The sequence below is a fragment of the Marmota monax genome, unplaced genomic scaffold (assembly GCF_021218885.2).
Source record: "Marmota monax isolate L192 unplaced genomic scaffold, Marmota_monax_Labrador192_F-V1.1 WCK01_AAM20220418_F8-fsc00243, whole genome shotgun sequence".
Classification (NCBI taxonomy): domain Eukaryota; kingdom Metazoa; phylum Chordata; class Mammalia; order Rodentia; family Sciuridae; genus Marmota; species Marmota monax.
The window spans coordinates 1,248,930-1,487,524 of NW_026694604.1; the positions used below are offsets into that span (position 1 = coordinate 1,248,930).

At 40.2% G+C, this 238,595-nt stretch overlaps 2 protein-coding genes across 9 annotated transcripts; one reads left to right on the top strand and one right to left on the bottom strand.

The window, feature by feature from the left end:
• Positions 1–31,380: 31,380 nt before the first annotated feature.
• Myh10 (myosin heavy chain 10) lies at positions 31,381–167,870 on the top strand. 5 transcript variants are annotated; one of them, XM_058572038.1, is made up of 43 exons: positions 31,381–31,508; positions 39,742–40,117; positions 55,086–55,242; positions 71,322–71,349; positions 81,150–81,252; positions 81,919–81,948; positions 89,092–89,184; positions 99,440–99,503; positions 102,038–102,136; positions 104,517–104,660; positions 104,912–105,007; positions 106,720–106,838; positions 107,496–107,648; positions 111,368–111,541; positions 115,319–115,492; positions 115,750–115,864; positions 120,487–120,549; positions 129,380–129,573; positions 129,665–129,786; positions 131,285–131,354; positions 131,431–131,591; positions 132,240–132,348; positions 132,453–132,584; positions 133,550–133,756; positions 137,201–137,338; positions 137,813–137,936; positions 139,420–139,591; positions 141,001–141,213; positions 144,251–144,395; positions 145,695–145,901; positions 148,448–148,552; positions 149,772–149,924; positions 150,315–150,563; positions 151,137–151,349; positions 153,263–153,475; positions 155,923–156,084; positions 157,780–157,908; positions 160,698–160,786; positions 161,564–161,687; positions 161,765–161,973; positions 163,410–163,518; positions 164,782–164,954; positions 166,216–167,870. In XM_058572038.1, the coding sequence occupies exons 2-43, from the start codon at positions 39,773–39,775 to the stop codon at positions 166,358–166,360; spliced, it is 6,024 nt and encodes a 2,007-aa protein (XP_058428021.1). In that variant the 5' UTR covers positions 31,381–31,508; positions 39,742–39,772; the 3' UTR covers positions 166,361–167,870. The 5 variants fall into 5 exon arrangements, with proteins under 5 accessions (XP_058428021.1, XP_058428022.1, XP_058428020.1 ...); XM_058572039.1 differs by having other exon boundaries at positions 31,424–31,515; XM_058572037.1 differs by lacking the exons at positions 31,381–31,508; positions 120,487–120,549.
• Ndel1 (nudE neurodevelopment protein 1 like 1) lies at positions 166,589–228,344 on the bottom strand. 4 transcript variants are annotated; one of them, XM_046422162.2, is made up of 9 exons: positions 228,227–228,344; positions 201,018–201,115; positions 199,492–199,645; positions 198,459–198,607; positions 197,074–197,210; positions 191,156–191,329; positions 188,247–188,338; positions 183,267–183,418; positions 166,589–176,546 (listed from the first exon to the last, which is right to left on the bottom strand). In XM_046422162.2, the coding sequence occupies exons 2-9, from the start codon at positions 201,101–201,103 to the stop codon at positions 176,453–176,455; spliced, it is 1,038 nt and encodes a 345-aa protein (XP_046278118.1). In that variant the 5' UTR covers positions 201,104–201,115; positions 228,227–228,344; the 3' UTR covers positions 166,589–176,452. The 4 variants fall into 4 exon arrangements, with proteins under 4 accessions (XP_046278118.1, XP_046278116.1, XP_046278117.1 ...); XM_046422160.2 differs by lacking the exon at positions 228,227–228,344 and adding an exon at positions 209,559–209,690; XM_046422161.2 differs by lacking the exon at positions 228,227–228,344 and adding an exon at positions 209,559–209,689 and having other exon boundaries at positions 201,018–201,136.
• Between the last annotated feature and the right edge of the window lie 10,251 nt (positions 228,345–238,595).

Genomic DNA, 238,595 nt, shown 5'->3' on the forward strand with positions numbered 1-238,595 from the left:
AAGTCAATTTACAGTGTTGGTTTAAGGGAAAGACTTTTAAAGGACTTTGATTCTGTAAAGCTAAATGTCCAGTGGTAGAATGGGGCTGCTCTGTTCCATATGAAGGTGTCGCTGGTGGCTTCCTGTGGGGCAGAGTGCATCCCAGCCCTGTTTCTAAAATGATTGTTTCTTCTGGGCAGATGTGTGATGTGATCTTGTCCAAGATTCAAAATTGTGATCAAAAGCTCCAGGGATAACTGCTGGAGCTGAACCTCCACCCAAGGCTGACGAAATTCCCCCTAAAGGCAGCGCTTCCTAGAGCCAGGCTGGCTGACGGTTCCTACATGCCTTCAGGCCAGGTTACTCAACATCTCTGCATCTGGAGAAAAGTGAGCTCTGCCCAGCGCTAGTGGGTCTGTAATTAGGACAGCCATAATGGAAAGCGTATGGAAGTTCCTCAAAAAAACTAAAAATAGGGCTAGGGCTGGGGCCCAGTGGCAGAGTCCTTGCCTAGCATTCATCAGGCTCTGGGTTCGATCTTTAGCACCATCAAAAAAAAAATAAAAATAAAAATAAAAACCTAAAGTTTGAATTACCATATGATCTGGTGTAAGGGTCAATTTGAATTTTCACCTTGATTGGATTAAGATGAAGAGGTTGTCTCTGGGTGTGGCCATGAGGATGTGTCTAGGAATAATTGGCACGTGGGATAGCAAAGTGAAGTGGAGATCCTTTCTTTCTAAGTGGGCAGCACAATCCAAAAGGTTGGAGGCTTTTTTTTTTTTATATAATAAAAGTTGGAAGAACAAGGAAACAGTAGCAGATACAAGCTCCCTTCTACATGAACAAGTTTTTGATTGCTTCTGGGATAAAGCTTGAGCATATCACACTCTCACTCCTTCACTCTTCCAAAGCAGACTCTGCCAGTGATTCTCCAGGGAGGTTCCAGAAGCCCTCTGTCTTGGACTGGGGTTGCATCATTGATCCCTCTTGTTCGAGGCTTTGGCATCTTGGACTGCACAGCTACTGATTCCTCCAGCTCTCTAGCCTGTAGACAGCTACCCTGGACTACCCCACTTTTGGTTGAGTAAGCCAATTTAATAAATCCCCTTTTTATAATCAGACCTCCCATTGGTTCTGTTCCTCTAGAGAGTCCTGACTAATACACCCAGCAATCCCACGTCTGGATACTTACCCAGAAGATTTAAAATCAGTTTGTCAAAGAAATATCTACATGTTCGTTCTAGTACTATTACAAATTTTGGCACAGCGGGGTGGCGCACACCCATAATCCCAGCACCTCTAGAGACTGAGGCAGGAGGATAGCAAATTCAAAGCCAGCCTCAGCAACTTATTGAGGCTCTGAGCAACTTAGCAAGACCCTGTCTCAAAATTTTAAAAGGGCTGGGGATGTGCCTTAGTGGTTAAGTGCCCCTGGGTTCTATTTAAAAAAAAAAATTGTCAAATGTTGAAATCAACCTAAGTATCCATCAACTATGAACACATTTTTTTTTTAAAGATGTGGTATTTATACACAATGGAATACCTACCAGCCTTTAAAAGGAGGGAAACCATTGGCAGGGATACAGCTCAGTGGTAGAGCACTTGCCTAGAATGCATGAGACCCAGGGTTAAACCCCCACCACTGCAAAAATAAATAAAGAAAAAGAAGAAAATTCTGTCATTTGTGACAGCATGGATAGAAGTAGAGAACTTTATGCTAAGTGAAATAAGCCAGGCACAGAAAGACAAACACTGCATGTTCCTACTTTTATGTGGAATCTAAAACAATCAAATTCATAGAAGCAGAGAGCAGAGTCCCTAGGATGGGAGGAATGGGGGGAATGGGGAGACATTGGTCAAAGGGCACAAAATCTCTGTTCGACCAGAGAAATAATTTTTGTTTTTCTTTTATGATCAATTGCACAGCATGGAGAACATAGTTGATAACAGTGTAATGCATATTTCAAAGTCACTTAAACTTCAAATATTCTTGTCACACAAAAAAAAATGGTATTGGAGGTGACAAATTTGTTAATTCAATTCATTTAATTAATCCATGTTGTAGTCATAAATCAAAACATCCCTGTGTACAATTTACCATAAAATATAATAAAGAGCAATTATGCAAGATAGACTTTAGAAAACGTCCTGATTTTAGAGCATTATTCCAATCCCATTAGTAAGTAGTCTAAGGGCAAGAGCACATTCTTGGGGGAAGGAGTGTCCCCTGAAAGGAATGATGTTTTTTATGAGTTTGTGGCCAGAAATAGGGACTTGGAAGGAGGCTTGGACTCAAGGAGGGGAAAACTTCGTTCTGTTCCTGGAGTTTTGAGGAGTAGAAAGCCTGGACCCAGGGTAGGGAGGTTTTCCATTGGGAGAGGTAAGTTGGATCCTACAACCGTGGGCATGTAAGGGAGCACAGAGAGATACCCAGAAGATAAAAGGCAGCCTGATCAAATGCTGGACACCCAGTTAAATTTGAACTTCATGTCTATGGCCATACCACCCTGAATGCGCCCAACCTCATCTGAACTTCATAAGTATGTCCCAAATACTGCCTGGTTCCAAATGTTGCATGGGACATATTTGTTGCTTATCTGAAATTCAGATTTAACTGGGCATCCTGTATTTTATCTGGCCACCCTAAGAAGACAGTATGAAGACCCTCCATATTATTTTTTCTGTTACCTCTAAGTTTTCAGGAGTCTCCCTAAATATTCAAGTCTGCCTCAACTTTGCTGGTGACACTTGAGGGAGATATCTGTGCCCAGGCTTAGGGTGAAAGCATACTGAAATACTGAGGACATAGACTCCAGATTGAGGAGGGCTCCTTCAAGAGAAGAGAAAGGGGAAATGACACAGAATCTCAAGGCTTCTTGGGTAGAAGGGGTTGAGGGGACAAGGTGGATTTTAGCTCTTTTGATCATTTCTTTAGGAGTCCTAGAAAACTTGTAGAAGACAATTTGATAAAAGTATGCAACCAAGGAGGCTGGGGACTGGCGATTGTGATTTGGATATTAAATGCAAATACGGCCTCCAAAACTGGAAGTTTGGGACACATGGATTACAAGTGCAACTTGAGGCATCAGGGTTAGGGACATTTCTAAGCAAGGCCCCTTTAAGCTTCCAAATTACCATAACAGGGGGTTCACTTGGAGCTTTTCCTACTGACTCTGTTGCAAAGGGGGCCCTTAAACAGAGAACACAGGGTGTTAGGTGATTGTATACTTCAAAGAAATGCTCCAAGCCATTTACACAAACTCACTAAAAAGAAAAAAAAAAAGTGACCCAAACCCATCCATTTTGGGGGCTCTCAGAGCATTAGTCACTGCAAGATATACAAAGGGAACTGGGCCTTCCCTACTTCCCTAGCAGGTTGCAAAGGGTGAGAAGTCCACCAAGTCATCAACCTGTAGTACAAAAGGGCGGTGGGGGCAGGGGGTTTGTCCTCAAACCAAGTGAAGCAGACCTTCGGGTGCTTAGAGAGCCTGCCTGTGTGCCCTAGCGTGGCCTCACCCCGGAGCCCACATGCCTGCAAAATAAAGATAGAGTAGCTCAGGGTAGCTGCATGGAAACAGGCTGTTTGCATGTGACAAGTCACAGATGAGTGGACTTTCTCATTGGCCTGCTACATCCATAGAAAGTGATCTTAAAAGAGGACCCCCATCATGAATCTAAAGAGACATATGCTGAGTGAAACATGAGTCAACCCTGGCCAGCCTCCTCTCCCAAAGCATACATAGTTTATGATGCAAATTATATAAAATGGAGCCAAACAATAGTGCCAGAGAGCAGATAGGCATTTCCTAAAGATGGAGTCCAAACAGGAGAGAGAGAAAAGGACTAATTATCAGTGGTTGCCCAGATCGTATATTGCCAGGGCCAGAAAATGGTACCAGGAGATGTCCCCGCTGGAGAATCTCTGGGGAATCCTTAACAAGCTCTAGTCACAAAGTGCCAGTGCCTGCCACACCCAGAGAGCATTAAAGCCAACTAAGATTTTTTTTTTCCTGCCGCTTATCCCATCTCCTAGCCCCATCTCTCACTTTGCAAGAAGCAGTCAGATGAGTGGAGGAGGTGTGGAAGAGTACTACAGAGAAGCAAGGAAGAGGCCAACCAGATTTGCAAAAGTGGGGTATGAAAGCATCTGTCGAATGATTGAGAAACTCGAGTTTTGATTTTGGTTTTCAAATCTCTAATGATGAATCGTTTGTTAATTCCCGCAAGACTTTCAGTGTGGAAAAAAAAATAAAGTTATTTCCTGCTTTGCATACCAATGAGTCTGACTCCTTCAATAACCAGGGATGTTAACTCTACAGAGCCTATATCTAGTCGAATCTACCTTCTGAGGATCAAATGAGCTGTGGAGTATTCTTAATTACCTCCATGGGAAATGAAGAAAAATAGCATACATGGAGATACTGCCAGATAAAAGAGTTTTGAAGGAAAACAACAAAGATCCTTTCCAAGGTAATAAACTGAGGTGGTTAAGATCATGGACTGGATTTGAATACTGGTTCTTCTACAACCTGGTTGTATGACCTTGGGCAAGTTGCACAATCTCTGCGTGCTGTGCTTTCCCCATTTGTGAAATGGGGATGACGATACTAGTCAGCTTAGGCTAAGATGTTCTGCAAAAACAAACAACTCTAAAAATCTCAGTGGCTTACATGGAGCCAAGTTTCATTTCTTGTTTATAGCACATTTTCCATTACAGGCTGCCTTTGGCTCTTTCCTCTGGGACCATACTGAAGAAACAGCTCTTATTTGGAACCTTGCTGGTATTAAGGCATGGTGGATGGCCTCGTTGACATTCTTAAGGCTTCTTCTCAAAAATAACACATGTAATTGCTATTTACATTTCCGTGGCCAAAGTCAATTACACAGTTAAATTTGATATCAGCATGGTGGGGAGATATAATTTTCCCACAAAGAGGTGCAGAGAATATCTGGGACAATAATTTCGTCTACTACAGTACCTACCTACGTAATGTGCTCCAAAAAGCACCTGATAAGGTCATGCAAGTATATATAAGGGCTCTTACTAATATGTCTTTTTGCACTGGAATTTATTTAGGAGTTTTCCTAAAGAGATCATTTGCTCTGAGATCCTAGTTCAAAATAGTTCTGACATCAGGAACTATTCAATTTGGCAAGAAAATACTGGGAGGAATCCTAACTAAAAAGTAGTTGGAACCTGGACCTTAATGTCTGATTTGGGGTCTCTCTGAAACAGTCTCAAGAGAGGGTAAAAATAGTGCCATGTTTTCCTGGTCCGTTCTCTGCAGTCTGTCCCTGAAAAGACAGGCATCAAGGTACTGGGCGATCATGTCTCAGCTATTTCAGGATGACTAGGCCTGTAGAGCGCAGCCTCTGCAAAGTTATTCTTAACTCACTTGTCTGGAGGCAGACGGTAATAGCTCCACTTCTGTCAAATGCTTAGACTATGGAGGGAATGAGCCTGGGCGCTGGGCCAGCCGTTCTGTTTTCTCTTAGTATTGGGATCAGCATTATCTGGGCCCAGAGTCTAGCCAACAACTTTTTCATGAAGTTCCATGGGGACCCAGGCCATCCTTTCAGGGGGTCTGACACAGAAGTTCTTCCAGGTATGGATTTGGTTTTGGGTTTTCAACTAGGCAAAGTTTGGGGACAGGGAGCCGTCACTAGATCAAAGTGGGGGTGGTGGTGGTTACCATTCTTGAGCTATAGTGGTCACTGGGTGGGACCATTCTTGGAGTTTCAGACTCTTCTTAGCCCCTCAGAACAGTTCAAAGCTCTCCCATTTAGAGGATGCAAGAGACCAAAATTCTGACCATTTCAAGTGGGAACAGAGGTAGATAAGCTGTATTAATGACAGTTTTAATTTTACTCCCCCCCACCCCACCCAGTGTCTTGCAAATCATTCTTTATCAGAACAATTCAGAATGACAAAGGTTTATAGATTATTTTCTAATTAATAAAATGGGTACTTACCATGGGTTTTGAGCCACACACAAGGAGTCCGAATCCCAGTCCTGTCCTTCAAATCTCTAAATAACTGGGTTCACAAAGATCTCTCTTGTGGAGCCAAAGGTGATCAACCTAAGGCAGAACTCAGAGGTGCCAGACATTTGTGCCATAGGTAGATAATGGAGGCTTTCTAGAGGAGGTAGCATTTCAGCTGAGCTTTGAAGGAATGATGTTGTGGGTTGAATTGCATCCCCCTCAAAGATTTGTTCAAGTACCCATGAATATGACTTTGTTCACATTCCTTACAGACTTAATCAAGTTAAGAGGAGGCTCATTCTGGATGGGGGTGAGCCTTAATCTGGTGACTTGGTATCTTTATAAAAACATGGAAGTCTGGGCACAGATACAAATACAGGGAGGATGCCATGTGTCAACAGAGGCAGAGATTGGAATGATGTGTCTCCAAGCCAAGGAATGTCTGGGATTGCTGACAGCCAGCAAAAGCAAGGGAAATGCAAGAGGAGGTTCTCTCTTAGAGCCTTCAGAGAGAGCATAACACCTTGATTTTAGACTTCTAGCCTGCAGAACCATGAGGGAATACATTTCGGTTGGTTTAAGCCACCCTGTTTGTCGTTGTCTGTCATGGCAGCCCCAGGAAACTAGTAAAGATAGCCAAGCCTTTGAGATGGAGGAAAGGACTCTGTGTAGACCACCACTACAAACAAATATAACAACCTGTGCAAGCATATGGCATCTTTGGGAATACTTAATCATTTAACATAACTCTAGCAAAGAATAGGTTAGATTAGTCAGCTTTTCAATTGCTGTGACCCCAATACCTACAAGAACAACTTAGAGGAACAAAAGTTTATTTTAACTCATAGTTTCAAAGGTCTCCGTCCATGGCTGGCAGACTCCTTTGCTCCAGACCAAGTTGGAAGGGAATTGCAGAGGAGAGCAGCTCAGTTCATGGCAGCAGGAAGCAGAGAGCAAGACAGAAAGGGACCAGGGACAGATATAGTCCAAGTCCATGCCTCCATGGTCTACTTCCTCCAGCCACACCCCACCTGCCTACAGTTACTACCCAGTAGTCCATTCAGTTACCAATGGATTAATTCAGCAAATTGATTCATCTACTGATGAGGTACAGCCCCACCTCTGAAACTTGCTGCATTGGGGATCATGCTGTCAACACATGACATTGGGAGGGGGAACATTTCAGATCCAAACCATAATGAGATGGAAACAAGAGAGGGGTTGAATACAGTGAGAGATCATGATAGAAATATAGAACAAAGCCTTCTGTGCCAGGCTAAGAAATTTGAGCTGGGAAGCCATGAGCATTAGGACATTGTCATCCCAGGATGACTTTGAATTTCCCTTTGTCCCTCCCCTTGGTTTTGGCCCCAGTAACCGTAGATGACACTGGGCTTAGTGCCACAGGACAAAAGCCTCAAAGGTAGAAACAGGGTCTACTTTGTCTTTGGAGCCTCAGCACATAGCACAGTACACATAAGATGCTGCAATATCTATGTCGTCTTAGCTATCCGGAAGAGAAACATAATTTTGCTTGAGTAACCAGGAAACTCATTAGTACAGGCTAAAAGTTCACATCCTAGAGTGGCCGTGACAAATGACCGCAAACTTATGTGGCTCTAAACAACAGAAATGTATTCTCTCACAGTTCTGGAAGTTGAGGGTATGAAGTCAAGGTGTCAGTGGGGCTGATTCCTTCTGAAGGCTATCAGTCTCCGGGACATTCTGCTCCAGGCCTCTCTCTTGGCTTCTGTGTTACCAGCAATCCTGGACATTCCTTGACTTGTCAACACATCATTCCAATCTCGGCCCCCATTAGTATATGGTGAATGTCATGTAAGACTAAGACTCACCCTAATTAAGAACAACACCCGTCTTACCTTGATTACATCCATGAAGACCCTATGTCCAAATAAAATCACATTCACAGAGATTGGGGGTTAGAACTTCAACAGATATTTTTGGGAAACACAATTCAACACATAATAGAGGAATAACTAGCTTCAGGCACAGCTGGTTTCAGGGGCTCAAGCATCAGGGTCCTCTCTCTTCAATGTTCAGATGTGCTCCCTGACGGATGGCCACTAGAATCCCAAAGATACAAGTATCTGATGATGGGAACTGTGGGGTTGAAAGGGACAGTGAATAGCTCTTGGGTTTCATGCTAATAGAGGGACCAAGAAGAACAGTGAGTCAGGGAAGAGGAGAGCAACTCCTGGCTGTTGAGTGCTATGGTTTATGTATTGTTAGTTTCTCCCAAAGATATGTTGGGAGCTTAGTCTTCAGTGTGATAATGTCGGGAAGTTAGTAAGGGGTGCTCTTGGAAGAGACTGTGTGACCCCAATGTCTCTCTGGCTTCCTGTTTCAAGATATGGCTCATATTTCTGCATGTGCTCTGCCATTGGGTTTAGGGCTTTTGCTAGAACCTCTTCCATGTTGTTGGGACTTTTGTCCTCCAAAACTGTGAGCTAAATAAGCCTCTTTTCTTTAACAAAGTTTTCCTGCATCAAGTATTTTGTTATAGTAACATGGAACTGATTAACACAGTGAAAAAGGGAAATGAGAGACGGTCTGGATAAAGAGCAGACAGAGATAGGGAGAGGGTGGTGCCAGTGGAGTGGAGCTGTTATGGGCTCTGGACACCTTGTTAACTGGTCGGAACCAGTCTCTTTAAAGGATTCAGTAAAAAACAAGTACCCAACACCAGCCTTAAAGAAAAACATTCTTTTTATGTAAAGCTTGATACATCCTGCTAGGATCAATAGAATGGGATCAATTGTTTTCCCTAACCAACTATTTAACTTCCCTTCCCCATTCCTTCCGTGATAGCTCTTCTTTCTTTCCTTTTTTTAAACACATTTATTTTTTAGTTGTAGGTGGACACAATACCTTTATTTTATTTTTATGTGGTGCTGAGGATCGAACCCAGTGCCTCATGCATGCTAGACAAGCGCTCTACCACTGAGCCCCAGCCCCAACCCAAGGTGACAGCTTTTCTTTAGGATAATCATCACCTTCAGCTCTAGCTCTTGAAGTCTCCAGATAGCCCAGGACTGAACAATCCACAAGGGTTTAACCCTTTGACCTCTGTGATTGGCTCAAGGAAAGAGCTCCTATGTGTCTAGTGAGTCCTAATCCCATGACTTTTTCTGGAACTATTGAGAAAAAGAAGAGCTCTTTTCCACTGGGGGGAGGGAGTGGTGCTAAACTAGAAGTGTGAGGCTGCTAGGTTCCATCTGTGCCACCACATGGGAGAAACTGCCTCTGACGGAAATCTAGACAGAAGAGATCAGAGCTGAGAAATTAGAGAACTGAAGGCCTGGGACACAGCTCAGCAAATGCTCTGGCCAGGCCTGAAATAGTGTATTTCCAAACACCTTCCAGAACCTGCATGGGCCGGTGGAATTCCCTCTCCACTTCAGCAGGTATGAGTAGGATTTTTTTTTCATAAACAGCAAGAGTCCAGATTCCACAAGGCTGCTGTTCAAAGGTGTTTGAGGCTTTGGTTGGAAGGGACCCAGGTGGTTAAGGTGACCCTGGAGCTTGGTACCTACTAGGAGCTGGGATAGAAAGCTTGCCCTCAAGTGTTTGGTTAAGAAAAAAAAAACAGAGACTATATTGGTGGTCCTTTGAGTGCTCTGGTCTTTTCTTTCCCAGTATACCTTGTATCTCTCCAGGCTGTGGTACTGGGAACAACCCTGCACCTTTCTTTAAATTTCTTGGCTTGCTATGACTATACTGGGGCATCAATTACATCAGCCATCTTTGATAACTATGGGCTTTAATTCCATGTGGATACCTTTCATTTAATGCTTCTTATCTTTCACACCCCATTCGATCTGTACAACAACCAAATTAGAGATGCCAGACTGATATTATAATATTGTTGTTTCTACCAATGTACAAATGAGAAAACTAAACCTGTGGTTTATAAGGGTGCACGCCTGTAGTGTGAGGGCTGGTGAGCTGTGGTCAACAAGAAGTGAGACCGGACCCCATTCATCCATTTATCCACCCATTTGTCCAACAAATATTTATTAAGGATCACTCAGAACCAAGTTTGTTGCTGTTGTTCTTGTTTTGCTAAGTTCAAAAATGAGTTTAAAATAAGTAAGTAAAATCCTGCCTGTAAGGATTTCCTAGTCTTTGAGGAATATGAAAGATATGTTTCCAAATGTAAAAGGAAGAAAAGGGTAAGTTTTATGAGTGGTCCAGATAAAATGCTGTGAAATTTAAGGGTCCTTTCCTCCTGAGGAATGGATATTCATAGACATCTTCAGAAGGCAAGAAGGAGGTGGACATACATAGATGAGAGGAAGGGCATTCCAGGACTAGAGAAAACATGAACGAAACAAAAATTATGGGAGGTCAAGGGGACTCATCTAAAGCTGAATGGAGGTTAGGACATAAGACATGTGAGGGAAAGACAAGGGGTACATGGAACACTGGGTTCAAAGACAGATCTTTTTTTTTTTTTAAGAGAGAGTGAGAGAATTTTAATATTTATTTTTTAGTTATCAGCGGACACAACATATCTTTGTTTTGTATGTGGTGCTGAGGATCGAACCTGGGCCACACGCATGCCAGGCGAGCGCGCTACCACTTGAGCCACATCCCCAGCCCAACAAAGACAGATCTTGAAAGACCAATAGGGCATGCTAAAGAGGCAAGGCTGTGGTCTGTGGGTAGTGAGGAAGAGCCCTACATGATTTCATCATGAAGACTCACCTGAGCAGTACAGACAGTGGTCAGGAAGGTAGGAGACTGCCTAGAGGGGTCAGTTTTTCATGCAAAAAGTTATAAGGTCCTGAATCAGAGCATCATTCTGGTTATTTTACGCTCTATTGACAAATAATCCCAAAACTTAATGACTCAACACTCTTGATGTCTCCATTTGAATGTCTCCAATAAGAATGGAGGATGCAGGCTGGGGCTGGGGCTGGGGCTCAGTGGTAGAGCGCCCGCCTCACATGCATGAGCACCACATAAAAATAAATAAAGATATTGTGTCCAACTATAGCTTAAAAAAATGGAGGATGCTTTACTGGAGACCTCTCCAGAATTCCCAATATTCTCCAGATAAATATGTTATTTTACTTCACAAAAATTACTTCACTCTTTGCTTATTGTTGTGTTGATTCTCTTTTAACCTACTAGGCTGTAAGCACTTAGAAGATAAATAGATGTAGCGCCATAGACACGACAAACCACAAGATAAATATTTGTTGGATTAATTGACAAAAATAAGAAACCTTAATGGCTTGAAAGGACAATTTTATTACAACGCACAATTGCATGTATCAGGAATTTATGTAGGGCTCCACAGGGTGATTCTTCTGTTCTGTAGAGCACGCCCTAGATCACTCAGTGGTATTCAACAGGTAAGGTGGGATAGTCTGGAAGACCCAAGATAGCTTCCCTCCCATGCCTGGCTTCTTGGAAGAAATGGATGGGCAGGGGGGCTGTATTCAGATGAACCCATTTCCTGCTCCATGTAGTTTCAGGGCCTCTCCAGCAATTCAGGGCTTCTGAGACAAGAAGTAGAAATTGCTGATCTCTGGAGATCCTGGCCTGACCTGGGCCTATAGATTGCCATGGTATCACTTCTATCATATTTATTGGTTCAAGTAATCAATCCTTCACTCCCAGATTCAATGGTTGGGACATTGGTTCACCTTTCCACAGAAGGATTGTCAAAAATTTGAAATCTTTCATCTGCCATAGGTAATCTCAATGGAAATGGACATAGGATGATGTGACAGGTGGGAAGACAAATTACAGAGGGAGAAGTCACAAGGCTTAGCAACTGCTGGGAGTCATTAATTTGTGGAGTATTTATTGAGCATTTACTATATGTCAGGAGATGTTATAGACACCAAGGACATGGAGTGCCAAACAGATAAAATTAGGCTCCAAGAATTCCAACGCAAGCAGGGTGAGAGAGTGAAAGATGGCACAGAGGTTCAGCACAGTAGTGCCATTGTATAGGGGACCCAGGAGGCCAATTTTAATTTAAGTTTGATAGCATAACCAAGAAACTAAGTGCTCAATTCTCCTGGTACTTGGGCTGAAGTCATAACCACAGTAACAGCTCTCCAACTCCAAGCTATTGAGGAAATCCTGGATTTTTGCTTCCAACCACAGACAGGGCCTGTGAGATTACAAAGAGAAAGACAGGCACTTAAACAACCTCCTGGATTTCCTGCTTCCTTGGGCAGGAAAAGCATGTGGAATCATGCAAATCCACAGCTCACTGTCAATAACACTCCAGAAACAAGGAAGGCTCTAGTGTTGGAATTTACACTCAGCTGAATTCCCTCATGCATTAACTTGATAACCCCTCTATTGAACCCCATTTAAGAGAAACAAATTTCTGCCTTTAGGATACTGTTTTTGAGCATTTGGAAACTCAAATTAGTCTTACATCAAAGTAAATTCAAATTCTTACAACGCATTATTGAACTTAAAAAACAGGCAAATTGCAAAGCAATATGTATAATATAGCATTGGGGGGAAAGGTAATTGTGTGTATATATATATATATATATATATATATATATATATATATATATATATATATATATCTGTGTTACACAGAACAGGCACATTGCAAGATATGGAAGGATACTGTATCGGTCAGGATAGGTAAAGTTACATGCCAGTATTGAGTAACCTCAAAAATCTTAGCATATGCCACAATAAAGGGTCACCTGTCAAATACACTAGTGTCCATCATGCGCTGGTTGTGACTTGTTCTTTGCATTCTGGATCCAACTTTATGGAACATCCCATGACAGAGAGAATAGAGAACACAACAAATATGAACCATGTGTTGGCTCTTCAAAAGCCTACACAGAGGTGATGCCTGTAACTTCAACTAACAGTTCATTGGTGCAAAGTCACATGGCTAAACCCTGTGGGGACCCGAAAGTGACTATGTGTGAATATCAGGTATAGCTCAGTGGTGGAGTGCTTGCCTGGCATGTGTGAGGCTCTGGGTAAATTCCCTAGTACCACAAAAATAAAGGATAAAAAGTCATCATGGCCATCTGCTGAACCACTTGTTACTTCCAGGGTTGGGTGGGAGGGTGGTGAAGGAGATTTTACCTTTCACTCAGTACATTTCTGTGTTATTTTAATGTCTTTTAAAAATCATTTACTACTTTTTATAAGGAAAAAATTTACTTTTTACCATATTCTTATGGAAAAATCCAAAGATGCAAAAGAAGAGCACTGTGACATGTCTGTTGCCAGTGTTCCACCATTTTTTTAGTTTGTATCTCTAGAGACTCTAAAAAATGAACCACTGTGTCATTATTACTAATAAAAAATTAACAATAATTAATATTTATATATCCGACTAATATTCAAATTTTCCCAATTGTTTTCTTTTTGGCCCGGGACAGGGAGATAATCTTGCCTTTCTTTTGTGTGTGACTATTCAGTATGCATGGATTGAATAATGTTTGAATCAAGCTCCAAATAAGATCCATATATTATGTTTGCTGATTAATATTTTGTACTTTGACTTGATTTATAGGTTTCTCGTTCATCTCTCTTTCTCCCTTCCTTTTAATTTCCTTGCATATTATTATTGAAGAAATTACATTATTTGTTGTATAAAACTTCCCACAACCTGAATTTTTCAGATTGTTTTCCGAAGTGACATTTGACATGTTTCTCTGTCCTCTGGTTGGGGTTTTAATGCCCCCATCAAAATTCATGTTGAAATTTAATCCCTGTCATAAGGTATTAACCCAACTATAGTATTTAGACATGGAACTTTGGGGAGATAATTAAGGTTAAATGAGGCTACAAGGGTCCAGCCCTAATCCAATGGGACCGTGGCTTTATAAAATAGAAGAAACCTGAAGCAAGATGTCCAGTGTCTCTCACCATGTTATGTTATGTCCTGCACCACCTATGTTGCTGCAAAGAAAGTCCCTGCCCTAAGTAGAAGTAGAACCTCAACAGATGTGGTCACCCAACTTTTTTTTTTTGGTACTGAGGATTGAACTCAAGGACACTCGACCACTGAGCAACACCCCCACACCTATTTTGTATTTTATTTAGAAACAGGTTCTCACAGAGTTGCTTAGCCCCTCACTTTTGCTGAGGCTGGCTTTGAACTTGAGTTCCTCCTGCCTCAGCTTCCCGAGTCGCTGGGATTATAGGCATGCGCCAACGCACCCCGCTTGGCCACCCAATCTTGAACTTCCTAGTCTCCAGAACCATGAGATGAATAAACCCCCTTTCCTTGTAAATTACTCAGTCTGTACTATTCAGTTACAGCAACAGAAAATGGACTAAGATACCTCTGTATTCCTGGTCATGAGAGTCCGAGGGTCCATCAGATTTAGGTGTGATTTTCTTAACAAGAATAGCTCAGGTGGATTGTGAATTTCCACTAGGGGTCACAGGTCAGGTTGGTTTTTTGTTTTGTTTTGTTTTGTGATATTAGTATCTATTCATGATTTCTATCTATATCCGGTATCTTCAGGAGTTTTAAAATGATGGTATTTCAATTCTATCATTCTCTTGTCCTTTATCAGCTGTGGCACTTCTATAAAGAGAAACATCTCCCTCATCAACTATTTGACTATCCCGACACACAAGTATACAGAAAAGTCAAGATAAATGTTTGATTCTTTGTTTTCCTTTCATTTACCTGTTTTAAAAATCACTGTTTCCAGGGCTGGGGCTGGGGCTCAGTGGTAGCGCACTTGCCTGGCATGTATGATGCACTGGTTTCGATTTTCAGCAACATATACAATAAATAAAATAAAGGTCCATCAACAACTAAAAATATATTTTTTTTTAAAAAAAATCATTGTTTCCTTGCCCTCTTCAAAGTTTTCTTTTTTAATCATTATGAACTTGTGTACTTAAGCATTTAAAATGTTTCAATTTCTTGCCATTATTATCGTTATAATAATCAAATTGTGCCTCCCACCTTTGGCCAGTGGGAGCCTTTTCAAGTTAGCTACTAAGTCCTTTTGTCCCAATTTAGTCACTTTTGATATTTTGTTTCCTTGCTTTCTGTTAGGACAAGATATGCTAAGCTCGTTTTGTATATTTCCTGTTTCAGACTTGAACTTAGCCATTTCTCCTGGACCCCATCAGTGGGGAATCATATTATAGACGACAATTTATAGCCATTAAGGGTGCTCATTGTTTCTAAGCCTTTTTAAGGGACAGAGGTAGGAAATGGATTTATTTTTCCTATTTTTTTATTGGTGCATTATAGTTGTACATAATGATGGGATTTGTTGTTATACAGTTGCACTTGCACACAATATAACGATATAATTGGTACAATATTATTCCCCAGTATTTCCCCTTACCTTTCCCTCTTCCCACCCCGTCGTCTCTTTGCTCTATTCTACTGATCTCCCTTTGATTTTCATGAGATCCACCCACCACCACCTTTTTTTCCCTTTTCTCCTCTCTGGCTTCTACATATGAGACAAAAACATATGTCCCTTGGCTTTCTGAGCTTGTGTTATTTCATTTAACACAATGTTCTCAAGTTCCATCCATTTTAGGAAGCTTATTTTTAATGACAAAATATTATTGTCAATTCATACTGAAACCTTCAGTCCCAATTCAGTACTACAAAGCTCTTACTTAACCTATCTCACATATATACTTGTTCTCTCCTGCACTGAAGATTCTGGCTCCTGGCAATGGAATAGACTTACTCGTTTCTTTACCTCACTGTATACATATAACAGTCTCAAAATAACACTGCTGCCACCAATATGATTACTAAAATAGGTCATGATTTATTTTTCTCTTTTTCTTCCTTGTAACCCTTCCTTCCTTCCTCTTCTTTCTGTTCTTAGTTCTTTTTTTTTTAAAGAGAGAGAGAGAGTTTTTAATATTTATTTTCCAGTTATCGGTGGACACAACATCTTTGTTTGTATGTGGTGCTGAGGATAGAACCCGGGCCGCACGCATGCCAGGCGAGCGTGCTACCGCTTGAGCCACATCCCCAGCCCCTTAGTTCTTTTTATGTCTTGTTCTCCAAGTGGTTATGTATCAAATTGCATAAAGAGCCTAGTTCATTTTTTTCATTCGCTTTAGATGTTTAGTGATGCCCCTTTTTAAAAATTGAATTTTGTTATAGTTATATAAAATATTCACATGGTTCTAAAGACATATCTACAAAATAGGATATATTCATAAAGTTTTATCTTTATATCTCTAACCTGGTACCTCCCTTTTTCTATATATAACGTTTAAAAGTCTTCTGTTTTGTAAACACACACACACACACACACCTTCTTTAATACTACACATACTTATGCTTTCTCTTCTTTGTTCATTAGTATCAATTCCAAAAAAGAACTTCCCCTGGAACTTGGCAAAAGAGATTCCTACCCTGGGTTCCTGCCCAGCACCCCATGCTTTAGAGGACTCCATATATCAAAAACACAGATAATGCACTTATTAAAAAGCCCACAGTTGCCTCAGATTGACCCTGAGTTACCAGCACTTAGCACAGGCACAGTGAGATCTAGGGCCTGAAACATCCTGTCTCCTAACTCACACTGCTCAGGTCCCAGGGAACCACTTCTTGTCTCCTGCCCTAAGGCCTTGAAATGGTGCAGACTGCATTTAACGCCATAATTGGTGTGGGTTGTGCTGCTGCCAACATTGGAGAGGGACCCAGCTTAGACGCTTGGGGAGGATTTGAGCAAGGAAAATATTTAAGTAAAAGCAAAAACAAGTAAACTGCATTGTCTGTCCTTCTCTCAGCACAAATGCAGCAGATTCTTGCAAAACAAAATAGTTTTCTAGTAATGCAGCGTGTGCCTGTTTCTCTACTACCTTGCCAAGAATATGTTGTAAAACTTTTGGGGTTTGGCCCATCAGATAGGTTAGAAATATTATCTGTGTAGTTTTAATTTTTTATTGTTCTTACGATGAGCAGAGTTGAGAAATTTTTTTTTCTTGTGATTAGGATCATTTGCATTTCTTTTGTTGTAGATTATCTATCTGTTCATATCTCTAGTCCAGTTTTCTGTAGCACCTCTGTGGATTTTTTTTTCTTTTTCTTATTCTCCTTTACTTTTGGAGGCTACTCATATATAGGGATATGAACCTTTTGTCTGTGAACACCTGTATCCTTCTCTGTATTAGACTCTGGGTTAGGAGGTTTGGGGAATTCAAGCAAATATTAAGCATTATTCATGCCCCACCAATGGGGATTTAAAAATTAAATAATGAGAGATAAAAGTATCTTTATGAAAGTAGAAGATAAGGGAGATCTCAACAGAGTACAGAATTAATTTCCAAATATACTACCTAAAATGTTCTAAGAAAGAGAGTGATCAGGCTGCAGTGCCCAGAAGGTTTTCTTAAACTGGAATTGAATCCAAAATTGGATCTCGAGGAACAAATGCAAACATATGAGATAAAGTTAGGAGGAATCCCAACTTCCAAGGTAGGAATCCCACCCCTGGTGGGGATCCTTGAAAGCTGGGTCAAGACTGTGGCCTTCATGGGTAGGTCATAAGAGGTCGGGGACGGTGTGATGGTAGAATGTGCTAAGATAGCAAATGAGAGAATATGGCACATGGTGATAGTGGCCAGAGGACATTACACTAATGACTCCCAAACTTCCCCTCTGCTGCAAGACAAAGTTAGCCACACACCCTCCTTTATACACCCCCAACCCTATCCCAGGGAGAGAGGGGGCATTTTGAGAGGAGAATAAATATTATCTAAAGGGGTTTTAGATAATCACATCAGATGAAGATTTCAATTGGTTTAGTCACTTAACTTTTTTCACGGAACACCAGCGAATGGAGCTGTAGGTAGCAAGGGCTGAAAAGAAGGCTGGATGAGTTATAGTAGAAATAAAATATTTACATTTCTCCATACATCTCAATTGTAGTTATTTTTGACCCTGCTAGATAGTATAGCACAGGTTAAACAATCCCCAGTCAAAAAATCTGAAATCCTAAATGCTTCATCCAGAACTTTTAGGCTGGGGATGTAGCTCAGTGGTACAGCCCTTGCCTAGCATACACGAGGTCCTGGGTTGAATCCCCAGTACTGCAAAATAAAACAAAAAGAAATTAGAAACTTCTTAAGCACCAAATAATGCCACAAGTGGGAAATTCCACACCTGGCCTCATGTGATGGGTTATAGTCAAAATGCAAGCACATTAAAAATATTGTACGAAAATTGCCTTCAGCGGACACAGTGGCATGCCTGTAATCCCAGCAGCTCGGGAGGGTGAGGTGGAAGAATCATGAGTTCAAAGCCAGCCTCAGCAACGGAGAGGTGCTTAGCAACTCCGTGAGACCCTGTCTCTAAATAAAATACAAAATAGGGCTGGGGATGTGGCTCAGTGGTCAAGTGCCCCTGAGTTCAATTCCCCCCCCCCAAAAATTGCCTTCAGGCCATGTATATATGAAAAATACATGAATTTCATATTTAAAACTTAGGGCCCATCCCCAGGATGACTCATTATGTATATGCAAATATTACAAGATCTAAAGATCTAAACAACATCTGAAATCCAAAACATTTCTGGTTCCAATAATTTTTTTTTGGTGTGTGGGGGGGTTACTGGGGATTGAACCCAGGGGCACTCAACCACTGAGCCATAACCCCAGCCTAGCTTTTTTGTATGTTATTTAGAGATAGGGTCTCATCCTGTTATTTAGAGCCTTGTCAAGTTGCTGAGGCTTGCTTTGCACTTGTGATCCTCCTTACCTCAGCTTCTCGAGCTGCTGGGATTACAGGCATGCACCACTGCACCCAGCTCCAAGAATTTTTATGAGGGATACCTAACCTGTATGGCATTTGGGCAGAATGTCCATGTCCCACTCCCTACCAATTCACGGGTTGAAATCCTAACCCCCAATGGTATTAGAAGGGGGGGGATTAGGGAAATGATCAGATCATGAGGGTGGAGCCATCCCAAATGGCATTAGTGCCCCTATAAAAGAAACCTCAGAGAGCTCATTTGCCCTTCTTTGTGCCACCTGAAGATGTGAGGCGAGGTTGGCAGTCAGCAGGCTGAAGAGGAGCCTCACCAGAAGCCCACCAAGCTCTCTCCCTGAACTTGGACTTACAGTTTTCAGGACTGTGAGAAATAAATGTCTCTTATTTAAGTCTGGTATTCTGTAGAAGCAGCCTGATCAGACTCAGGCTGTGATCTCATTGGAAAGATGACAGGATGCGATGGTTTGAATGTGAGATGTCCCCCAAAGCTCACGTGTGAGAGTCCAAGTTGTGAGAGTCTTAACCCAATCAGTGAATCCATACCCTGAAAGGGATTAACTGAGTGGTAACTGAAGGAGGGAAGGGTGTGGCTGGAGGAGGTAGGAATTGGGGGCGTGGCTTTGGGGTATATATATATATATATATATCTGGTGAGTATAGTCTCTTTCTGCTTTAGATCATTATGTGAGCTGCTTCCCTCTGTCATGATGTTCAGCTTCACCTTGAGCCCAGAGGAATGGAGCCTGCTGTCAATGGATTGAGACCTCTGCTCAATGCCAGGCATATAGAAGTACTACACAAGTGTTGGCTGTGACTATGATAGCTGCTGGGGGAGCAGATGAATAACTAAATCAAAGGATGAATGGCAGACACACGGCAACAGTCCTTGGTAGTAATGATAAAGGCTGTGAGAGTCACACAAGCCAAGCCCAACGCCCCATGGTCCTCCACCGAGAGCCATCACCATTCCCTACCTGGACCTCCAGTTGTCCTAGGAGGAGCTGGTGCTGGGCTGGCACTCGGATTTGACAGTTATAAGTGAGGAATTCAGCTTATTTTGGGTGAAATCCCTGGAAGTCCAAGTTCAGATCTCAGATGGAGCAATGCAGCCACATTTTCCAATGAGTAACTCCCTCCAATATAACTCCTGGCAAACGATCCCGTCAGTCACTGAGAGAATGCGCTGTCATACGTGGTAAATAGTAAGACCACTGCATGGAGCTTGACTCATCTGTCAGAGAAGGGGTATTTTGAAAGCTTGACCTCATTTGCAAACATGTGTTTGCACATACCTTTTGTCAGATGCAACTTTTCCATTCCTAATTTAGCTCCTTGAAATTTTCCCTGAAATGAAAGATGTGACTTTGAAGAGCGATAGAGAAACTTTTAATAGATCTTGACCCCAGGTATGTTCCAGGGGAGCTCCTCTGTCTTGAAGCCAACTTCCTGTTGACTCAGGAGCCTGGAATAGGGAAACAGAAAGAATGAGAATAAGGGGTCACCTGTGTGCCAGGGACCGTGCTATTCTCGGAATATAGAGACTTCTTCTCTTGCACTGTGACCCTGACATGTATGAAATAGAGATCTAAAGAAGTGAAGTGGCTTGCTCAGGGGCATGAGCTGTTGTGACTCAGGCTGCCTGTCTTTAAGAGTTTGTTTAACCACTGTTCCTAGTCACTCTCTGGATAATACCCACTTTACAGCGTCAGCCAAGAGCCTTCTGCTCTCTGGTTGGGACCTGGAAAATGTTTTAGGTATTTTCACAGGTTGGCAGGAATTTGGAGGAAAGTAACTGAAGGTCTCTGTGATTTACAAGTAGATATTTTGGGCGGGTGCAGTGGGGTACTACTATAATCTCAGTGGCTTGAGAGACTGAAGCATGAGGATCATGAGTTCAAAGTCAGCCTCAGTAACTTATCTAGGTCCTAAGCAACTTAGTGAAACCCTGTCTCAAAATAATATATTTTTAAAAAAGGGGTGGGGATGTCACTCAGTGGCTGGGTGCCCCTGGGTTCAATCCCTAATACCCCCTCCCCCAAACAAACAAATAGACACTTTGGGGGAAGATTGGCCATCCTCTATTTAAATCCCCCCAGGCCTGTAGATCTGATTCCCATCATCATGACACCCTGTGTTTTCCTCATCACACTTGATTTGTGTTAGACATGAGCCCATGTCCTTGAGTTCTTTTCCATCCCTCCTCAACTACCAAAACACACAATTGTTTTCGAGTCCTAAAGACTTTACTGAAATGCTCTGTATCATGGTTTGTTCCACCATATACTCCTACCTTGATGTACCATCCTGGCCATTGGCCCAAAGCAATGGAGACACTCATTCTTGTTTTGGAAACTCGAAACTCCTGAGCCCCATCATCCTTTTTCTCTTTGTAAGTTAATTGCCTTAGGCATTTCATTATAGTAACTGAAAGCTGTCTAATACAGTGCCTACCTTCAGGGCAGGATGGTTTATGCCCTAAAAAGTACTTATATTTTAATTTAGGGAGAAAATATGAATAAACAGGCAACATACTAATTTTAAGTACAATAGGAATTCAAAGAAAATTTGGCCATTCAGGGAAACTTCAGAGGTGAACTTGGAGTTCTGTCTGGACGAGTAGAAAGGACTTGGTCAGATGAATTTGTGGAGAGAAAGGATCTTCCAACAGGAAATAGTACAATCAAAGGAAAGAAGATGTAGGAAGAAACAAAGGAAATGAGAAGACCAACACAGCCAAAGGACATGTGATGTGTACTTAGGATGTGAATTTGAGAAGGCAGAATATGTCAATCCTCCAGATTATATAGAATTGTGAGAGTCAAATAGAATGATTTCTTACTTACTCCAGCACCTCATTTCTTTTGAAGCTAATCCTTTCAGTAGAAATTGCATCAACACAAGTTATTTTTAAATTTTCAGTGATGAAGAATTTCCAATATATTTAAAAGTAGAGAGAGATGGGTGTTTCTATCACCCAACTTTGACATTTATGGCCAAACTCCTTTCTATATCCCCTATTGTTTTGAAGCAAATCCCAAACACTATATTCTCTTTCTGATGAACCCAGGGCATCATGTACTCTAAGCACACGCTACCACTAAACCACACCATCCCCGAGATTAGACAATATGTTTTTTCATCTGTAAATATTTCAACATACATCTCTAAAAGAAAAGGATTAAAGGATTCTTTATTTTTATATAACAACAATATCATCACTACACCTTTAAAAATTGGCAACAATGCATTAATATCCAATGTCTAATTGGTACTTAACTTTCTAATTCTTTCATAAATAATTTCTAATTGCTTTATAAACAGTTTGATTGTTCAGTCAGGATCCAAAAAAAAAAAGTTCATTCATTGCAATTGGTTGATCTTTTAAGTCTCTTTCTATGGACCATGGAGACTGTCTCTTTGTTATTGTTGTTTGCTTTCCTTGCAATTTATTGTATGTTATGTATCCTATGATGTTTTCACCATCTAGGTTTTGCAGATTGCATTCCTCAGGTATGATTTAACATATTCTCTGCCTTTTGTGTTTTCTATAAGCCGGTCATTAGATTCAGAGGCCTTATCAGATCTAAGTTGGAGCACTTTAAGAACAGCTAGATGTTACTGAGAAAACTTCCTAAGAGCCCAATATTTTGTACATATTGTCTTATTTAACCCTTAAAGCCATCTTAATGAGTCCACACTATCATCATTGCCATTTTACAGATGAGGAAACTGAGCCTTAAGAGATCATATCATTTGTCCAAGGTCACACAGTTGTAAATGGGAGAAGGAGGGATGAAGAAAGGATGGTTAATGGGCATGGGGTGCAGTTGGCTAGGAGAAATAACTTCTAATGTTTAATAGCACAGCAGGATAACTACAGTTGACAACCATTAATTGAATATCTCCAAATAGCTAGTAGAGAGGGTTTGCCATGTTGTCAACATACAGATATGATACATATATATATGTCTGAGGCTGGAGATATACCTCAATGGTAAAGTGTGGGTTTAGCATGTGTAAGGCCCTGGGTTCCATCGCCAGCATCACACATACATCAAGATGTATGTCTAAGGTGATAGATATGCTAATTACCCTGATATGATCATTACATATTATATATACATGCACTGAAATGTCATATCCTATAAATATATAATTACTTATAATTAATATATAATTATAATATATAATTATAATTAATATATAATTAAAAATATAATTACTATATATCAGTCAAAAGTAAAAATATATTTTAAAATTGGGGGTATAGCTCAGTGCTAGAGTGCTATATATGTATATGTACACACATATACATATATGTACCCACACACACACACACACACACACACACACATATATATATATATATATATATAAACACACATAATACATAGAAAATGTTTGCATATACATTCTTTTTTTTAATCTTTCAAGAATGATGTATTGGGATTTTCAAAATCATCTCAAATGAGATTATCACATGCTTTTCCTCCTAAAGAATCATATCTATTGTCAGCACATCTAGGGAAAGTTCCAGGTTTTCTCAAATATGTGTAGGATTGACATAAAGAAAAACAAATTAGCCTTTGACTCCTTGAAGTTGAGGTGGCCACAGAATAGCATCATATGACAATAAGTCAGGCTTGATGGCAAACATGGCCCCTCAGCATCAATATATGATTCTTCAGTTCCCCCCAGGCCTGATATATCAGGGAACAGCAGAAATGCTGACACCAAAAACCCTATTTTAAATTCTACTGTTGATCCATTGACCAGACATCAGACTTTTCAAGTTATTCACCTCCAACAACCTGTTCCTCTTTCTCTCAGCCACCACTACCAGAATGACCACCTGAGTCCTCCAGTAAACTTGTCTATCATTTGTTATTTGCTAACCAAGTAAAACCAGAAACCATAACCATTTTGCTAACTTTTTTTTCTTTTTGTTATTCTTTTCTCTTTTGTGTTCTTCAAATATTGACTGGAAACTTGGGAGATCCTTATTGGCCGCTTTTAGGAAACTCCAGTATCATTTTCCACCATCTTATGTGGGGCATATATCCCATCCTTTGGCTAAACTCTGACTTCCCACCATTTTCTGGAATTATCACTTTGCCTTGCCTTTGCCCATGTTTTGGCTTCTTGCACACTCGCTGTTGCAATTCACCCTCCTTAATTTTACCATCCTGCTCTCCTTTCAAGTTCAGCTAAAATAACATCCCTTATCCAAAGCTGGAAGGATTTTTCCCACCCATCCATCTAGCCAGCCATCCTGACATTCATTCATCCTTCTTTTCTTTCTTTCGTCTATCATTCATCTGTCCATCCATCTATCCATCCTACCATTCACCCTGCCATTTTTCTATTCATCAAATGTTTATGGAGCATCTACTATGCATCGATATTAAGCTACTTTTAGGTTGGGGATACAACCTAACCCTGCCTGTTCTATCTGATAGCCATCAGCTACAAATAGTTGCTGAGCACTTAAACTATGACTAGTCTAAATTGATAGATACTATAAATCTAAAACACACATCGAGTATTGAATATTTGGCATGAAAAAAAGAAAAGGGAAATATCTTATTAATGATTTTTAATTGATTACACATTTAAATGTAATCTTCTACCAGGCATGATGGCACATGGCTGAAATCCCAAGTACTCAAAATGATAAGGTAGGAGGATAGCAAGTTTGAGACCAACCTTGGTAACTTAGTGAGACCCTATCTCAAAATAAAAAGGGCTGGAGATGTAACTCAGTGGTAGAACACCCCTGAGTTAATTCCACATACATACACACACATACACAAGAAAAGAAAAAAGACAAGAAACAGAATGTGACATTCTCTTTATATGTGGTTATATGTGATTAAGATTAATATGAATGTATTTTTCCTTTTTAAATTGTCAGGATGGAAAATTTTATATTATATATTTGGCTTGCATTAGTGGCTTATGTTCTATTTCAACTGGACAGTGCTAGTCTTGAAGGAGGATACAGAGATAGAGAAGAAAAATTATAAGGACTTTTCATAGGTATGTCCATGAGTGTGTGCAGGGTACAGGAAGGTCTGTTTTTAGTCTAGGAGGCCATGAGAGGAAAGAGGAAAGGAATCAATTTATAATGTGTCATGTACTGTGCTAGGCACTATAAATATCTCCACGCGCTCTGGTAGGCATTTTAATATCTTCACACATTGGCTTGGCTCTTTAAATATCTCGTGCAATCCCTGCAACAGCAATCACCGCAATCTGACCTTGTCTTTCCAGCCTCCCTTATCTAAATCCATTCCCTCTCTGCTAGATTATTTTCTGCAGTATTCAGTCAATTAGTCTGTCCCCCTACCCTCCTTCAGTCCCTTTCTCCACTTTATATCCAGAATGAATCCTTCTAACACACAACCCTGAGCATATTACTTGCCACAATAAAATTCCCCCACAGTTCCCCACTGTCCTCTGCCTAAAATCTAAATTCTACTTCTATTGCACAGGTATGATCTGGTCTCTCCCTACCTATCTCTTCACTTCCCCATCTCACCATACCTTGACCTTCTCTAAAAAGAATTTTCCTCCTGTCTTTGGTTAACTTCTTAATCTTCAGATTTTATTTTCAACATTGCTTTAAGAAGACTTTCTGGGACTCCCTCCCAGACCCTCCCCTCCTCCATTCTGGGTGTGTCTTACTTGTCCTTGGATCTTGCTGTGCTTCTATGATGCAGCATTTAGCATATTATGTTGCTTTCTTGCAAACTTTTTGAATCAGAGGCCTCTACAGGAACCTGCTAAAAGTGCTAGATCTTTCTTCTCCCCAGAAACAAAGAACACACAATAAATTTTTTACATAATTTCAGAATCCCTAAAACCTTTTGGGGTTCCATGGACTGCAGACCAAGAGCTCTTGTTCTATTAGAATTATTTGCCTATTATTTCCCACTAGACTGCATGCTCCTTGAGGACAGGAATCATGTCAATGTTATTATTGGCATTTCCTCAACGCCTGGCAGAGTCTCTGGACCCAGAAGATACCCAAAAAGTATTTGTCATGGTATGGCTTTCCGTAAGGCCTCAGGGTTAAGGATTATCAGGTTTAATCCATTCTTACTTCCTTCTTTCTTTTCTCTTTCTGAGTGCAGAGAATAGATCTTGGCCCTTCCTTCCTTCCTTCCTTCTTTCCTTCCTTCCTTCCTTCCATGTTTTCTCTCCCTCTCTCTTTCTTTCCCTCTCCTCTCCTCTTCTTTCTTTCTGTCTTGGTGCTAGAGCTAGAACTCAGGCCCTCATGCATACTAAGCACTCACTCTACCACTGAACTACACCACCAACCTCAATTCTTCTAAAATAAGTCAACTCTGTCTTAGCCAGATCCTACATGGTTGACGGAAGATGTTAAATTGGTAATTTTCCAGAACCTCTTCTTGTAGGTTTTTTGTTTTTTGTTTTTTTAGAACTCCAGAGCTTAAGTAACCTAAGAAGATTCTGGAGGCTTCCTTCTTTTTCAATTCATTGGAGTCTCTGTTTTTACCATTACTCCTTGTTTCAAGTAATCACTTTTTTAAAAATAAAAAAAAATTTAGTTGTAGTTGGATACAATATCTTTATTTATTTTTATGTGGTGCTGAGGATCAAACCCAGTGCCTCACATATGCAAGGCAGGTGCTCTACCACTGAGCTACAGCTCCAGCCCTGAAGTAATTGCTTTTGAGCACTGATTTTTCACGTTGGTCAGGTAATGTTGCCCTGCTTGGGTGGTGAGGTGGCTATCACAGTCGTCTAGGCTGCAGGACTTCCAGGACTTCCAGGAATCATGCTCAAAGGGGCCCCTATCTACATGTCTCATCACTTCACTACCTTTAGGGAAACAATTCTTCAATTCAAAAACATCACCCTTCTTAACTTTATGATATGATCTGATATGATATGATCATACCCCTCTGCCCCACCAGGTGTGACAGGGACTGAAAACTCTAAGAAATGCTATGTGTGCTGGGGGTATAACTCAGTGGTGGAGCATTTGTCCAGAATAAGCAAGAAGACCCTGGATCCCATCTCCAGTGGTATTTCAAAATTATTAAAAAGAAAAAAGTGAGGGGGGATGGAGAAAGAAAAAAAAGAAAAAGGAAGAAAAAAAAAAGCCAGGTAAATAATAGATGAATGAAATAAATCAATTTTTTTGTTGTTGTTCTTGTTGTTTTGTTTTGTTGCAGTGCTGGGGATTGTAGCCAGGACCTTCTGTGGGCTAGGCAAGTGCTTTATCACTAAGCTACATCCCTAGCCCGATTTTAGAATCTAATTTCAAGATAGGGTCACAATAAATTACCCAGATTAGCCATGAATTTGGGATTCTCCTCCCTCAGCTTCCTGAATAGCTGGGATTATGGGCATGCACTCCTTGCTGGATTCAGTCAGCTATAAGAGACAGGGAGGGCTGGAATTGTGGCTCAGCGGTAGAGCGCTCACCTACCATGTGTGAGGCTCTGGGTTCTGTCCTCAGCACCACATAAAAATAAATAAATAAAATAAAGACAATGTGTTCAACTACAACTAAAAAATAAATATTTGTGTTTGTTTTTTTTAAAGAGAGAGCAGGGAGTGCAGGCAACTGAGGCATCCTAAGGAGCAATGCTTTGTCTAAAAATGAGCAGTAGCTGAGTTAGCAAAATATGGTGCTGCATTTCTAGATCTTCCAGTTTTTTAAGGGAAGCTGGAAATCTGGATTTTCATGGGGCAGCTTTTTTTTCTTTCTTTTTAAAAATAACTTTATTGTGGCATATCTGCATACTTATATAATTCAAAGTGTACAATTCAATGCTTTTTTTTTTTTAGTAAATTTACCAAGTTGTGCAATCATCACCATAAACCAGTTTTAGGACATTTTCATCACCTCAATTAGATCCATCATGTATATTTACTGTCAATTCCTGTGTTGTCCCTCCTTCATGACCTCAGTTGTTGCCCCAGGCAATTGCCATTCTAGTTTCTACTTTCTGTCTTAGTAGCTTTTGCCTTTTATGGGTATTTCATATAGATGGGATGATTCAATATGTGGTCTCTTATGTCTGACTTCTTTCATTGAGCATAATGTTTCCAAAGTCCATCCATGTCAAACACACCCATTGTTTGTTCCTTTTTATTGCTGAATGTTACTCTATTGTATGGATCTAGCACTTTTGTCTATTAATTCATCTGTTGATAGTCACTTAGTTGGTTTCTATCTTCTGGCAATTAAGAATAATGCTGCCACAAATATTTCTGTGCAAGTCTTTGTGTCCACATAAGCTTTCTTTCTTTTCTTTTTCTTCCTTTCTTTTCTTTTCTTTTTGATAAATAACTAAGGGTAGAATTGTGGATCACGTGGGAAATTCATACTTTTTATTATTATGGCCAAAAGCAAACAATATGTTTAACCTTTTAAGAAACTGCCTATTTTCAAAAATGCACCACTTTACATTTCCACTAGTAATAACCAAGGGTTCCAGTTTTTTCTACAGCCTGCCCAACATTTGCTGTTGTCACTTTTTTTGACTGTAGTCATTTTTGTGGGTGTGAAGTGGGATCTCATTGTGGTTTTGATTTGCACTTCCTTAATGGCTAATGATATTGGATAGTTCTTAATTTTTAAATGTTGGAATTCATTCAAATTTTAAAAATGTTTGCATATCAGTTCTGTACAGATGGAGCAAAACAAGTTCATAAGCTGGACCTGCCCTGAGGGAATGAGTTTGGACTTCTGACCTAAACCCTGCAAAACAATGGTGTGTGAACTTTTGCTTTGTGGGGGTAAAAGCAGCCTAGATTGCCAGGGAAAATGACTATGGAGAAAGATGGGGAGGATCTCTCACTATTGTGTAATAAACTTACACACTAGAAAAAGGCAATTTCAATTTTTTTTTCATAATGTCACATTTTTCCCCCAGTAAATCATCATTACATATTTGTTGAATAGGTAATGTTGATACATATTTGTATCTTCTTTTTAGAGATGAGGGGAAGTAATTCGTCTAAGGTTGAACACTTAGGAAGTGTGGCAGAGTTGAATTCAAAGCCAGTTCTACCTGATTCTAGATTTTGTGTTATCCTTAATAGAATTGTAGCAGATGCTGGGATGAAGCTTCAAGAAGGTGACCCTTCCTGGGATGGATGGTGGATATCAAGGGGCTAGGTGTGGGGAGCAAGGGAAAAAAAGGAAGTAAAGGGCTTTGAAGACTGTTTTCGTTGACAGAAAAAGGAAATAGGAGCTAGAGATATACTTGGGGTCCTTTTTAAAATTATTGATATCTCATCAAGACCACTGTTTTGTGAGGTTTAATTCTGGTGAACTTTTGTTCTTCCTCTTCTGATGGTCCACTGATTTTGTTTAAAAATAATTTGAAACCATGGGCATGGTGGCATACGGGGCTACTTGTGTGTGGAAGATCTAAGCATGGAGTATTGCATTCAGAAAATGACTTGGATGCCTGACAAGGTTAAGACTTCAGGCCTTATAAATGGAGTTTTAGGTCTTTACTCTAAACACATTAGAAAATTCAGAAGAGGACTATTATCCACATATTTTGTTCAGTTAACTTGTCTTCCATGTGCAGACCTCATTAAAAAGGACAGAATTCTTAATGGGGTCAAGTCAGGAGACACCTGGGGGTAGGGGAAGCTACCCCAGTAGCCAGGTGGGGATGGGAACCAGATCAGGACAAAGGACAATGCAGATCTTGATTCCACTTCCCAAGGAAGGGCTCTGCACACAGCTGCCTTGGAGCTTTCTCTGAATTCCACCAACATTTCCTTATCACTTCCTGCTTTGTTTGGGTTGTTTTATTCACTTTTCATCAGACTAGAAGTTTCCGAGGCACTTACATCATACGTATTTAAATGCACTCATATATTCAATATTTTTTTTTTTAAAGAGAGAGTGAGAGAGAATTTTATTATTTATTTATTTATTTAGTATTTGGCGGACACAACATCTTTGTTTGTATGTGGTGCTGAGGATCGAACCCGGGCCGCAGGCATGCCAGGCGAGCGCGCTACAGCTTGAGCCACATCCCCAGCCCTCATATATTCAATATTAAATAACTACATCTTGCTGCAATTTTTTTTTTTGAAAAAGCTATTGTCGGGCTGGGGATGTGGCTCAAGCGGTAGCGCGCTCGCCTGGCATGCCTGCGGCCCGGGTTCGATCCTCAGCACCACATACAAACAAAGATGTTGTGTCCGCCAAATACTAAAAATAAATATTAAAATTCTCTCTCTCTCTCAAAAAAAAAAAAAAAAAAAAAAAGAATTAAAAAAAGAAAAAGCTATTGTCAACTTTTTAAAAAAATACTTTTTTTTAGTTGTAGATGAACACAATACCTTTATTTGATTTTCATGTGGTGCTGAGGATCAAACCCAATGCCTTCCACATTCGAGGTGAGCACTCTACTACCAAGCTACAACCACAGCCCTCAATTTTCAGTTTTTGTAGGAACAAATAATTTTGTTCTTGTGATTTAAACTTTATTGTAATTGTACACATATAGTTAAGTAAGAATTGTGTTGTTGTTGCCTAGATTCTGCAGACATTTCATTAATTGTTTGTTAACTTTGATTTTCCAGTTTCTTTTGCTTTTTTTGGAGCGTCCCAGCCCAGATGTTTTTTAGGGCCTTTGGACAGCCCATAGGCCCTAGGCAATATGACAGCCCTACAGGAAACCTGCGAAACCCTCACACCACTCTCAAATAGGAAGCTCTACTTGATAAATGAATGGACGAATGAATGAATAAGGCGAATGAAGTCTTTTTCCCAAGTCTTCTCTCCAAGACCTCATTCTTCTGGAATCTCATTCTTCTGGAATCTCAGCATTGCCTAGAGACTGAACAGGGAGGCCCCTCCCCTCGCTAACACCAAAACTGCGACAACCAAGGAAGGTGTCCCGGCACTGGGAGATTAGCCGGTAGCACCGGTTTGGGGTCCCAAGTCGCGACAGTGTTTAGCAGTGCACTGTCTGCAGCGGGGCCCAGGTAGGGCCCTGGCGCATGGGCGGAGCTGCACCCCTCCCCCACTGCAGGTGAGCCGCAGAGCCTCGGCCCCCACCCCCCGCGCCGCCCTGGGGTGACGTCAGGCCTCAGGACCGCGCTCGGGCCCCGCCCCTGTCGGCAGTGCCCCGGGCCGGGACTCCGCAGTGAAAGCTTGTTCTGCCGCGGGACACAAGGCTTCGTTAATCCCAGGGAGTGGCCAGGTGCTCCAGCGGGCTGCAGTGGCCTCCCGACTCTTCCAGTAGTCGGAGCTGGGGGCCCCTGCTGCAGCGCACCTGCCTCCCGGTGTGCACAGTCCTGGCCGGCGATGCGCGCCGGCTCCAACCCGGTCAGTCCTCGCTGCCTTGCGGGATAGCTAAGCGCCCAGCCAGCCTCAGCTGTCCATCTCCACCCGAGCCAGCCAATCGCCCGCCACTGCCCCGACCGCACCTCCCGGAATTTTTGACGGGCATGAGGGCCAGCCTATGAGATTGGGGCTCTGGGGGCCTGGGCCGGGAGCGGGAGCCAATGAGCATCAGTCCAGGTGGGTGGAGGGAGCCGGACTCGGGAAGGTAGCTTCCTTCGGGTTGCTAACGTCTTCTCTAGGAGATGGGCGCGCAAACCGACCAGTGGGTCTGGGGGCGGCGGTGATGGGCGTGGAGATGGCCCAATGAGGGTGGGAGTGGGTGGGGCAGCCGCTAGCAGCAGTGCTAAAGGAGCCCGGCGGAGGCAGCGGTGGGTTTGGGACTGAGGCGCCGGATCTGTGGTCGCGGCTGGGGACGTGCGCCGGCGCCACCATCTTCGGCTGAAGGTGAGAGGTACGGCTGTCCGGGTCCGAGTGCGGCAGTCCCGGGCAGGTTTTTTGGGGGCAGAGAAGGATTCTGGGCTGGGAGGACCGGGCGGCTTTGGAGCACAGGGACTAAGCCGAAGCGGGAGCTGGGGAAGGCAGAAGGGGATCTAGGCGGGAGGGTTTATGCTGAGGAGACCTTCGATTCGTGTGAGCAAAGGACCTGGGCAGGGAGTGGGTAAGAGGACCCCAGTAGGTGAAGATGGAGAGACCCCTGGAGGGTCGGGGAATGAGGTCCTCGAGAGTGAGATCCTTGCAGGGATCTGGGCCGGGGTGTGCGGGAAGGCGACCCCTGGGGGACTGAGGATGGAGACTTGGGGGCGGGGATGTGGGGGCCAGTTCCTTGGTGTGTGGGGTCCCTGGCGGTGTGGAGTTGGGGTTCTAGTGCCCTGGCGGGGGTCCCGGTATGCCCTGCTGGTCTGTGTCTACCTCCTAGGAGAGGACCGTGCCCTGCTGTGGCGTGATCGTGGTGGCCAGGGGCGCTGGACAGGAAGGACCCCTGGGTGGGTTAGGCCGGGCCGGGCTCCCCGGGCGCGGTAGAAGAGTTCGCCGAGGGCTCAGAAGGCTAGCGCCAGCCCCGTGGGGTACAGGAACCGGAGCTAGAGGCTTTGCGGAGCCTGGAGAGCGCGCGGCGGGTGTGGAGCTCCCGAGCCGGCTGCGGTCGCGGGGAGGGTCGCACTCTGCGGGAGCTGGGGAAGGAGAAGGGGAGGCGGCGGCATGCCGAGCGCTCGGTGGACCGTCAGGGCCGGGGGTGGACGCCCGGCGAGGCCTGCGCGGTTTGGGGGGGCGAGGCGGGAAATGTGGCGGGGGCGCGCTGCAGCAGGGCGGCCGGGGGGAGGGTCAGCCCTTGCCTCGGGATCCCTTTATTGTGTAAGTGATCTGGGAATGGCTCGCCGCAGAGTCTCTTCCTTGTCTTCTGCAGTTGGGGGGGGTCACACCCTGACCCCCTAAAAATCAGGCTGGAAATAGGTCGTAGGGAAGTTGAAGCTGCAGAGTCGGTCCTAGCATTGGCCGGGGCTTTGTGGGCCTGTGGTGGGCGGATGCGGCCCGGAGACCCGAGAGGCCCCCAGCCAGGCCTGCCTGAACTGGGGCCTTAGGAAAGAGGTTGGCGACTCCGCGGGTCTGACCCCGGCTGGTGAGGTCTGGGTAACGTGGCCTCTGCCTACGACCGTTATCTCTGTGTCTTAGGGCCTCTGCAGCTCCCTTCAAGATCACTGCGGTGGATGGAAGGGGGTGGGGTGGACTGGGGTGGGGTAGGGGAAAGCAGGCGGGGTAGATCCAGACTGCAGATGAAACAAAGACTGCTGTTTTCGCAGAATAATATAATACTAAATATAATACTTTGGCTTTGCTGAGATTTTGTGTTTTTTTTTTTTTTTTTTTTAGCATTGAAACTGAGGATTCCTTGAGTCCGGTTTAATTATTCTGGACAGTATCTCACTCTGGAAAACTTTATAATCTGTTCATTGTTTTATCTCCATCAATCTGCCTCTATTAATTATTCTTGGAGTCCCACGCTTTTGATGTTTTTAGTATGCCCTGTCTGTCTCCGGTTCTGGAAAAGTGGCCATTTTATGCATCTCCTCACTTCTGCATCTTAAATTCAGTTCTTCCCTGTCCTTATCAAGAGAAAGCAGATGGTATAATTGTGTGATATAGCACAAGCTTTTTGCAGCAAAAAGATGTGGCCTGGGAGAGCCTGGCTGTTCGTCTGGGCTCTTTAGGGAAATCATTACAATGAAGAGACTGAATGGAAGGTGAGATGGAGGAAAATTTGAAGGGCACATTGTAGGGTGGAAGACTGTATGCTTCACTGGTATATGTACTTTATTATCATATATGAGGAATTAAAATTCCTGGTTTTGGATCAAAGGTTTGGAAATATTTAACACAGTATAACAGTATTAATTGGCAGATGGTCCAGGCCATAAATAGCAATAGTGTGGTCTTTTGCCTTTGGTGTGGGATCATTTGTTTAAGCAGAGTTTTGATAAATTAACAGACTTGCACAATTCTATAATGTAAGTGACCTCAGTGGTAGCTAGCATTACACAAATTGGGGCAGTTCTGTTTTAGTTGTCTGTTGTTTTACAAGGATGCTCTGTCCTGGATAACTTATCCATCTTTTTTTTTTTTTTTTTTTCTTTTCCCTATGCAAGCTATTCATAAAATTGAATTGTTTTCCTCTGAATTATTTTCTATTATAGAAGGGATGCTGGGGGGCAGTTGAGAAGTTAGTTGGGTGGCATTTCTTTAAAGTAAAATATGGCTTGGGTGGATGGAGTCCCAGGGGTGTGGTGTATATGTGTCTAAAACCAGTTTTGGTGATGGGAACTATGGTTCTGTTGTTCCCTGATAATATGTACGGTATTATTTAATTAATTCACAGATAAATGACTTAGTTATAATTAAGCAGTTAGTTCAAATGACTCTAAGATAAACCTCCAGATTATCTTCATGTTTGCTGAAAAGGTGCCTATTTATTCCTTTTCCCCCTAAATATGGGCATTTTTTTTCCTATAAAATATGAAACCTTGGTCAGATTGTGCTAGTCGGTTCACTGACTAAGCCTGTAGTTTTCAAGTCATAATTGGTAGGAATTTTTTTTTTTTTTTGATAGACTGGTATCAAAAAAATACTACATGCCCTTCACAATTTCCTCCCTCTTACCTTCCGTCACTGTAGCCTGAATGCTGGACCTGGACTCTGGACTTCATCCCAACCCTGTTACTTGTAAGCTGTGTGACCTTGCACCAGTTATTGGCTTTCTCTGTACCTCACATTCCTCGTCTGTGAAATGGAGATTTTAATGGCCCCTACCCCATAGCACTGTTGTGAAGATTAACAGTTGATATATGTAAAGTACTTAGAATAGTGCCTGGACATAATAAGGGATATATAATTTAGGATATATGTGGAATAAACTATTTTAAAAATTGTGCTATGGGGGCTGGGGTTGTAGCTCAGTGGTTGAGCGCTTGCCTAGCATGTGTGAGGCACTGGGTTCAATCCTCAGTACCACATAAAAATAAAATAAAGGTATTGTGTCCATCTACAAATAAAAAAACAAAACTGTGGCATGAACCTTTCAACAAGACTGGGGGTGGTACATTGTTAAATACCAGTATTATTCAGATTCGGTACCAGATGTACAGTGGAGTGAAAAAACATGACATATTTGGCAATCACAAGTGAAAAGTTAAACCGAACAAAATATCTTCAGTGGTCTCATGAACTCTGCAGTTAAACAACAATATGAGGACCTACTACCTGCTAGGCCCTTTGGTGCAATGCAAGGCAGGACAAGGACACTTGCCAGAAGAACAGTACAAAATGTTAGGAGAAGGAGAGGATTAAATTGCCAGATTGACCTGAAAAGAACTTCTGAAAGGGTGGCATTTGGGTCAGGATGGAAGGAATAGTAGGTTTGTGATTGTGGAGAAGTTGAAGCTCACTGTGAGGGTGGGGGCCTTTCATGGAAGGTTGATCAATACGTATAGAGACCCTATTGTGTACTAGGGGCTAGGCTCAGAGCTTAGGATTCAGCAAGGAACAGGTGACCATCCCCACAGTGTTCAGTTGTAGGAAAAGCTGGGGGGGGGGGGGAAAGCAAAGTAATTTGTAATCCTACTGTGCAGTAAAAAACTCAAAGAACATTTATTCCACTAAAAAAAAAAAAAGATGTGTATATGTAACTTTACATGTTTGTGAACTTTTGGGGATCGATTTTTTTTCTTATATTAAATTATAAGCATTTTTATACCTAGAAAAAGTACTGATAAGTTTTAACTGTCCCAATTTGATAAGATAACTTAATCTAATTCATTTTTCTAGACCTGCCCTAGAAATGACCTGTTCTAGAAATGACCTGTAAAGTTATTCTAATTTATAGCTACCTACAATTTTTTTTTTTAATTTTTTATTGTTGGCTGTTCAAAACATTACATAGTTCTTGATATATCATATTTCACAATTTGATTCAAGTGGGTTATGAGCTCCCATTTTTACCCCATATACAGATTGCAGAATCACATCAGTTACACATCCATTGATTTACATATTGCCATACTAGTGTCTGTTGTATTCTGCTGCCTTTCCTATCCTCTACTATCCCCCCTCCCCTCCCCTCCCCTCCCCTCTTCTCTCTCTGCTCCCTCTACTGACATTCGTTTGTCCTCCTTATATTATTTTTCCCCTTCCCCTCACTTCCTCTTGTATGTACTTTTGTATAACTCTGAGGGTCTCCTTCCATTTCCATGCATTTTCCCTTCTCTCTCCCTTTCCCTCCCACCTCTCATCCCTGTTTAATGTTAATCTTCTTCTCATGCTCTTCGACCCTACTCTGTTCTTAGTTACTCTCCTTATATCAAAGAAGACATTTGGCATTTGTTTTTTAGGGATTGGCTAGCTTCACTTAGCATAATCTGCTCTAATGCCATCCATTTCCCTGTAAATTCTATGATTTTGTCATTTTTTAATGCAGAGTAATACTCCATTGTGTATAAATGCCACATTTTTTTTATCCATTCATCCATTGAAGGGCATCTAGGTTGGTTCCACAGTCTAGCTATTGTGAATTGTGCTGCTATGAACATCGATGTAGCAGTGTCCCTGTAGCATGCTCTTTTTAGGTCTTTAGGGAATAGACCGAGAAGGGGAATAGCTGGGTCAAATGGTGGCTCCATTCCCAGCTTTCCAAGAAATCTCCATACTGCTTTCCAGATTGGCTGCACCAATTTGCAGTCCCACCAGCAATGTACAAGTGTACCCTTTTCCCCACATCCTCGCCAGCACTTGTTGTTGTTTGACTTCATAATGGCTGCCAATCTAACTGGAGTGAGATGGTATCTTAGGGTGGTTTTGATTTGCTACCTACAATTTAAGCATGTAATTATATACCCAAGGTAAATCAAAGCAATGTGTGCGTGCTTACTGTCAGCAAGATGGTTTCCTAAGTGCCATATAGAATATACAGTTAATAATGAACAAGAATAATGAGTAACTTATTATCATACTTTGTTGTAGTTGGATATGTTTTCTTTTAATAGATTCTGTGCTTCCAAAAGGTAGAGTGTTGTGTTCTATTACTTGTCTTCAAATTCATCTAGGATGATCCCCATGCCTTCCTTTTTACCAGTATGCAGTGTTTAAGTTGGAATGATTTGTTAATAGTCATATGAGTCCAGTCCCTATGGGTAATGGGAGTAATGTTTTTTTGTGTTTTTTTTTTTCTTTTACAGCAGGGGTTCAGTTCATCACTGAGCTACATCCCCAGTCCTTTTTTATATTTTATTTTGAGATAGGGTCTTGTTAAATTGTTGGCTGATCTCAAACACAGTGATTGTTTTGCCTCAGCCTCCCGAGTTGCTGGGATTGCAGATGTACTCCTGCCCCCAGCATTAATGGGCTTTTGAAACCATTCTTCATGATGTACATGTACCCATGAATATTTTTTGTGCTGTCCTCTCCCCACGTGACACGTGGATGCCTAGGAAGGCAAATATAAATTTAGTTATACAAATGTAAGCAATTTTATTTGTAGAAATCTTAACATGAATCAGATGTTTTGTAATATTTAGGGAAGGGTTCACTTGTTTTGTGATTTTTGTTTTATCCATGTCTATAACCTTTAAAATATTAGCACATTCTCTAAATCATGTTATGAATGAGTCTAGAACATTGGGTTTTTTTTGTTGTTGTTTGTTTGTGGTACAAGAGATTGATCTCAGGGGCACTCCGCCACTGAGCCACATCCCCAGCCCTATTTTGTGGTTTACTTAGAGACAGGGTGTCACTGAGTTGCTTAACATCTCGCTGCTGCTGAGGCTGGCTTTGAACTCTAGATCCTCCTGTCTCAGCCTCTGGAACCATTGGAATTATAGGCATGCATCCCTGTGCCCAGCTTTAGAACATTGGTTTTTAACCTGCCTTTCTACCCTGGTCTACCTGATAGTAACAGTGACTCACTATGGCAGCCAGAAAACTAGAGCAATGGTTATCAAGTGTGTCCCTCCCATGACAGGCAGCATCAGCATCTTCTGAATGCAGATTCTTGGACTTTACCTCATATCTACTGAATCAAAAACTCTGGGGACCCAACAGAGAAAGGAAGAGAAGAGAGTAAGAGAGAGACAGAGAGAGAGAGGGAGAGAGAGAGAAAGTGTGTGTGTGTGTGTGTGTGTGTGTGTGTGTGTGTGTGTTGGGATACTGGAGATTGAACCACCCAGGTCCTCTTGTATGCTAGGCAAATGCGCTATCATTGAGCCACATCCGAGCCTTAATCTGTGTGTGTTAAAAAGACTTCTTGATGCTGTTGATGCATTCCAAAGTTTGAGACTCATTAACAATAGGGCATGTGCATTTATAATGCATTACATTGTAACAAATTTTTGAAGAATCATAGCTAATTAATAAATAATAATAAATTATCATTAGGGGTTAAATGACTAGTACCTATACCCATTGTCAGTGATTCATTCTTATGGATATAGCAATCCTTTGAGAATCTAAAGAAAGTTATGGATGTTCTTAAGACTGTGTACACCCTAAGTGTATATCATGTTTTTACCCGAATTTCTGTGATATCACAGAACTTGAAATTCATCTATGGAGTTAATGTTAAGAACTTTTTAGCAACTCTGGACAACCTTATGATTTTCCTTGCAACCTGTAAAGGATGCTTTGTATTGATCCTCTTGCCTGCAAAGAGCCCCCAACATTTCTGGAGGGCAAGGTGGGGGGAAAATTGAGGGGATTTGTGAGTTGATACTGTGTTTGATTTAGATGAAATCATGGAAATCGTACCTGTGAAGTTTGTAATAACCTGGAATTTGTGGAGTAATGGCAAAAAATGTTCAGGATAGTATCAGATTCTAAAAAGATGCTGTCGGGCAGGAATAGCAAGTGACGTCAGAAAGGCTAATGATAACGACTTAAAATGCTGTCATTTGATCCAAAAAGTCAATTGCACAAATAGAGGAAAATATATAGCAATAGCAATATAATGTGTGTGGAGTTCTCCTGGTAGCTTCTTATCAGCCAGATCTCCATAGGTGCTAAAGAAACCAATTGGTTAGGTCTCGAGCTATATTAATTGGCAAAGTCACAGAACCAGTCCTTTCCTTGGTGTGGCTGAAGTTGTGAACGATTCTTTCTTTCTTCTGCATTGATCAGATTGTATCTGGAATGTTATGTTTGCTTCTGGGACACACTCCATAAAGGGAAGACACGGACACATTGGAGTCTGTCTAGAGATAAGAGATCAGGGAAGGAGTCTTTTCCCTGCCCCCACCGCTTTTTTGTGGTCCTGAGGAATCCAGGGATACTCTACCACTGAGCTGCATCCCCTACCCTTTTTATTTTTATTTTGAGGCAGGGTCTTGCTAAGCTACCCAGTCTGACCTTGAACTTGAGATCCTCCTGCCTCAGCATCCCCACTAGATTACGCACCTACACCCTGCTAGCAGGAGTCTTGATGAATGATGCAATGCTAATGCCAACATGGAGGAGTGGGAGCAGCTGCAGGATGGGAGTGGAGATCTGGATAGCTGTCACCACCACATATTTGAAAGGCCATTGAGAGAAGCCAGAAGTTTCACTTCTCTTCTTTGGCTCCATTTAATCACACTAAGACACATGGGGCCAGTAGGAAAGCTATAGGGGGATTGATCTGGGTTATTTCTAAAGAAGAGCTTTGAGTTGCTTGAAGATGGACTGGGAGGCATGCTGTGTCTGATTGCTTCTCTCTAGCATCATCCTGTGTTTTTGTAGCTATATCCTTGTGGTCCCACTAATTCCAGTACCACTCCAAGGACCTTTTATTATGCATTTGTTTTCTTTTTCTTTTTTCTCCTTTCCCAACTTAACTCCCTGTTTAATTTGTGGTGAGGGTGAAAGAGGAGTTGGAGAAAAAAAAGGTCATCCTGGAACTTTGCTTTTTTCTTTTGCCTGCTTTTCAGCCCTTGGTAACTGAGGGCAGATCTTGAGTGGTCGTCAGACAACCAGAGGCATAATTAGTGGTCACCTCTGAAATTTACCTTGGAAACACAGTTAGTATGGCTGTGAAGAGGAATCCCCCAGCTCCTGAACTCAGAGTTTATGGTTCACGTTTACTTAAAGTTTTGTTTAAAAAAAAATTTTTGTAAATTATATTACATTTTTGTAAACATCTAATTTTGCCCTTCTCTTCTTCTCTTAGGGGCAATTGCTCTTGGATCCTTCTGTTTACAATGGCACAGAGAACTGGACTGGAGGATCCAGAGAGGTATCTCTTTGTGGACAGGGCTGTCATCTACAACCCTGCCACTCAAGCTGATTGGACAGCTAAGAAGCTAGTGTGGATTCCATCTGAACGCCATGGATTTGAGGCAGCTAGTATCAAAGAAGAACGGGGAGATGAAGTTATGGTGGAGTTGGCAGAGAATGGGAAAAAGGCAATGGTCAACAAAGATGACATCCAGAAGATGAACCCACCGAAGTTTTCCAAGGTGGAGGATATGGCGGAATTGACATGCTTGAATGAAGCTTCTGTTTTACATAATCTGAAGGACCGCTACTATTCAGGACTTATCTACGTGAGTATTTCTTCCAAATAATCAAGGGAAGTGGTGACTGGGGATTAATGTGAACTACCCATCCTGTCATAATCAAAGGAAAATGAGGAATGCTCTGTTTAGCTTACTATCGTATTAAATATAAAAAGATTGTCTCCTTCTTGTTCAAGTCTTGCTTTCCTTTAAACTTAACATGCTAAATTTAAATAATCCAATCTGCAATTAGGTATGATAAAATGTTGTTTGAAGACTTTTATGGTGGTGCTCTGAAGCACAGTATGATAAGAGAGAGCATGTGGCAGAAAGACCAGGTAAAGAGAGTGCATTCAACAGAAGAGTGGAAAATCAAGTGTCTGTCCAGGAGGATTAGTGTGAAGGGACAGCAAGTTTACAGATTTTAGTGAAAATCAAGAATAGCTTCATTTGGGTACTGGGAAGTAGGAAAGATGAATGTTGAGGTGTTTTTTTTTTTTTTTTTTAAGTTATTAATGGATTTTTTGTTTTATTTATTTATATGTGGTGCTGAGGATCGAACCCAGAGGTTCACAAGCATTCTACCACTGAGCCACAACTCCAGCCCAATGCTGAGTTTTTTTTTGGTGGTACTGGGGATTGAACCCAAGACCCTGTGCATGCAAGGCAAACACTCTACCAACTAAGCTATATCCCTAGCCCCCCAGTGTTGAGGTTTTTAAGAGGAAATCATCTAGGGTGAGATTGAGCCTGGGATTGTCTTGTGGTTGTCCTGTGGTTAACAGTTGACATGTCTATTACGGTCATTGACTATGTATGTTAGTCAGATTTCTATCACTGTGACAAAATACCTGAGCTAAGTCAATTTAAAAAGAGGAAGCATTTATTTGGGCTCACAGTTTCAAAAGTTTCAACCCGTGATCATTTGGCCCCAGCTTTGGGCTTATGTTGGCATAGTATATCATGTTGGGAGTATGAGGTGGAAGAAGCCTATTCACCTCATGACATGGGGGAATCAAAGAGAGAAAGAGAAGAGGGGACAAGGTCTCAATATCTCCTTCAAGAGCCACCTCCAATGACATAACTTCCTTCTGCTAGCCCCTCCCCCCATCCTAAAGACTTCACTGCCTCCCAGTAGCATCATGGGCTGGGGACCAAGCCTCCAATACATGGGCCTTGGGAGACATTCAAGATCTAAAGTATAGCACCATGTCCCTGACTGTAGAAATTATTGAAAAATAATAAGGGATAAAGAAGAGAGGAAAAATGAAGCCAGATCCTGAAAAGAATCTAGAATGACAAAATAGGCCTGAGGGAATGGTAGACAGATGTGGCAGTGATTTGCAGAAGGTGGTATGGATTGGATTTAGAATGAAGAGAAGTAGAGAAGAAATGAGTAATGATCTGAAATTGGAAAAGGTCAGTTGGATTTTAGGCAAGGAGCATACTACTGATGCTCATGAGTAATTCAAAACTTCACTTAATCAGAACTAGTGTTCCCATAGAATTTGGCGTATTTAAGGAATATTTTAAGTGCCTAATATATTGTAGGTTCTTGGGTAGAGCTATGAACAAGATATATTCTGTGAAGAACTGAAACATAGGATAGGGTCAGGAGGAGAATGGCTTCCCACAGCAGGTCATGAAGGGCTGTTTGACAAGTCTCCAGTCTGACCAATAGAGGGAGCCAGTCAGGGGCAAAGAATAGCTGGCTCATGACCTTTGTGGGAGGGTTTCCATCAAGCCAGACTGGCTTCCTTATTTATTTATTTATTTCCCTTACGAGGTAGGATGCAAAATAAAGAGAGGAAGAGGCAGCAAGGCTGGAAAAGTGGTTTGAGGAGAGTGGGAAAATCTTGGAAATGAGGGAAGGCCAAGGATAAGAAAACAACTGGAGAACAACAATGAGAATCAAGCTGAGACTGAATATCAGTGTAGAAGGAGATCACATTTTTGTCTGGCTGTGTGATTTTGCTCCAGGCAGGGGAACTTGTGTCTCCATTGCCAGCACACAGAGAGGTAACTCTTCTGATTGTCTTTGGCATCAAGCTCTGGAGGAATGGAAGTCTGGGTAGGAGGGGGCTGATGATCAAGGGCTGGAGTTTGGAAGACAGGGTCGTTGGGAGTCGGGGAGTGAGAGGACTTGAAAATTTGAGAGATTGTGGTCAGTTGATAATATGAACATGAGATTTAGGAGCAGGATCAGTTTGAGATGCAGTCCTGTGTGCCATGGCTTATGCAGGGCTGGAAAGGTGATGCCCCACCCGAGTAGTGGAGGAGCACAGTGTGGAAGGGAGCTGGGCTGTTTTCTGCCAGTCTTTACCTGATTCCTCACACTGGGCATCGTAGGTAGCTGCACATGGAGAAAGAGGGAGATAGATGGAAAAAGGAAGAGATTGTGATCATGAAACACAAGAGAATGAAATAAAAGACGGTGTGCTTTGTTTGTACCACTCCTTATGATAATTCGGAGATCTGGAAAGCAGTACTTTATTGAGTTGGTTTAATTTTTTTTTTAATCCCGTCCACCCCTCAGTTCAGCTTGACTGAATTTGTGAATTTCTTTTCAAAGCATGACCTCCTTGGGCTGTGCAAGAGAATTCTTGAGTTTTTCTCAAAGTAGGACAGTCCCAGCAGAGGTGGGGTTTGGGAGGATCATGTCTCCAATCAGATGGGTGCAAAAAGGTTCCCGGTAGTGGGAGCACTTGACTTTGACTAGTCTCATGAAGAGAGGGGCCAGGAGAGTCGCCACTGCTGATGGCAATGCATTTGTTTTGGGCTTTGCAATTAACTGGTCAGTTGAATGGACAGGTTGAGGTGCCATGATGCAGACACTACAATTACTTGCACAGGAACATTTTTTGGACATATTTCTATAAAGGTGATATCACATAGCTTCAAACAAGTTAGGTTGATAAGTGGTTTAGATATGTTCTCTCCTTATATTTTATGTGGATTGTTCTCCCTGACCTCCAAATTCTCAGCTCATTAATTTTTATTCTCCTTCCTAATAAAACAGTTTAAACCTATAAACTTCTTTAATACTGTTTCAGCTCTCAAGGTTTGCTGTGTAGTATTTTTACTACCTAAGTATTTTCTAATTTCTATTATGATTTCTTCTTCAACCTATGGACCATTTAAAAATGTACTTTTAGCATTTCCAAGTGTTTTAGTTAAATTTTTACTTTTGATTTTTAAAAGTAATTTCCCCACAAAGAATGCCTTTTTTTGTTGTTGAGACTTGCTTTGTATAGTATATTGTCAGTTTTTGTGAGTGTTCCATGAGTTTGCAAAGGATGTGTATTCTGTTATTGTTGGTGTAGGGTCCCACATAGATTAAGCTTTTTAGCTGTTTAACCTTGTATAGCCGCCCTAATTTTTGTCTGCTTCACCTATCAGTCTATATCTACTGAGAGAAGAGTGTTAAAATCTCCCAGTGTTTTATTAACTAATTATATATCTCTAAACAATATAGTGTATTTTTGCCTTTTTTCAAACTTTAGTGTATATGGATATCATAGTATGTAGTCTTTTGTGGGTTTTTCTTGTTTTTATTTTCTTAGCATTGCATTTCTAAGATTCATCCATATTGTTTGCCTTGTTGTAATTCAATAACTTTCAAAGTATGGTCTGGGGACTCCCTAGGGTTTTCCTAAAACCTTTTCAGGGCATCTGAGAGGTCAAAACTATTTTCATAATAATATGAAGATGTTATTTGCCCTTTTCATTATGGATATTTGTACTGGTGGTCCCCAAGCTAGATGAATAAAGCTCTGACACCTTATGAATAAAGGCAGTGCCCCCAAGCTGTCCTCGTAATCATCTTATTGTTCACTGCACTTTATTGGCAGTTAAAAAAAAAACAAAAATCAAAAAAACACAGTTTCACTCAAGAATGTCCTTTAACACAGGATTTTTATTAAATAGCAGCCCTTGAGCAGGCATCCTCTTAGTGTCTGTGTAAGGAAATGGTGAATATACACAAGCACTTCTGCTGCATATGGACTTGTGCCTTGAAGGAAAGAACCACATGTGTGGTTCTTTGAGTTGCAAGCTAAACTTGCTACTTTTTTTCATAGAACACCATTTCTATTTGATAGACTGACCGATTGATGAACTAGTTCCTTGCATAGAGGTATTTGGCAGATATTTTCTTGAAAATAAACAACGTGAGCTGGGTGGTGGCACATGCCTGTAATCCCTGTGGCTCTGGAGGCTGAGGGAGGAGGATTGAGAATTCAAAACCAGCCTCAGCAAAACTGAGATGCTAAGCAACTCAGTGAGACCCTGTCTCTAAATAAAATACAAAAAAAAAAATAGGGTTGGAGATGTGGCTCAGTGGTTGAGTGCCCCTGGGTTCAATTCCTTGTGCCTAAACCCCCCACTCCCACACCCCACAAAAAAACCCCCAAAACCAAAAAACAAAGTGAGCCTGTCACTTCAAAGGAAACAACTGTATTTGTCAATGGTAAAATTTGAGTTTTTATGTGAAAATTAGAATTATAGGAAACTTGAATCTAACATCATGAACTTGACAGCTTTTCAATACCTAAAAAGCTTTTTGATGTGATGATAATGAAAATGATTTTGTTTTCTTTTTGTTTGTCATATAGTGAAATATCATCATCTGGAAGACTTGGATAATTCAGTTAGCCAATGTTTTCCAAATGAGGTATACATGATGTTACAGAATCGTGGATGGGTAAAAGATTAATTCATCATGTAGGATTAACCAATGGATTTTGATGAAACATAGTATAAATTCGCTGATAGGGTTGCAGAAGCTACATTGCATCTAATCTTTAAGAAATTGTCACTAGTTTAGTTTTGGTAGTTTCAGAGAATATTAGAATTATCTGAAAAGGCTATTAAACTATTTCTCTTTTCCAACAAATGTGTGTCAGATTTTCTTCATATGCAATATGAAGAAATAACTAAAATAACATATCACAGTAGATTAAAGCAAAAATAGATACAAAAATCCAGTTGTTTTCTATTAAGCCAGACAATAAAATATAAAAATATAAAGTAGTGCCACTTTTCTTGCTTTTGTTTTAAAGAGAGCAAAGAGTTACTTTTTGTAAGAAATGTTATTTATGTTAACCTATCATATGTTTATTGTTGTTTTAAAATGAATAAATACACATTTAGAATACTCAGTATGTATATCTCTTTTATGTAATGTATTAAATCAAAAGTCTTTGGGGGATCCTTAATAATTTATAAGAAAAAGGCTTTGAAATAAAAGTTTGAGTTGTTCATTTATTTTTGTTGGAATAAGGTGTACAATGGTAAGATTTTTGATTCAGTATATTTGTGTGCTCAAAGAAATTTTTTTTTTTTTTTGATACTGAAGGATTGAACCCAAGGTCTCTGCATATTAGGCAAGTGCTCTACCACTGAGCCACATTCCCAGCCCCTATTCAGTTCTGCCTCCCAACTCCTACACACACACACACACACACACACACACACACACACCCATACTGGGGATTGAACCTAGGGGTGCTAAGCCATATCCCCAGCCCTTTTTATTTTGTACATTATGAGGCATGGACAAGATTCTCCCACTGTCCCCCAAATGGCTATCCAGTTGACCCAGTTCCATTTACTGAAAATACTCCTTTCTCCAGTGCTCTGAAGTGCCATCTTTGTCATAAACCAGGTGTTCATGATATTTATTTTTGAGACAGGGTCTTCCTCAGTTACTTAGGACTTCACTAAATTGCTGAGGCTGATATTGAACTTGCAATCCTTCTAGCGCAGCCTTCTGCATGGCTGGATTACAGGTGTGGCCATCGCCCAGCTCTACTCAATTCTTTGTGATTATTTGTTTATTTTCCTGGTTAGGTACTAGTATAAGCATTGCTTCGATAAATGGGCTTGTATGTGTACCCGGCACACATTATTATGGTGTATAACCAGGAGTGGAGTTCCTGGGTGATAGGATATACATATCTGCAATTCGAATCTTCAGCTTTTCTAGGTAATGCTCGATCTACTCAGATCCCAGAAGGAAACAGAAGACTTAGACTAGGCACTTAGTAAGCTGAAGATGTACAAATGCTGGTAGAGTTTAAAAAACAAATGAGGACTAGTACAGTACTCTGGTGCTAGTTGATAGCCAAGAGCCCTTGATATATCATTTGTTGTTGGTTTGCTTTTGCTGTGCTGGGGATTGAACCCAGGGCCTCACACATGTGAGGCAAGTGTACTTGCCATGTACATCCCTTGCCTCTTTGATACCTCTGGATATTTAAAAGAATAGTAGGAAAGAGCTCTTACCTCAACTTGATGATGAGGGCTACCTGATGGAACTGTGGCCTTCCTTAGAGGGATGCAGATGGCCATGGAAATTGGCAGAGAGAGAGAGCCTGCGTAATGAATAATCTGACCTCCTCCACGCACAGTCTCTTGCTGATGTCTCCAATTCGCTAAACTCAGTCTGATGACCAGAGGAGAAGGAAATTTGGTACTTTTCATGGGATCAGCATCAGTTGCATCTGGAATTGAATTTTTTTTTTTTTTTTTTTGTACATTATGAGGCAGGGACAAGATTCTCCCACTGTCCCCCAAATGGCCATCCAGTTGATCCAGTTCCATTTACCGAAAATACTCCTTTCTCCAGTGCTCTGAAATGCCACCTTTGTCATAAGTCAGGTGTTCATGATATCGACTTCCTATTGTGTTTCATGGGTCTGTGTTCCTGTCTTTGAGCTAATTCACATTGTCTTTTAAGTATTATAGCTTCATAATTAGCCTTGCTATTCAACATAGTAAGTCCTCTCATACTTGTTCTTAAGGATTAAATTGTTTCATTATGATATTAATATCTCCTTACAGTTTTTTATAAACACACACAACCCTGTTGAAATGTAGTTTGGGATTTTATTGATTCTGTATATCAATTTGGGGAAGAAATTAGATCTTTACAACATTTAATTTTTAATGACTAGGTTTACCCATTTACTTAGTTCTCAATTTTTCTCAGTATTGGTTTATAGTTTTCGTAGTAGAGTCAATCTTTTGTTAGATTTGTTTTGAGGCATTTGATTTTTTTTCACTGTTTGAATGATGTTTTAAATTTTGCTTTTGTGATACATAGGGTATGTACCTAATTTTTAACATTTTCTAGAAAATGTGGGGTTTTTTTTACAATTAAGTTTTTGCATATTGGCTTTTATTTAGTGACCTTATTAGATTAAACCATTGGTTATAACAGTTTAGCTGAAGATTCTTGTGGATTTTCTAGGAATATACTCACATTATCTGCAATAATGATAGTTTTATTTTTTCTTTTCCAATTCTTGTATACTTTTTTTTGCTTTATTGCACCGTCTAGGACCTTCAGCTCAAAACTTTTTGAATAAAAGTGGTAATAGAAGGCATCCTTGTATTATTCCTGATTTCAAGGGAAGGTTTCAACATTTCACTATTAAGAATGATGTTTGTGGGGCTGGAGATGTGGCTCAAGCGGTAGCGCGCTTGCCTGGCATGCGTGCGGCCTGGGTTCGATCCTCAGCACCACATACAAACAAAGATGTTGTGTCCACCAAATACTAAAAAATAAATATTAAAAAAAAATTCTCTCTCTCTCTCTCTCTCTCTCTCTCTCCTCTCTCTCTCTCTCTCTCAAAAAAGAATGATGTTTGTTGTAGTTTTAATATTTTAAAAAATATTCTTTATCAGATTAAGTAAAGTTTCCTTCTATTCCTAGTTTTTATTCTGAATGGATGATTTAAAAAAAATCCAGACTGGGTATTAAATTATCAAAATTTTTCCCATTATCTATTTTAGTATGATTTTTCTTGCATTTTGCTTTTTGGCTCCCCCCTCTCCCCACTATTAATCTAACCTTATAAGAACCAAGGATTCTCTCTCTCTCTCTATCTATCTGTCTATCTATCTATCTCTCTGTCTTTCTCTCTCTGTCTCTCTCCAAGCTAATATTTTGTTTGGGATTTTTGCATCTACATTCATCAGAATAGCTTAAAATTTTTCCTTTATTGTAATATCCTCTTCGTATTTTACATCAAGATTTGTTCATTTTTATAAAATGAATTGTGGAATGTTTCATCTTTGTTTTCTGCAAGAGTTTGGGTAGGATTGATGTTATTTCTTTTCTGAGCAATAATAGAGTTTCTTTATAGAGAAGTTTTTCTCTACTAGATGTAGAACTTTTCAGACTTTTAATTTCAAGTGTCAGTTTTGAAAATTATATTTTTCTAGGAATTTGTATTTCACTTAAATTTTCAAATGTATTGGCATAAGTTCATAATACCCCCTTATTTTTGGTAGATTTGTGGTGATATTATCTTTCTTTCTTGATACTGGTAATTTGTTCTCCTTTTCTTACTATGAGTCTTACCAGAGGATTTTCAGTTATATCCATCTTTTCAAATAGCAGCCTTCTAACTTTATTGAACTTTTCATTTTGTTGGCCCTTTCAATTCAGTCTTCCCATTTACCTATCTACTTAACCTACCTATTTAATTTTCACACATTTTCTTTCTACTTTCTTTGGGTCTGATTTGTTGTTCCTTCTCCAAATTCTTAAAGACAAAAATTTAGATCATTAATTTTTTTCAGCTAGTTCTTTTCCAGCATGTGCTTTAAAAGTTATAAATTTCATTGTAAGTACTGCTTTGGCTCTATTCTGAATTTTATTATGTTGTATTTTTATTATCATTCATTTCAAAACAATAAGGATGTCTTCCTTGGCTCCAGGCTCCACAAGTTACTTAGATGTGAATTTCTTCATTTCTAAACAGGGCATTTGCTTGTCAGACCTTTTCCCTGTGTCCCCTGTAGCTCTAGTGTTCCTCTACATTTTTATGCTTGTTTTCCTTATTTTATAATGTCTATTTCTTTTTTTTTTTTTTTTTTTTTTTAGATAGAGAGAGAGAGAGAGAGAGAGAGAGAGAGAGAGAATTTTTTTAATATTTATTTTTTAGTTTTCGGCAGACATATTTGTTGGTATGTGGTGTTGAGGATCGAACCCGGGCCGCACGCATGCCAGGCGAGCGCGCTACCGCTTGAGCCACATCCCCAGCCTATAATGTCTATTTCTTTTGACTCAATCTCAGGTGTGTAATTCTTTCTGTAGCTATATATAATTAGCCATTAAAGGCATCCATTGGATTCTTTATTTTAGTTCCTGCTTTTTTCAATTTTAGTGTTTTCTTTAGTTTCCAGTTCTCTACCAGAATTCTCTACCATGTCTTTTAATTACTTGGACATATTAACATTCCAGATAATAATAGAAGTCAATAAAAATACACTCACAAGGGATCCAGATGTTATATTAGATTTTAGTCATAGTTTGTTGCGTTGTCTGCCTGGTTAATGTGAATAAGAAATTGGGAGGAGAATGTGGGGCTCTGATCAAGCTTATCTTGGAGTTTTGCTTTGGGTTGGCAGTGTAGGTGAGGGAACCAGGTCATACAGTTTAATCAGGGAATGACATCCTTTCTAGATGTGCCTCAGACTGTGTGAGGGCTGATTTCTGGTACAGTCGTAATTCTTAGGGGGTAGTCATCAGTGTCCCAAGGCTTGGCATGTTTACCATTCTCCTGGGTGGGCCAAAACTCTTCAAAATGTTTGTTTTCTTAGATTTGTGTGCTGCTAAAAGCTCTGCTTAGCCTCTTGCTCCCCAGCAACAGTTTTTAGGATTTGTAGCTATCATCTGTCTGAAAAACAAGTGACAATTCCGTATCATCACAAACTTTTCAAATTTCCCTTACATCATAAATGTCTCATAAATAGTTGGTCCGTTCAATTCAGAATGCAGAGAAGGTATAATTGTTGTGTCTCTTCTAATCTGATGTTTCCCCTCCCTATTTTTTCACTAGAAGAAACAGAATCAGTTGTGTTGTAGAATTTCCTAATTCTGAATTTTGGGTCACATTCCCATGGTGCTTCTTGTAGTCTGGTCATTGGGTCCAGAGTCCTAAACGGTTTTAGATTAGGAGACACTTAAAGTCAAGTTGTCTCTCACTTTATGATGCTGAGATTGATCAGTGAGTCTGAAGTGACTCCATTTAGGTTGTGCCACCCTTAGTTCTGTTCCTTAGAAGGTCCTCTTCTGCCGGTCACCCAAGGATTTAAGCAGTGATGAGCACTGTTTCTTGAGGGGCAAAAATGGTGAGAATATACCACCTGCCTTCATTAGCTTGGTGAGTGCTTTTTAACTATATATCTCCCTCCCATGCCTACAGTTTTCTTCAAGTGCATTTATTATTATTATTATTAAAAAATTTTATTATTATTAAAAAAAATTTCCCCAAAGGAGCAGTAACATTTTTTTGGTATCTTTCCTCTGCCATCCATATTCAACTGTCTTCTATGTATTATTTTTTTATTGGTTTTACTTTTGTAACTTCTTTGTCTTTTATTATTTTACTTTTGTTTTCTTTTTCTGTAAAGAGGATGCTCTCCCAGAATAAAAGGTGTCTACTCTCACTCACCATTTGATTTTCATTCTCTTAGTCTTTTCTTGCTCTTGTCACCTTTATTTTCTTTGTATTTCTCTTTCAATATGTGACAGTGTATTCTGTTGCAGATATAATTCTATTTCCTAGAATTTTCTTTTGGCTTATTTTGTAGATAATTTCCATAGCTAAGTCCTTTCTTCAAATTCTCTGGATGATCATTTTTTCCCTTTTTTAATGTGGTTTTGTTTAATGTCTGACTGTCGTTATTGTGTTTCTGATTCACTTGCATTTTATCCGGGTGCAGTGTTTGCTGATGATATGGGTGAATGTATTCTTTCCTTCCTTGCTTTCCTTTCGGGCAGTGGGATGATTTCTTGTGAGAGTTATAGTGGGGTGTAGGGTTATGTGATGTTCCCAGGTCAGTGCCCTGTTTTAGAAGGAGACTATTCTGTCTCTGCTCCCTGACATTGGCATCTGCACCTGCTTCCATTTCATGGTTCTTGGAATTCTTTGCTTCTATGAAACAAATGCCTTTATGTATCCCTGCTTTCTTAATCAGAGACCTGGTACTTAAAGGATGAGTACCATTTCCTAGTAGTAGCCGACAGAGGAGGGTGGGTGTTCCAGGCAGAAGCCTAGAGTCCTAAAGCTGCACTGTGTATTTGAGAAATTGCAAACTTTTATATGTGCAAATATTTTTGTATGACTCTCTTAGGTAAAGTGTGCAATAGTGTTATTATACAAACTTCTCCCTCAGATCTCTGCAGTCCTTAGGATTTTCCCAGGTCTCTGGCAAAGCAAGCAATACTTTCAGCTGCTCAGTAAATGTCCTACTAAGGTCACCTGCCATACTACAAACCCAGTATGTTAAAAAGAGATTCATTATCTTTTCCTATAAAGCACATTATCTTTCTCTTCACTCAGTAACTTTTCCAGTCTCTCAGGCTTAAAAACCTTGCAGTGATGAGCATTGTGATGAACATTCCTTGACTTGGACCTTAAATGGCTTTTCTGTTGAGGTTTTCTGAGTATGAAAGGTCAAGGTCAAGTCTGCATCCAGCTTCTCCATGACTCATCCCTCCCCAGTTTGCATTGCCTTTTCTCTCATCCAGGCCCTACTCAGGCCAGGTCTGTCCCAAGTCTGTCTGGCGGTTTCCACTTTCTGCCTACTTCTCACCTCTTGCTCCTTCCTTCAGTCGATTTTGCATGTGGCTTCCAGATTCACTCTTGGTCTCAAGTGCCTCTTTCTTCCTGTCACTCTTCTTTCCTGAACCTCTGTTACCTCATCACCTTTGAGGACAAAATCTCAATTGTTTGGTGTGACGTTCTAGGCTCTTCTCTCATTCCATGACATAGACTGTTTTCAGCTAGACCAGTCTTCTTGCCCTGCCCTGGCTCTATCCTGTCGCTGTAGGAGTCTTCTTACTGTTTTAATGGGAATTCCTTATCCCTTTTTTGGATCTAATAATGTCTTAAAGGAACATCAAAGACCATCTGGGCCTGAATTTTGTGCACAGTTTTATATTTTCTAACAGGATGGTTATGACCATTGAGTGCTTGGGGTGTGCTGTATGTTCTGCCCCAGAGCTTTCTCCACTATTTATAGAACCTGTTCATCTTTCTCTTTCCCATTTTACTGCCTAATATTGTGACTTGTTTGTTTAGTGGGTATCCGTTGTCCTCATGCCTAGAGTTTATTTGTCTCAAAGGTGCTTAGTATCTTGTGTGTATGTGTGTGTTCAAATACTTAATGAAGTTTAATTCAAACTTAAAGATCTCCAGAGAAGTTATTTTAACAGCATATTGCTCTCTTACCATGTGCCTGGGGAAAGATAGGAGGGGTACAGTATCAGTTCCAGGATCAGTTTATGCAAGAGCCTGATATTTGAGCTAATTTTCCTTGTAGGTGGAAGTTAGCTCTTTAAGAACTCTAATAAAATTTCCACTTGAGCATTTGTTCCTGCTCTTCCTTGGCAAGTATAAGATACTGGTGATTATTTAATCTCTTCTTTTTTGATGACTTACTCATATTTGTAAGACTTACTCATCATCTTTGTAATCCTAGTCTTCAGGAAAGGGCCTCCTAACACATGGTAGACACACATGTTGGAATTATTTCTGATTAAACATGTCATCACTGTCCATGCTATGAAATGTTAAACTGAATTTGTGCATTTTAACTTTCTCAGAGGCTTTTTTTTTTTTTTTGGATTGTTAGATTAAAAATATTTTTTAACTTATTTATTTTGGTACTGGGGATTGAACCCAGGGATACTTTACCACTGAGCTACATTTCCAGTACTTTTTATTTTTTATTTTCAGACAATGTCTCACCAAGTTGTCTAGGCTGGCCTCTAATTTGTGATCCTCCTGTCTCAGCCACCCGAGTTGCTAGAATTATTGTCATGTGCCACTGTGCCACACCTTTTTTTATTTTTTTGTCAGTTTATAGTTATTTATATGTTATAAAAGTGAAGTGTAGAATCTAGCTTCATGGTAGACTATAATTTAATTTTTTAATGAAAAAGTGAAATTGTATAAAATTAATTATTAAGGTGTCATTATGACTTATTAGTATAATTTATATATATAAACTTATAAATATTTATAAATATATAATTTATATGTATAAATTAAACTCTAAAAAATATTAAGGTTACTTCTCTTGCTTTTATCACTCTTAAAGTATTTTTGAAATAAAACTTATTTTTAGTTGACATCAAAACACAAAAATTGTACATATTAATGGTGTACCATGTGATATTTCAGTACATATATACATTGTGTAATCAGGCTAATCATACCTGTTTCAACCATTTATCACTTATTTGTGGCAAAAACATTCAAAATCGTTTTTTCTAACATTTTGAGATATCTAGTACACAATTGCTGTTTTTAGTCACCCCACTGTGCAGTAGCTATGCTATTGCTGTGAAAGTCTGTCTTTTTATTATCTCTATTGCCTCTTTGTCATCTGGGCCACAGAAGCACAAGAGACTTCACTGGGAGAAAGTGCAAGATGGTGGTATGGGAGGAGCGAGCCAAGTTTGTCTGAGATGTGTACCTGGGTACTAGAAGGCCAAGGGTCTTAAGATGTGAGTGGCCAACAAAGGAGGGGCAAGTCATAAATCTGGCCTCAGACAAACAAGCAGGAGCCTGGGCAGGGGGTGGATTTTCCATCTGTCTGCTCAGATGTAAGGCATTAGCCAACAGTGCAAATAAGTGACCTCAGACCAGGCATCCTTTGCCTTTTGTCCCCATTTAAGCCTCTAATCTAGAAGGGAAGTGCATTCCACCTCAGCCTGCAGTGGTGAGTTAAGGAAAGATACAAGGAAAACAGCCGAGAGATGGTTCTGGTCACTTGAATTTTTTGGCAGGCGCGCCTTCTCTTGTTTTAGCATTAGTAACTGCAGCATTCAAAATAGAGTGGTCTCCAGAGGGTTTTCTGGTGGCAATTACCAAAGGTTTTAGCCTTATGAACACAGCTGTTAGTTAGAATCCCCTTAGTGTTCCCTGGGGAAACTGGCCAGCCAAACACTCCCAGTCCTCCCACCTTTTGTAGTGTCCTGTCCCTGTTAGGTTTTGGTCTAACCAAATCACCTTCAATAAAAGGTCTGTTTCTCATGTATCTGAGTGTCCTTTCCAAATGCCTTCAGTCTTGCAGAGGGCCAGAGCAAGCATCTGGCCGCAGTTCCCACTGCTCTTGCTTTTCCATAGTTCTGAGTCAATTATTGTAGAATATTCTCAAAGATCACTCTAAAAATTTTAAAAACCCATAAGTCATAAGTTTCCATCATGTACATTCTAAATAATGACTACTGTATGTTCAGGATATGTTTGTATCCCTAAACCAGCAATTCTTTGAAATTTTGGAGGACACAAAGAGCTTTGGTTTCTATGGTTTATATTTATTGATATTTATCATGTTAGGAATTAAAGCAAAAATTTAAATGTTTATCATTTTATTTAAAAGTAATAGTAAATTCCCCCCCCCCCCCCAATGAGTTAACCTAAATAATTTTTCAGGAAAAACTGCATTTTCCAAAAAAAAAAAAAAAAAAAATCAGAAGAGCAAAAACTTACATTTTTGTGTATCTCCTTAATATCTTAACAAAAGACAGATGGATTTTCATATCTGCTTCTGCATTCAGTTTGTGTAATGAGCTGTTTTGGTTGAAGCCTTTGAAGAAAATCCTGCCTTCCACAGATACTTAATTTGGAAAAAGAGGAGTACTCTAATAGCTTTTTCAGATAATTGTGAATATTCTTCTTTGATTTTATAGCCAAACTTGACAAATTGTATTTTCTCAAAGATTAGTTGCAATGTGGAATCTGAAAGAATGTTGGTAAGCTTTCCATAACTTGTATGCTTCCAAGAATTAAATTACTATATTGTGGGCAGGGGATATAGCTCAGTTGGTAGAGTGCTTGCCTCACATGCACAAGGCCCTGGGTTCAAACTTCAGCACCACAAAAAAATAAATTACTGTATTGTTTCTGTCTCCTGACTGGACCCTGACTAACACATGTTTTGTTTTGCTTCCTATTTATTTTTTAACAACTGTATTTTATTTTTGTTCTAGACTTATTCCGGACTCTTCTGTGTCGTCATAAATCCTTACAAGAACCTTCCAATTTACTCTGAGAATATTATTGAAATGTACAGAGGGAAGAAACGTCATGAGATGCCGCCACACATCTATGCCATATCTGAATCTGCTTACAGATGTATGCTTCAAGGTAATTGGAAATATTAGAGTAAGAAATATCCAGAATTTCCTAAATATAATTTAGTGTTTTTTTCATGTCTCAATCTAGTCTACAAAAGGTTTTAATTTTCTTTAAAAAAAATTTTTTTAAATGTTGTAGAAAAATTACAAGTTCTTTAGAAGACAAAGTGGACATTTTCTTTAGGAAGCTGTTTGTTGTTTCAAAATATACTTCATGTAGATTTTAATATTAAAAAACTTTAGTTCTTACATACATTTGATCCTCACCACAAGCCAGTGTAATTAATGCTGTGTTACATTAGATTTTAAAACCAGTAGGATGGAACTGGGGGTGTTGCTCAGGTGGTAGAGCACTTGCCTATTATGTGGGAGGCCCTGGGTTCCATCCCCAGCATGTAGAAAATAAAATAAAGCCAATAGGATGAACAATAGGAAAGGTGGATGCTTTATTGGTGGATGCTTTATTAAATCACAAAGTATTATATGTGATTTAAATGAATGTAAAAAGGGACAATAAAAGTAAAAAACAAAACAAAAATGGTTGAATTGGTTGATTTCAATTGCTCCGTTTTGGAGCAGGAGGAAATATAAATTTGAAGAGTCTGTGGCTTTAAATACAATGGCTTATAGGAGAATGTTTTTGGAAAGTCAGAATGTAACAGAATGCTTTATAGGTGAGAAGAAACTGGAGAAAGTGCCCTCCTTCACTTTCTGAGTCAGCTTGGGTCTCTCATCTAAACAAACACATTCTCACAAGTGAGGTTGCCAGCTGCCCTCTTTGAAGTCTGATGGAACAGGGAGTTCCCAGAAGGCTAGGACAGGCTCTCACAGATCATTCTGATTTTTTTTTTTAAATGGGAAGAAATTCTAGACCTCCGAGCTTCATATGCATTCCAGGAAAGTCTCTAAAATCTAATGTTAAGAGAACCATAGAAGAATAATGTGAGGGGCTGGGGCTGGGGCTCAGTGGCAGAGTGCTTGCCTAGCACGTGTAAGGCACTGGGTTGGATCTTCAGCATCACAAAAAGATCAACAAATAAAACAAAGGCATGCTGTCCATCTACAACTACAAAAAAAATTTTTAAAAAAGAACAACATGAATATATTTGCCACATTATTTGGGGGCTAATTAGAAAAGGGAACACACAGTGGACAGTGTTAACAGATCACAGAACTTGTCGTGTCATTCCATGACCTCTCGTGTTACCCACACAGCTCCATGCTGCGCAGTCGCTCTTGAGGTACCAGTGAGTGACTGAGGCTGGCTAGGTTTGTCAGGATGTACACCACAGGGCGTGTGTGCTTTTCAACATTTTTATCAATATACTTAAAGATGGAAGGGTTGCCTCTCTAAGAAATTTGTGGGCAACATGAAACTGCTGGGGATAATAAATATATTTGATGAAAAGGAATAGATTTTTAAAAATCCTTTGTCAGGTTAATGGGGAATTGAGTGTATCGTAATAGTTAGTAGGGATAAATTGTTATATCCCATTACTGGGTGGCTACATCAGCTGTTTATGTGCAGAATAAGTAAGATGTGGCCTACTGGCATATCATTACTATAATATCATCATTATTAGTGAAAGGATGAACATTTATTGAAAATTATTATGAGCCATGTATAGTAATATATATCATGTATATTTATGTGTATTTATTTGTATTACTGAATGTACAGTGACAACCATGTCAAATAAATAAAAATACTATCCCTATTTTGCTGAGGCACAAAGAAATAACTTGACTAAGAAAATTTAGGTATTCAAAAATGTGAGCTAGGATTTAAAACTAGCAAGTAGCCCACTTTTATCTACAATAATAAACTTTCATGTGACAGTTAAAATGAATTAGTTGATTATATAAAAATTTAAAAGTTTGCCCAGCATGGTGGCACATGTCTGTAATACCAGCTACCCAAGAGGCTGAGGTGGAAGTATTGAAAGTTCAAGGCCAACCTAGGTGACTTAGCAAGATCCTGTCGCAAAATTTTAAAAAATTTAAAAAGGGTTGAGGTGGTAGCTCAGTAGTAGAAGACTTGTCTAGCATGCAGGAGGCTCTCAATTCCCAGTACCACCAAAAAAAAAAAAAAAAGGAAAATATAGATACAGAAAGTAAGAAAACAAAACAAAAACCCCTTGTGTTCCATTCTATCAGGAAGGGGTGGCCTGCTGAACAACAATAGGGTGGGACACCTGCTAGGGGAGTCCAACAGGAGCACTGTGGTTGCAGTGTGAGCTCACACGAGCCTCTAGTGCCAACCAAGTAGATCCTTGTTTACCAACGTGAGTGGATGATTCGTTGTCCCTGGATCTATGAAAAGGATCAACTGCTTGAGAGGGACCCATGTGGAGAATTTAGGGCATATGGCCCTCTCAATGATTGTTAGATTCAGTTCCCTATTCAACCTGTCAAGATCTTTTCAAGATTCTGTTTCCTTCTATCAAATATATATCATCCCTGCCAGTCCCATATCATATACAAATTTGGGGCATGTATACCACATCTTCAAGTGTATAAAAATATTGAAAGCGATGTTTTATTAATGTGTGTTGGGGGACATAAAACACAAAAGAGCTTAATTTTTTCCAAAGTTTGGATTCTAAGGGATACAGTATCAAGAAAATGCAGAGTGTGCCCAGGGCATCGTAGTTGCTCAATAAGTATTTGTTGAATGAACAGAAGCAGAGTTCTTGTACATAAACTTGACTGCAAAAAAACATAATTGGTCAAAGCATGAAACAACAGAATGGGCCCACTTGGAAACAAAAGCAACAAATCAGAAGGCTAGATGCAGAAAAAAAGAAACTGATAGAATTTATGAGAGAAAGAGTAATGGAGTATAGATGTAGACTCTCAGATTCTGTCAAAGCAGTGATTTTTTTTTTTTTAAAGTTTACTTGGGCTGAAAAAAAGACTCAGGTTTTCAGCTTGAAAAAGGGCCAGGGTACGCCCAGTCTCAAATATAAAAACTTACCTATATGTTCAGTGTATTTCATTGAATGTTTTTCCTTTTTTTAAAATTTTTATTTTTATTCATTTTTTGATTGTCAATAGACCTTTATTTCATTTATTTATATGTGGTGCTGAGAATTGAACCCAGTGCCTCACACATGCCAGGCAAGTGCACTACCACTGAGCCCCAGCCCCAGCCTTGAGTGTTTTTCTTTTGTCCTTTAGCTGAGACTTGGCTTTTCTCTGAGGATGCAGTTTGAGCATCCTCAGTGAACATTGCCCCATCACTCAAATCCTATGCCCTGGGAGAACCTACCATGTACCTGCTAAACCTGTTTGCCTTTGCCCTACCTTTCCACCTGCCCTCATCACCTAGAGCTTTCCTCTTGGCTCCTCTCCTTGATGAGGATGGCTCCTGACACATCATTTTTTCTCTGCCTCAGGCATCGGAATACCTGTGTTGCTTCTTAGTTTTTTATAACTAATCCAATCTCTTGATATTTTTAGGTCCTTGATCTTCTTTTCTCACTTATGCACCAATTTCTATGGTAATGCTGTAGACTTTGCCATCTTTTGGCCTTATCTGATTTTTCAAATATGTTTCAGAAATTCTATTATAATGTCCTTCCATGGTATGGTCCAGTGAAGAAGTCCCCCAAATGTATTCTTTGCCTCCATGTGGATCTCCCATCAGTTTGTTGTTCTACTTTCTCCCTGTATTTTAGCAATACCCCTTTCACTTTCTTCCTCATTTAGTTTAGATTCATATCTTACCATTTCAGCAATCTTGTGTCCATATCCTAATCCCCCTTGTCCTGTTCTTTTATTATTCCCGTTTGAGAGAATTTTCGTGCTAGGACCAATCAAGATGTTTGTCCCTTTTAATGCATACAGGGGTTGCGGCTGCTTCTGGGGTTACATTCACCCAGTCAGCCAAATCCATACTGCTATCATTTCCTGACCATGAGCCCTGATTCCACTCTTAATATGACTCATCAGTTCTACCTTGCTTCCCTACTGAGACGATTGTCCCACTCCCCATAATGACTATTTCAGACCTCTGCACACTTGAGATCTCTGAGTCCCCATACGCTTCTCACTACCCAGCTAGTGACTTGTTTTCCATTCCACAGAGAAATTAGAAGCCACCAGAGGGGAACTGCTGCAGCTTTCCAAACCATATTTACAGACCATCTGCTCCTGTCCATTCCTATCCAAGGCCACTCTTAAAGTGACTTTTGCTACAACTAAATTTTTTATGTGTTATTTCATTGTGGTTAATTTCTTAAGTATCTGTTACTTAAGTTTTGATTTCCTTTTTCACCAAAAAGCCATGCAGATGAATAATTAATAGCAAAACCAGCAAGAACTCATCAAATACAGGCCTATCCAAGGCCAATCTTACCAATTCCTTCACCTCTGACGTTGATCACATCTCTCCCAACCTTCCTGGGAGTCTCACAGTGCTCATTGTTATGAAATATGATTCTATTTGCCTTTCTCTTTATGGACTCCTAACATCAGCATTAAATTTGCTAGTCTTTTCTCTTTTTTCCCCCTACATCTTTTTTTGGTGCATTATAATTGTATGTATTGATGGAATTTACTGTTGCATATTCACACATGCACACAATAGAACAATATAATTTGGACAGTGCCACTCCCCAGCATTTCCCCCCTCCCTCCCTCCCTTCCACCCCTTGGTCCCTTTCCTCTACTGATATCCCTGATATTTTTAGAAGATCCACCCTCACCTTCCTTTTCCTTTTTCCTCTCTACTTTCGTAAATGGGAGAAAAATATGATCCTTAATTGTCTGTGTTTGCTTATTTAGCTTAACGTAATGTTCTCTGGTTCCATCCATTTTCCTGAAAAAGACATAATTTCATTTTTCTTTGTGACTCCATTGTATGTGTGTGTGTGTGTGTGTGTGTGTGTTATATATCACATTTTCTTTATCCCTTCATCCATTGATGGACACCTTGGCTGATTCCATAGTTTGGCTATTGTGAATTGCACTGCTATAAACATGAGAATGCATGTATCACTGTAGTATGATAACTTTAATTCAGGGTAACATGCCTAGTTTTTTGAGGAGCCTCCATACTGATTTCCATAATGGTTGTACTAATTTACAATCCCACCAATAGTGTAAAAGTGTTCCTTTTTATTCACATCCCCTCGAGCATTTATTTTTATTTACATTCTTGATAACTTCCCTTTAGACTGGTGTGAGATGAAATCTCAGTGTAGTTTTGATTCTCATTTCCCTAATTGCTAATGACATTGAACATTTTTTCCTGTATTTGTTGGCCATTTGTATTCCTTTTTTTTTTTTTGAAAATTCATGTGCCCTTTTATTAATTTAGTTTTTTGATTTTTTGGTATAAAGTTTGAGTTTTTTATATTGTCTAGATTTTAATTCTCTTTCAGAATAGTAGCTAGTAAAGATTTTCTCCCATTCTATAGGTTCTTTCTTCACATTCCTAAGCATTTTCTTTGATGGGCAGAAGCTTTTTAACTTGATGCTGTCTCATTTATTAACTCTTGGAATTACTTCCTGACGTTTAGGGGTCCTATTCAGAAAGTTGTTGCCTATGCCTAAAAGCTGAAATTCTTTCCTCCTTCTTTTCACAACCATATTTTTAAAACAGTGTCTGAAGGTAGGGTAGGTAGGTAGGTAGGTAGGGTAGGTATGATTAGTGGCAACAGCTTGTGAAAATGTTGCTGTATTCTCAGGGGACAGCAAGGTTTCAGTTGAGATTTAGAAAGGAAGAGAGGTTGGTGGTAGAAATACTATGATGTGGTTGCCTAGAAGAGACAGATGATACTTACCTGTACACCATTGTCACTGCATCAAATATTTAATCCAATAGCTATTAGAAATATAAGGAGAATGTGACCAAATTTATAGAGGGAGTTGTAATGTATTTCTTTCAGAATTTGACATATTAAGTAGGGGGGAAAAGAATATAAAACGTGATTTAAATTTACCACAAGTTAGCAAGTTTGTATTGAAAAATGTCTGTATAGTACTACTGCCTGTCAAGCAGGGAGCACCATTTGTAAACTTGGTAAAAATTCTATAGTAGGTCACCAATAAAAGTCTTAGTTCCTTTGACCACAGTATAATAAATAAAATATTAACAATAAAAAGATTTCCAAGTCAGTTTGTTTTTGTGGGAGTGTTTAATGAGTTCTTGCTGGTTTTGCTATTAATCATTCATCTGTATGGCTTTTTGATAAAAGAGGAAATCAAAACTTACCTAACAGCTTCTTTAGAAATTAACCACAACAAAATAACACATAAAAAATTTAGTTGTGGCAAAAGTCACTTTAAGAAACAATTCATGGGGCTGGGGCTGGGGCTGAGTGGTAGAGCACTCGCCTAGTATGCTGGGTTTGATGCTCAGCACCATGTAAAAATTAAATAAAGATATATTTAAAAAGTTAAAAAAAGAAACAATTCATAGTTATAGTGTTCTTATTAGTAAACAAAAAATTATAGAGGAATAAGGCCATTTACTCTGCAAGATAGATAAAAGACAACTTTATGGTAATTTATTGAGTGGCAAATTATCTTGTAAACTTTTCTGTGTGACCTTTCACAATGATAATAAAAAAAAAAGGTCTTTGAAAGTACAGCAATAAAATGAACCAAAACAAGAGGAAAAACATGTAAAGACATTAATGGATTGGAACAAAAGAGTACATATTTTCAGAGAACCATTAGTACAGTTGAGAGCTGGATCCATGAAGAAAACATAAAACAGACAAATATTTGGCAAGTGTGACCAAAGACAGAAAACCACCAGGAACAATAAAGGTTCTACAGTATCCGAAACAAACAAGCTTGATTAGAAACAAACTTAACCAGAACAGTGCCCCTTGGAGAATTTGAAGAGATTGTTGAAGATCTACCTTTACATCTAGTCATGAGGCCCAAGCAGTTTTAGAAGTAAAGTCTGTCTTCATCTTAAGAGTGATTCCTGTGGTATCTAAATAGATTAAGACCACTAGACAATGAAGAATATATAGCATCAAGATCAGAATTTGTCAAAGAAATTTGAGTGTTTAAATTAATTTTTACTTTTTATTGAAGAAATATATGAAGGTATTTTTAAAAAATAATAAATACACAGTAAAGGTTACTACCTTACTGAAAAAATAGGAGATGCCTGTTCCACCTCTGCCCATTCTAGATTCCCTCTTTAGAGAAATTTTAACTGTTTTTTATTCTTTAATCTACGTATTTGCAAGTAACAATATTATGCCATTCTTTCTTTTTGTATTTCATTATCTGCAGGTTCCTATTATGAAAGAATAATTTTAATTTATCTAAATCCTCCCCCTTTATCTTCCTGATAGAAGTTAAATTGATGTGTCTTTGCATTTTAGTAGTCAGTATTCAAATTATTTGCCCTCTGATCATGTTTCCTTTCTTAGATAATTTGCTATTTTCCCTGTGGTTAGAAATTTTCCCACTTGGGAAACAGGACAGTTTTGCAATTAACTACATTAATTTGACAGAAGTACATGCCTTCTTCCAATGCACAGAAGCACATCCCAGAATTTCTCAGTCTTTCCTGGCTTCAAAACACCTCCTGATGCCCTTTGCCCTCCTATAGTCTGTGCTTGTTGCTCTTTGAACTTGCCTTTCACCTATCCCTAAAAATTCCTTTTCTTTTTTTTCCTTGGTTATATTTCTTAATTTATAGATCTCATTTGCCATTGTTTTGGATGAAGGATAATCACTAATAGCTTTCTGAGAAACACTGGAAGCAGCCAATTATTCTTTCAGTCAGTGATGAGTTAAAGGATGGCTCCTCCCAGTAGCAGGTGCTGAGAGCAGCCATGTTGAAAGATGATTGATAGGGGCTGGGTGGTGGCTCAGCAGTGGAGTGCTCACCTAGCACGTGCAAGGCGCTGGATGCGATCCTCAGCACCATAAATAAATAAATAAAATAAAGTTATAGAAAGAAAGAAAAGATGACTGATACACTTCCCTAGTGTGATTGACCTGCATCCTGCTCTCTTTTAAGAATAGGATTGATGTACATTAAAATGTATATTTATATGAAATGTAGATTATTTTGTGAAACTGAATACAAGTTAAATTGTGAAACTGAATACAAGTTTCTTTTTTTTTAATTTTTTATTGTTGGTTGTTCAAAACATTACAAATTTCTTGATATATCATATTTCACATTTTGATTCAAGTGGGTTATGAACTCCCATTTTTACCCCATAGACAGATTGCAGAATTACATCAGTTACACATCCATTGATTTAAATATTGCCATACTAGAGTCTGTTGTGTTCTGCTGCCTTTCCTATCCTCTACTATCCCCCCTCCCCTCCCCTCCCCTCTTCTCTCTCTACCCCCTCTACTGTCATTCATTTCTCCCCCTTGTATTATTTTTCCCTTTCCCCTCACTTCCTCTTGTATGTACTTTTGTATAACCCTGAGGGTCTCCTTCCATTTCCATGCAATTTCCCTTGAATACAAGTTTCTACATTAGGAGAAATAAAAGCAAGGAAAACAGCTTTCCCCAGAAAGAAACACCAAGGAATGCTGTAGAAAGACAGTAACCATGACATCAAATATAGTATTGACAACAACAAACGTTAAATACTTTAACACCCTATTAATAAGAGACAGCCTAACACAATCATATACCATTTATAAGAAAGACATCTCCAAGTACCAAAATAATAAAAGATTAAGGATGGACACATACCTTAGCCACTTGCATATAAAAAGAAAGCATCTATCTAAAATAAACTGAAAAGCAAAAACAGAAACAAAAAGCATCATTTTATGTCAGGAAAAGGAATATTTTATAATGAATTATAGTCTTCTTAAATCTATGGATTGAATCTTTTAATATAGAAATATAGACAACAGAAAAGATCACCCTTTGCCCTGTGAAGCTAAAATGAGGTAAAGTCCTTCTACTGACACTGTTAGGAAACTTTTTTCTTTGGGGAAACAAAGACAGTATTGATAATGAATCCCATTATTATGTATAACTATAGTGCACCAGTTTTTTTTTTAACTGGATTAGTATTGAGTAGTGATAAGTGATACGAAGAAAACTAGGCTATGGTAAGAACATGGAGAATAGAAGGATTAGGGAGCGGGGGAAAACTGATTTCATAGGGCAGTGGTTTAAAATGTACAAAAATCAGTAGCTTTCTTAGATATTCCTAATTATCCTTTACTATAGCCCCCAAATTAATAAATGCTAGAAATAAACACTACAGTTTTGGCATTTCCTGAATGTCACTATTTATCCTTTTGAGTGTGGCATCACATTAGAATAGTGTAATTGAGATCATTCACCACTAGTTCACTCATTTTTAAAATGTTGAATTGCGTGTTTATAGTTTATTCATTCATTTACGTCTGAAGGACATTTTGATTCTTTACAGGTTTTGACAATTAATTAGATTGCGTGAATGTAAAGTTTTCATTTTACCTGGGTTTGTACCTAGACATAGGATTACTGGGTCATATGGTAGTTTTATGTTTAAATTTGTAAGAAATTACAAAACTTTTTTCCAAAGTAGCTGTGCCAATTTGCATTCCTACCAGCAAGGGATGAGTTCCAGTTGTTCCAATCCTTGTTAGCATTTGGTATTGTCAGTTAAATTGTAGTGTTTGGATAGTTCTGGTTTCTCATTGTGTTTTTTTTTTAAGTTACATTTCCCTAATCTTTTGATGTGCTTATTTGGCATCTCTGTATCTATATCTTTTGAACTTTTTCTTTTAATTGGATGTTTCATTTCTTTTTTTTTAATGTTTTATTTTTAGTTGTTGATGGACACAATACCTTTATTTTATTTTTATGTGGTGCTGAGGATCGAACCCAGTGCCTCAGATGTGTGAGGCAAGCGTTCTGCCATAGAGCCACAATCCCAGCCCTAGTTTATTTTCTTATTGTTCAGTTTTGATAACTCTTGTTCTTTCCAGATACATATCATTTATTACATAAGTGATTTTCAGTTTTTTTCTTCCAGTCCATAATCTATTTTGAGTTAATTTTTATATGTACATGGATGGTATGAATTGAGGTTGAGCTTTTTGCCAATTGTTCTATCAGTGTTTGTTGAGAACATTATTTGTTTCTTCAAAGAATTGCCTTTTTTTGAAAACGACCAGAAGTCTATTCTAGGGCTCTCTGTTCCTTTGATCTGTATGTCTTTTATCAATATTATACTGCTTGACAAAACAATAGCTTTGTAGTAAATCTTGAAACTAGATAGTATGAGTCTTCTATTGTTGTTCTTTTTAAAAATTGTTTTGTCTATTCTAGTTCCTTTTTGTCTTTTCTTACATACAAATTTTAGAAATCAGCTTGTCAATTTCTCCCTCAAAAAATCTTGCTGACATTTTGAATGGATTGCATGAATCTATAGATCTATTGGGGCAGAATTGACAATAATATTGAATCCTCCAATTCATGAATATGGTTTGTGTCTCTATGAATACAGATCTCCTTTGATTTCTTTCATGTTTTCTAATTGTTTTTAGCATACAAATCTTGCACGTTTTGTTGGATTAATAAGTATAGCATATACCTTCCTTAGTATAATTAAATATTTTATGTTTTTTATTTTTAAATGGAACTTTTGAAATTTAAACTTCCAGTTGTTCACTATTAATATATAGAAGTAGGGTTTTAAAAATGTATGTTGAGTTTTATTTTATTTTTTATTTTTTTGTAGATTCTTTGCAATTTTCTGTCTAGACACTCATTCTTCTTCAAATAGATTCATTGTTCCTTATTATTCTATTATTCTCCTTCCCAGTCTGTGCCTTTAATGTCTTCCCTTGTTTGGTTATGTTAAATAGGAGTGCTGCGAATAGACACCCTTGCTTTGGTCCTGATCTTAGAGGTACAACATTCAGTTTTTCACCATTAAAGATGATGTTTAATTGTGGTTCTTTGGTTTTTGTTTTGTTTTAAGATACCCTTCAATGGGCTGAAGTTCCCTTGTAGTCCTTGTTTGCTAATTTTTTTTTTTTTAATAATGAATGGGTGATTAGTTTTGTCAACATCTACATCTACTTAGTGAACCTGTGGTTTTTCTTCCTTTATGGATAAAGTGAATTAAATGGTTTACTTTTGGGATGTTAAACTAGCCTTATGTTTCTAGGATAAATACCACTTGCTAGATTTCAGTTGCTAACATGTTGTTAAGAGTTTTTGTGCCTTTAGATTGTAGAAGAATGCAACCAGTATGAAAGTTCCTTAAAAAACCAGGCAAGGAACCACCACCATATGACCCAGCTATACCACTCTTTGGTGTTTATCCTAAAGAATTAATGTCGGTGTACTCTAATGGTACCTGCATACCCATGTTCATAGCAGCACAATTCTTTTTTCTTTTTTAAATACCTTTATTTTTGTAATTTTTATATGGTGCCAGGGATTGAACCCAGGGCCTCACGCATGCTAAGCAAGCACTCTACCACAGAGCCACAACCCCGGCCAGCAGCGTGATTCTTAATAGCCAAACAAACCTTGAAAACATTATGTTATGCAAAATAAGCCAAACTCACAAGGTCAAGGGTTATATATTTTTTTCCTCATGTGGAAGTTAGAAAAACGGGGGGAAAAAGAAGATGTGTGTTGGGGGGCAAGGAATCTCATGAAAATAGAAAGGAAACCAATAGTAGAATAGAAGAGGGGGATCACGAGGATGGAGGAGGAGAGGGAGAAGGAGGTAATGAAATCAACCATATTATATTGTTATATTGTGTGCATGCATGAGAATACAACAGATTCCACGATTATGCATCTTTATACACAATGAAAAAGAAAAAAAATCATTACTAGATTAGGGCTCACAAAAATGGGAAAGGGGAAGAACTTTTGTGCCTTTGTTTATGAGAGCTGTTATTTTTTTTTTCTATTGTAGTGTCTTTTTTCCAGTTTTAGCATCAGCTAAGTCTTATCTCTTTGAGTTATGAAATGTTTCTTCTTTGGTTTTCTGAAGACTTTTTACAGAGTCATTATAATTTTTTCCTTAAATGTTTTATAGAATTTACCAGGAAGCTATGTTTTCTTTGTGGGAAGGTTTTTAATTACAGATTTGATTTCTTTGATAGAGATGGGTCTATTCAGGTTACAGTTTCCTCTTGTGTAAGCTTTAGCATTTTTTGTTGTTGTTGTTGTTGTTGTTGTTATCTCCTCCTCCTTGCTGTGCTGGGGATTGAACCTAGGGGAGTTCTACTTCTGAATTACATCCCTAGCCCTTTATATATTTTTTAAAATTTTAAGACAGAGCCTCACTAAATTATCTAGGCTATCCTGGAACTTGTAATCCTCTTGCCTCCAAGCATGACTCCTAGCAGTAATGTGTATCTTTTAAAGAAATTATTTCTTTCATATTAGTTGTCAAATATTTTGGCCTAAAGTGGTTTCTGCTATTTCCTTATTATTCTTTTAATATCTGTGGGATCTGCACAAATCCCTTTCTTATTCCAGATACTGGTATTTGTGTCTTTCTCCTTTTTTCTAATCAGTTTATCTGGAAATATATCAAAATCAATCTTCTCAAAGAATCAACATTTTATTTCATTGATTTTTTTGTTGTTGCTGTTTTTCTTTCTTCTGATTTCCTTTGCATTGATTTCTGTTCTGAACATAAATATTTGGGCTTAATTTGCTCTTTCCTGGTCTTTTAAGGTAGGAGCTGAGATCACTGTTGAAAATATGGCTTAATTCAATATGGATTTTTTTGAGTACCTCCTCATGTGATTTTTGGAAGGTGCTTTGGAAAATACTGAGCTATCAAACAAGTCTTTAGAAGACTAACTGCGCTTTTGAAAATAAACTTTTTCCCCTTAAATATCACTTTAAGATTGTGTCCAATTACATTTGTAGGGTTTTAGAGTAAAAGACTATTGTAAACTGTTGAGGTGCTTCATTTGGTCCTTGAAGGATGGAAAGGATTCACTGAAGCAGGAGCAGGATGTTGGAGAGAATCTTGGAGCACCTCCTTATTGAACTGATGAAGAAAGTAATGTGCAAAGTTAGCTAGATGGGTCTGGCTAGAATAGAGAATTTTCGGTGGTGGTGGTGGTGGTAGTGGAAGTGACAAGCAGCACTGGGGAATGAAGTGTGGAGCAGGTTTGAAGGGCTGATTGTGGTGTCTCAAGTTTCAGATGATGGGCCTGGGGTTGTAGCTCAGTGATAGGGCATTTGTCTAACAGGCGTGAGGCCTTGGTTCAATCTCTAGTACTGAAAAAAAAAAAATGGCATTACAGATACAAGAAGACAGCTGTTCTGAATGAATTAGGGGGGTATTTAAGTTGGTTTAATTTTTGTGTATTTTTATTTCTTTTTATCTTTGCAATGCTAGGGATGGAACCTAGTGCTCTATCACTCAGCCACACCCTATGTTTTGATTTCTTTAATGTGCAAACCAGTTCAGAAAACTCACCAAAACCCTGGTATAATGAGTTCTATAGAAATTGCTAGGACCGGGAGAGTGTGGGGGTCTGAAAGTCACATGAAGGTTCAAACTTCAGGGTCAGAATATTAATATGCTCTTTGAACAGCTCAGTTTAAACATAGAATATATGAATACACTGGTTTATTTTACTAATAGTATATAAGGAATACAACAGAGTGCATGGACTCTTATGAAAGTTATTTATGCCAAAAATGGGTTTTATCTTGAAGGACCAGCAAGGATAAATACTCGTTAATAGATACAGAGCTGGAAGGGCTGGAACTAGAACCCCAGATTGCAGTTCCCACCGTCTTGCCAGTGTCCAGCAAGGTACCCAGCACTGGATTTCTCCCAGGAGACCTTTATTAAAGCTAGTGAGGGGGCTGGAGTTGTGGCTTAGTGGTAGAGTGCTCGCCTAGCATGTGCAAGGCCCTGGGTTCGATTCTCAGCACCACATAAAAATAAATAAATAAAATAATGGTTCTGTGTCCAACTACAATTAAAAATAAATAATTTTTTTTTTAAAGCTAAAGCCGATAATACTGGGAATAATGAAATAAGACAGTCTTGGATCTCAAGACAGTATTTCGGGATCTCAATTGCAGTATTGTTTGTCTAGTTACAAATTTTTCTTAAAAGATGAGGCAGCTGAGAGAGGGTGTCTGAGAATGTTTCCTAGAGGAAATAAAACTGAGGTGAGGGTGCAGGGACCCATAGGAGGTATCTGATCTGGTTGTGGATCTAGGAAGAGCAAGTTGGAACTTCTTGGAAAGTAAATGAAGAAAGGAGGCAAATATTGGCCCTTTACGGAGAATGTTGCCTGTGGCAGCAGAAGGAGGACTAACACAGTGGTTCTGAGCTATTAAGAATTAAATTAGGGGCTGGATTTTGTGGCTCAGTGGTAGAGCACTTGCCTGTGAGGCACTGGGTTCAAGTCTCAGCACTACATATAAATAAATAAATATGAAATTATATCAACAACTAAAAAAAAAAAAAAGAAAGAAAAGAATTGAGTTAGGGGAGCAGGCACAGTGGCAAATGCCTGTAATCCCAGCTATTCGGGGGCCTGAGGCAGGAGAATTACAAGTTCAAGACCAGCCTCAGAACTTTGTAAGACTCTCGGCAGCTTAGTGTGATTCTGTCTCAAAATTAAAAAATAAAATAAAGGACTGGAAGTGTAGCTCAGTGATAAAGTGCTCCTGGGTTCAATTTTCAGTTTCCCCTCTCAAAAAAAGGAATTAAATTAGGGGGAGGGGAGGGATAGAGGGGATAGTTAATGGATACAGGTATACAGTTGGATAGGAGGATGACTTTTAATCCGGCACAGTAGGGTAACATCTGAGTTGATGAATATGCTAGTTTCCCTGATCTGATGAGTACACATTGTATACATATATTGAAATGTCACATTGTATCCCATATATATGTATAAATTATGTGTAATTAAAGATAAGAAGTATATATTTAATAGAAGAACTAAATTAAACTTCAGAGTCAGGACATGAATAGGCTCTTTGTTCAACTCAGTTAAAACATAGAATATAAGAGTAGATTGGTTTATTTTAGTAATAGTGTGTAAAAGAGTATGACATAGTGAATGGACTATTTCTCTTTCATGAGTTATTTATGCCAGAACAACAGTGAGATCCTTACTGGGTACTGATGGCATCTACCAGAGGAAAAGTAAGCGCAGATAGGTAGTGACAGAACAGCTACCGGGGCCAGGCCCTGTGACTACAACGCTTTTTTGGAGCAAAGGCAAACTTGTTCAGTCATGTTAAGGACACAGGTGCTCAGGCAGAAAGGCCTGGGTTCTGGTCTCAGCATCCTTGCCGCTTGTAGCTGCATGACTTAAAAGAATTACCCAACCTTCCTGAGGTGTATTCCCTTCTCTGAAAAATAGGGATAATAATTCTTATAAGTAATTAGAAATCATATATGCTATGCTGGTAATTTTGTCCATGAGTTAAATGTTAATTTGAATTTCACTTTTTCATTTGAATAATTTAGCTGAATCCTTAAATGATTGAATCACTTTAAAACAAGAAATGTTTTTTACTGTGAAACTGTGTTTGATTTTACCATTGTATGTTCCTTTGTTATAGTTGGTCTGTGTAACATTTTGACTTAGTGGTTAAACTCATATAAATGTTCATCCTTCAACCTTCTCATTCAGTGTTTGATACCTTTTTCTCCTTTAAGATCAGATTAATAATGGTTCCTCTCTGGTCGTGATTATTCTTAAAGCTATCCAGAAAAGCAATGCTTTCCACACCTGGCCATCCCTCAGGATCATGGGGTGGGGGTGGTATTTTCAATCCCTACCTCCAGGCTGGAGCTCCAGGAAGTAAGATTTTTCTAGAACTACCTGGTTGAATTTGATATGCAGCAGGGTTTGAGGATCAAGGTTGATCAGGCATCTGAAGTCATCTAGGCCAAGAGGTGTAGGAGAGTTGGGTCAGTTAGTGACCCCCAGAGAATCTGGAACCATAATAGGTGATAATGAATGAACTCGATTAGATTTAGGACTAATTGGGACAGAAAGGATTTAACTTAGCTTGAGAGGAGAGTTGCTAATATTGTATAGGCTATTAATTAACTTTGTTACATCAAATATTATAAAACCAGGCAAATCGTCACTTTCTTTTTGTTTTGCTCTGTTTTATAGATCGCGAGGACCAGTCGATTCTTTGCACGTAAGTAAATGTTGAATGTTCAAACTTGTTTTGTTTTTTTTGGAAAGTGGAAAATCACTTTTCGTATGTGGGAGGGGGAAGTAGAGCAAGAGTTTGATGTAAACTTTGTAAGTTATTTTAAGACTAAGATTATATAAATTGCTTAAATTTGGTGTTACTGTTTGATTGTCAAACTGGGCTTTTCACACATTTTACAGTGTTGGTCTGTGAAATTTGTATCTTTGTTTTGTATGTTTAAGTGTAGGACTGCTAGACATTTCAACAATTTATTTGTTTTACTCTATTAAGCATTTACAGAGCATGTGCCTTGTGTACTGTGTGCTAAATCTAGAGATGCACAGCTGAATAAAACAATGTCCACAACAGGACATGCTTAGATTTGTACATTAGAAGGGCCACTCTGACTGCAGTCTGGAGGAAGAAGAAACAGAGAGACCACTTAGGAGCCTATTCAGTTATCTAGGCAAGAGATGGTGGTGACTTCAGGTACTGATTGTGAACCCAGACAGAAGCAATTGAATGTAACTGGTGTTAGGTTTAGAAGACAGACTTACTTGGTGATGTACATGCCTGAGAACAAAGAGCAAAGAGAGAAGCAGTTATTGATGAAATTAAGATCTGTCCTGACTGGGAGCAGAGAAGGAAGAACAGATTGGAGTGGAAGATAATGAGTTTGCTTTGGGACATCTTGCACTTGATCACTGTGGCTCTTCTGCAAATGGCTGGCTGTGAGGCTTGGGAATGAGAATGGTCCATGCTAGAAATGCAACTCTGAGGTGTCTACAGCATGGGTGCTAGTGGAAGCCAGGATGGTGAATGCAATTGTCTTAGAAAAAATATGCTGAGAAGCCGGGCACAGTGGCGCATGCCTGTAATCCCAGCAATTTGGGAGGCTGAGGCAGGAGGACGTCAGGTTTCAAAGCCAGTCTCAGCAGCTTGGTGAGGCCCTGACCAATTTAGCAAACAACTTGTCTGTAAATGATAAAAATTTAAAAACGGTTTGGGGATGTGGTTTAGTGCCCCTGGGTTCAATCCCTAGTACCAAAAAAAAAAAAAAAAAAAAAAGAGAGAGAGAGAGAGAGAGAAAACGAAAGAAAGTAAAAACATGCTGAGAGAGAAGGTAGTGTATGGAATCCTAAGGAAAAGCAACATTGAAGAGCCAGGCAGAGAAGGAAGCGCTTCAAAGGCCATCCAACATGGAAGAGGGGAGGTGACCCAGCATCCAGGGAGGGAGGCATTGCATCAAAGGAGTGATCTGATGAAGTGAGGGGTGCAGAAATGTGTGCTGCAGAGAATGGAGTGTGGGGAAGTGGACTGAGTGCATGGGGAAGAGGAAGAAGCCAGATCCAGTTGAGGAATGGAGGGGAGGTGAAAAGGTTGGAAAAGGAAATCAAAAGACCAAGTACAGACCTACTGCTTCCAAACAGTTGGAGAACATGGAGAGTAGTGGTTGAGTAGTGTGAAAGCTCAACAGACGACTGGTACTATTATTGGTGGTGTTTTTAATGAGGTCGAGATGAAATGCAAGTGAGAGGTAGACAGTTGGAGCAGCAGCGTGGGGACAGGAAGGAAGGAGAACCGATGAGCCAAGTGGACTGTGAGAGGCAGAGCTTGGCAAGTTGGCCCTTCTGCAGTGACAGCCATTAAGCTTGAGTCCTAGAGCTGATAAGTAGGGTGGCAGTTGGGAACCAAGAACGTTCTTATCTAGTGGTTTCTCCTTTCTGGGCAGTAGAAAGTGTGCTATCTAACCCGAATGGGAAGAGTGGCAGGGCAGGAGGTTTGAGGAGAATTCATCTGTTTTGTTCTATGAATTTTCTTCTGGCATTGTTAAGCCTCAAGGAGTTTTGTGAATAGGCTTTTTCCAAATGATAGACCATTCTGAAACTTACAGTCGAAACTGTGTGATTCTGTCAGGTGCAGAATGCCTGCAAGATCAACTAATGGGGATGTTGAGGCAGGAGGATCGCACATAGGAGGCCAGCCTAGGCAGTTTAGCAAGACCCTGTTTCAGAATAAAATTTTTAAAAGGGCTGGGGATGTATGTAGCACTGTGGTAGAACTCTCCTGGGTTCAATCCCCAGTGCTGCAAAAAACAAAGCAAAACAAAACCCAACAACAAAAATCAGCATGCTTCACAGGCTCCCCAGCAGTTGGGTTGGGCTCAGCTCGTTGGCCCTGCTATCTGGACCAGGTTCAGCTGGCACACCTGAGACTTGCTCCTGAGCTCACTCCTGTGGCTGTGGGTAGCTGGCTTTTAGCCCAGGTGCCTTGGCTTTTCTTCATTTCCTCTTGATCTCCAGAGTCTAGCCCTGGCTTTTAATGGGGTGGTAGATAATTAATATGTGTTAGTAATTTGGGAGGGTTGGGTTCTAAGAGCAGCAAGAGGGCAAGCTCCAATGTGTAAAGGCTGGTTTCTGCTGTGTCCCATTTGCTGTTGCCCCTTTCCCAAGCCAGACACACGGCCAAGGCCAGATTTGGCAAGGGAAACACTACAAAGTGAGCAGGAGACAGTGGAGGCCTTTGCTGTGGTCCATCTACCATGAGGCTGTGGGAATTGAACCAAATGCAGCCCAACAAAAGGTAGAGGACTCACACCTCTTATAATCTTAGTGACTTGAGAGCTCAGATAACCATTTTTGAGAGGGACTTTGAGGAATGTCTGAAAGCAAGAAATACCTTGGGAATGGCTGCTATTTGACAGATCAGTGAGCACCCATTTACTTCTGTTACCAAAAGTGACCATTGCAAACATGAGCACTTGCAGTTAGATGCTCTATACCATTTTTAGATTGATATTTGTCATCAATTAATAGACATATTTAAGAGGTAAGTCTTAGCACCTGGGTTATGTCTTCTTGGGCACAAAGTAGCTGCCATCAAGTATCATGTTCATTTTCTTTTCTATTCTGGTTTTTTTTTTTTTTTTTTTTTTTGGTACTGGGGATTGAACTCAGGGGCACTTGACCACTGAGTCACATTCCAAGCCCATTTTTTTTTTAATTAATTTATTTTTTATTAGCTATTCACGATACCATTTTTTTTTGTTTTATTTAGAGATAGGGTCTCACTGAGTTGTCTAGCCTCTCGCCAATCATTTTATTATGAATATTTTCAGATATAAAGCAAAGTCGAAAGAATTTTTCAGGGAATACCATTACATGCATTACCAAGATTCCACCATTTTTAACTATACTTGCTTTATTCTCTCTATTGATCTGTTTATCCTTCTGCCTACTCTCACTCCATCTGATTTGTGTTGGGGGAGGACCCCTGGTTTGGGGCCTATAAGTAACTGACAACAGATTAACAAGAGAAGAGACAAGGTTTATTTTACACCTAACATAGTCAGTGATTGCTGAGAGCCATAGCTCGGAATGACGCATGGCATTTTTGCCAGAACGAGTGGTTGAGAGGTGATGCCAGCAAGCCATTGAGATGATGATGGTTATGTTAAGCTGTGTATTCAATTGTATATTAGACCCCTGCTGTCCGCCTGGAGTTCTCCAGGGCATTCCTGGGGAGTTCGTGTAGGTTGGGGAAGTGCCCGGAGGAGGGATTTCCGGTTGGTGTGTGGTGTGTCCCGGGAGAAAGCCGCGTATGTGGCGTTCCATTTGGGGGAGTTCGGAAATAAAGTTTGTTCCTGATTGAGTAGCTCCTGATTTGTGCCCAGCCGGACTGCGGCAAGTGATAAGTAACTTTGGGGGAAATTGCCTGAAAGAAATTGGTCATATTAACAAAAAGAGGAGGGTGGTGGATTCCAGCACTTCAGTGGACATTTGGAGGGGTCTGTGGGACTCTTCGGTGCTAATGAACAGTTGAGTTCATGGTTCAGGTACTAAGGGTCAGACTTGTCCCACTCAGGAAACTCCCTGGAAGGGGATCCAAGGCACTGACACCCCCCCCCCGCCCCCCTTAATGCTTTAGCTTAAATTTAGGCAGCATTTCTTTCTGTGGCTGCTGATTAGATGTTTTCATTGGAAAACATTCAAGGTATTTCAAGTTAAATTGTGCACTTACCCCAAATACTTCAGCATGTACAGTTAGTATTAACTAAGTCCTAGAATTTTCAAGTTTTGAAATAAAGTCTACATATAATTAAAAACCCATCTTTTTTCCCCTCACCTTTTTCATTGATGCATCATAGTTATACATGCCGATGGGATGTGTTGTTATATATTCGTACATGCGCACAATATAATTTGGCCAATTTCACTCCCCAGCACTTTTCCCCTCCCTCCTCACCTCCCACCCCTAGGCTCCTTTCCTCTACTGATCTCCATTTGATTTTCATGAGATTTGTCCCCATCTTCCTTTTCATTTTTTAAAAATTTTTTTAGATGTTAAAAGACTTTTATTTTATCCATTTGTATGAATTTATTAATGCGATGCTGAGAATCCAATCCAGTATCTCACACATGCTAGGCAAGCGCTTTATCACTGAGCCACAATGAAGCCTATCTTGATTACAAAATTTCTGTCCTTCCTAGTAAGCTGCTTTGTAAAGGAACTGAGTTTTGGAACGATAGGAAATATCTATTAGTGTTGTATACCTATAATATATATATACATATATTTAATATATAGAGAAGGTAATATATATGTGGTGTCTTTCAAATCGAGGTTATCTAAAGCAAAAACTACAGGCAAAGGGTACTGTAAATCGAGAATGAATTTGACATTACAAATATCCAGAGAGAATAAAAGCAAGGGCAGGATTTCTTATTGGGAAAATCAGGGTACAGAAGAAATAAAGATCCCAGAATTGACCCTGTATTAATCATCTGCTTCCCTGCTTCTGTACATTGTTGTTCCTTATGTTTTTGTTTTGAATTGCACATCACTTTGAGAAGCTAGTGAAAGCTCTAGAAAACACAAATGCCTTCAGGTTGAAACTCCTGATCTTTTCTACCTTAATGTGCTTCAACAGACACAGGGCACCCCCAACCAGAAGGCTTCCTGTTTTGTTTTTAGGTTAACTTGGCCTCTGTGAAGGCCATTAAGAGCTAAAAGAGCAGGGTATTGGACCCATATCTCTCCCCTAACTGGTCCTGCATAGACCCACGGTGGAACTACCAGCCACTGCAAGGCTGAAACTGCTGCATTGTACATCTTAGTTTGTTGATAGAAATGAGCCCAGATTTCCTTTGCCCTCCTTCCTATTAAGCTTGGCCTATTGCTCTCTTTCCTGAGGGTTCTTCCAATTTTCTTCAAGAGAAGTCTGCTGAGTTTTCTTTTTGGTTCTCTTACCCCTTTGCTTTTGTTCAAACTGTGTTTATTTCCTCTGCTTCCATCTGGGACAGATATTCCATTTCTTTTTTTTTGCACAAATTATATTTTCTGCCAGGTGCAGTGGCACATGCCTCTAATCCCAGCGACTAGGGAGGCTGAGATAGGAGATAGGAGGACAACAAGCTCAAAGCCAGCCTCCACATCTTAGCAAGGCCTTAAGCAACCCAACGAGACCCTGTCTCTAAATTTAAAAAAAAATATTAAAAAAGGGTTGGGGATGTGGCTCAGTGGTTAAGCACCTCTGGATTCAATCTCTAGTACCACCCCCCAAAAAGAATTACGTTTTCTGCCATCTCCTTCATATTAAAACCAGAGGTCTTTTGGGGGGTAAACTTCTGTTTAAGTGTTTACCATCATCGTCATCATTGATCATCAGCGATCATCAGCATAGCTATTCATTTCTTGAGAGCCTTTTGGCCAGGCACGCTGCTAGGCTCTTACATGCATTATCTATTCCATGAAGTGATTGTTTTAATTTATAAACCAAATCTCAAAAAAGCAAAGTAACTTGCCCAAAGCCCTATAGCTAGGGAGTTTGTGCTAGTTAGCTTTTCATTGCTGTAACAAATGCCTAAAGTGAGTCAACTTATAAGGAGGAAAGGTTTATTTTGACTATGGTTTCAGAGACTTTAGCCCAGGGTCACTGGTCTCTGTTGCTTTGGGGCTTGTTGGCTATACAGAATGTTAATGCTGGGAACACATGATGGAGCAAAGCTGCTCGTCTCTTGGCACCAGGAAGAGGCCAGGGTCCTGATATCTCCTTTAAGGGTACACGTCAAATGACCTAACTTCCTTCCACTAGATTCCATTTACTAAAGATTCTCCTACCTCCCAATAGCACCATGGGCTGGTGACCAAGCTCTCAATACACAGGCCTTTAGGAAATAATCAAGATCCAAACTATTACAGAGCAGGAGAAGGATTTGTGTCTAAGTAAGTCAATTTTACTCCATAGGCCACATTTTCAACCACTATACCAAAACTGTAGAAAATGAGTAACTTAAAAATGTGGTAATTCAAATTTTCATGTGCATATAGTACAAGAACATTGAAGCAGACAATAATGGCTACTGTTTTTTGAATGCTAATTATATATTTTGGTTAGACTGTATTTTTTCTCCTTTGTGTTAGGAGCTGTCATTCCCAAATTATGATGGAGAATTTAAGAGTTGTAATCTGCCCTCTTGGAGGGGCTTAGGAGTGGAGTTTGGGAATACACATCTATCGTTGAAGCAGTATTCTCTATAGCAAAGTTATCTTAGATCTGAAATATGGAAAAATGTAGCCAAGTTCATGAGCAGTTGGTGAAGCACAGCTGCATAAGGGTGACATGCCAGGAAAAAATGCTTTGAGGACCCTGTCCAGTGAATGAGCAGGGTGAGCTGGGAAACCACAGAGACAAACTAAACTGAAAAGCAACCATCATAACTGGTTTTGAGACAAGTCATCATCAGGCTAAATGAGAGGCTCATTTCTTTACATAATAAAAAAGGACCTGTTTGAAACCAACCGCCAATATCAAGATTAGCACCAAATGCTAAGTATTTTGAATAAAGTTAACATCGGAACACAGAAAACCCCTCTCATTGCTATTAAGAAGTTACACTTGAATAAAATCCATCTGGGCCTCTGGCATCCATCTGCTCCCTGCTTGATCAGTGTCCCCTGCCACTCTCTGCCTTGATTGTTATATGAAATCCTGGCAGCTGGCCAGCAGGTTTTGGAGTGCACCAAGCTCCTTCCCCAGCGGTTTACCTGCTAGCTCTTGCTCCCGCAGGAGGGGTCTCCCTCACCATGGCTTCTGAAGGCAGCTGTGCCTTCTTCTCTAACTTCCTTCTTTTCAGTGTCTTATTTCCTTCCTAACATTGCTCACATCCTATAATTATCTCATTTGTTTTGCTTGTTTATTTTATGTCTCTTCTAAACTTAAGCTCCACAAGGACGTGGACTTCCTTCACGGCTCTATCCCTAGAACTTAGAAGAATGCCTGGCACACAGAAGTTGATTTGTAAATATTTGTCAAATGGCTCAATGGAAGAACTATTAAATGAATGAGTGAAAAATCATTACCTTATCTACAGACCAGTGGTAACCAGGTAGCATATATATTGACATTAATGACAGGAACAAAAAAAATGTGAAAAAGACACTAGGAATAAATGCATAGGACCCATATTCATTCAGTCAGCAGTATACATCAAGCACCTGCTAAGCTAGATACTGTGATATCAAAGATCAATAAGGCAAACAAGGGCCTTGCTTTTTTTGAACTAAGGAAGATTAAAAAAAAAAATTTAACCTGAAAGACAGGGAGAAGACATTGTTTTCCCTAAAAAAAAAAAAAAAAAAAAGTATGTGTATTGATGCCATTTAACTTGAAATTACACCTATTGTTTTCTATTTGTAGGGCAGAGAGATGGGTCAGGGATAGCAGAACAAAGTTATTTGAGGTTTCTCTAGAAAATAAACCTCAGAAACTACTTCTTTCAAAGAGGAACAGTGCTCTGGCCAATCAAATTTCCTAACTCCTGCATTATAGTACCAGCCTTGTATGGGCCATTATGTATAAGAAATAAGTATACAAGATGAAGATAAGCATGTCATCACTGGAGAATGAATGTCTTCATCAACCGTGTGTATTAGGATATGGGCAAATTATTTGAGGAAAAATTAGATTAAATTATTACCTCAAACCATATTTTTTTCAGATTGCTGAAAGATTTAATTATAAAAATGAAACCATCAAAGTTTTAGAAGAAAATACAGATGGATTTAATAATACAGATGATATAAAAATGAGAGTTTAGAAGAAATAATTTCAAAGCAGGCCTTTTTAAATATCAGTGGCTGGCAGAAACTTTAAAACCTTGTAGATTGGAGTACCTAAGATTCCGAAAACTTCTGGGTGGAGAAACAAAGAAGGGGACTATTTGTAATAAAACAGTAGAGGTGTTCAGTAAAGTTAATATATGAACTATCCTTATAAACCAGTAAGTAGGCTATGCCTAGTATCATCAGTCTAGAAATTAGTAAGGATCAAATCTGTCTACATTTTACAGATTGAATACTGAGGCCCAGAGAAGATTGTTTCCTTACTCATGGTTGTAAAACTGGTCAATAGGATCGCTTTGCCCAGCCCTCCCTTTGGTAGAGATTGAGGTTATCTAAGTGCAGAGAGTCAGGAAGATGTTACAACCAGTAAGTCCTCTGAAAATTTTAAGTCATGGACAGTTGCAGTTTGTTTGTTTGTTTTGTGGTTCTGGGGATCAAGCCCAGGGCCCCCTGCATGCCAGAGCAGCACTTTACCACTGAGCTACACCCTAGCCAAGTTGTGTCTAGTTCAAATAATGCAATTCCAAGTACAGTTTCAAGAATGGTGCCAGGATTTGTTAGAAACAGTAGATTTTCAAGCAGTTGAGGAAATGCTTAGATTATTTATTGGCAATATAACATTTTTGAGTTTCTAGATTTTTTAAAAAAAATTAATCTAGGTATTAAAATTTGTATTATAATCCAAATTGAGACTTTCATTGATTATGACTATAGGTTTGCTTTGATTGTGTCTTGAGGTTAAGTGTTGGAGCAGAGAAGTCATAATTCAGGTGTCCCTCGGTGCCCACAGCACCTTCTGAATTTTCAAGCTTAGTTCTGTGTAGAAATTTAAAAAACAAAAAACTTTTGAAATGTCACCAGCTTTATTTATTTGTAAATATGAATCTCATAAAGTGATGGCATTTGTCCCCATTCACCACAAAATTCATTTTTTTCCTCATTTTGACAACCAATTACATATAGCCTTTGTGCTAACACTTTATAAGGTTATGTGAAAACAAAAAGAAGTTAAGAGAAGCAAATGCAATTATTAACTTGTGAGGCCACAGTCCTTGGGGTCAGAGAACCTGGTGTGCAAGGCCAGCAGCCAGTAGGAAGGTCTTAAGGAGGTCATGTTGGTGCAGAAGAGAGAATTGTCCTTATCTAGTTCAAAGGATGAATCAAGAAGGATTTTAGTGGCTTTGAAGGTCAATGTCAGTAACCAGTGGGCATTCCAAAGTTCCTGTCAGCTCCTTTAAATTAAATCCTCATAATTGAATTGTTTTAGGATTTTGGTTTGCAGTGCTAGATATTTCTGGTGTGGAAGTTGGTTTTTTTTTTGTTTGTTTGTTTGTTTACAAACACTAATAAATTTAAATTTAATTTCTCTGGTGGAAGCTTCTACCCCTAGCAACCAAAAAAAAAAAGAGTAGTGGACATTTTCCTGTGATGTCTTACTGCCACCTACTAAGGAATCTTTATTTGGGTTTATTTGATTATTTATTTGGGTTTATTTAATCTTTTTTAAAAAAATAATTTCCTAACTACTGCCAGTGAAGTTTTGTTTGTTTATTTGTTTCCTGCTTTTTCTTTTCTTTTTTACTAGTTCTTGTTCTGATTCGGTTCAGTGGTAGCAATTGTAATTTTGGAATGCATGGTCAAGCTTTCTTTAAAACAGCTGATGTTAATATTTCTTTCAGGGGTGAATCAGGTGCCGGAAAGACAGAGAATACTAAGAAAGTCATTCAGTACCTTGCTCACGTTGCTTCTTCACATAAGGGAAGAAAGGACCATAATATTCCTGTAAGTTTTAGCTATGTTGTTGTTTTGTAAACCTTAGTTTTTTTCTTTTAAAATTTTAGAAGTGAACCAAGGAAACACATGTACTCTTTGCACTGCTTTGATTGACAGCTCCCTGGTCGCCCTCTATCCAGCAGCCTTTATTTTCCCCAACTCAAGAGGAGCCAGGCAGCATTCAAGGAAATTGTCCCATGAAATGGGTTTTCTTATAGGGCAAATGAATTATGGCTATGGCTTGAAGCCTAATTTCTTGCAAAGATTTGGTGAGAGTGATTAAAAATTGATAAGCAGTGCTTATGAAGATTTCTTATTTTTCATCCAAAAATAAAAAATAAAAATAAAGTCCTCAAATGTTTTTAGCAGTTTGTGAACTTGCAGAGTAGCCTGGTGCTGCTGCCAAAGGTTATGTGAGGGGAGGGGAGATACATGGGAAGAATCAATGCTAGAAAAGATAGAAATGTAGAATATAAATGCTAGTTATCCTTAATATTTTTAGAGATGCAGGAATGGTACTTGATACAGCCTGAGAGAATGCCAGCCAAAGTGGCCTTCATAGTCTTTGGCCTTCATAGTCCTAAGCTTGCACACTAGCTTGGTGCTTTGGATGTGGCTCCTGCTAGGGAAAGACCCAGACTCGCTAACATTTGCTTATCTGTTTGTAATAAACAGCAGGACTCGCCTAAACCAGTGAAACACCAGGCAAGTGCTTTTCTTTGTGCTTCTTAGTCTGAAGTGTTTGCGCTAATTTGTCTTTAGATTGAGTCTCTTCTAGAAACAAATCCCATCCTTAGTTCTGAATCTATTATTTTTTTTAAAAAACACCTAATTTTAAAAAACTTATTGCTTAGAGCCTTCTTCTTTCCTGAGAAGATGCATGCCATTTTGCTTTACATTTGTTTTCCAGATTAATTTTAATATTTATTTGCCCTTTTATCATGACATTGAACTGCATGTTTATGAAGCCTATAAATTTATGGTTTCATCTAGCAAATACTAGCTGGTATTATCTAATACTTCCGAAACTCATGGGAACTTAGCTTTGTGCCACACATTAAATTTTGAAATCGGGGTCCAACTTTAAAAGTTGTACCTTTAGGGTTAATAAATTTCTAATCTGTGAAAGTTTTGTGGCATTGAATAGTTTCTGCCTATATATGTTTTAACCTAAAAACCTCATTGTAATTGATACACAAAATAAGTTAGACTTTTCTTTGTGCTGGGCAATTAGTGGAGGAGTGTAATTCTTCCTAATTATCAGATGCCTTGCCTGCCCTTTAGCTCCACATTCTGACATTGACTAAATTCTGACATTGACCAAACTGTGAACTGAAGCAGGACCTCCATTTCCTGTTTCCTGGGAGGAGGGGAAGGCAGAACCAAGCCAGATCCTTAGATAGAGTGGGACGTCTGGCCTTGGATGTAATCTTTTCCCTAACATGGAAATGGTTTTGGTTTTCTGTCTTCCACAAGTTATGAAGTTAATATAAAGTGAGAAGCAATAATGTTGAGTTGTAGAAATGATTTATTGATATAAAGGAATGCTCATACATACTTTAAGGAACCATCAGAGATACTGAGGTTTTCAGGTATCTTTCTTAAAATTTTTAAGAAATCATCAGACACTGAAGCTGTACTAGATCTATGAAGGCCTGTGATGTTCTCTTGCTCCTTTAACTGCATTTCGGGCCAGGAATATAAATTGGAAGGGTTAGTGAAATAATCATTATCCTATGGGATATTCTTTGCCAGTTAAAGAGGGAAAATCCAGACCAGAAACCAGCTTTTCATTGCGCTTCAGAGGTACATGCTGTATGGCCTCTTAATCTGTACTTAAGAGTGCAGATTAAATAAGTGACATACAGATTTAGGTTTTCTGAATCATCTATGGAGCACAGGAGCCATTATTGTTGACATTTTGTTTCGATGTCATTTTAAACGACAGTGGATCCCTGTGTATGTGAGTAGCATGCCTCCCCCTTGATTTTACTGTGGGCTCAGTCAGCCCTTGGGAAGCAAATTCTCCCCAAGAAGGCAACCGCTGCTTTGGGCCTGGCTTCGCTGCCATAGCTGATATGCATGTTGTGCTGCATGTGTCGCTGTGCACAGAATACCTGAGGCTGCCTTTCCAGAGTTTATTTTGATAGTAGTCTAATCAAGTAGTAGCTGTGGTGATGTTTTTAGAAATACAGCCGGAAGAATACTGGTTCTTAATTCATTTTTCTTCTCCAATCCACCTAAGGAATATGGGACAGTCATTCCCATAGGGGAGAATGTCCTGTCAGGAAATTATTTCTCCCTGCTAGTTGTCCCTGCTCATGACTTGCTCACCCCATTTTGAGAACTACTGCCTTAAAGTAATGTGGAAAGTCTGTACAGTTATCCCTGTTATTTGAGGGGCCTTGGTTCCAGGGCCCCCATCCTACCCCATCAGTTACCAAAATTCTTAGATGCTCAAGTCCCTTATATAAAATAATGTAGTGCAAGCCAATAAAAAAGTGAACAAATGATTTAAAAACAAATAAAAATAAAATAATGTAGCATTTGCATAGAACCTGTGCACAACCTCCCCTATGCTTTAAATCACTTCTAGATTACATATAATATCTAATGCAATGTAAATGCTATTTCAATAGTTGTTACACTGTATAGTTTCGGGAATAATGAGGAAAAAAGTCTGTACATATTCAATAAGGATACGTTGTTTTTCCTGAAAGTTTTCAATCTGCATTTGGTTGAACCTATGGGTATAAAACCCCACAGAAGGCCAACTGTACATTGCAAGGGTTCTGTTTCTTCTGGTTGGTTTTCTTCCACAGGTTTGTGGAACTTTATATACAAAACAGCCATTTGTATACATTTCTAGCATTTTATCACTACACAGTAGTATGAATTGTTAAAACAAAGGGGAAGGGATTTCTGGGTTCCCTGTTTTGTCAGGCATTTATTTATTTATTTATTTACTTACTTACTTACTTGCTCATTCATTTTCAAAACAGTTTTATTGAAATATAATTCACACATCATACACTTCACCCATTTAAAGCATACATTTTAATGTTTTTAGTATGCAATTCAGTTATCATCACAATTAATCTTAGAATGTTTTCATTATCCCAAAAGAAACCCTGTAATGAGTTCACTTCCCATTTCCCCCAGCCCTTGGCAACCCCTAATCTATTTTCTGTCTTTATGAATTTGCACATTCTGGATATTTCATATAAGTAGATCATACAATAGATGGTCCTCTTTTTTTTTTTTTTATCATGGGTGTTGTGTGTGTGTGTGTTGCTAAGGGACTGAACCCAGGGCTTCATACATGCTAGGCAAGCACTCTTCCACTGAGGTGCATCCCAAGCACATAGGAGATCTTTTCCAATTGATTTTTCACTTAACATAATTCAAGGTTCATCCACATTATAGCATGTGTAAGTGCTACCTTCATTTTAAGGCCTAATAATATTCCATTGTAGTCAATATGTCATTTTATTTATGCATTTACCAGTTGATGGACATTGTTTTGCTCTTTTGGACCATTATGGTTAATGCTGTGAATGTTTAGGTCCACACTTTTGTGTGGACATATGTTTTCATTTTCTCTCATGTATCTTCCTAGTGGAATTGCTGGATCTCATGCTGATTTTGACATTTTTAGGAACTGCTGAGCTATTTATTAAAAGACTGTTGGATTTTGCATGTACGCTAGCAACATATGAGAGCTGCCGTTTCTCATGTCCTTATCAACACAAGGCATTGTTTTTTTAAACCATCCTGGTTGTGCACTCATTCTCTGATGCTTATCTATAAAACTTCATCTTAATTTCAAAAATCTGAACAAATAAAAGAGAAATCAATTTTCAGGGTTAAAGTCACAATACTTAAGAAGTAAACTTTAAGCAAACATTCAACTATGAACTTGTGGTTTACTTTTTATAACAAAATTGAAATCTTCCTTGGCTGTATGCCCTTAGTGCCCACCAGCTGAGTGCAAGCAGGGACACTGCCACCTTTATTCGTGATAATCTGGTAGAGTTTGTTGCACCTCCAAAGCCTCAACCCAGGGCAATTTCATAGCAGATTTGAAAATGAGTCTTTCAAAACTGAACTATCCCCCTCAGAATGAGTTCTTCACGCCAGCCCGCCTGCCTCCCTGCCTCCCAAGTTAGCTTCAGAATGATTTTGTATCTTTCCTTAGTTTGGGGCCACTAAATTGCCTTGAATCAAGACAAAAAGTGATAAATAGCAGTGGCAAGTACAGAAACTACCTGTACTGCCAGGCATGGTAGCACACACCTGTAATCCCAACCACACAGGAGACTGAGACAGGAGGATGGCAGTTCTAGGCCAGCCTCTGCAATTTAACAAGACCCTGTTGCAAAATAAAGAGGATTGGGGATGCAGTTCAGTGATGAAGTACCCCTGAGTTTCAATCCCTAATATAAAAAAAAAAAAAGAAAGGAAGGACATGCGCTGCCAGTTGCAATTAAAATCTGGTTTTCAACCTGTGCTTGCTTGTAACATCCTGCTTTATCCCTCTTTTGGTAGTCAGTTGGACACCTGCACTTGGCCTTGTCAGACCTGCAAAGTGCTGCATAATCCCAGTCCCGGCCTCTTGCTGGCTGAGTTAGAGTTTTGAAGGATGTATATATTTCTTTTTTTTAATTACTTTTTAAAATTTTTTTGAAGAATGTGTATTTTTCTTAATCATTTCAAACTCATTCCATATCATACAGCAAGTGTATTTTATACACTTTATAAATACAAGAATATAATTTTTACCATGATTGATGGACCTTCAAAACACTATCTGGGGACTGGGGATGTGGCTCAAGCAGTAGTGTGCTCGCCTGGCATGCGTGCGGCCCGGGTTCGATCCTCAGCACCACATACAAACAAAGATGTTGTGTCCGCCGGAAACTAAAAAATAAATATTAAAAAAAAAAAAATTCTCTCTCTCTCTCTCTCTCTCTCTCTCTTTAAAAAAAAAAAAAAAAAAAAAAAAAAACACTATCTGACTCTGGATACTTAAAATTTAAAAATTAACCTCAAAAGTTAATGCTGCTTTCTTCCCCTCTACATTCCCAAATAAATTCCTCATTGTCATATAGAATAGAAACAGGGGACATTGCCCCTTTGACTCTAGTGAAACATTATTAGTCACTATTCCTGGATGGTTTTTTGGTTGAGAGATGGTAGTACCATTTGTCTCATCATTAAATTGTTTAATACAGGAATGACCATGGTAATTCCTAATTTTAAGGCCATTTTTATGTTTTTTGATACTACTTTTTTTTAATAGATATGCAAATCCAAATTCTTTTTTTTTTTTTAATATTTATTTTTTAGTTTTCGGCGGACACAACATCTTTGTTTGTACGTGGTGCTGAGGATCGAACCCGGGTCGCACGCATGCCAGGCGAGCGCGCTACCGCATGAGCCACATCCCCAGCCCTTGTGATACTACTTTTGTGTTGAGCTTTTCGAGATTCATTTATGAGTTTTTAAGGTCTTTATTTGACCTCATTGATGTCACAGATCCATTAAGGAAGTAATTATGTGACATTAGTGCAGTAGAGACAACAGTAGGGACACAGGAGTACCTGTGTCTATAGTGACGATGGTGACTATGAGGACCTTAGCCCAAATCTTAGTTTTTTCTTTTCTTTCTTTCTTTCTTTAATGTGTTTGTGTGTGTGTGTGTGTGTGTGTGTGTGTACCAGCAGGCTCGCATGTGGTACTAGGAATTGAACCCAGGGCAGAAGGGAAAAATCAATAAAAAAACTTGATCTAAAGAATCTTTGTAGCTACCTCTAGGGAATATTAAAGGAGGGATATGCATTATTTGCTTTACTTCTAATTTAGGGAGACACCTTAAGAAAAGATCATGAAAGTCTTTTAATGGCAGGATGGCATCTAACTTTGAGGAATTCATGTTCTAAGCCTTTGCTCTAACAGTGGCCATTTAAAGGTAATGCCACTCTTACCAGAACTTCAGGGTTGATGCTCTACATCAGCCATGATCTATATCAACTTAATACAAATTGAATTGGTTTTAAAAAAAAAAAAAGCCTGGGCATGGCTTTAGAGGCTGAAACAATTGATGAAAAGTCAATATACCATAGTCTGCAAGATTCTAGTTGTGGGCACACTGATGGAAGTGACCAGTGACTTCCAGGGAAAAGGCAGTGTGTCCTGTCACAGAGTAGTAGACATTCTTAGTGGTGCTCTCAGCCATCAGAATTGGTTCAGGATGTCATGTTTAATAAAGTTGGACAGCCTGAATGTTTTAGGGAGATTTATGTAATAGGCAAGTGTTTGTAAGTCAGTAAACTGAAAGATTTACTGTACAAGGAAAAAATTCTCTAATGCCCAGAATGTGAAGCAGTACTGCATAATGACTTCACATGGCACAAGGTTCTTAACAGGACTGGCTCCTGACTGGTTTCAGCTGAACACGGTTATGGACTACAGTTAAGACCTGTGACAATCTGGGCAATCCAGATGAAGCATCCGTAGCATGTCTCCAGTATGAGTGCCCCACCTTTCCATCTGCTTGATAGAGCCCAAACCAGAGCCTGGATACTGATGCTGAGATCTTTACTTGGTCTCATTAATGTCCAGATCCATTAGAATGGAAGTAATAGCCTGACATATATTTGTACCTGTTTGGGGATTGGATAGTAGTGCAATGCTTCACACAACAAATATCCACTAATTTAAAATTTACATGTGGTTCTTTATGTTCCACATTTTTTTTGCTTAGAGAATGATATTTTCTTTTTTTTAATATTTATTTTTTAGTTGTAGTTGGACACAATACCTTTATTTTATTTATTTATTTTTATGTGGTGCTGAGGATCGAACCCAGGGCCTCGAGTGTGCTAGGCGAGTGCTCTACCGCTGAGCCACAACCCCAGCCCAAGAATGATATTTTCTATTTATTTTTTTTCTTTAGATACTGTGGGCATTTTAAATTATAGGGGTAAGGTTTGTGTTTGGAAAAAGCAGATTTATTTAGGTCATAAAAGATAATTCTGAAATTACATTCCAGAAATACAACATCACTTTCTAATGCTTTCCTCCTCCAGAAATGTCATCATGCTTTCTCACAGAGCTTTCTGTTATGTTTCATAATTAAAACACATATTAATATACTTGCATCTTTTGTTTATAAAATCTGTTTTCTAGTCTAATTTGCATATAAATATACTGACTAAAGCAAACATTATACTAAATGCTCTATACATAACCTTTTAAATTTGAGCAAGTGAGTATCTTGCCATCTTTGCCAACCTCTGAGAGTTAAGGTGAGGAATGGCCCTGTCTACATCATTGAGATATTAGGTGAAACCCTTGGAAAGATGGAAGGTCTTACACTAATACAGTAGTAATTATTAACTTAGCCACCTTCAGTGTTTCGAACAAGGCAGAGCAAAAAATAAACAGAAGTGTAAGTGTTAATATGTTCTTGATTGAGGTATCGTGCTAAATTTAATTTCACAGAGACCGGTTGAGTTGCTTTGTTTTCACAGTTCTCTGCCTAGTTTACGTGCCCGTGTTTAAGCTGATTTCTGGTCAGTGTGACATTTTCTTCTCCTGTGACCACTTTCTGGATGTTGATTTTTTTTTTTTTTTTAGCAGAACCCATTAGCATAACCAGGACTGAGAAGCCATAAAAAGTTGCTGGATGGCAAAATGAAAGGACTGAGGAAGAGAGGCAGTTTTTGTGGGTGTCCCTCCCCCTTTTCTTTTTTCCCTGAGGACTGGAATAAAGACCTTATATTAACATACATCTGTTTTTATTTATGTGTGTGTATGTGTGTGTGTGTGTGTGATGTCTTACAGGGGGAACTTGAACGGCAGCTTTTGCAAGCAAATCCAATTCTGGAATCATTTGGAAATGCGAAGACTGTGAAAAATGATAACTCATCTCGTTTTGTAAGTTTAAAAGCACCAGAAACTTAATTCCTCAGATTTCTAGTTAAATGTCTACTGTGATTAAGCAAATGAATTGATTTTTCTCTTCCTGTCAAGAAAAGGCAGACAGATGTAGCAAAATTTTCTAGTAACCACATTTAGAAAAAAGGAAATAAAAAAGTAATGGGAAAATAATTTAATCATATTACATAGCAGTATGTAGCCATTTATATTACTGTAACCTCTCTGAACCTGTTTCTTTATCTTTGATGATAACACCCCTTGTGGGGTTGGTGTGGCAATAAAAGGTTGTGCATTTTTTGAGTCCTTAGCATAGCAATAGACATAATAAGTGTTCAATAAACAAAGTTGGTATTAAACGTAATAAATTATCTTTGTCACATCTTGCTATTTCTATAGGATATCAGCTACTAGTAATTCTCATTAGACATTTTTCTTAGCTATTCAACTATTTCAATTCCTTGAAGATTCTTCTTTTTTCCTCAGTTTGACTAGGCATAGTCTTTTACCCGAGGATATTATCATATTATCTGTGAGATTTCAATGTTCAACTATTTCTACTGAAGTTGTTCAACTCAATTCTACTATTTTTCTCATCATCATCTGAAGTATTGATAAAAGTCTTAGAAGGTCAGGAAAAATGAGAATTGAATTTCAATGACTCTTTGGAAGTTTTTGGAAACCTGATATCATTGTGACATACTTTTAAAAACTGGACATATAAAGTCATGAACCGCATATTAATTTTTTGGTAGTGTGGTTTCCCTGTCTATTAATTTCCCTGACCTAATTATCTCTGAGGACCCAGTGAGCACAAAGGTAGCCAGAAACCGTCTATTAGTTTTTAAGGCTGTCATAAAAAAGAACCACTTACTGGGTAGATCAGACTGCAGAGACTTATTTTCCCACATTCTGGAAGACAGAAGTCTCAGATCAAGGTATCAGTGGGGTGTGGTTTCTTCTGAGGCCTCCTTTCCATGTCTTATAAATGAATGTCACCTCCCTATGTTTTCATAGGGTCTTTCTTCTGTGTGTCCATGTCCTAATCTCTTGTGAAGACACCAGTCTGTTGGGTTAGGATCCAGCCTAATGATCTCATTTTGACTTTTCTTTAACAACCCCCACTCTAAAGTCAGCTTCAACATGTGACTTTTGGGGGAGACCATTCAACCCGCCCACCTTCAGAAGTAGCAGTAATACAAGAGACTTTTGCATTATAGAAGGAAAAGGTACCTGTTTGTTTAAAATATCGTTCATTCCTAGAGGATAATATCTAAAGATTCACTTAGGATCCTAAGTGCACTTAATAGTTATCTTAGCCCAAGTCGAGTAAAGAACGTTCCTGTGTCAGTAGGAGGCACACCAGTGACTTTGGATTTATAAGCAATCTTAGGAAACTGAGCTGCTTTTCATGTCCCTGTCTTTCCCCTGGATCTTTCCTGTTGAGTCTGAGCCATAATTAAATTTTAAATTCTTCCTACTGAAAAGCCCTGTGTTTAGTGGCTATGTCATGAGATGGGAGAAACAGTGAGCTTCCAATTTTGGTATGTAAATCTCCATGAAAATTTTCAAGGACTTTTTCATGGAAAATCCTTTTATTTTACCGCATATCAAGTTACCCATGTATTCTGATTTTTTTAATCCCCAAACCACACTCTGAATTCAGGAGAAATCATTTTGTGCCCAGTTGTCTCATTTTTGCCTGGAAAAGATAAATATGTTAAGCCATATTTCTGTCCTTTGGTAAATAATGTAATGATTCTGTTACCAAATGGCAAGGATTTATCTACTTGGCAAAGTGTGTTTCTACTCATTAATTTGGGGTTTGGAACAGATATAAAGTATTCTATATTTGTTATCTATTGCTAGTAACAAATGAACTAAAACCCATGGCTTAAAACGTTTCATATCTCATAGTTTCTATATGTCAGAAATTTAGTAGCAGTTTAGCTAGGTCTTTCTGGCTCAGCCTCTCAAGACATTGTTGATTAGAGCTGTCATCATAAGAAGTTCTGATTGAGGTTAGAGGATGATCTTCCAAGCTTTCTCGGGTAGCTTTTGGCAAGAGTCCCCAGTTCCTCACAACTGTGGCTGGAAGCCTTAGTTCCTCATCTTGTAGTCCTCCCTGCAGGGCTCTTTGAGTGTTCTCATGACATGGCAGCTGGCTTCCCAGGGCTAGCGATCCAAGAGAAGGCAAGACAGAAGCAAGACTCGGTATCTTTTATGACCCTGCCTTGGAGGTCATGTATCATCGCTCTTGTATTTATGGGTTACACAAACCAAGCCTGCACTGTGTGGAAAGGGACTGTACAGGGTGTGAGTGCCAAAGGTGGGGATCTTGGAGACCATCTTGGGAACTGGCTATCATGAATCCTTAGCAGGATCTCCAGCATTGACATATAAGAGCTTTTAATCTACAATTAGCATCACTCTACATGGTTCTTAATTGGGGTGGCGGGGGGGGTGGGCTTCTCAGGGGATGTCTGGGGACATTTTTTGTTCAGTTGTGGGGAAGGGCAGTGGTGTGCTCTGGCATCTGGTGTGTAGAGGAAAGGGATACTGCTAAACATTCTACGATGCACCAGACAGTCCCTACAACAGAGAATTACCCAGCCCTGAGTGTCACTTATGCCAAGGTTGCAAAACTGTGCTGTCAATTGTTCCTTCAAGTTACAGCCCAAACTAAGGTGATAACTTTTTGCAATTATTTACAAAGTAATAACATGAGTTTGACTAATACTTGTTATTTATGCTTCCTACTCCAAAGGTTGATATAAATAATTCTGGTAGAAACCTGTTTTATATTTTGCTATTAGGAAGAGTCTCTGAGATTGTTTTGTAACCACCTGCAGCAGGAAAAGAGCAAGAATTAGCCATCTGATCTAAGTTCCCAGCCTTTTTCAGCCATGTACCACCTTCCAAAGTGCTTGCACTACTATATGATAACCTTTAAGTATGCTATATGTAAAAGATATATTAAAGGCTGATTTTTGTTTCTATAGGAAAAAAATTTTTTTTAAAATTAGGCAATGTTCTCAGAGCTATTCATTCAAACAACAAACGGGCTAGGTTGTGGCTCAGTAGTAGAGCGTTTGCCTTGCACGTGTGAGGTACGACCGGGTTCTATCCTCAGCACCACATATAAATAAATAAAGGTATTGTGTCCGTCCAAAACTAAAAAGACTTTTTTTTTAATTCAAGAAAAAAAGCAACAACAATCAAACAAGAAACAAGGGTATTTTGAAATGGTTGATTTTGAAGGCTTGTTAATTCTTACAAGGTCAACTTTTATCGATGTATATAGAATTTTTTTTTAAATGGTTTAGTAGTTGGTTTCTATTATTATCATAAAGCTTTAACTATACAACACTCAAATGAGTAGTTGATTTTAGTAGTTTCATAAAAAAATAGTAATAATTCCACTGATTGGATAATGTTCAGTTAAAATATCCCTTTAGAGTTCTCTATGGGTGTTGCCAGTGCTTTGGTTCTCAGCAGATTTGGCAGTAACCAATGTTGACTCACTTTTTAAATTAAATTGTGTGTAATTTTGACTTTTGATTTATTGTGCAGTTCAATTAATTCTTAAGTATCTTTTCTTTACCAAGCAACTGGGCTGCTTACTTGATATCTCCACTTGGATGTCTAGTAGATTTCACAAATTTAACATACCCTAAATGGAATTTTTTTTTTTTTTTCAAAATTTGTTCCTTTATGTCTTAGGTCAATAAATAATACCCTCAGATCACTCAATTGCTTCAACTTAAAACACAGCACAGGCCTAGGAAGATAAAATACCTAGGGATCATCTTTGATTCAACCTTTTTCTCATGGCCCATCTCCTAGCTGGCAGTGAATCCTGGTTTCTAGAATGTGTTTCAAATCTGTCTACATTTCTCCTTCTCCTAACTACCTCGTCTAAAATCCTATTCCAATTTCCTAAATTATTCCCACCACAGTGTTCTGTGTATGTCCCTAGCAGCACTGATAACCCGCTTATTTATTATCTCTGCCATGAGGATGTGAGATCTCTGACAGTAAGGACTTTGCCTTGTTCTCCTCAGTGTCCCTAGTTCCCAGCACCATGCCTCAAACATGCAAGGACATAGTAGGTGTATTTATGGGATTCATTTAGTTAAAATCTGATTGCCTACTAAGTGCCAGATATTCTAGGCCTGCAGAATGTATCAGTGGGCAAACTAAAGCCCCTGGCCTCTTAGGGTTCACCTTCTTTTTGGCTTTCATGTTATTTTATTTTCATAGTCCTGGGGAGCAAACCCAGCGCATGCTAGGCAAGTGCTCTACCACTGAGCTTCATCTCCAGTCCTGATTTTAACTTTAATATGTTTTTGATGACATGCCATGATGCAAGGTTGTGCTCACCTCTGAGAGCGTCCGTACCCCAGTTTTAGGAGCATGGGTAGGAGTCATGTGGGAACCAGTGGCTTCATGGACAGGCTGGCCCTTGAATTGAAATTGGTGTCATACAGACAGAGTAATGTGATGTTGAAAAATGAATTGTGTGTACAATGAGATTTCATGCAGTCATTATTTACAAGCCACATGCTTGCAGTGAAAATATTTGAAACTATAAACTCCATAAGCTTTAGAAGCCATTTGGTTCCATTTCTTTGATCTGATATAGACAACTAATTTCCTGAAGAATATCTTTTCTTTCAAAGATGCTAGCATATGGTTTGTGTTAAAGGGGGATTCTTTAGAAGAGCATTACCCGTATGAAAATAATCGTTCACAGTTAGTCCTGTTCTCTGTTTATGAGAAGTAAAATGCATTCCAGATGGAGGAGATTTATGTAAAATGAATGTCTCATAATGAAACTTTAAAAACAGGGACTTCAATTTCAAAATGATTGTTTGGATCAGCAGATACATCTCTCCTCAAAGTCTTAATCAGAATCACTTTCTCTGTACAGATCCTTTTTGTTTTTGCAAACCCACCTATGCCAGTTTCACAATTTCCATCTATTGTGTGCCTTTTGATAGATAATTAGGCCCTGGTAGTTGTAGTTTGGTAAAGCCTGTAGGTATATCTCCTCCCTCCAGTTTGACTCCCAGGTTATAATGAAAGCAAGTGGGAATTCTCACCCTCACATGCACTTATTAGTAAGTAGACGCTAAAAATAAGTGTAAAATTTGTGTAAGGCAAATGCAGCTCAGTTCTAAGTACTCTGCTCAAAGTTTTTTATCCCTCAAAGATCTACCAAAGCACGTGTGATAATATCAGAAAGATTATGGTCTGCACCATAATCTGCAACCAGATCAGAGGCTGCACATAGCTTGGGAAAGCCCAGCCTTCAGCAGCACAGCCTCCTGGGCCTGCCTGAATCTAAACACCTTGTTTTGCCAGAGTGGGGAGGCTCTGGATATTTCTAACCAGCCAGTCAGCGTCTCTTAATGCCACTCATGTTGCCTCAGTAATTTCTAATATCCATTATTCTAAGTAACAATTCACATTAAAACTCATTTTACAAATAACAAAGCTTCTGGTGTGGTTCCGAGATTAAGATAGCTGAAGCATTTAAGGTAGCCATCTGGCCGGTGGATTAAATGCTAGCTAATTACCCCTGGAACGGTTTTCCGTTTAGGGCAAATGGCTGGCTCCAGAATGGAGATGAAAACAAATAATTCCCTCTCTATGCTAAAACATCTTAAAGTAAATTATCAGCTCATATGACAGTTTCAGTAACAAATTAGGAAGGGAAAAAACATTTTCAGAATGTGAAAGTAACCTGCATTGCCTTTGTATTAAATCGCCAACTAACCAATAATCTAGGTTTAGTTTTTATGGATATGTTGTAATCACCCCAGAAAACGATAGCAATTCAGAACAAATGAAACTGAATAATCTTATTTTCTTTATAATACCAAAGTATTAAATATCCAGGTCGTTCTTTTGCACCTTTTAAATGAAGTGTTAACATTTGCATTTTAGGCCTGGAGGCACAGCCCCTGGGTAAAGAGTCTGCCAGAGTGCAGGAGACCCTGGGCCCCATAGTACATAAATAAATCTATGTTTTCTATAGAGGGAGAGAGAATTCTGCTTGTCTTGCTATTCAGAACACTTAGAGTAAGTGTATGGTCTCAGTTCTTGTATTGCAACACAAACTGAAAGTAGAATTAATATTTAATGTTGTATTCCCCCCGCCTTTTTTTTTGTCTTTATTGGTGAGATTCTGGTTGAATATTCTGAGTACCATAATCTAACCTTTATGAAAATCAAATGTGGAGTGGGTATTTTCAGCACAAATTAATTAATTCTTAAAGAGCATTTATTTATTGATTGATCTATTTATTTATTTTAAGAGAGAGAGAATTTTTTAATATTTATTTTTTCAGTTTTCAGTGGACACAACATCTTTTTTTTTTTAATGTGGTGCTGAGGATCGAATCCAGCGCCCTGCGCATGCGGGAGAGCTCATTACCGCTTGAGCCACATCCCTAGCCCGAGCCTTTATTATTAATATGAGAAGGTTTTTTATTTTTTTTAGTTGTAGGTGGACACAGGCCTTTATTTTTATTTATTTATTTTTATGTGGTGCTGAGGATCGAATCCAGTGCCTCACTCGTGCCAGGCGAGCACTACCACTGAGCCACATCCCCAGCCCCGAGAGGAAGTTTTTTAACTTACAGATTTTATTCCTCCTCCAAACTCCCCACTAAGTAAAATGAAGAGTCCTATTTGCTCATCTACACAAGTCCTCGACTGTCTCACACTGAAGTGATGTCACATTCTGTGGCCTGCTTCTCACCTAATTTGCCACCATGTCCAACATTAAGGGGACTATTTAAACCCTAGATTATTTGAGGATTGTCAGTAAAGTCTTTCTCTTTGGTTCTGAAATTTCACTTTATCATATGTCAAAGCCTTTGGCTCTTTTATCTTCTATCTGAGCATAAATGTTGCTTAGCATAGAGGTGATCATTTTTCCACTTTATAAGGTTTTTGTTTTGTTAAAGTGTTTTCAAAACAGAATCAGCTCTAGAGGTTTGGCTTATAACTGAGGCTATTAGTTACTGTACATACTGTTTTCAGAGATACTTGCTTCTTTGGGGCTGTAGAGAAGAAGCAGAGTGGGAACATTCTCCTTCCTCCTATATCCTAAACTCTGCCTGCCTCTTTTCACTTACTGTAAGGGATAGAGCAACCACAGTTCTGAAAAGGACATTTGGCTAGGGAGCTGGTGAGAAAGTAAGAGACTTCATTTATTTTTCCAAGTAGGTGACCACATGTCTAAATTATTCTGGAACATTTCTTCATAGGTTACCTATTCAGACGGCCCAAACCCTAATTTTCTGCCATTTCTCCTTTGACTCTAACATTCTTTCCTAATTTATAATTTTCCATGAACTAAGGGGAAATTAAATTCACTAAATATAAAATGAATAGCATTTAAGTTTAGTTTTAAAGTTGTTAAGAGTTCAAAGTAATCTGTGTAATAAACTTTGTCTTATGGCCCAAATAATTTTTCTTTTTTTTAATTTTTTAATGTATTTCGAACTTCCGTTTTATTTAAGATGGTAAAGCAAAAGTAAAGACTTGAAAGTTTAAATAGCTATTCTGAGATGTATTCAGTATGAAAGTCAGACAGGTTGGGGAAAGCTGTGTGTTTTACTGGATATAACGAATTTTGTAAGAATTAGATGACACTGTATGATTTTGATTAACCTTTCTGCAGTGTTAAAATGAGAAGTTTGAGAAAGTATTTGCTTGGGCAGTTCTGTTTGCAATGTATCTTTTGCAGCATGAGAATAATAACATTGTCTTTTGACTACTGTCTCTTAAAATAGCAGTTCTTAATTAACTCAATGAGGTATTGTATAGCTGATACAGCTGTTTAAAATTTATAAAGAATTTTAACCCTCACTTACAACATCAGGACCCAATTTTAGTTTTTGTGTTTCTTTCTTGAACAGTTCTAACTGTTCTTATGGACTAGTAGTTTGTTAACTTTGTTCTTTTTTAGGGGTCTTCTAAGAAACAAAGACAAAATATACTTGTTTTTAAAATAAGACAAAATTCATTCTCTTATAATTACCATATAAATCCATTAGACCATTTTATAAAGCAAATATCTGGTATGGAGTATTATTATTTTTTCATTCTCACCAGGGTTGTATGAGAGTTCTCTGGTTGTACTGTATCCTTGCTGGTCTTTCTTTAAAATTATAGCCATCCTGGTTGATATGTAGGGGTATTTCATTGTGGCCATTTGAATTTGGATTTCTCTCATTACTCATAATATTGAGCATCTTCTCTTAAATTTATTGACTTCTTTTTTTTTTTTTTTTTGGTAGTAGGGATTGAATTTAGGGATGCTTAACCACTGAGCCACATCCCCAGCCTGTTTTTATTTTTTTATTTTGAGACAGGGTCTTGCAAAGTTGTTTATGGACTTGCTGAGTTTCTGAAGCTGGATTTCTAACTTGCAATCCTCCTGCTTCAGCCTCCCAGGCCACTAGGATTACAGGCATGCACCACCCTGCCCAGCTCCATTATATTCTTTGATGATGTATCTATTTAAATCTTTCATCTAATTTTTTTACTAGTTTGTCTTACTATTGAGTTGTGAGAGGTCTTTTTATATTATGGGAACAAGTCCTTCAAATATTCTCTTTCGGTCTGAGGCTTCTCTTTTCATTTTCTTTACAGGGTCCTTTGAAGAACAGAAATGTTAAGTTTGAATAAATCCACCTTATCATGTTTAAAAATTTGATGGTTCACTCTTTTTACTTTGTGAGAAATCCTTGTTTAAAACTTCAGTCATAAAGATTTTCTTTTGTTTTCTTTAGGAAGTGTTATAGTTTTAGCTCATGTTTGGATCTATGATATATTCTGAGTTAATATTTTTATATATAATGTGAGGTAAGGGTCTATGCTCTTTTTGTTTATTTTGCTTCATTTTGCCTATTTTCATGTACCATTTATTGAAAATCCTTCACCTATTAAATAACCTTGGCATCCTTATTGAAAATGAATTGACCTTATATGGATAGTCTGCTTTTGAACTCTGTTCTCTTCTTGTTGTTTATTTTTATTTTTTTGGTACTGGAGATTGAACCCAAGGATACTTTAATACGTAGCTTCACTAAGTTGTAGAGGGTCTCACTAAGTTGGGGAAACTGACCTCCAACTTGCAATCCTCCTGCCCCAGCCTCCCAAATCACTAGGATTACAGGCGTGTGCCACCATGCCTGACCCTGTTCTGTTCTGTTAATCTGTTTCTCTGTCCTTATACCAATACCACACCATCCTAATAAATTTATAGCTTTTTGAAATCAAGTAGTAGAAGTCCTTCAACTCTGCTTCTCTTTCTCAAAATTATGATTACTCTAATAAGTCATCTTCATTTTCCCTCAAATTTTAGAATGAGCCTGTTAATTTCCTCAAAAGGAGCCCTCCAAACCCTCAACTGTTCTTGTGGTCATATGGTTACTAGGATCAGCCCTTCTTAACAGTCTCAGAATAAGCCATCTTGATCATGTTTCTTCGTTTTATAAAGTGTTTAATTTGGGCTTTAAAGTTATATTTGTGAGTTAGGTATATTTGCTTTCTTTTGCTTTTTTTTTTTCTTGTGCTATCTCTAACAATTTGGGCTTTTCTTTTGCTTTTTGGGGAGTACTATCTTTTACCAATTAGGGTACTCAGTGTTATGAAAACTTTATAAAATGAACTATGAAATAATTACTTTCTTTTTCCCTGAGACAGCTATATAGTAATGGAGTCAAATGTTCCTTTAAAATATTGTCAAAACTCTTTCACAAAACCAATCGAGCATTTTAAAAGAAATAATTGGTTTTGTCATTATTATTATGGCCTATTTCAATTTTCTCATATTTTTTTCTTGAATGAATTTCTGTTTTCCTAAGAAATCATCTATATTAATCATATTTTTGACGAGACTGGAATAGTATTCTTTTAAAGCTATTAAAATCTTCTATCTCAGATTACTTAGAAAAGCTTTTAAATCTCTAAATGACTAGTGTTCATTACTCTCTTTGTGTTAACATTTCTAGTTTTATTTTGTTATAGCCTGGGAAGGTGGTCTTTGTCTTATTGTTGATTTTTTGATACTTATTGCAGCTTTTTTTTTTATTTGAAACAGTATATAAGATCTATTTTGGTAGCCAATTTATGGGTGGGTCCAAGGAAGGACACATTTTCTTATGATTTCAATAATCTCAGATCATTAGTGTTCTTGTTTATTTTCAATTTTCTTTTTTACATTTATTTTCAGGGAAAGTTTATTCGGATCAACTTTGATGTAACTGGCTATATTGTTGGGGCCAACATTGAAACATGTATCCTTTTTCATAATTGCTTTGTCCAAAATAAGGACCCAGTCTTTCCACAGCCCCACAGCAACCCTGGGTGACGTCATCCCACTGTGCAGGTGAGAAGACTCACCCCGGAGACAGTAGGACATGGGCAAAGGCTTTCAGCTACTGCATGTGAGCTCGAGTGGTGTGGATATTGTTGTTGATGATTGTTAAAGCCATGTCCCAACCTGTGGGCCCAGGGAGGTGGAGAGCCCCATGGCCTGTGTGGTGAGGCATTTAGGTGAGTGTTACTGCAGGTACACAGCAGCTATTGTCATGGTCACCATGTTTTACCATCTGCCTCTAATCTTAGTAGGATAAACATGTACGCAGCAAAACAAGCCTTGTAAGATTATGGAGTTAGAGTGATTTAGCTAGAGGAAAAGATAAAATGCCAAGCGCAGTGGCACATACCTGTAATCCCAGCGGCTCAGGAAGCTGAGATAGGAGGATTGCAAGTTCAAAGCCAGCCTCAGAAAAGTCAGGCGCTGAGCAACTCAGTGAGACCCTGTCTCTAAATAAAATACAAAATAAGGCTAGGGATGTGGCTCAGTAGTCAAGTGCTCCTGTGTTCAATCCCTGGTACCCCAAAAATAAAATAAAATGTCAAATATATAGAATACTCCTAAGAAATGTCACATGCTTGGAATGGTCTTAAGAAATAATAGGAATATATAAAACAAATGAGATAGAGATGCTGTAACAGAAAGGAATCTGAATAATAGTGTGCAAATTAGAAGGGATACAGATGACAGTTGCCTGATGATTGTTAGAATAATTTCCAGTAATAGAAATATATTGTTTCTACCCCTCAGGTGAGGCTCAAGGTCAGAGGATTGCAGGATGAAGGCCAGCTCAGCAATTTAACAAGGCCTGCTCAGCACCTTAGCAAAACAGTAATCTCAAAATATAAGCCAGGCATAGTGGCACACACTTGTAATCCCAGTGGCTCAGGAGGCTGAGGCAGGAGGATCTCAAGTTCAAAGCCAGCCTCAGCAAGTTAGCAAGGCCCTGTCTCAAAATACAAAATTTTAATTAAAAGAAAAAAAAAAAGGAGGACTTGGTGTAGTTAAACACCCCTGGGTTCAATTCCTGATTCCAAAAAAATTAAAATATAAAAAGATTGGAGATACAGCTCAGTGGTAAAATGCCCTTGTGTTTAATCCCTCGGTATCTAAAAAAAAATTTTTAAAAAGAATGGTATTTTATTTGTACTTTCAAAGCCAGAAACATACGTGTACACCACATACATGTACATACACACACACTTCATACTAGTCTAACAATTTATTTTTCACTAAATGTGGAGGATGTTTGGGATAGTCTGACTAAAAATTCAGGCTATTTGGCACATGCCGAATTAATTCATTTGGTGGACACAGGGAAGGTTTACTTTAGAAGAGACAGTCATCTGCTTGCAAAGCAGTGAAATAGAGTCTTCAAGAGCCCAGAGTGACTGTAACCCACATATGCTTTTGGAGCATCTGCACACAGTGGACAGAGGGCCCAGCCAGCCTTGGATTGAGCCCTAAATCCACAGGAAGGTGGGTGATAGTCTGAAATGTAGTTGTTTGGTCCAGCTGCTTGCCTCCGGGAAGGCCAGCCAGGGGGCAGTGGGTGGCAGCAGGCTGTAGGCACTGACCTACCTCAGTGGTTTCAACTCAGTCAAGGGAAGGCCAGTGGAGAATCCAGTGACAGTCATCACCCAATCATAGCCACATCTCAAGGCACTTGGAAAAGTTACCGGAGGGGCTGGATTAGAGAGGGTAGCACCTAAGAGATATGAGGTTCTCAATAAGGGGGCTCTCATAGTAGCAGAGTTAAGCACACCACCAAGTTTTGGTTCCTAGCTCTATAACACATTAGCTATGTTGTTTTGACCAATTTCTTTGTACCTTGTCTTCTTTATTTGTTATATTAATTCTAGTATAATAGAGCTTCTCCTGCCCTAAACAATTGTAATTTACTTTTTTGGGTACAGTTGGGGGGGGCACTTGAGATTGAACTTGACCATTGAGCCACATCCCCAGGCCTGTTTATATTTTATTTAGAGACAGGGTCTCTCTGAGTTACTTAGCACCTCACCCTTGCTGAGGCTGGCTTTGAACTCCAGAACCTCCTGCCTCAGCCTCCCGAGCTGCTGGGATTACAGGAATCATAGGCATGTGCCACCACGCCTGGCTTGTAATTCACTTTCAACAGCTTCCGACCATTCCTTGTACAGTGTTGTGTTCTTTAAATGTATCTAAGTTAGCAGGAGGAGGGTAGGGTGGGGCAAGAGAAGCATCCCACAACCTTCCCATCTTTTTTAAGTTCCCTCCTAACCTGGTAATTCTAGATTCATGAGAGACACAAATTGTATGTATTGTTTTATTCAGATACAAAATATAATCCTTTAGAATGGTTCATTATAGTATAGTTGATATATATCCAAGAAAAAACATTTTGTAAATTAAAATTTATTTAAACACGGAAAGAGGACCTCCTTTTAATAATCCTTAACCATCTCTGCTCAGACCTTCTGGAAAAGTCTCGTGCTGTTCGTCAAGCAAAAGATGAGCGTACTTTTCATATCTTTTACCAGTTGTTATCTGGAGCTGGTGAACACCTGAAGTGTAAGTGACAAGGGTCCTTCCTACTTATATTTAGTAAAATATCATTTCTAATGTTGAATTTTTTTGAGAAAGGAAAATCTCAGGAAATAGTGGTTTTATACACATGTGTCAAATCTCTAGCTGGTTAAATCATGAGACTGAAAATGAAATTGAACTTCCACATCATGGAGTAAGTACTGTAAGTGGTAGGTTGTTCTACATTGTACTTTCATTTCTTTTTAAGATTTTTAAATCAGAAGAAAATGATGCATGTTTATGAAATTCTGTTTCAACATTTAAATGTCGTGTTCAACATTAGTAGATGTCATGCTAAGTAAAATAAGCCAATCCTCTAAAAACAAAGGCCAAATGTTCTCTCTGATATGTAGATGCTAACTCACATCAAGGGGGTAGGTTTGAAGTTCACTGGATTAGACAAAAAGTAATGAAGGGAAGGGAGGGGGTGGGAATAAGAAAGATAGTAGAAAGAATCAGACATAACTTTCCTACGTTCTTATGTGAATACACAACCAGTGTAACTCTACAAAAATGGGAAGTTATACTCTATGTATGTACGATGTGTCAAAATACATTCTACCATTAAATAAAGAATAAATTTAAAAAATTAAAAAAAAACACTTATAAGTAGAAAGGTAAGCAAAAATATATTTACTTAATAAAGTGAAGTAGAATAAACATTTTTATTCTTGGATTTATACTTAAATATAGACTATGCTTGCACTAATACTAGAAAGACCCAATGGTGGGTATTTATTTTCTTATTGTCATAAATCACGAGGACTAGAAGCTTAGGATTGGACATTGTTAAAAAATTTCTGGTCAGGGTGAGAATTTTACTGAGTCAGAAATATATGAGGCAGGGAGAAGGTGTATAATGTTTCAATCTCTTCTGTGTCTCAAATTCAGTGTTGTTTCTCCATGATTATTGTTATCTAGATATTACAGTAGACATATATAAAGTAAAACTTCTCTGGGGACTAGGCTTGGGTCAACCAAAGGCATCTCTAAAAGCATTGAACTCAAAAATTAACTAGAGAAAACCTGCAGGGGAAATACATAAGCAACAAATACACAGAGTGGGTGCCTAGGAGAGACTAAAAATTTATAATTGTGCTGTATGATAAGAACAAAACCCTCAGGCTTTCCGACTGATAATAACTCTGCACCAGGAATGAATTTTAAAAAGATGATCAGAGTGTTGAAAGAAGGTAGAAAAAGAAAGCAGGCAGTACCTAATAGAAATTAAACATGATGTAATGAGAATCAGAGGGAAGGTGTGATCAGCAGAAGCCCTCTGCAAGACAGCAAGATAGCCAATTACAAAGAAGGTTGGGGGCACATTTGCACATCTCTTAAAGGGATAAGTACCCTCTCTGTTCGGAGAACTCCTGAGAAATGTCCTTGTGCATCTTTGAGCACACTTGTCAAAAGAATAATTGATCCCTAACTCGGGGTCCTAGAGTGCCATAGTTACTAGTTATATCCATTATAATATCTGTCATTAGCTAGGTATGGTGACACATACCTGTAATCCAGGAGACTCTGAAGGCTGAAGCAAGAGAATCCCAAGTTTGAAGCCAACCTCAGCAACTTAATCGAGACCCTGTCTCAAAAAAAAAAAAAAAAAAAGAGCAGAGGTGGGAAATAGCTAGGGATGTAGCTTGATAGTAAAGCGCCTCTGGGTTCAATCCCCAGTGCCAAAATTTAAAAAAAAAAGAATCATTATTTAAACAAACTGGCCTGGTCTGAAGACAAAGTAACCACTAAACAAACTGGCTTGGAAAGACATGGATGTAGCTCATTGGTAGAGCAGATGCTTAGCATGGGAGGGACCCTGGGTTCCACCCCCAGTACCACCACCAAAAAAAAAAAAAAAAAAAAATTATTATTTAAACAAACTGGCCTGGAGAAAGAGTTTTTCAGGGCCTTTATGGGGCTGAGAACTTGAATATCTACATAGTTTTCATATAGACCCCATAATGTTTGAGGTAAACTATAAAGAAAAAGCATGAGTTTTAAAGCTTTCCTTAAAAAGATGGCTAAAAATGTTTAAATCTGAATAACTCAAGAGTAAATAAAGTTTATCTGGAAACTTTGCATCATTTCCTAGCTATCCCGTATGAAATATAATATTGTACGAATCACCATCCTGAAAGCTCCTGCCTTTGTTGCTCACAAATTTGTGTCTATTCATGTGTTTACATGAACATATAAAGAAAAAGTATGTGCTGGTGATGGATTGGATGGGAAAAAGCATGTGTTGGTGATGGGTTGGATAGTGAACTCACTTCTCCTTGGAGACAGCAGCAGTCGATTGCAGGGGTGCTTTAGTCTGTTTATGAGTATTTATCAAATTTTATTCTGTTGTATTTCCTTTCAGCTGATTTACTCCTTGAAGGATTTAATAACTACAGATTTCTCTCCAACGGCTATATCCCTATTCCGGGACAACAAGACAAGGATAACTTTCAGGAGACCATGGAAGCAATGCACATAATGGGCTTTTCTCACGAAGAGATCCTGTGTATGTGTGATTTCTCTAACATTCACAGCCTCACTTTCATAAGCCCAATAAGTTTGGAGTAAATAACCTAAACTAGAAAATGAGTGGGAAACTAATGAGAACTGCCCTTAATTTTATGAACTCTCAAAGACAAATTTTATTAAAAAATATCACATACGTAATTTGTAGCGCAAAATAAATTAGAATAGGTCTTCGTTACATTTTAGTGAAATATTTTCATTAATTTTTTCTTTCTTTTTATCAACATGAAGCAATGCTTAAAGTAGTATCTTCAGTGCTACAGTTTGGAAATATATCTTTCAAAAAGGAGAGAAATACTGATCAAGCTTCTATGCCAGAAAATACAGGTAAACTAAATGAATAGTGATTTTATTTCTATTTCAGTGGCTTCTTATGTTTTCTAAGAACATATGAAAAACACGAACATGTGCTTCCTGAGGGACTCTTGAGTAGAGTGGCAACCCTGAAAGAAGCCGGGGAAGGGTCCCAGCTTACATGGGAGAGGCATTGGTAATTGAGGGGAAGGGAACTAAGGTGTAGCAGACCACACAGTTCACCTGGAAAAGAGCTACCTGGAAAACCCTGGTGTTGCCAAACACACAGGTGGTCGCCAGCTTAGAGTGGTTCAACCTTATAACGATATGAAAGCAGACCCATACAATCATTCTGTTTTCCACTTGTGATACAGGATTCAGTAAGCCATGTGAGATATTCAGTATGTCGTCCTAAAACAGGATTCATGTTGGGTGATTTTGCCCAACTGTAGGCTAATTTAAGTGTCTAAACATGTTTAAAGTAGACTAGACTCAGCCATGCAGTCTCAGTTTAAAATGGATTATCAGAACATCACCACATCATAAATTGAGGAGCATTCTCGTAACTGAATTTTCAAAGCTGGATAGGAATCTACATTTTAATAGGAAATCCTCTAGTTTGTAAATGTTCAAAATGGATTTAAATTTAAAGCACATTTTAAAAATGTGTTTCCAAGACTTGGGAGCTTTCATTTGCTTCTGATGGTCTATAGAAAAAAAGAAAAGCCAGGCATCCGAATATGTTCTTTGATATGAGGATGCTGACTCGTAAGGGCGATGGTGGGTGGGGTGGGGAGCATGGGGGGAATGGAGGAACTTCAGATAGGGCAAAGGGAAGGATGGCACAAGGGGGTAGGAATGACCGTGGAATGAGTTAGACATTATTACCCTAAGGACATGTATGAAGACATGAATGGTGTGAAAACACTTTGTGTATAACCAGTGACTTGAAAAATTGTGCTCTATGTGTGTGATATGAAATGAATTGCATTCTGCTATATGTATAACAAATTAGAATATATAAATAACTTAATAAAGGAAAAAAAGAAAAGTCAGGCATCACTGATATGGCCTGGTCTGCCTGACTACCTGGGAAAGTCATCTCATCCCATAACTGTGCACCGTGGCCCATGAAGGTTGACATAAAGTCACATCATCTGCCCCTTGAAGTAGTCCTTTTTGTAACCATTTCAAGGGTCATTTGCAATTTAATTCTATGATACTCTTCTAAGTGACCTGCCTCTCTTGCTGTGTCATGGTTACCATTTCCTGACCCTTACATGTATCTTGCCCATTCAAAGTAGTTGGATTGGCCTATGGGACTGTGTCCCCCTGTGGCTTCCACATGGTGAAATTACTGTTAGCAGAGCAATGAAAGACGTAAAGTGAGACAGATGTGCACCTGCATAGCTTAGCTTTGAAGTCATAAAATGACCCATAGGTAGAAGAAGATCAGGTCACCGAAGGCAAGGAGGGCAGATGCTATCTTATTATCTCTCACTTTTTAAAAATGGGTGTGTGATTACCGTGGAAGAATGGAAGGTATTTTTCATCAGACCTAAACACATTTAAAACACACTTGAAAATGTGTTTCTGATGGTCAATAGAAAAAAAGAAAAGCCAGGCATCGAATATTTGTCTAACTTTAGAATAGCTTAATAATCACTAGAGTTTGTCAAGTGTTTGTTGAGTGTTGTGATTCCATCCTGAGTACACATGGAGTATTTAGGGGTTTTACCTTTCAGTTGCACAGAAACTCTGCCACCTGCTTGGGATGAATGTGATGGAGTTTACTCGGGCTATACTTACCCCTCGGATCAAGGTCGGCCGAGACTATGTGCAGAAAGCCCAGACCAAAGAACAAGTAAGTTCAACATTAATCGTTATTTCAGATTTGCTGGAGTGATAAGTGGGAGTCATTTGACCTTCTGATTGGCATGCACAAACTGAATCAATGAAAACTTCATGAATATTTCTTAGTATTAAATGAGTACATTTTTTCCAGTAGCTTATTTTTGAATTTGAAATATCATCTCTAGTTGTCCTGGGGAGGGGAGGCAAATAATCCAGTAGACAAATCTTAGGAGCCAAACCAGCAGCAAGACCTCCATTACCTTGTTCCTGTGCTTGTACAATAGCAAGAATAGGGGAATGGCATTTACCATTTAATTGTGGACTATTTTAAGAAATACATTAATAGTTGTGTAAGAAGGTTGGAAGGTGGCAAAGTGCCAGCTAACAGAGTTGATGAGATAGATAATATCGCTCAGAGCCCCAGGTGTCTGGGGAGGAATTTATTTTCCCTGGGCATTTTTACCTATTCCCTAAAATGAGTAACCCCCGTTTTCATTTAATTGTACTAAGAATGCCTTCTGCTGATGTGTAAGATTGGGACATGATTAAGTAACACATGTCATTTCAGGTTTCTTGAGTGCTGGATAACAATCAACTTCACATAATAGCGGTAAATGCTTTGTTGAGACTGTTTCCAGGATAATGGGTTGATGTTATTTAATTATAGGCAGATTTTGCAGTAGAAGCACTGGCAAAAGCTACCTACGAGCGACTCTTTCGCTGGCTCGTTCACCGTATCAATAAAGCTCTGGATAGGACCAAACGTCAGGGAGCATCTTTCATTGGAATCCTGGATATTGCTGGATTTGAAATTTTTGAGGTATTCTTTGTTCTCTCTTTCCTTCCTACATTTCTTTTTGTTTCTTCTTTTAACAAATGTTAAGGCTTATTATGTACCAGGTTCAGTGCCAGGCACCAGGGGCATAATGACAAATGAACAGGTACAGTCCCTGCCATTCTAGAAGAGAGTCAGACAATAAATGGCAAACAGCTACTCAGTTCCCAGATGTGTGAAAGGCTAACACAGTGAAAGGTGCTGTGACAGGAAGAACAGGGAGGACCTTTAGACCGCCTGTTCGGAGAAGGTGTCTGCAGGCATTCCCAGCATAATGAGAGTGAGCCCTCTGGTTCTGTATGGGGGAAAATTTGTCAAAAGTTAGAAGCTACTGGAAAGCCAGTGTGTCTAAACAGAGCTGACCAAAGGGAGAGGGGAGTTGGGGACATGGAATGTATTCTGGCACCAAAGTAGAAGTAGGACAACATCGAGGAGGCCAGTGTGGTAGACCAGGGGCAGGGTGAGAGTGATCTAGCACAAGAGTCGAAAAGAAGCAGTGTGGAGGAATGAAGGTCGGTGTCCACATGTTTGATAGTACACTGCATCAGTGATCTGACCAGATTTGTCCCATTACCATCGACACGGCAAAGGTTTACAGTCACACACCTGTTAAGGATTTGCAGAGAGGCTGATAAAATTTGCTCTTCGAAAAATTTGTATCCTTATCTCTATAAATACATATACAAGCTGTATCATGATAGATGTAGTTTGTCTCTTTTCTTTGATAGATTATATAGAAGGCACAAATGTTGACTTTTCTTGCAATTAGTGTATTACTTTAGCCACTATTGGATACTGAATTGTCTAATTTTAAAATGAACTTCTTTAAAATACTATTAAGTCAGTCTATCCTCATAAAAACTGAACCATTACTGGGATAAGCAATTCATCCACTAAGTTGGACTGGACATTGCTACTCTAAGAGATTGTTTTAGTATATATTGATATATTAATTTGTAAAAAACTTGAGAAATCTTGAAAAATTGCTGGGTACAAATTACATTTTTAAAAAAAAAATCTTTCTTCTTCTACATAAACACCAGAAGATAAAAATGAAAGAAAAGATCCCCATTTCCAACTTCACCAAAAACAGATGAAATACCTAAAAATAATTTTAAGAAAAAACAGATAAGATTTAAATGAAGGCAACTTTACATTGCTGCTATCAAAAACAAAACAAAACAATAAAGAGACATACCCTGTTCTTGATGGGAAATTTTAGCATCATAAAGGTATAGGTCTTCCCAATATTTATCTATAAATCGAACATACTTGTTTAAAACCTATTAGTAGGAATTTTAAGGGAAGGAAGAGAATAGGCAATCTTCGTGTTAATTCCAGAAATACTCAAAAAGAAGAGACAGTGAAAACTGCGAAGAGAGTACTGAAGACAAGGCATAGCAAAAGAAATATGTATTAATATAGGAATATGCAGACAGAAAAAGGTACATACATGCAAAAAATACAAAGCTGTTAATGAGCATAATTTATCATCAGTCTGGATTGAAAAAAGCCTCAATATCCATCATTGAGTGAGTGGTTAAGTTTTAATTGTGATGCAGAGATATGGGCAGAGCAGTGCTGTGCAGCCCCAAAGAATGAAGTGGTTATATACTAATATGGAAAGACTCCAAGATAAATTGTTAAAAAGAATCAAGGTTATACACACATGTATGAGGACAGAGAGTATTTCCAGAAGAACCACAAGAAATGGGTGATACCAGCTGACAATAGTGAGAACAATTAGGGGTTGAAGAGAGACTGACTTCAATGCAACTCAATAACACTTGTATGTTTTAAATTTTATACCATGAATTATCAATTTAGAAACAGTTCAAAAAATTGGCAAAACAAAAAAGTCGGTTCTTTGAAAAAATAAATAAAATTGATACACCTAACAAAGAGAGAAACTCAAATTACTAAAATTTGTGATGAGAAAGGAAATATCATAATGGAGACTACTGAAATACAGAAGATAATCAGAAACTATTTTGAAAATTTATACTCCAATAAAATAGAAAATCTTGAAGATATTGAGAAATTTCTTGAGACATAAGAACTACCCAAACTGAATCAAGAGGACATATACAATTTAAACAGATCAATTTCAAGCAATGGAATAGAAGATGCCATCAAAAGTCTACCAGTCAGGGAAAGCCCAGGACCAGATGGATTCTCAGCTGAGTTCTACAATACCTTCAAAGAAAAATTAACATCAATATTTCTCAAATTATTCCATGAAATAGAAAAGGAGAGAAAGAACCCTTCCACATTCATTCTATTAGGCTAGAATCACCCTAATACCAAAAACCAGACAAAAACTCATCAAGGAACAGAAACTTCAGACCAATATATCCCTGATGAACATGGATGCAAAAACTCTCAATAAAATTCTTAGCAAATTTCATATAAACACTTATTAAAAAGATAGTGCACCATGATCAAGTGGGGCTCATCCCAGGGATGCAAGGTTGGTTCAACATGGAAATCAATAAACTTAATTCATCACATCAATAGACTTAAAGACAAGAATTTCATGATCATCTCAATAGATGCAGAAAAAGCATTTGACAAAATACAGTGCCCCTTCATGTTCAAAACACTAGAAAAACTAGGGATAGTAGGAACATATCTCAACATTGTAAAAGCTATCTCTGCTAAACCAATTCTTTTGTTCTGGGAATGTATGTAACTCAGTGGTAAAGTGCATGCTTAACATATGCAAGGCCCTGGGTTTGGACCCTAGCACAAAACTTTTTAAATCAATTATTTTTAGATGTAATTAGTAGTTTAAATAAGGATTACGTTCTGTTGCAGGTAGTCCAGGCTTAATAGAGCAATAGATGTCATAATCAATTATAAGACAAAGCAAAATCCATTTATATAAGAATGAATAAGCACAATCAGGCAATCTCTTAAATACTTATGTGGCTTGTCCTATGTGCTAATTAGAAAGCAAGGTAGGCTCTGCCCCTGCCCTCCCAGTATGACCTCATTCTAAAACAGCAAGTACGAACAGTTCTGCAGGCTGTGGAAGATCCGAGCGGCTTTTTCAGGCCATAAGTCTATTCCTAGGAGATTGATTAAATTCTTTAATTGAAAGTCACTTTTTATAATGAAAGAAGTTATTTATGGATACATGCTACTCATGTGAACGGTGTGGAAACAGAGAAAGGGCTGTATACTTAGGGTATGTAGGATGATTACTCAAAGAAAATTATACTTATTAAATTCACCCATCTGTCCATTCATCCACCCATCAGCACAATAGAAAAATGGGCAGAGTTCACAGAGGAAGAACAGAAGTGACTGTAACAAATGAAAGAAATATTCAGATTCACTTAATGAGAACAGTGCTATGTCACTTTGGATATTGGCAAAGGTCAAACATTGAATAGGAGAAGTGCTTGCATAGATTAACCCAGATCTTTATCCTTCCTCAGTGCTCTTTGTATCAGACCAGTCTGAGCTCCCAGCAGCAGCCCTGGAAAGTAAAGACGATTCTTAGATGATTTTTTTTTCTTACCTCACTCTGGAGCCCACATCCTCACTGAAGGGTAGAACGGGACAGTACTGATTCATCAGCTAGAACCAGTAATATCATGGATACCTGATAACTTCTAATGAACTTTTTGGGTAACTAGATAATTATTCCCATCTTCTCTCCCTCCCCATGTTTGGACAATGACTTTCAACATCTGTAGCTGAACTCCTTTGAACAACTGTGTATCAACTACACCAACGAGAAGCTGCAGCAGCTGTTCAACCACACCATGTTTGTGCTGGAGCAGGAGGAGTACCAGCGCGAGGGCATCGAGTGGAACTTCATTGACTTCGGGCTGGATCTGCAGCCATGCATCGACCTGATAGAGAGGCCCGTAAGTGTGTCCTCACTGTTTGGCTTCTAGTTCCTGTTCAAGCAGAGCCTTAAATTTTGTTCTTGGCATAATCCAAGATAGAAATTATCCTCATCAGTGTTAAAGTAGTTTTTCAATCTAAATGTTCATCTGGGCATGTAGCTTACTGGTAGAGGCTTACCCTAGCATGCACAAGGCCCCCCACAACCCCACACATACTCCTACTAATAAATAATAATAATCTAACTTTTCTAGGAAGGTGATGCTGGGATAAAATATCCTATTTAAAAATAAGTGACATCCCAGTAAAACCCTTCTGTTATCTTTCCTTTCAGCTTTGTTCCTATCCTCACATGTATAGTTGTGTTGAATAATGTAGTGTGGTCTTCACGGGTGGCAGAGGTCCCTGGTGGTGGTGCCTCCCCTGTCTCCCATCATCTTAGGTAATTCAGGGACATACACTTAGCTGGGGGTAAGCCATGTCGTGTAAATCCATTTTCTACACAAAAAAAGTTTGTCCTTGTAAGTACAGAGATGTTTTTCTTTGGGCAGATTGTTAAAATTTGAAGTCTTGGGTGGTTTTGGGCGGGGAGAGGGGGCCTTTTGGCAGATGTATTTTTAGTAGCAATCTTAGCGCATCAGAATTTTAGCATCATGTAAAAGCACATAGAACTATACATAGTTCATTTGCTTTTTGAACTACTCCATGTGATTGTGAACAAATAGTAATGATCTGGCTATGTATTTCCTGGCAGATAGTTGTTTTGTTTTGGTTTTTTTAATTTATTTTTTTAAACAGAGTTTCACTAAGTTGCCCAGGCTGGACTCCAACTTGTCATCCTCCTACCTCGGCCTCCTGAGTAGCTGGGATTATAAGAATGCACCACCATACCTGGCTTTCTGGTGTTATATTTTACTCACCATAATATTGGTTTTGCTTATTTTATTCTAGTGTCTGTCAAAACATAGAGAAAAAAAAAACAATGTGTAATTAAGGCTGAGATATCCCTCCCAACCCCAGTATTAGGGTTCTAACCTAGAGCCTCTTGCATTAATACCTATAATTTACATAAAGTTCTAGCACTACTAAAGTAGGCCTATTGCAACAACAATCCCAAGGTCTCACCTAACAGGGGACCAGCTTCAGCAACTTACTGAGAAAAGCAGTTCTTTTTCTTGTTATGCAGTCTCTGTTGCTGCCCAGAGTCTGTGTTTAAAGATGGTTGAGGCCCACTGTCTGGAGATCTTGGATGGCACAGTCCCTGCAGTGACAAGTTAGGAAGAGGAGGAACCTAGAAGACATTCACTCCATTGAAGATGTAGTCCTAGTACATTAGATATGTGGGTTTAAGGAATGCAACAGATAATTTTCATTTGGCACATTACCTACATAAGGAATCATTTTACTTTTTAAGGCACTTGAGCTACATTTTTGGAGCAGAAATCTCAAATTACCTGTAGTGGTAAGGATGGCTGGGTAGCTTGTTGCATCTTTTGGAGGTAACACTCACAGCATACTTGCAGTAATTTCCAGTTAGCTTTCACATCCACACCAGCACACAAGCACATTTCATTGCTGCTCTGTTGCCTAAAATCACCAAGAAATTTGTTTGGAAATTTGTATCAATAAGGGAATGAGATATTTTGTGTTAGCACTGTTGACATTATTATTGATGTTATTTGAGGTGTTTATATCTGTATGTCCTTGTGGCACTCAAAGGCCTACATTTTAAGACTGCCTTGATGGTGTCCTTGCACTTATGCTTTAGAATGGAGGAGAACCTGGGTTAAATTCCCAGTACCACCGCACCCCACCCCACCCCCACCAAAAAAGAGAGAGAAAGGGAGAGTGGTTGCAATATTTTCTTGAAGAAGAATACCTTTAAAAGTGTTCTGGAGCCAGGCACCATGGCACATGCCTATAATCCTAGCAGCTCAGGAAGCTGAGACAGGAGGATCACAAGTCGAGACCGGCCTCAGCAACTTACTGAGAAAAGAAATAAAAAGGGCTGGGGACTTAGCTCCGTGGTAAATTGCCCCTGGGTTCAATCCCCAATACCCAAAAATAAATTAATGAATTAAAAATAAATAAATAAAAGTGTTCCAGTCACACCTGGCTTGGAGATGGGTGGAAGCCTGTGAGCCTTGGGGTTCAAAAGCTTTTTACAAACCTCTTGACCATTATATAAAAACATAGACTCCTGAACTTATAGTTCTTTAGAAATACCCAATTAAAAGAAGTGATAAGAGATTTTGACATTGAAGAAAAAAAAAATGAGACTCATTAACGGTTCTTTGTAATCATGCTGTTCACTGAGTCATTTAGAAAATAATTAAATCGTATTTGGATTTCATGTCAGAATTCAGGAATGTTTTCACTAATGGGACTAGAAATGTAAAAATCACTGTAGAAGGACAGACGTTTCGGTTACCTTAATATTAGTGTGGCACTTTCTTACTCACATCTGTCAGGTGATGCAGGGAGATTGACCCACCTGCCACTCTGAGCCCTGGCTCCTCTGGATTACCTAATTCTTGTTGCTTCTGGCTATCATCTTCTTTTAGCTGATCTGAAACCCCAAAAGTTCTTTCAGGTGAAGGAGCTGTGGGCTAAGGTCTCACTGCATAAGGATTCTCCCAGCTTCTACCTTCTGGCTTTGAAATCCACCTTCACCTTTGTCCACCCACATTATTACATTTAACTCTAACCTTTACTTTGTTTTAAAAATAGTACTTGTATAGATAGTTAGCTGTTCCCCAGTAAAGATAATGGCCGGGCTGGGGATGTGGCTCAAGCGGTAGTGCGCTCTCCTGGCATGCGTGCGGCCCGGGTTCGATCCTCAGCACCACATACAAACAAAGATGTTGTGTCCGCCGAGAACTAAAAAAAATAAATATTTAAAAAAAAAAAATCTAAAAAAAAAAAAAAGATAATGGCCTGTGTGTTAAAGAAAACTGATATTTGAGTTTTCTTCTAAAAAGCTGATTTTATGGATATGTCCTAGAACTGGCCCAAGTTCTGTTGTGAATGGCATAGATCATCCTATTTTTTAATTGAGACACAACTTACATAGCATAAGATTGTAACCTTCTAAGTGCTAATTCTACAATATTTTCATCACCTCTCCCCCAAAAGCCCCGTAGCCATTAGCTATCAGTTTCCATTCTCCTCCCAACCCCTGGCTGCCAGTAATCTGCTTTGTTACTTTGTGGATTCACTGAGTCCTCTTTCCAGTGAGCTCATAAGTTAGTGACATAAAATAGGCTCTCAAAGTCTGCTAATTCATCAATTGCTTTATATGTTCATTTTATCACTCCTCTACTTAATAATACTTTTAAACAGTTTACCAAGTATGAAACAATATGCTGTATTTAATCATCATTTAAACAAAAACTTACATTGCTTAAGATGTATAATGCCTGAAACAAACAGTTGGTTGAGATTTTATAATAATATATCCACCAGTCATTGAATATAAACAATTAATTTCATCTCTACAGCCACCTCCCAGATCCTTTCTGGCTTCTTTATTTACTGCTTTTGTGGGCCATTTATTTAGAATTAGTTTACTTAAAATTTACGTATTTGAAAGTTGGCTAGAGAAGTTACCCATTTTCTTGTTGGTACAGCAGTTTGAGATCTCCGTGTTTGAATTATAAACTTGTTATGGTTTGGAGATTACTTTCTATCCTAGCAGTAGTTTTTTACAGATCTGCGTAAAACTAATGGCTTTGAAAGATAAGCTGTCAACCCGATGGCATCTGACATGCAAACCTTGTCCTTTCTTTCATCATCAGGCTAACCCTCCAGGTGTCCTGGCCCTTCTGGATGAAGAGTGCTGGTTCCCTAAAGCCACAGACAAAACCTTTGTTGAAAAATTGGTTCAAGAGCAGGGTTCCCACTCCAAGTTCCAGAAACCTCGGCAACTGAAAGACAAAGCTGACTTTTGCATTATACATTATGCCGGGAAGGTAAGAGAGTCCTTATGCTGGATAACACAATTAAAATCACTGTTTTCTGTTGCTGCGTTTTATGAAGGTGTAACAAAGGTGTCGACAGACGTTCACAAACACTGTATATGGTATATATTATAGTTGGCTTGCCTTTGAGACAATCCAGTTTTTTCGATTGTTCTGTGAAGACTTTTGATGAAAGCTTAAGAAGGTTTTTGTTCTTGTGTTTGGTTTTGTGTTTTCCATTTCACCACATTTGGCTTTGGTACGGGTAGGTGGACTATAAGGCCGACGAGTGGCTGATGAAGAACATGGACCCTCTGAATGACAACGTGGCCACCCTTCTACACCAGTCATCAGATAGATTCGTGGCAGAGCTTTGGAAGGACGGTAAGGATGTACTTATGTTTGTAATTAAGCTTGGCTGGAATCTTTTATAGTTAAGATTTGTTGATGATTCTTTTTCATATATAGTGTATAAACATTTTTTTTCTTACTTTAACATCTTTCGCTAGAGCAGGGCTGCCGTTATATCGGAAGTTATCCATTTTAAGATACTTGGGTTAAGAAATGAATAAGACATCTGCCCTCTTGGTCAGATGCTGTGGGGAGTGCAGGAACAAAGAACTACAATGCCTCAGCTCTCCAGTGACAATTCAGCTATAAACTGAGGGCACAGGGACACAAAACCGAGAAGCCCTGCATGTGCCATTTCCCAGTGTGTACAGGTCTGCCAAGCTGCATCCTCCATCATTGCCACTCCCGCCACACACAGAGGCTGGTGAATGAAGTCTCCCAATACCCTGCATATGAATCATTTTCTTTTATTTCCATTAGTCCTCATAGTTTTTTTTATGTACATGAACTTCAGGTGAAGATTTTTGGTGATATTTATCATAGATCAGATTTTACTAGTACCAGAAAAACAAAAAGCCTGTGTGTCTGTACACAAAGAAGGAACACATCATCTCTTAGAGCTTAGCTCTTGCTGCTGCACCTCACTCTGGTTCTGTCCTACCTCTTTGCTTGGCCTCGGGCCATGTAGGACCTTGGCCCTGGAACTGCCTCCACCAGGCCTTGACTTTGAGGCCAAGCATGTTTGGAACTGTCTCACTTCTGTTTTCTCTATAGCATCTCAAGACCTAAGAGTCTAGCTGTCTTCTGAGAGATCAAGGGAAAGAAACACAAAAAGTATAAAAAAGAGGGGTCAGGGTAGTTGGGGTAAAAGAAAGAGGGAAGACTGAATGCAGAGAAAGGGAGAAGAATGACCATGCACATCAGGTCAGGTGCAGGTAAGGGAGCCTGCAGGGTGGGGTGCAGTGCACACATGTATGAACATGTCCTGGAAAGAGACTATGCCCGAGACTATATTAAAAGGAGATTCTGGGGGAAAGGTTAACTTTCTGATAAGTCAAATGGAAGTTTTTCATCTTTATACCTTTAAATGAAAGTCTTCAACTGGCTACTAGACGCACAGTGTCATTTGCAATGATCTAGTCAGTCAAGGGATACTACCTGAAGACAGAGAAGAATTGCCAGGCCCTTGGGCAGAATTTGCAGGACCCAAGCAAGACAGGACATGCATCTCTAGTCCTAGCACTTGGGAGGCTGAAGCAGGAGGATTGCTTAAGTCAGAGTTTAAGGCCAGTCTGGGCAACATAGCAAGATACTGTCTCAAAAAACAGAAAGAATTTGCAGAGCCTTCAGAGTGGCCCTGCTCTTGACTGTGTTGCCAGAGAGTGTTGGTGTGGGATCTGAGAAACTGGGACTAGAGTGGAGAAAAAAGACTGAGCTCAGGTCATTACAGAAAGATGAGCACTGGCAAGTTGCCATGCAGATGGGAAATGCTTCACAAAGGAGAGAGGGGTGCAATTTTGTTCCCTTGGGAGTCCCTTCAGTTGTGAGTGGTGGACACTGTCAGTCACAAAGTGCACCGTGCTCACTCAGTCCCCTCCTGGTGCTCTTTCCAGGTCTCAGAACACAGCAAAAGGAAGGGGGATACACACACAAACTATTGAGTGCCAGAGATATCTGAGATCAATGCTGTGTGAATGGTACAGAGTTTTTAGGAATTTGCATCAGAGGAAGCAACTCTTCTTTTTCTGGGGTGCTACAATAAAACATCATGAAAGAGGATGCAGCTTTCTTTGTCCTTCAAGGATAACAACTTATTGATTAAATGATGAAAGCTAACATGTTCTGAGCGCTTACTGAGTGCCACACGGTGGTTTTAGCACTAATTTTTAAGCATTTACATCCTGAGCACGCCTTCAGCATTTGCAGATAAAAAGTCTTATTACATGAACTAATTCATCCAGGGCTAAGGATCTAGGAGAGGGGTTTTTGTGAGTGAAGTTGGGTGGGGTGGAGAAGGGACATAGAGGGATCCACCACTCCGGAGGAACATCCTTTTTGGCTTCATTGTAGAGCTGGGGCAGAAAGGGAGAGTGGTCAGGAAGGAAGGCTGGGGAGATGGTTGGGGCCAGGTTCAATCCTGAGGCCGCCTGATGGCCCAGTTGGAGGGGAGTTTTGACTTTAATGAATAGAGCATGAGTAGGTTTGTTCACAGTCTGAATTATAACAAGTCAAGTGGGCACTGGCTTGCTGGTAGGTTGGTGAGAGATTCTGGAGGTCAGGAGTGTGAGGGAGGTGACTGAGGACAACAGTGGGCCTGGAAGGCAGGCCTGGGGAAGGGGGATTTCCCCATGGAAGCCTCCAAACCTGGTTTTCTCTTTCTTTCAAAGCAAAACAAGATATTTGGGAAACACTGATAGTTTAATAAAGGAAATTGGGGCCTAGGTTTACACACATGTTCTGACATTGTGTTTCTTAAGCAAAAACCATTTTGAATGAAATACACATGTGGAGCCCCAGTCCTGTAACTGCAGACCTTGTCAGGGGCTTCTCATATGTCTGTGGGATAGATCTGGAAGCAACAAAAGGTGTGTCCCCTGCCCTCCGAGAGCTTGTACTGCAGTGAGGAGTCCAGGTAGACCCAGATGCTGTAATAGAACTGCACTCATCTTTAGCTGGCTCCCACCTTCCTAGGTGTCCTCCTTCCATTCTTCTCCGTTAGTCTTAGATCATCCCCAGATACTGGAGAGGTCTTGGGCAGCAGCGGGTCAGGGTTTAGGTGAGAGGTGGGAGGCTGAAACGATGAGTTCCAATTTCTGATCACAGATGACAGGTCTTATAGTGAAGACCAGGTCTGGAGATTCCTTACCTGTGATTTCTATTTAATAGGTACAGGAAAGTTACTAAATTACAAAATGCTTAGGTGAAACTCTGGCCATGTTGCTGAGCCCCTTCAGCCCTGTTCATCTGTACTTGTCTACAGCTCTAACTTCACAGGCGGCACACTTTTTGTAGCCCTGTTTATAGCCCTTGCTTTCCTACAGTTATGTAGGTTGAGAGTGTGTTTGGCCACTCTTGTTAGAACAGGCCAAGAGGTGTCCCAGGTTTGTCCCACCTGTCCCAGGTTTGATCTGTCTCTGCTAGCTTTTGCTCTGGAACAGTCCTGTGTGTTTGCACTCCTGATAATGCCCCTTTTAGCAGAAAATCCTGTCTCCTAACAGCCTGGGTAGACAGCCTGTTGAATCTGAGTGGCAGAGAAGATCTGAGAGGTCAATCACTAGAGAATAGGGTGCTGTCCTCTAGGGTGAGGGCAGGTGGAGAGGCAGTACCACATTGTCCAAGTTTGAAGACTGTATGTTTCATATGCAAGATCAGTGGCAGGCTCAGAAAAGGATTTGGGTTCAAGATAGAGAGATTCCTGATTGCTCACACAGAATGTAAAAATAGATCTTTGAGGATAATGGGAGGTTTTTCTCTAGGAAAAGAAAATAGCCTTAGTTGCCTATAATCCCAGTGGCTCTGGAGGCTGAGACCGGAGGATTACAAGTTTGTGGCCAACCTCAGCAACTTGGTGAGGCCCTAAGCAACTTGGTGAGACCCTGTCTCAAAATACAAAATAAAAGGGACTGGGGATGTAGCTCAGTGGTAAAGCACCCCAGTTAAATCCTCAGTACCACGAAAAAAAAAAAAGAAAGAAAAGAAAAAGAACCCTGGAAAAACACTTGATTAACATCTAATTAGTTGCCTCTTTTCATAGCCACTGAATTGCAAATGCAGAAAAATGACAAGTTGACCATGAATGGATGGAGATATGATATATGTATACAGCTTGCCTGTGGACACAGTGCCTTGAGTATAAGACCTCTTGTGTTTAAATCCAGTTTGTGTTAGGGTTTACAGAGTTTTCTCAAGGCCAAACCAGGAGGAATAAGATGTATTGGTGGCAGCCCTGCCCTAGAGATTCTTAGTGCCCCACTTTTTGCTAAAAAACGTTTGGGATCTCTCTACTAGTACAAAGGATTTCTTGCCACTTCTGAAAGAAAACTAACGCTTGCATTTTCATGTCAATTTTCCACTTTGGGTATTTTCATGATTGATTTCTTAGGATTTGAAATTATTTTAACATTTTGCCGCAACAGAACTTGAATTTTATTATCTTTAATGGTAGCTACTGATCTTTTAGGAATTTGTATTTGAAGTACATTATGTTTCCAAAATCTGTATTGGAACTAAAATTTCACAGCAATATGAAACCCATTAATATTTACTTTGACCACAGTGCTCTAACTTAACTGCAGTCTTGTCCTGATTTATTAATTGCAAGATCTTTTTATGATAGATAGCTCAACTAGTACCTTATTATTCTTAACTGTCCTCCAGCACTTACCTGGGGTAATCATTGAACATCAATATGATATGATGCTCACACGTAGAGTTGAGAATATGCTCTTTGATTCAGTTTAAATTTATTTTATAAAGAACTTTGTCCAAATGTGCAAATTCTCTAACCAGTAATGTTTGCATGGGATTTGCCCTGGACTGGCTGCTTCTGTAGCCCAGTTTCAGTTTACTTGTGATGTCAAATGTCTTTCACACTAACTGAAGTGTTTGTGTATTTGCTCTTCTGTCCTCCTGTTTTTACTGTTTCTCTGCTTTAGAGATTCAGAATATTCAGAGAGCTTCTTTCTATGACAGTGTTTCTGGTCTTCATGAGCCACCAGGTGAATGTATACAGCCTGTAGCCTCCAAAACAGAAGGGTTTTAAGCCCACAGAACAAACTTGGGGAGGGCTGGCAGGGTGGCTGGGGAGGGCAGGGTACACTGGGGGGTTGGGGTTGGGGTTGGGGTTTCTGTTTTTGTTTTGCTCATAGGCTGCATGAACCTTTCATTTCATGCTCAGTTTTATTACACTTCAAGGCAACTGTTTGAGTGCATAAACAATTCAATTGCTACTGCCTCTACATTGCTTCTTATTTTATGCATAGCACTTGTAGCATTGCATATTAAAAGATACGTCACTACCTTTTTCCAATAGCACCATTTTGATACACAGTCCTCCAAGGGAATTGTAAGGCATTGATCTGCTAAATGACATCTCCTTTGTCTTTGAGTCACCTTTAAATTTTAACTCTTAAGGAATTCCGAGGAGGAGTTTTTTGGTTTTGGTTTAAGTCTCTACCATTTTGTGAACAAATAATTACATATTTATCTCAGGTATATTGATCTTGTTAAACCTTTGATTTGGAATTGGTATGCATATCTAGCTAGTTGGACTCATCTTTGTAACTGGGGGCATTGAACCTGTCTACAAGGTTTGATATGTGTAGCTCAAGACTAAGATGGAGTAGAATGTTGTTAGAATTTATACTTTGAACTTGAAATTGAGGTCCAAATGTTTCAGCTTTGTAATTTGAGTTCTCAGTCCTGTTTTAAAATACATACCAGTGATGGCTAGAGGGCCCCCCAAAAGCCCAATATAAAATGAAAGTCACCCAGCTTTCCAATTTTAAGTAAAATTGGCAAGTAGCAGAATTCAAAGAAAAAGCCAAATTCATCTTATAAAAATTTCCCTTATGAATTTTAGAACATGATAATATTGTTATCTAAATCCTTCTCCAGGGTTATTTTTAAAAATGTTAAATGACTGTGCCTAATTTAGTCCAACTCAAGATTCCTGCCATAAATTCTAGCTCAGATACTGTGAGAGACATATAGAGTGCAAGCTTGGTGTGGGAGGGGAGGATAGATCATGCCAAAGAAAATTTGAGCTGAAATGAAAATTGCACAGAACCCCAAAGAAAGAAACCTGCAAACTCAGTTACCTTGGGCCTTAGGGAGCACCGACAGTGAAGAAGAAGTAGAAAGAGAGAGAGAGCACTGAGCACTAGCTCTCAGCTTCTGGTCTGCCTAGGACTTGTGCTTTGTCAAAAGGTCAGTGCCTAAGCTCTTGGACATTCTCCCAAAGTAGAGTGCCCTCTTGAGATTAATTTTCTGTCCCACTTTTGGATTTCTAATCTTGTAAGAGAATTCCAGATTGTGAGGTCTTTGAGAGCAGGGCCTGTTGCTCTCTGTCATTTCCCAGTAACTGGCACAAAAGGAGGCACACCATGAATGAGTCTGTAAGTGAGAAAATTGCTGGGTGGGAGGGGTAACAACCCCATTCCCACTTTTCACACACAGCAGTTTCCCCTAAAACCCCCACCCCAGCCTTTCCTTCCCCTACAGTACAGAGGCTCCTGTGCAACCATGATCTTTGGGTGCATAGACCAGGCATTTTTCTGTACCAGCAGGATTCAGTACAGAGCCACTCTTGGATGATTTCATTGTAATGAGAAAACAGGAAGTAAGCACCCTCCCCTCCCCGACACACACACACACAGAGTCACACACATTCTTACCTTGGTGCTAAAGATGTCCCTGGCTCTGTCTCTCTGTGACGTGGCCTTTGGTTGAGTTACCTGGATGAACTAATTATGAAGGGTCTTAATCTCTTCTTCTCCTTAGAGGCCTGTCCATCTACCATGGCCAAATATGGTCTGTGAAGTTGTGTACAGTAGTTCTATAGCAATTCTTTCTCTCTTCATTATGTGTTTATGGGTTCAAGAGACCCCAGGGAAATGTAAGAGGTTTAAAACCGAAAATGTAGGATATTGGTATTTTCAGTGTTTTCTCAGAAAATAGTGGGTGAGGAGGTTCCTGGGGACCGAGGTTGTGATTGCCTATGATAAGCTGACCTTTAGTGAGCATCTATTTAAGGAAGTCACACAACGCTGTTATGGACCCTGTGCTGCTGAGCACATTTGTAATGTTGGGAAATTGAAGAGCATGTAGGCTTTTGAGGATAAAAATGAGAAACTGAGCTTTCAAAAGCATCAAAGGACAGGTACAGGAGAGAAAGCAGCAGGGGCGAAGGGGATCCATCCCTAGCAGCAGAATGTGGAGGTCCCACAGGTTTCTGCTGTAATATCAAGCACTGTTTTCTTTTACATCTGTTTTGAAAGTCTGGACTTCTGAGATGGACCAGTCATGGAGAATGCAAAGCAGACTTAAGTAACAAAGAGGGATTCCAACTTCAAAGTTAGTCAGGCTTTTGGACTTAAAGGGTTAGAGAGCTGTTTAATGGCTTTTAGACCTGACCCAAACCAGCCTGGAGGGACAATTATGACCCTATCTGCCCTAATGCTGGCTTGAACCTGCAGTTTCCTTCACAGAGTGACACCATTCAGGCTCTTTGAACCCTCACATTTGCTAGATCGCAGCTGACAGAGCTGAAACAGTACCATGAAAGAAAATGTAAGAAGAGCCAGGAAGCAGATTTTTATTATAGGTCCCCCAACCCCTTTCTCAGTCTTTCATAGAATCAGCCCTTGAAATGAGGGAGCAGCAGTTAACTTGAGACTGTTAAGGAAGGGGCTGGTTCCCAAACCTGGAAGGCTTGTCCAGTGTCACAGCTCTTCCAGGGCTTCCTTCATCCTGTGATCTCCACTGGACTCTTACCTATCTGCTCACCATAATTGAGAGGAAAGACTTATGTGGTAGCCAGGCTTAAAACCTAGCAGTGAGGATGTTCTGACTTCAAAAGCTTTGAAGCAGTCTTTTTTAATCCAGTAAGACATTAAAGGCTGTTCCACTTAAAATAAAGCAACGTGACTGATAAAATGGCAGCCATCGAATTATGGGCTGTAGAAATAAAGTACTTTCTTAGGATCTGTGGTTTGGGCCTAATACAATTTTATGCTTAAAGTGTCATCATCAACGGATGAAGTTTTGCTGTTGTTGCAGTGTAGTCTATTCTTTCATATTTTTTATCTTGAGTCTTACCAGTAGATGGGCACTCAAGAAGAAGTAGCATTTGGAGTTCCTGAGGTTAAGTGGGGATGATGACACTGGGCTTTCGGGATCCTTGTGAGCCTGCACCTGATGGGGATGTGTAGATACGTGGTATTGGGGAGTCGCCATCGCCATTGCCATGGCCTCGCCTGCAGCTGCTGCTGGCACCCTTGTGGCTGTTGCTGTTGTAATTATGAAAAACAGACGCTCAATGTTTATTTCCTTGGTTTTTGTTTAAGGCAAGTCTACTTTTAGGCACTGTGTCCCATGGCCCAGCTGATAGGTAGTCATGCTGGGCTGCCAATATTAAGATGTTTGGGACAGGGATCAGCTAGGGAAGCAAGGACAATGGTGCAGTAGCACCCTGGGAGGAAGAAGGGCTTCCTGTTTGCCAGACACCTTGGGCTTCTGAAAGAGATGGGAAAACCTCCATGGGGAAGGGAAGTTCAGCTTATTGCTGGTGCTTGGGTTAAGAAAGATTGCTTTCTCCTCAAATCAACCTCTGGACTTCCTGGAATAATTTCCAAATACTCTAAAGCAATGATTGTAAGAGATTGGTTGTAACAGCCTTTGTATAATGGTTTTAAAGTTGTTGTTATTATGGAAACATTATGGAGACACCATTTGACATTAAGATTGTTTCTAGGAATTCCGAGCAATTTAATATTTCTTTCCGAACATGGTTTTAACTGTTAGTAACATTTTTGTCTGTTAGAGTGGCACAGTCTTAACTTGTTGAAATGAGTACTAAGAGCCTGGGACTGTGCTGCCTGTGGAGGCTGTTGAAATTAACAATAAAGTAAATGGCCCACTCCTGGTTTCCAGCTATACTAATTAGAATTCTGGCTACCTGGCTTAAATATTTCAAATTAAGTTTAGTGGCACTAGTATTTGGGCTGGGTTTGAAGAACATAAAAATCTCATCTTTGTCCTATCTCCTAGATTGTCCCCTAGAAGAACAGCCATTAAGAATTCCTGCAGCAGACAATAATATCCCTCATATAAAAACCATTTATGGTAGCTTTGTAATGACATAAATGACACATTCCATTTTCTCTGTTAAATGGATGTTTAAGCATCTAAAGTCTGACTATTGAAATTTTTATAGAATAATAAAATGTCAGTGCAAAATACTTTTAATTCTTTGCAGGCATCTGGGAAAGCAAATAATTTAAATGCCCACCAGCAGCCCTCACCAAGCTTTCCTGATACCCGAAGGAGAAGAGTTTGTGGTGGGATGATGACCAAGCCTGTCTCACACTGAGCCAGTGACTGTGAAACACCGTGGGGCTTGGGCTGTGTTAGATCCCGAAGGAGCAGAATTGCTGCAGATTCCTTGCTTCCTACTCTAACCATTTTCCCCAAGAAAATACTCTTAAAATAGCAGCTATTCTGGGTCTTGATTTTGAAATACAGTCATACTTTTATATCATTTTGGCCCAAATCATTTAATAAATTTCCCAAAGCATTTCTCTATTACCCACAAGATGGTTTTGCTTATTAGTAGATTTTCACTGAGTTTAAAATTTCAAATTAAAAATAATAACAAAGTTCAAATCATTCTTTTTTTAAGAATCTGAATATTTAGTTTTTAATTACTTTTATTAAAATTAAACTTGAAAATCAGGATTATTTTGCTCACATTTGTCTAATGTAATGGCAGTGTTGGACATTGGCAGCATGTGGTGTGTAAGAAATGCCCTTATAGGTCAACATCCTGCAAAATGAATCCAGTGCTCTTTTCTCTTTGGTGGTGGTAGTCATTCATTCTTTTGGTAAACTTGGTGTTCCTTCAGCAATTACTTATTAAATAGCCACTGAGTGCCAAGCACCATGCTTTACCCAGTGCAGGGTGGTTGGGGAGGTAGTAGTGGTCATCTTAACTGATTGTCAGGGTCAGAGGGACCATGGGAACAGCTCCCTGGCCCTGAGTGTGAGATGCTGGGGAAACATCCCCTGGGGAGCTTGGTCTGGCTGAGAAGATGCAAGGAATAGTGTGGAGGTTTGTCCCAGGTATCTGTCCTTAGACAATTTGAAGCTCAGGAGGGAGTGGCCTATTTAGGCTTGTAGGTGGGGTGGGAACCAGAGACTAAGAAGACTTCTTAGATGATTGCAACTGTGGTACTTCAGGCCTGTAATCCTAGCTACTCAGGAGGCTGAGGCAGGAGGATTACAAGTTCAACACCACCCTGAATAACTTACCAAAACCCTGTCTCAAAGTAAAATTTAAAAGGCGGGGATGTAGCTCTGATAGATCGATTACCTAGGATGGGCACGGCCTTGGGTTTAATCCTGAGGTTAGGTACAGGAATGGCAACTTAAAATTATTGAAGAGCCTACCAAGATACTGGAGGGTATTGGCAGAGACAAAAGGACAGAATGGAAAGTCACTGCATCTTAGGGGAAGTATAACCAATTTGCTGGAGTTGGGGGTTGTGTGGGAAAGCAGCTAGAGGCGCTGCCACTGAGCTCTTGCATGCTGTGTGGATTCTCCCCCCTCTCTATGTAGAAGTCTCTGGCTCCATTTCACAGGGAGGAACTGAGGCTTGGAGACATTGGGGGATTTGCCTCCAGACCACACAGCTCATGGGCTGGCAGGTGTTTCTGACTCTGGGTCAAGTTCATCGCTGTGCTGTGTCACTGAGCTAAATTATTTGAACCATATCCAAAAGGCTGTGGGAGAAATTTCAGGAATTTAATTTCAGGTTCGTCTTTTAGAAATGGCTATTAATCATTACACTGGGACAACAGTATAAATGGAAGGAATAGTGTGGCATCCAGGGACAGAGGATGAAATGGGGGGCCAGAGGAAGGAAGTAATAAGAAGACATGCAGAATCCAGGTCGGAAGGAAGGGCACAGCCAGGGCACCCCTCTTCCTCTTTCTCTGGCACTGTCTCCCCTACCAAGTCCTGATGCTTGCTTCCAGACCTCATTTCTTTTTCTGTTCTCCCTTCAGGTAGCTTATCCAGTCCTGTAACTTTAAATAGTGTCTATAAGCCAACACTCCCTAATTTACCTTTCTGGCTCAGACCTCTCTTCATAGAAGCAGGCTACAGCATTCAGCTTGTCTCTGGTATCTCACCTCCACTTTTTTTTTTTTTTTGGCGTCGATGAACCTTTATTTTGTTTATTTATTTATATGCAGTGCTGAGAATCGAACCCACTGCCTCACACATGCTAGGCAAGCGCTCTGCCACTGAGCCACAACCTCATCTGCTCACCTCCACTGTGATGGAGAGTGCATTTCCTAGCCACAGACCCACCTCTCTCCTTGTCTCAACCACCAGCCACTTATTTGCCTCAAGCCGGAATCCTAGAATCTGTTCTTGAAATTTCTATCTTCCCTTGCAGAGCCAGAAAATCAGAAAAGCAAGTGCATCCTCCTGCCAAAATATGTCTTGAATCTTTCTTCTCTATCCACCTCCTCTTTAATCTCACTAGTTCTCTCGCAGGCCACTCTGCCATAGCAGCCAGAGGACTGTCATGCTATCATTGCTCATGATGCCCTGGCAATGGCCTCCCTTCACTTCTTTCTGGCCCTGGACTTTCCCTTGTGCTACTTCTACCCACTGGGATGGTCTTTCTCACTGGCTCCTTCTTAATCTTTGGGTATTAAATGGCATCTCCTCAGAGAGATCTGGACCACTCAGTTCTCTCACAGCATCCTGTTCTTTTCTTTGGTGCATTTCTATTTGTGGCTGAAATATATTTGATGTCTACTTCACATTTGCACTAACTTGTACCACGCATGTTAGTGCCAGATGCCATTCTGGGAGCAGGGATGCAGTGTTGAGGAAAAGCAGACACAAGCAGCATTTCACAGGGATCTGAAGAAGGCAGAGGCACCTGTGAGAGGAGAATGCAGGTGCCTGGCACGGTGCTGGATAGTCAGGTCTGTCTGGTTAAAGTCAAGCGATCTCTTGGGCTGAGAATATGGCTTGAGAAAAGCAGAGGGTCAATATCCATGCTTGTATCTTACCATATTCTAGAAGGATTTCAAGTGGCTTGAGTTTGGATCTCTAGAGAGTCCCACAGTTGTAAGGAAAAGTGGGAGAAAAGTCCTCAAGGACCTTGAGACTGAAGGAACTGGCAGAAGACAGAGTGCTGAAGAAGTTGCGGGTCATAAGTCCAAGAGCTGGGAAGAGTCTTACAATGCTGCTGTGACGCTAACAGTTCAGGGTACCAGGGTCAAATAAAATAAGCGCCAAAGGGCAATAGGTGTGTCATCACCCTGGGCAGCACTGGGCAGGAGGGGAGGCAGCTGGGCTAGAGCCCAGTTGGCCAACATGGCGGAAGTGCGTGGGGGAAGATGTGGAGTGGCAAGACTGTGAACTCCTCGAGAGAAGCTGGGGCTCTGAGCAGTTAGAAAGGGAATTGGGCCCAAGCAAGGGCAAGGGAAGTACATTGTTCATGGCACCCAGAGGTGGGGCTTGGTACTGTTTCTGATAGGGCAAGTGAAGATGAAGAGGGAAAGAAAGGGGCCTCTGAGGTAGATGGTGGATGAACTCCAGTGCACAGGCCCAAGGTTTGCCCCCTGCCCTTCAGTCTGGTGGCTTCACTGGGAGCAGCCATAGTATAGCTTGTGTGCCCGGGCCTGAAACTACACAGCTTTTTCCAACCCACCCTCTCCAATTTCCATTCCAGACCTGTTAACCTGAGCAGGTACTTTACTTCCTCTTCTATAAAAACGCACTGAAAATCTAGAATCATATGAGATCTTACACATAAAGTCCGGTCCCCACGTGCCTCTGTTACAAGAAACAGAAAGAAATGAGGCAGCTGTTAGAATTGAGAGAAGCATTAATAAGGGCAGGTCAGTTGGTATTTTGATTGCTTTAAAAATATTTCAGCATTGTGTTTCATTCATTTTAACAGGGTTTTTTGGTTTTGTTCTTGTTTTGTTTTTTTAATGAGGGCACATGCACATTATGCACCAAATGTACCAGCGGCGGGTGTGCTCTTTATAACCTCACCATTAGAAGTGTTAGATCTGTGGATAACATACAGATATCAACTGCTTGAGTAGGAGAGGAATGTCTGAGAAGGCTAGCTATTATTCAGATAGGACGCTTAGGCACTGGTTCTTTTCAGAAAAGTTTTCCTTCTCATTTTGTTTGTGCCCCTGTAAGTATTACTCATACTTGAAGGCGATAGCTGAAGTTTACACATTGCTCAAAATCCAAACTGCTGTCATCTCATCTTCCTGCATCTGTTCCTGAAACTCAAATGGCTCTAATTACTGAAAATCTAATAAGAGATAACCCTTATCTGGTCCCTGAGCAGAGTCATTCAGTGGATTTATATAGTCACAAGTTTTTCATGTGTATTTGATGAGCCATTTCTTATTTTGAGACTTTTTTACAATATCAGTTTGTGTATCAATAATGCCAGCCAATGACCTTTCATTGACCAAATACTTGCAAATGTAGCAGGCAGACTGTTAGCAAAGCCAGCCAGTTCCCGAGGCTAGCGCAGCGGGAGGCACCTGCGGTGTGTGGGAGTTGGACTTGTGACGCACTGCGATATCCCGCCATATAAGTGTGTGGCTGTTAGTTCCACGGCTTGCGCAGTGTCTTAATTATGCTGACCGCCTTACCTATATGGCACCTCTTATCATTTGTTCACAAAGCTTGTGCTGCTACACTATCACTGTGTCTTTTCTTCCCCTTTCAAAGAGTCAGATTTGGCTCAGATTCCATTTGTTTTCTCTTCTCACCAGTGGACCGTATTGTGGGTCTGGATCAAGTCACTGGTATGACTGAGACAGCTTTTGGCTCTGCATATAAAACCAAGAAGGGCATGTTTCGTACCGTCGGGCAGCTCTACAAAGAATCCCTCACCAAGCTGATGGCAACTCTCCGAAACACCAATCCTAATTTTGTTCGCTGCATCATTCCGAATCATGAGAAGCGGGTACGTACGAGACAAAACATACGCTAGCGTTTCAAGTTGATGAAGTCAGGTGATGAAGATTAAACTAGAAAACTATTGTTTGCTTGATTAGGCTGGAAAACTGGATCCGCACCTAGTGCTAGATCAGCTTCGCTGTAATGGTGTCCTGGAAGGGATCAGGATCTGTCGCCAGGGGTTCCCCAACCGGATAGTTTTCCAGGAATTCAGACAGAGGTATTGCTGACTTTTACCTTTTTTCCATATGTATCAAAGCTTATCTTAATATGAATGAAAATGATAATTTAATGAGGAAACTGTTTTCCTTGTTCCTTGGATAGTTTTCATTTCCTTATATAGCAAAAGAACAATTATAGCTAGGAAAATTGAGTGCCTACTTTATGGAAAGGCAGGGGGCTAGGAACTGCTGTGGGTGCTGCAGAGACATTCTGTGCACAGAGCCTTGAAGTCAGCTGTAAGGTCAATGCAAAGAGCTGCAAACTATAGTTTACTCATTCAGAGGGTTCTCCCTGAAATTTAAAGTTACTTTGAAACAGATATTTTTAAATAGATGAGTAATGTAAGTTCCTTTTAAGAAAATTTGAAAGTGCAAGAGAAGTAAACAGTAAATAAAAGTCATCCAGGAATGATTCTTGAAAACATTTAGGGATGTTTTGGTCCATCTTTTTTCAGTGACTTGATCTGCACATGTGTGTGTCTGTGTATGTATTTTTTTCTTGCGTATGTGCACACACCATTACTGTCCTTTAGAATAGAGAACGGTATAGGGTAGATTACAAAATAATTAAGAAAAAAAAAGGAAGAGGTTGATCAGTGTGCAATAGAAATGGATACAAATGTGATGAGCAGTGGTTATTTTCACATTTTATTTGATAATTTTCCTCGGTACTTAATCACTTTTCCCATTTTTTTTATTTCCTTGAAATTAAATTTCAAATTATGGCAGCTTTTGTTGTTTCCAAGAAAGAAATGGGGTTGCCAAGTCAAAAGGGCCTTCTGCCCCTTCTCCCACCGTTCCAGAGAGAATCAACTTGAGAAGCTCCTCCGAACCCTTATGTGTTCTCCAGAAAGCCACTCTTATGGCCCCACTATATGACAAACACTCTGAAAGATTTTCAACTTTTATTAATAGGAGAAGAAGGGGACATAACCAAGTTAATAGTCAGGATTCATCCTTTAATCTAGCCCCTGACTTTGCCTTAAAGCTTTTGTGGTTGAGGTAGGATTTTATGCAGCAAGGTGCACCAGATCTGTGCTGTGTTGACTGCCACCTGATATCTTCTGGTGTTCTCAATAGAAGCCCATAGATATTGCCCTTACAACCTTTTCTGTTATCTAATCAATGCCTACAAATTGACTGTAATCTAAAGTATAAACAGCCAGATTCTCTTTGCATCTTAAAGATGTTTTTGAAAATTTTTCTTCAGATGAAGAAAACTGAAAAGTTTTTTAAACACCGTGCTTTTGATTCCCCTTTGCCACACCCTCCTAAACCTAGACTTTGATCTGGGAGAATTAATCTTATTTTTCCTTTGCTTCTTATGATAAGAAATAGAAATTAACTCTACAAAGAACCTCAGGTTATCACTTGCCCACTTCTTTCTTTGCCCTTAATTTGTGTAATCATTTTATTGCCTGTTAGAGCAAAACTCACAGTAAGTAAGTATGTTCACAGATTTCTACAGAAGATCTTTTTTGGAATTTTTTCTTACAGATACGAGATCCTAACTCCCAATGCTATTCCTAAAGGTTTCATGGATGGCAAACAGGCCTGTGAGCGAATGGTAAGCTTTTTTGGCTTGTCAACTATTAATATAATCTTTTCTTCAGCAAAAAATAAACAGACTCTATCTCTCTTAGATCCGGGCTTTGGAATTGGACCCAAACTTGTATAGAATTGGACAGAGCAAGATATTCTTCAGAGCAGGAGTTTTGGCACACTTGGAGGAAGAAAGAGATTTGAAAATCACCGACATCATTATCTTCTTCCAGGCTGTCTGCAGAGGTTACTTGGCCAGAAAGTAAGTGGCTGATTTAAACTCACTTGCCACAGATGCAAGGGTGCAGGAGAAATAATAAAAAGTCTCTGTCCTCATGGAAGTTGCTTTCTAGTGGAAGAGAGCACCCAGTAAGCCAACAGATGTTCTGAATAGCCACATGTCACACTTAGGAAACACAGTGGGGCCAAGACATAAAACAACGGATTAAAAGTCCTGTTTCAGCTGCGGTCCTCAGAGAAACCTTTTCTGAGGCCCAAATCTCAAGGATCAGAAGGCTGGCTCCATGAATTATAGAGGAGGGAGTGACTACACCAGCGAAGCAAAGATGAGGGACCTTCTGTCATCATACTATCTTCACGGCCTCAGGAAAATAGGAGGTTTATTCCAATCCAGGAGTGTGCTCACGTGTGTGTGCGTGGATGACAGGAGGAGGATGGATGTGCAGGGTAGCATCCACGAGGCAGGTGCAGGAATCAGTGACAGATGTCTGAGGTGGGCTAGGCAAGCCACTGAGTTGGATGATTGCCGGGCCTGGTCCCACTTCCTTGAGCATCTCACCCAAGGACCTGATTGGGACCCCCTGACTAGCCAGATAGGAGCGTCTGCTGTTAGAAGGTCTTCGCATGACAACCTGGTTTTCTTCACATAGTTTTTCTTCCTGTTCTTCAGGGCCTTTGCCAAGAAGCAGCAACAACTAAGTGCCTTAAAGGTCTTGCAGAGGAACTGTGCGGCGTATCTGAAGCTGCGGCACTGGCAGTGGTGGCGGGTGTTCACAAAGGTGGGCTGTGCCTGCATCTCTCCAGACCCCTTCCTGCACAGCAGAGCTCCATCAGTAAGACGCCCGGCAGAAACAGGATGATAAACTGATCAATTTGGTTACAGGTGAAGCCTCTCCTACAAGTGACTCGCCAGGAGGAAGAACTTCAGGCCAAAGATGAAGAGCTGTTGAAGGTGAAGGAGAAGCAGACGAAGGTGGAAGGGGAGCTTGAGGAGATGGAGAGGAAGCACCAACAGGTGAGGGCACGACTTCAGCACTCACCGCTGCCGGGTCGGCCTGGGTCCTCCACGCACAACATCTCGCATGCATTTAGTGATGAGTAAATAGCTCTCCTACCATGTCATCTTATTTTCTGAGAGATGTTTTCACTCACTTTTAAACCAGATACGTTTTCAGAATAGAGTTAACAGCTACATTATGCCTTGCCTTTTAAATTTCTGTAAGTTAAAATCAACCTTACCTCCCATATTATGGCGTTTCTTGTTCTCTGCACACACCTATGATTGTGTTTGCCATCAAGCATGTATTTAATACCCTTTTTAGTTGAGGCTTTCAGTCCTGTGGCCTTCCCATGTCTGGGAGAAACAGAAGCGAAAGGATGAGATGGCTGAGTACAAGGCCTGTGCCTACGTCTTCTCCAGTGACAGGGGTCTTGAATCACTGTCCCTTTGCAGGCAGTTACTCTTTATGGACAAAGCAGAGGCTCAGGAAATGTCTGTGGATGATAGCAATAGAACTGTAGCATTCAAGGCCAAATATACTAACATTAAAGGCCAAGAATATCACTTGATATTAGATAGGCTTTAGTAGGCACCATGAGTTTTATAAGATATGTTCCCTTTCCTATTCATATGATCCCTTGTAACTGACTTTAATAGAATTACTACAATTCTTAAAATGACATGAACTTATTATGATATTGTTCAGGATAAGCTGGCAGAACAGGAACAACCAAAAAATTTTTAATCTAGCTTATTTTACTGTTGCCAAAAACATATTTGAAAATTATACCAGTGATGTTTTATATATATATTTATATTTATATTTATATTTTTTAATTGGTTTTATTTTTAGTGATGTTATATATTTTTAACTCTCATTTTCTTTGGTGATGTGCACTGACCACTGAAACCGTGGTGAACATCTCTCGGGTGTTCACTGGGGGTAAATTGTAGTACTAGTCCCTGTGTTGTGATTGCAGCTTCTAGAAGAGAAGAATATCCTTGCAGAACAACTACAAGCAGAAACTGAGCTCTTTGCCGAAGCAGAAGAGATGAGAGCAAGACTTGCTGCCAAAAAGCAGGAATTGGAGGAAATTCTCCATGACCTGGAGTCCAGGGTAGAAGAAGAAGAAGAGAGAAACCAGATCCTCCAAAATGAAAAGAAAAAAATGCAAGCACACATCCAGGTACTTATAAATAGTTTTTAGTTAGAAGTATAACTGGATTTGAAGCTGTGTGTTTGGTTTCTTGTGATCATTAAGTGATAAGATTCTTGGTTGTGCTTACTCACTCTTTGAAGCACGTCTCTAACAAAAGATTTTCTTTGAACATAGATTTATTATTTTGAATAGGAATCCTTTTTTATGTTCCGATGTGGCATCTTACAGCCTGCCAAGACATTCAAAGTCACACGCTTCCCAAGGTCTGTAGCATTCTGTAGATGACCTAACTGGTTCTTTATATTGTCAATAATTCTGCTGGCTCCATTCATTAAATAGGCTTTTGCTAAGGGCTTGGTTCCTAAGAAGTGCTCAGCACTGAAGGAGGGTGAATCAGCCCATCCATGGTCCTTTCTTTGTGAAATATAACCTATAATGACATGAAGGACCCAGACAAATGATACAAACGATAGCTATTTTGTCCATATTCTAGGACATACCTACCACCGTTAACTCCTGTCTCCCACCACTACACACAATATCATACCTGACAACGTCAGGTTTCATCATCTGCCACCAGTTTTTCATGGATCCTGTTCCACCCTTCTTTCTTCCCAGAATATATCTCCCTTAATATTCATCTAACCCCATAGCTTATCTTGGCATAGCACAAACAATTCAGAGATTTGTCAAAACCACAAACAATATTATATTATTTTCTTAATAAACACCCCATACAGTAAATCATACACTTCATCTGTCTTCCTATTCAACACAAACAACTTTCAAATATCCCACCACAGGTTAGTAGAATATGACAAAAGCTATAAGTGAAAAAAAAAAAAAAAGCATATTCTTTAATCTAGCAATTTTAATTATAGGAATTAGTAGAATTAGGAATTCATTTAGAAACAGATTAATTCTAATGTTTTATTTAAAAGATAAATCAGGCTAAGAGCAGTGGCACATGCCTATAATCCCAGTGGCTCAGGATGTTGAGGCAGGAGGATCACAAGTTCAAAGCCAGCCTCAGCAATGGCAAGGTGCTAAGCAACTCAGTGAGACCATGTCTCTAAATAAAATACAAAATAGACCTGGGGACATGGCTCAGTGGTTAAGTGCCCCTGAGTTCAATACTCAGTACCAAAAAAAAAAAAAAAAGATTTAAAAGATAAGTCAGTTATTCAACAAGAGGAGATTTTTAAACCTTAGTAATACTGTACAGTTATAAATTAATTATGTTTATATTCACGAGTATTCATAATATACTTGTAAAGGTAGTTGGAAAAGAGTATATATAATAAGATCTAATTTAAAAATATGTAGACATATAGCTTTTAAATTTATATTTTTGAGTTTTTATGGGAAAATCTGGAAGATCTAGAAGAATTTACACTAACCACAGTGAGTCATCCCTGATGGTATCATTAAAAGTTGTGGTTTTCTTTCTGTTTAAGAGCACTGGCTCATTTCAGTAGTATTTTACTTATGTAGGGAAAGGACACCAAAATTCTTCTCTAGTCTCCTTAACCTCACTTTTAACTCTAGACTTCAACCACTATACATGAAATGCTTGCATTTCTCTAATTAGAATACAAGTATGTCCTTGTAGAAGCAGAGTTTGCTTTCCATTTTGTATGGTTTCTTCACGACTTCTTCACATTCTTTTACCAGACTCTCTTAAAGTTCTAGTTTTTTGCAGTTATCTTAATTTATTGGCTGGTTTTGTGACATGAAATTTTGGCTGCTTTTGTGACATGAAATTCATTCAGATACATTGTAAAACTATTTATAGCATTATTAAATTATTAAGTATAGGGTTTTTTTGTTTTTCTCTTGTGGAATATCAGAGGTTCTATATTAATCTCACGAGCCTAGGAACACCCCACCTTGGTGGCCTCTTGCCATTTTTCCCTCACACGTGAGACTTTGAGTGATTTGTGATCTCCCTTTTCAGCCAGAACTGTTTTGTTTGATTTGGTTTTTTAAATTTAATTTTATGATTTCAATATTAATAAATTATTATTGTAGAAAGCCCCAAAAGCTTAAAATAGTACTTAGAATTTCCTCCACCTAATCATCTTCATATTATTTTTCCTTGCATTTTTCTCAACAGATAAATATGTAGATACATATGGATTCATTTTGAAATTATACTGAACATACTGTTATGCTACAGGAATGCAGTTAGCAGAATCCAAGCTGCTAGAAACTATACGAAAATAACTTGGAGAGGGAGAGAAAAAGTGTAGTAGAACCTAGAAATTAAGAGTCTTAGGATTCATGTCAATCACAACATGTGAGATGGATTTGCATTTTGATTCAAATGAACATTTTTTAAATGGTCTTAATCTTATAAAGATACAGCATGAAGGTTTTTCAGGTGAAATAGGATGTTCTGGAATTTGCTTCAGAATAAGCCAGCATGAGAAGGGAGAAGGTGGAGTTTTAGCGAAATAGAAGGACCATGAGTTTACACTTGTTAAGGTGGGGGTGATGCATACTGTGGGGGCTTATGCTCCTCCATGTGCTAAAATGCATGATTGAAGTTTTCCAAACAAAGATCATCTCTTTTTTTTTTTTTTTTATCCTTTTCTAAGTGTTTCATTCTAAAATCAATCATGAACAAATGATTTAGCCAGAGTTAATTTGAAAGTTTGCTGAATTGGCCATCCATCACTTTGCATGTACCACCCTGTTCACTAACAGATATTCATCATACACAATAATGTAGCAAGTGAAATGAAGACAAGCAGGTTATAATAAAAATAAGTGGAAATGCCAGGCTTCCACTCAGTTTTGTGACTTGCTCATAGAATGTTGGGTGCATCTGAACAGAGTTAATTTCTCACTGGCCTGCAGTACTATTTAAATCACTGTTTTCATCTTCTCTTTCCTCTCTGGATGAACATGTATAGTTGAAGTCAGTCAAGTTAAATATGTGTATTAATTGTATTGTTCATATTTCCTTGCATTACTAATTATTATTGAAAATATGAATTTTAATTACTAGATGTTTTTCCATTTGTAGCAAGTCCATAATACCTCAACGTTACAAATAACACTTAACTGTACATCTTTTTATATAAATCTTATCTGACAGTTTCCTGAAATTGATATTTAAACGGAATGCTCCATTGAAAAAAAAAAAAAGTGCCCATTTTCAAAGTTTGCCTTGTTGGCTTCCAAAAGGATGGACCCAGTTTGTACTTGTAGAAGGTAGAAATGTCTCTCACTTTAAAATGTCATTGGAGAGGGCTGGGGTTGTGGCTCAGCAGTAGAGTGCTGGGTAGAGTGCTTGCCTCACACATGCAAGGCCCAGGGTTCAATCCTCAGCACCACATTAAAATAAATAAATAAAATTATTTTTAAAAATATCATCAAATGCAAGTATTTCATTGTAGTGCATCTAACATGTGGTTGGCTGTGGTGAAAGAAATGGGGAGATTGACCATGGTTCTTCTTTGCCAGGACCTGGAGGAGCAGCTGGATGAAGAGGAAGGGGCTCGGCAGAAGCTGCAGCTAGAGAAGGTGACAGCTGAGGCTAAAATCAAGAAGATGGAAGAGGAAATTCTGCTTCTAGAGGACCAAAACTCCAAGTTTATCAAAGTAAGACTGTTTTCATGAAGAGCAGACTTCAGGATCCTGAGTGCATCTGTGTTGATACCAAATTTACCAAACATGGCCTCAAACAAAATTCCCAAGATTTTAGGTCTATTTATATAATTTTCTGTGTCTCAACCTGTCTAGATCTCTAAAGACACAGGCACTTCTTAGCTTTTTAAATCCACCAAGTATCCCTATAATCTTTTACACTATTAACTCAGGCATTTCATACATGTTAAGCACTCACTGCCGAGTTGCTCCCAGCTGTGCCAGCCCAAGTCGTCCAGAACTGGAGTGGGACTCAGGCCAAGATGGGCAGCAAATGAGGGAGCCTGGCTGCTCAGGGAAGGGTGCCATCCACTGGGAAGGCAATGTCAGTATCACTCTCTCTAGTCAAAGAAAGTGGGTTTTTCTGAGTAATACCAAACCCAAGCTGTTATTTTGAATGCCTTTTCTGAAATAATTTTTTCCATTCAGGAAAAGAAACTCATGGAAGATCGCATTACTGAGTGTTCCTCTCAGCTGGCTGAAGAGGAAGAAAAGGCAAAAAACTTAGCCAAAATCAGGAACAAGCAAGAAGTAATGATCTCAGATTTAGAAGGTCAGTGTTTGGGGCTGGAGAACATCAGAACAAGGCTGAGATCTTACTTTAATCAGAAAATGGACATGGTGACATCTAACAGGGCCTTCAGCCTGGGTTCATTATTGAAGTGGATCTTTTATAAGTTATTTCATTTTGCCTGCCACTTAGTATTTATGATGGAATGGCATTAAAATGGTTTTACTTTGTTAAATTTGATACTATTGTAAAAGGTATGGATGGCCCTTTGATGGAAAGGTTGGGATCTAAGTTAATTTTGAATCCAGTATTGGGCTTTCTATGTGTTTGATCTAAAACTGCACTGAAGTGTTCGCTTCAAAAAGGGACTGGCCATTCATACAGAAACTGGCAAGACAGAGGAACAACCACTGAGGGTAATGGTGTGTCACTCTGAAGGAATAAGTAATGTTAGGATTAGAATTGCTGCAAACGAAATTACAGACTTGAAGTTGTAGGGAGCATATAAAACGACCAGCAGCTAGTGATGGTATCGACAGCAGTGAACAGAAGAACTGGCTGATGTCGTACTGCTCTGTTCAAGGTCCTTCAGGGATACACCCACTCACTTTTTCAGTGTGATTTTATGATGCGGTTTGTTTTTTAAATATACTTTAGGTTTCATGTTGGGTTTTTTGTTTATTTAGTATTGACCAAAGGCAGAATGTCAGCCTGGAATTATTTTGTTCCCCTGCTAAGGAGGTGCCCAGAAGGCAGCTGTGCCCATTTTTCTCCCACCTGTCTGTTTAGCCTGTGATACTCATCTCATCTGCTCAGGAGATGAGTTCCTGCTTGAGAGCATAAGACACGTAGGCCACCTTGTCCTGAGGAACCATGTGAACCAAACAGGCCACTACCCTAAATTAAAGAGCCCCTGAAGAAGTGTAGAGGGGGGAAGGTACCGAGTCCTCTCTGCCCAATCCTCTCTCTCCTCTCCCCCAGTGCTTGAGGACAGCAGCCTTCTCTGTTCCAACCAGTGATTCCTACCATAACAGGACTGGGGGTCAGGCAGTTGCCAACATAGCCCTGGCATCTGCTCAGCACCTTTCCAGATCTGGGTGCAGCGATAGGTTTGAAGTGAGAAGATTCCAGATCATGTCAGCTCTTACAGCGTAGGTCTGCTTCCCAAATGAGGACCCTAGACTACATTGATTTCCTTTTTTAAATTCTACTTTCTGGGGGCTGGCGTTGTAGCTCAGTGGTAGAGTGCTTGCCTAGCATGTGTGAAGCACTGGGTTCAATCCTTAGGACCATATAAAAATTAGTAAAGAAAAGGTATTGTGCCCATCTACAATTAAAATTTATATTTTAAAAAATTCTACCTTCTGGCTAATTTATCGCACCTCAGTTTGATTTTGATGGGTTTCCGATGAGTGAGCAGGAATGAAGTGGCTCATTCCCAGCTTGGTTCAGTTCAAACTCTGGGTCTGTTCTTGGGTGTGGGTCACTTAGTGTGTTTAAGGGCTTCTTCCATCTTGCCTTTAAGAGCGCTTAAAGAAGGAAGAGAAGACCCGTCAGGAACTGGAAAAAGCCAAAAGGAAACTTGATGGCGAAACAACTGACTTGCAGGACCAGATCGCTGAGCTCCAGGCGCAGGTCGACGAGCTCAAGATCCAACTGGCCAAGAAGGAGGAGGAGTTGCAGGGAGCGCTGGCCAGGTCTGCTTGCCGCCACCACCACTCTGGTGTAGAGTGGGCTGCTGAGGGCTGACTTCCCCCAAGTCTGTCTGGGAGCCTAGGGAAATCCCAGGGGAGTGAGATGTGCTCAGTTGCCGTCGTGTAAGTTCATGAAAAACCCAGGAGTTCGTGATTTGTGCCAGGACAGCAAGATCTCATAAACCAGTCTCAACATTTATACTTAAAAATGATTAGTCATATCACAGAATCCTGGGAAGTTTACACTAGTTCAAATTACTTTACCACATTAAATGTTTTGTTTTCTGTACATTACAGATTAGTTGTAGTATGTTTTGGAACTTTAGAGAAAATCACTTTTGAGAAATGATACTCCCTTGTAATTCTGTACGATCCAATATTCGGTTCCAAACCATTTGGTTTTTTAATGTACATTATATAGTCAACATTTTTCTTTTTCTTTTTTTTTTTTTTTGGTACTGGGGATCGAACTCAGGGGGCACTCAACCACTGAGCCACATCCCTAGCCCTACTTTGAATTTTATTTAGAGACAGAGTCTCACTGAGGCACTTAGCGCCTCACCATGGCTGAGGCTGGCTTTGAACTTAAGGTGCTCCTGCCTCAGCCTCCTGAGCCACTGGGATTACAGGCATGTGCCACCACACCCAGCTTAGTCAACATATTTCTATCTAGTATTTTATTTCTTTTTTAAGAATTAACTATTTAACTATATGGATATAGAACTTAGAGTTTAGTTTATAATATGATATAATCAAGAACATCTACAATAAAAATATTTCTCTGATCCCTTATCACTGGTACTCTGGTCAGATCGAATGTTCTTTCACTTAGAGCTGAGTTTTTCTCATTTATAGTAAAATGAATTAAATTCTTCATCAGCCACTATCAACTTGCCCTTCCTTTACCTCAAACACTGCAGCTCTTCCCTATCAGAAAAACCTACCAACATTTAAACCATCACACAAATAAAAATGTGTACTATAGAAGAGACAGGTGGCAGGCCTCTCTTCTGTGTCCCACACGTTGTCCTTGAATCTGTGGGTTCACTCCAGGCTGGTGACTGTCCCTCCATCAGGATTCTGCCTATAATCACACTTCACTGTGATTATTTTAAAACATTCTAATTGTTAAAATGAGATTATCTCCCCTTTCACTGGAGAATTAAGAATTATAGCCCTTCAGCCAGGGGGCTGAGCTGGATTCTAATGCTGATTCCCACGGCTAGCTTTGGGGCCTTCCACGGGCCATTTACCTGAGGACCTGCTGTCAGCCCCAGCCAGCCCCAGCCGCTGCTTTGGTACAGTCCCTGGTAAAGAGGGAAGTGGGACTGGCATCCCCTTGTGGCAAGGTGGACATACAGCCCATCCAAACACCATCCTGAGTGTCTTTCTGCCTGGATGTTTTTTAACAGGGGTGACGATGAAACACTGCATAAGAACAACGCTCTTAAGGTTGTGCGAGAGCTGCAGGCCCAAATCGCTGAACTTCAAGAAGACTTTGAGTCTGAGAAGGCTTCACGGAACAAGGCGGAAAAGCAGAAAAGGGATTTGAGTGAGGAACTGGAAGCTCTGAAAACAGAGCTGGAGGACACTCTGGATACCACAGCAGCTCAGCAGGAACTGCGGTGAGTGAAGGGGCACCTCACTCCACCTCCACCTCTACCAGGCTCCTCCCACTCCCATAGACATGGGGACCTGCAAGCCTACTGTGGGACATGATAGGTTTCTCTTTAAGATGTCATTCTGAGAACCTTTCTCCTTCTAGATAATGGTGGCAGGTGGAAATGGCAATCCAGTAGCAATAGTTAGAAACAAACCAGCTGATAGGCAGGAGTACTGTCCAGGGCAGTGGATAGTCTAGCAGAAGGATGGGACCAGAGTGAGATGTGGGCAGAAAGCTGAGGTCAGTGGTAGATTTCCAGGGAAGGACATAGGGGTGGCTATACTTAGAGAGAGGGAAAGAGATTTAGAGGGAGAAGTGGGATAAACACAGATAGCAGGTACAGGCATGGTCAGGCAGCTACTGTCAGAAGCAATTGTCAAGAACAAGTGGTAGGCAAACAGATGAGAAGGAAAGCGTGCAGGTGCAAAGAACAAAAGAAAGGTGAGAACAGGTCCAGGGACCAGGTATGTACGAGGGAGAGGTGCTGCAGCAAAAGCCAGCTCTTATCCCAGAGGGCCGGATGTGATCATCTGGGTCTAGCCAACAGCTAGAAATCTGGGCATAGAGAGCGACATCACGGAACGGGTCAGCTGAGTGGAGTTGTGAGTCTGAGTCAGATCAGGGCATCGCGAATACTCCGATGAAGGAACGGAGATGTCGAGCCTAGGAACAGTACAGAGTCTGGGGTTGGGGCTGTGAATCTGTACAACTCCAGCTGCAGTGGGGAGGCGGGTTAGGTGTTGTTTTAAGTCCATGTTCCCTAGAGTCAGTTGGCACCCTCTGAGCCAGTGTTAGAGGCTTTCTACCCGCTTCATCAGAGTTGCTGCTTTTAGCAATTTTTAAGTCATGGTCTTCCCTTTTGAAGATATGCTTTTTAAAAAACTTGTAGGGGGCTGGGATTATGGCTTAGAGGTAGAGAACTCGCTTACCGTGCATGAGGCACTGGGTTTGATCCTCAACACCACATAAAGATAAAATAAAGATATTGTATCCACCTATAACTAAAAAATAAATACCTTAAAAAAAAAAAAACTGTAAACCATTGAACTAGACTTGGTGGAAATGCTCACTTTCAGCTGTGCTTTCGACCACAGTAGAGAAAAACACTCTGAGCATTTTGCCTATTCAGTTCTTACAGAAATAAAAATTAGAAAATTACAAGTGGTATGTGCATATTTACCAAAACCGTGCCTATGCTCAGATGTATCACTCATTAATTCTGTTTTGTTAAGAAATAGATCCTGGAGCTGGGGATATAGCTCAGTTGGTAGAGTGCTTGCCTTGCATGCACAAGACCCTGGGTTCAATCCCCAGCACCACAAAAAAAAAAAAAAAAAGATCCTTGCGGCTCAGGTGTGCACTTCGCTCTTGGAAAGAACTATCAGAACATGTGGGCCACCCTGCCTATCCTCCTATCCCCCTGTCCCTGAATTGTATCACATGATTAATGTAAAAATAATGATGCTTGGCAAATCAAATCCTCTTCTGCAGACTCACTGGCATTTTAAACCTCTTTAGGACTTAATGATGAAAGACTAAAGGGAATTGGGGGAGAGAAAGAAGGCGAAGGATTCCTTTGGCTCTTGGATTCAAGCAGGGATCAGGGGCAAAACTGTTCACTTGAAAGACAATGAGATGAGAGAAGGGAGGATTTTATGGAAGTTTGACAAAGGAAAATACAGACCACCAGGGTGAACTGAAGAAATCTCAAGAGAAGACTTGCAGAGGGCAGGCCAGACCATGTGTCTTTGACCTCTTGCCAAGCCAGTGGAAATTGTGGCTGAGCTAGTTTGGGCCACAAAGGCTCTTTAGTGATTCCTCCTGTCTGGGCTACATGTGACCACAGAACTGGCAGCTGCTGTGGCCCTTTCTCTTAGCAGTGATCTCAGCCTCTGGAGCTCACTGCTCCCCTGGTAAAGGGAGGGAAAATGTGTCCATGCAGGAATCAGTGTGTGAGTCACCCTTCTATATGGTTATGTGGTTTAAAATATAAAGCAAGTTTGCCAGTGATGTGTTTCAGGATTTTTGTGAGCTTACAGTAAGTGAAACTATGTTAATAAAAGTCTAAGCAGGGGTGGTATTGAGTTGTTGGTTTTTTGAGGGTTTTTTTTTTGTTGTTGTTGTTGTTGTTTACAGTGCTAGGGGATGGAATCCAGGGCCTCATGCATGCTAGGCAAGCACTCTACCACTGAGCTACATCCCCAGCCCCCAGTTTCCACCTTTATCAAGCTGTGTGCTTAGGGTACTCAACTTAATGAATTAAAAGAATGACTAGTGATGGGGGAGTGAATTCACTTCTACTTAGCAAAATAACTTGGTTATTCTGGTTCCCTTTGTATGCCATAGATGAGATTTGTTGTTGTTGTTGTTTGGTATCAGGGATTGAATCCAAGGATGCTTAACCACTGAGCCATGTCCCCAGCCCTTTATATATTTTATTTAGAGACAAGGTCTTGCTAAGTTTCTTAGGGCCTCACTAACTTGCTGAAGCTCGCTTTGAACTTGCCTCAGCCTCCCAAGCAGCTATGATTATAGGCCACCATGCCAGCTAGATAAGGTATTTAATACTAAGTGATCTTCATACTTATAAGTGCAGGTTAAATAGAACTTCAAAACATTTATATTCTGTACACTTATTATCTACTGTGTCCTCATATCACACACCAGAGATCCTTTCTTAACCAGGAATGTGACCCTTCCGACTGCCTTCTAATCTTCCTCTCCCTTCAAAAGATGATGCCTCCTCCCAACCGTAGCCATTTCCTGATAGAGTTTGGGGAGTATGTTAGCTAACTGTGACTGCTTTACATGGATGGTGAGAAAAAGGCTTGCTTTTGGCATCCCTGATTGATTTGGTTCTTACAAGCCTCTTCAGGACTTAACCTCTTTCTGGTTTTATTGAGTCTGCTGGCACTGGAGCTGGTCATTTAGCATGATGTATTAACTAATTCATGACTGCGCAGAACAATTCTGATGGTTCTTCCCATATATTTCTCTAGCACAAAACGGGAACAGGAAGTGGCAGAGCTGAAGAAAGCTCTCGAGGAAGAAACTAAGAACCATGAAGCTCAAATCCAGGACATGAGACAAAGACATGCGACAGCCCTGGAGGAACTCTCCGAGCAACTGGAACAGGCTAAAAGGGTAGGGGACCCTAACATGTGCCCATGTCCCAGAGAAAATCCGCCATCAGCAGACCCCCTCCTACTTGGCCGTCCATTCAGTCCCATACTGTCCGGCCTTTGCACAGCACTGTAGTAGGCTCAGGGGACCTGATGGCTCCTGGGCTTTCTAAAAAGCACACTACTTACCAGCAGAGAGAAGCATGTGCCCTTGAGTTGTCTTTATGAAAGAACTGGCTGGGCCCAGCTTCCACCTCAAACCACACCCGTCTTCCTCCCCATGGTGGCACTAACTTCATCATTCTCCCAGCGACTGAGCTCAAAGACTTGGAATGGTTTTCTGGACATTCTCCTGTCACTCATCTGCTGCCAGCAGGTCACAGTCCTGGTGACATTCCTTTTCCTTAGATGCATCTCCTCCTCCTTGTCCATTCTGCCTCTGTTCTTATCTTAGCCACCAAACACATTACTGCCATTCACTCTGTCGTTCCCCTCCTGTGTCTCATGGGTTTCTGGCCTGCTCATACTTCTCTACTCTCCTCCAGCTCCAACCACCCTGTGCAGGCCATCTTCTTCCCATTGTTCCCACAGTTGTCCTTTCCTTCACACCTCTGCTCTCTGTGTGGTTTCCCATCTTTCTTCTTTGTACCCAACCACTCTCACCTTGTGACATACCTGTTACAGTGTCAGTGTGTGCTAAGTACCCTCCATGCATAGCCTTCTTTGGTCTAGATTATAGCATTCTTAAAGGACAGGGAAACTGAGGCCCAGGGGCATAAGGTAACTAAGCCAAGGTCACACAGCTAGGAAGTGGAAGGGCAGACAGAAAGAAGCCCAAGCAGTCAGGCCTCAGAGCCCTGAATAACCATCCCACTATACCCAGCTCCTCCCTATGGCAGTCCTCAGAGGCCCACCCTGTTGCAAATACCCATTCACCAAAGTGCATTTTTCTTTAACGATACTTGTTTTTATTGGATATGGGCAGTTTGGTTCCCCCACCCTGCAAGGAGAAATATGATTACATTGATATTTTTAAGGAAATGAATAATATCTGTAGCTTTGTGAGCTGAGAAGATATGAAAATCTCTCATCAAGTTAATAGCCTTATCATCTACCATTTTTAGAATGTCTCCTTCCAACCCCTATGTATATAATTAAATAATATTCAAATGGAATTATCTGGAGTCAAGGAAATTGCTCAAAGTCCAGTTATTTTATTATTCCACTAAATCAATGAACAATTTAATCAAAGTTATATCAAACAGACCTTTTTAATGGAGTATTATAAAATGACTGGTGATTTTTCCTTCCCCTCTCCAAGTTCAAAGCAAATCTGGAGAAGAACAAACAGGGGCTGGAGACAGACAACAAGGAGCTGGCATGTGAGGTGAAGGTGCTACAACAGGTCAAGGCCGAGTCTGAGCACAAAAGGAAGAAGCTCGATGCCCAGGTCCAAGAACTCCACGCCAAGGTCTCAGAAGGTGACAGACTCAGGGTGGAGCTGGCTGAGAAAGCAAGTAAGCTCCAGGTAAGCTGGAAAGCCATGACTCTGGGCAGTCCATGGTGTAGCCTTTGTACCCGTATGACCTTAAGGGACCCACAGCTGATGTGCTATTATAAACCTGAAAATCACCATCATGAGTACACGACTCTTAGGTGTCCCTAGTGTATGTTCCTTTGATGGAGGTAAATAATCGTTCAGAACAAGACAGCATAACTCAGCCTTAACCTCACCAGTGCGCCGTGAATTGTGGCGATAGTTCCTTGAATGGGTCTAAGCACAGTTTCACCTTCTCCTTTAGCCTTGTAGATAAAACAGTAGGAGCAATGGGCAAAAGTCAGACGAGTAATGGTGAAAATTGGAAAAAACTGGGTTTTATGCACAGGCGAAGTATAAATTAGTACAACCTGGGGCTGGGGTTGTGGCTCAGCGGTAGAGCACTCGCCTCGCACGGGCTCAGGACCTGGGTTCAATCCTGAGCACCACATAAAAATAAAGGCATTGTGTTGTGTCCATCTACACCTAAAAAACAAATATTTAAAAAAAAAAAAAAGAATTATACACTAGGAGTGTAGCTTTCTTAGTATGTACAAGGCCCTGGGTTCAATCCGTACCCAGAAATGAAAAAAATGACAGAACCATATTGTTAAGAGGCCCGAGACCACGCAGTTTGGTGATTCTCTAGGAGCACGTATAGGACCCAGCACCTAGTCCTCCTCGTGGCAGTGGTGTATTACAGTAAAGGATAAAAAGCAAGTTTAGTAAAGCAAAGGGTACCTGGGCTAAGATCCTGAGAAACCAACAGACAGTGGCAGGAGTCCTTTCCAGTACAGTCACAGATGCTCTCAGTTCCTCCAGCAGCTTCCTGACCCTGTGTGTGAGGTGCTGTCTTCCAAGCAGCTTGTTAGAGATGCTGTGTCGGGTTCTTACTGGGGCTGGTCCCAGAAGCACTTTGCTCAACACATCCCAAGAGTCCAGACTCACAGAAGGAAAGCAGGTGTTCAGCACAACCAATGTCATTTGCTCAAATAGCTTAGATACATAAGCTATTTGGGCCACACTTATTACATAGGGAATGGTGGGAGCCCTCCCAAAGTCCACGTTCTCGGATTCCAGCTAGAGAACACAAGAGAGTCTTTCTCAAGAGAGTATTCTTGGACCTGCTATGCTAACACATATGTGCTGAAATTGTGTGTGTGTGGGTGTGTGGGTGCACACGTGTGCGCACATGTTCTCACAAATCTGGAAAGATATTCCTAAAACAGAAGATCTTAGAAACTGTAGTATAAACTCTGAGCACATCAAAGAGGCCACAGGAGTGACCAGCTGGGCCCCTGAGCTGTACCAGGCCTATGTTAGACTACTGTACATACTTTCCCCATGAAGTCCTCACACCAAACTGCCCCATCTGATAGGTGAGAAATCTGAGGCTCAATGAAGCTAAGGACTGCCTCCCTCGGTGGCTTACCAACAGTTTGCAGAGCTTGGGTTGAAGGCAGACAGTCTGCCTCGCTTGACTCCAGAGCCCTTCCCCACCACACTGTTTCCAAGACTGGAGAAGTGTGAGCTCTCTTAAGTATATTGCTAAAAAAAAGAGAGAGAGAGACATCATTGGCTTGTGCAGATGTGTCCTCCATACACTTTTCCTTTGCTCACCTGACAGAGGACAGACAAGAAGACAGCCCCCCTACTCTCTTTTCTTTCTATATCCATCCATTGTCCTCACAAAAAGTTATAAAGCATCTTATACCATGGCAATTTTCTAAAATATTTTAGGTTTTCTAAAATATTTTAGAGCTATCATTAATTGAGGCAGAAAAAAAAATTTAACATTACTCCTGAAATCTGACCATAAAAATGGCTAAACATTCATGCTGAATTTATAATTCCAGATTTTTAAAAGCTAAAAGAACTTTTGACTAAATACTAGAATTAAAATTTGAGCCCCTTGGGGCTGGAGTTGTGGCTCAGTGGTACAGCGCTTGGCCTAGCAAGTATAAGGCACTGGGTTCGATCCTCAGCACCACAAATAAATAAATAAATAAAGATATTGTGTCCATCTGCAACTAAAATAAATAAATAAATATATATATATATATTTTAAAACTTTTGAGTCCCTTAAAATAATGTTTTCAAATTCAATGAGAATATGTATTTTATTGGTCCCAAAGCAGATGCCTAATGCATCTTGGTATGGAAAGGACCAGATAAAACCTGCTGGGCTCCTCACACAGGATAGCAGTCACTCTTTTAAAGGACTTGATGTCATTTTTGTCTCTTCATGATGAAAGTAAAACCAGGTAGTCCATTGCACCCATCGTTGTCCTTCTCCCTACCCAGTCAGTAGGGAGAGGCTAATGAGATGTCTGTGGGGCAGGTATCAGCACCTACTTATTTGAGCACTATTTAAAGGCAATAGACTCTTGGTGGTGAAAGTCTTCCTTAATTGAGTTTAAGTTCGAACCCACAAACACTGCTGTATTTGTGATCTGTTAAAGAGCTATGATTCTAGATCTTTTTATTTGCTTACTTGTCAAATTGAATTGAATCCAATCTTTTACTCCTCCTTGCAGAATGAGTTGGATAATGTCTCAACCCTTTTGGAAGAAGCAGAGAAGAAGGGTATTAAATTTGCTAAGGATGCAGCTAGTCTCGAGTCTCAACTGCAGGATACACAGGTATTCCAGGGGGGTGAGGGTCTTCAGTAATAACTGACATTTTATAATACATAAACTGATAAAATATGCCAATTCCAGAACCACCTTTTGTAGCATCACCTCTTACTAATTTTGTGTTATACTGGTGCTGAGACCATCTTGCTCTGTAACCAGCCTTGCTACTCAGGAAATTTCCACTGAGGTTCAACATCTCACAGAACCTTCAGGTCCTGTGCCCTACAAGCATGTGGGTGGCCTGGGAGGCAGCACTAATCAACACTCATGGGCACTGCCCTGCCAGTGGTGTACCCCAACAGTGGTCTTACTGCACCATTTTAAATAAAATTATTTAATTATGGTTGAAATTTCATTATACTGACCTGAAAAAAAAAGTCCCTTTTGTAGAAGGGTGGATTGGTCCTTGCTTATTATACTGGTAAGAATTGTATTCAGCCTTCTGTTTAAGATGTTTCTATGTCATATACAAGTTAATTGAAATAATGTGGTACTTTTTTCTTGGAGTTTTACATATTTATTAAATTTTCAAGTGTTTGTAAGTGTTCATTTGCTAGGTACTGGGGATACAGAGTAAAAATCTCAAAACAGGAAGCAGGTTAGATTAATTGGGACAAGTTCAGTGTAACCAGGGCATATGCTGTGATAAAACACATCCTAGTCAGCAAGAGTAAAGGAGGAGGCAAGAGCCAATGTGATGCCTTCAAAAATTTTCAAGTCTGAAAGTAACAGGAAAGACATATTTGTACTTATACTTTGGAGAAGTTAACTTGGCAAAAGATAGAAAGGACAAATGATCAAGGGGGTGCTCAAGACTAGAGGTTATCCTAGTGAGAAATGCCAAGCTCCTGAACTGAGACGGGGCAGGGGAGTGGAGAAGAAGAGATTCTTGAAGGGACTGAGGCTCAGGGAACAGGGGGTTACAGGAAGAAACGGTATGGCAGGTGCCTTGCAGGGCCCTGGGCCTGTTCCCTGGCTTCAAGAACTAGCTTGAAGCAATATTTGGGTGAATGAACAGCTTTTACAAAATCATCATGTGTATTTTTAAGTCATTTGCATTTGTTAATGTCACTGGGTATTTCTCATCCACTGAAACTTTTGTTTATGACATGAAATTTTTGTTTTAGTGATTTTTTAATTTTTTTTCTGTTTTATGTTTTTGTGGTGCTCAGGATTAAACTCAGATAATTGATATAACTTAAGTATTAACTTCTTAAACAAACAGGAGCTCCTTCAGGAGGAGACACGCCAAAAACTGAACCTGAGCAGTCGCATCCGACAACTGGAAGAGGAGAAGAACAGTCTTCAAGAGCAGCAGGAGGAGGAGGAAGAGGCCAGGAAGAACCTGGAAAAGCAGGTGTTGGCCCTGCAGTCCCAGGTGTGTGTCCTCCTTAGGGAGCAGTGTGGCCTAGATGTGCACCCTTAGCAACTAGTGTCCCTGCTGTGCGGACTGTCTCACCTCCATTTGGGGCACTTAACTAGGTTGTACTATATTAAGCCCGTTACATGTTTTTTCTGTGGCCCAGCCAAATGCTGAGATCCTGTGCTGGTCATAATGTCAGAGACCTTTAAAGACATGGGACAGTGGCAATGTGTGAGGTCTAATCCCATCGTCATTGTACAGATTGGTAGCTAAGGAATTGTTTTGATTTAAAATCATGTAGAGTTGATTTATAATATTAAAAAACAAAATACTTTTACCCCTCTAATGCAAAGACTAGTCAAGTTCTTTACATTGACTTTTTGTTTTTCCTTACCCAATGCCTAGTTGGCTGACACCAAGAAGAAGGTAGATGATGACTTGGGAACAATTGAGAGTTTGGAAGAAGCCAAAAAGAAACTTCTTAAGGATGTGGAGGCATTGAGCCAGCGCCTGGAAGAGAAGGCCCTGGCTTATGACAAGCTGGAGAAGACCAAGAACCGCCTGCAACAGGAGCTCGATGACCTGGCGGTGGACCTGGACCACCAGCGCCAGGTTGTCTCCAACTTGGAGAAGAAGCAGAAGAAGTTCGATCAGGTGGGAGGCTGCACCCACTGCCCCAGCCCCCACACCTCACATCACCTCCCCCGACAGAACTCTCACTTTTGTTGTTTTGGTTTAAAACAATGTTTTCCTGTTTAAAGGCAATGAAAAATAAGGAGTTTGTATAAAAATTCAAAAATAGAAAAGAAAAAGATAAAAACAGAGATAAAACACCCGTAATGTATTATAGGTTTAGTATTCCTTATCTGAAATGCTTAGGAGCAAAGATGTTTTAGGTTTAGGACTTTCTCCAGTTCTAGAATATTTGCAACTGCATAATATCTTGGAGACAGGATCCACCTGTAATGAAATTCATGTGGGTTTCACATTCACTTTGTGGTGATGGCCTGAGTGATTACACCGATGTGCTTAATGTATGTGCATTTTAACTGCAACCCATCATGAGGTACATGTGGAATTTTCCACTTTGGGCATCATATTGGCACTCAGAAAGTTTTACATGTTTAAACTAGGGATGCTTGACCCATGGTAACAGGTCAAGAAGCTGGACTCCCAGCAAATGCTGTTTATTTTTTTTTTACTCTTCCCTTACACCTTTCCACACAGCTGTTAGCAGAAGAAAAGAACATCTCTGCTCGCTATGCAGAAGAGCGAGACCGGGCTGAAGCAGAGGCCAGGGAGAAAGAAACCAAAGCCCTGTCCCTGTCGCGAGCCCTGGAGGAAGCCCTTGAGGCCAAGGAGGAGTTTGAGAGGCAGAACAAGCAGCTCCGAGCAGACATGGAAGACCTGATGAGCTCCAAAGACGATGTGGGGAAGAACGTAAGTCACCTGCTAGCTGCACCGGAGAGTAGCCCCAGGTGGACACTTCGCCGGCCTGAAGGACCCAGGGGTGCAGGCCCACAGTAAAGTCCTGGGAGAGCCTCAGCTTGTGTGTGTGAATAGGGTGCTGAAGTCTCTCAGCTTGTGTGTGACCAGGGCCAGCTGTCAGGTGTTCCTCCGTGACTCTTCTCTGTTGTCTGTGCCAAGCCAGACCTGGCACTCTCACAGCAAGCATGGCAGGCGATCACACCCTATTCTTGTCTCTTTCACTGGCCCTCCTTGCCCTGACTCCTTCCAGGTAGGGGGACCTTCAACAACAGAATTTCACTCTTCTGTAGTCATCAGTAGCTACTAAACAAACCAGGGTACCACGAGGTCCCTGGGGTTGAGGACAGTGGTTGAAGCAGCAGCTCCCTTACACCTGGCTCCCCAGGGAGGCTCCCTGTTTGCTTCTGTGCTCTGGGGGTTTATTCAGAGTTTGGAAATTTTTGCTGCACTGCACTTATTTCTAGTGCATACATCTTCCACAGGAGCCTTGGTGCTTTTTGTGTACCCCGCATGCATCCCTCCCTTGCTATATGATATATTGAGGGCAGCAAAAGAAACCTGGGCCTGGCGTTCAAAGCTAAGGTTTCAGCCTGGCTCTTCCACTAGCTTCCATGCTGACCACGGGGAGCCTCTTAAACTCTCAAAGCCTAAATATCCTCATCTGTCATATGGACGTTGTACGGGCCGTAGCTAGGCCAGGTGTTGTCATGTGTCCCCGTAGGGTCCATGACCATGTCACTATTTCATGAAGATACTACATCTTCTTTGAAAAGCACGAAGCCCTATATGAAGGGAAGTTCTCATTTTCATGGAATGCCAGCTGTCTGGCCACACCATAAATGAACAAAGACTATCCTACTTTCCTGCTGGGTCTCCTACATCCTGGTGCCAAGGGAACCGGCCCCATAAACAAGAAGAAGCCACCCAGTGTAGAAATGACCATGATTACATAGTAAGATGTGGAGCGAGAACTCTACAATTGGTTCCACACTAGATTCCCTAGAATAATCAACACCTACATGTTCCTTCCATGAACATGTCTTCGGTGTCTTCTGAGTGCCAGACACTGCTTAGAAAGTGTACCCTCCTGTCCTAAGTCTTCCTCTGCTCTCCCTGTGAGAAGTGATATGGTTATGGACCCCACAGGCGACACGTTCCACCACCTGGCCTAGCTCAAAAGGTCATGAGGATGGAATAGGACAGGAGATGGAAGCATTCAGCACAGAGAAGTAAGTGTTTGTCCTGTTCTTCCCAGGCCCAACCACCTTGCTCATGGCCTTTCCAGTGCAAGGATGTTTTCTGTGGCAGGAAGAGGTGTGCTCTCAGCCAGGCATGATGGCACAAACCTGTAATCCCAGGGACTGAGGATGCTGAGGCAGTAAGATCAGAAAGTCAAGGTCATCCTCAGCAATTTATTAAGACCCTCAGCAACTTAGACCCTGTCCCAAAATGAAAAGTAAAAAGAATTGGATGTAGCTCAGTGGTAAAGAAACGCTGGGTTCAATTCCCAGTACAAGAAAAAAAAAAAAGTGTGTATTAACACACACAGCAGGCAACTGGCCCACCATCATACCGTTCCTCTGACACGGCTCCACTTTCTCTGTTCTTGGGCTTTATGAAAGCTCAACACAAAAGTCATCAGAGGATGATGATTATGGGACACATGTGAATAAAAGAAGTTGGTACTGCAGTTTTAAGTTTTATCTCTGAGATGAGGAATAGCAGCCCTGGAGAGACAGGGAAGGATATGTATACATGTGTCAGATGCTGGCCCGGGGTGACCAGAGGGGCCTATAAGGACGGCTATCTTTAACCTGTGTTTCTGCCAAGAGTCAACTTCTTCCCTGATACTTCCTGTGGTTTAGGTTCATGAACTTGAAAAATCCAAGAGGGCCCTCGAGCAGCAGGTGGAAGAAATGAGGACCCAGCTGGAGGAGCTAGAGGATGAGCTCCAGGCCACGGAAGATGCCAAGCTGCGCCTGGAGGTCAACATGCAGGCCATGAAGGCCCAGTTCGAGAGGGACTTGCAAACCAGAGATGAGCAGAATGAAGAAAAGAAGCGTCTGCTGATTAAACAGGTAGGTTGAAGGAAGCAACCTACAGAACCAGGACCTGCGCATTCTCCACACTATTCCTGGCTCAGGATCTTGTGTATTTGTGTTCAGGCACATCAGCTAGAAGAAAATTAGATTTTTCAGTCATTTGAGAATTCACTGTAACTGATTTAAATTTCCTGTTTCTCAAACAACATCATGACTGCTTACAGTAAGCCAGGTTACTTCTCAACTGAAAAGCCCTCAGTGGAACCTCAAGAGGCTGTGTAGTGAAGTTCAAGTTCTTTGTGGGTACAGAAAAAAAGGACTACATGCCAGACCAGAGGATGCTGCAGGTTTCTACAGGTCACACCACAGGTCGTCTTCTCATCACTCTTAAGAAAATATTTACATTTTTTTATTTTAAAAAGTTGCTAAGCTCCTACAATTCGTGTACTTCTCTGAATATGCATTAAACTTCTAATTTGAAAGTTTTCTTTAAAACTTACCTAACTGGATATTTTGACAGTTCCTTGGAGTCCATGGTAATAAGCCTTGGATTTGAGATATATTTAATTTTGCTTTTTTTTTTTTTTTCATTCTGTTAACATTAGCTCTACTAGTCATTTATTCCTGGATGACAATTTGCCCCAAACTTACTGGCTTATTGAATCAACACTTATAATGTCCCAGTGTCTATGGATTAGGAATTTGGAGCAGCTCAGTGTGGTGATTCTGACGCCATCAAGATCTGGGCCCAGGTGCATCACCTACTGGCCTGAGCTAGGTAGGAGGAGTGAGTCAAGACACCTTACTCCTGAGTGTGGGAGCCTCAGCGCTAGCCCAGGAACCTCTCCCTAGGCTGCTTGAGTGCCCTGGAGAGAGTCTCCCCAAGAGTGAGAGGTCCAAGAGGGCCGGCCAGCAAGGAGGAAGCTGTGTGCATTTTATGATCCAGTCTCTCAAGTCACACTCGGGTCACTTCCTTTTCGTTCATTAGAAAGAAGTCATCGACTCTGGTCCATATGCAATAGATTAAGCTCTAACTTTTTTTTTTTTTTTTAAATATTTTTTAGTTGTAGATGGACCCAATACCTTTATTTTATTTATTTATTTCTATGTAATGCTGAGGGTCAGACCCAGACCCAGTGCCTCACATGTGCTAGGCAAGTGCTCTATGAGCCACAACCCCAGCCCAGGCTCTGACTCTTGAAGAGGGAGTGTCAAAAAATTTGTAGACACATTTGAAAAAATTTGTAGACACATTTGAAAAAACCACTGTACTTACAACAAATATAAAGGAAATGGCTATACCTAAGGAGCCTCTTATTATCTCAGGCTAGAGGTATAGACCAGGTCTGTGCAGCATAAAGCTAGCAGGCAAATACCTGTATATTGCATGGAAGCAGCTGCCCCCACCACCAACTCCTGCAAAAGCAGGAGCAGGAGAGGCCTTGTTCTCCCCCTTGGAGAGGCTCATGTGAGCCACCTTTCTCCCCAGGCTTCTTGGCCTTACCCAGAACACTTCCTTCCCAGGCTGCCCCCCACCCCACAAGCCACCTGTCCATTCATGGAGAGTCCTTGTTCAAAGTCCCAAACTGTGAGACCACCACCTAAGCCCAAGGCCTCAGGAACTCATGAGCTCAGAACTTAGAACTCAGTGTCTTTGAGTCTAGTCCTCATTTTTAGTTCATCATTGGTGACTGAGGCATTAGGATGCTGTTTAAAAAATAAAGAGCCCTTTTTCTGTCTCCTTCACACAATGGCATGAGTATTGTCCCATACCCATTATATAGTGGAGAATCTTGCAGAAAGAAGGAAAGTCCCAGAGTAAGTGACAGCTGGGGTTTGTTATGGGTCCAGAGTTGTGTCTGCCTCAATCTCCAGCTCACATCTGCCTCCTTTATTTGTCCTTGCTGCACTCTAGAGTTGGCCTTTATTTGGACACTCCTCTGTTGGATACCTTTGATAGCCTGCCGCTTTCCTTGTGTATCAAATGTAGTTTCTGCCTGGGTCTGAAGCCCCCATAATCTGGTTGTGCCCACCTTTGCAGGCCTAATTCCTCCCAGTACTGCCAAACACATGTCCCTACACTGGGCGAGCATGGGCAAGCGTGGCCACCGTGGCCCAGGGACATGATCATGCCCACTGTTCCCCCTAGGTTCCTTAACAAGTAATCTCTGCCCTCTGTGTGTCTGTCCCAGCCTGTTTGTTAAATCACTGTCTCACTTCTCATATCTTTGCATCTTCAGTTAGGCCTTTGCTTCCTCATGCGTCTTCATAGCAATCAGTGGGAACGGTGTGTACTGGGTGTTGCTTACAGATCCTCTGAACTAAACTCAGCTACTGAGGTTTAGTTCTGTTAACAGTAAGGACTGCTGGTAACAGACCACCTCTACCAAGTAACTGAGGTTCCACTCACCCAAGTCGCCAGAGCCCTTAAATGGCAACGGGCTTTTGGCTTCAACCAGCTATAACCAGATGTTGTTCATCAGGTTCGGGAGCTGGAGGCAGAGTTAGAGGATGAGAGAAAACAGCGGGCACTTGCTGTTGCTTCAAAGAAGAAAATGGAGATAGACCTGAAAGACCTTGAAGCTCAAATTGAGGCCGCGAACAAAGCTCGGGATGAAGTGATCAAACAACTTCGCAAACTTCAGGTAAGTGCAGGAGCCGTGGAAGCCTTTGGACAGGTGGTTCTGCTGAGATCAGGGACTTTGTGACCCTTGTTGATTTTACACAAGGACAAACTGAAGAAGGAAAGAAAGATTGCCACCTCCTCCCTGAGCTTGGTGCCCAGACACTTCCACTCAGGAGGCTACACGACTGACCCCTTGGCTGAGGGTTGAGGCAGCAGGGCACAGAGATGGCTCACGTGGACCTGTGTGTCCACAGGATCTGTTTTAAGGCAGCTGGGGATGGAGTCCACAGAAGAAACACACAATTTCTGGGTCATGACTCCTGTGACCCCCAAGTCACCAAGAGAAGGTTGTGTGACTTTCCTTTATTAGTACTGTGAGCATTAATCGTCTTCTGGTCATTTTGGTCATCACTTTGCTACCCAGATGATGTACTTGTTTCACTAACTCAACTGCGTAAATGATCTATTTCAATCCACAGTGTGGGCAGGTGTGTGTAGGCCACCCCGTGATGCCAGCAGGAGTGTAGATAGGCACAACTGTGGTGGTGGAAAGTTTCGTTTGACCTTGAGAAATTAGCCTAACAAAGTACAAAGAGATGTTTACGTAAAAATATCTAAGCTGCTGTGTTATTTATGATTTCTGGACTCTGAATTCTAGACCATTGATGCGTATGTCCTATACTACCCCAGTCTTGAGTGCCATAGCTTTGTAGGAAGTTTTGAATTTGGGAAATGTGACTTATCCATCTTTGTTCTTTTGCTAGACTGTTTTGTCTATTCTGGAGGGTTCCTTGCAATTCCCTATAGTAATTAGGATCAGATTGTTAATTTCTACACTCCCCCCACCCTCCCGAAAAAAAAGCAAACTTGGATTTCACGAGTTATTACATAAACTCTGTAGATCAATTCTGGAAGTACTGCCAAACCTAAGTCTTAACCTGTCTTCTAATCCATGAATATGGATGTCTTTCCATTTATTTAGATCTAGCTTTTGTACAATAATATAATTTTGGTGTATATTTCTTTCACGTCTTTTGTTCCATTTATGCCTAAGTATTTGATGCTATTATGAATGTAATCACTTTAATTTTGAATGTTCAAGGTGTACAGAATTGCAGTTGATTTTTTTTTTTATATTGATCTTATATCCTGCCACATTGCTGAACTTGTTTATTGTAATGGGTTTTTAGTGGATTCTTCAGATTTCTTAAATATAAGATCATATCAGTTTCTTACTGATGCCTTTTATCACAGTTGAAAGAGTTTCCTTCTCTTTGTAGCACACTGAAAATTTTTACAATGAAAAGATATTAGATTTTGTCAAATGTGTCTTCGGTATTTCTTGAGATGATTATATTCATTTTTTATTTTCAAGACAACTTTGTGTTCTTCAGATAAATCACACCTGGACATGGTGTGTATTCCTTTTTCCTGGTTACCAGATTCAGTTTGTCACTATCTTATTGAATATTTTTACATCAGTATCTATAAAAGATTTTAGTCTATAGTTTATATTTACAGCGAGTTTGTGTTAATTTTATTTATTTTTATGTGGTGCTGGGGATCGAACCTAGTGCCTCACACACACTAGGCAAGCGCTCTACTACTGAGCCACAACCCCAGCCCTTTATGTTAATTTTATAAATTGGAAAAAATATCATGTTTAAAAACTAACAATGAAAACTACCCCCAAAACCTTCTTATTTAATCTTAGGCTCAGATGAAAGATTACCAACGTGAATTAGAAGAAGCCCGTGCATCTCGAGACGAGATTTTTGCACAGTCCAAAGAGAGTGAAAAAAAACTCAAGAGTTTGGAAGCAGAAATCCTTCAGTTGCAGGAGGTTTGTCTGTCTTTTATTTATTCAGTTATTCAGCAAATATTTGCTCTTGAAATATCTCCAAGATCAGATAAATATATTTTAGTATCTTTGTAGCTTAATGTAATTTCAGTATCCATTCCTAACAATCATCACGTTGCCTCAGTTTGGGGAAAAGAAAGCAGTCATACTTTGACACTACTCATCAATATTCGTCTACTGGCTAAAGGAAAAAGCTGATTAGGAACTTTTCAACCTACCTGCCAGACCTGTTCCCCTGGGTGAGCAAGGGAGTGGCTCTCACTTATTTCTTTGGTGTTGGGGCTCATTTAGTTCTCACCCTAGCAGCACAGGATTGTCTTTGCACAGAAGCTCTGTTCCTATGATCCTTAAAAGGGGAGAAGTATATTGCACTGAGAGGCAACTGCCTTGTGATCAACAGAGTTGTTCTTTCATTCTTTCTTCCCCCACCCGCTGTGGTATTGGGGATTAGACATAGGGCCTGAGGCTAGGCCAGCTCCAGCCCAACAAATATTCTTTCATTCATTTCTTTACTTAAATTCTCACAAGGGGGGTGGGGAGCAATGAAGTGTTTACATATAATGTGGAATTCTCTCCTTGTAAGGCACGGTTGAACATATACATTTCTTTATAAATGAAGGATGATTACAATCTATTCAAACCTATAACAATAATAACTTGAAATATTAGTACCAACTTATATGAAGACTAAGGCTCAAGATAAACATGTGGCGATGCTGGATAATATCACCGAAAGTAGACTTGAGTTGGCAAGAAAGATAAGGAGTTCTCTAGGTGTCTGGATTGAAGGAACTGAAAACCAGATCAGTACATTGAGCAGCCTAGGAGTTACCCTGAGAGCCTCTTTATTTTGTTACATTGTTTTTTGCTTTAGTTCCTTCATGTTTTGTTTTCATTTTCATTTTGTTTTTTGAGACAAACTCTTGCCTTGACCAGGCTAGCCTTGAACTTGTGATCCTCCTGCCTCAGCCTCCTGAGGAGCTGGGATTACTGGCAAGTGCCCAACTATGGCTTCTTCTTTACTCCGTGAAAATTTAGAAGTCTGATTAAATTTCCAAATGTATGACATTTTTTAGTTGATTTCTAATTTTATTATATACAGAGAATAGAAAGAAGAGTTTTTACCAATATTCTTTAAAATTGGATTTATCAATGAGTATTTTAAGTTCTCTGCATTCATCACGGAGTTGACCAGTGATATCCCAAATGCTCATTTCCCTGCAGGTGATGGGACCCATGGAGCCTGTCTCCTGGACAGTTCCTAGGCCATGACCAAGTGTCCAGGCAGTACTCCCTGCACCTTTGTTGTTTTGAAAGCCAGCAGTGTTCATTCCAGACCTTCAGGCAGAGGCCACACACTGCATAGGAAGGAGAGACTGAGCCAGAAAGCCAGCCTGCCCTTCCCTTTCTCTTATACTTTTCCTTCTCTCCAACACCTTTGTCCCTTTAGCATATAGGCCCTGGGGTCTTTTCCATTTTCCTTCGGGTCCATCAGGCTGCCTAAAGCACACCCAGCTGGTAGACAGGAACCCAGTTGAGTATCTAGGACCCAAGAAGACTGAACAAGTAAGAGGCCAGATGGCAGAGCTGTGACTTTCAGCCTTTGGGTTAGGTCCAAAGCATTCTGCCAGCTGCCCTTATATCCTGGACAACTGGCCCTGCCCATATGTGAGGGCCATGTGTGCTAGAATTTGGTCCCCTGGGAGGACCCATCTCCTGTACACAGGCAGTCTTATCTATATGCCAGAGCCTGCAGATGAACTACTATACAGCCCTGCCCCTTACACATCTTCAGGACATGCTCTTGTCAAATATAACACCTTTTAAAAGGGCAGCTCTGGAAAAGGAGGCAGAACCCCAGCTTTCTGCTCTTGATCAACCTTGAAAGACTGGGGCCAATCTCTCCTAGTTTCCTAGTTTTCCTCATGATGAAATTCCCAGATTCTAAGGCTGTGATCTCAGTCTTTACACCGTTGGGGTAAGAATCCTGCCCCTGACTCCTTTCACAGCAAATCATCTTTGCGTGGATGCAGTCCTCTGAGAGCCTGCCACAGAGGCCCAGCTATCCAGCACCTGAGCCCCTGCAGCCACGCTACACTCACCTGCCCACAAGGACCCGTGATCCTTGTGGCACTGCTGCCCTGACATTCACTAGTCTAGTGTACCTGATCACCATATGTACATGTCAAAGATACTTCAAGACCATAACTTGGTGTAGTTCACTTTCCTGTAGGGTTCAGGGTAAAGTTTGTACTCAGTTAATATTTAAAAATAAAAAAATTTTTTTAAAAGGGCAGGCTTGCCAGGCACAGTGGTGCTCACCTGCATTCCCAGCTCCTCTGTAGGCTGAGGCAAGAGGATCACAAGTTCAAGGCTAGCCTGGTCAAGGCAAGAGTTTGTCTCAAAAAACAAAATGAAAATGAAAACAAAACATGCCAGCCTGGGCAATTTAGTAAGACCGTGTCTCAAAAAATAAACACCAGCCTTCAAGGATGATAGGAATACCCACCTCTTATTTGACAGCAAAGCCCCTAAGTGGACTAGGACTTCCTCTGTGGGCCTTTTGTTTCTAGCTGTTGAGGCCACACATCACCGGGCTGGCCACGCGTTATCTTCAGCCAGCTTGACAGCTTCCCTTCTCACATCTAAGCTGCAGTTAGAGATGCACGTGGAAAGGCTGGAGCCCGGCTGCCACAGCTCCAGGCACTGTCAGATTTCACATATGAGGATATGGTAATGGCCACCGCCTAAATCAGTCTAAAATTATTCAGGAACTTGCCTCGTCTGAGCGTGCCCGCCGACACGCCGAACAAGAGAGAGATGAACTGGCCGACGAGATCGCCAACAGCGCTTCTGGCAAGTGAGTCTCCAGGCAGCAGGTGGGCAGGGACGGGGGTTTAGAGAGCAGTGGTGCCCACCCCAGCCTGTAGTCCCTGACTTCGGGCATGCAGAGTCACTCACGGGCCTGCTCATTCATTCAGGGTCTAGAAGGATGAGCAGGAAGTGCTGAGCCTGGACAGCGGCAGCCATGGGCACTCACATGCCAGTCCTAATGGCTCATACAGAGGGGTGTCCCTGGGCTGCACTGACCTGGGGTGGTGAGTCCTCACTTTCAGATCTGTTAGGTTTGGCAGGCAGGTTCCTTAGACATGACCTTTCTCTGATTCATTTTTCATTAAGAATCACTTTTTCTGAATAAGTGGATTTCTCCATTTGATTACTGTATTGAAGGTACATCATGAGCCTTTCCTAACATGCCATGATGAGGCGCTGGAATTTTATTCTCAGTGCACTGAGGAGCCATTAGGTAGTGTTTAAGTGAGGAAATGCTGGGATCCTGCTGGCATCCTGAAAGCTGACCCTGGCTACAGTCTACAGAGACTGATGGAGAGAGGCAGAGAGGCTGGCAGGCTGCCCAGATCCCAGGAAAAAGACCCCAGGGCTGGGAAGGGAGGCAGGTATGGGCAGGGAAGCGAATCGGGTGGGACTTGTAGGTGGATTTGGGGGTGGGTACAGGAGAGAGAAAGCAATTGGGAGTGATGCTCAGGTCGCCACACAGCAGGGTGGTGGAGTCTCCCAAGTCCTCCCTGCGCTGTGCTGACTGGTGCTGAGTGTCACCTTTCCTCACCCTGGCCAGGTCTGCGCTGCTGGATGAAAAACGGCGTCTGGAAGCGCGGATAGCACAGCTGGAGGAGGAACTTGAAGAGGAGCAGAGCAATATGGAGCTGCTCAACGACCGCTTCCGCAAGACCACTCTGCAGGTAGCCATCTTAGACAGCCGTCCCCGGGAGGGGCTGTGCTGCCTCTTGGCAAGAATGACTGAATCCTCCTCTTCTAGGTGGACACGCTGAACACAGAGTTGGCGGCTGAACGCAGTGCCGCCCAGAAGAGTGACAATGCACGCCAGCAACTGGAGCGGCAGAACAAGGAGTTGAAGGCCAAGCTACAGGAGCTGGAGGGTGCTGTCAAGTCCAAGTTCAAGGCTACCATCTCAGCCCTGGAAGCCAAGATTGGGCAGCTAGAAGAGCAGCTTGAGCAGGAAGCCAAGTAAGAGGTTCTTGCTGCCTTCAGCCATAACTCACTGTGTATCTACCACAGAGCAGGCTTCAGGCTCAGTCTGTATCAGACTCCACACAGACATGCACCCTGTCCCGGGTGCTCCCAGTGCAGGGAAACAGGATGATAGGAGTACATGTGACCAGAGTGGCAGATAGAAGGTGCCATGAGCCATGAAAGAAGGGAGAGTTTCGGAGGACACCTGTGAGATGGCACAGGCTGGCCTGCTTGTCAGCCCCTCCTGGATTCACTGTGCCTGTGATTTCCTAGGTACTGTTAAATTTATATCTCTACCCTAAGTCAGTTTCCCAGGTTGGTGGCATCCTGTGAAATATTGCAGTTTGCTGGCAGAGAAGAAAAACAGTTTTTCCCCCCCATAGGAAGAGGTTGCTCAATAGTTTCCATTTTGCTATATATTAAAGCATGGTGAAAATTGTTAGGAATTACACCATATAGTCTTGGCAGACATTTATGCAGCTATTAAAATCATAGGCTGCCAGAGCTGGAGACAACCTTCCACTTCACCTCCATGTTAGGGAAATTGAGCCCAGCACCCTCCCAACCCTGTTTCCCAGTACTTCCCACTCCCCTTGAGACTCCACTAGGCTGAAAGAAAACAATTAAGGTCTTGTTTTAGTTGTGATTAACATAACTTGACCTTTCATCTGACCCCACTGCAATCCATTTTTTCATAGCATTTAAGGAACAAAGAATCTTTTCTGTTTTCCACAAAATCCTCCAAATAAGTTACCTCTCGTCCTTAAGGGACAAAGTCCCATGCAGGAAACATAGCAATTTGTTTGACTTCTAGCCAGTTGAATGCATAGGGTTTTGATGGTCTTTGTTTGCTGCTAAAGCTTCCAGCATCTTAAGTAGGTAGGTGGGTAGATAGTAAATTCTAAATTGAGATGATCACTTAATTGGAATTTTTTAAAATATTTTTTTAATTGTAGATGGACACAATAGCTTCATTTTATGTTTGTTTGTTTATGTGGTGCTGAGGATCAAACCCAGTGCCTCACACATTCAAGGCAAGCGCTCAACCACTGAGCTATAATCACAGCCCACTTAAGTGGAATTTTTATCTTTCAGGCAAAAAGGTTAGGTGGTTAGACTGACCAACTAAGGTTTAGGTCTTTCAGTATAACTGATAGGTAGCCTATGTGTGACATTTACTCTTCAAAAGATCACTGAATAAAGTGATCAATACCTGCATGTGCAGAAAAGTATGCTTTTTCTACGTGTCAGCAGTGAGGGCCACACTAAAGATAATTCCTTTTTTGACCAAAAGAAAAATGCTTCAAAGCCATATTAATGGTGTTAGTGTGGGAAGAGGGGTCCATGGGGCATTCCAATATGTCATCATCCAAAGAAAAAGAACTTTTATAATTTCCAGAATTTTAAAACGACTATAATCACTTTTACAGGGAACGAGCAGCTGCCAACAAACTAGTCCGTCGTACTGAGAAGAAGCTCAAGGAAATCTTCATGCAGGTTGAAGATGAGCGTCGACATGCAGATCAGTATAAAGAGCAGGTACAGGAAGCGGGGCAGGATGCGTGTCCGCCTCCCTGGAGGTGCTTCAACAAAGGGCCTGGTGATAAATGAACCAGATGCCACAACGTACTAGCAGAATGAAGAAAAATGCTATTTGAAATTCTTAATTCTAACATTTGCACTACCGCGCCCACCCTGTGTTCCCAGCAAGCTCTCCTGGGGCTAGGGATATAGAGGCGGCAAGATGAGGGGGCAAGAGCAAGTCAGTGAGGCTTTGAGGTGTGAGACCAGACTCAATTTCAAAGTTATCTGATCACCCATTAGAATGTGTACCTTAAGAGTGCAGAGATTTCCCTTAGTTTCACTCATGGTTATCTCCCTGGTGCCTGGACGTCATTGGGCATAGTTGGCAGGCACGGAATACCGTCTGGCTGGAAGGGGATGAAGATGTTGAATGAAAACTGAAAACAAATGCACTATGCAGGCACCGAGTGCTCTTCCTTGTGTGCAGCCAGGTGTCCTAAATGTGGCATGAGTCTGCACCCACTGCAGCCTGGGTGGCTCTGTCCATCTCTCCCCCCTCTGCTGTGATGATGAATCTTATTGCTGCAGACACTGGGTAGGAAGGTGGACAGAGCTGAGGATTTGCTGACTTTGTCCCCTCTGGACCCTCCCCTTTGGGCGCCCTGCTCATCAGGCACCCCAACTTCTCCTCTTGCCTGCACTCAGAGCTTGGCAATTCTGAGTGGATGTGAGCTGGACCCACAGGTGACAGGCCAGTCCCTGTCAGTTTAGGAGTGAAGGATCCAGTGAGGCGGCTCTTAGTGCTCATGGCCCATCTTCCAAAGTGAATATCAAAGTAGTGCATCTGAAACACCCATGCTTCACCAGAGCTGTGAAAACGCATGGTGCAGCCTCATGCAGCTGCCAGTTGTTGAAGCTGCTTCTGCATTTTACAAGAAATGCTGAAAGCAGTTCCTTTTCCTAATCCCATGGGTTTACTCAAGTTGAGTAATGACTGAGTCATTTTTCTGCAGGAAGTTCATAGGTGATAAAGCAGTTCATTTTAAATTTTGTTAAGAGTTTTCTCTGTAGATATTGGCTTTGCTGAGAGTGGCAGCCAAGTTAAAAGCCATAGACCAGCCCCCGAGGGAGTATGTGTGTGTAACTTCATGCAAAGGTATGCACACATGCATATGCTTACAAGGGTCTCTCTTGGAGCTGGCTCACACACATGCGGGGTGCAGAGAGGCTGACACATAATTCATAAGTTTGCTGTCTCGGTTTGTTCACTCCCCCAAGATGGAGAAGGCCAATGCCAGAATGAAGCAGCTTAAGCGGCAGCTGGAGGAAGCTGAGGAGGAAGCTACCCGTGCCAACGCATCTCGACGTAAACTCCAGCGGGAACTGGACGATGCCACTGAGGCCAATGAAGGCCTGAGCCGCGAGGTCAGCACTCTGAAGAACCGGCTGAGGTGAGTCCTGGTGGGGGCACATGAGCTGGCGGGCTGGTAGATGCACACATAGACCATCCTTAGGTAGCCATCCTTCCTCTGAATCACTGCATTCAAGATTTCTGGCCCAGCACAGTAGCACATGCCTATAAACCCAGCAGCTTTGGGAGACTGAGACAGGAGGATCATGAGTTCAAAGCCAGACCCAGCAATGGCAAAGTGCTAAGCAACTCAGTGAGACCCTGTCTCTAAATAAAATACAAAATAGGGCTGGGGAGGTGGCTCAGTAGTTGAGTGCCCCCGAGTTCAATTCCCGGTACCCCCCACCCCCCCCAAAAAAAAAGAAAAAAGATTCTGACCATCACATAGTACATGGGAAAGAGAAAAGAGAGATAGATCCACTCATTCTTTGTCACGGCTAGTGGACTGAAGCAACATACCACAAGGCTGGAGAGCTAGGTCACTTGTCTGCTCATGTCCAGACAACCCCATCCATAAGCGGTCCCGGTCTCCATTCAGAAGCAGAGCAGGAGCTCCCCATAGGAACCGGCACAGTCGGCCCTCAGTGTGTTCCTCCTCTGTGCCAGTGCGAGGACAGTGTGTGGGACAGCTGGAGTTCAGCTTGCTCCCTAGGAAAAGCCAAGGAGTCAGCAACTGGCCTATGAGCACATTTGACTCCTGCCCTGCTGCCAAGAATGGTTTTACAGGATTGTGTTGGGTTTTTTTTTTTTTTTTTTTGGTTGAGTGTGGGGAGAGGCAGGTACTGACTGAACCCCAAAAGCACTTTACCACTGAGCTACATCTCCAGTCCTTTTTACATTAAGACTGGTCTAAGTTGCTGAAGCTGGCCTCAAACTTGGAATCCTCCTGCCTCAGCCTCCCAAATGCTCAGATTATAGATATGTGCCACCACCCCTGACCTAGTTTTTACATTTTTAAGGATTTGTTAAAAAGATTTTTGTTATCTGGCCCTTTTATCAAAAATGTTGGTTAGCAGGTAGAGTTTGCTTTAATCCATCTTTCTCACCATTTCCATCAATCTTACATTGAACCAGACCATTCCCAGGTCTCTGAGGACTGTTTCATGTACACTGTGTGTTGCCAGGGTGCCCCTGAGCGGGGACAGTAGGTTGGACAAGCACAAAGCCTCTCCCAGTGGTACCCATCTCCCACAAGGCCATGTGTCCCAAGGACAAGACTCAGCATTGCTGAGGGTGGATCACCGTGACGGTCGCATGTTCTTATGCATCTGCCCATGTGCATCTGCTTTCTCTTTTCCCAGGCGGGGCGGCCCAATCAGTTTTTCCTCAAGCCGATCTGGCCGGCGTCAGCTGCACATTGAAGGAGCTTCCCTGGAGCTGTCAGACGATGACACAGAAAGTAAGACCAGTGATGTTAATGAGACACAGCCGCCACCATCCGAGTAGAGGCACAGGAAGCCAGAGGAGGCAATCCAGTGGGACAGGCAGGAACTCCCCGGCGCCAGCCTGCCCAGGGCATCCTACAGAGTGAGGAATCAGCAAGCTATGGAATTCCTTATGGAAAGATCAACTGTGTCTTAAGGCTTTCCGCCTACACAGACTGTATCCCGCTTCAGATTAGGTACAATTGCTCCCCTTTTTATATATATACATACACAAGACACACACATTAAACAGATTGTTTCATCGTTGCATCTATTTTCCATATATTCATCAAGAGACCATTTTATAATACATGTTAAGAAAAGAACCCTTTTTAAAGCAAACTCCAGACCCTTCGTTGCCAGTCGCTGGGTCCGGGGCAGCCCCGTGGTCGTTGCTCAGTCGCTCTGCATGCTCTCTTGTCAGACAGACAGGTAACTTAGTTCTGTGTTCATGTGGCCCTGACTCCTCGGCCGCATCCAGTCTTAGAACATTGTGGAACCTAAACCGCACTCGTATCTCATTTTCTTCAAATAATGATCACTATTTCAGTGAGCAAACTGTGAAAGGGGCTTCGGAAAGATTAGGAGGGGTGGGTTGGATTGGGGGAAGCCGCATCCATTTGGGGTTACCATACCCATCTCCCACGGGGTGGCTCTGCCCCTCAAGTTGGTGGTGTCCCTGCATCTACTCATGTGAACTGTCCTGCCAGGGCTGGTCTGTGCATAAAGAGGGTGGTGGCCACGACACAGCGGAGGCCTCAGGTGACAGCCATCCAGTGACTTCCAGATGGTCTCCTGAAGCATCTGGCTTGGCCAGTGCCCCCTTCACTTCAGGAACAAGCTGCCATGGCCCCCAAAGGAGCTAGCAGAAGGCCCTCCCTCGCCAGCCAGGCCCTTGTGCTGACTTCAAATTCAGCCGCTGCTTTGAGCCCAAAATGGGAATATTGGTTTTGTGTCCGAGGCTTGTTACAAGTTTGTCAATGAGGTTTTGAGGACCTCGAGAACAGATGCCACCTGCCTGAATGTTGACATGCCCTGGGTGTGAATCCTTCTTCATTTTTCCTTTTCCCTTCGTTTTGGACAGTGTTACAGTGAACACTTAGCATTCTGTTTTTGGTTGATAGTTAAGCAAACTGACATTACAGAAAGTGCCTTAGACACTACAGTACTAAGACAATGTTAAATATATTATTTGCCTCTATAACAATTTAATGTATTAAGTTTTGACTGTGCTTCATATCATGTACCTCTCTAGTCAAAGTGGTATTATAAACATTCAGTGACAACAAATCAGTGTTAATTATAAATCCTTGATCCTCTGCAATGTGCTTGAAAACACAAACCTTTTGGGTTGAAAGCTTTAACATCTGTTAGGAAGAATTTGTCACATGGGTTTGGAATCTTTGGTTTCCCCCTGTATGAACTGTACTGGCTGTTGACCACCAGACACCTGACTGCAAATATCTTTTCTTGTATTCCCATATTTCTAGACAATGATTTTTGTAAGACAATAAATTTATTCATTATAGATACTTACGCCTGCTTATTTACTTGGAGGAAAAAGCACCCGTTGAGAATAAACAGACCTCAATAAAGAAGAATAATCATGTGAACATGGAACCTGTTTTCTCACCTTCTGTTCTCAATATCCCATCTGTGACTTGACTGGAAAGGGGTTAGCTACACAGACTTAAAAGATGGTACAAGGTCCACTGGATCTTTCCTCTCCCAGAAATTACTCAATGGTATGCTACATCTCCAGGCAGTCCTGGCTCTTAAGTCCTGTTGTCACCAGTGACCTGCTGTTGTGTGGATAGTTAGGGAGGGAAAGGACACCCGAAGGTGGGGCTGGAGACCCTTCTGCCGAGGAAGCAATTCAGGATGGTTTGGGTCATCAACCAAAGAAGGTAATCACTGGATTAGAGTACTTTAAGAGGTCCAAGAAGTTTCAGGTTGCATCTTCAGACAGGATATACACTGAAAGCACTTTGGGAGTGGATTCAAGTAGCTAAAGTTGGAGAGAAATCCCAGGCAGGCAGATAGGTTTTTGGGGGTTTTGGGCACCAGGGATTGAACTCGGGAGCACGTAACCACCTGAGCCACATCTCCAGCCCTTTTTTTAATTTAAAGTCAGGGTCTTCCTGGGGTGCTTAGGGCCTCACTACATTGCTGAGGCTGGCTTTGAACTCACAATCCTGCCTCAGCCTCCTGAGCCACTAGTATTACAGGCATGTACCGCCACACCTGGCCAAATAAGATTTCTTGCTCCATAATAGTCTTGGCTATTAGTCAAGTGTAAGCCCACACATCAACCTGGTAAGAGGTGCATGTCTAAGCTTCTTAGCAACAGTGAGGACATGAGGAGGTCAAAAGTGCTCCCTTTTGTTCGCAAAAGTATTTGGAGTTCCAGTGTTGCAGCTACCTTCTCTCACCCACATCCAATAAATTAGTCCAGAAGTTCATGGACTTATGGGAATTGTTTGTCTCAAAGAATTCTTTCCTGCTGGCTGGCTTGACTCTCCACATCAGCCCACCAGAAGAAACACTCTCCATGGACTGATTCCAGTTCCAGATGCCACAAAGATGCTAACTAGAAGGAACCTTTCTTCATTAAAAGTAAATTCATGGTCTAAGAAAGATAGTTCATAACACCTCTCCCAAGCATTAGGGCACAAGGAAGGTGGACTCTTGAGAGTGCTAGCAAGTCTTAAGAGGCTGACCACCTTTCACCAAGTAGCACAGGTCACCAAGAGGAGGAACCCAACAAGAGGTTTAGGTGGGATGAAACCATGCTGGAGCTTTACCTCAAAGCTTCATGCAAACTAAATGCTCCATCTTTGCTATGTCATAGGCACTGTTTTTTTTTTGTTTGTTTGTTTTTTGTTTTTATGTGTGTGTGTGTTTTTAATGGTTCTGGGGATTATTTAAACTACTCTGGTAGAGCTAACACCTATCTCTAGCCTGCTGGCTTGATAACACTTGAAAAACTCTGAAGTCTCTAAAGTCTCTATAGCCCACCATAAGTTCTTCCTGTCACCAATTTTCCCCATCCCTGGCAACCCCAATTAAAATGAACTATGGGCCATAAAGCCAAGTTGTTCTGGCCAGCCCTCCTGTGGCGCTGGGTATGACGGTCCCACAGCCCCTTTTCCCTAAGCCAGTGTTGCCAGGAATAGACCTGTCCCTGTCAAGACTGATGGAGGGCTGAGGTTAGAGCTCAGTGGAAGAGCGCTTGCCTAGCATGTGTGAGGCACTGGATTTGATTCTCGGCACTACATATCGATAAATAAAGGTCCATTGACAACTAAAAATATATTTAAAAAAAAAAAAAGACTAGTGGAGAAAGCTTTCAAAACCACCCCCTTCCTACCCTCTCAAAACCCAAAAGCCAGAACTGGCCACAGAATGGACTCTGGAAAGGAGAAAGGAGAGGCATAGCTCCTCTTTCTCTAGTTCTGGAGACCTGAGGGGAGGTCCTCTCTGCAGACTGCCTTATCACTCTAAGAGGGATACAATGAAGTCCCTCCCCACCTTTCTGGGGTAATGTGAACCAAGAGCTTTTCCAAATCTTGACTGATTTTTAAAATGTCCTGCTGCAGAAGTCAGCACCAGACCTCGCAGTCCAGTCCATTCCCATCATTTGGGAATCCACCAAACATGCAGTGTCTTGTTCTTGTCAGAAATCTAACATGAAACTATCAAAAGGGCATAGTTACCTGATGATTACATTTTCAGAGCTGGCGTCATCCTACAGTTGCAGTGCGTATGTACCATATGCAAAAAGTGTAAGCATGTCCTTCGACTCCTACTGAGACAGGAAATTCATGTCTGATTCATTACAGCAGTGGGATCTGTTCAGTTTTTCAAAGTAGCCCAATCATGGGCTCCATTCCAACTGACTGGATGTCATGAAGCCTTATTTAAGATTTAATGTGACACTGGGTCTGGGGGAAATCAAGCAGGGTGCTGCCTGCTCCATCATATTGTACTGTGCAGATTATAAAATACCCCGGATCTCATGCATCTCACAATCACTGTCAGCAGGTGGCAGTTGGAATGTGGCTATCACCTGACTTCTGGTAACATCAATATAGCCCAGCACCAAAACTTGCAGAATGCTTATCAGTAGCTTAGAGGAAAATTCTGGAGCCAACAGTGGAACACACTTTTCAAGAATGCTATATCACCAACACTCAGCACAACACACAGGGCAGCACTGCTTGGGGAAACAAGTAATGAAAACAATGGGTCAAATAGTAGTTCAAAAAAATAAAGTAGTTCAGAATGTTGGACTCAGAAGGTGATATTTTATGAATCTCGCCTTTTTCTTTTTGTATATGAATTAAGTGTGATAAGATAGAAATCTGAAGAAGTTTAAAAGCTAATAAATTTATAAGAAGTATAAATGGTGGGCTGGGGCTGGGGCTCAGCGATAGCACACTCTCCTGGCATGTGTGAGGCACTGGGTTCGATCCTTAGCACCACATTAAAATAAAGGCATTCTGTCCATCTACCACTACCAAAAAAAAAATCTTTAAAAAAGAAGTACAGGGCTGGGGCTATAGCTCAGTGGCAGAGCACTTGCCTTACACGTGGGAGGCACTGGGTTCGATCCTTAGCACCACATACAAAAATACACAAATAAAGGCATGCTGTCCACCTACAACTACACACACACACAAAAAAAAAAAAGTACAAATGATAAGCATTTTCATAGTTCTAATTGGAACATTTTTCTTAGTGGTTCGCAAAATATAGGTGTGTCTTCTAAGCCCTGGTGTCTGAGATTCTATGAAATACATAATACTCTCCTTCAAGGCCAGGACTCGGGGACCTGGAAAGCAGCAGCTGTTCCTCCTCCTCCTCCTTTTCTATTACTATATTTTTTTAAGGTGTAGATGAACTCAATACCTTTATTTATTTATTCATTCATTCTTTTATTCTTTTATGTGATGCTGAGGATCAATCTCAGTGCTTCACATGTGTTAGGCAAGGGTTCCACCACTGAGCTACAACCCCAGCCCCGGGAAGCTTCTAACATTTCTCCAGGTATGACTGAGCTGGTCACTGGGCAATCAGGGAGCTACTGCCTTGTGTTGCTACTGCTCGAAAACCTTGAACTCTTCATCACAGAAGGACAATGGATGAAAATCAGTATTCGGCCAATTTTTCAAAAATTAATCTGAGCAACTTAAAGTAAAAAATTTAGAAGCCACAGAGTAAGCCATCTGCATCCTTTGCATTTCAATTTTTCTCCCCTAATAAAGTTGTCATAAGCATGTTCCTGTTTGTGTCCTTCTCCATTGGTCATTTTCAGTCTTGTGTGTAAGCAATGGCTGCACGTTTTCAGGGGCTCATCCTGACCATTCCCTACCAACCAACACTGTATTACAGCCATTGAAACTTGTATGATTTGTTCTTACCATCACAGAGTATGAAAAGTAGTTTTCATAGCTTATCACATTGTTAGAATGATTCCAGACATACAGAATAGCAAAGAAACCAGTGACACGAAAGTCCACCTCTTCTACATTCCAGTTGACAATGGGATTAACAGTTTTTTTCCTAGTTAAATCAATCACATTTTTTTTTTTTTTTGGAACCAAAGCAAGTGTTTCTTAGCTCCATCCTCTACTACAGGAAGCAGCAGGGCTGAGTGTCATTAAGACATCACTCATCTGTTTCCTCAACCATGTCCAGAAAACCTACAGCCCAGGCTGACCAGCCAGCACAAGTGAACCCACTGCCCTCTGCCAGGCCTCCACCCGCAAACCATGGTCCAGGCAGCATCTCCATACTGTGTCATGGAGACAAGAAACTGACACCTGATCAGAAAACACCCCATAAATGGAAAAGTTCAAGTTCAGTGTGTAATATGTGTCCCTCGGGGGAGGCTTCCTAAAGAGCTGACAGGACACTCTAACAGAATTCCTGTAGATGTAAATGAACAAAAGGACCTCGAATCAAAACCCCCCGCAACACGAACCCCATTTGATCCCCAATGCAAGCACTATTAAGATTTGTTCAGGGGCTGGGGTTGTGGCTCAGTGGTAGAGCGTTTGCCTAGCATGTGTGAGGCACTGGGCTCAATTCTGAGCACCACATATAAATAAATAAAATGAAGGTCCATCGACAACTAAAAATTATATATATCTAAAAAAAAGATTTGTTCAGTTTCAATTTTGCCTCTTCACATGTACACTTATAAAGGAAATCTGTTACATTCATATTTACTCCATTAGTGTTTTTTCCTTAAAATTCAAAAAAAGACTACTATATTCCCATAAGTTACATTTTTAATAATCATGGGACAATTTTTCATATAAGGTGCTTAAAGTCACAGGAAAGTGACTTTCAAAGATGATTGCTCTCCTCTACTCATTTTTAGAAAAGAATCACTTTTTTTTTTTTTTTTTGGCTTGGCTTGGCTTTAAAAATTTGTCTTAACCTTTGGGGAAAACAGAGAAAAACAACCATGAAGGAAAAACTTGAATGTGAAAGGGCTTATCTTGGTGTCTTCCAACAGTGAAATCAACTGACTGCTCAGCCCATCCCAACACTTGCCCATGTTCCCTCCAGCAGCCAGGCAGGTTCCTCAGTTTTATTCAGGGAGGAGAGGGTGAGGTAGGTATAGGGTGCTCCCTAAAGCTGTGGCTCTCTCCCAGGACACCTTCTCCCATTTTCCCAAATGTGCTGGCCTCCATCCCAGCTCTCAGGAGATGCTAATGGCAGCTCTGAAACAGCTTCTGAGAGAGGCAGAGTGAACAGTCCAGCAAGAGCGGGACATGGAGGGAGGGAGGGCTGGGGGAACTGGATTCCTCCTGCTGCACAGCTGTGCTGGCCGCACAGCTCATCATTTCCAAGCCTTCAAAACCTACTCACCTCCTGAGGGAAAAGGCAGACCACAGAAGCTAAGGCCAGCAAAGACTCAAGTTTGGAAAGGCATAGTGGAAAAAGACACTGGCCTCTTTCCCATCTTGGCTTTGCTCTGAGCTAGCTGTGTGAGTTCCAGGAAGGCCAACTCTCTGGGCACACTGTCCCTTCTGCAAACTGAGGAAAAAATAACTATCCTGCTGGGCTCGGCCACTTCCACATGGCTCTCCCATGCCTCACAGGGACTCTGGACTATGAAATGAGTTAGTAGAGTTTCTGGCCACTCTGGGCTGAAAGGAAGAGGAACACTGGCTCCTACTCTCATCCAGGAAGATGTTTCAGGAGCGAGGGATGGGACTGGTGGTGAAGTAAAAACATCTGGAGGCAAGAGGCTGTGCTTTGCCATCCGGAAGATCAGCTGCTTCCAGGTGAGAAGATCACGTGGACCCAGCGTGGAGGGGGCTCATTCCTGACAGCCAGGCAATGGGCAGCCCTAGGAAGAAATCCATTCAGAGGAGATCTTTAGCTAAAAAGGCAAACAGTGAGTAGCAACATTCACACCAAGTTGCAAATGCTCTATGTGAAAAAGTACAAAGCAAAATATTGAACAAAATCATCTAAAAAAATGGATGAGGCTTACAGAGCCAAACAGTTTCCTTACAGGGCCATATGCAAAGGGCTACTACAGTCATGAGAAAAAAAAAAAAAAAAAACAAGTGAGGGTCTACTCCCAAAGGGACTAGAATTAAGTCTAACATCATACTACTACTCTTTCACGGATATAGCCAGTGGTCTTTTGGACTGGTGAATACATGGGGCCCATCCCCAGCCATCAACCAACTGATCAACAATTGAAAGAACAGTCTGGGTGAGATGAACCCAGAGGTATGCAGCTGCTAAGGAACTGAGAAAACACTGGGAATCCAGGGATGATGACTCAGGTTTCCAAATCTCATCCTTGCTTAAACCAGAGTAGCTCTGCTTGATAGGTTTCAGATTTAGGATTCCTACATGAACAAAGACGTCTGCTATATGCCGAAACCACCGATCTAATCCAATCCTTCCAATGATACTTGGGCAAGAAGCTGGGAGCTACTGCACATCAATGGCAAACACCTACAATTCCGATGACTCTGAAGGCTAAGGCCTGAGGATTACAAGTTTAAGGCCAGTTGGGGCAACTTAGCAAGACCCTATCTCAAAATAAAAAGTAAAAAGGACTAGGGAGCTCAGTGGTAGAAGCACCCCTGGTTGAATCCCTGTTACAGCAAGAACAAAAAAGCAATAAGAGACTTGGAGTTTTCTTTCCTTCTGCTCTACCAGCAGAGCTGGGCACAGCACACACCACTGCAAATGCCTTTAGGTGAGTCAGCTTATGACAAAATTTCCAGCAACAGTGAATGACAGACATTCCTTGACAGCAAAAATATTTGAATATGTATCCTACTTAACACTTCTTACTCACTTAGGACTTTGACTTTTCATTCACTTATAGTTTTAAAACTATGAAGTATGCCATTTGTATATGCTGCTGTAAGGTAGCAGTGTTCAAAACCTGACGTATTCACACATACCCCCAGTTTACACGTTTCTTGGCATGTTGCCTTGTACTTGGAACCACACATCTAGCACCTTCTCTCACTTGCTAGCACTAACCTGAGAATAACAGGAGACAAGTCCAGATCCAAGCAACTTGTAATCCCAAAACATTTGTCATAAGGCCGCACAGCTGGAGGACCAGCTCCTGGACCGATCCCAGTTAGTTACTCCATGACCTGGCAAGCCCCATCCCTCAAAGTCCTGAATCTTCCCCCAGATTTTCACATGGGGCCTGGGACATTCTTGGGCTGCCCCTGGAAATCAAATAGAGCTGGTAACCAGCACAAAGAATTGTCATGAGCACGCCTGTTCCCTGCACATCTCCCAAGGCCACCTGAATCTTCTTTGTGTACTCCACAGCTGCTGTTCATCTGCACATCACATATCAGAGCAAAAGAGACACTTGAACTTGGCCTTTGTACACTCCAGCTCTCTCTCATGGGATGGCAGGAACCCAATAAAGCAACCTCAATCCTTTTTTTTTTTTTTTTTTTGTGAAATTTATTGTTTCCACATTAAAAGATTTTTTTTTTTGAGGGGAAGTATTTTCTTTTTTTTTTTTTTCTTTTTTTTTAGCCACATGATGATCCTATACAGCTGCCCCAGAGAAGGACACCATCATAAGTCATTAACATGCCATATGAGTTCTGAATAAATAAAAGCTACAAAGCCCAAGTTATATACAAATATCTTAGGCAATAATGTTTACAAACCTATGTACAATAAAACAAATGTAAACAGTAAATGCAGCATGAGAGTAACCAAAGGATGCACAGGGACAACCACTTTTGGTCAGTCTGCCACCAGGAACTGGCACCAGCCAGCCCCCGGAATCAGGCCACTCAATCCTTCCCAATGCAACTGGACGGACCCTCAGAGGATAAAACAAAAATGTTCTGAAGATGGCATTTAACTGAAGGACCAGAAAGCTGGTGAGGAAGTTGCCACCCACCTCTGAGGCACATGGACGACGCAGCAGCATGGAAGCTCAGCCCTGTGAGTGCCCAGGCCTGGAGGTTCCTGCCACCTGCCACTCAGAGGGCATCTTGCTGCTTTGGAGGCAAGACTATGGAATGGTAACTGCTTACATAAAATCAGAAGGTATAGACAATGTTTCCCTAATTCAGTGACCTTCCTGACTCTGCCAGAAACAGTTCAAACTGTGGGGATGAAGTTGGGGGACACATGATCATGAGCACTGAAGATGCATGGGTGGGAGCTCAGGAGAGGGCACATGTAAACCTGATTTGGGGAAAAACTTCTAGAAGATCTGCAATGTCCTAAACACAACTAAATCCTATCAGTACAGCAGAGTGGGGGCTATGAGGCAGGTGTGATGAATGATACTTCTGCATCCAGTAACCAAGTAATACACGTATGTATCACCTTGTGACCCACAAAAGTGCAATCATGTGAAACCAACGGCACTACGGCGAGAAGGAAAAAATAGCCAGTATTGATATCACGCAGAGTCCTGGGGCTGGGCAGGGCCCAGCAGCCGCCACTACATGCAGCCTGCCCTCTGCCAGCCATGGGGAGGCAGATGGAAGGGCACAGGGCTGGGCCCAGGCACCAAGGGGTGAGGCGTGGGTGTCCTGGGCTGTTGGAGGAGGGCAGGAGCCCCCACCTGGAGGCCGGGCACTCACACACTGAGAGGCAGCATACCCGGAGCTGAAGAGGGGCGCGAAGAGCCCAGACCAGGAGGAGGAGGAGCTGGGTCAAAGCCGTTCACTGCCCTGTGGAGCGACCATGGCAGAGAGAGGGAGGGAAGGGAAAGAGAAAGAGAGACTGTCATTTAAAAGTACTCCACACACAATAAGAAATTCATTTGCTTTCTCTAACTAGTCCTCACCTGGCCTACAGTACAATCCTGACAGCCCAAGGGTGAGTGGCATCCCAAAAAGCATCAGTTGGCCAGATAATTGAGAGTACATTTTTAGTCTGGGATACCCAGACCCACATTGACCCACCTGAGCAACTTCGTCACACTGACCACTGCAGCCACAGTCCTGATTTTTTTCCCCACAGACCAGATCTAAATGACTGGCAATAGTGAACTAGTTAAATAAATGATTGTATGACAACACAATGAAATATCATACACATTCTTCAAGTTTTTTAATAGCATGGGAAAATATTTAGAATGTACTTAATGCTAAATGGAAAATGCCTATGTTCCATGATCTTAAGAAAACAATATATAACCTAGATTCTACAGTGTTGTGGGTCTTATGTACACAAATAGAGAATGTGTGGATTCTATATACACATACATTATATATGCACATACATATACATACATGTATTATATATATCACAGAAGTAGAATTTAACAATCATTACCTTTCTTCCCTCTGAATACTAAGTAAATTTTGTTTACTACTTTATACTTAATTATTTTCCAAATCTCTTTAAGACAGAAAAAAATAACTTCTTAAAAATTGTTTAGCAAGCAAAGTCAATTGGGTAGGCTTTTCTTTGCAGACTCATACAAGGACCCCAGCCCCCGACAAGCACCAGCCCCCACACCCAGCAAGGTCAAGAGCCCCCAACCCCACCACCTGGCAGCACAGCCACAGGAAGCAGTAAGGAAGGAATGGAGGGAGGGGCCTAAAACCTCTCTCGGGAGGTTACTTCAGCCTTTTCTGTCCTGAAAAACTTCCAAAGAGAATCTGTCCCACTAGCAACTGTGGGGAGACAGCCAACTGCAAGGGGCTGCACTGCGCCACACCTGCCTACCACTACCCTCCACTTGCTTATAGAATGGGTCCAGGAGCTGACCCAGGGAGCTGGAGAGAGAAGGAAGGGGTGGGAGGTGTTACAAATTCCTCCCAAAGACTACAGTTTTTCATCCTCTGAAGAAGCAACTATAATCTCAGAGAAACAGGCATATAGAGACTTGACAAAGAACCTGTGACTACTTTGAAGCAACAGAGTTTGTATCTCAAGAAAAACACAACCCAGCAAGCACATGCCTGTAATCCCAGTGGCTTGGAAGGCTGAGGAAGGAGGATCGCAAGTTCAAAGCCAGCCTCAGCAATGGCAAGGTGCTAAACAACTCAGTGAGACCCTGTCTCTAAATAAAATACAAAATAGGGCTGAGGATGTGGCTCAGTGGTTGAGTGCCCCTGAGTTCAATCCTCAGTACCCCCCGCCCACCAAAAAAAATCAAACACATTTGGAATCTGAAATCAAGCCACACACAAAAGAAACTAAGAACAATGGATGGGAAGCTCCGATGAACGTGACTTCACCTTGTTGTATAATGTTCTACTTCAGTGATAGACAGCCTGAATTTTCTCTTTTCTTTTTGGGATAAGGGAAGTCTGATTTTTGAGCTTCATCACTTAAAAACTTTAAATCATCTTTCCTCATTCTCCTCCCAAGATTACATGCCTATGTTGTCACTGAGGCTGGGGGCCACATCCTATGTCATTGTAGCACTCATCTAATAAGGCCATCTGTCATTTGTCTGATTAGTCTCAGTATCCCCGATTCCTGGCTCCTCCCAGAAACCTCAAGAAGAACAAGACAAAAGGCCTCAGTTTCCAACATGTGACTTAGTTTCCTGGCATCACAAATCACTGTGATGGGCCAGCTTTACTACAGATAGCCACCAAAAGTCAGCAGAGAGGGAGCACTGTGGGTTGCCAAGAAGAATCTGGCACCTGGTCTATAGGACACACAAAAGCAGCAACCACGAGAGTGGGTCCTTGCAGGTTTGGAGGTAGGTTTCCAGCATTTTAAAGTTAGATGGACTTTTAAAGAAATATCAAGTTTATCTCCATTTTATAGAGCTAAGGAAACCAAACAGAAGGTATAATCATGAACTCAAGCTCACCCAGTGAGTTGTGGGGAAGCTGGGCCACAACCTGCCTCCACATGCCCAGGGCACTAGCCCTTACCAGCCTCCTTTGGTCAGAAGCCACTCAACAGTCATCAGCAAGCAGTCACTTTGGTGCTCCCAGTGCACAAAAACTCTAGGGGGAAAAATAAGCAGTACAATCCAGGATAAAAGGGCAAACTGGAACTAGGTAAGTAACTTCTCCAAGTAGAACTCTTGACTTGAAGGTGGGTGGAGTACAGAAAAGAGGACAATCTGCCAGGGTCTCAGCATCTCTCTTCTGAGTCAAATCCCATCAAAATGGACAACTATAATACACTGATAAACTTATTTGGGGAAAAAATGGGAAATTAGAACCAGAGGAAGAACACTGATCCTATAGGTAGGATTTTCAGTCAGGTGAGGTCCCTCCGGGGAACTACAAAGGAGAAAGGATCCCAAGAGAAAAATCGCCTCCATATACATCAGAAATAGCAAAAGAGTCAAAGGGAAACGTCCCAGTGGACCACACAGCACTCAAAAGAAGAACAGGAAGGGATGGAAGGACAGATCTGGGAATCAACTATCCAGGCTGGGCACAGTGGCTCATACCTATAATTCCAGTGACTAAGGAGACTGAGGCAGGAGGATCACAAGTAAGAGGCCAGCCATGGTAACTTAGCAAGACCCTCAGCAACTCGGCAAGACCCTGTCTTAAAATAAAAAAAATAAAAAGGAGCCTGGGGATGTAGCTCATTGGTGCAGTGTCCTTGGATTCAATCCCCAGTACCAAAAAGAAAAGGTTCCCAACCTATGAAATTTATGATTTTACACAGCATCTAGTTAAGGAGTCTGAAAAACTGAGACTAAGAAAAGGTGCTACAGTCAGTTGTAAAATGGCAACGTAGTAGTAAAAAGGGGAAATGAGCTAATGCATGTTTAGAATAAATCTAACAACAGAGAAAAAGGAGGGAAACTCTTAAATCTGCCAAAGAAGGAGGTCAGCACACCTGAGAAGTCAGCTTGAGCTAATTCAGAAAAGCAGGAAGCACACTCAAGGGCCTGAGTCACCCTATTTCAATGCATAAACTGAAGCTCTGAGCAGCTCCAATTCTTCACCTGCATTGTGCAAACTGAAATGCAATTTTGAAACTAAGGCAGATCTTATACATGCATCCCATCTGCCATTCTAGTTTAATCTGGGAACACACAAGCAAGCACACAGGCAAAGGAGTTCATAATTACTTATGCCTGATTTAAGAAAAGCAATTGGAGAACAGAAGGAGCTCTATCCCTCTGAAGACAGTCCAGTGTGATGGGCCACCATGCCTATCTACTGAAGTTTTATTTCATATGGCTGAGATAGTAATAATGGAGCAATGGTATTTAGTCAAGTAAAATAGGATCTCGAAAGCTCTCTCATGGGCTGTAAGTTGGTTAGAGCTGAATCAGCCCCATGCAGTTAGTAAAACCAGTTTGTTAATGTGTCTTCCACCACACACCATGATTAAGAAATAGGGAAAGAGCACAGCAAACAAATTCAGTTACCCATGAACAACGTGGGAAATATGACTTTTTCTTGCCTAATAAAAAAAAAAAAGGAAAAAACATTAAATAGTAATGCAAATACTATTTTCACATTGTGCTCTAAAATTAGTCTATGCCCACCTACATGAAGCCAAAAAGAAAAGAGACTGGTTTGCAAAAATAGAGTAAGTGATATATAGGAAACTAAATCAAATTTATGGAGAAAAAAGTTTTGGAGCAAATTCAACTTACTATATCACATACAAATTTTGTATCCTTTTAGATGGGGACATGAAGGACTTTAAGGTGGGGGTGGGAAGAACCAGCACAAGAAGGCAGAGCAGCCTGCATTTGAAGAACTGGCAGAGAGATCCCAGACTAGGTAAAATCTTGATTCCAAAAAATCCTCAACCAGGGTTTACAAAATACTTCTCGCTCCTGTAAAGCAATGTACCCAGTTCAGGGATAGTTTCATGTGGTAGGGTGTCATTGCATCTGCTACAAGGGGTGAGAAGGTGGGGTGAACCTAATCACTCCGCCACACAAACTTACAAATAACTCCTCCCCCAAAAAACCCTACTACAGGTCTCAAGGCATACTGGTGAGCTACAACGATCACTATAGCCTCCTCAGGGGCAAGAAGTAGGACAGGCAAATTCTGGAGCCTAGGGCTTTTTAAAAAAGGAGCCTGTTCAAGATGATAAAACTATAAACCATACTTCTACACTTCTATAAAGATTAATTTCCCTTTTTTTTCACTCTGCCAGATTTACTAATGGATCTGGGAATTGAGATATTTCCCTCCTTTCCTTTTGCAGCAGGTACATGCCATCTTGGTTTTTGTGTATCCATAAGGTCAGCAGAAGAAAGACTGGAGATACAAAGGTAGGCAGCCTGAGGCTGAGGCTGAGGCTGAGGCAGGAGGACTGTGAGTTCAAAGCCAGCCTCAGCAACTTAACAAGGGCCTAAGCAATTCAGTGAGACCCTGTCTCTAAAAAAAACACAAAAAAAGGCTGGGGATATGGCCAAAGCAGAGCATTAATGAAGTGAACACAGCAAACCCACAGATCACTCAAGCAACAGTCGGTTAGTATTGCAGTGTACATATACAATCCATTTGTCAAATAATCCCAACACTTGATTGAATAAGGGGCAGCCCACAAAAGCATATTTCTCTTTTGGTAGAAATAATACAATATAAAATTCATATAATTTAAAACCAAAACCAAGTACCACCTGGAACTAGTTCTATTGGGAAGTACCTTTCCCAGTTCAGTCCAGGAAACAATGCCTACACTGCATCTAGCCTGCTTCCTGGGGGCGGGGGCTCCGGCAGAGAGCCCAAGGCCACTCCAGCTTTCAGCCTACTTTGGATCCCCTACATTTCCCCAAGAATGGGTTCATCTCTGGGCAATTGCTCCTCTATGACCAGAGGCAAATGAAAGGCAGGAGCAAAGAGCCTGAACAGATCGTGTTATCCCTCCCTCCCTGTTGTGACCATCCTGAGGCACTTCACACACAAAGGCACCTGTCCAACCAATCCAGTTCTGGGTCTTTCCTGTTCTCATGTCACAAGATACCTGAGGCCCACCAAAATATATGCTTGCAGACAGAGATTAACAACTACTCTACTGGCGGTAATTAGAAGTTGCAGGAGAAAATAATTAGACCTTATTTCCAATGCTCTTGAAGACTTCCCTTAAACTTTCTCCTTATAAATTGAGGGAAATGGTTACTCTTGTGTGAAATAAATAAATAAATATTCCATGTATCATTCATTATAGTATAAACACAGGGGTAACTCCCCAAGTTTTCCTGAAACTCCTAAACCTAAGGAAAATTAATTTTATACTTACCCCACCAAAGAAACTACAAAAGTTAGAACAGAGTTCTGATTTATATATTTATATTTTTCAATGTATTTTTAAAAGAATATCTACGAAATGTATATACTTCAGGGCAGAATTCTCTTAAGGCACAGAGATAAAACAACACTACTATGGACAGTAAGGATGAAAAATAAGATCCTTTTAAAAATAGGTTGTGTATCAAACTGGTCCTCTGTAAACATTCTGTAATTATTGAGGATAGCAGAAAACATAAGCTCTTTAAAAAATTGTGAAAATTTCTAGAGTTGTGCCTGCATTTCTTCCACACAAAAAAACAAGGAAGAACTGTCTTCAGGACTCAAAGCAGAGACAATGACAAGGGATCATGGGTACCTCAGCTGCTTGTTACAGTAACAGCTACCTAAAGTAAAATGGTCAGTATTCCTAGGCCACAGGCCCTAACTAGTTTCCCATATTAAGGCATGCCCATAATAGAAGGATAGTCATGCAATGTTTTTTAAAAAATCAGGTAGAACAATATGTAATGACATGGAAAGATACAGGCAATGTAAGTCATGATAAAAATGATACAGAGCAACATTTAAAGTATAATCCTGTGTGTGTTGCAGAAAACTTACAGCAGATGCATAAAAATGATTTTGCATGCCTAAGAATAACTCTAAGGAATGCAAAAAAAATAGTATAGCAGAAAATAGCACTTTTAAGTTCACAAACTTATATACCAACTGAATTCTTTTATTAATAATATACCTCTGCCTTCAATCTTAAGACAATTTTTTTTTTAAATCCTCCCAAAAAAAGTCTCCACTTTATACAGAAGTTGTATCTCCTAAAATGAATTTGATCCAGTGTCTAATAATTCTGGATTTTATATTTTTCTAAAATTTTCAGATAAGGGATTTTCTCAAGAAGTTTGGATGTATTCATTTCTATCCTTTAAAAAGATTCGCCAAGTGAGTCATAGGCCATAAAATGTGGAGAACTGGGACCACAGCTAGCCCTACAGAATCACCCAAGCCCAGCACTGCTGCCTTCAAGGGTCTGCTCCCAGAACAGAAGCTGCATACTCCAGGCACCAGAGGCACAGACTCCACAGAGACCAGAAGACGACAACAGATTTCTGTCTTCCAGGATTTGAATGAGAATTGGCTTTGGGTTTATCAAACTGAGTGTATGTTCTCAAGACTCATAATCTGTTGACTTTTTCTGCAACATTACTACTCCAAAACTGATCACTTAAAAAATCCAGGACTTACCCTTTGTCAAAGAAAGACGTGTGCCCTGATCGAGAGAACTTTGTGCCATTGCTATTCATCACTCCACAGTTCACATTCCCTGAAATATAGGATTTTCGTGATGCTTGGTCCTTTGCAAAATTCCTGCAAGCTGCTAATTTGGATTCTAAAGCCTATGAAAGGAAGAAAGAATGATTTGGTTGTCAAAACAGGAGATGTAGAGAAAATTTTGCATTCCAAACCATATCTATTTCAAGCTTCAGCCTTTGCTCTCCTGGTTGATAATGGTGGTTTAGTTAAGCCATGATCGATCACCTTTCTAATAGAAAGAGGAAACACTTATATGGACTCTCCTTCTAAAGAGCCCAGAGTATTTATTCCTGTCAGTCTTATTGAGGGATACAGACACAATTCCCACCTGACAACTAAGAAAAATGTGGCACAGTAGGTACAGACAGATCCCAGGTCTCTTGACCCCATCCATTATCTGTATTGGCTGAAGTGAGATGTGTGTGTGTTGGGAGCAAGCACTATAAAGAATCCAAAAATATAACTTGAGAATGTTTTTAATGCAGCCAATTCTTTGAATAGGTTCTTCTGTCTGGTTTTTCCAATGCATCAGAATGGATACAAAAGCATTTACAACAACCTCAGAAGAAATTAAAAGTCATTTTATTTCTGAGAGCACATTGTTTAACTGATACTCTTTGTCTATAATTTAATAACTCACCTGAAAATAATACTGGCCCTTAGCATTTACTTCTAAATTGAGTATTTGTACTTTGCACCTGTCATAGCACCTAGCAAGCGTCAGGCTCTACCAACTAACAAACTACATGACGAGAATTAAAGTTTCTCATCTATTTCCACATATGCAGATATCACCAACTTCCTCCTTCCCATCAACACTCTGACCAAATCAAATACCACTCCCCAAAAAGGAAAATATAATCCATGGCCAAAACAAAAGGGACAAAATATACAGTCCACTCCTGTCATCCATGACACTAAAAGACTAGAAATGCACAGATAAATTAAATCCGAAGATAACGTATACTTCTGAGAATCCACTTGGATGTCCTACTCCTAAAATTTCAATAAGACTGCTTAGGAAACAGCAGTAAAAACTTCCTGAAAATTTTTTTCTCCTCCCTCCTTCCTATGACAAAAAGTATAATGAGCTAGTAAAATAATGACAGAAAGGAGAAGAAAGGTAATGACATTATAAGATAAGCTGAGTGAAAATCATTTACTGACTTGTAAATATACACATCCACAGTAGACACTGAAAGTCATGAATTCCCTATATTCAGTGAACACACTTGTCTATTCATTCAAATTATTTTCTGAGCATCTGCCACATGGCAGGCACAAGTTTTGTTTGAGGCATCAGTGACACACACAAGCGTGAGCACTGGGGTCTTTTCAAGGGAAAAGGATAATCTAGAGGCTAAGATTCAGATGTCATCCACACCCAGCGATGGATAAATTCATGGTTGTGAATTATAAAATCAGAAAACCAAGGATGGAACTCTTAGCAGAACCAGAAAGGGCAGGCAAAGACCCAACAAGATGACTAAGAAAACTGGGCAAAAAGGTGTGAGCAGCCATTAAACAATGTCAGGGAAGCAGAGGAAAGAGGACATTTCAGGGAGAAAAAAAAGCAGGTCAGCATTGAATGTTTCAAACAAAATTAGAACAGCACACACTGGCTTGACAGCACTGAGATCACCAGTGTGCAGGTTTAGTGGATTGAGCAGGGAACAGAGCCCAGACCAGAATGTCTAGGGAGTTTGTGCATGGTCAAAATGCTAACAATAAATGTAGACAGGCTTTCAAAAGGCTTGGCTGTGAAGTGAAGAGAGAAGGGTGAGGCTAAAGAGACATGCAGTGTAAAAGGAATGAAGAGCTGCTTTATTTTTGCTTTTAAAGATTTAAAAAAACAAATTATGTAAGGGGCTGAGAGTGCAGGTCAGTGGTAGGGTATGTGCTTAGCATACACAAGGCCCTGGGTTCAACTGCTAGCACCAAAAATAGTAATATGTGATACATAAACATTACACATAAAGATTATAGTATGTGTATAATACATATCACAGAATATACAAATATTACATATGGAGAAGTAAAGATTAAAAAGGTTGAAAAGAATGGAATCCAAAGCACATATGGATAATACTAGCCACTGGCAGCAATCTGACACTTTTACCACTGAGACAAAAAGGAAGAATGGCTACAGAGGTAATGACAGGAGGGAAATAACAGAAGGCAAGAGAAGAAATTAAGTTTAAATCAGATGGCCTTGATTTTCTCTGTGAAGAGATAGTGGATAACAGGAATGGAGTGTTAGCCTATAAGAGTGGGGACAGCACAAATGAAATATGCATGAAAGCTCTCACAGGGACTAGTGGATAACTGCACACCAAAAGTTTTAGTGATATCTTAGAAGACAGACTGTTGGCTAAATAGGTAAACCATGTAAAGACTCCAAATTAAACTTTCATCACCACTTCCGAATAAATTATATGAAAGCAAAACAAAAAAGGAACAAAGAAAATTAACCACTTCTGAATAAATTACATAAAAGCAAATCAAAAAAGGAACAAAGAAAATTAATTCAAGTGGCAGGTAGAACCAACCAAGAGTATGATGGAGACAAAGTCTAGGATGACAGTGGCACAACAGCACTAGAAGTACATCAAGGCATTCAGCAGAGTGTGAATGAGAAGCTGGAAGATAAAGAGAGATCACAAAGAAAGCATGTTTCTTCAACCACAAAAAAGAAAGGTAATTCTAAGTGCTAGGAAAAGAAAACTTGGCATACAAGTCAGCTAAGATACAAATATGCTATGATTTTGAGTAAACAATAAACAAAATGTTTGAAACATCTATTGAGTGGCACAAATACCATGGGCCCAACTCCTCCTCTATGATTATGCAGTAAATGTCATACATGGGCATCAGAATGTAAAGTCTATTTGACTACTTTTTAATCAGAACCAAGAGAGAGCTCAAGAAGGGGCAGTGGAGCAGGAAGAGAGCGAGGAGGAGAGATTAGGGAGTTGAGATAGAGTCTAGTAATTCCGAAACAGAGGCTTAAAAAGTTATTTAGGGTTAAGGCTGTACCTCAGTAGTACGGCATGTGTTTACTATGTATGACACCCTGGGTTTGATCCCCAGCACCATATTGAAAAAAAGAACTGGGTATGGTGGGCACACACCTGTAATCCCAGCACCTGGGAGACTGAGATAGGAGGATCTCAAGTTCAAAGTCAGCCTCAGCAATGGCAAGGCACTAAGCAACTCAGTGAGACCCTGTCTCTAAATAAAATACAAAATAGGGCTGGGGATATGGCTCAGTGGCCAAGTGCCCCCTAAGTTCAATCCCCCCACCCCCAAAAGAGAGAGAGAGAGTTATTTAATAACAGATGAATAAAAAATGAAAATGAAATGGGAAGTGGTAGGTTAAATTATTTTGTTGTTGTTTCAAGGTGATTAAATCAAGATGAAGACAAACAAATCATTTTAAGCTATAAGGGTGTACACAACTCTTATGAAAAGGAGAGTTAAAACATGGTCATCTTGGCATCTCTGGAATGAAGAAACATTAGGGCTGGGATTGTAGCTTAGTGGTAGAATACTTGCCTAGCACAGATGAGGCACTGGGTTTGATCCTCACCACCACATAGAAATAAAGAAATAAAATAAAGGTATTGTGTCCATCTATAACTAAAAAAAACTTTTTTTAAAAGATTAATCTATGTCCTACATGAATGATTCATGCACATTTCTCTTTATTGTAATAACTTTAAAATGAGAGAAAATCAGACAGTTTGAAAATAATTCATTTTTTGAGTCAAAAAAGGCAAACATCGGACATTGTGTGTTGGCCTCCTATTTCTTCTTTAAAGTATAATGCAATTTCTAATTTTTCCAGAAAATTTTTTACACAAAAATAAGTGAAGGGGTGGTGTGGACGGTAGAAGTTTTAAGAGTTGGTTACTGAAAATGAGTGATAAAAGTCACTGAGAGAAATGAAAAAGAAAGTTAATGCTAGAAATGGGAATGTTATAGTAATGACATCAATCCACATGGTCCTATAACTGTTTCCAGTAATCCAACTGTTTAGTTGTTCCAGATTGCAGCCCTTTATGATCAAAGAGAACAAGAAGTCAACAGCCACAGAATAAGTGAACTGTGTCATAACAGAGGAGTAGAAAGAAAAGGAAAGCAAGAGATGGCTGATAAAGACAAATACAACAATACATAAACAAATCAGTACTCCTGGTAAAGTCAAATGGTAGGCATTAAACAGAATTTAAAAAAAAAAACAACAAAAAAAAAAAACGAATAAGAAGCCAGACATGCCAGCACACACCCGTAGTCCCAGCTACTGGGGAGGCTAAAGTAGAGGATCACTTGAGCCCTGGAATTTAAAGCCTGAGCATCATAGCAAGAATGCCTCAAAACAGACAACTGATTAAGCAGAAAAACTAGTTTAATATTTCAAAAACCAAACTGTTATGGAACACAAGGTTAGAGCTAAAGAGAATGGACTAAAGTTAAGGTGGTTCCAAGAGCAATAAGATAGAAACAAAGAGTAGTAATGCCACAAGCCAAATGTCAACATCCCACAAAATAAAAGATGAGGGAATGACCAGGAAAATGGAAAACAAGGATTAGAGGGTGGTCAAAGACACTTAGAGGCTTCACAGTAAGTATCTTAAACAGAGACAGAGATGTCATGCTATAAACACAGCAGTAGGGAACTCAAAGATCACCCGAGTGGTAACCTCAAAGCTCAGGCCCTTCTGCAGAGGCACCAAAAGCCCAGCACTGGTCTCTACTAGTCACTGGATGCCTTTGCTTCTCAACTTTATTGTTACAGATTTTTTTACCACACGAAAGTATCCTTTTATTCCTCCTTCACTTCCAATTAAGAAACAACTCAATCCTACTGCGCAATGGCAACACCTAGTGATAAAATAATGAAATGCTTACCCCTACTTTCCGTAAGAGATCCCCCACGATGTTTAGTGCTGATATCCTAGCAGAAGGAGTTAGTGGACTGGTTCCAAAACCATTTGGTATAGCTAAAGAAAAAGAGAGTGATGACATTAGCAATTCCCTTTACGTTTGGGTTTTGTTGTTGCAACAACAGAGTACACGCTCCAAAGAAAATCAATATACTATTTCCAACTAACCCTTTCTCTTATGTACATGTATCTCTGAGTGTAACATTTATCTTTTAAACTTTATTTTGGCCAGGGACAGGAGAAACCTTTGGCTTCCCCATCTCCGTGATCTAAAAAATATTCCCCATATTTTCCCTCAGTAGTTTTCTAAATCTTTTTTAACATTTAGATCATTTGAAGGTTAGGGGGATGGTTCAGTGGAGAGTATTATAGCATGCACAAGGCCCTGGGTTTTAATCTCCAGCACAGCGGGCAGAAGGAACCTAGATCATTCAATGCACCTGTAATTTATGGCTGCCTGAGACATAATGTAGAGGAGGCTGGGGATATAGCTCAGTTGCTACAGTGCTTGCCTCACATGCACAAGGCCCTGGGTTCAATCTGAGCACCACAAAAAAAAAAAAAGAGAGAGAGAGAGAGATAATATAGGTATCTAAATGTTTTTCCTCCAAATGGATAGCCAACTTTCCTAATATCATTTAGGTAAGACCTCACATCTGAAATAGGACTATAGACTGAATTCCTAACTATTTATATATATTTCAGTTTCACTGAATTATTTAAGTCTATGCCATGAGAAGTATTACTCTTTTCATTTTAACTGATAAAAATTGTATGTATTAATGGAGTACCATGTAGAAGTAATTAATACAGTGTTAAAATCTATTTTTGCTATCTAAGAAGGCAAAGCCCCTTCTTGTTATTAGCCTATTTCAAACTTTTCTTAACCATTCTTACACATCTACTATTCTAAAATAACTTGAACTTCAACTTCTCAATTTTAAAGATCCTGTTAGAACTTTTATTAGAAGGTTCCAATATACAAATGTATCTATAAAAAGAACCAATAAAAAATAACATAAAAATAAAATCATACTCTGTAATTAAATATTTTTTATAAATTTTAAAAAAATTTTAGTTGTAGATGGACACATACCTTTATTTTATTTATTTATTTTTATGTGATGCTGAGGATCGAACCCAATGCCTCACATTTGCTAGGCTAGCACTCTACCACTGAGCTATAACCCCAGCTCTCTGTAGTTAAACATTTTTTAAAACTAAAAAAATAAAATAAAATTGTATCTATTTGTCAACCCTGCCTTAGGGTTTATGTCTAATTCTGTGCCAAGGCAGGTCCTGTGTCCTGTTTACTCCTTAATAAAAACTCTAACGGGCTATCAAAGAATGTGCACTGTCTTTGGTCTCACCCAACCTAGGCTTTCAACTATTCTGACTGGTAAACAATCAAAAGAATTTTCAGAACTTATCTATATGTTCTAATTAACAGCATAAAAGCAAAACTTTGTTAATTCTCAGAGTTCGATAATTGTAAAGTTTTCAGATACATAAGTATCTGACAGTGAGAGCTTCTGATGACAGCTATAAACTACAGTGTCTGCAGCAAACTCAGAACATTCTACTATAATTAATAACTAGTGCTATATGACTACATAGCATTTTCACTTGCCTTACCTACTTTTGTCTCATAATAAGCCTAAGACAATTTGAAATGTGGTTAGTGCAACTGATAAACTTACTTTATATTTAATTTCATTTCAATCAGTTTTGTGGGGTTTTTTGTTTGTTTTTTGTTTTGTTTTGTTTTTTTGGTGGTGCTGGGAATCGAACCCAGGGCCTTATATATGCAAGGCAAGTATTCTATCAACTGAGCTATATCCCCAGCCCTTCAATCAGTATAAATTAAAAGTCATATGTGGCTAGGGGCTACTTTATCAAGCAGTCCAGATACACAGTTTACTGTACTAATTGCCCAGACAGCAAACCTCCTTCTATTACTCTGAAAGTTAAAGCCCTATAATTTAAAAAGGGTAGGAGGAAAGACTGCTTCAGTTTGGGATGAAAGCAGCATGGAAGAGTGAGAATAGCTGAGATATGAGCTGCAAAAACTAAAATCTGAATTGAGAGCTTTGGGATTTCTTCTAAGGTTCTATCTAGTGACTACTAAGTGGTTTTTCTTCTTCTCCAGATTGCTTTTGCCATTATCTGACAGCAAAAGCAATATTCTCAAACTACAGCTCACCAGTTACCCTGAAGGTCACCTTTGATGACAGCAGCTCCTGAAGCATGTTAACAGAATGGGCATATCTATTCAAAACCTCTAGTTTTACATAATACTGATAAGCAGCAAAAGCAAGAAATAAAACTGTATTTAAGTATGGCTCCAAAACTTGAGTGTGAAGAGGAGATGTGCACAAATACAATACACATTAGCACACAGTAAGAAACTTAAAATGCTCAAGACAATTGTATTGAAGTAGTTAAGATTATAGATGGTTTTGATTTTCATTTTTTCTTTTTTTTTTGTTTTTAATTTTTCTTCATGGGGCTTGTTCAATGGTAAAATACTTGTCTAATATGAGCAAGGCCCTGGATTCAATACCCAGCACCAAAAAAAAAAAAAAAAAAAAAGCCCACCTGCATGAATATGTTCTACTCCTAGAATTAAAAAGTAAACTTTCTTGCTAAACTTTTCACTTTTTAAAATCTCAATTAAGCTGTTGATGTCTTAAATGCAGCCATTATTTGTTTCCTACATAGCAGTGGCTGAGGAAAACAGTTGCTCTGCTTCAAAAGCACTTGATTGAACCAACTTTTAAACTGCAATTACTGATTGAACCTTAGCAACTCCTGTTTCATCAACAAATCCTCTTCAGTTGATAATCTAACACAGACTCAAAGAGAAAGACAAACCTTTTGGTGAAGGAAAACTATTTTCTGTTCCTTTGCCAACAGGAGTAGCTGGCAAAGAGAGTGAAGCCTGGACAGCAGAATCCATCTTCTCACAGTCCAACGTGGGAGAACTGGGAGCTGACTTTCGGGTCACTTCCTGTTGTCTCTCCCGAACTGCTAGTTCTTGCCTTAAGTCTGCAATGTTGCAAACAAAGACAAGAATACTCACTAGAGGGAGCAAATACATTAAGCAAAGTCACATCTGCAATGTCATAAAGACCTTCTTGCTCAAGTACTATCTCTCAGAAATGAAATTTCTATTTAACAACTTCTATTTCAAGGGAAATAAAAATGACAGCTCTACAATCTGAATGATTTCTTGGAATTTAAAAATACTATAACCTCAGAGAATAGTCACTATGTCCAAATGCAAAAAAGAAATAAGGCCAGGTCCAAAATAGAACTCAGAATATACCTATATGACATAAAAATAAATATTCTTTACCAACTCATTTGCTTTCATTTTAAAATGATGGAGTTTAGAGATTACTGCAAAATCAATAAAATGTAGTTTTGTAAATTTAAATGGGTTGGGTTTTTTAATTATCATGAAATATTTTGTTTTAGAAAAATATTCAGAACAGTTTTTTTCTTTCAAATATTGGATTTTTAACCCAAAATTAATATTCTCTTTTCCAGTTACACAACCAACCTACAGGAACATTTGCTTATGTTAAAAAAGGAAGCAGGCTGGGATTGTGGCTCAGCAGCAGAGCACTTGCCTAGTGCGTGAGAGGCCCTGGGTTCAATTCTCAGCACCACATATAAATAAATAAGTAAAAAGAAAGGTATTGTATCCAATTACAACTAAAAATAAATAAATATTTTTTTAAAAAAAGGATGCAAAGTTATTCCGATCCTGGGATCCAAAAGAATTCAAAACAGGATCACAGATTATGCACATCTGTGCTCCTAACAACATTAATTATAATAGCTAAGAGATGTAAGAAAACCAATGTCCATCCATGGATGAATGAAGAATATGGATACACATAACAGAATATTATTTAAAAAGAAGGATATCCTGTCATATTACACCGATAAACCTTAGGACACTATGCTAAGTGAAAATAAGCCAGTCACAAAAAACACAAATACTATATAATTATACTTATGTGAAGTGTTTAAAGAAGTAAACTCACAGAAACAGAAAGTAGAACTATGATCCCAGGGGGTGGGGAGGAACACGAGAGTTGCTGTTTATATGGTTTATATAGTTTCAGTTTTGCAAGATGAAAAAGTTCTAGAGATCTATTACTCAATAATGTGAGAATACTTTGCACTACTGAACTATGCACTTTGGCTAACATTAAGACAGGCGTGATGGCACATGCCTGTAATCCCAGCAGCTCGGGAAGCTAAGCCAGAAGGATCGAAGTTCAAAGCCAGCCTCAGCAACTTAGCAAGGCCCTAAGCAATTCAGTGAGACCCTGTCTCTAAATTAAAAAATACAAAAAAGGGCTGGGGATGTGGCTCAGTGGTTAAGCACCCCGGGTTTAATCCCCAGTACCCACCAAAATAATGGCTAAGACATTAACCACAATTGTAAGTAAATAAGATACAAAGTTAATATTTTATACATTATATAAACTATAAGAAGCTCTACAGATGAATACATCAGGAGGGGGAACACACGAAAAACAATCTATAAAACAGTTGTTATGGTTTAGATATGAGGTGTTCCCCAAAAGCTCATGTGTGAGACAATGCTAGCAAGTTTAGAGGTGAAATAATTGGGTAAGGAGAGCCTTAACTTAATCAGTGTATTAAGCCACTGATATGGATTAACTGGACAGTAACTATAGGCAGGCAGATTATTAATGGAGGAGATAGGTCACTGGGGACATGCCTTTGGGGTTTATATTCTGTCCCTGGTGAGTGAGTCTCTGCTTCCTGGTGGCCATGTCCTGAGTTGCTTTCCTGCACCATGCTCTACTGTCATGATGTTCCACCTTACCTCAGGCCCAAAACTACAGAGTCAGCTCCTCTGTGGACTGAGACCTCTAAAGCTCCAAATAAACTTTTTCTCCTCTATGTTGTTCTTGTCAGGTCTTTGGTCACAGTAATGAAAAGGCTAACTAAACAACAGTCAATAAAGATTGGAAAAAGCTCTCCAAGAGTAATCATTTACTATAAATTAAAAAGCAATGAAGCTGGGCATGGTGGCACATACCTGTAATCCCAGCGGCTGGGGAGGCTGAGCAGGATGATCAAAAGTACAAAGCCAGCCTCAGCAACTTATGGAGGCCCTAAGCAACTTAGTAAGACCTTGTCTCAAAATAAAAAATACAAAGGGCTGGGGATGTGCTCAGTGGTTAAGGGCCCTTGGGGTTCAATCCCTGGTATCAAAAAAAAAAAAAAAAAAAGCAACAGCAGCAATGAAAAGCCAGGCACAGTGGCATATGCTATAATCCCAGTGACTCCAGAGGCAGAAGCAGAAGGATGGTCAGCCTCAATAACTTAGCCTATTTTATTTTTTATTTTGAGACAGGAACTTGCTGACAACAAGATCCTGTCTCAAAATAAAAAATAAAATAGGCTGGAGCCAGGAATGGTGACACATGCCTATAATCCCTGCAAGTTGGCAGCTAAGGCAAGACAAAAGCAAGTTCAAGGCCAGCCTCAGCAAACTTAAGTGAAATCCTGTCTCAAAATAAAAAATAAAAAAGGGCTGGGAATATGGTTCAGTGGTTAAGCACCCCTGGGTTTAGTGCCTAGTACCCCAAAAAAAAAGAAAAAAGTGATTTTCAACTTTCAAATGAATTGATTTTTGAATAAATTTTAAATATGTTTTTATTATTGATGATGTTGATAAAAATGTAAGAAGGTCCTTAGTCATTGCCAGAGGGAGCAAAAAGGTACCGACTTATGTAAAAAATGAGCTTGTATATTACGACCAACAAAACCTTCATTTTCTTTGCCACTTATAAGAATTTCTTCCTGGAGGCCTGGGGTTGTGGCTCAGTGGTAGAGTGCTTGCCTGGCATGCATGAGGCACTGGATTCAAACCTCAGCACGACATAAAAAATTAATTAATTAATTAAAGTATTGTGTCCATTTAAAACTAAATAAAATTTTTTTAAAAAATTTATTCTTAGGAAATCAAAGATGCTCCTAAATATTATGTATGAGGATCCTAATCATAGCACAATTTACAGTGGGAAAAAATAGTCACCAATAAAGAACTTCTTAAAATATAACTGTAAGAAGTGTGAATCAGGCGGTATAGCGATACCAGACTTCAAACTATACTACAGAGCAATAGTAACAAAAACAGCATGGTACTGGTACCAAAACAGGCAGGTGGACCAATGGTACAGAATAGAGGACACAGAAACCAATCCACAAAACTACAACTATCTTATATTTGATAAAGGGGCTAAAAGCATGCAATGGAGGAAGGATAGCATCTTCAACAAATGGTGCTGGGAAAACTGGAAATCCATATGCAACAAAATGAAACTGAATCCCTTTCTCTCGCCATGCACAAAAGTTAATTCAAAATGGATCAAGGAGCTTGATATCAAATCAGAGACACGCCGTCTGATAGAAGAAAAAGTTGGCTACGATCTACATTCAGTGGGGTCGGGCTCCAAATTCCTCAATAGGACACCCATAGCACAAAAGTTAATAACTAGAATCAGCAAATGGGACTTACTCAAACTAAAAAGTTTTTTCTCAGCAAAAGAAACAATAAGAGAGGTAAATAGGGAGCCTACACCCTGGGAACAAATCTTTACTCCTCACACTTCAGATAGAGCCCTAATATCCAGAGTATACAAAGAACTCAAAAAATTAGACAATAAGAGAACAAACAACCCAATCAACAAATGGGCCAAGGACCTGAGACACTTCTCAGAGGAGGACATACAGTCAATCAACAAGTACATGAAAAAATGCTCACCATCTCTAGCTGTCAGAGAAATGCAAATCAAAACCACCCTAAGATACCATCTCACTCCAGTAAGATTGGCAGCCATTACGAAGTCAAACAACAACAAGTGCTGGCGAGGATGTGGGGAAAAGGGTACACTTGTACATTGCTGGTGGGACTGCAGATTGGTGCAGCCAATTTGGAAAGCAGTATGGGGATTTCTTGGAAAGCTGGGAATGGAGCCACCATTTGACCCAGCTATTCCCCTTCTTGGTCTATTCCCTAAAGACCTAAAAAGAGCATGCTACAGGGACACTGCTACATCAATGTTCATAGCAGCACAATTCACAATAGCAAGACTGTGGAACCAACCTAGATGCCCTTCAATAGACGAATGGATAAAAAAAATGTGGCATTTATACACAATGGAGTATTACTCTGCATTAAAAAATGACAAAATCATAGAATTTGCAGGGAAATGGATGGCATTAGAGCAGATTATGCTAAGTGAAGCTAGCCAATCCCTAAAAAACAAATGCCAAATGTCTTCTTTGATATAAGGAGAGTAACTAAGATCAGAGTAGGGACGAAGAGCAGGAGAAGAAGATTAACGTTTAACAGGGATGAGAGGTGGGAGGGAAAGGGAGAGAGAAGGGAAATTGCATGGAAATGGAAGGAGACCCTCAGGGTTATACAGTGGAGGGGGTAGAGAGAGAGGAGGGGAGGGGAGGGGAGAGGTGGGGAGGGGGGAGGGTGGAGGATGGGAAAGGCAGCGGAGAAAAAAAAATATATATATATAACTGTAATAAAATAGTACAGCATTTTTAAAAATATTTTTAGTTGTAGATGGACACAATGCCTTTATTATTTGATTTATTTTTATGTGGTACTGAGGATGGCGAACCCAGTGCCTCACAGGTGCGAGACTAGCGCTCTACCACTGAGCCACAACCCCAGTTTCTATATAACATTTTTTAAAAATCTATTTTATATAATTTATTAATGGTACAAATATAGAATTCCCTATGTAGAATTCTCTGTTAAAGGCAAATGTTAAGGAGTGAAAAAAATACACTTGTGTGTATCTGATTGGGTGTGTGGAAGATAAGTGACAGGAACTATAAAAAGGGAAAAAATAGATATGCATAGTCACAGAAAAGAATAGAAAGAAATATGCCAAACTCTTAGTGGATTCCCTCCAAATAAAGGGATTGGTACGATCTTCATCTTCTTCAAGATACTCTGCATTCTACTAAAAAAGGGGAGAAGGGAAACTATTTTGAGGAAAATATATATTAACTATATGTATAATAAGTATACAATAGTGTGTACATATTTAGTGCTGTGTGCATAACAAAATTATTTAGGCATAAATAGTAAGAAGACCAGGTATGCTGACGCATGCCTATAATCCCAGCAGCTCAAGATGCTGAGGCAGGAGAATCAAAGTAAGCCGCAGCAACTTAGCAAGAACCTATGCAACTCAGTGAGTCCCTGTTTCAAAATAAAATATAAAAAAGGGCTGGGATATGGCTCAGTGGTTAAGTGCCCCTGGGTTCAATCCCAAAAACAAAAAACAAAACAAAACAAAAAAGTAGTACGTAAAAACCCAAAACAAACCAAGCAATATATGTACAGTGGTAATAATTAAAGCTTTGAAAAACAGACCAGGATTTCAGTCCTAGCTGACGAGCTATACTGCCTTGGAAAAACTCAAATTCTCTGTGCCTCAGTCTTCTCCTCCTTAAAATAGGGAAAATCTACCTCTTAGCATTGAGGACATAGGTATTAAGAAAATAAACAGATTAAAAGCATTCAGGGCAACTTAAAAGAAGGTGAGGGCTGGAGACTAGCTCGCCCATAGAGTACTTGCCTAAGTGAAGCCCTAGGCTCAACTATCAGCAAAAAAAAAAAAAAAAAATTAACATAGAAAAAAAGAGGTTGACTCCTTAGCTTACTAGACAGCAAAGTAATAGATAAACATCCTCTAAATTATAAATCTTACCTCTTGCTTCATCCTTTAACCTCTGTACAGAAACCAACAAGGATTCCTTTTCATCGAGTTCACTTTCTAAAAATGCATTTCGTTCAATGGCCTGATTTAGCCTTTGTTCAAAGTCTTCCAGTGAAACTATTGTTGCCCTTAAAAAAAAATAGTGCCCATGAATTAAATAAACAACTGTACAAATTGCTATTATAAAAAGAAACAGTTTATCTCCCACCATTTCTGACCTAGCCAGTCTGGCCCAGTTCAAAGAGAATGATCTCAACCCATTTAACAAACATTAACACAAACCTAATCTGAGCCCCTCCCACTCTATGCTCCGACCTTCATCCCTAACCTTCTCCAGTATTCTGCCTTAATTCCTCATCACCTGGATTATTCTTTAATAACCTTTGTGCCTCCTCCCCAACTTTCAATTCCTCAGTATTATCTTCTCAAAACCTGATATTACTCTTTTGTTTAAAAAATTAAAAAAACAAAACAAAACACAAGGTTCTTCACAACCTGGCCCCAACCACATTTAACCACTCTATCACATTCAGCAAAACTGTGTCAAGACAACTCAATCAAAGTGAAACTAGTAATACCCAAAGCACCTTCCTACCTCTCTACCTTTGCATCTGTCCCTTCACCTGTTTAACTTCTCTCCTCCTTATAGACTCCAATATCTGCAAAGGCTTTCCTGGTTCCCACAGGTACTCTGCTGCTCCCACCTCTGTACAACCAGAGCAGCCTATACACTCTTTTTGCCATAGTATTTGCCACAGTGAATGTTCTTATCTGTCAGCCCCAAGGATAGTAACTTGCTAAGCTGTTATTCCACAATATTAGCATTATGTCAATCATTTAAGAGCCACTTGATAAATATTAAGTAATACCTTACAATAACTGTAAAGTAACAGGCATTAAGTCTGGAATGGTTAAGAAATAACTAATTACAGAGGCACGAAAATTTGGCAATAGTAATAGCAAACCACCATAGGTCGTTAAGGCAAAGTCACTGGTCAGCATTCAAACAGAAGAGAATGAAAAGAACTATAAACGTACAGAGAGATCCACAGGGAAATAACTGCAAAATTCAGGTAGAAGACATGAGGACCTACAGAAAGCATGGTAGTGTTTTATAGAGAAGAAATGGCAGAATGCATGAGACATGCCTTGAAAAACAAGAAGGATCAACAACAGTGCATGGAGAAAGAAAAAGAAAAAATTAAAAGAAAAGTTTGGGAGGATGTTATCTGGGAAGACAAGGATTTGGGGTGCCTTTTAATCCAACAAAACACCAAAAGGAAATGCTCTGAGATTAAGATCTAGGTGAGAGGGTGAGCCTAATGATACAGATTTCCAACTTTGGTTATTCTCACAAAACACACATCATCATTTACCTCTTTGCTCGCTCCAGGTCATCATTGGCCTGTTCCAGCTCTCTCACATATTTATGCAACTGCTCTTTAATGGCCCGGGTCTGACTTAAATCATCTTCTAATACTGAGACCTGCTTGTAGCTCTGTGCATACTGATGTTCTAGTTTTTCCTGAAGGTATAGATATAGAGAAGAAGGAATAGGTCATTAATATATAGTCTCCTTTAAAGGATGTAACCCAAGTTAAGGAGGGAGGAACAAGGAATCACAATCTGTTGACTGTGCTCCTCTCCTTTTTACAATATTTTAAAAATAACTAAATATTCTATTCTATGTGTTTTAACTCACATAAAATTAAGTCAACCGTTCTCCTCTCATAAAGATCTAATAATGATCTCTGAAAAGAAGTAAAATAATGAAACCTTGGCCTCAACATTCCCAGACTTAGTAGGGGAGCGTCTGGGTTCTCAAGCTGAATGCAACTCAGTGCAAACAGTAGCAGACTGCCATCAGAGTCTAGATTCCCTACCCCTTATTTGTCTCCCCACCTTTCCCAAATCACCCACTCCCTACAGAAATACTCCTAAGCATATAGTTATGGCAGGTGGTGAAGAGCAGAGAAAGGGGTCAACCTTTTTATGCCTGAAAATTCCTATTCAGAAGGGAAACTTTAACACAAATTAAACTCCAAAATGAAGGGGCTATGAACAATAATGAAATAAATGCACATTTCATATAAATAAAATTTTAAAGTACTGTACTATAAGGCAAATGATTTGTCAAGTAATCAGGCAGCTTTTGAAAACTAGAGGAACTTTAATATAACCAGGAACGTTACAACTAGAAAACTGAGCGCCATTAAGTTTCTAAGTGAACTTCTAAACACTGATCCACCTTCCTTTGGTTCTATGAAAGAAAATATTTTATTCAAAAATTCACTTGAAGCCTTTTTTATATCTTTGTTGCCTCTCTCTCTTACACAGACTTGAAAAATATACTTCTCATTTTAATAAAACCCAGTACCATCAGACACCAGCTTCTCCTGCCACAATTACCTTTAACGCCTCCACTTCATATTTCAGTCTTTGGTTATCAGCTTGCAGGTCTCTGTTTCTTTGTTCAGCCTGTACTAATTGTGCCTCCAACTCTGCTTCTAATTCTCTGCTTCCTTCCTGGAATTCAACTAGCTCATCACGAGCTTCCTGGAAGCTAATGAGAATAAAGCAGGAAAGATGAGTAATAATAGGAACTACAGGATCATAGTGAAGATAACGATACACCCCAATTCAATAATTTTTGCCTGAAAATTAATGTTCTCATAAAATATGCTAAACAATAAAGACAATCTGGTCTATATTTCTTATCTATATATTCAGAGTTCAATGAAAATGAGTTATAAACCCCCAAAAGACTCACAAATCAGTAATTAAAATATTTATAAAAAGTCTACATAGTTTAATAACATTAGATTTTCCTCCATAGAAATTAAAGGAAGGGGGCAGGGAAGGAATCTTTATTTACACTAGAGTAACTAAAATTACCTTCAATTCTGTCCAGTGGTAATCACAAATACTCTCATATCACAATAGAGTTGTTATAGATTTCTTTCTTTTTTGCAGTGGTGGGACTGAACCCAGGGGCCTCACACATGCTAGGCAAGCACTCTACCACAGAGTCATGTCCCCAACCCAAGATATTTCTAAATATCATTTATTCTCACTACCAATTCAAAATTAGGTATTATATACCCCCAAATCTTTATTACTTAATGCAGTAACATAGCACAAATTAGTTTAATATTTAGATGACTGTTTTTAATATAATTGGTTTCCTCTGTATTTCTATCATTTAATTTTATGCATTTAAAAACATTCTGAGAAGAGATTGATAGGCTTCAAAGCCATCTGCAACACAAAAAAAGGTAAAGAGCCCCTGATGACCTTCTATCTCCACTGATACAATAGAGTAGCTAGCTGGAGTGATACCAGTGAAAGCACAATAAGGTTTGATAACATTTAATAAATTCTGTTAACCAAACTAGGAAAATGTATAAATACTTTGGAAAGATTCTACTTTTTTAAAAAAGCAATTTTAGACCAGTTTTGGTGCTGAAAAGTTATTATCCATAAGTTTTTCTAACCAAGTAAATTAACTGAAATTTTATAAAATGCTCCATAGCCCTGAAGTTCATCCCTAACACCCTCAAAGCCTGCCTATCTCCAGACACTAATAATGCATGCCTGAAAAGAACCAGAGTCTAAGAATCTTCATGTGAGCAAACGACACACACACAGCAGGCCAAAGATGGCCCACTCTAATAAATACAACTGGAGGTGACCCATCTTAAATCACAAAATCACAAATGACACTCTTTTCCTACTATTTTTAATAATTAGAACAATATAAAAATTTACAGCATTTTAGTACTATTTAAATGCAAGCAATGTTATGGCTATTTCTAGAATCATATACCTAAATCTGATACTCTAAATTTAGATTAATGTTTTTTAAAAAATGCACAAGCTAGATATGGTGTGTTCCAAATGTCCTCCCCTATTTTTAGTGTACTTTTCAACTTTACCTTTGTTTATACTTCAAGGAAAGTTCCTTCCAATAAGCAGTTTCCTCCTTTAAACTTGAAAAATCTGGTATATCTTCACCATCCATGATCAAGAAAGCCTATGAAATATTAAAGACAAACTGTTGTAAAGTTAAAGAGAGAACATAAAAATCTAACCAAAAGTATAAAATCTGGGGCAACACAAAATCTGTAGCATCTTGGAGCTAAATATGAAATATTCTAGGAACAGTTAACTCATTAGTATTACTCAAGTACATGCCCCACTTCACTGCCCCACTCAGGGGGCAGTGATAAGGTGTTGATAGGAGATAAAATCAACAAAGTCCTTTGGCACAAAGCCAGTGAGGCACTTTCAATTGCAGCACTGGGTTCTAGGTTACTTGGCCCCATCCTGCACACAGAGTTCCAGCAGTTGGGTTATGGTCAACTAGTCTTCTGGGAATCAGGTAATAAAAGTAAGCACAATGTCAGAGACTCTGCTACTGCATGCCCTTCCCTGTTGTATAATTGCATCAAAACACCTGCTTTGGAGCATTTCATGCCAGGTGACACTGCCAGAAGATGGGTAATAATTTACTACTTCCAAATTTCTAAAACCTTCCTATTATATTCCCTCCCCTAATGCTGGAAATTGAACCCACGGCCTCACACTTGCTAGGCAAGTCCCCCTATTAATTATCTTTTAAGTCCAAAGCTTCTTCCAAAGTCCAGTCATCTCAATCTTCAATTATCATTTGTCTTGGTTTTTCTCCCAAGACACTGGGGGAAGGGGGTAACCTATTTATTTAACCCTGCTGTTGGATCGGCTAAACACCCAATTCATAGTCAGGCCAGATGGAATACCAAAAAATGTTAGGTCTACTCTAGATTCATGCCTAGGGTTTCCTACAACCTCCTCCCTAAGCATTCCACTTTATATTTCAGTAATGCCATTCAAAATTGTCTTATCACACCATGCTATTTCAGGTGTGGATGTATTCTCTACCTGAAATGTTTCTCCATTCCTTGCATTTGGAAAGCTCCTATTTTTCCTTAAAATCCAGCTATCATCTTTTCCAGACTTTCTTGCCCTCATCCAAAGAGTATTAAAATCTCCTGTACTCTTAGGTGCCTCTATCCCACACACATACTTTCAATGATAGCAATGTATTTGCTAACAGCTTTATGGCTCCTATTAGTCTGTGCATTGTCCTTATTTATTTCTGTCCCCACACAATATCTGCACAATTTGAGAAAATGCTCAATAATATTTACTGAATTAAAACATAATTGATTCAACCTAACACACACTGGGCAGCAAGAACTCAAAACTAGCTTTAAAACTAAATTAATAAACCCCTGGAGACGTAGATAACTTGGAGTTCATTTAACACAATCCACTTGTGAAGATATGGCAAGAACTCAGTCACAGGTAAGAATATAGAACTCTAGGGACCAGGGTTGTAGCGCAGTGGTAGAGAGCACTTGCCTAGCACAATGTGAGGCACTGGGTTCAATCCTCAGTACCACATAAAAAAAATAAACTAAATAAAGGTACTGTGTCCGTCTACAACTAAAAATCTCTTTAAAAAAAAAAAAAAGACAAATTGCAAAACGACCCAAATATTAAAAACAACAAAAAAGAACACAGAACTCCAACTTCAGGGTGAGTACACCAAAGAGGGATGCGTATGGTTTTTAATAGAACAGAAGTATAAAGTAACTTTATATGTTAAGTTTAATTCCTTTGAGGCCTATTGCAAATTTTTCTTTCTTAATCAAGTCTTGCCTGATCACACCATTTATTATTACCTTAACATCTGTTAGACAATCTCATAATTACCTTAAGTTACCAATTATCTTAAATCAGCTTGTAAGTGCTTTGAAAGAGATGGATCCTTAACACATCTTGTTTCCCTTTCAGGGCACTAAGACTAGCACCCTGCTCAGAGAAAGCACTGAACACTTTCAAAAATTAACTGAATGCCTACTATAATCGTCAGATATTGTTAAGCACTGGATAAATACTTATTGACCAAACACACCCTCCTCTAATGTGATTATTTCTTTACTAGGACACATTTGTCTGAACTATTCCACTCTTGGAGGTGCCATTATAGCATGGCAGCCCTTTAAAATGTTAACCCCACAAGGCTGGAGTCCTGTTGAGTCTGGATTCTAACATTCCAATTCTGCCACTAATTTACTTAAACAGTTTGATCTCTTAGGCCTCAGTTTTTTCATCTAATGAGGATTTGGACTATACTAAACTGACTTATAATTATGTCACTATACACTGTATGTACACTGATTAGTAAATAATACTAATTTTATAATCCTGTCCCTTCATCAAAGTTCCAAATTCCCACTTCACCTTCTCAAATATAGAGGTAATCTTATTTGTAGTTAATTTGCAGTAAGATATGACTAAGGACAAGTTTCATCCAGAAGCAAGGACAAGGTTCATCCAGAAGCAAGAGGGAGCTACATTTCAAAAGACCCAAAGAACTCACAGCCATTGTCATGTGCTACCAATAACTCCTCAGAGTCATTGCCTAAGTCTCCTGAAAGGGAGGAACCCATTTTAACAATCCAAATGAAGACAATTATAGGACACAAGATCTTTCCCCTGAATGCCCTAAAAATTGTGATAACATTTTAAATCCAACCCTAAAGAAACTGATTATAGAATGGCAATTATCAAGAATACAAGCAACAATAAATGCTGGCAAGGATGTGGGAGAAAAGATACATTGCTGGTGGGCCTGCAAATTGGTGCAACTACTATGGAAAGTAGTATGGAGATTCCTCAGAAAACATGGAATGGAATTACCATTTGACCCAGTTATCCCACTTCTAGGTTTATACCCAAAGAACTTAAAATCACCATACTACAGTGACACAGCCACATCAATGTTTATAGCAGCTCAATTCACAATAGCTAAACTATGGAACCAACCTAGGTGCCCTTCAACAGATGAATGGATAAAGAAATTGTGGTATGTATACACAATGGAATATCACTCAGCCTTAAAGAAGAATGATAGCATGGCATTTGCAGGTAAATGGATGGAAATGGAGAGAAATAAGCCAATCCCAAAGAACCAACAGTATCTCTGATATGCAGATGCTAATTCACAATAAGGGGGGGTTGGAGAATAGAGGTACTTTGGACTAGACAGAAGGGAGTAAAGGGAAGGGAGAGGGTACAGGGATAGGAATGATAGTAGAATGAATTGAACATTATGACCCTATGTGCATATATAATTATACAACCTGTATAACTCTATATCACGTACAACCAGAAGAACGAGAAGTTATACTCCATTTATGTATGATGGTCAAAATGCATTCTACTTTCATGTATAACTAATTAGAACAATTTTTTTAAAAAGATGTGCCCAATTTAAAAAAAAAAAGAAGAAGAAGAAGAAGAAGGAGCTGATTATAAGTTCATGGGCACTGGTTCCTGCATTTGGATATAAGTTACCATTTGAACTCTGGCAACTGAGTGTTAATGAGCAATTCAAATGTTCAGTTTCTGGCACACAATCCAATAAATCATGGTTTTGCAAAATGTTATGAAGACCAGGGATGACATAGGAAGCAATGTTCAACTACTATCAACTCTGCATTCCACAAGAAACAGTTGAAGAGAAATGAAAGGTTAAGTCTCTCTAGTTCCTTGATGGCAAAACCTGCCTTGTTTATAAATCCATCCACATCACCAGAAACATGGAACCCAGAAGAATCTCAATAAACATTACTTGAATTGACTTATAATCTCTCTTTCATTATTCCCTCTTTCCTTTAAAAGTATCACTTTCCTTTATTAACATCTGTATTCCTCTTTCAGGGACAGAGTAAGCAAAGACTTGTGGCTAGTTTATTTCTACCTCACAAAATGTACCACCATGTATTAACCCAAGAGTATAAAACCTATCATTCTCAGTTGTACAAAATTATCAGTCTGATGCATGCCAAGTTACAGTCAGTCACTTATGTAGGTAGCACATCAAAGAAGAAGGAGCTGATGGAACTTATCAGGGAAAATCTTAAGGAAATAACTGCATACCAGTGGCCTCAATTATCACCCAGCTTAGTAGTTTTAAATATAAATGGATAATAGAGAACCACCAAACAAATGGAAAAATACAGTAGCATGAACAAGTAAATCCTAGAACCTACTGAAACTGAGAGGAAAGAGAATTCAGGAAACAGAATTTTTTTCTGATAAAAGAACTCAGGAGGATTACCCCCCATATAAGTCCTGAGATGGGTGGGGGGTTTTATTTATTTTATTTATTATTTTAAAGGTTGGGGGAGAAAACCTGACCTGGTCAGCATAGAGTATAGTACACAGTGGCTCCAACCAGGACTGCAATGAAGAGAAGTCCCAGGATGAAAGCCTAGTCCATCAGGCCCAGAGAGCAGCTCAAATAGGATTGGCTCTGAGAAAAATAGAGAATCCCACAGAATAGACAGCATGCCTGAGAAACTGGATAAATCTGAGATTGTGATGAAGGCACATTACTCTGCCACCTATTAGAAAAAGAACAACTGAAAACCTGGTGGGGGTGGGGGGAATAACATAATGTGATCCTTGCTGGACACAGTGGCACATGCCTGCAATCCCAGTGGCTTGAGAGGATGAGACAGGAGGATGGCAAATTCAAAGCCAGCCTCAGCAATGGCAAGGTGCTAAGCAACTCAGTTCATTGAGACCCTGTAACTTTATAGCCAATAACAACCTTTCCATTTTTTGGTCTTGAATTTGTGGTAAGTTTCTTACCTTGCTGTTTTAAGGCTCAATGTCTTGGCAAACAAGTTGCATTCTCTTTTTTATGCCATTTCTCATTTTTTAGACTTTGGTGATAATAATTCTTAGTGTTGGTCTTCTCAAAGTGAGTATTTCTTGTCTTTTTAGCCTATAATCATGCAGTAGTCACCTTAGTCCTTAAACATTCTCATTGTCATGCTTTAGATTATCCTTAGATCACATATAAACTGTACAGAGCTGAATGAATAGTGCTACTTCAGCATTCAACATTTTATTGGCTAGCAGGATAATTTTCTTTTGAATATTCAGTACTCTTTCTGTTACTATGCAGCACTTGACAATACTGCTGCTGACTGTGTGGCCCATGAACCAGTGTCCTTATGGAAGTTTCTCATGACTGTCAGATGCTACTTTGGCATCTAACATCTATTTGAATGTACTATATTTGAATGTGGAACCAATCATTCTACAAATAAGATCAGGATTGTTTTCGTCTATAAATGTTTTTCAAATACCCACTTCAAACATTTCAGTGGTGAGGGAGGGTTTTTTGGTTGTTTCTAACCCATGTACTGTATAGAAGAACCTACTGGCAGTTACTGCTTTGAAGAGGGCTTAGTTAACTATTGATCCCTGGAGGACAGCACTGTTTACACCTCTGGGTCCAGTGCTATGAAGTATCTATTTGTCTCTGGCTTTTGGTTCTTGAACAGAAACATATTCTTAACATAACTATCAACTTTTCTAACCTATGTTCCCTGATGACAGGTTTTAAATAGCCATTTGCTTGAAAGTTTTTGAGAATCTAGGTTTAGCTCTGACATCCCCTTCGTCCAACTACTTTGGTATATTAAATAATTCCAGCAAAGTTATTATATGCTTTTACTTCATACATGCTTAATTTTCTTGCTGAATCTTATGTGGGCTTAATGTTGACCCCAATTTTTTTTAATGAACAGGCTACTTTCATAACTTGCTTCTTGGCCCTTCAAACTGTATTATACCTTATGCCAGATATCTTACTACTAAAATAACCATCACCTTTTCTAGAACAAACCAATTAAAAATATTTAACCAATAATAAGTCATGGGAGCAGCATAGCACAGTGGTTAAGAGACAAAACCCTGAAGCCAAGCTGCCTGAGTTTGAAATCAGGCTCCTCTACTTACTAATTGGGTGACCTTAGGCTAGTTACCAACTACTCGGTGCCCCATTTCCTAACCTGTAAAACAGGGGTGGGTAATTAGTAAAATGACATTGTTATGACAATTAAATGGGTTAACATTTGTAAAATACTTGGAATACAGCCTGGCACACAGTAAACAGCATAAAGACTCATTAAATTATAAAAAACTATAATTCAACAGTGGACCTTTGAAGTTTAACCACAAAGTAAACAGGCTTTTCAGAATTTAAAACATGCAAATGATTCCTTAATATTAATTATTTCAGGGAGCTATACTCATATTCCTGTGATACCATCACTACTAAAAATATTTCTAAAACTTCTTTTGGAATAGGCTTTATGAGCCAGGTTAAGAACTAAGCAAAAAAGTTCCATGGTCGCATCTCTTTACTTACTGCTTTCCAATTAGTACAATTCAGCTTGACTCTAATTTTATCATCAGACTTACCCTTTAAAGTACCAGATTCTTTACAAAAAAAAAAATGCGCTACCACTGCAGATATTCACAAGACTGTTTTCAGGGGCTTAAAAGACAGTGTGTTCAGTTTGCCTCAAGTTACACTGGGAGGATATGTTCACTGTCATCTGAAACTATGTAATTGGAGATATTAAGGGTACAGAAAGTTAGCCAATATCAAAAAAAAAAAAAACACTGCTAAAAAATTACTGGAACAGTACATCTATAATTTTCTGACATTGAAATGAAGGCAAATAATTGGGTATTCTTTGTTTCCCTTCCCTTAATACTGTGTCTTTCACGGGTAGGATAAGAAAATTATAACTTTTACATCGGGCATATCATACCCTATATGACCTTTCAGATACCTAACAACTCACTTGGGTTTTAAACAGCCTATCTAAAATGCCTTGTTTAGAAGAACACTACTCTTTGTATAATGGTAAAAAAATCTATTTTATATGATACTGTATTCTTGTTAACAACTGTTAAGAGTGAAGTGTTCTTTGGCAAACACACACCCCCACCCCCGTAGATAATACACACCGAGTTTTACTTCTCCCAAAGGTGACATTTACAGATTTTTTTTTAATTTTTCAAAGCCAATCATTATAAGGTGTCTCTTTTGGTTGCATGAGAAGCAATTTTAAGCTTGAGTAATCAACTTTATCTTAGTATGGTTTAAAATGAAAATAAAAAGTTTTGTAGAGGTCATGAAAGTAAGAATTAAGTTTTAATTAAGGTTTCTACTTATTTCAAATGATCTTTTTTCCAACTTCAACCTAAGAAACAATAAGCTACAGGTTCAGAAGATTTAGCTCCTTCTGTCTGAATCAGGTCAATCTCTAACAACAAAACAAGGGTTTTTTTGTTTTTATTCTTGTTCTTTATGTGCTCCAATTTTAAGTAACAATACTTTTAATAATAGTTCTGAACAGATACCACTCATTTACTGTCCCTTTGTTTCTCTACTGTATGACTTAATGCTGCATTTTGCTCCATCAACTTCAGGATTTAGCAAAGTCATAACCCAATCCCTTTTTAAGTGCACTGAAAGCAACATAATTTATCAGACAAAATAACCAGCCACCCATGAATAAGCTTCAGAGTAAGATTTTCTTTTCTCATAACTGAATAATTTTTATTTTAGGTAATTCTGCTCAAAAATAGCTGAAAAAATCGTTTTCTAGGTTTTGGTATATTTTTGACAAGTCAAGTTTTTCTGCCTTGCCTTCTAGCTGAGACGGGTCTAAAAAATCTCCCAAAAAGAAATCCAGAACCTGAACCCTAGAAATGTAAACTCTGATTCAAGCTACGTCTCTCACCAGTTGGCTAAACCCAAGTATAAATCACTTACTTGCCCCCCAACTGGGCTCAATTTCCCCATCCAGAAAATGAAAATAACAGCAACCGTCACAAGATCAGCGTTCAAAGCTGATAGCAACGTAGTGAAATGCGTGAAGGAACTATAGGAATGGAATCAAATAACCATCAGTGAAAGAACCTTCACTTTCTTGGCACTTAAAGGGTTACCGTCGCTTACTAGAAAAAAAAAAGGAAGAGAACACCAACAACCTGAACCGGTTGGTGACACTTTGCTGAACTCCGAGGGGGGTGATTAGCAGTTTGGGGCGGGGAGTCACCGGAATGCCAATCTGAGACCTACGTGGGCTGCTCCCGCTCTCGCCCCCCGCAGGACAGAGGCGCTGAGAGATCAAAATTCAACCAGGCTCCCAACAACCACAACCTCACAGCAGAAAGAAATTTGGGCAGGGGAGGGCAAAGAGCGCTGCTGCCACCTCGACTGTGCCACCCTTGCGCCACCAGCGCCCTGGCCCACGGTGCCACGTCCCGGCCTCCGTCCCCACCCTAGGACGCGGGCACATCTTCTGGAAGCCACCGGATTCTCTCCCTTGCAGGCGCCCCTGGTGGGCCACACCTCGGACCAGGGCAGGGAGGGGACAGTTACAGCGGTTGGTACAGTTGCCCCACGGACTGGCCGCCCCAGAACCAAGCCCTGGCCCGGTCCGGCGGAGCCTCAGATACAGCTCCCGAGCCGGTCAGGCTCCCCAGGGGAAGGCCTCGGCGCCGCCTGCCTGGCTCCGGGCCCTCGGAGCAGCCCCGCACAGCAGACTCACCTCCAATATGTCAACAGCGCATGTTCGCCGCCGCTCGACCGACGTCTCTGCACCGCTGGCCTGGCCAGGCCCGCCCAGCCGCTCAGCTCCGCTCCCCTCGGCAGCCCTGAGCTCCACTCCACGCACCTCCGCGCCCGGCTCCTCCCCGACACGTCAGGGTCTGCCTGGGTGTCCAAGGCCATTCTGTGACGCACGGGGGCGGAGTTCGGAGCATGCGCAGGAGTATACAGGCGTGCTGGGCGGGGCTGTGGCAAGGCTGGCGTCAAAGGGGGCGGCCCGATCCCAGCGCGCTGACGTCAAGTCGTCGGTTCCTGCTGCGCAGGCGCTTTCGCACCCTGTGAGTGGTGGGTTTTAGGGTGCTGCGGTTTCCAGAGACTGTGTTACTGGGGAAAATGGTCCCCTAGGGAACTGAGAGGGTAACAGGGCGGAGCAGGTTCTAGCTCAGAAAGGGAACACATAAAGATGAACAACTGCTCAAGAAGTGGAAGCTTAAAGGAAGAAAGCCGTTTAAAAACAACTTTAGGAACTTTTGCTGTACCATGTATAATGCAATTCAAATTTTAATGCTCTTAGGATTGGTTTTGTGGGATTTCTGGAATCAATAAAAACATGTAAAATACACCTCAAGGTGAGAGCAAGTTGAGCCTAGGAGGCCCAGTTATATAAGGGAGATGGACGTAAACAGAATCAATGTAAGAGGGATTATAAGAAGTATCCAAATCAGTGAAGATGAAAGAAAGGGTTAAAGAGGTTTGTGGGAAGGATAGCACCTTGAACTGGACTCTGAAGGATATAGGGCTGAAACAAGTGATAATAGTAACGCACTATTGTTGCACGGTTTGTATATACTAGCAATTGTGCTAAGCAGTCAGCATTATTTAATCAACTCAATGACCCCATGAGATAGGTACCTTATTCCCATTTTACAAATGAGGAAACAGACTCAGCAAGATGAAGCTGCCCAAGGCCAACTAGAAAGAGGAGCATTCAAAACTCAAGTTCACCCAGACTGAATTTTTAAACTCCAGAAAATACTATTTTCCATTACTATACTGCCGAGGAAATATTAATAATACCATTTGCTGGGCTAGAGCTAAGTGCTTTACATACGTCACCGCTCTCAATCCTCAAAACAGGCTGCAGTTATTACCCTCATTTTAAATATTGTAAAATGAGACCCAGAATTTCTGAAGTTTAAACCCAGAAAGTTCTTATTCCCAAGGCCAGTGACCTAGGACATTTTGGAAGCTCACTCAGTTTCTGGGACTCTGCTTCCCTAGCTGAAGTTCTGCTCTGGCTGATGAGATCACCAGGCAGGGAGGTGATTAATGAAGGCTTTCCTGCAGTCCTGGTGCCAAGGCAGAACAGTCCCACCCCAAGAGGAAAAAATAAAGGCTACAGCTTTTGTCCCTGCCTCCTGGCTGATGTGGTAGGAAATGCACTGAGTCACCTAATGGCAGGTTAGGCCCCTCAGAAAATGTTGGCGTCATCTTGCAAGCCACGGTCACTCCCACATAGCCTGGACCTAGAACGACCAGTGTTTATTAGGATGGATGTGTTGATACCATCTTAGTGAATGGGCATTGTGTGGCAAAGCTCTCAAGAGTCTTGCACTGATCTCCTTCCTCCAGGCTGGTTGATATTTTTCTGTGGGAGATGCGCCCTGGGGCAGAAGATGGTAAATAACATTCAGAACCTTTGCCCCACCCCCTGCTTCCAATATGCCAAATCCAAGAAAATAAAGTACAAAGGAAGATGGAAGGCAGCCTCAAAAGGAAGAAGTTTAAAAATCAGCCTTGTGAAGGTGGTAAAGGTAAATGAGGGTTGTCCCACCCTTCTACCTTCACAAACCATTAAGAAGTGTTTGCTGAGGTCTTCCTAGCATTGAGCCAAATGTCACAGTCCTGAGAACATGCACAATCATCTCACTACCTTTACAGCCACAGACTCTGAGATACAGGAATCAGAGACCAATGGAGACTGACCATGTCATAGGGAAGGTATGGGATACAAGACCAAACTTTAGCTAATGAGGGCTGGACTGTGGCCACATCACATACTTATAAAAGGTGATACAGTGCACATGGATCTGCTATGAAAACTCTGAGGAGATGAGATGAATTTAACCTTCCATTGGATCACCTGAATAAAACATCTCAAAATCAGGGCCTTGATTCAACCTAATCTATGTTTCCTTGGCCAGCATTTTTTGCTAAGTGTTAAGGGCATAGATAAAGCTGGGCAAGGGACACTCAATGGCTAGCTGGTTGCCAAGGTCTTCTCTATATGCCTACCAGATGTTCTACCACCACCTCCATTTTTTATATGTCTAAATCCCAAACAGCATCCTTTGCTTCCATTGAAATTTCCAAAACAATTTTTATTTCTATCAATGGTGCTATTATTCTCTCAGTCACTGAGGCACAAAGTTCTCCTCAAATCGCCCTTAATTATCTACTCCCCCTTCCCCCCACCACCTTTCATCTCATGTGTTCACCAAGCCACAATGACTTCCCCTTCAAAAACTCTCTCAAATCCATTCATTTCCCAGTTCCTTCCTCCTGTATCTTCCTGAGTCTAAAGTCTCCTATTTATCCATACCTTCTTTCCCAAATTTTTCTCCAGGGAATTTTTTCTTGTTCCAGCCCAGGAAGCCACAGATAGCCATCAGAATAGTGTTTCTAAAATCCCGTGGTATGAAGAGCATCCCTAGGTCTAGAACTTCTTTTAGCATCTTAATTTTGTGATAAAGTACTACTTATATAGTCTGGCATTCAGGGTCCCCAAAGCAACTCAAACCCACTTTTGCAATCTACATTCTACAGCTCACCTATGTGGTTCTAACCAGAGATGGAAGGTTCCTTTCCTCTCTGGGCTTATGACAGGCCCAGAGTCAATATGACATTGACTCCCACTTCACCACGCACTACGGCTGCTCCCTGGGCTTGGCCAGTCACTTATCCTTCAGCCTTTTGAAGACTTACTCATATGCTAACTCTTCCAGAAAGGATTCCTGACCTTCCTATTCAAAACCACAAAGTGAGCACTCCTTCCTCTGAACCCAAGTGGAGACCTTCATACTTCACAGAAGACCTTTTGGACAAGGAGGTTTCTCCCCCAAGAAACCAAAACCCACTGAGTGCAGGGAGTTGTTGATTGTCCTAATATCCCCTCAGCAAAAATAGGCCCTTTGCAAACATGCATTTAATATGCTCCAATGAAACGAAAGAATGAATCAATGATTTGGTGGCTCAAACTTGAAATGCAAGACTGACAGAACTTTCTAGACAATTCCCCCAAATCCTGGGGGTGGGGTGGGGGTGGGGCAATAAATTTTAACTTATGTGAAAGGCTGAACTCTGGTGATTCCAGACTATAAAAAGGAAGTGGGATTTGGGTCATAAGCAATTATATCTTTTCTAGAGCCCAAATCTTAAATCCTAAAGCACCTACAGCACCTGTAGTCCCCAACACAGTTGTTTTTGTAACATTAAAAATAATAGTAATTATGATAGTTATTTTGAATATTAAAAAAAAAATTTACTTGAAGACCAGCATGGTAGTGCATTCCTATAATCCTAGTAATCAGGAGGCTGAGGCAAGAGGATCACAAGTTAAAGGCCAGCTTTAGCACCTTCGTGAAACCTTGTCTCAAAATAAAAAAAATAAAAAGGTCTGGGGATGTAGATCAGTGTTAGAGCACTCTGAGTTAAATCCTTAGTGCACACCCTCCGAGTACACACACAAATACACATACACACTTAGACCTTGAGATAAGAAGTGATTTTAGAAAAAAAAAAAAATCTGTCATTCACAGCTATAAATTTAGTGCTTGCTAGAGGCACTGTTCTAAACTTTTGAAGATTCAACCATAACTTTAAAAGGCACTTCTCCTCCCCACCCACAGAGATTGTCTAATGGTGAAGGCAGACAATAAGCAAATAGACAAATTTATTCTGTTGGGTCAATTTATTCTTCTTGTGTCAAGAAAAATAACCAAGGTCAAAGAACAAGATGAGGCAAAGATTGCTTCCTGAGTGAAAATAGGGCTTAATGTTCATGGGATTTTTTTTTTCCTCTCTCAAGTTGTCAAGGCCCTTTTTAATAAAGGCCTGCAATAGAGATTTGAAACTAAAGACGAACATAACAAATATATGCAGATGCCTTAAATAGACAAACATAGTTTTTCATCATAGTGCCAGCCATAGAGCAGGCATTCAATATATATTGGTTGGAATAATGACTGGCTAGACAGTCTAAAAAATACTAGAACCTTTAGGTGGGTGATAAATTTCCCCTTCCAGATTTTGATTGGCAGCCAGTTCATGTTTGATTCAGAAATTTCCAATTCTAGTTTGTCCCTAATCCTTGGCTCATACAGCCATGAAGACCCCAGCCTAGGGTATTCCTATACTACTTCAAAGGAAAAGAAAGTTCCATATGTCATCTTTGTTGCATCCTCAGTACCTTCTTGACTAAATGGCATTCACCAACCCACCCTCCCAAAGCAGCTCAGGCTCCCCAATCTCAGCTCATCCATCAAAATTTATCCCTTCAGCCAGATGCAGTGGCACACAACTGTAATCCCAGCGACTTGGAAGGCTGAGGCGGAAGGATCACAATTTCCAGGCCAGCCTCAGCAGTTCAGCAAGTGCCTAAGAAACTTAGAGAGACCTTGTCTCAAAAAGTAAAAAAAAAAAAAAGGGTGGGGATGTGGCTTAGTGGAAAGCATCCCTTGGTTAAATCTCCAGTTCAAAAAAGAAAAAAGTGGGACTGGGGATGTGGCTCAAGCAGTAGTGTGCTCGCCTGGCATGCGTGCGGCCCGGGTTCGATCCTCAGCACCACATACAAACAAAGATGTTGTGTCCGCCGGAAACTAAAAAATAAATATTAAAAAAAAAATTCTCTCTCTCTCTCTCTCTCTCTCTTTAAAAAAGAAAGAAAGAAAGAAAGGAAAAAGTGGTCTCCTCAGTTTTAAACTGCAGTTGGCTGTAAGTTAACAGAAAGGCAACAATTGGGTGGAGATGGATTTTATGTGTGGTGTTTTAGGTTGCAAACCTCCTCCTTCCTGTTTCTTCCCCTTTCCACCATGTCTGTCTGAGAATCCCACCTGCTTCTGGCCCTTGCACCCCTTACCAGGAAGGTGCTTTACCCTCTGCAGGCTTCCAGATGTAGCCTGCCACAAGATAGCTCTCAGAGGTAAGAAAAATGAGCACACAATTTGGGTGGAACCAGTTAACAGGCCTTCCTATCGAGGTCCTGCCCTGGTTGCTTGTATCTAGAAGGAATAACTGAAATTTCAAGGGTCTCTGCCCAGTCTTTTCTATTTATCGAAAACTGATATCCTGCCGCACACACGAATCTCCTGAAGTTGGCCCTGATTTCTTCCCCAGCAGCCTACCTGATTGGTGGACTTCCTCCAGATCAGGAACCTTGTGGTTTTCCTGGCTCCAGAACCTCTGTTCTCCCAAACCTCACTTTCCACTGTCAGCACTGGGTACCAGCCCCTAGAAAGTCTCTACTCACACCCCAGAGTATCATCTGCCTCCCCAGGAAAGAATAGCACAACACTCTGAATTGCTAATTTGGTTAACACCTGGCAACTGCAGCTGTTGACATCACACCTACATAAACAGTGTGACTATCCCTGGAGAAAAACGGATATCTGCTCTCATACCTTTATGCAGACAAGGCGGCACCAGGTTCACCTACTCCCAAACCATACTGACGAAATGATAGGGTTGAAAGAAATGGAATGTTTCTTACTACCCTGATTATATCAGGCAATTTCAACCTAATTCCCATTACCGGGTAATCCAGTGAGTCAAAGTTACCAGAACCAAAAAGATCTTTTATTTAACCACTCCACAAATATTTATTAAGTGCCTAGCACTGTTCTTAGCCCCAGGGATAGAGCAATTAACAAAAGAAGCTAAGTCTCTTCTGTGAAGACTTTTTTTTGGGGGGGTGAAGATTTTCTAACATGAAAAAAAAAGGGGGAAGCAGAAGGGAAACAGAAAATAGATATGCATGAGTATGTAGGGCAGTAATATGTACTAATGAAAAAAAAAATAGGGCTTTGCAACATTTTGCATTTAAGGTAGCATTTAGGGAAGTAGCTCTTACTTATTTATCTCTAGCTCCAATACCTGACTTGTAGTAAGCACTTAAAATTTGTTGAATGAATAAAAAACTTTCAATGAATGTTTTTAAGTACTGAATCATTTTTATTTTTTTAAAAAAACTCCTTCAGTTTCTTATTTTTTAACATTTATTTATTTGTTAGTTTTAGGTAGACACAATATCTTTATTTTACATTTATATGTGGTGCTAAGGATAGATCCCAGCGCCTAATGCATGCTAGGTGAACACTCTACCACCGAGCCACAACCTCAGCCCCAAGTTCTGAATCATTTTTACTGTTCTCCTCTGCTACTCTTTCTTGCTCCTTTTTCTTTTATCAAAGCTCTTTCACAATTTATAATTCTAATAAAGAACCTCTGATCTTAAAATGAGCAATAAGAAACAATTGGCAAAAAAAAAAAAAATACAGGTGACTAACAAACGTATGAATCATATTCCACCTCAGTCCTAATCAAACCCATTCAAAGTAGAATAGCAAAGAGACTCCATATTTCACCCAACACATTTGATATTTTTAAAATAAAGAAACTGTGGTATATATACACAATGGAATGTGACTCAGCATTAAAAAAGAATAAAATTATGGCATTTTAGGTAAATGGATGGAGTTGGAGAATATTATGCTAAGCAAAGTAAACCAATCCCAAAAAACCAAAGGCCAAATGTTCTCTCTGATAAGTGGATGCTGATGCATTGGGAAGGGGGAAGCATGGGAAAAATGGAGGAACTTTGATTGGGCAAAGGGGAAGGAGGCTAGGGAGGGTGCAGGGGAACAAGAAAGATGGTGAAATGAGATGGACATCATTACCCTAGGTACATTACCTAGTTACATGTGTGACTGCACATATGGTGTGATGCTACATTGTGTACAATCAGAGAAATGAAAAGTAGTGCTGCAATTGTGTACAATGGATCAAAATGCATTCTGCTGTCATATATACCTAATTAAATAAATAAATTAAATACTGGACTACAAAATGCAGAAAAGAACACAGAGAAACCAGCACCCTCTTGTAGAGTGCTGAGGAGGTATGTCACTTGCAGTGAGTTTTCTTGGCAATCAGTTCAGCAGCATGCTATAGTTTGGATGTAGAATGTCTCCCAAAGGATCACTTATGAAAGGCTTGGTCCCCAGCCTGTGAGGCTATTGGAAAGCATAGAATCTTTAAGAGATGGACCCTAGTAGGAGGTCTTAGATCATTGTGGGGATCCCCTCAAAGGGGATTATGGGATCCTGGTTTTCTCTCTCTCTCTCCCTCCTCCTCCCCCTCCCTCTTCATCTTTTCCCTCAGTCATGAAGTGAACAGTTTGCATACGACATGCTCCTGCCTGCCCATGATGTGATGCCCAACCTTCTACAAGCAGAGACCTAACATCAATAGGTCTACTCTACCATGGACTGACACCTCCAAAATTATGAGCCAAAATAAATCTTTTCTCTTTATAAGTTGATTTCTCAGGTATGGTTACAGTAACAGAAAACTGACTAACACAATGTGTATCAAAAACTTTAAAATGTGCAATCCCTGGGCTGGGGTCGTGGCTCATTGGTAGGGCGCTCTCCTTGCACATTCGGGACCCTGGGTTCGATCCTCAGCACCACATAAAAAATAAATAAGTGAAATAAAGGTATTGTGTCCAACTACAACTAAAAAATAAATATTAAAATAAATAAATAAATAAAATGTGCAATCCCTGTGATCTGGTATTCCCCTTCTAGGAATTTACCTGAAGTATGAAAGATGTGTGCAAATATTTATCCAATGGTCCAATGGGGTGTGCACTAAAGTGTTGTTTAGCAAAAAAAAAAAAAATCAGAAATAACCTAAAGGATTGATGAAGTGGAATTATGTGATAGCTACACAATATAATAGTATGAGATGTTACAAAAGAGTATTAACAATGAAAATGTTCACAATATACAGCTGAATAGGCAGTTGACTCAATATGTATAGAATTCCATTTCTGTAAAGCAGGAAAATGCATATACATTACATATTAGAAGAAAAGCCTAGAAATGATGTTAATAGTGATTATCTCTGGAAGATGAAATCACAGGATAATCTCTCTCTCTCTCTCTCTCTCTCTCTCTCTCTCTCTCTCACACACACACACACACACACACACACACTTCTTCCTTTCTTTTTCTTTTCTGCATTGTGAACAAAAATATACTAAGTGTATACTTTTTTAAAGTTTAAAAATAAAAATGCATCCAAACTTAACAAGATAATTTCCTGAACATTATTTGCAAATGATCCAAACCATTTCCTAAGCCTAGAGATTTAGGAATTTTTTAATCTAGCCTTTGAGCTAAGAGACTCCAGTAGAGAGAACAATGACCTGAGTACTCATGTCAATAAAGTTTCAATGGGAAGGCTCCCAATTCTGTGGGCTGAATCATAAGAATCTTCTACTATGACTCCTTAATTAGTCCAACCTGATGATATAAATAATTATACAATTTCCTCCTGTAAACATATATGCTGATTCTACAGACATAAAAACTCTACCCTGCAATCTTTTCAACTTCAGAGCTTTGAAACACCTATTAACTGACCCCAATGGTGCACTGAATGGTAGAATCACCTGGAACATGAACCATAACTAATCAGGAAGGTAAAGATTGCTTTTTAAGAGGTCACTTGTTGTCTAATAAGAGGGAAACAATACCCCTACCATTTATAATTACAGCTTAATAGGTTAAAATGACAGTCTATGAAATCTCGAGGGAATTTCACTCTAGTTTTCATCAATTCCTATATGATATAACACGCATCTATAATACAACACAATGTTCACTTTGAAAATTAGAAGAGGTTGTGACCTTGACATGGGAAACATTTTCTGCTCATAATAGAGAGACTGGACATTATTCAGATGTTCATAACACAGAGGCCAATTTGCCTCATAAATGTGGAATTGCAGAAATGAAACACCCAGGTGTTGTGTTAATCACAGAAAGATGTTCCTCCTATAAAAAGAAAACAAGCGTCCCCTTTGGAGGTGAGCAGTCCAGGAAAAGAGAAGATTATTCACTTAAGTGCTGGGGGTGGGGGGAGGGTTGGGCAGGGGAGCCCTTTCTCCAATCATGTTGCTGTTTCAACAATTTTCTAAAGATAGAGTGTTAACAGGATGGTTATTAAAAACACTGATAAAAAGATATCAGAGAAAGCAGTGTCCAAGCTGGAGGCTCGGACACATAGGGAAGGTGATCAAAGGTTGGCAGTTCCACCCTCCACCCACAAAGGTGCAGGCCCCACCCCTTCTAGGGTTCCCTGCCCTGGTGTGAGAACACAGGGCCTCTGCCCATTGCTATTCTCTACCTCCACCTTCAGATCACAGCTGCTATTCTTCTTGGCAAATCAGCCTCATCACTGATGATTCTGTTCAAGTTACTTCCCATCTCTGGCCTCAGTTTCTTCATCTGTGAAATGAGCAGGTTGAACCAGACGACAATTATTGACAGTGCTCGTGAATCAGGACCCATCCTGTCATCTAGCCAAGAATCCTTCTGGTGGGGCTGAGCACCTGCCCCTCCTTGGCCAGTCTGACAAACATGATGGCAGGAGTCAGGCCACTCTTTGGTGAGTGAGGCTAAGTGGCCAGGGATCCTCTTATTCAATGCCAGTACTCCTTTCTCTATCCTACAGAATTGCTGAGCTTGCAGAATGTATTCCATTAAGAGCTTCTAAGGTCCACTGCATTCATTTCCTGTGGCTGATGTAACAAATGACCCTAAACTTGGTGGCTTAAAACAATACATATTATTTCTCTTACAGTTCTGGGGGGATCAGAAATCCAAGATGAGGTTTACAGAGTTAAAATCAAGGTTGGTTCCAACTGAAGGTTCCGGGGGAGAATCAGTTCCTTGCTTCTGCCAGTGTCTAGAGGACCACTGGCTTGGCTGGTGGCTGCATCACTGCAAGAGCTGCTGCCATCATCCCTTGGCCTTCTCTGACTCAGATCTTCCCGACTTCTTCCTTGGACCTCTTGATAACATTGGGCCCACCCATATGATCTGGAATAATCTCTCCATTTCAAAATCCTCCACTTAATCACATCTGCAAGGTCTCTTTGGCCATATAGGATAACACAACTATGCATAGATCCTGGAGACTAGGATATGGACACCTTTAAGGGCTGTTATTCTGCCACCCGATTCTGATATTCCAGTTCCATGAACCACCTGCATGATATTTGCCACTTCTGCATATCATCTTCAAATTTTTCTTTTAGATCAGCTCACTTTCCTAAAGATGAACTTAAATCCCTCCTTCTCCTTCTCCTAAATAATCATGTCTATGAATCCATGGCATTGACTGCTGCTCGTAGTTGCCTGATATTCCTTAAAATTAATATGTGACCATTATTATCTCAGATGTTCATCTCTGTACCTCCTAAATCACTTTGTGTGCCACCAGTAGTACACAAACCATACTTTGGGGAACAAAAATAGAATTCAGCCTCCTGATTTTTACCAAATAGGGCAATTTGTCCAAGAATGCACACCAACACATTTTCTGTTACACCCACAACTTCTTCCTCCTGTCTCCACGCTCATTAATCACAACTTGAAAAGTACATCAGCTTTTTCTTAATGGCATCCCCAACACAGATGATTCATTCATACAATCTTACTTCCCTTTCTTTGACACTCATGGACATCCAGAATCTCATTTTGCATTTGAAGAGCAGGTTTTTCTGTCAATCAAGATTTCATGCATCTGACTTATCTGTGTTTAACAGTAGTCTGTTTACTTGACCCACATCTGGCCAGTGGCCAGGCCCTGGGGAAGAATAAACTGAAAAGGGAGGTCAGTGGCCAGCGGTGACTTTGAACTATGCCCCTTGGCATCTCTCCCAGCTGCAAATTGAACTTTGAAACCACTTTTGAGAAGGCAGAGTTCTTTCTATATACAGAATGTGGGATGACATAATTATCCTCTTACATAACACTCAACATGCAATAAAAATAGCTAGCATTTATTAGATACTTAGTGTGAGACAGGCCTTATGACAAGTGTTTTACAAATATCCATTCACAATAACCCTGTGAAGTAGCTATTAGTGGTCCCACTTTATAGATGAGAAAAACCCAGTTTCAGAGAGGTTAAACAACTTGTCCAGGATTACACAGCTAGTGTGACAAAGGCGGTATTCGGAGAAGCCCAGAGATATAAGAAGAAAGAGAAAACATCTGATAAATCAGAGAACTGAGATGTTGAGCAACTTGCCCAAAACATAAAATTAGTGTTAGACTCAGGGGCAGAAATCAGACCATCAACTCTAAAACCAATCCTTTCTTCTAGATTTCCTTTTTTCCTTTCTTTTTCTTTTTCTTTTCTTCCCCCGCCCCAAGTACTAAGGATTGACCCCCAAAGGTGCTTTACCACTGAGTCACATTCCCAACCCTTTTTATTTTTTGAGACAGGATCCCACTAAGTTGCTGAGGCTGGCCAAGAACTTGCAATCCTCCTACCTCAGCCTCCCGAGACTCTGGGATTACAGGTATATACCGCCAAGCCCAGCTGATTTTCTCTTTTAAGCTATTATTTCTTAGGTGAAGATTCTGCCTAATCTGTTTCTTTTTTCTCATCATTCCATATATCAGGCCTTCCTCTGTGCTTTTGTCTGTTATCATTTTCCCTCTAAGGAAAGGCTGTGAAGGTACCTAAGGAGAGTTCCAGAATGACCAGTAAGGGATTGGCTAAATCAATGATCATACATGCACATAATGGAATATTATGCAGTTGCTAAAGATGATGTCATAGAGCCACATACACTGATATAAGAACAAATCATGGTTTAGTAAATTGAAAGTATGAATACAAAAGAAAATGGCTCCACTTTTATTTTTATAAATATATACCCACAGGAAATAAAAGACTGAAAAGATATATTTATAAGTGGTGCCTATCTCTAGATGAGTTATATATTATTTTTGTGTTTATCCATATTTTCCCAATTTTACACAGTAAACATATTATTCTTTATAATCCAAGGAATGAAAATCATCAAAAACTCTAGACACAATCATTAAAAAATGCTATTTTCCATCCAGGTGCTCTGGCACACTCCGGTAATCCCAGAAATTCAGGAGGTCGAGGAAGGAGGATTGCAAGTAGCCAGCCTTGGCAACTTAGTGAGGTCCTAAGCAACTTAGCAAGACCTTGTCTCAAAATAAAAAACAAAAAGGGCTTGGGATGTGGCTCAGTGGTAAAGCACTCCTGGGCTCAATCCCCTATACCAAGAAAAAAAAAATGTCTGTGCTCTGAGTCTAAATCTATGAGAAAATAAAAGATCAACCATAAATCATACAACTCTTTACAGAGCTGGCCATGCATTTGTAACTTAACAATTCTCCTTCTCCAGTAGAAAAATGAGCAATGGATATAAATGGATTAAAAAACAGAAGAAATACAAATGGCCAATAAACACAGAACAAGGTCCTCAACCACGATACCAATAACTTTTAAAAGTATAATAAGTAGCTTTGGGTGTAGCTCAGTAGTTCAGTGCCTGTTTAGCATGCAAGAGGCCCTGGATTCCATCCTCAGCACCAAAATCAATTAATTAATAATTTTTTTAAATTAAAATGACAAAATATCACTTTTTGCCTTTCACATTCTCAAAGTTTAAAACAAATTAGGCCTCGTGCTGATAAAAGTGTAAGTAGATTCCCTCCTACCGCTCCAGTAGGAGTAAAAGATGCTGTCACAAGTTACCGTGTTGGATTAAATACATGTATCTTCACTTCCTCCCCCAAAACCCTACACAAAAAAAGATAAAACAAGGATTTTCAAAGGTATGAACCCACAAGGACGGAGTATGGCAAAGGAGACAACAGAGGACAAGAGACATCTGCAGAATCTTGAGATCCTGTGAGCAGATGGGTGAGTGGTAGGGATGCACCAGGTCAAAGAAGACTGGAAACTAGATCCCGTTGGAAGCAAGTGGCACTGTGCCTCTGAACTCCAGAGAGGCTCCGGAACTGGAGGCACCAGCTACTGCAGAAAGCAGACTGGGGGTTGGGGGGGCAGGGGGCTAAAGACAGGAAGAGTTCTTGAAAGTATGGTGTGTTTTTCAGAGCATTTAGACTGTGGACTTCAAAGCCCAAGTCAGATCATTTACCTGACTCTCACCCAGCAGGTAAAGGAAGTTTATTTTTTGGAGAAACTAAACTAGAGAAGTTCCATACTTCAGAGGACTGGGTACAACTGAGGGTGGGGTTAAGTCACTACACTCTAAAGGGAAAGGGAAATTGGGGAGAAAATCCTCTCCAAACCATACATTGAATGATGAGACCCCAGTGCCTCTCTCCTGGTGGCCTCCAAGAATACTGGCAACTTGGCTTGCACCATCCAGGTAAGAGACCAGAGAATTTTTCATGAGGTCTCCCAATCACATGGTTCCATTCCCCACACTTAATCACCCTACAAAGAAACCCCAAAACCAACAAGCGCAGACACACACACACACACACACACACACACACACTCACTCACGCACACAATTGCTTAGAATCCATGAGGCTAAGGATTCCATCCCCAGCACCATAAAAATAAATAAATAAAAATGAACATTGAATAAGAAATCACCAAACAAGTGAGGAAGACTTGGGTGTGAAAGACAGGACAAAATAACACAAAAGAAATTTAGGAACTATAACCCGGCTCTGTGGTGCATGCCTGTAATCCCAGTAGTTTGGGAGGCTGAGGTAGGAGAATCATGAGTTCAAAGCTAGCCTCAGCAACGGAGAGGTACTTAGCAACTCATGAGACCCTGTCTCTAAATAAAATATACAATAGGGCTGGGGATATGGCTCAGTGGTCGAGTGCCCCTAAATTCAATCCCCGGTACCAAAAAAAAAAAAGTATGACATCTTTAGGAACTATAGACACAGGGTACAGAAATCCAGGGAAAAAAAATACTTCAATAAATATCTTTAGAGAAATAAACTTCATGACTTCTTCAGGAAGCAGGAACACAGGGTCACAAAAAGAAATGAGAACAAAAGCCCTTAAAAAAAAAGTGAGGGTCAAAAAAATATGTGAGTGTTGAAATAAAAATATTTATTTGAAGGGTATGACCATAAAATTAAGAAAAATGTCCCAAAGTAGAGAACAAAAGAAAGCTCTCCTAAATAGGAGATTAAAAGCAAGAATAAGAACCAAGATGTAGCTCAGTGTTAGAACACTTGCCTAGCATGCACAAGATCCTGAGTTTGATCCAAAACTAAAAATAAAAAATAAAAGCAAGAATAAACTCAAATGTATGAAATATGATGTCAAAAAAAGAATAAACTCCAAATCCCAACATCCAAACAATAGAAGTTCCAGAAAGACAGAATAAAGAAAAGAAATTATTATTATTGTTATTTTTAGATCTTTTTGTTACTGGGATCTAACTCAGGGGTATTTTGCCACCAAGCCACATCCCCAGCCCTTTTAGTTTTTTAGAGACAGAGTCTCACTAAATTGCTGAGGGTCTTGCTAAATTGCTGAGGCTGGCCTTGAACTATAGATTCTCCTGTCTCAGCCTCCCAAGTCACTGGGGTTACAGGAATGCGCCACCATGCCCAGTAGAAGAAATTATTTTTAAAATAATAACAATTCAAGAAAATTTTCCGGAACTGAATAACATGAAACCCCACTGAAAGAATCTCTAAGTGTATAGGGAAATGAAAGAAAAAACACCACCACAAAGGAAATTTCAGAATCCCAGAAATGAAGACACACTCCTAAAGACTTCCGCAGACATCAAACCAGGTCACCTTCAAAAGACCAAGAATCAGATAACTTAAGATTTCTGAACAATGTACTAAAAGCGTGAAGATAATGACATGTTGTCTTAAAATATGGAGGAAAATCATTTTCAACTCAGTGTTCTAGATTAAGCCAGACCCTTAAACAAGGATAAGGATAAGGACCTTTTTAGAGACAGTCAAAACCTCAAAAAAATTATCTTCTATGTAAATTGGAAGATGTCTGTCACCCAAATAAGAAAGTAAACAAGGAGGAAAATGTGGAATCCATACAAAAGGACAAATACATCATGATTCTACTTATATGAGGTACTTAGAAAAGTCAAATTCACAGGAACAGGAAATAGAACAGAGGTGTCCAGGTACTGAGAGGAAGGGGAAATGGGGAATTAGCATTTAATAGGTACAGAGTTTCAGTAGGAGATGGAGCGTGGTGATGGTTATACCACAATATACATGTACATTTATACATTAAACTGTACATTTAAAAAATTATTAAAATGGTGCTGTATGCTATATGTATTTTACCACAATTTTAAAAATGTAAAATTTTTTAAATCTTTAAAATTTTTAAAATTTAAATTTTACCACCCAGCACAGTGGTACATACACATAAATCCAGCAACTTGGGAGGCTGAGGCAGGAGGATTACAAGTTTGAGACCAACCTCAGTAATTTAGTGAAGCCCTAAACAACTTAGTGAGAACCTGTCTCAAAACTTAAGAGGTTGGGGTTGTGGCTCAGTGGTAGTGCACTTGCCTAGCATGCATGATGATTCTCAGCACCACATACAAAAATAAAATATTTGTTGTTCCATCAACAACTAAAAAATATTTTTTAAAAAAAGGATGGCCTGTGGCTTTGTTTTTTTTTTTTAAAAAAAAAAAAGCTTAAAATATAATAAAAAATAGATGGGCTGTGGATATGGCTCAGTGGTCAAGCACCCATGGATTCAATTCCTAATACCTTAAAAAAAAAAAAAGTTGGGGATGTGACTCAGTGGTTAAGTGCCCATGGGCTTAATCCTCAGTATCAATAAATAAATAGATAAAAATGAATTAAATTTTTATTTGAGAATGTGAAATGGCATCTGGGGATGTAGCTTAGAGGTACAGTGCTTGCCTAGCCTGCTCAAAGCCCTGGGTTCAATCCCCAACACTAAAAAAAAATAATAATAATAAGTAAAATGTCAAGAAGAATTTCTTTGAATTAAAACTGGGATCCATAAAAAAAAAAAAAAAGAGGATCCATACAAGGGAATGAAATGAAAAGTGGATTTCTAAGATGATGTTTAGGAGAGTCTGAGAACAACACTATGCAGTAGATCTAGGGAGCAATCAGACCCGACCAGAGCACTAGGATGAGGCTCCCGGGAAGATGTCCCTGAGCAATGGAAGAAAAGAAGGGAGAGACAAAGGGGGGAAGGAAGGAGGGAAGGAAGAGATTGTCTGATGTGTCTAATCATGTGGATAGGAATTTAGTAACTCTGTTGGAGAAGAATCAGTGATATGTATATAAAAACTAAGCAAATAAGCCTGGTGAGGTGGCGCACACCTGTAATCCCAGCGGCTCTGGAAGCTGAGGCGAGAGGATTGCAAATCCAAAGCCAGCTCCACAAAAGTGAGATGCTAAGCAACAGCAAGATGCTAAGCAACTCAGTGAGACCCTGTCTCTAAATAAAATACAAAATAGGTCTGGGGATGTGGCTCAGTGGTCCAATGTCCCTGAGTTCAATTCCCCATACTCCCCCTGCAAAAAAATAAAATAAAATAAGCAAATGAAAAAACAGGCATCAACTCCTGGAAAAAAAAAAAGAAAGAAAGAAAAAAAAGGAACATTATCACCATTATCATGATGATGATGATCATTGCATAGATCAGAGAGTGGCAATTAGACAGTAACAGCATAGTGTCTATATAACAGTTCATCTCCTGAGCATTTATCCTAAGGGAAAAAATAAGACTAGTAGGTAAGTATGTATATTGAATGGTGTTTTCTACAGCACTGTTCATTATTATAGAAATAAAATGGAAACCTCCAACCATATATTGATAGGTTAATGAAATTATGGCATATGCACATAATTGGAATACTACACAACAGTTAAGGATAAGTATTTATTAATTAACCTAAGATGACTCAAGAGACAGTAACTGAAAAAAGTTACAGGACAGTAAGTAGAATTTGACATTAAAAAAAAAATAATTGAGGGGCTGGGGTTGTGGTTCAGTGGCAGAGCACTCGCCTAGCACATGCAAGGTCTGGGTTCATCCTCAGCACCACATAAAAATAAATAAAGGTATTGTGTCCAACTACAAATAATAATAATAATAATAATAATAATAATAATAATAAAATATTTTTTAAAAATATATTTAGGGGCTAGGGTCATAGTTCAGTGATAGTGTGCTTGCCTATCACGTGTGAGACCCTGGGTTCAGTCCTCAGCACCACATAAAAATAAATAAACAAAATAAAAGGTATTGTGTCCATCTACAACTAAAAAATTATTTAAAAAAAATTATTTAGAAGTCCATAAGTAGCTCAGTGGTAAAGTGCTATTCTATCATGTGCCAGGTCTTGGGTTCAATTCCCTACCACCTCACACTGCAAAACAAAAGGAAAAAAAAAAAAAAAAAGCCCAGAAGTCTGTAGGGATAAAATTGTAGATGATCTTTAGTTTCTCTCTATTGTAATGCTTAAATTTTTATCAACTGTCATATCATCTGGAAAAAATTTCATCTAACTCCGTTTATAAAATTAAATAAAAGCAAATTAACGCCACCAAGCCTGGTGGCGCATGATTATAATCCCAGCAACTCAGGAGGCTGAGGCAGAAAGATCCCTTATTCAAAGCCAGCCTCAGCAACTTAGTGAGGCCCTAAGCAACCTAGGGAGACTGTGCCTCTAAATAAAATATAAAAAGAACTGGGGGGCGGGGCTGTGGATGTGGCTCAAGCGGTAGCACGCTTGCCTGGCATGCACGGGGCGCTGGGTTCGATCCTCAGCACCACATAAAAAGTAAAATAAAGATGTTGTGTCCACCGAAAACTAAAAAATAAATATTAAAAAAAATCTCTCTCTCTTAAAAAAAAAAAAAAACTGAGGATGTGGCTCAGTGGTTAAGTGCCCCAAGGTTTAATTCTCAGTACAAAAAGAAAGAAAGAAAGACAGAAAGAAAAATTACCCCCAAACCCTCAAGAATCTTAGATTTTACAAAATACCTTTACAATCACTGTCTTAAGCGACACAAAAATTCAACAAAATATAATGTTTTGACATATGTGAGACCCCAGGTTTGGGTTCCATTCCCCAAGACTGCAATAAGTAAATAGAACAAAGAAAATCAAATTAATATGATCAGAATCTTTGAGACGTGAGGACAGACAACGTAGTTTCAAGAAGCCATCAAAGCAAACCCTTAGTGGCAGCTATTACAGGTATATAACCAACTTCACAAACTGACCTCAGCCTTTGACAATCCCCCCACCACACAGGCAGACACCAGGAGCCCCCCACCAGGGCATCTCTAGGGCCAGCCCTAAGTACTATGGAAACATCACCCTGATTTAAAGCATGTAGGTAACCTTAGGTACCTGGGGAGAGGAATTCATAGCAGCAGGGCTGAGGTTTTACAGGCTGTGACAAAGCCTTGCATGAGGTCAGGACCAGGGTGGCCCTTGGCTTCTCTTAGCCCCTCTTAGCCCTGGCTCAGACCTTCTTGAAACCACCCCTGTCTCCCCACATTCCTAGGCACCTGGTCCTGGGTCCTCTGCTGATCTGGTCCACAGGAGCACACAGGTCCACACGCTGTGAACCAGCTGAAACAAAGCAGAAGTCAACAGGAAGAGTAAGAATCACGGGCTAACAAGAAACTCAGGGACAGGAAGTGATTTAGAGCCAGGAAGGCTGGGGCCTGCTGTCTAGAAGTGAGGTAACCCTGGCAGCCTGTGGCTCAGTGGGAGTTGAGCAAGACTTCAGTGCTTAGGCAAGAGAAGAAGGAAGCCAGGTCCAGCTCCTCAGCCAGGCTTCCAGGGCTCCTCACCTCCCCTGTGTACACATAAGACACACGTCTTCTAGGTAAACTTTCTGTCCTCTCCCCGGCTTTTCTGCCTTTGTCTCTATACTTAGAGGGCATAGTCAAGAGGAAGAGTTGTCATACTTAATAAGGGGAGGAGATGACTGGATGTCGCTGTTCATTTTATCCTTCCCATAGATCCGGGCACAACTCATAATATGGTAAATAAGAGAACAAACTAGGGCTGGGGTGTAGCTCAATGGTAGAGCACTTGCCTAGCATGCATGAAGCCAGGTTTGATCCCTAACACTGAAAATGAAAGAAACAAAGAGAGAATAAACTTAAAAGTAAGATAGCCTCAATCTGTTACTTTAAGTGAGAACTTGAATAAGCATTTTGCCTCTCTGAGTCTCTTTTCACCCCATTTTCCCAGGACTGACTTCATGGTGTTATTTGCAGCTTAAATGAGATAATGTGTACAACTGGTTTCATACAAATCCCTAAATGAGTCCCTTTATCTGTTAATGATTGACTCCTTCCTGGCCCAAGGCTTTAGCAGATCAGACCACCCTGGTCTGAAGAGCAACCCTGGACACCTCTTGCCTTCACAGTGGCTTTAGTTCTCATCTGTCAATCTTACCAAACAGAAGAGGAATCATCAGTAAAAACAGCTACTGAGCCAGGTACAGTAACTCATGCCTGTAATCCCAGTGGCTCAGGAGGCTAAGACAGGAGGATCCTCTAGAGGCTAAGACAGGAGGATCCTCTAGAGGCTGAGACAGGAGGGTTGTGAGTTCAAAGCCAGCCTCAGCAAAAAGTGAGGTGCTAAGCTACTCAGTGAGAACCTGTCTCTAAATAAAATACAAAATAGGGCTGGGGATGTGGTTCAGTGTGGTCAAGTACCCCTGAGTTTAAAAAAAAAAAAAGCTACTGATAATAAATGTGAAATAAGTGGCTAACCATGTTTTCTTTCTAAATGCCAATTGAATCCAAAAAATGAAATGATGTTTTGTCTGCAATTTAAAAACAAAAAACTGCTGACGAAGCCCTTCATTGAGAATACCTCTCCCATGGGGATGTTTTAGCTCCCCAGGGTCACCCAGTGAAGGTAGGGGCAGTGCAGACTTATCTCTGTGTCTCCAGAGCACTGTGAATCTTAGAGGTACTATGAAAACATCACCTTGATTAAAGTATATAGGTAACCTTAGGTACTGGGCAGAGGAATTCATAGCAGCAGGGCTGAGGTTTTACAGGCTGTGACAAAGCCTTGCATGAGGACAGGGCCAGGGTGGCCCCTGGCTTCTCTTAGCCCCTCTCACAATCCCCTAAGGCCCCCAAAGATGTGAAATGCATGAGTGTGCAGAAAGCCATAGACCCTCCAGGAAGTTCTTCTCCACCACCCCATCCAGCACCAGCAGGAAGCCTGATAAGCTTGCAGCACTCTTACATCCCATCAATAGCAGCCCTCAAGTTTGCCACCTGCCAACAAGAGAACCCCCTGACTCTCTGTCTTCATCTCCCTGACCCGGTCTCAGGTCTCAGATGATGGATATTCTAACAGCCGAGATAATCCTATCTTGATAATTGCCCCTTACCAAGGTGGGTGTGGTGGCACACGCCTGTAATTCGGCAGCTCACTGAGGCAGGAGGAGTGCGAATTCAAAGTGTCAGCCTCAGCAACTTAGCAAGGCCCCAAGCAACTTAGTGAGACCCTGTCTCAAAATTTTAAAAAAAGGGGGTTCAGTGGTTAAGCGCCTGTGGTTTCAATCCCCAGTACAAAAAAAAATTGTCCCTTATCTTATGCTTCCTCCAATTTATCATCTCACCAGGACTGCCCACCTGACCCAATACTTCTCTTAGTGTACCCCAAGCTTTGTTGAGGCTTACTATGTGCTAGGAATTTTTTAATTTGTTTTAATTAGTTATACATGACAGTAGAATGCATTTATGCACTTAGATATATCATACATAGGTGGGATATAATTTCTCATTTTTCTGAGTGTACATGTTGCAGAATCATATTGGTCATGCAGTCGCATATATACATACAGTAATAATGTCTGTTTCTTTCTACTATCTTTCCTATCCCCACATCCCCTTCCTTCCCCTCCCTTCACTTCCCTCTACCTAATCTAAGGTAACGCTGTTCTTCTCTAGTGCCCCCTGCCTTATTGTAAATTAGCATTTGCATATTAGAGAAAATGTGATAAACATTTTGATAAATGCTTTACCCACAATATCCCTGCATTAACCCAATAACTCTTTAAGGTAAAGGCTGCTACTAGTTCTATTTTACAAATGAGGAAACTGAGCCCAAAGGAGGTCATGCCATTTTCCCAAAGCCACACAATGTGTTAGCTTACCATTACTATAACACATACCTGAGATAAGTCAATTTATGAAGAGAAAAGGTTTATTCAGGCTAAAGCTTTGGAAGTTTCAGCCCATTACTCATTGCTCCCATACCTCTGGGCCTGTGGTGAGGCAGCAGATCATGGTAGGGAGTGTATGGAGGAGTAAAAAGCCACTCACTTCAGGCCAGGACATGAAGGGGAGCAGAAGAGATTGGGGTCCCATAATTCCCTTTGAGGACACACCCCCAATGGCCTGGAGACCTCTCCCTAGGCTCCACCTCTTAAAGGTTACACCACCACCCGAAAGCAGCAAGCTGGAGACCAAGACTTTAATACCTGGACTTTTGGGGAACATTCCAAACTGTAGCACACAGTACTGGGGGAAATCACACTATAACATGTATTTCCAGTATTTCTGTGAAATCCTGTTTACTCCAGGTTGCTATTAACTCTGAGGGAAGAGCTGAGGTTTGCTTGTCTCTCAACTCCCATGTTGCTCAGACAAGATCTTGCTTGCACAATGAGCATGTTCTAAACTTCAGAACTACTGAGCATGAGTCATCACTAGATAGAGGGTTAAAAATGCAGAATTCCAGACTCCACCCAAGTCTTACATGAAAGAGGACAGACAGACATGAGTGATGGGAACAGGAGATTAGGGGAATTATTCTATAAACTGGGCCCACTGAGCTGATACCAGCATGCTTTCACTTTTCAAAAGCAATTTACTTGCAGACCTTCCTGGCTTAAGTCCACAGGATATTTTATACTCCTCAGAAAACTACCTTTCATTTGCAGGAAAAATACAGGCCCTGAAATGCTGATAAGAACACAAGTTACCTTGAAGGGAGACTTTTGTGGCCCCTACACAGACTAGATCCTAGACCTCAGGGATATAAGGATAATTCCTCCTAACCATAAAATCAGTAAGAACTGGTTCCAATTAGAACTGGTCAGCATGAGCCAAAGTGACCTAGAGTTTTGTGGCAGTGGGGACTTAAAAGTTTGATGTTATCCTGATGTCAGTAGAAGTTAAGAGATGGATGTGGGTAGGGCTCTCTGGAAATTTCCCTGGGAGCCAAATAAAACTGGAGGGCAGGAGAAGGGTACTATCCCTCTCCTCTCTGATAGGACCCACTCTCTCCCTTGAGAGTTCCCTTATTTCCCTTTTCCTGTTCCTTCTAATAGACTCACATATGTTACTCTAAGCTACATGTCTGAAATCTTTCTGGCATGACTGCAAGAATTGGGGTGAAGGGGTCCCTTTGTGCTGCCTCAGTTTTGTGGAAGGCCCAAGCTCTGTAACACTACAGAATCAGAAATTGCATTTTTAAAACAGAACCGGTAACTGGTATGCTCATCAAAATTTAAAGCAAACAAACAAAAAATTTGGTGTAAACAGAATTGAATTGATAGAGCTATATAGACATCCATGTGCAAACCAAGAATAGGAAAGCAAAAACAAAAAACCCGATAAGGCGATTGATCTTGAAGACTGCCCCTCTCCAGGAAGCACAAATTTAAAAAATATTAGGGCAAGGAGGTTCCTCTATTCTCCCCAAGTTTTACTTCCTGGATACTCCAGCCCAGTCCCATGATGTTGGGACTCAGGACTGTGGATAGCAATGCGACATCTTTAGGGCGCCACCTGCTGGTCTTAATTAGATATGCATCATGCGTTTAGGCTCCAGGCAGGCGTTCCCTCCGCAGTTCAAATCTCGGACCTTCTGTAGGGAATGACTTGGTCGTTTCTAGTCTTGATTTATTTCTGCTCCTTCAACACTCACCATTCGCTTTTCCTGTCAGATAACTCCTTAATCTCTAAATGACAGCAATGCAGCATTCGATGTTTCCTTAGACCCTTGACCTTGTTGAGCTCCTAGTAGGTGCAAACATCAAGACTTTCAAAGGAGCCCTGTAGTTCCAGCACTAAGGAAGAGGCTGAAGAGGAAGAATTACTTGAGTCCCTGAACTCAATATCAGACTGAACAACAGAGCTAGCCCCTATCTCAAAAAAAAAGGGGGGGTGGGGGCTTCAACAGTACATTTTTCTTCTCACTAGCATCAAAGCAAGTGATCAATAAACAAACCAGGCCTTAGTGTTCTTAACTCAGAAAAAGGCACAAAAATTTAAAACTGGTCCGTATAAGTCAGTATTTTCAACATTCACATGGACATAGTTCCGTTTACTTTTATGCATACCATCCAAAAATCAATAAGAAAAAGAAGCATCTACATAGAAAACTGGGTAAAAGACACAGGTAAGTTGAAAGCAAAAGAAATGCAAATAGTCAAAGGCATTTTTAAGAAATTTACTTATTTTATATCTTTCTTAGATTCTTCTGTAATAACTGGATTTTTAAAAATTGTTCCATTAGCTTCTTAATTTTGCATTCCTGTATTATCCTTTTAATGGTTACCTTAAGAAATTACAATATTTATCCTTATTAAATAAGTCTATTATAATTCATAGTTTTACCATTCCTCAGATAATGTAAGAATCTTTTGATTTAACTCCACTTATTCCCTTCTTGCCTTTTAGCTAAAATTGTCAAATAACACACACACACACACACACACATATATATATATATATATATATATATATATATATATATATATATATATATATCTTTAAGTCATTAATATTATTATTGTTCTATATAGTCAATATTCAAATCTTTTCCCCATATATTTACCTCTTTTCATTCATTTGTACCTGAATTTCTCTACATTCATTAGGTTCATCTTTCTGCCTGAAGAACTTCTTTTAGCATTTTAGTATAGCTCTTTCCACAATGAATTCACTCTGATTTATTTGTAAATCTTTTTCTTGATAATTTGGATCTGCAGTGTCCCTGAAAGGCCCACGTATTAAAAGCTTTGTTCTCAGCCTTGCACTATTGGAAAATGTTGGAGCCTTCAAAAGTTGGGACCTAGTAGGAGGTTTTAGGTCACTGGGGGCACATCCTTGAAGGGGATAATAGGACCCACCCTTCTTGGCTTTGCTCTGCCCTTGCCCTCCACCATGATGTGCCACTTCAGGCCCAAAGCAATAGGGCTAATCATTCACGGACTGATTTCTCCAAAATTGTGAGCCAAAATAAACCTTTTATCTTTATAAATTGATTTATCTCTGGTATTTTTTACAGTAATAGAAAACCAATGCATTTTATTTTATTCCACCTTTGTTTTTTGATTGTTTGTTTACTGGGGTTTTTTGTTTGTTTATTTTTGTTTTGTTTTGTTTTGTACCAGGGGTTGAACCTAGGGGCACTCAACCACTGAACAACATCCCCAGCCCTTTCTATTTTTTATTTTGAGTTGCTAAGGCTGTCTTTGAACTTGCGATCCTCCTGTGTTAGTCTCCCAAGTCACTAGGATTATAGGTATGTGCCACCACGCCCATCTCCACCTTATTTTTGAAGAATATTTTTCTCTGTAGAAAATTCTAGATTGGTGTAGCTATTTTCTTTCAGCACTTTAAAGATTACAACATGTATTCTTGACAGTCATTTTCTTCTGATTTCCATCATTTATCTTGAAAGTGAGCTGTCAGAATTATTGCTCCTCTAAAGGTAATGTGTCTTTTTTTTTTCCTTAATCAAATTTTAAGAATTATCTTTGTATTTGGTTTCAGAAGTCCTACTACAGGGAAGAAAGAAGACAGAGGGTTAGCAATGATGGTGGAATGTGATGGACATCATTACCCAAAGTACATGTATGAAGACATGAGTTGGTGTGAACATACTTTATATACAGAGATATGAAAAAATGTGCTCTATATGTGTAATAAGAATTGTAATGAATTCTGAGGTTGTGTATTTAAAAAATAAAATTAATTTAAAAAATAAATAAATACTTGTACTATTATGTATAGCTAAAAAAAAGTCTTACTACAGTGCTCCTAGTTTTATATATATTTTCCTTGAGATTTTCAGAGTTTCTTGAATCTGTGATTGAATGTCTTTCATCAGTACTGTAAAATTCAGAGTCAATAACTCAACTCTTACTCCTGACCCAGTCACTTACTCTCCTTATTAAGTAATTCTAATTAATATATTTAGAACGTTTATATCATGCTTTATATGCTTTTATGTTCTTTTCTGTACTCATATCTTTTTTTCATTCCATGTTTCAGACTGAATATTTTCTACTGACCTATCTTCCAATTTGATAATCTTCTCTTCTATTATATCTAATCTACTATTGAACCTATCTAAGTTTTTAGTTTTAATAATTATGTTCATCAGTTCTACAACTTTTTTAGTTTTTTTAATGATGAATAGTTCTTCATCAACTTTCTTTTTTTTAAATAAATCTTAGAGAGAGAGAGAATTTTTAATATTTATTTTTTAGTTTTCAGCGGACACAACATCTTTGTATGTGGTGCTGAGGATCGAACCCGGGCCGCACGCATGCCAGGCGAGCGTGCTACCACTTGAGCCACATCCCCAGCCCCTTCATCAACTTTCTTGAATGCATTAGAGTCTATGTATTATATTACCAATATCTTGTTCTCCTTTGGGTTTGCTTTTTTTTTTTTAAGATGTGGGTCTCTCTATGTTGTTCACTGGTCTTGAACCCTTGGGCTCAAATGATACTCCTGCCTCAACCTCCAAAGTAGCCTGAACTACACATCTACACATGTGCACCACCAAGCCTAGCTTTGCTTCTATTCTTTTCCTCTTGATTTTTATTGGTCTTGTCTCCTGGCATATTTGCAAATTTTTGTTAAATGCTGGATGCTGGGTAGAATGAAAAATTAGAGGCTCTGGATGATGTTTCTCTCCAGAAAAGATGTGTATCTTTTTTTCAGGCAGTTAGAGTAGAGTCAAATCCTTTGATCCAATTTAGATGTCCCAGGTTTTATGTGGGCAGGTCTATTTCTGGAATGCCTTTATTCTGAGATCATAGCCCTTCAGGAGTCTCACTGAACCTCTAAAGTGTTTACCAGATCCTTCTTTCTTACAAGATCCAGAAATGCAGTTTTTAAGTCCCCGACACCCTGAAAAGCCAAAAGCTATGCTTAGATTAATAGTAGCTTTCTGCTTTGTTTCTGCCTCCTCAGCACGTGCAAAATCACATTTTGTGTGTGTGTGTGTGTGTGTGTGTAAGAGAGAGAGAGAGATATCTAATTTTTATTGTTATTGAAAGGAATCCAAGTCTGATAAAGATACTCTGTCATGACAGAAGCAAAAGTCAAATAATATACATTTTTTTAAAAAGGTTATTCGTGGGAAATGGCCATGAGGGCAGAGTGAGAGGAAGAAAGTAGAAGCAGGAAGGGTGACTTGGATACTTGGATGTTGACCTTCTTTTTTTCTTTTTTCTTTTTCTTTTGGCACTGGGGATTTAACCCAGGGATGCTCTACCGCTGAGCTACATCCCCCGCTTATCTATCTATCTATCTATCTATCTATTTATTTATTTATTTATATTTTGAGAGAGGATCTTGATCATTTGCCCAGGCAGGCATTGAACTTGCCATCCTCCTGCCTCAGTCTCCTGAGTCACTGGAATTACAGGAGTACGCAACTGCACCCATGACATCAAACTTTACACTATAAATTCCATTCCTAGTAATTTTTTAAAATGTGTTTTAGTTGTTATTGGAAACAATACACTTGTTTTATTTATTTGTTTTTATGTGGTGCTGAAGATCCAACTCAGTGTCTCATATGTGCTAGCTCTACCACTGAGCTACAACCCTAGCCCCCATTCCTGGTAATTTTTTTAAATATATATATATATATATATATATATATATATATATATATATATATATATATACATATATTTTTTTTTTTTTAGCTGTTGATGGACCTTTATTTTATTCATTTTTTAATATGGGATGCTGAGAATTGAATCCAGTACCTCACACGTGTGAGGCAAATGCTCTACCACTGAGCCACCACCCCAGCCCATTCTGAGTCATTTTTAAGGAAACAACACAAAGATTATTTCATAAAACTCTTATTTCATAAGTTATTTACAATAGGGGAAAAATTGGAGATGATTTAAATATCAATCAACTTGAGATTAATTAAATTGCTACATCAGGGGCTTAGGCTGTGGCTCAGCAGTAACAGCACTCACCTAGCAAGTGCGAGGCCCTGGGTTCAATCCTCAGCACCACATAAAAATAAATAAATAAAGGTATTGTGTCCAACTTCAACTAAAAAAAAAATGAATATTAAAAAAAAAATTGCTACATCAATTAAAAATGAGTGCTGAGTTTATAGCCCAATGGTAGAGTGCTTGCCTAGTGTGCGCAAGGCCCTGGGTTTGATCCCCACACCACAAAGATAAATAAATGATAAAAATTTAAATGAAGGTGTAAAAGAATGTTTATTGGGATCACAAGATAACAATTGAAAAAAAAATCAGGTCCTAAAAGAATTTATACAGTGAGATTCCACTTATGTTAAAAATAATTATATATGTGAAAAGATACATGTACAATCTATAATTACTTTTAACATGACTCTATATTATATATGGCTACATTTTATGATATATCCTGGGAGAATGAACAACAAAATATTAAGGGTAGTTGTCTGAAAAAGAGGTAGAGAGCTTGTGTGTTTATTTTCTGTATGTGCTTTTATGAATTTCCCCTATTTTTTAAACAGTAGTGCTATTTTTATCATACACATACACACACACACACACACACACACACACACATATATATACATATATATATATATTTTTTTTTTTTTTTTTTCTCTCGCTCCTGACATTGTCCCTGACCTTGGCCTTTCAGGTCTCAAGAATTGAAGTCTCTCAGCTGTCAGGGAGGATTTAAGTTCTGGGATGAAGAGTGAACATTTTAATCTCCCATAAGGCAGCCAGCTTACCTCCAGCACTGAACCCAGGCTGCTGCTCCACCCCAAAACGTTCAGAGAACAAATCCCTTCGTTGTGCTTCCTTGCTTCCCTCCCCTGATCTGTCCCGAAGCTTCTCTGCACCTGGAGTTTGTCATTTTACAGGCCCATGCATTTGACAACAGTGAGAAGGAACCCGAGGGCGGGAGGCGCACAGCAGGTGAATGACAGGAACGCAACCCCACGCCGCGCGCTGCGAGCTTAGGACATTACTCAGCCCCTTCCTGCTCGCCTGGTGCTCCACCCCTGCTGTCTTCCTCCTCCAGGCGGCACCCTGGAAGGTCAGTGTCCTTCCTTGCTGGTTTCACCTCCAGTCCAAGTTATTTTTCTCTTTTTCTTTACATGATGCCATCTGTATCCTCCACCTCTGCTCCCGCCCCAAGGGATCTCTTAGGTGGAGCATTTAAACCCAGCCTTGGGCTCTGCCACGGAATGTCCTCCAATAGCCCCTTTCTGGCTCTGGAATCCCAAGCCCAGGAGGTCAACCTTCAGTCACATGTCCAAGTGAGTGTGTGCCAAAGTCTGTAAGCTCAACTACTTTTGGTACACAAGTGGACCTGATTTACTTAAACGTATTACTTTTAACACTTATTAAAATATAATTAGAAGCTGGATGTGGTGGCGCACACCTGTACTCCTAGCACTAAGGGGGCTGAAGAGGGAGAATGGCTTGAACCCAGGAGTTAAGAGACTAGGTTGGGCAACACAGCCAGAGACTGGTCTCAGAACACACACACACACACACACACACACACACACATTGTAGCTGCAAACCTGAAATCACAGGTTTGAAACTCTAATTTTATTTTTAAGATATGACAGAGTTTGGGGTCAAGGGTTTGGGGTTTTGTTTTCTCCCCTGAG

Excerpts from the sequence above, each read along its gene's own strand:
- Myh10 (XM_058572038.1), top strand. The coding sequence starts at position 39,773 with ATGGCACAGAGAACTGGACTGGAGGATCCAGAGAGGTATCTCTTTGTG. Across the intron at positions 129,574-129,664 it reads TTCCGAATCATGAGAAGCGG|GCTGGAAAACTGGATCCGCA; the intron begins GTACGTACGAGA and ends TTGCTTGATTAG. Across the intron at positions 133,757-137,200 it reads AAATGCAAGCACACATCCAG|GACCTGGAGGAGCAGCTGGA; the intron begins GTACTTATAAAT and ends CTTCTTTGCCAG.
- Ndel1 (XM_046422162.2), bottom strand. The coding sequence starts at position 201,103 with ATGGATGGTGAAGATATACCAGATTTTTCAAGTTTAAAGGAGGAAACT. Across the intron at positions 197,211-198,458 it reads GACCTGGAGCGAGCAAAGAG|GGCAACAATAGTTTCACTGG; the intron begins GTAAATGATGAT and ends TTTTTTTTTAAG. Across the intron at positions 183,419-188,246 it reads ATCTCTTACGGAAAGTAGGG|GCTTTAGAATCCAAATTAGC; the intron begins GTAAGCATTTCA and ends TTCCTTTCATAG.